At 40.6% G+C, this 288358-nt stretch overlaps 8 protein-coding genes and 6 pseudogenes across 26 annotated transcripts; 11 read left to right on the top strand and 3 right to left on the bottom strand.

The window, feature by feature from the left end:
- The first annotated feature begins 25158 nt into the window (after window positions 1–25158).
- Window positions 25159–34556, top strand: CD3E (CD3 epsilon subunit of T-cell receptor complex). 2 transcript variants are annotated; one of them, XM_037057480.1, is made up of 8 exons: window positions 25159–25264; window positions 25376–25484; window positions 27679–27699; window positions 28136–28150; window positions 31177–31395; window positions 32243–32410; window positions 32954–33000; window positions 33880–34556. In XM_037057480.1, the coding sequence occupies exons 2-8, from the start codon at window positions 25436–25438 to the stop codon at window positions 33934–33936; spliced, it is 576 nt and encodes a 191-aa protein (XP_036913375.1). In that variant the 5' UTR covers window positions 25159–25264; window positions 25376–25435; the 3' UTR covers window positions 33937–34556. The 2 variants fall into 2 exon arrangements, with proteins under 2 accessions (XP_036913375.1, XP_036913376.1); XM_037057481.1 differs by having other exon boundaries at window positions 25183–25264; window positions 25379–25484.
- Window positions 34557–38682: 4126 nt separating this feature from the next.
- Window positions 38683–41681, bottom strand: CD3D (CD3 delta subunit of T-cell receptor complex). 2 transcript variants are annotated; one of them, XM_037057478.1, is made up of 5 exons: window positions 41460–41681; window positions 39952–40170; window positions 39407–39538; window positions 39029–39072; window positions 38683–38835 (listed from the first exon to the last, which is right to left on the bottom strand). In XM_037057478.1, exons 1-5 carry the CDS (start codon window positions 41527–41529, stop codon window positions 38770–38772), a joined length of 531 nt encoding a protein of 176 aa, XP_036913373.1. In that variant the 5' UTR covers window positions 41530–41681; the 3' UTR covers window positions 38683–38769. The 2 variants fall into 2 exon arrangements, with proteins under 2 accessions (XP_036913373.1, XP_036913374.1); XM_037057479.1 differs by having other exon boundaries at window positions 39952–40172; window positions 41477–41678.
- A 3926-nt stretch (window positions 41682–45607) lies between these two features.
- On the top strand, window positions 45608–45755 carry LOC118994892 (uncharacterized; annotated as a pseudogene).
- A 1799-nt stretch (window positions 45756–47554) lies between these two features.
- Window positions 47555–59335, top strand: CD3G (CD3 gamma subunit of T-cell receptor complex). The gene is made up of 6 exons (XM_037057477.1): window positions 47555–47668; window positions 55709–55732; window positions 56171–56386; window positions 56980–57111; window positions 58025–58068; window positions 58459–59335. Exons 1-6 carry the CDS (start codon window positions 47614–47616, stop codon window positions 58522–58524), a joined length of 537 nt encoding a protein of 178 aa, XP_036913372.1. The 5' UTR covers window positions 47555–47613; the 3' UTR covers window positions 58525–59335.
- On the bottom strand, window positions 49556–50310 carry LOC118994761 (proteasome subunit alpha type-3-like; annotated as a pseudogene).
- An 11449-nt stretch (window positions 59336–70784) lies between the features above and the next one.
- On the top strand, window positions 70785–113898 carry UBE4A (ubiquitination factor E4A). Of its 5 annotated transcripts, XM_037057474.1 has the most exons (21): window positions 77422–77508; window positions 81319–81405; window positions 81493–81552; window positions 85831–86004; window positions 86821–86933; window positions 87893–88045; window positions 88563–88722; window positions 88961–89163; window positions 89896–90087; window positions 90995–91328; window positions 92427–92547; window positions 94550–94854; window positions 98170–98302; window positions 100609–100796; window positions 102604–102704; window positions 102814–102927; window positions 104307–104481; window positions 108867–109047; window positions 109674–109821; window positions 111566–111723; window positions 113121–113898. In XM_037057474.1, exons 4-21 carry the CDS (start codon window positions 85968–85970, stop codon window positions 113248–113250), a joined length of 2946 nt encoding a protein of 981 aa, XP_036913369.1. In that variant the 5' UTR covers window positions 77422–77508; window positions 81319–81405; window positions 81493–81552; window positions 85831–85967; the 3' UTR covers window positions 113251–113898. The 5 variants fall into 5 exon arrangements, with proteins under 5 accessions (XP_036913367.1, XP_036913368.1, XP_036913369.1 ...); XM_037057472.1 differs by lacking the exons at window positions 81319–81405; window positions 81493–81552 and adding an exon at window positions 70785–70908 and having other exon boundaries at window positions 77348–77508; XM_037057475.1 differs by lacking the exon at window positions 81493–81552.
- Window positions 98309–100561, top strand: LOC118994760 (MKI67 FHA domain-interacting nucleolar phosphoprotein-like; annotated as a pseudogene).
- Window positions 113899–117813: 3915 nt separating the features above from the next.
- Window positions 117814–123168, top strand: ATP5MG (ATP synthase membrane subunit g). The gene is made up of 3 exons (XM_037057470.1): window positions 117814–117948; window positions 121248–121408; window positions 122973–123168. Exons 1-3 carry the CDS (start codon window positions 117897–117899, stop codon window positions 123069–123071), a joined length of 312 nt encoding a protein of 103 aa, XP_036913365.1. The 5' UTR covers window positions 117814–117896; the 3' UTR covers window positions 123072–123168.
- Window positions 123169–151416: 28248 nt separating this feature from the next.
- KMT2A (lysine methyltransferase 2A) lies at window positions 151417–258120 on the top strand. Of its 6 annotated transcripts, none has more exons than XM_037057459.1 (38): window positions 151418–151889; window positions 153915–154013; window positions 194147–194216; window positions 196808–199461; window positions 201003–201180; window positions 202465–202699; window positions 204539–204603; window positions 205041–205418; window positions 205983–206056; window positions 206994–207125; window positions 211785–211898; window positions 214333–214479; window positions 215126–215221; window positions 215692–215812; window positions 216844–216957; window positions 217385–217569; window positions 218495–218668; window positions 219414–219524; window positions 219821–219894; window positions 220393–220586; window positions 220887–220993; window positions 221935–222072; window positions 224724–224882; window positions 225154–225271; window positions 225400–225478; window positions 226666–226826; window positions 227025–227210; window positions 227404–229994; window positions 231306–231628; window positions 232292–232372; window positions 233952–234016; window positions 236302–236472; window positions 238661–238735; window positions 251918–252092; window positions 252252–252359; window positions 254632–254715; window positions 255113–255242; window positions 255961–258120. In XM_037057459.1, exons 1-38 carry the CDS (start codon window positions 151458–151460, stop codon window positions 256234–256236), a joined length of 10674 nt encoding a protein of 3557 aa, XP_036913354.1. In that variant the 5' UTR covers window positions 151418–151457; the 3' UTR covers window positions 256237–258120. The 6 variants fall into 6 exon arrangements, with proteins under 6 accessions (XP_036913352.1, XP_036913354.1, XP_036913353.1 ...); XM_037057458.1 differs by having other exon boundaries at window positions 230793–231628; XM_037057455.1 differs by having other exon boundaries at window positions 215129–215221; window positions 227404–231628.
- LOC118994757 (60S ribosomal protein L23a-like) lies at window positions 235099–235632 on the bottom strand (annotated as a pseudogene).
- Window positions 258121–261241: 3121 nt separating the features above from the next.
- Window positions 261242–265163, top strand: TTC36 (tetratricopeptide repeat domain 36). Its single transcript, XM_037057469.1, has 3 exons — window positions 261242–261470; window positions 262316–262504; window positions 264832–265163. The coding sequence occupies exons 1-3, from the start codon at window positions 261359–261361 to the stop codon at window positions 265104–265106; spliced, it is 576 nt and encodes a 191-aa protein (XP_036913364.1). The 5' UTR covers window positions 261242–261358; the 3' UTR covers window positions 265107–265163.
- Window positions 265164–265191: 28 nt separating this feature from the next.
- On the top strand, window positions 265192–269807 carry TMEM25 (transmembrane protein 25). 8 transcript variants are annotated; one of them, XM_037057465.1, is made up of 9 exons: window positions 265192–265250; window positions 265869–265962; window positions 266239–266550; window positions 266987–267277; window positions 267441–267572; window positions 267852–267882; window positions 268031–268131; window positions 268273–268359; window positions 268481–269807. In XM_037057465.1, the coding sequence occupies exons 2-9, from the start codon at window positions 265893–265895 to the stop codon at window positions 268552–268554; spliced, it is 1098 nt and encodes a 365-aa protein (XP_036913360.1). In that variant the 5' UTR covers window positions 265192–265250; window positions 265869–265892; the 3' UTR covers window positions 268555–269807. The 8 variants fall into 8 exon arrangements, with proteins under 8 accessions (XP_036913360.1, XP_036913362.1, XP_036913358.1 ...); XM_037057467.1 differs by lacking the exon at window positions 265192–265250 and adding an exon at window positions 265260–265411 and having other exon boundaries at window positions 265881–265962; XM_037057463.1 differs by lacking the exon at window positions 265192–265250 and adding an exon at window positions 265260–265411.
- On the top strand, window positions 268703–272933 carry LOC118994689 (mast/stem cell growth factor receptor Kit-like; annotated as a pseudogene).
- A 13336-nt stretch (window positions 272934–286269) lies between these two features.
- Window positions 286270–287263, top strand: LOC118994688 (40S ribosomal protein S25-like; annotated as a pseudogene).
- Window positions 287264–288358: the final 1095 nt, after the last annotated feature.

Here is a 288358-nt window from a genome sequence, read left to right as displayed (position 1 = left end):
CGGACAGGTGTGACATGTTTTGCACACCTTTCTCAAAAAAAAGCCACTTTTTCTTACTTGAAGACAGTGTAGAATTGATCCTTACCTTTGTCATTTAGTGGTTATGGTCCTGATTGTGCCTTCTAACTCTCTCAACAAATTTGTCACCTCCAGAGTACAACAAGAATGCGAACTTGTCCAGTAGTGTCTTCCTTTGGATATTGTGCACAATACTTCCCAGGGACAGCCAAATGACCAGGACTTTGCAAGATCCTTCTCCCTAGTGGGAAGGCCTCCTTCCACCACAGACCTCCTTTCTGTTAGGGATCTCTGGACCAGGAGACAGGTAGGACTACACCCATGTCCAGAAAGAAGTATCTACAGAAGAATGAGGCTTTTGCCCATTTGCCTTTATAAGAATACAAAATTCCACAAGTGTTAAAGAATAAAATCAATACACAGAAACTTGATCAGATCACTTGGAATAAGTGGGAAAGGATCATAGTAGGAAGAGTCTGCCAAGGAAATGGTGAACAACCTAGAACAAGATTAGCTGAGAGGCTGAATGCCTCCAGAGCACATGGAAATATAAAGAGGGTTGGCTCCCTGGCTCTCAGGCTCTTGGTTCTCTCTGGTTCTCTTCCTCAAGGATGCCTAGATGATCATGCTGCAGCTTCCTGTGTTTCCCAGTGAACAGTATTTTGGATGGGAAGGAACTCCAGGTGCAGCCTGGGATCTGGCCAGCCTGGCACAGGCTGGCAGTTTATTATTTTTTGAGTGTTCTGGAGGGAAAGATCTCTGAGGCAGGAGACTGCCATTCTTCCAGAATTGTGTTGCTTTTGTCTCTTATGTTGTTTTAGTTTGTAGACTAACCCTATAGAAATAAAATAGTTAAAAACTAACAGGGGGAATTACAGGAGAACTCAGGTGTTAAAGAATTTAGCCCTAATTGATAGGTTTCCTTGACTAATGCATGAGGAGAGCAGTTATTCCAAAATTGTGAAGCTTTTGAATAAAGACTCCTTTCCTTTATCACCAAAACTTTGGCTCTGGAATTTTGCCTAAAGGGTAGGCAAAATTTTCCCTATGGGCAGCAGGATTCCACGTGCTGCACAGTAACAGAGTGAATTTCAGAAATGAACATTCCAACTAATGGAAAGCTAGAGTGTGATTCACTAACTCCTCTATCATTAGTTGAGGGCTGCCTCTGAGAGTATTAACCCTATCTTCTCGTAACCATTCAGAATTGCACCCGCCAGCAAACTGAGGCAGAAAAGGCTGCATATGTCTTAGTACCAGGCTTTTGATGTGGAACAACATCAGTGTGCCTCAGAACTAACTACAGATCTGCCGCTGCAGTTGTAGATGGACTAAAAGGTTGTGGCATAAGACACCAACAGCATATCCACAAGTGTTTGCACAGGACAGTGGGGAAGTAATGGGCAGGAAGAAACACTGAGGAATGAAGAGAATATTCAGATTTTTTCTCTTGATTCTTGTCCTAACAGGATAAGGACATTTGGAGAAAGAGCAAGAAAAGCAGTGTTTTGAAGAGAGAGGGAGAAGAGAAGTCAAACTTCTGGCCGGAAAGAAGGTGTAAGGTACATCACTGTGTGAATATGTTGAGGAGTTCAGGCAATCAATCTCTTTACTGTGGAATTCCAGATGGCACAAAGGAAAGGGCTCAGAGAAGAACAGTGGGGTAGGGCAGAACACAGAGCAGTACGGGGTAAGAGCATGAGACAGGTTAGGTGACCAAAGGAAAACTGTGGGGCTAAGAGTCTCAGACGAAATTAACAGTCAAGGTTCCCAGTTAATGTATAACCTTACCTTGGTGCCAGAATGACATGACAAGCCTAATCTTCCACAAGTGTTATTTTGTCATGAGTGGAATAAACTCTCCACCTTGGGCTGTGTTGGGTATTAAGAAGAAAGCAGCACCCAACCTCCCAATGTCAAAAATACTAACTAAGATTTTTTTTACACATAGGCACCTCGCTATTCCTTCAGCAACAAGTTGGATTGAGGAGCATTTTGCAAGACACATAGTCTAGAAGGGGGAAGACAAAGTAAATGACAATTATAAGAAGTGCTAATGAGCAGGGGAGTTACCTAACCCAACCTTTTGTTAGGGGTTTAGGGCAGGTTTCCTGGAGAATGAAACCTGAAGCACAATTATTAGTTGACCAAAACAAGGATGAATTTTCTAAGCAGAAAAACCAAGTGTATATAGAGGCTTGGAAATAAGAAAAAGAAGGGGTATAGAATGATCAGGCACCTACTAATCATTTCATATAGCTAAAGCATAAAAGAGGAGGAGGGTCAGGGACAAAATTCGATCCCCCACCTTCACCAACCCTGGATTTTATAATGATCCTGAAAATGATGGGGGTGTGTTTCAAGCACCAAGTAGTAGTGTGACAAAATCAGTTTTTGGTGTATTTTTTAATGGAGTAGTTCATTTTTTGGTTGTTGTTCAAACACAATTGTCTCCACTTTCCCTCACCATGCTCCCCTGCCCCATGCACTCCCACCACCCATCCTCAATCTTAGCCCCCTTTGGCTTTGTCCATAGGTCGTTTGGACATGTTCTTTGAAGACCCTTCCCCTTCTTTCACCCATTATCTCACGCCTCCATCCCCTCTAGTTACTGTCATTTTCTTCTTCATTTCAATGTCTCTGTTTATATTTTGCTTGCTTGATTGTTTTGTTGATTAGGTTCCACTAATAGCTGAGGTCATATGGTATTTGTCTTTCACTGCCTGGCTTACTTCACTTAGCATAATGTTCTCCAATTCAATCCATGCTGTCACAAAGGGTAGGAGATCCTTCTTTCTTTCTGCTGTGTATAATTCTATTGTGTAAATGTACCATAGCTTTTTGATACATTCATTTACTGATGGGCACTCAGGTTGTTTCCAGCACCTGGCTATTACAAATAATATTGCTATGATATTGAGGTGCACAGGTTCTTTTGAATCAGTGTTTCAGGGTGCTTAGGGTATAATCCCAGCAGTGGGACTGCTGGATCAAATAGCCGTTCCATTTCTAGTTTTCTAAGGAAATTCCATACTGTTTTCCACAATGACTGCATCAGCCTACCTTCCCACTAACAGTGCACTAGGGTTCCCTTTTCTCCACATACTCTCCAACACTTGTTGTTTGTTGATTTGAATATGATGGCCATTCTGACTGGCATGAAGAGGTATCTCATTGTGATTTAAATTTGCATCTCTGTGGTGGCTACTGATGCTGAACATCCTTTCATACTATCAACAGCTATATGCCAGAAAAATTGAAATCCTGGGTGAAATGTACAAATTTCTTGAAACACAAAATCTTCTAAAACTGAATCAAGAAAAAGCAGAAAGCCTGAACAGACTGATAACAGCTAGTGAAATTAAAGCAGTAATCAAAAAACTCCAGCCACACAAAAGCCCTAAACCAGGTGTTTTCACAGGAGAACTTTACAAAAACTTTTTAGGAAGAGCGAACCCCTATCCTTCACAGAGTATTCCAAAAACTCCAGCAAGAGGGAAGACTCCAAATTTTTGTATGAGCTAGCATTAAACTAATCCAAAAACCAGATAAAGACATAACAAAAAGAGAAAACTACAGGCCAATAGCACTGATGAACATATATGCTAAATCCTCAATAAAATATTGGCAAACCGCATCCAGCAATGTATTAAAAAGATCATACACCATGATCAAGTGGGATTTATTCCAGGGAAGCAAGGGTAGTACATGTTCTTAAATCAATAAACATAATGTATTACATAAACAAAAGGAAAGGTAAAAATTTCGTGATCATATTAATAGATACTGAAAAAGCATTTGATTAGGTACAGTACCCATTTATGATAAAAACACTCATAAAAATGGGAGTACAGGGAGCATATCTCAACATAATAAAGGGTGTATATGAGAAACCTACAGCCAACATCAAATTAACAAGCAAAAACTAAAAGCTTTCCCACTAAGATCAGGAACAAGACAAGGGTGTCCATTTTTTACAACTTCTATTCAATATAGTATTAGAAGTCCTAGCACAGCAATCTAACAAGAAAAAGAAACAAAATGCAACCAAACTGGAAAGAAGTAAAATTGTTATTGTTTGCAGATGACATGATAGTGTACATAGAAAACCCTATAGACTCCATCAAAAAATTACTTGACCTAATAAGTGAACTTGGAAAAACAGGATACAAAGCCAACATTCAGAAATTGAAGGCATTTTTGTACACCAACAATGAAATATCAGAAACATATAAGGTAAGAAATCTCATATGTTATAGCAACAAGAAAAATAAAGTACCTAGGAATAAACCTAACCAAGGAGGTAAGAAACGTGTACTCAGAAAGCTACACAACACTGAAAAAAAAATTGAGGAAAACACAAACAAATGGAATCATGTACCGTGTTCATGGATTAGGAGAATTAACATCATCAAAATGCCCATACTACCCAAAGCAATTTAAAGATTCAATGTAATGCCTAATAAAGGACCAATGACATATTTCACAGATATAGAACAAATACTTCAAAAATTTATATCAAACCATAAATGACCCTAAATAGCCACAGTAATTTTGAGAAAGAACAACAAAGTAGGAGGAATCACAATACCTGATATCAAACTGTATTACAAGGCCACTGTAATTAAAACAGTCTGATACTGGCATGAGAACAGACACATGGACCAATGGAACAGAATAGAGAGCCCAGGACTAAACCCATGTCTCTATGGTCAATTAATATTTGCCAAAGGGGAAAGAGGCATAAAATTGAGTGAAAATAGCCTCTTCAACAAATGGTGTAAGGAGATCTGGACAGCTACATGCAAAAAGATGAAACTTGACCACCAAATTACACCATACACAAAAATAAACTCAAGATGAAAAAACATTTAGATAGAAGTCACAACACCACAAAAGTCCTACAGGAGAAGATAGGCAGAAAAAAATCAGATATGCCAGCAGTAATATTTTCACTGATATGTGCTCTAGAGCAAGGGACATAAAGGAAAGAATAAACAAATGGGGCTTCATCAAATTAAAAAGCTTTGCATGGCTAAAGAAAACATATTTGGAAAATACATTTATCAATGATACCTTGGACAAGGGTTTCATTTCCAAAATATATAAAGAACTGACACTACTCCACACCAGGAAGACAAATGACTCAATTAAAAAATGGGCAAAGCCAACCACAAGGGACTGAAACTGGAAATCAACCCCAAAGGAAAAAAACCCAAACACTCAAAATCATGGATATTGAATGGCATGCTATTAAACAATGAATGGGTCAAAAATGAAATTAGGGAAGAAATCAAAAAGTTTCTGGAAACAAATGAAAATGAACTCACAACAACCCAAAACTTATGGGACACGGCCAAGGCAGTCCTGAGAGGGAAGTTCATAGCAATACAGGCTTACCCAAAGAAGATAGAAACATTTCAAACAAACAACCTAACCCTATGCCTGCGAGAACTCGAAGAACAACAACAAAGATAGTCCAGAGCAGGTAGAGGAAGGAAATAACCAAGATCAGAGCAGAATCAAATGACATAGAGACTAAAAGCACAATTCTAAGGATCAATGAATCCAGGAGCTGGTTTTTTGAAAAGATAAACAAGATAGACAAACCTTTAAGTAGGCTCATCAAGAAAAGAAGAGAGAGGACCCAAATAAACACCATCAGAAGTGAAAGAGGAGAGATTACAACTGATACCACAGAAATAGAAGGGATTGTAAGAAATTACTATGAAGAACTGTATGCCAAGAAATTTGAAAACCTAGGTGAAATGGACAAATTTCTAGAAAAATATAATCTTCCAAAACTCAGTGAAGAAGTAGAAAGCCTGAACAGACCAATAACAGCAGACAAAGTTAAAGCACTAATAAAAAAACTCTTGTCACACAAAAGCCCTGGACCAGATGGTTTCACAGGAGAATTCTACAAAGCATTTAAGGAAGAGCTAACCCCTATTCTTCACAGACTATTCCAAAAAATCCAAAATGATGGAAAACTCCCCAACTCTTTTTATGAAGCCAGCATCATCCTAATTCCAAAACCAGATAGAGACACAACAAAGAAAGAAAACTTCAGGCCAATATCGCTGATGAACATAGACGCTAAAAATCCTCAACAAAATATTGGCAAATAGCATCCAATAATACATTAAAAAGATCATTCACCATGACCAACTGGGATTCATCCCAGGGATTCAAGGGTGGTTCAATATTCTCAAATCAGTAAATGTAATACATCACATAAACAAAAGCAAAGACAGAAACCACACAATCATACCAATAGACACGGAAAAAGCTTTTGATAAGGTACAACACCCATTTATGATAAAGGTACTCAGCAAAGTGGGAATAGAGGGAGCATTCCTCAATATAATAAAGGCCATATATGAAAGACCTACAGCCAACATCATACTCAATGGGCAAAAACTAAAATCTTTTCCACTAAGATCAGGAACAAGACAAGGTCGTCCACTTTCAGCACTTCTATTCAATATAGTATTGGAAGTTTTAGCCACAGCGATCAGACAAGAAAAGGAAATAAAAGGCATCCAAATAGGAAAGGAGGAAACAAAACTGTCACTGTTTGCAGATGACATGATAGTGTATATGGAAAACCCAATAGACTCTACAAAAAAACTGCTCAACCTAATAAAAGAATTTGGCAAAACAGCGGGTTACAAAGTCAATATTCATAAATCAAAGGCATTTTTATATACTAACAATGAATCAGCAGAAGCAGAAATCAAGAAAATAATCCCATTCGATATAGCAAAAACAAAAATAAAATATCTGGAAATAAACCTAACCAAGGAGGTAAAAGACCTGTATGCTGAAAACTACACAACACTGAAGAAAGAAATCAAGGAAAACACAAACAAATACAAACAAATACCATGTTTATGGATTGGCAGAATTAATATAATCAAAATGTCCATACTACCCAAAGCAATTTACAGATTCAATGCAATACCTATTAAAGTACCAATAGCATACTTCACAGACATAGAACAAACACTTCAAAAATTTATATGGAACCATAAAAGACCCCAAACAGCAGCTGCAATTTTGAGAAAGAAGGACAAAGTAGGAGGGATCACAATACCTGATATCAAACTGTATTACAAGGCCACTGTAATCAAAACAGCCTGGTACTGGCATAAAAACAGGCACATAGACCAATAGAACAGAACAGAGAGCCCAGATATAAACCAAACTCTCTACAGTCAATTACATTTGACAAAGAGGGCAATGACATAAAATGGAGTAAAAATAGCCTCTTCAACAAATGGTGCTGGGTGAACTGGACACCTACATGCAAAAAAAATGAAATTGAGCACCAACTTACACCATACGCCAAAATAAATTCAAGGTGGATAAAAGACTTAAATATAAGCCATGAAACCATTAAAGTCCTAGAGGAGACATTGGCAGGAAAATCTCAGATATTTCACGCAGCAACATTTTTACTGATATGTCCCCTACAGCAAGGAATATAAAGGAAAGAATAAACAAATTCTGCACAGTTAAAGAAAATAGCATTAAGATAAAAAGAGAACCAACTGTTTGGGAAAACATATTTGCCAATGATACCTCAGACAAAGGTTTAATCTCCAAAATATACAAAGAACTTACACAACTTCAATATAAGAACACAAGCAACTCAATTTGAAAATGGGCAAAGGACTTGAACAGACACTTCTCCAAGGAGGACATACAGAGGATCCAGAGACACATGAAAAGACGCTCAATATTGCTAGCTATCAGAGAGATGCAAATTAAAACTACAATGAGATACCACTTTACACCAGCCAGAATGGCCATCATAAACAAAGCAACAAATAACAAATGTGGGAAAAAGAGGACCCTAGTTCATTGTTGGTGGGATTGCAAACTGGTACAACCATTATGGAAAACAGTATGGAATTTTCTAAGAAAACTAAAATTGGACCTGCCTTTTGACCCAGCAGTTCCACCGCTGGGATTATATCCTAAGAACCCTAAAACACCAATCCCAAAGAACCTATGCACCCCAATGTTCATAGCAGCACAATTTACAACAGCCAAGAGCTGGAAGTAACCTATATGCCCATCAGTAAATGAATGGATCAAAAAACTATGGTACATATACACAATGGAATTCTATGCTGCAGAAAGAAAGAAGGAGCTACTACCCTTTGCAACAGTATGGATGGAACTGGAAAGCACTATGCTGAGTGAAATAAGCCAGGTGGTGAAAGACAAATACCATATGATCTCACCTTTAACAGGAATCTAAACAACAAAACAAACAAACAAGCAAAATACGACCAAAGACACTGAAATGGAGAACAGGGTAACAGCGACCAGAGGGGAGAGGGGAGAGAATTTCAGGGGAAAAGGGGAAGGATTCACAGAAACTAGTATAAAGGACACATGGAGAACAACTAAGGGGGATGGAAATGGGAGGGAGGTGGGGAGGGCTGGGGGGGGTGGTCTGGGATGGGAGTGAGGGACGGAAAACTGTACTTGAACAAGAATTAAATTTAAAAAATGCAGTAAAAAAAGAATAATCCAATATTATAAAAAATAAACTGTACTAAATTTTTTTTAAAATGGGCAAAGGACCTGAACAGACTCTTCTCCAAGGAGGACAATACAGAGGGCTCAGAGACATGTGATTGCATTTATATAGGTACCTCAAATATTCAAATTTATAGAGACAGAAAGTAGAATGGTAGTTGCCAGAGGCAGGAAAGAAGGGAGAACAGGGAGTTGATGTCTAATGGGTATAGAGTCTTTATTTTCCAGAATGAAAGCATTCTGGTGATCAGCTGTACAACAGTATGAATATACTCAATACTGCTGAACTGTACACTTAAAATAGTTTGGAGCAAATTTTATATAATGTTTATTTTACTACAATTTTTTAAAATAACAATCCTCGGGGTTGGGGTGGGGGGTGAGGAGCCACTGCTTAGAACTGAAAGTTTGCTAGAATCTGAGAAAAGGTGGGAAGCATCTGGGAAGCCAGAGGGGAGAATATGAATAAGCAGACTCCCAAGGAAGAGTTAGCTTTTAAACTGGTCTAAAGGCTGTGATACAGGTTTAAGGTAAAGTTCAGAAGAGTAGCTTCATTGCACAGCAAGTATTTTGTGCCCATAATACTGATTTCCTAGTCAATTGCTACCTCCTTCTGTTAGTTTTGGGAAGAAACTGGAGATTAGTATCTATGAACTCAGGATGGAGGAAGGCTCCAGAATAGTGATTCTTGACTGAGATGGCACTGTTCCATAAAGAGTATTTTGGAAATGTGTGGTTTGTTTGTGTAGATGCTAGAGGCATATAGTCAACCAAATACTGGCATCTTGAAATGCAAAGAGCAGGTCAGCAAAACAAAGTATTGTTCTACCTCTCATATGACTTTCTGTCCCAAGGGAAATTCATGGACACAGCAATTGGCAGAACCCTCACTTCAGTTTTTGACCAGCTAGTAAGAGCTATTGTATTAGCAAAAGTGAGTGGAAGCCCTGAAACTTTCTATGACTCCTAGTTAAGGTTGTAAATTTTAAAATATTGTATCCACTTAAATCACTAAATTGGCCTTTGTAAAAAATGAGGAATTGTTGTACATGAGTGAACTACTGAAAAGTTAACCTAGTTGTAGTCCCAATTGCAGCAGCTAAGCCAAAAATAATATCTTTACTAAAGCATTCACAAACGAGGACTTCCAGCCAAGATGGAGGCATAGGTGGAAACACTGTGCCTCCTTGCACAACCAAGTTTAAAGACAACAAAGTTTTAGTAACAAAAACACAACCAAAACACAGAAAATTGAACCATACAGAAGTCCAACTGCAAAGAACCATTCAGCCAGACCAGTAATTGGGGAAGAGCCAGCGACTGGCGGAGTGGGGTGTTGCAGGAAAACTCGGCCAGACTGACCCAGGCTTGCTGGTGTCAGTTGGAAGATCCCAGGCATGGGGTTGCAATGGGTAGACCCAGTGAGGGCACAAGGCAGCAGGCGGACTGCGGTCACACATTTGTGCACAGATAAACCAGGTGAAGGAGCGAGCAGTGAGACAAACTGAACAGGCACCAGCAGCAGGAAGCAGCAGAGGGGACCACCATTGCCCCTCTTTGACCCCACCCCCACAAATAGCATCACAACCAAGCAACTGAAATGCACCACCCTGGTGAACACCTAGGGCCCTGCCCCTCATATATAACAGGTGAAAACAGACCAAAACATTATGTCTCAAGAAGAACTCAAAGCCCCAGAGCCAATAACTCTAAGCGACCAAGAAATAGCCAACTTATCAGATGCACAGTTCAAAACACTGGTGATCAGGATGCTCACAGAACTGGTTGATTTTAGTCACAAATCAGAGGAACAAATGAAGGCTAAACTAATTGAAATGAAGGGAAATGCACAGGAAACCAATAGTGATGGTAAGGAAACTGGGACTCAAATCAATGGAGTGGATGAGAAGAAAGAAAAAATAACCAAACAGAAAAGTACGAAGAAACAAGAATTCAAAAAAAGGAGGAGAGGATTAGGAATCTTCAGGACATCTTTAAACATTCCAACATCTGAATTATAGGGGTACCAGAACTGGAAGAGGAAGAGAAACAAGTGGAAAACTTATTTGACCAAATAATAAAGGAGAACTTCCCTAATCTGTCAAAGACTTCCAGAAAATAGAAAGGCAATAGACTTCCAGGAAATCCAGGAAACTCGGAGAGTCCCAAAGAAGTTGGACCCAAGAAGGAACACACCAAGGCACATCATAATTACATTAGTCAAGATTAAGATGAAGGAGAGAATTCTAGAAGCAGCAAGAGAGAAGGGGATAGTCACCTACAAAGGAGTTCCCATCAGACTGTCAGCAGATTTCTCAAAAGAGACCTTACAGGCAAGAAAGGGCTGGAAAGAAATATTCCAAGTCATGAAATCCAAAGACCTACATCCAAGCTTTGCTCTATCCAGCAAAGTTTTCATTTAGAATGGAAGGGCAGATCAAGTGCTTCTCAGATAAAGTCAAGTTCAAGGAGTTCATCATCACCAAGCCCTTATTATATGAAATGCTAAAGGGACTTATCTAAGAAAAAGAAGATGAAAAATATGCACAGTGAAAGGACAGCAAACTCACAGTTATTAACAACCACACCTAAAACAAAAGCAAACCAAGAGGACAGCTAGATCAGGAGTGGAACCATAGAAATGAAGAACACATGGAGGGTTAGCAACAGGGGAGTGGGAGGAGGAGAAGGGGAGAGAAGGCACAGAAAATAGCATAGACAGTAGGTAGGAAATAGATAGGGGGGAGGGCAAGAATAGTAGGGGAAATATAGAATCTAAAGAACTTGAGACACATGGTTATAAACTAAGGGGGGGAGATTGGTGGGGGAGGGAGTGTGCGGGTGGAGGTGAATGAAGGGGGGGAATAGAACAACTAATGGTATAATCAATAAAATATATTAAATATATATATATTTTTTTTTAAAAAGAACACTTGTACAAAACCAAGGGGGAGGGTGGAAGCAAGGGAGGGAGGTGGGTTTGTAGGGGGTGGGGGGTGGGAAGAAAATATGGACAACTGTAATTGAACAACAATAAAATATTTTAAATTAAAAAGAAGTACAAAAAGGTAGTTACAGAATCACCATGGGGTTGGAAAGTATAGTATAGAAAGTGGAGTAGCCAAAGAACTTATATGCATGCCCCATGGACATGAACAAAGGTGTGGGGATTGCCTGAGGAAGTGGGGGGTGCTTGGTGGAGGGTAGCAAATGGGAAAAAATCAGGACAACTGTAATAGCATAATCAAGAAAATAAAAATAATTTTAATGTAAAAAAATTTTAACCACATAAAAATACAAGATTCATGGACCTGCCACATAAGTGACAGGAGTCCATGGTCTTCAAGAAGCCATGCTATCTTTTCAAAAGTAGAGGACATGTTATTGGACCTTTCACTGCCCTCACCATTCAGGAAGAAACAAAATACCTTCTGTGCCTCTTATGTTTTGAAGATGCATATTCTGTTCTAGGTTACAGCCAAGAATAAAGCCTGAGCTTCGTTGACAGATATTAGCTCAGTATGCAGATGCAAGCCAAATTGGATGCTACCACCCTGCAGGCTCCTGCAAAAGTGGCCTTAAAAGACTGCAGTGAGGAAAAATCCTCCCACAGGGCAGAATTTCTGGCATTGTACCTGGTTACCCACTTCATGTGGAAAGGGAAGTGACCTAGTGCAAAAATATAAAGATTCCTGGGCATTGATGAATGGTTTAATTTATTAGTCAGGGGCCTAAAAGGAGTAAGATTTAGAAGAATGGGGGCACCCTGGCTGGTGTGACTCAGTGAATTGAGTACCAGCCTGCAAACCAAAGGGTCATCAGTTTGATTTCCAGTCAGGGCACATGCCTAGGTTGTGGGCCAGGTTCCCAATAGGAGGTGTGTGAGAGGCAACCACACATTGATGTTTCTCTCCCTCTCTTTCTCTTTCCTTTCCCCCCTCTCTAAAAATAAATAAATGAAATCTTAAAAAAAGAAGAAGAAGAAGATTGGTAGTGACCAGAGGGAAGGGGGGGGAAATTTCTGGGGGAAAGGGGAGGGGTTTACAGGAACAAGTATAAAGGACACATGGATAAAAGCTAAGAGGAATGCAAATGGGAGGGAGGTGGGGAGGGATGGGGGGTGGGCTGGGATGGGAGTAAAAGACAGAAAACTGTACTTGAACAACAGTTAAAATAAAATAAAAAGAAGATTGGGGGCAAGGAACTATGGAATAGAAGCATGTATATGGACCTGTGGGAATTATTATAAAGTGTGAAGATCTTTGTGTCACATGTTAACACCCACCAGAGAACATCCATCATGGAAGAGGAACTACAACACAAAATAGAAGAAAATGACTTGGCCAGCTAATGTCAATTAGGCTCTGTCCTCAGTCATCCCAATACGAAGACAGTGGGGTTGTGAATGTAGTAGCTATGGTGGCATTAGTGAGTACAACAGTATGGACTCCTACTTACCAAGGATGATCTAACTACTGCTGCTGCTAAAACAGAGTCCCTGCTAACCATTCGATTTAGGATCCAATTTTCTCCCTGGAGAAAACCAACCAGCCACTTCTTGGCAAGTTGATTAAATTGGAACCCTTCCAAAACAAACTTGGAAAGGGCTTGATTCATTTAATAGAAATTGGTACATATTTTGGATACAGATTTGATTTCCTTGCCTGCCATGTCTTAGTTAGCCCTACTGCTTAAGAGTTCGAATATTGTCTGATCCATCAGCATTGGATCAACAGACCAACGGACCCACTTTATAACAAAAGTGTATGTAGGCATATAATCAGGGGATCCACTGGTCCTATCATATATTACCCCATCCTGAAACTGCCCCCTGATAAGTCAATGTAAGAGCCGGCCTTTTGAAGATGCAGCTAAGTATCAGCTTAGAGATGACACCCTGCAGGCTGGGGCACTATCCTTCAGAATGTGGCATACATCTTAAATTAATGACTGTAATATGGTACTGTGTCCCCAAGAGGTAGAATACATGCATCCAGGAACTAAGAATTGGAAGTAAAAATATCCATGCTTACCATTACTCCCAGTGAACCATTTAGGAAATTTGTGCTTTCTGTCCCATTGACTCTACCTAGACTTTGAGTTTCTAGAGGCCATGGCTTCCAGGGGTAAAAATGCTTCCACCACTGTATACAGCAAGAGTCCTATTAAACTAAGCTACACCTGCTGCATACTGCTGCCAACAGACCAGTAGACAAAAATTCACTCTCCCAACAGAGTCAATCTCTCCTTATTATCAGAAGGAGATAGGGCTTCAGGAAGAAGGGAGAATACATTAGAACTCAAGAGTTTACAGACTGAAAAGACCATGCCAACCAGGGGCTCAGTCTTCTCAAGCTATGTATTCCCCTATGTCAATGGAAGTGCTAGCAGAGGCTGAAAGCAATCCAGAATAGATAACAAAGGAAGGTGATGACTATTAGATGGCACCAGAACAGCTGCCATAATCTGTCACACTAACCTTCTTCAGGAAAAGAGATCAACCAGAGTCCAAAAGGGGCTATTTAAGGATGGGATGAAATTATTATACAGCAAGTAGATCTAAGCAGTGCAAGGGATGAACCGTGTGTGCTGTGTGGGGCCACTCAAGTTGCCCGCCCTTTTTTAAAAAAACTTTATTTATTTTAAAGAGGGAAAGGGAGGGAAAAAGAGAGGGAGAAACATCAGTGTGTGGTTGCCTCTCATGCGTCCCTTACTGGGGACCTGGCTCGCAACCCACGTGTGTGCCCTAGTCTGGGAATCCAACCAGTGACCCTTTGATTTTCAGGCCAGTACTCAATCCACTGAGTCACACAGGCCAGGGCCATGGTCACTGTTTGAGGACGGTTCACTCACTCAGCTGATGGGATTGTCCCCAGAGGATCACAGCTGAGCCCTCTCACAGGAATTGACCTCAGCCTGAGAACTCTTCAAGGGGTTGGCTGAGGTCTCTCTTGCTACCTTATTGTAGTTCACTTTCTCTTTCTGCCCAGTTCTGCTTTCTTTTCTTCCAGGTGCAGTTCCTACACTCCCTCAGTAAGCCACCCGCACACAAATCTCAAACCTAGAAAACCTGAATGATAAAGAATGCATATTTAGAGATAAGAAAGTAACCAGAAAAACAAACAGTTTACAAAGTTAAAAGTGATTTTCTTTAGGGAGAGGAATAGGGCTGAGGTGAGGTTGTGCAGGAGATTGTTGTTCCCTACCCTTCTGTGTTCTTTGTTGTTTTTAATATATTCATGTATATTACTTCCATAATTGTTTTCATTTGAAATTTTAGAGAATTTGATACTATTACTTCCCTATTTTGAACTCTTCAATTGCTTCCCCTCTGCCTTTGGATTAATCCTTAATTAAGAATCTCTTGAAAATGGTGGCAGAGTAGGATGGAGTGACTGCAGTTCTCCTACACTTGGGGGAAAATCCTGGCAGATTTACAGAAGAACAGCATAATCAATTCCCCAACCAACAATTCCCCAGCATTTATGAAAATAAGAGACCAGAGATAGTGACGAACCAGACCGCTGGAGGTCGTTGGGGTCTCAGGGACGCGAGTAAGGACGGAGGCGGCCAGACCGGCGGCAGCCATTAGCCGGCGCGTAAAGACCTCGGAGCCGCGGCTGCCGCAGCGGTTGGAGCCCAGAGGCTTCCTTCCGTCTGTGCCCAGCGACAAGGGCGTCTGCCACGGAGAACTCATCGGGAGCCCGGCAACCCTGAGAAAAGTCAAGGGCAGCGGCAGCGGTGGCGGCGGCGGCAGGACGGCAGCCATTGGCCGGCGCATAAAGACCTTGGAGCCTTGGCTGCCTCAGCGGTCGGGGCCCAGAGGCTTCCCCCTGCGCCCAGCGACAGGGGCGTCTGACACAGAGGACTCATCGGGACCCCAGCACCTGTGAGTAAAGACAAAAGCGGCAGCGGCAGGGCCGGCTGCCCTCGGGAGCCAGGCACCCCAGAGTAAAGTCAAAAGCAGCAGCGGCGGGACCAGCAGCCATTGGCCGGCGCGTAAAGACCTCGGAGCTGCTGCTGCCGCAGCTTCCAGGGCCCAGAGGCTTCTGTCTACGGCCAGCGTCGGGGCGTCTGCCACAGAGGACTCAGCGGGAGCCCAGCAACTGTGAGTAAAGACAAAAGCGGCAGTGGCAGGACCGGCTGCCCTGGGCCAGCCCAAAACGCCTCAGAGCCGCTGCTGCCGCTGTGTTAGGGGTGTAGAGGCTTCCGTCTGTGGCCAGTGCCACGGAGGACTCATAGGGAGCCCAGCACCCAGTGGAGGATTGGGCCGGCTGCGGGGTCCCTGGAAGAGCTGGCTCCCTCCCTCACCATCTAGGAGGGGCTGGGTGGCAGAGACCTGTCTGCCTAGGTGTGCAGGGAGGGTGGCAAGGACAGGGGGCCGTGTTCAGTTGCGATCTCTGTGGTCGCCAGCCCACCAGCCTGCCAGCCCAGGAAATTTGAGAGGAGCATTGTCCTAACCAGTCAGGTTGGGGATTGGGCTGGGCTGAGAGGCACGCTTTCTGGAGAAGTTTTTACTGGAAAGTGGACTGAGGTGTTCTGTGAAGGCAGCTTGACTTGCTTCTCACCCAGCCACAGGACAGTACCAGATCCCGTGGGACCAAGGCAGCCTGTCAGGTGGGCGGGCGCCTGCACCCCAGTCTGGTAGCCTGGCTGGTGGGCGGGTGTGCGCCTGGGCCTACAACCCAGTCCACAGAGGGGTCCCACCGAAACCAGAAAAACCGGATTGGACAGTTTGAAACCAACAAGGAAGGAGTTTTTGTTGTTGGGTTTTTTTTGTTTTTTTGTTTTTGTTTTTTACTTTTATTTTTAAACTTTTTTCAGTAATCGTATATATTTTTTAATTTTATTGTTGCTGTATCTTTCAGTACTCTGTTCCTCTCCTTTCTTTTTTCCTGTTTTAGTCCCTCTTCATTTCACCCCAAACTTATTGCTTTTTCCTCACTTCTCTTGCCCTTTTTTTGTGTGTTTGTTTGTTTGTTTGTTGCTTTCTATAGCACTGTAAATACTTCACAACACATCTCTCCAGTCTTAGCCCACTTTACAGGTTCCTGAATTCTATTACTGTAGTGATTAACTCTACTTGCTCACACGCTACGTCTATTTACTATTCTTTACTCTCACCTTACCTCAAAATCTGACCACCCGCAACCTCACTGCTTTCTAGATACAACTCACAAGCCTTCCCTCCCCAACAAGAGGCTTATCTTTGGTCTATCCTTTCCTAGAGGTGGCAAATTGGGTTGAAGATTACAGTTAACACTATATAGAGCCTAAAGATCTTCTATCTCTTCTCTGCCAGCTGTGACTGTAAATATCATAAAGTACTCTCCTGCTGTCATAAACCATTTTGCCTCCCCCTCCAGCTGATCACACACACACAAAGAAAGGAGTAGGTGGAAGCAGAGAACATCAAGATACCTGCAGGAGACTGTACCACTGAATTTCACAGGAATTCTACCACAGAAGTTCACACCATAAACCTAGGGAGTCAGAACAGATCAATTTAAGAAGCTGAAGCTAACAAGAAGAGTCTCATAAGCAATGGGAAGACAAAGAAACAATGCCCAAATGAAAGAAAAGGTGGAAGTCTCAGAAATAATGTTAGATGAAAGAGAGGCAAGTCAGCTATCAGATATTGAATTCAAAGCACTAGTTATCAGGAAATTCAAAGAGCTCACAATGAGCTACCAGAAACTAGAGGGGAGCTACCATGAGCTCTCCGCAAACTATATCAACATGAAAAAGGAAATAGAAACTATCACCAAAGGACAAGAGGAAATGAAGAATACAATTTCGGAACTGAAGAACACAGTAGAAGGAATGAAAAGCAGGATCGATGAGGCAGAAGATCGGATCAGTGAGTTGGAGGACACAGTAGAAAGAATCTCCCAGAAAGAGCAAGAAAGGGAAAAGAGGCTCAAAAAGAATGAAGATGGACTAAGAGAAATGCAAGATAATATGAAACGTAATAATATCCGAATAATAGGAATACCAGAAGGAGAAGAAGAAGAACAAGGGATAGAAAACCTATTTGAAAGAGTAATGATGGAAAATTTTCCTAATTTGATGAGAGAAAAAGTTACACGAATCCAGGAATCACAGAGAGTCCCATTCAAGAGGAACCCAAAGAGGCCCACTTCAAGACACATCATCATTAAAATGGCAAAATTTCAAGACAAAGAGAGAATCCTAAAGGCAGCAAGGGAGAAAAAGGAAGTAACATACAAGGGAGCCCCAATAAGGTTAGCTACTGACTTCTCAATGGAAACACTCCAAGCAAGAAGAGAATGGCAAGAAATATTTCAAGTAATGAGAACCAGAGGCCTACAACCAAGGCTACTTTACCCAGCAAGGCTCTCAATCAAGATAGAAGGCCAAATAAAGAGCTTCCAAGACAAAAGAAGTCTAAAAGAATATGCCTCCACCAAACCAGCTCTACAAGAAATACTAAAAGGGCTGCTTTAAGGAAAGGAAGGAAAAGAGAGAGACAGAGAGGAACTGTGGTACAAAAATGGCAATGAATAAGTCCCTATCAATAATAACCTTGAATGTAAATGGATTAAATGCTCCAATCAAAAGACATAGAATAGCTGAATGGATAAGAAAGCATGACCCACACATATGCTGCCTACAGGAGACCCACCTCAGGACAAAAGACCATCACAGACTAAAAGTGAAAGGCTGGAAACAAATTTTCCAAGCAAATGGACAAGAAAAAAAAGCCGGGGTAGCAATTCTAATATCAGACAAAATAGACTTCAAAAAAAGGGCCATAAAGAGAGACCCAGAAGGTCACTTCATATTGCTCAAGGGAAGAATCCAGCACGAAGACATTAACATCATAAATATATATGCACCCAACATAGGAGCACCCAAATATATAAGAAAAATCCTAGAAGACTTCAAGAAAGATATTGACAGCAACACAATTATAGTAGGGGATTTTAACACCCCACTGTCAAAAATGGACAGATCTTCCAAACAAAATATCAACAAAGATATAGCAGCATTAAATGAAACTCTAGAAGAAATGGACTTGACTGATATATATAGAGCGCTTCATCCCAAAGAAGCTAAATACACATTCTTTTCAAATGCACATGGAACATTTTCAAAGATAGACCACATGATAGGACACAAAATGAGCCTCAACAAATTCAAGAAAATTGAAATCATACCAAGCATTTTCTCTGACCACAAGGGACTGAAATTAGAAACCAACCCCAAAGGAAAAAACCCAAAACACCCAAAATCATGGAGACTGAATGGTATGCTATTAAACAACGAATGGGTCAAGATTGAAATTAGGGAAGAAATCAAAAAGTTTCTGGAAACAAATGAAAATGAACTCACAACAACCCAAAACTTATGGGACACGGCCAAGGCAGTCCTGAGAGGGAAGTTCATAGCAATACAGGCTTACCTAAAGAAAATAGAAACATTTCAAACAAACAACCTAACCCGACGCCTGCAAGAACTCGAAGAACAACAACAAAGACAGCCCAGAGCAAGTACAAGGAAGGAAATAACCAAGATCAGAGCAGAATTAAATGACATAGAGACCAAAAGCACAATTATAAGGATCAATGAATCCAAGAGTTGGTTTTTTGAAAAGATAAACAAAATAGACAAGCCTTTAAGTAGGCTCATTAAGAAAAGAAGAGAGAGGACACAAATAAACACAATCAGAAATGAAAGAGGAGAGATTACAACTGATACCACAGAAATAGAAGGGATTGTAAGGAATTACTATGAAGAACTGTATGCCAAGAAATTTGAAAACCTAGGTGAAATGGACAAATTTCTAGAAAAATATAATCTTCCAAAACTCAATGAAGAAGAAGTAGAAAGCCTGAACAGACCAATAACAGCAAATGAAATTGAAGCAGTAATCAAAAAACTCCCATCACACAAAAGCCCCGGACCAGATGGTTTCACAGGAGAATTCTACAAAGCGTTTAAGGAAGAGCTAACCCCTATTCTTCACAGACTATTCCAAAAAATCCAAAATGATGGGAAACTCCCAAACTCTTTTTATGAAGCGAGCATTATCCTAATTCCAAAACCAGAGAGAGACACAACAAAGAAAGAAAATTACAGGCCAATATCACTGATGAACATAGATGCTAAAATCCTCAACAAAATATTGGCAAATCGCATCCAACAATACATCAAAAAGATCATACACCATGACCAAGTGGGATTCATCCCAGGGATGCAAGGATGGTTCAATATCCGCAAATCAGTAAATGTAATACACCACATAAACAAAAGCAAGGACAAAAACCACATGGTCATATCAATAGACGCGGAAAAAGCTTTTGATAAGGTACAACACCCATTTATGATAAAGGTACTCAGCAAAGTGGGAATAGAGGGAGCATTCCTCAATATAATAAAGGCCATATATGAAAGACCTACAGCCAACATCATACTGAATGGGCAAAAACTGAAAGCTTTTCCACTAAGATCAGGAACAAGACAAGGTTGTCCACTTTCACCACTTCTATTTAATATAGTATTGGAAGTTCTAGCCACAGCAATCAGACAAGAAAAGGAAATAAAAGGCATCCAAATCGGAAAGGAGGAAACAAAACTGTCACTGTTTGCAGATGACATGATAGTGTACATGGAAAATCCTATAGACTCTACCAAAAAACTGCTGGAACTAATAAATGAATTTGGCAAAACAGCGGGATACAAAGTCAATATCCAGAAATCAAAGGCATTTCTGTATACTAACAATGAATCAGCAGAAGCAGAAATCAAGAAAAAAATCCCATTCGATATAGCAAAAAGAAAAATAAAATATCTGGGAATAAATCTAACCAAGGAGGTTAAAGACCTGTATGCAGAAAATTACACAACACTGAAGACAGAAATCAAGGAAGACACAAACAAATGGAGACGTATACCGTGTTCATGGATTGGAAGAATTAACATCATCAAAATGTCCATACTACCCAAAGCAATTTACAGATTCAATGCAATACCTATTAAAGTACCAATGGCATATTTCACAGACATAGAACAAACACTTCAAAAATTTATATGGAACCATAAAAGACCCCGAATAGCAGCTGCAATGTTAAGAAAGAAGAACAAAGTAGGAGGGATCACAATACCTGATATCAAACTGTATTACAAGGCCACTGTAATCAAAACAGCCTGGTACTGGCATAAAAACAGGCACATAGACCAATGGAACAGAATAGAGAGCCCAGAAATAAACCCAAATCTCTACAGTCAATTAATATTCGACAAAGGGGGCAGTATCATAAAATGGGGTAAAGATAGCCTCTTCAACAAATGGTGTTGGGAGAACTGGACAGCTACATGCAAAAAAATGAAACTCGAGCACCAACTTACATCATACACCAAAATAAATTCAAGGTGGATAAAAGACTTAAATATAAGCCATGACACCATTAAAGTCCTAGAGGAGAACATTGGCAGGAAAATCTCAGATATTTCACGCAGCAACATTTTTACTGATATGTCCCCTAGAGCAAGGACTATAAAGGAAAGAATAAACAAATGGGATCTCATCAAAATAAAAAGCTTCTGCGCAGCTAAAGAAAACAGCATTAAAATAAAAAGACAACCAACTGTATGGGAAAACATATTTGCCAATGATACCTCAGACAAAGGTTTAATCTCCAAAATATACAAAGAACTCACACGACTTCACTCTAAGAAGACAACTAACCCAATTAAAAAATGGGGAAAGGACTTGAACAGACACTTCTGCAAGGAGGACATACAGAGGATCCAGAGACACATGAAAAGATGCTCAATATCACTAGCTATCAGAGAGATGCAAATTAAAACTACAATGAGATACCACTTTACACCGGTGAGAATGGCTATCATAAACAAAGCAATAAACAACAAATGTTGGAGAGGGTGTGGGGAAAAGGGGACTCTGGTCCACTGTTGGTGGGATTGCAGACTGGTACAACCATTATGGAAAACAGTATGGAATTTTCTCAGAAAACTAAAATTGGACTTGCCTTTTGACCCAGCAATTCCACTGCTGGGATTGTATCCTAAGAACCCTAAAACACCAATCCCAAAGAACCTATGCACCCCAATGTTCATAGCAGCACAATTTACAATAGCCAAGAGTTGGAAGCAACCTAGGTGCCCGTCAGTAAATGAATGGATCAAAAAACTATGGTACATATACACAATGGAATTTTATGCTGCAGAAAGAAAGAAGGAGCTCCTACCTTTTGCAACAACATGGATGGAACTGGAAAGCATTATGCTGAGTGAAATAAGCCAGGTGTTGAAGGACAAATACCATATGATCTCACCTCTAACAGGAAGCTAAACAACAAAGCAAACAAGCAAGCAAAATATAACCAAAGACACTGAAATAGAGAACAGGCTGACAGTGACCAGAGGGGAGAGGGGAGGGAATTTCAGGGGAAATAAGGGAGGGATTTAGAGGAACCTATATAAAGGATACATGAACAACAACTGAGAAGGGTGGAAATGGGAAGGAGGGGGGAGGATGGGGGTGGGATGGGATGGGAGTAATAGACAGAAAACTGTACTTGAAAAATAATTAAATTTAAAAATTGGAAAAAAAAAAAGAACACTCTGTTAGAATTTGCCATCACCAAAATTCAAGAAACTAGCTTTAACACAATTGAAAAAAATATCAATTGATATTAAATAGCTTTATTCTTTCATTCAACCAATATTTGCTTTGTGTTTGCTTTATGCCAGATATTACGCTTGCCACAGAAATACAGAGTTGTTAGGTTTAGTTGCAAGTGAATTTGGCATAATGAGGACCATATTCAAGCCATGAGGAATAATAAGGGCTGTCATAAGGATCTCTTTGGAAGCACAGAGAAATATAGCAAAGGCAACTTTATAGGAGCAAGGAGAATCCCAAAAGGCCATGCTGGGTTGAATTTTCCTTTTATAAATATTTCATGATGATAAAAATAATATATACAGAATATTTGCAAAATGCAACAAGTCTAAAGAACAAAGGACAAATCAATTATAATTTTACTATGCAGAAATAATTACTACAAATACTTGCCAAATTCCCATCCAATTAATATCTATGGTTATACATACACAGTGTTTAAATAAAATTGATATCATAGTATTTATACTGTATTGTCAACTTTCTTTGTAGTGTATGTCATAAATATTTTCCAAAGCTGTTAAAATTGTTTTAAAAACCTGATTTTTAATGGCTATATAATTTTGATGGCTATATGATGTTTCACCATATGTGATGTATGGTCAGGGTTGTTGGTTACAAGCCATAGAAACTGACTCCGGCTGATCTAAGGAGAGAAAAATTTATTGAGAGGATATTGGACATCTCATAAAATTCCTGAGAAGACTGGAGATGCAGACTCATAAAATGGCCCACACAATGGAAGAGGAAGAACGTGTCTGGTGAGGACACAACTGCTCCACCTTTTCATGCTGGACACTGCGGCTTTTCACCCAGCACTGCAACTGCTGCTGTCCCAGAAACTAGACGCTGCTTCCAACATCACCTTGCATCTCTGCCAGAGAGAATTTTCTACTGTCCATCCTTCTTTGTAAAACTGATTCCTGAGTCACATTTGAGAGGGAAAGAATCTGATTGGCTGAACCCAGTCAAAAACTGAAGCCCTATTAGGAAGAGAAGGTGGGTAATTGTTAGGAGCTCAACATTTGTATGCCTCCAACATATATATGTTGAAATCCTAACCCCCAGTTAACTGATAATGTGACTTTGTTTGGAGACAGGGTCTTTAAAAAGGCAAATATGTTCAAATGAAGTGAATAGGGTGGGCCCTAATCCAATTTGAACATGGACGGGTACAGAAGGGAGACAGTGTGAAGACACAGAGGGAAGAGCATCCAAGCTGAGGAGCGAGACATCAGACAAAACCAACTGTGCTTAGGCTGTGATCTCAAACTTCAAGCCTCCAGAATGACAAAACATTAAATTCAGGTTGTTTAAGCCACACAAGCTGTGGTTCTTTGTTACAGCAGCCCCAGCAAATACAGTGCAGTGTGTTACCTTTTCATTTTCTGTAACTTTCATTAAAAAAAAAAAAAAACGACTGCAGGGATGTGCTATAATAGATTTAAATGATGTCCTGTTAACATATGGTTAGATTACTCTTTTTCCATTTTTAATAAGTTTCAAGTAGGGGAATATTTTAGTATGTAGTGTCTGAAGAAGGCCATTTTGACTTATATTTTCATCTTGTGCTTAAAAGTTGTCTAATCGCATCACTCTTACCAGCACAGAATGTTTTCATAGATGAAACCTGCTTTATGTAATATGTTTTTCTTTGCTATGGAGACACTGATCATCTGGACATCCACCCCTGGTCATTTGTAGCTCTTTTGCCTACTCACATATTTCACCCATTTTTGGATTGTTTGTTAATTTCATACTGATATGAAAAAGCTATCTGTACATTAAACTGTTATTTTTTCTGTTTTCCAAAAAAAAAAAAAAAAGAATCTCTTACACCATCTGGCCCCAGCTGAGTTTCCTGTCCCATTTCTTGCCATTCCTCCTCACTCTCAGTTACCCGCTATACTGGACATCCAGTTTCTTGAATGGACCTCTCTTCCTCATCTCCAAGCTTCAGATATGCTGCTCCCACTGCCTGAAATATTTTTCTTGTTTTTCCCCTTTCCCTGGTTCATTCCTAGTCATCCATCACATTTCAGCTTAGATGTCACCGGCTCAGGAAGATCTTCCCTACCCCCTGCACCATATGAGTTCCCTTTTATAACTCTGGCAGCACCTGTATGTCCTCCTTCTCAGTATCAATCTCCTGAAATAGTCTGTTTAATGTCCACATTTCTTTTCATCCTCCACAAGGACTATCATGTTATTGCTATATTACTACCACCCAACATATATTACAGCACAGTAGATATTAAATATTTACTAAATAAATGAATTTTGCCAAAATGTTTTCCAGGATTCCAGCTCTGCAATAAGTTAGATAACTTTTCTGAGCCTCAGTTTGTTCAATTATAAATGAAGGTAAAAATAATACCTACCTTAAAAGGTTAGTTTGAGGATTAAATTATACATATTGGTAAAGCCCTCAGCATAGTGCCTGGCACAGAATAAGTATTTGATTAAAGCCTTCTTAAAAAACCAAGAGAGGCTGTATCAGTTTACATTAAAGTCAGAGGATTTTGAGACTATCACTTTTACCCTTTCCAACATTGAATATTGCATTTTAAAATATTTTAATAAACATTATAGGCAAAAAAATGGTATCTCATGGTTTTACGCCAACATGTATTTCTAAGCCAACAGATTTTGTAATAAGATAGCTGCACCCTGCTGCTCCATGTCCACACCGTAAAGTACTCCTCTCTTTTCCTTTCACAGCTTGTGTTAGAGGGGGGGGTATCGGAGAAAGGGGCCCACAATGTGGAGGTGCATTGTGCAAGGCCCCAGCAGCTAAACTGCATGTATTTCTCACTGCACCTTCAGGCTCTGCCAGTCCTCTGTCCTATGGAAGTATATGGGGCCCAACTTTCCCCACCCAACACAGGTGGCTGCCTCTGCCTCAAACGTTTCCAAGTGACGTTGAACCCTGTGGGCCCACAGGCCCCTCCACACTTCCTGTGTGGGGTTCAGAAATCCGCCTCCCCTCCCAGCCCTAGGTGCCTGCTTCGGAAAATGGTGAGTCTCCCTTTTACAAAGCCCCTTTTTCATCCAAATGTTGGAAGCAATGGCCACAGGGTCCTCATCTTCAGTAGGGGTTTTGAAAAAGACCTTCGGTTTCTTTTTCAGAAGTAATCAGCCAACTGCCCTCCGCCATCTTAGGTTAAGTTAGAGTCCAGTGAGAAAAAGATGCAGCTGGGGAATCTCTGGAGAGTTCTGGGACTCTGCCTCTTATCAGGTGAGTAAGATGAAATGAGAATGAGTGGTGTTTATCCAGACCATGGCAAGGCTCACAGCCTAAGCTGTTGTTGCCCAGTGGAACCAAGGGCATCGTGGACTAGAAGATGTAAGGAGCTGTTTCTGCAAGGCTAGCATAGGGAACTAGGGCTGAAGGCTAATGAAAAAGCATGCCCCAGGGGCCTCAGAGACTTTTCAGGGGACAGCCAAAGAAAATCAGTTGGGATGATTATATCTACAGAAAACAAAGTGATCTTTCTGCCTTCAAGAATGAGCTCTTTCTGTCAGTGAACTACCCAGCCCTTAAGAACTAATACAGAAGAGCCTTGGCCACGGTGTCCAGTTGGTTGGAGTGTCATCCTCTACACTAAAAGGTTTGGGTTCAATCTCTAGTCAGGGCAGCAGGGCACATACCTAGGATACGGGTTCAGTCCCGGGTTGGGGTGCATGCAAGAGGCAACCGATCAAGTTATTCTCTCTCTCTCTCTCTCTCTCTCTTTCTCTCTTTCTCTCTCTCCCCCTCTCCCCACCCCACCCTCCCAAATCAATGGGCATATCCTTGAGTGAGCATTTAAAAAAGGAATACCAAAGAAATTAGAAGAGTCAACCATTGCTCCTTGTTGTGAGGAGACTATGTAGTTGAACCCAAACTGCACAGGATGCAACAAGCTTTGTGTGTAGGATAATAAAACACTTCATAATTTCCGTTCTTTTCAGTTAATCAAGACGTTCAATTAGTTTAGTTTTTTTAAGGAAGGTGGAGCACTTGATAAATAACCAAGAGCGTTTCCAGTGTCTGGTATAGGATAAATAAAATTTCTTTAAAAGATTTTCATTCATTTTATTGAGTTCCAGATAACTATGTAAAAAAAAATCTTTACATGTGGTAACGAATTTAATCCTTACCTCCATCTTGTGAGATAAACATTGCCTCTCCTATTTTTTAGATAAAGAAACTGATACTCAAAGAAGTTAAATAATTTGTTTACAATCACACAGTAAGTGCTAAAGCTGACTTTGGAAATTAGGACTACCTGTCTACAAGTCCTGTGCTCTTAATAACTACACTACAGGAGGCAGCATGGCTTGCAATGGTTTTGTTTCAGAGCCCTAGGAAATGCTTCCCAGCTGGGGCTCCTATTAAAGCCACAGCCATGATATCTCCTTTTCCTGCTCTATCTTGAGTTTCTTGAGCTTGCACATACACACAAATCACCTGGGGATCTTGTTAAACTGCAGCTTCTGCTACAGTGGGTCTGAATTAGGGATTGTGATTCTGCATTTCTATAAGCTGTCAGGCTTATTAGTCCGCTACTTTCCAAAGAACATGTTTGGATTGCCAAGGGGCAGGGTTCGGGTTCTGCAGGGAGTAGTCAGGCATTTTTTTAGAGGCCTATAGTATCAATTATGCTTTGCATAGAGAGAGAGAAAAAATGAATGAATGAATGAGTGACTGAGTGAGTGACTGAACGAATATCAAAGACCCAAGTTCTAAAGATTTGGCACCATGATTATGAGAATGTGCCCTGTATGCTCTGGGTATTGGAGAGGGGCAAAGGGGTGCAGTCTCTAAGACAGTGTAGAGGCTATTGGTTTAAAAAAGAGATCCAGGTACACAGAAAACTTTCAGGCCAATCCAGGGAAACTTGTTCTGAATCGCAGTTATTGCTGAGTAAGGGAATCTGACGGGCCCAGTGGAAATGTGACCAGGCTCTTCAGTGCATAGGCTGCAGCTGATGAGTAATCAGAGTTTCATATATTTTCATCTTTCTTAAGTGCAAAAGAAATGGAAAAACTGAAACATCAGACAAGCAGGAGCCAGAGATGGAACAAGAATTCCAATGCTTGTACCCAACCAAGAGCTTGTGTTTCTTTCACAGAGACCAACTTTCAAAATGAAGATGTGGCTGCAAAATTTTGTTGATATTTTTCCAGTCACCCAAAAAGCAGCCCCAGCTTTTTCTAACTTCTGTTTGTCAAATATTGTGTTTTCGTGTTTAATACTAGATGCTTTCTTGCTGTTTTGTCCCAAATTAACCAGGAATTTGTGCTACTGGAATGATTGATCTAGCAGTGCTTGGGCGGGACTTTAGGTGTTCAGAAGTGATCAGACAAGACCATAGCACTTTTTCTGCTTGGAATTTCAGGCACTCACAGATTTACTAACTCTTTTTTTCTTATTATTTATTTTCTAGTTGGTGCTTGGGGGCAAGAAGGTGAGATATACTTTGTTTCCTTTTTATGAAATCAGCTGCAAATTATTTGTATTTATGAGGGGAGCTTTCTCCAGACCTCCCACAGAGCTTCCAAAGAGACCAATAAAAGGAGTTTCTACCTTTTGGCATATATGGTGTATATATATATATATATATTTGGGGGGTGTGTATATATGATTATTATGTAAAATAATCATATAAAATTATATGTGAAATATGTAATAGTGAAATGATTATTTAGAATTCATTTTTTAGAAATAGCAATCAGCTGTTTAATGTAGGATGTAGGGCCCGAAACAGCTTTTCAGCCATTAAGGAACTCAAGGAGCCATTGTTATTTGAAGGTTGAGGAAAGAATCTTAACCCATGGGAGCAGGATCTGATCTTAGTCACTGATAGAAGTATTGCTAATGGTTTCTTATTATTTTCTTTTCAGAGAATGAAGATAATGGTAAGAGGATTTTTGCCCTATACAACTTCTTTTCAAGTGGTCGTAGAGGACAATCATTGTAATAAACACTGAGAACCAGAATGATTAGAGGAAAAGCACAATTATCTTTCATTAGAACATGTCTGTGAAGTGTCTATGTTTGTTTGTTTCTGTCATGCTTAATCATAGCTGAGTATGATAGGTATCCCTCAGTATATGTTCCAGGAAGAAGAATCATGTGGGTAAGGGGAGAGGCCACCACGAGTTTTTGTGTAAATCATGAGTTCATTTAACGCAGAAATGGTATCTTATTTGCCTGGTCCAGTGCCTGTCACAGAATAGGTGCTCAATGAATATTTTTTAGTGACTAAGTGATTATAAACATGAATATATCATTAATTCCCTCTGATCAAGAATCCAATGGTCTTGTGTAAGAGATAAAAAATTGGTAGTATAGTGTATCACATGCTATGGTGTGGGTAGAGACAGAGTAAAATAAAATATAAAAAGAGGAGTGGTCAACTCTACAGAGAGTAATTAAGGAAAGCTCCCCAAAGGAGATGATTTTGAGCAAAGTTTTTTAAAATGAGCTTGTATTTTAGGGAAGAGGAGTATTTTAGGCAGAGGAATTAGGGCTATGTATTATGAGGTTAAGAGTCTAACTCTGAAGTTATACTGCCATATCAGAATTCAAGCTGAATTCATATCTGATACTTGCTGAGTTTCTTTCAATAATTTATTTGACTTCTCTGTTCCACAGAATCATCATGTGTAAAATGAAAACAATAATGCTACATAACTTGGATTGTTATAAGGATTGAATGAAAAATTCACCTAGAATATTATTTGACATATTGAAGGCAGCTAGTGAATTTTAGTTATTATTACATGGGAAGCAGGCAGACTAAATAAGCATTAAAGTTTATTGAGCAGGTATGTTCTAGGTATTGCTATAAATATTTTACCTGAATGTCCTCTGCTAACATCCTTATTCTACAGATAAGAAAAGCAAGTTTAGAAAATAAATAGTTCGATCACAGAGATAAATGTAAATGTAGACTTAGCTGATACTGAAGCTCACATTCTCAAGCATTATAAAACACTGTCTCTGGGTAGGTGTAAAATTTTTCTGAGCATACATCCTATTTCTAAGCATAAAATTCTAGGCCCTTGTATGAACATGTAAAAGTCTAAGCTCTGCTATTAAATTTGTGCCAATAAAAGTTGTGAACAATTTTTTTACATTTCCTTTTTCATCAAACATACCAAAAAGATACCTATTTATTTTTAAATTCTTTTATTTATGATTTCTACTTAATAAGCATTTCTAAAAATATCAGTGCTGAAAAATTATTTCAAAGTCAAAATAATATTGACTATAAATTGTTATTATACTCAACTCCCAATTATTAGCAGATGGACAAACCCGGAGAATGACTTGTTTACATTCTATATGATCTCAGCCAAAGAGCTACTTGAGCATCTGGGTGAGAACTCAGTTCTATTCTCCATTGTAGCAGAACCTTATGAAGGAAAGGAAGGAAATAACTAAAGTTTTTCTTAAGCATTGCTATGCCCCATCCATTTTTACTTTCATAATCCATTTAATTCCCACAGATGCCTTGTGAGGCAGGTGTTTTATCTCCATTTTCCAGATAAGAAACTGAGGCTTAGAAAAGTTAAATGACTTGCCCTTGGTCATACAATCTAAGGCAGATCTGAAATTCAAATACAGGACTTCTGACTCAGTCTAGCAATCTGTCCCCAATAGCATACTACAGAAAAATACCCAAAAAAGAGAGAAGGCTATCTCTGAACACCACCACCTCTCCTCCTTTCCAGCTGTCATATTCAGGCTCAAACACAGCCTGGTGCTGCTCAGTGTCCCAACTACAAGTCTTCCAGGAAAGGAGGATGCACCCCAGCCCCACATCCCTGGGGCAAAATTGCCTGCTATGGGGAATGCGGCTGGATCCCCAAATTCTATCATGGATTTCAGTTGTCCACACCAATAGTTCCTCTCTCTATCAAAAATAATTGAGAGATGATTATACTCAGCAATATTTAAATTAAAGATACTTTTCGTTGGAAGAGCCATTCCCTTAAGAAGTATATAGTGCTTCACGTAATTTAAGGGCAATAACATAAATGTGGTACAGAATAAGAAGAAAGATGTTTGGTCTCTATTATGAGAGATGCTGTTAGTTTTAAGAAATAACTTCTAAATAATGAAAAATAGGTAAGCCTAAGAATCAGTGATACAAAAATATGAAAGACTTTATCCCTGAGAAAGCCTTTCTGTATCTATCTGGAATATGGTTCTTACTAATGCAAGAGGATAAGCTTGAAGACTTTTAGAACTTTTTAGCTTTAGGATTTGGAGACTTGTTGAGCTTTAGTGTATCTAGAGTAAAAAACACATGCTGGTATATTCTCAATTTGATGTATCTGAGTTGTCATCTTGTAAGCTTACCTTTTCTGGAATCCTTGGGGATAGTGGCCAGTCCTACTTGAAAAATTTCATCTACAATTTGAACTTAAACCAAGGTTATTTCCTTATACTCCTTCCTTTTTACATTTTCAAGTCAATTTCCACATACTCTAAAAAGTAACCATATCATTCTTCTAGGTATTCCCTATCTGAGGATTCTCTGTTCTTGAGATTACCTCTCTCAATCACTTCCTAAAAAAGAAGGAATTGATTGAGAGAGATAATCTCAAGAACAGAGGTCCTCCCCACATTATAGTTTAGAAACACTGCAAATAGGGATTTTTAATAGGTCTTTCTTTACTTCCATTCTCCCTTTCCCCAGTCCCCATGTCCCTGCCTACACTTTAACGTCACTCTCAAAAGGTTCTCTAGTCCTGCTTCAGGCAACTTCTCTCCTACCCATTAGCCAGCAGAGTTCTCATTGACAAGAAAATTTGAGACCTAAAAGACAGGTGATTTTTTGCATTTGGTTGTTTCTTTTGTTACTAATTTTCTTCTCCTGAACTCTTAGTGGTTTCTTCTTCCAATTTCCCTTCTCTTCTATCCCATTCCTCAGAATATCAAGTCTCCATCTCCGGAACTAAGGTAGAGCTGACATGCCCTAAGAATGTTGGATCTGAAGTAAAATGGAAACACAATGATAAACTAAAGGCTCAACAAGAGGTCAACCTAGTACTAGAAGATTTTTCAGAAATGAAAGACAGTGGTTATTATTTCTGCTACAGTGAAAGCACCTCGGAGAAGTATAACAATTATCTCTACCTAAAAGCAAAAGGTAAGATAAGTCTCCAATGCAAGCACTATAAGACTCTTTAGGAAAAACCATTTCAAAAGGGCTTCTCAGTTATTTCCCCTAACCTGGCTCACAGTCCCCTGGCATCTTTATGCCTCTCCTACATTCAATACTGGGACTCTCTGGGGCCACACAGCATCAGTGTTTTCTGAAATATTGACTAAATACCAATATGGGACTATCTAGGTAAGCTCAGTCAGCACTTCATCTAAAACAACTTCCCAAGAGATAAGATTGGGTCATTTGGGTTACAGCACTCCAGAATTATGACATACTGATATGAGTTCATAAGATGCTTTACCCAGAGATAAATTCTTCAAAAGGATTTTCAAAAGAGACTCAAAACTACTATAATAAAATGCCATAAGCTAAAGCATAATAATAAAATCTAATGATAGCTAACATTTATTGCATGCTTATTAAGTTTCAAGCACTATACCAAAGACTTGCCAGAGATTTTTTTTTCATGTAATCCTCTCAACAACTATGAGTTAAGTACTATTTTATTCCTATTTTATAGATGCAGGAACAGAGTCTTTGAGGGCTGAAAACACATTTCACAATTCTCACAGCTAGTGAATAATAGAGCTAGAACTTAAACCCAGACTCTCTGACACCAGAGCTTCTATCCATAACAGTCAAACTTTGCTTATAGTTATAAACATATTGAAAGGGAGGGCTCTACTCTGGCTATTGTCAGCATGTGAGTATTGAAGGGAGAATCACCTTCATTTTTTCCTTTCTCATCTCCAACGTCCTTTTGTCTTTCTTTCTTGGTGATTTTTCCTCTTCTCCCACACTCCCCACCCCCTCTCCCACTGCCCTCCAGTGTGTGAGAACTGCATAGAAGTGGATCTGGCAGCAGTAGCTGCAATCATCATAGTCGACATCTGCATTACCCTGGGCTTGCTACTGCTGGTGTATTACTGGAGCAAGAATAGAAAGGCCAAGGCCAAGCCTGTGACCAGAGGAGTAGGTGCTGGCAGCAGGCCTGGTGGTAAGAAACATGGAGTTGGGTGGGAGGTGATTTTCAGCCTGGGTCTGGATGGACAGCAAGTCCACAACTGGGTCAAGACAGCTTCTATGGAACATTCACTATGTTGCCACAATCTCAACAGTAGGTTTCACATCTCAGATTATTCTTTTCCTTCCCACCTTAGGAAAGTGCAAAAATATTCAGTAACAGAATGGGCTTCCTCAAATACCTGTTAGTGTTCTAGAATAATCAGATTCTACCCCATTCTGTGGTGAGAGAGACTTTGGGACATTAGTTTCTGCCTTTTCCTTTCCCTTACTCCATGAGAAAGGAAGAAGTGGAACAACTTTGAGCTAAAAAAAAAAAAAGCCACAGAATGATAAGAACAGTAGATGGGGTCATTAGCAGTGGGATAATAGAAAAATGAGAAAAGGTGGCTGAAAGGAAAAGGGAGATTTAGAGGAGAGAACGAATAGGTTTGCCATCCTCGATCTGGGTCTCATTGCCACAAGATTGGCTTTCCCACATGTAAACAACAAATCTTTCCCTTCTTCTTCTCTGCAGGACAAAACAAGGAGAGGCCACCACCTGTTCCCAATCCAGACTACGAGGTAATAAGGAATAGAGTGGAGAGACAGGGTCTTTCTATGGGAGAAGGGGACAGGCAGGACTGCTCATCTAGCCCACCAGACACCTTAAGCCCCCCTTCAGGGCTCTAGGACAGTTCACCATGTGCCCACCTCTGCCTCCTTCATGGTAAAGTAGGGCTATCTCAAGGCTGCCCAGCCTCTACCACCACAAAGCAGCTGGGTGGTGGGGATGAGGCAACACTCCACTTTCTCCAGCTTACTTATTCATTAGCTGAGATATAGCCATGGGAAATAACACATATGTACATTCTAACATGATCAACTCAGGACTTATGTGCCACCAGCACACACTGGTACAGTCATACCAGTTGTTGAATTAGTAAAATACCTCACTGATAAGAAGCCCCAAGCTTCCCTGTCCCCAACACATACTGCTAAATGTCACATCCGCTCCCCACTGAACTGCCTCCTGATGTGACAACTAAAGAGATAATGTCTGGCAAAGCAGAAAACCACCAGAATTCTTCTGATTGATTGCGGTGTGCATACTACAATTGTTAAATATTTTGAATATCATACTTGAACAAAGTCAACACATATTTATTCATTACCAGCCAAGCATATAGTATTCACTTTCCCATCAGTGACTTGATTTAATTCTGACAAAAGTCCTGAAAAGTGCGTCTTTAGATTCCCATTTTTAATGTAGAAAGCTGAGACTTACAGGAGGTGACCAAATCAAGTCTTTTACCAGTCAATGCCAAGTTAGAGCTCCAGCCTGCCTCCTGAGTCCTAGTCCCTGGTTCTTTCCACTGCACTAAACCTAGATGGCTGGAGTCCCATCTGTCTTAGGAATTACTTCCTCCCATCCTGCTGACCACCCCCTCTATTCACCTCTAGCCCATCCGGAAAGGCCAACGGGATCTGTATTCTGGACTGAATCAGAGAGGCACCTGACAGCTCCTGAGGACACCGCATCACCCATTTGGCCCAGGCGTGGCTCCTTCATCCCCAGGCACCCTGCTACTCCATTTCCTGGGCAAGTCTTGGACTCCACAGGAAAACTGTCCCTTTGCCTAGTATAGAACTAACACGCCTGCAGCCTTGTCCCCTCCCTCTTCTCAGTCTTCCTTGCTGGAGCCTAGTCCTAGGATGTTGCTGCTCCATTATTCTTTGAAATATCATTGCTACACACCCCCTCACACCTGGCCTGCACTCTTGTCAGGATATTTATTTCTGCTACTCACCACCACTGCCAATTCCTTTCTCCCCTGGCGGATGTTACTTCTCCCTTCAGTGCCTTCCTTTTCCTGCCTAAAAGTTGCCCCCAACCCTAACTGTTCTATTTACCTTTCTACTGTTCCAGCTCTCTATCGACCCTCTGTGGGAATGCACTGCTGGGTGAATATTGGCAGAGGTCTTGACCCGGTCACAAACATTGGCCCAGAGCCAGCCCCTTGTTTTCTCTCCCCTGTCCGCACTGTAGGCCCCTGGGTGATTGTTTCCATCTCCATAAATGTGCTAGGCTCCTTGTCAGCTGGGAGAGAAAAGAAATAAAGTGTGTTTGGCTAAAAGAATTGCTGCCCCTCTTTTCTGGGAGGCCCTTAGAGGCTGCCTTGTTTTCTGGAACAACGCCAATCCTCTCTACCTTTGACTAAATTCTCAGCTGTGATCCCAAAGGCAAGGACTACCTGTTTTCACAGTGGGGAAGGCATTATCAGAAGCTCTCTTTAGAGAGGAGGGCATTAAGGAATAATTGAAAGAGAGAATAATTAGTCATTTGACTAACTTCTCTTGGAGAAAAACATCAAGGGTGGTTGAGATTGATGTGTCCCTGACAACCTGGTCAGTTCAGGGACCAGTTTGGACTCAATGGATGAGACTGAAACAGAGGTCTTAAAAGGCAGATGAGGGCAGCCGCTGAGAAGAGTGGAAGTACAAGAGGGCTGAAGGCCAGGACATAGATTTCCACAAGCTGTACCACCAGCCAGGTGACCTTGGGCACATCACTTAACCTCTTAGTGCCTGTCTTCCCTCATCTGAAAATTAGATATGCTAAAAAGATTAAATCAATTAATCCAGGTAAACTGGTTACCAGGGCCTAGTTCCTAGTAAGATCTGAAAAAAAATCACTGAGGTCAGATATTGTGTCTGTCTTATTTTCATAACTGCATTCCTACTGCCTAGAACAGAGCCTGGCAATCAGAGGGGCTCAATGTTGAATGAATGTGAAGAAACAGCTATATACAGTTTAATACCAAGTAGACAGCAGCATGAGTAATCATGATTTGGGGTGATTTACACTGCTATAAACACCTTCCCTGATAGGACTAATCAAGATGTGATTCACACCTTCTGTCTCAGCAATGGGTTTCATAGTTGATGGAGAGAACTAGGCACACTTCTATTCCAACTTCAAAATGTAAAAGAAAAAAGTCTTTAATATTTTGCTTGCTTTTTTCTTTTGTTGATTATGTTCCAGTTAAAAGTGAGATCATATAGCCAGAGACACTGAAAGTAAGACAGTAACAATCTGACAGTAACTAGAGGGGACGTAGGAGGAGATAATGGGGGGAAGGTTTTTCAGGAACTACACTAAAGGACACATGGACAAAACCAAGGGAGACTGTGGAAGCAAGGGAGGGAGGTGGGTTTGGCTGGAGTTAGGGGGATGTACAAAACTGTAATTGAACAACAATAAAATAATTAAATAAATAAATATGCCGAATTTTACCAATAAAAATATTTAATACAGTTTGATGTCAAAAAAGTAATTTTAATTATAAAAAGCAATCCAGCCCTGGCTGGTGTAGCTCAGTGGATTGAGCACAAGCCTGAAAACCAGAGGATCTAGGTTCAGTTCCCAGTCAGGGCACATGCCTGGGTTGCAGGCCAGTTCCCTGCAGGCCAACTCCCAGCAGGGGACGCAGGAAAGGCAACCATACATTGATGTTTCTCTCCCTCTCTCCTTCCCCTCTAAAGATAAATAAATAAAAATTTTTAAAAAGCAATCCAGAAAACAATTATAAAAACTTTAAAAAAAATATTTTACTTATTTATTTTTTAGAGAGAGGGTAAGGGAAGGAGAAAGAGTGGGAGAGAAACATCAATGTGTGGTTGCCTCTCATGTGTCCCCTACTGGGGACCTGGCCTGCAACCCAGGCATGTGCCCTAACTGGGAATTGAACTGGCGACCCTTTGCTTCACAGGCTTGTGCTCAATCCACTGAGCTACACCAGCCAGGGCTAAAACTTTTTTTATATATAAGTGTATTTTATTGATTATGCACTAAAAAACTGGTTTTTATAAGATTAACTTAATTGTAAATGAACAGTTAAATTTCTATTAGAATTTTGGTAGAAGTTTTCATAAATGAAGAATATCTTTGTCATATGAAGAAAAGGAGAAAAGGGAAGAAAGAGCTGCAGAGCTGGGGCTAGGGGAAATAGGGGAAGGAGGTGACATCAAACAGGCACCACTCCCTCCGCTACAAGAGGCAGCAGCCTGCAGCCAGAAGCAGCTGCGGTTTAGTAGCCAGGATGTGGGCTGTGGGTGGAGCAAGGCAAGAGAGATACAGCAGCAGCTGCCAAAGGCCAATGTGGGACGGCTTCTTCCTCAGTCTTCTAGGGCACACACTCAGTTTACAGAGAGGCGTCCAGAGCACTGAGGATCTGTCCTAGTCCAGCTCAAGCCAGCAGACTCTCTTCTCTCCCATCTGCACTCAGAAACCTCCCTGCTGACCACAGAGCTATTTATGTGTGTGACCAGGACTGAAAAGGCAGCCCTCCACATACACTCAGCCTTGGGCTTGTGGCTACAGTTTCTATTTGATGATCCCTGTTGAAACATTGCTGCTTTTCCTGTAAGCACTCAATGCTTATGCTCACAAGGAGTCTCCATGATGTTGATCTTTCCTAGCTACTAATCAGGCTGGCCCAGTGGTGGCAGTTTTGGCCCAGGTATATTTGATGATGCCTGGTCAAGGGGAGGTGTGACTCAGGGTGATAAAAGCAATAATAGCTAATATTTAGTGAGAACTTGCTATACTCCAGAAATTATGCTTAGCACTTTATATGCATTATCTCATTTAACCCTTATGACAACTTGACAGGGTACATGTTGTTGTCCTTGTTTTACAGATGAAGATACAGGGGCTCAGAGAGGTAATGGCATTTGCCTGTAAAGATGTACAGTTAGTGAAGAACAGAGCTGGAATTAGAAGCCAGGATTATCCAACTCCAATGAACAATTTCCCAGGGCCAACTGTGATAATAAATAATGCTCTCCATTTTCCTGACTTAAGAGCTCTGTATGTAATTGTTTAGGTATTCTTTCAATGAGTGCTTTTCTAATCACTTGTGTGGCAGACCAGTGCTGTGCTAAGTGCTCAGGTGATAAAAATAAACAGTTTCAGTCTTCCAGGAACTGGCAGTCATATAACAGTGCCAGAGCATGCAGAAAGTTAAACAACAGGAGAACACATGTGATTATGCACCCATGAGTGCTACAGACAGTGCTATAGGTGTTCTGAGAAGGAACTGAGAGAGCTGAAGGGGTCGGGAAAGCAACATGGGTGAGGAGATACTTGATCTGGGCCTTAAAGGGAAGGATGGGTAGAATTTGAAGACAAAACAGAAAGTGCTCTACTCACTAAATATGAAATAGATAACCCAGATAGTTCTATAACTATTAAATAAATTGAATTTATAGTTAAAAGCTTTCCACACAAAAAAGGAGAGGGGAACTTGGTCTAGAAAATGCCCAACCTCATTAAATGTTCCTGAAGTTCATTAAATTACTCTTACTCAGAGAATAAAAGGAGGGGTTCCCACCTATTGTAGACAGAATAGGCATAAAGGATACAAGACAGTAAGTGGTCTCAGTTCTCCCTCTAAACCAGAGATTCTCTGAATTGGGATTGTTTCAGAATCACCTAGGGACTACATGCCTAGAATGGGGTCCAAGTGTCTGTATTCTTAATAAGTCCCTCAGGCTCCCAAAGTTTCAGAACCAAAACTAGCCCACCAGCTGAAGAGGAGGACATCTACTGAAAATACCCTAAGCCCCAACCCAGTCTCAAACTCCAGCTTTCCAAGTGAGTAGAGAGGAATGATGTGTTTTAATTGATGAAAGGTTTCTGATACTAGTTTATCACCCATGCAGAAGGCAGGGGTGGGGCAGGTTCTGCGGAAAGGTAGACAAATGGTACTTAAGGGGCCTAGGCTGAGACGTCCTCACAGCTAGTGGCCTCACAGAGGTCAAAAAGCCAAGGCCAGCCCCTTAGCAAGAAGGGGACTGTCTCATACAAACATCTCTTGATAAGAAGTGAGTTCCAGGGCCCTTACTGCCACCTGCACTCATGATGTCATGGAAAGTTCTGTGTGGCTGGGTCTCTGAACACCACAGCTGCCCTCCGCTGTGGTAAGGAAGCCAACACTCAGAAAGGGTTGTGATAGGGTCTGACTGGAGGCAACAAGTAGCCAGGGGAGTATGGTGGGACATATTCTGCACACAGGAAATCCACCAGGTTAGAAACATCAGTGAGCCGGGATGTAGTGAGAGACTGCCCATCCCACTGTCCTTGTGGGGCAAAGGAAGAGAAGCGATGAATGAAGAGCACAAGTGGGCAGAAAGGCAAGAGCCCTGCCAAATCAGGATACATCCCATGTCTTGCCCCAGAGCCTTGAAAAGTCTAGGCGCCTGCTGAGTGGGAGAAGACATCTTTATTGGCTGAGAAGGAGAGATGGTACAGTTGGTAACTGATGTGCCTATAAGCCATCAGTCTCGGGTTCACTTGTTCCGAGGCCAGTTTTCACCAAGACGACTGTACTGAGCATCGTTCCGATCTCTGAGAGGCTAAGAGATAAGAAGGGGGCAGAGTCAGCACTCTCCTAGGGAAGACCTCCAGCAGGTCCCTGGCCTTTCCAGACCCTACCCCCAGTGAATTCCCCACTAAGACCCTTCATACATAGATATTACACCTAGTGCCAACTTCTCCTTCCCCACTCATTCCTTCCTTCCATTCTCATCTTTTCTCCTCAGTACTCACCTGATAGAGTTGGTCATTCCTCCATGAAACTTGAGTGTCAGCAGCTAGAAGAACCAGGGAAACAGAGTTATAAAGCTCATAGGAGGATGAGACAATGAGATCCCATGACTACTACAGGGAAACAGCAGCTATTCACACCCTCAGAAGTCTGCACGAGCAATATGGGTGCATGAGTTCTTTCAATAATCAGTTGTAAAAATCCTTATGAGATGTCAAGAGTGAGTCCCACATGAGATACAACCCAAGGCAAGAGAGATACAGCAGCTGCTGCCAAAGGGCTAGCCCTGTTCTTTAGTAGGTGCACACTCACATCCACCCCACAACACACACACACACACACACACACACACACACATATGCTCTGTCCCTTCCACTTACTCCTAGAGAGCCTTCCAGTCTCATGTCCAGCAAAGCAGTAGACTCCCAAAGCAAGGAGCAGAGTGGCAATGACATCAGTGACAATAATGCCTGCCAAGGTAGCTGAGTCCAGCTCCACACAGTTCTGGCACACTGAGGGAGGAAGACAAGAGAGGAGGTGGGGTATCTTTGAGATTGGTAAACCATCCCTGCCTCCCAGGGCAGCCCCAAGACTTCTCAAGCCAAGACCTGAACTTAAGATCCTTGTAGAAAGGCTTACTCTTCATCCCAACAAATCCCTCGTGAGAGCCAAGAAGTAGTCTCAGCTTTGCAAAAAATTCAACAAGGCAAGGCCAAATCTCTCTTCCAACAAGGTCCCTACTGATCTTTCTAAATCAGTTAAGCTCTCTCCAACTCTGACGGCCCCCAAATCTGCTCATATCATTATAAGAGTGACCCCAGTTGGTTTAGAAAATAGATTGGTCCACTACAGCTCCCACCAGCAAGAAAGTTCTCAAATCCAGAGAACCCACCCATTCCCACCCAAAGGTTTAGGAGGCACATACTTCGATAATATACTTGCACGGTATATGTTTCGAAACCGTTTTCAGATGTCACATTGCACTCATACAATCCCCGTGGGTCCAGGATGCGTTTTCCCAAGTCCAGAATTTTATTGTCTGAGAACGATTTCCCCCTCGTTCCCCTTAGCCATGTGGTGCCTTTATCACAATTCAAAATCACTTTGTCCTCAAGTTCCTCCACGACTTTCTGCCCAGGGATCACTGTGGGGAGATAGAAAACCCACTATTGTAGCCACCTCTTTGTTCTGCCCCAAAGAGGGTCTTCTGAGGCTCATGCTTAAGAAGGTCCACTTTCCAACAACTACCAAAGGCCAATGATGGTTGGGAGTATGAGAGAAGTATGAATTACCAGCCTAATGAGTGGTCCAGAAGGAGACCCAAGGAAAATAGCATGTAAACATTTTTAGTTGTACTACCCTAGCTTAAGGGGATGGGGATAGAAAAAATTTTAATATATTTTGTTGATTATGCTATTACATAATCATGTTGTCCCATTCCCACCCCCCTTTATTCCCCTCTGCCCTGCACATCCCTCCCACCCACATTCCCCCCCCCTTTAGTCCATGTCCATGGGTTGTACATATAAGTTATTTGGCTTTACATTTCCTATACTATGAAAAAATATATATCAAATCTATTCTTGAGGCTCCACAAAATCAAATCGTGTGGGGAGTTTAAGGGCACCATTCTAGATCCACTGAATTGCTTTGTTGGAGAGCATCTCCACATTCCAGAGGCACTGTGGAATCTATATTCTCCCTGAGCTTTATACTCAGTCACCAGTTTGGATACAACAGCGTCTTTTAGAAAACTGCAATGCCTATGAAGCAGGTCAGAAATATGGGTGTGTATACTCAGAGAGACACAAGTACATCAGATATTCATGTCTTCCTTGTGAATCTGTTTCCAATGCAAATGCTGAACGTCCCAAAGCAGCTGACTCCTAGAGTAACCATTCGTCCCCTTTTGCCTGGGATTGAAGGGGTTCCTGAGACACAGGACTATCAGTTTTAAAACCAGGCAAACATAAATGAGCTAGTCATGCTTCTACCTCAAATCTTCCCTCCCTCGTGCTCAACCTAAAGTTAGCTTTTCTCTTAAAGCATTCCCCTGAGTGTTGGGGTATGGCTCCATGAAGTGACATAACGATGACCTAATGACCAAGAGTCCTGAATCCCAGAGGCTGTCTACCCTAAAAGAACAGGGGTCCCAATGTCAGCCCTAATCTCAGGCACACAGATATCAGTAACGTCTCCTATGGATCTCTGGCTTAAGGCATTTAGAGAGATACTGAAGCCAAGATGTACTCCTAACTGGAATCTGTCAAAGCCAAGAGACTGTTTTCTATATCTGTCACTACATCTCAACCCTTCCCACCCTAACCACCCTGCCTGGTGAACTGAAGCTAGCACTGAGAAGAACTTTCAAGTGGGCCTCACTCCCAGAGGTGAAGCCCTCTCAGATCCCCTCTCCAAGATGCTTCCACCCACCTGGAGAAGCCTTGACTTGGGAGAGGAGGGCAGCCAGTATCAAACCAGCCAGAAACCTGGCATGTTCCATCTTCCAGAAGTCATGTAGTAGATACACCCAGGTCACAGAACTATCAGCCAGCGTGAGAGCTGCTCTCCCCCAACTGACTCACATACCGGAAAAAGGAGAGGGTGGGGGAGGAACCAGAAGACTCCTATTTCTCTGCTCTCTGCCATTGATGATGGAAGACTGTCAGGGTACAGTAGGCTGTGGGTGGGGTAGGAAGGAAGCAGGTGCAAAATGCTCTTCCTGAGCAGGGAGCTTAGGGTTGGAGTGAAAGGAAGAGCAGAGAATATGGAAAAGGTTGCCTAGAGTTCTGGGAAGTAAAAGGAGATTTAAAATGGTCCCTTTCTGAGTCACTGATGAAAAACAAAAATTTCAGAGTTTCTGTGAACAACAAAACTACACTTACTCACCACATAAACTTCCACCTCTCAAAACTTGAGAGAAGCTGTGAGCCCCATCCCATACCAGCTAAGTCCCTTCCACTACTGGTCATTTTTGGGACCCTGGCCTCCTTGAGCAGCTTGGGATAACAAACTAAGTAGTATTTACCAGAGGGAGGTTAGACTTTAGAGCCCCACCAGCCAGAGATTTGAATTCTAGCCCCAACACTACTGTCTACCCAATGGGCTGGGGCCAGTCATGGAATTTTTAAGAATCTAATTCCCTCACTATCATGATAAGGTCTGGGTTCTTTTGCCTAATTTTATTTTTTAATTACAATTAGTGAGGGAATTTAATTATATTAGTTTCAGGTGTACAGAATAGTAGTCAGACATTTGTATAACTTACAAAATGAACCCCCCTCCTTAGTAAGTCTTGCACCCACCTAACACCATATGTAGTTATTAGAATATTATTGACTATATTCCCCATGCTGTACTTTACATCCCCTTGACTATTCTGTAACTACCAATTTGTACTTCTTAATCCCTTCACCTTTTTTCACCCAGCCCCCCAACCCCCCTCCTATCTGGCAACCATCAGTTTGTTTCTATTTTGTTTGTTGATTTAATCTGCTTTCAAGATTCTACATAAGTGAAATCATCCAGCATTTGTCCTTCTCTGTATGACTCATTTCACCCAGCACAATGCCCTCTTGGACCATCCATGTTGTAAATGACAATATTTTATTCTTTTTTATTATCTGTAGTTACTGCCTTCTTATCAATTGATTTCTGATTGTTTTTATAATTCTTCTCTGTTCTTATTCTCTTGCTCTCTCAGATTTTGATTACTCTCTATAGCATCGTGTTTGGATTCCTCTATTTTTTGTATTTCTGTTTGGTTTGTGGTTTCCACGTGTTTCATATATACCAAAATGTGTTTATAGAAGTCCATTTTAGGTTGATTGCTGAAGTTCAAATACATTCTAAAATCACTACCATTTTTATTCACTTCCTCTACATTTATGTTTTTACCATTATTGTTTCTTTTGTGTGTTCTTAATTTACCATTGTAATTACACATGATCTTCCTAATTTTGCCTTTTAGCCTTTGTATTTGCTTTAGTGTAGGTGGATTCGATGCTTTTGTTATATGTCTGCCTTTTCAGTGAGCTTTTTTCTTTGCAATATTTACTTATTCATATTTTTTATTTTCTTCTTCTTCTTAAAGGGGTCCCTTTAACATTTCTTGTAATACTAGTTTGGTGGTGATGAACTTCAGTTTTTTTCTAAGTTCTTTTATCTATCCTTCAATTCTAAATGATAGCATTGTTGGATAGACCCTTGCTTTCATCACTTTGAAAATATTTTAGCATATTTTATGCTAATCCCTGTGGCCTGAAAAGTTTCTGTTGAGAAATTAGCTACCAGTCATATAGCTCCTTTTCTCTTGCTGCTTTTAAGATTCTCTTTTGTCTTTAACCTTTGGTGTTTTAATTATGAAGTGTCTTTGTGCAGGCCTCTTTGGGTTAATCTTGTTTGGGACTCTCTGCACTTCCTGGATTTGCACATCACAAATCAGGGAAGTTTTTCATTATTATTTTTCTCCAAGTGTATGTTTATTATACTTTTAACTATATTTTATTAATTTTGCTATTACAGTTGTCCTGATTTTTCCCCTTTGCTTCCCTCCACCCAGCACCTCCCACTCCCTCAGGCAATCCCCCCACCATTGTTCATGTTCGTGTGTCATGCATATAAGTTCTTTGGCTACTCCATTTCCTATACTGTACTTTACATTCCCATGGTTATTCTGTGACTACCTTTTCGTACTTCTTAATTGCCTCACCTCTTTGCCCATTCCCCCACACTCCCCTCCCATCTGGCAACCATCAAAATGCTCTCCATATCCATGATTCTGTCTCTTGTCTTCTTGTTTGCTTAGTTTCTTTTTAGACGCAATTGTTGGTACATATGTATTTATTGCCATTGTATTGTTCATAGTTTGGATCTCCTTTTTTTAAATAAGTCTAGTTAACATTTCCTGTAATAATGGTTTGGTGATGATGAACTCCTTCAGTTTTTTCTTGTCTGAGGAACTTTTTATCTCCCCTTAGATTCTAAATGATAGCCATGCTGGGTAGATCAATCTTGTGTATAGGTCCCTGCTTTTCATGACTTTGAACATTTCTTGTCAATCTGTTATAACCTTCAAAGTTTCTTTTGAGAAATCAGCTGACAGTCTTACAGTTGTTCCCTTGTAGGTAACTAACTTCTAGTTTCTTGTTGCTTTTAAGATTCTCTCTTTATCTTTACCCTTTGGCATTTTAATTATTATGTGTCTTGGAGTGGGCCTCTTGGCATCCACTTTGTTTGGTACTCTCTGTGCTTTGTGGGCTTGCATATTTATTTCCTTCACCAGGTTAGAGAAGTTTATCAGCATTATTCTTTGAAATCGGTTTTCAGTCCCTTGCTGTTTCTCTTCTCCTTCTGGTACCCCTATGATGCAAATGGTGTTATGCTTTATGTGTCTTAAACTATCTTATCTTTAAAAATTATTATTTTCTTTTTGCTGTTCTGATTAGGTATTCTCTGCTACCTTCTCTTCCAAATCTTGATTCAATCTTCTGTTTCATCTAATTTGCTGTTGATGTGCTCTAATGTACACTTCAATCATGATAATAATTTGAACAAAATGCTTGATGCCTGATGCATTATGTGTACTCAATAAGAGATAGTTATCAGTAACAATATGATTAACTTGTAGGCAGACTTGAGCCTTCCCAGGAGACAAATGGGCATTTTCCCTCTGTAGCCAATGGGGATCTGAAACTCTCTACACTGCTATAGTTGCACTGTAATTTACCCAATGGCAGAGATCACATATGTCTCACTCATTTCTATATTTTCAACACCTGGCTTGGGCCTGGCACATAACAAGAGCTCCATACACTTTTATTGATTCAATGACTGACTGGCTGAGAGATACAAGGCCTGAAATCCTGGACATGTATGGCCTGTCCTTTTTTTTAAGGTATATTTTATTGATTATACTATTACAGTTGACCCATTTTTCTCCCTTTTAGCCTCCTCTGCCCTGCACCCTCCTTCCCACCAGCATTCCCCTCCCCTTGGCTCATGTCCTGGGTCATACATATAAGTTCTTTGGCTTCTCTATTTCTTATACTATTCTTCACTTCCCCATTTATTTTGTCCCTACCAATTATGCTTCTTATTCCCTGTACCTTTCCCCCATTCTCCTCTGATAACCCTCCATGAGATCTCCATTTCTGTGACTTTGGTTCCTTTTCTAGTTGTTTGCTTAGTTCATTTTTGGTTTTGTTTTTTAGGTTCAGTTGTAAATAGTTGTGTTTCTTGTCATTTTACTGTTCATATTTTTTATCATCTTTTTTCCCCTAGATAAGTCCCTTTAACATTTCACAGAATAAAGGCTTACTGGTGATGAACTCCTTTAATTTGACCTTATCTGGGAAGCACTTTACCTGCCCTTCCATTCTAAATGAAAGCTTAGCTGGAGAGAGTAATGTTAGATATAGGCCCTTGACTTTTACAGGCCCTTGACTTTTATGACTTTTAATACTACTTTCCAGCCCCTCTTGCCTGCAAGGTTTCTTTGGAGAAATCAGCTGATAGCCTATGGGAATTCTTTTGTAGGTACCTCTATACTTTCATCTTGCTGCTTTTAAGATTCTCTCCTGCCCCTTTGGAAAGCACTCATTGGGCCTTTCACTAGTGACCCACTGAGCCGTCAAGAAAGGGCAAAATAAAAACACCACTTTCGGGTGAAGTGGCAGCATGGCAGCATGAAGTGGCAGTTGTTTCGCTTCAATCGGTGGTGTGACAAGGGAAAATAGAAAATTTTTAAAAAATGAAAAAAATTCTCTCCTTATCTTTCATCTTGGATAATGGAATTATGATGTGCCTTGGTGTATTCCTCCTTGGGTCCAACTTCTTTAGGACTCTGAGCTACCTGGACTTCCTTTTGCCAGATTGGGGAAGTTCTCCTTCATTATTTTTTCAAATAAGTTTTCAATGTCTTGCTCTGCCTCTTCTCCTTCTGGTGTCTCTGATTCAGAAGTCAGAACATTGAAAGTTGTCCCAGAGGTTCCAAAGTCTCTAATCATTTTTTTGAATTCTTATCTCTTCATTCTGTTCCAATTGGATGTTTATTTCTTCCTGTTGTTCCAAATTGTTGATTTGAGTCTTGGTTTTCTTCCCTCCACTGTTGGTTCCCTGTACATTTTGCTTTATTTCTCTTTGAATAGCCTTCATTTCTTCCTTTATTTTGTGACTGTACTCAATCATTTCCATGAGTATCCTGATTACTAGTGTTTTGAGCTGTCTGATAGGTTGGCTCTCTCCTTGTCACTTTGTTCTTTTTCTGGAGCTTTGATCTGTTCTTTCATTTGGGCTATATTTCTTTGACTCAGAGCAGCTGTTACACAGTGAGGGGAGGGGCCTTAGGTACTCACCAGGGCAGGGCCACCCACTTCACTGCATTGTGAGTTGTATGTGGGGGAGAGGTCAGAAAGGGAACAATGCAGCTTCTTTGGCTCTTGCCCTCCTTTCAATCATTTCCCTGACTTCCTTCGAGCAGATTGTGCCCTTTCAGGTGCTGGTTCCTGGGTGGGTGGGCTTGTGTATGGTCTAGGCTCTCTGATGGGCCCCTCCAACAGACTCTCCTATGAGACTGGGAGTTTGTCCTGCCACCGCAATCTCCACAGATTTTTACAGCCAGAGATTTTGAGGCTTTATTTTCCCATGCTGGAATCCTGGGTTTTGCAGTCTGTCTCACTCCCCAGTTGTTCCTCTGGCTTATCTGCACTTAAACATGGGATATCCCAGTCTGCCGGCCACTGCCTCATACTCCCAGTCTGCTAGCTGCCACCTTGTCACATGGGCTCTCCACCCAGCTTCCCATCTCCACACCTCCTACCCATCTAGATAAATGTTTCTTCTTTAACTCCTTGATGTTAGGCTTCCATACAGTTTGATTTTCTGGCAGTTCTGGTTCTTTTTTTTTTTTAATTTAATTTGTTGTTATCCTTTTTTTGGTTGTGCAAAGAAACAAAGCATATCTACTTATACCTCCATCTTGTTTCTGTTTCCATATCTCTGGTCTGTCTTGATGGAAATGTCTACCTATTTCCTCCCAGGCAGTCACTTCTTTGATAGAACAGTAAAAAAAAAAAATTCCTGAATAAGCACCTGGACTGAGGTGGCTTTCTTCTCAGAGCTCCATCCCTGAGCACCTGAGCAATCTTACCTAAATTTATTAGTTCTAGCAACAACTAGCAACAAGCACCAACTGGCTGAGATATTGGCAACAAGTGGTGGCAGAGACATTTATCTCCTTCATGAAGAAAGGAGCCCACGTCATTTACTACCCAGCACCCAAGGCTGTTCTCTATGCAAGCCGAAGTCTCTGAGATGGGAATCCAGCATTCTCTCCCTCTCCCTCCTCACCACCTCCCACCCTTCAGTCCTTAAAGAAAAATCAAGAGGCATCTGCACCTGCAGCCCTGCTGCGGCTCCAGCTGCCCACACTTGAAGCCGAGGGTGGAGACTCTGAGTTCTTGCCTTCCTGCAGGGGCCCCAGCCTTAAGAATGCTGGGCGGAGACAGGCTAGCTATTTCACAGGCTGGCTGGCTGGTGATAGAGGCTGCTCAGTACTTCTATCAGTGAGAGAAGAACAGAGACTAACATGGAGCAGGGGAAGCATTTGGCTTGCCTCATCCTGGCTATCTCTCTTCTTCAAGGTAAGGGCTCACTTAGGAGTTCTGCCAGCCTGGAGAAAGACTCAGAGTAAGAGGCCACTAGGGGACAAGAATATTGGGATTGCTGACTTTGAGCCTACCTCAGCTGTTACCTTAGAGTTCAAAGAAGACAGGGCAAAAATGAAGCCTCTTACTATTCTCTATTAGAGAGAAGCAGTGTCCCATGAGAGAGATGAGGTCCTTATTTCCTGAGAAATCAAGTCAGAGAACTTAGCTGGCTAGAGAGAGAACCTGGACGTCGCCATCTTAGGTTTGAATGTAGCCCAAAAGGACGCAGGCCAGGAACCTGAACGAAAAAGGTGTATGCTTTTTGGGTTTTTTTACCTGAGAGTTGGGGTTAGATTTGTGAAACATTCATTCAGTTGGTCAGTTCCATCACTAGTCAACAAATACAGTGAGGTCCTATTATGTAATAAACTAGGAAGATATAAATGAAAAAGAAATCTGCCCTATGAGAATTCATATATTTCTGCCCTAAAGAAATCATAAACTGCTTAGAGAAATAAGTTTCAGTGGTTCAAGATTGAGTGTAAGGTGCAATATAAGATTCCTGCATGAATATTCAGTTGTAAATATCCATCTAGAAGTGGATGAACTGAGCCAGTATTTACATTTGGGACTAGAGGTGGTTCTCCACTCAATGGGGGAAGCTAACACCATGAAAGTTGTTGAAATAACAGAAGTATTATGTTAGATATGAAGAAGAGGTACTTAGGGTGGAACTGTAAAGATACCAACCTTTAAGGGGTAGCTAGAGAAAGAATATCCCTGGAAAGAGATAAGGGAGTGATCAAAGAGCTGAAATAATCAAATGAGTCTGATACTATGGAAACAAAGGATACTACAGAAATAGAAAGCTTCCAAAGGAGAAATTCACTGAGAGTATGAAATATTAAGGAGTTATCCACTAATATAAGAATATATTTGAAAGTTTAAGTTTGTGGGACTCAGCAAAATAGAGTTCATTGATGATTTAGAGCAGTTTCCTTGGGGTAGTGTGATTAGAAGCCAAATGGAAATGAATAGAAAGGAAAGAGAAGGTGATAAAGAGAAGCAAGTGTGGATTATTCTTTAAAGAAGTTTGGGTGAGAATGGAGGAGGGTTACAGCGGTAAATGGGGGGAGGGGAGTACAGTCTAAGAAGAAATTTTTTGAGTGTGAAAGAAATTTGAGCACATTTCTAAAGAAGTAGATATTGACTAGAGTGAGGTCCTGGGGTTGATATTGAAAGGACAGAGTCAAGAGTAGGGTCCAGAGCACAGAAGAAAAGACAACCTTACCCTCTGAGATTAAAAGAAAAGAAGAAAAGACAAAAAGAGGGAGAGGGGGAAGGGGAGGGGAGGGAGAAGGAGAGGGAGAGGGGATTAAATTTAATCCAATTAAATTGAACTCCAGAGCTAGATCTCTATAGTACTTCTACCATACAACTCTACTATTCTGGGTTTGGACACAAATTTGGGATCTATTGAATAGCTAACTCCTATACCTACCTGGCAGGGGAGATACCATGATCACAAATAGCTAACTCCTCTGGGACATTCAGGGTTTCTAAAAGAAATGGATTATCAAAACTGAAGATTTTAGAACTCACCTCTAAAGGCTTTAGCTAGTACATGCACACTACTTTAGCTGCTGAAGGAGAAGAGATTCCAGACTTTACAATCAGTACCCTTAAATAGACTGCAATATAATTCCAATGCTAAAAGTTAGCATCAGACCCCATAGATCAAGGGCAGAGTCACTAACAAAACTACATTCACTTTATTTTTTTTACAAGACAAAATGTAATGAAAACTGGTCAGTGGGTATGTAATAGTCCAAGAGGCAAAACAGTTTGGGAACTGTATTACAAATTTAAAAATAATGCTGAAATGTTACATATTATCATCATCTGACTCATCTTCTTCCTTCAAAGATCCCTTAGCATATTTCTCTGTCTCTTCCCATATATCTTTTGAAACAATTTCATGTGTTCCTTTAGTTATTTCACCAACCCAGTTAAGCTTCAGTTCAAAAGCTTTATCCTTAACTTTATCTCGTACTATATAAATTATTTTTACTTGTTAACAACATCACAGCAGGTCATTTCTTTCATCTGAATCTTTTCTATTCCTGTCTTTGCAGCTTGCCTGGCTTTGCCAATAGCACAGCCCCAATAACCATATGAAACACCCAATGGGCCAATCATATAGAGATGTGCACCAGCATTCACACTGTAAGACCCAAACATGAAACTGCAGGAAAAAGCACTGTAGAGTATATATGCATGTACATACATGGCCACTCTTGTCTGCAAGATGTTTTAGTGGAATGTCAGAGCCAAAGTTAGATCTAATGTTGGAAGCTTCTTTTCTTGCAATATCTGCTATGAATGAGCATCTGCCAACAAACCTGCTACTGCCATTCCAACATTAAAAAGTAATTTGTTGGAATCTTCCTCATAAAATTTAGAAAGGACTAATTTTTCTACCCAAAAGACTACATCATCTCTACATCTGATTCCATTATCTATACTACTATTTCCACAGCCTTCATAGCACATTCAACTTGAAAAACTCTTCCATCAGGATAGAATGTACAGGCTAACAGGTCATATTCAATGCTGATTGAGCTCATCCTGCTATAACCAGCAGAGTGTGTCTACCCTCAATTTCTTTTTTTTTTGCCTTCTTAGTGAATTTATTGGGGTGACACTGATTAACAAAATTATATAGGTTTCAGATGCACAATTCTACATGATCTGTACCCTGTATTGTGTGCTCACCACCCCAAATCAAGTCTCTGACCATCACCACTTACCCATCTATACCCTCCTCCACCTCCCCTTTTCCTGACAAACATTACAAAATTCTCTGTGTCTGTGAGTTTTTTATTTTTTAAATTATTTTAATATATTTTAATTTATTATGCCATTACAATTGTCCCATTTTTTTCTCCTCTTTATTCCCCTCCACTCTACATCCCCTCTCACACCAGCATTCCCCTGCCACCCACTTAGTTCATGTCCATGAGTTGTAAATATAAGTCCTTTGGCTTCCGCATTTCTTACACTGTTCTTAATCTTGCCCTGTCTATTATGTACCTATCATTTATGCTTCTTCCCTGCACCTCTTCCCCCATTCTCCCCCTCCCCTTCCACACTGGTAACCCTCCATGTGATCTCCATTTCTGTGAAACTGTTCCTGTTCTCACTGTTTGCTTAGTTCATTTTTGTTTTTGATTTTTTTAGGTTCAGTTGTTGATAGTTGTGACTTTCTTATTTTTGATCATCATCTTTTTCTTAGATAAAAAGATCCCTTTAACATTTCCTATAATAAAGGCTTGGTGATGATGAATTCCTTTAACTTGACCTTCTCTGGAAAGTACTTTATGTACTCCCCCATTCTAAATGATAGCTTTGCTGGATAGAGCAATCTTGGATGTAGGTCCTTGCCTTTCACCTTTCATGACTTTGAATACTTCTTTCCAGCCCCTTCTTGCCTGCAAGATTTCTTTGGAGAAATCAGCTGATATAGCCTATGGGAATTCCTTTATAGGTTCCTCTATACTTTCCTCTTGCTGCTTATAAGATTCTCTCCTTATCTTTCATCTTGGGTAATGTAATCATGATGTGCCCTGGTGTGTTCCTCCTTGGGTCCAACTTCTTTAGGACTCTCTGAGCTTCCTGGACTTCCTGGAAGTCTATTCCCTTTGCCAGATTGGGGATGTTTTCCTTCATTAGTTGTTCAAATAAGTTTTTAATTCCCTGCTCTTCCTCTTCTCCTTCTGGAAGCCCTAAAATTTGGATGGTGGAACATTTAAAGTTGTCCCAGAGATTCCTAAGCCTCTCCTCATTTTTTTGAATTCTTGTTTTTTCATTCTGTTTCAGTTGAATGCTTATTTCTCCCTTTTGTTCCAAATCATTGATTTGAGTCCCATTTCTTCCCCTCACTGTTAGTTTCCTGTACATTTTCCTTTATTTCACTTTGTATAGCCTTCTCTTTTTCCTCTATTTTGTGACCATACTCAACCATTTCTATGAGCACCCTGATTACCAGTATTTTGAACTGTGCATCTGATAGGTTGGCTATCTCCTCACCGCTTAGTTGTATTTTTTCTGGAGCTTTGATTTGTTCTTTCACTTGGGCCATATATATTTTTTCTCTGCAGGCTTGTTACATAGTAAGGGGCAGAGCCTTAGGTATTAGCCAGGGCTGAGCAACCCGCATCACTGTGTTGTGGCACTGTGGGTGGGGGAGGGGTCTGAGAGGGAACAATACTGCTTGCACAGCTCTCAACAGGCTTTCAGTCACTTTTTCCACTACCCACAAGCAAATTAGGCCTTTCTGGTGCTGATTTCTGGGTGGGTGGGTAGTTTTGTGTACATCCTAGGACCCTGTGGGTCTCTCCAACCAACTGTCCTGTGAAGCTGGGAGTTTCTCCTGCCACCTCAACCCCCACTGATTTTTGAGGCTTTCTTTTCCCACGCTGGGACTCTGGGTTGTAAGGTCTGTCTTGCTCACCAGTTATTCCTCCCTGTCTATCCACACACAAATGTGGAACCACTGGGTCCTTCAGCTGCACCCTTGCCACACCCCTTCTCTGCCCTGGCTGCCCATCTCTTCCCCTCCTAACAGTCTACATGAATGTTTCTTCTTTAACTCCTTGGTCATTGGACTTCCATACTGTTCAATTTTCTGGCAGTTCCAGTTATTATTTGTTTTTATTATTTTTTTAGACTGTATTTATTTATTCTTTAGAAAAAGGAGAAGGGAAGGAGAAAGAGAGTGAGAGAAATGTCAGTGTGTGGTTGCCTCTCATGTGCCCACTACTAGGGACCTGGCCAACAACCCAGGCATGTACCCTGATTGGGAACTGAATCAGAAACCCTTTGGTTCACAGACCCATGCTCAATCCACTGAGCTACAGCAGCCAGGGCTTATTTGTTTTTAAATTTGTCTTGTTTTTCTTTTGGTTGTGTAAGGAGGCAAAGTGTGTCTACCTATGCCTCTATCTTGGCCGGATATACCCCACCTCACTTTAAATGCCAGGCAAAATTTCAGGGGTCTCCAGAACACCCATATTTCTGATGAACTAGATACAAATCTGGATGGTCCCACGACCCCCTTAAGTCTGTTAATTTGATAGAACTCGGGAAAGCACTATACACACTATCACAATTTTATTACAAAAAAATAAAATCAGACTTCCGGCCAAGATGGAGGTGTAGGTAGATACACTTTGCCTTCTCATACAAACAAAAGAAGGACAACAACAAATTTAAAATAAAAAAATAACCAGAACTGCCACAAAGTTGAACTTTATGGAAGTCCAACAACCAAGAAGTTAAAGAAGAAACATTCATCAGACCAGTAGGAGGGGTGGAGATGGGCAATGGGGGAGGCAGCAAGAGGACCGGGGTAGGCAAGGTGGCAGCTGGCAGAGCAGGCTGTCCCACATTGCATGTGGATAAACCAGAGGAACAACTAGGAACAACTAGTCTATTTCCCTTAGAGGGAAATAGACTCTGTAACCCAGGCCTCCAGTGCAGGGATATAAGGCCTCAAAACCTCTGACTGAAAAAAAAAACTGTGGGAGTTCAGGCAGCAGGAGAAATTCCCAGCTTCACAGGACAGTTTGTTGGAGAGAACCACAGGGTCCTAGGATGTACACAAAACTACCCACCCACCCAGAAATCAGCACCAGAAAGGCCTAATTTGCTTGTGGGTAGTGGAAAAAGTGACTGAAAGCCTGTTGAGAGCTGTGCAAGCAGTATTGTTCCCTCTCAGACCCCTCCCCCACCCACAGTGCCACAACACAGTGATGCGGGTTGCTCAGCCCTGGCTAATACCTAAGGCTCTGCCCCTTACTATGTAACAAGCCTGCAGAGAAAAAATATATATGGCCCAAGTGAAAGAACAAATCAAAGCTCCAGAAAAAATACAACTAAGCGGTGAGGAGATAGCCAACCTATCAGATGCACAGTTCAAAATACTGGTAATCAGGGTGCTCATAGAAATGGTTGAGTATGGTCACAAAATAGAGGAAAAAGAGAAGGCTATACAAAGTGAAATAAAGGAAAATGTACAGGAAACTAACAGTGAGGGGAAGAAATGGGACTCAAATCAATGATTTGGAACAAAAGGGAGAAATAAGCATTCAACTGAAACAGAATGAAAAAACAAGAATTCAAAAAAATGAGGAGAGGCTTAGGAATCTCTGGGACAACTTTAAATGTTCCACCATCCAAATTTTAGGGCTTCCAGAAGGAGAAGAGGAAGAGCAGGGAATTAAAAACTTATTTGAACAACTAATGAAGGAAAACATCCCCAATCTGGCAAAGGGAATAGACTTCCAGGAAGTCCAGGAAGCTCAGAGAGTCCTAAAGAAGTTGGACCCAAGGAGGAACACACCAGGGCACATCATGATTACATTACCCAAGATGAAAGATAAGGAGAGAATCTTATAAGCAGCAAGAGGAAAGTATAGAGGAACCTATAAAGGAATTCCCATAGGCTATATCAGCTGATTTCTCCAAAGAAATCTTGCAGGCAAGAAGGGGCTGGAAAGAAGTATTCAAAGTCATGAAAGGTGAAAGGCAAGGACCTACATCCAAGATTGCTCTATCCAGCAAAGCTATCATTTAGAATGGGGGAGTACATAAAGTACTTTCCAGAGAAGGTCAAGTTAAAGGAATTCATCATCACCAAGCCTTTATTATAGGAAATGTTAAAGGGATCTTTTTATCTAAGAAAAAGATGATGATCAAAAATAAGAAAGTCACAACTATCAACAACTGAACCTAAAAAAATCAAAAACAAAAATGAACTAAGCAAACAGTGAGAACAGGAACAGTTTCACAGAAATGGAGATCACATGGAGGGTTACCAGTGTGGAAGGGGAGGGGGAGAATGGGGGAAGAGGTGCAGGGAATAAGAAGCATAAATGATAGGTACATAATAGACAGGGCAAGATTAAGAATAGTGTAAAAAATGAAGAAGCCAAAGAACTTATATGTACAACCCATAAATGTGAACTAAGGTGGGGGAATGATCGTGGTGGGGGGGGTGAAGGGTAGAGGGGAATAAAGGGGGAAATGGCATTGATTATGCTATTACAACTGTTACAGTTGGTACAATTATGCTCTTACAACTGTTACAGTTGTAATAGTAGAATTAAAATATATTTTAAAAATGAAAAAATAAAAACTATGAGTTAAAAATAAAAAATAAAATAATACCAGCCCTGACTGGTATGGCTCAGTGGATTGAGTACCATCCTACAAACCAAAGAGTTGTAGGTTCTATTCCCAGTCAGAGCACATGCCTGGGTTGTAGGCCATGGCCTAAGTAGGGGGTGCATGAGAGGCAACCACACGTCAATGTTTCTCTCCCTCTCTTTCTCCTTCCCTTCCCCTCTCTCTTAGAATAAATCAATAATCTTAAAAAAAAGTCACAGAATGAGAGAACATATTTTAAAAATAAAAATAAAATCAGCAGTAGGATGGGATTTGTGCCTCTCTGTCTAGAATTAGAATATATCCCCTTCCTAGCACATTCATGTGTTCACCAACCAAGAATCTCCACTGAGTTTCATTACATAGCCACGATTAATTGAATCATTGGCCATGTGACTAAATCAGTCTCCAGAGGCCCTCCCCTCCCAGAGCACAAAGTCCCAATTCTCTAATCGTGAGGCTGGTCTTGATCGGCCCCCATCCTTAAACATCTCATTAGTATACACACATATGTATGGTTCTAGGGCCCAGTAAGAATAATAAAGACACTCCTGAAATTCCAAGGGTTGAAAAACTCCTTCCCAGGAATTCATGACAGATCAGACAAATTCTTTATCATACAACACCCTGAATTTAATTTGGTGATTTATGTTGACAATTCAGGGACATAGGTCTAGATATCATTATTCCTGTGGATTAGAACCTCTCTCCATCTTGCCCTCAAATGGCCATGTAAATGATACCTCAGGGCATCTGAATAACTCCATGCCCAGTTGATGATCCTCTGTCTCTCTTCTCTTCCTACAGGTACTATTGCCCAGTGGAAACAAGGTAGGGAAATGGCTTCTTTCTATGCTCATAATCTGAGATAATTATGGAAATATGGCTTCCTACAACTGTGGTTCTAGGATAATGTGTGATAAATAGAAAAACCTCTCCACTGTCAACCAAATCAGTGGCCAGTCATGACTAGCAATGAACTGTACAATTCTTGGAGGAGAAACAACAGCACGCTAGCAGCTAGGAACTACTCAAAATGTTACCCATGAACTAAAATCATTGATATAACCTGGAAGCACGTTAGAAATACAGAATCTCAGCCCCTGCCCAGAATTACTAAATTAGGACCTGAAATTCTAACTACATCCCCATGTGATTCATGGACACACTAAAGTTGGAGAAGCACTGCTGTAATGATCTTCTTCTGATACCTTGGGGCAGAGAGAAGAAGGCAAGATCCTTAACAGACCATGGCTTTTCCCCTTTTAGGAGAACCAATGGTAGCAGTGGATGAAAATCAAGATGGTTCAGTACTTCTGACTTGTAACTTGAGAGATCAAAATATAACATGGTTTAAAGATGGGAAGGAAATAATGACAAATGGAAATACATGGAAACTGGGAAGTAGTTTGAAGGACCCTCGAGGGACATACTCGTGTCAAGGATCAAAGAACAATTCTGCAATACTCCAAGTGTATTATAGAAGTATGTGATCCTCTCTGGTTTGTTTGTTGTGAAATTAAGCTGTATTTGCTGTTGGTGACTTCCTGTCCAGAATGAATGATAAAATAGATGCTAAACAGCCTATTCTCTTTATCTCAGCTTGCCTCTTTTTGATTATATAACAAGACAGGTCCCCCAGCTTCTTGGTAAAACATAGCCAGTCCTGAAAACCTGGTTTACCTTTGGGTAGGCCTCCTGTATTGGAGCAGTCAGCAATTTAAATAAACTGAATTAGAGTGTGTAGAGGAAACAGGAGATTACAAGGTGAACAGCAGTGAGATGTTGAAGGCAGTTGAACATGGAGAAGAGGATCTAGTCTTTCTTCTGTTTCACATAGTTCCTGGTAATAAGACTACATGGGCTTCCACAGACTCCTGGAGGAGAGAGGAACATCAAGAAGCATTGCATTCTTAGCCCAAGGATCTTCCCAGACAATTCCCTTGTTGTACAACCCACAGAGGGAGAAGCTTGTTTTCCTAACCAGACAAAGGCATTATTGCTGGTGGCAGGAGAAAAATATTCAGAAAAGCAACTTTCACACCCTAAAGTAAGCTTGTCCCTCCCTTTCCTCACAGTGTGTCAGAACTGCATTGAGTTGAATGCTTCCACCATGTCTGGTTTTGTCTTTGCCGAAATCATCAGCATTTTTTTCCTGGCTGTTGGGGTGTACTTCATTGCTGGACAGGATGGAGTTCGCCAATCAAGAGGTAAAAGATGATCTTAGATGAGATATGAGGCCCCTCAGCTTTCTTCTTACCAAAAGAGGCCCAAGAAAAGAGATTGAGTTGGCATGTATTGTTAATGTCCATGGTTGGGTGAGGCTCTCTGTAGTGAGAGAAAAGGACACTGGTGTTTCACAGCATAGCTACCTGTTCCAAGATCCAACTTCCTCTGTGTTTAAAAAAACAACTCTGAAGTAAAGCATACATACAGAAAAGTGCATGAATCACAAGCATACAGCTCAAAAAAAACTTAGCACTCAGTGGTGGGGTTTAGTGGATTGAGCGCTAGCCTACAAACCAAAGGGTGCCCAGTTTGATTCCCAGTCAGGGCACATGCCTGGGTTGTGGGCCAGGTCCCTAGTGAGGGGTGTGCCAGAGGCAACCACATATTGATGTTTCTCTCCTCCTCTTTCTCCCTCCCTTTCCCTCTCTCTAAAAATAAAACAAATAAAATCTTTTTTAAAAAAAAGTTAAACAAGCAAGCTCACCCCTTAAGCCAGCACCCAGTTTAAGAAGAGTATTACCAAAAAAAAAAAAGGAGAAGAAGAATATTACCAATACCTTAGACGTCCCCCTTGTGGTCATTTCCAGACTCTACCTATCCCCAAAAGTGAGCACTGTCCTGACTTCTAACATTGATTAATCAAAAATTAACCAAAAATTCTTCTAACAAAAACTTGCCTGTTTTTGTTCCTTCTGTAACATAGACTCATACAGTAAGTACTCTTGTGTGTGGCTTCTTTTACTCAATAATATACTTGTGACAACCACCAGTATTCTTGTATGTAGGTGTATTTCACTAATTCTTATTGCTATTTAGTACTCCATTGCATGAGTATAATCAAATTTATTATCCATTCTACCTTGTGTATATGTGTTTTGTTTATCTTTTGTGCAGCTTCAGACAAGCAGACTCTGTTATCCAATGACCAGCTCTACCAGGTAATGGATTGGGGAATGACAGAGACATTGCTACAATTAGTGATGATTTAAAACTTTTGGGGGGCAGGGGGCAAGTTACCTGGAAGACACTATATAGATAAGAAACTGCTTAGAACATACCAGATGATGGCATGTTTATCACTTTGGGTAGAATGAATGAAATAGGAAGGGGTGAGCAAGATTGAAGTCAGGATCTAGTGAAAAAAATTAAAGAATACACTGAGAGGGAAAGTATATACAGAGCCTCCATCTTCTTGTCTCCTGTCTGCCCTCAGGGCCACTAAGCACCCACTTCAAAGCCTTGCACATAAAAAACACTCAATATACATGCATCAAATTAATTCCTAAAGGATGGGGGAAATGAGCTCATGACTGTGCTGTCCTTTTTAGCCCCTCAAGGATCGGGAAGATGACCAATACAGCCACCTTCAAGGAAACCAGCTGAGAAAAAATTGAGCTCCGCACTCAGAGCAGGCGTGTCCTTCCACACCATTTCTAAGACAGTGCCTTTGCATCACCTGCCCTGCCAACTGCTGCCAATTTTATTTTCTTTCCCTAAGCAGCTATGAAGTCTGAGTAGGGGTGGGAGGTGATTGCAGAGGCCCATTTTCAAAAACACAAGGGCCATTGCTAATTTTCTTGGCATAAGAAAATATGAAAGCTGTGTGTATCTCTAAATTCTTTCAGAACAAGAATGCTGAATGTTAATCTTAATTCTATGTAAGTGTTTCTCAACACCCACACCATTAACATTTTGGTCTAGATAATTATTTGTGGTGGGGATACTGTCCTGTGCCCCGTGCATTGTGGGTTTTTTAGCAGCCTCCCTGTCCTCTATTCACCAAATGTCACCAATACCCCTGTTTTGAAAACTACAAATACTGTATCTCCAGATATTTCAAGTGACCCTCAAGGGCAAAATTGCCCTTAGTTAAAAACTACTGATAAATATTAACTTTTCAACCAACCAATCAAACAGTCTAAAGTTCTGATTCAATCAGTCAAAAGTTTCAACCAGGAAAACAGGGCCCAGGCATTATTTGGTTTTCTGAACCTATTGTATTTTGCTTCAATCCAGTTATTCTAGTTTGTATCTAGTTCTCAGAAACAAAGTAATACATTGTGGAGCACTTCTAGCAGAGATACCCTCAGCTCTAAAACTAGACTCAGCCCTGGCTGGTGTGGCTCAGTAGATTAAGCACTGGCCTGCGAACCAGAGGGGTGCTGGTTCATATTCCTGGTCGGGGGACATGCCTGGGTTTTGGGTCAGGGTTTCATTACATGATAACCCTCCATATAATCTCCATTTCTGTGATTCTGTGCCTCCAGGTGGGGGGCACATGAGAGGGAACCACACATTGATGTTTTTCTCCCTCTCTTTCTTCCTCCTCTGCTGTCTAAAATAAATAAATAATTTTAAAAAATAAAATAAAACTAGACTCAGAGTTTCAGAAGCAACGAATGGAGAAGAAAGGCCATCAAAACAAATTTTGGGTTTTCTCAAAAATAAAAGTAAAGTAAAAACATGATCTGATTTATTTCACCTAACATAATACCCTCAAGGTCCATCCATGTTGTCACAAATGGTAAGATTTTCTTTTTTATGGCTGAATAGTATTCCATCATATGTATAGATCACATCTTCTTTATCCGTACTTCTGTTGAAGGACACTTATGTTGTTTCCACCTCTTGGTGTTTGAAAATAACACTGCAATGAACATGAGGGTGAGTGTATCTTTTTGAATTAGTGGTTTTGTTTTCTTTGGATAAGTACCCAGAAGAGACATTGTTAGGTCATATGATAGTTCTATTTCTAATTTTTTGAGGTATCTTCATACTGTTTCTGTAGTGGCTGCATCAATCTGCATCCCCACCAACAGTGCAAGAGTTCCCTTTTCTTCACTCTTCACCAACATTTGTTATTTCTTGTCTTTTTGATAACAGCCATTCTAGCAGATGTAAGGTGATATCACACTGTGGTTTTAATTTGCAGTTTAAATGATAGTGATATCAACTGTCTTTTTCATGTACCTGTTGGTCATCTGCACTTATTCAGATCCTCTGCCTACTTTGTAATTTGATTATTTTTTGGTTGTTTTTTAAAAAATCCATTTTATTGATTATGCTATTACAGTTGTTCCATTGCCCCCCTTTAGTTCATGTCCATGTGTCATAAGTTCTTTAGCTTCTATATTTCCCATACTATTCTTGCCCTCCCCCTATTTTCTACCTACCATCTATGCTGCTTATTCTCTATACCTTCCCCCTCTTTCCCCTTCCCACTCCTCTGTTGATAACCCTCCATGTAATCTCCATTTCTGTGAGTCTGTTCCTGTTCTAGTTGTTTGCTTAGTTTGCTTTTGTATTTGTTTTGATGTGGTTGTTAGTAACTGTGAGTTTGCCGTCATTTTACTGTTCATATTTTTTATCTTCTTTTTCTTAGATAAGTCCCTTTAACATTTCACACAATAGGAGCTTGCTGATGATGAACTCCTTTAACTTGACCTTATCTGAGAAGCACTTTATCTGCCCTTCCATTCTAAATGAAAGCTTTGCTGGATAGAGCAATCTTTGATGTAGGTCCTTGCTTTTCATGACTTGGAATACTTCTTTGCAGCCCCTTCTTGCCTGAAGGTCTCTTTTGAAAAATCAGTTGACAGTCTGATGGGAACTCCTTTGTAAATAACCATCTCCTTTTCTCTTGCTGCTTCTAAGATTCTCTCCTTCATTTTAATCTTGGCTAATGTAATTATGACGTGCCTTGGTGTGTTCCTTCTTGGGTCCAACTTCTTTGGGACTCTCTGAGCTTCCTGGACTTCCTGGAAGTTATTTCCTTTGCCAGATTCGGGGGGTTACCCTTCATTATTTGTTCAAATAACTTTTCCACTTGTTGCTCTTCCTCTTTCCCTTCTGGTACCCCTATAATTCGAATGTTGGAACATTTAAAGATGTCCTGGAAGTTCCCAAGCCTCTCCTCACTTTTTTGAATTCTTGTTTCTTCATACTTTTCTGTTTGGTCATTTTTTTCTTTCTTCTGGTCCACTCCATTGATTTGAGTCCCAGTTTTTTTTTCCCTCACTATTGGTTTCCTGTGCATTTCCCTTCATTTCAATTAGTTTAGCCCTCATTTGTTCCTCTAATTTGTGACTAAAATCAAGCAGTTCTGTGAGCATCCTGATCACCAGTGTTTTGAACTATGCATCTGATAGATTGGCTATTTCTTGGTCTTCGCTTAGAAGAATTGGCTCTGGGGCTTTGAGCTGTTCTTCCTGAGCTGTAAAGTTTTGGTCTGTTTGTGCCTGTTAAGCAGTGAGGGGCAGAGCCTTAGGTGTTCACCAGGGCGGGGTGACCCTGTCACTGGGTTGTGATGCTATATGTGGAGGCGGGGTCAGAGAGGGGCAATGGCGCTTGTTCCACACTCTCTCTGGGATTTCGGTCCCCTCTGCTGCTTCCCGCAAGCAAACCGGGCCCCTCTGGTGCCTGCTCCCTGATGTGTGGGTTTGTGCACCCTCCAAGACCCTGTGGGTCTCTCCAACAAACTCTCTGTGAGCCTGGGAGCTTCTCCCAGCACCTTAGCCTTGAAAGTTTTTCCAACTGGTGCTTTTAGGCTTTAATTCCTGTCACTGGGGCCCTAGCCTGCACGATCTGTCTCACTGCTTGCTCCTTTGCCTGGTTTATCTGCATGTGGATGTGTGACTGTGGCCAGCCAGCTGGGTCTGCCAAACCCCACTGGGTCTGCCTGTTGCCACCCAACACCTGGGATCTGCCAACCACTGCCTGTGGCCACTTTTTCCAGAACGACCCCACTCCGCCAGCCACTGACTCCACCCCTCTTACTGGTCTGGCTGAATGGTTCGTTGTTGTTGGACTTCCATACAGTTCAATTTTCTGTGTTTTTGTTGCGTTTTTGTCACTAAAACTTTGTTGTCTTTAAACTTGGTTGTGTGAGGAGGCACAGTGTTTCCACCTAGGCCTCCATCTTGACCAAAAGTGTATCCTGGTTTTTTTTTACATTTTTAAAGTTTTATAGTTTTATTTCTAGTAATCACTGTCATTGTGAACATGCTTAAGACTATATGTAACAAATACAAATAAATGTGATTATGGATCCAAATAAATTTGCACTATAATTCTATGAAAATCGGCAAATTGTACTTAATAGAGATTGGACTGATACATACTCGCAAAAACAAATATGAGAGTACCTCTTACTACATACACATTATAACACTGTATTATTAAACTTTTTGATCTTTGCCAATCTGTTAAAAGTGGCATCTCAACATAGTTTTATCCTCACATGAAGACTTTTACTTTCATTGCTTTAAAGAGAGAGGGAGGGTCTTCCACCAAGATGGAGGCATAGGTGGAAGCACTGTGCCTTCTCCCACAACCAAGTTTCAATACAACAAAAGTTTTGGAGAACTAAGACACACCCAGAGACCAGAAAATAGAATTATACGGAAGTCCAACAGCTACGAACCGTTCAACGAAGACAGTAAGAGAGGTGGAGCCAGCAGTGGAGCTGGGTCGGGCAGGACAGACCTAGGAGCGCAGGCAGCCCAGAACTAGTCGGGGTGTGGGGCAGACTGACCAAAGTCGCACATTCACGCGCAGTGAGACGGACCACGCAGGCCCCAGGGGGCAAACCCAGTGGTGGAGGGCTGACAGCGGTGGCACACTTGCATGCAGTGGAGTGAGGTGCGTGGGCCTGGTGACGGTGGTGGCTGCGGTGCTGGTGGGGGTCGCGGCAGCAGGTGGCGGAGGGAAGCCATTGTCCCTCTTTGACCCCGCCCCCACATACAACATCACAACCCAGCGACTTAGTTGCCCTGTTCTAGTGAACACTTTAGGGCTCTGATCCTGCTACGGAACAGGCACGAACAGCCCAAAAGATGGTGCAAGAAGAACTCAAAGTCCCAGAGCCAATAACTCTAAGCGACTGAGAAATTGCCAGCCTCTCAGAAGCCCAATTCAAGACACTATTTATCAGGATGCTCACAGAACTGGTAGATTATAGTCACAAATTAGAGGAACAAAGTCACAAATTAGAGGAACATATGAAGGCTAAACTAATTGAAATGAAGGGAGATGCCCAGGAAACCAATAGCGATGGAAAGGAAACTGGGACTCAAATCAATGGAATGGACCAGAAGGAAGAACAAAACATCCCACCAGAAAGGAATGAAGAAATGAGAATTCAAAAAAATGAGGAGAGGCTTAGGAACCTCCAGGACATCTTTAAACGTTCCAACATCCGGATTATAGGGGTACCAGAAGGGGGAAAGAAACAGCCACGAGTGGAAAACTTATTTGAACAAATAATAAAGGAGAACTTCCCCAGTCTGGCAAAGGAAATAGACTTCCAGGAAATCCAGGAAGCTCAGAGAGTGCCAAAGAAGTTGGACCCAAGAAGGAACACACCAAGGCACATCATAATTACATTAGCCAAGACCAAAATGAAGGAGAGAATCCTAGAAGCAGCAAGGGATAAGGGGACAGTCACCTACAAAGGAGTACCCATCAGACTGTCAGCGGATTTCTCAAAAGAGACCTTACAGGCAAGAAGGGGCTGGAAAGAAGTATTCCAAGTCATGAAATCCAAAGACCTACAGCCAAGATTGCTTTATCCAGCAAAACTTTCATTTAGAATGGAAGGACAGATAAAGTGCTTCTCAGATAAGGTCAAGTTCAAGGAGTTCATCATCACCAAGCCCTTATTATATGAAATGCTAAAGGGACTTATATAAGAAAAAGAAGATGAAAAATATGAACAGTGAAAGGACAGCAAACACACAGTTATTAACAACCACACCTAAAACAAAAGCAAACCAAGAGGACAGCTAGATCAGGAGTGGAACCATAGAAATGAAGAACACATGGAGGGTTAGAAACAGGGGGGTGGGAGGAGGAGAAGGGGGGAGAAGGCACAGAAGATAGCATAGATGGTAGGTAGAAAATAGATAGGGGGGAGGGCAAGAATAGTGGGGGAAATATAGAATCTAAAGAACTTGAGACAAGTGGTTATAAACTAAGGGGGGGAGAATGGTGGGGGAGGGAGTGTGGTGGTGGAGGGGAATGAAGGGGGGAATAGAACAACTGTAATGGTATAATCAATAAAATATATTAAAAAATTTTAAAAAATAAAAAAAGAAAGGCATTTTATTAAAAATACAAGGAAATAAAGCTATAAATCCACAAAAAAAAATAAAAATAGAGAGGAAGAGAGAGAAACATTGATGTGAGAGAGAAACATCTATGGCTGCTCCCCATACACATCCTGACCAGGGATTGAACCTGCAATCTAGGCATGTGCCCTGATGGAGAATTAAACCTGCAAACTTTCAGTTATGAGATGAGACTCCAACCAACTGAGCCACACTAGCCAGGGGTCTCAGTATAGTTTCAATTTGCATCTTATTAAAAATAAGAGTGAACCATTTATTTTTCCTTCTTGGAAATACAGGCTTATATTCTTTTATTTTTTCCTTATTGACTTGCAAAAGCTCTTTTCATATTTGGGAAACTAGATTAATGAATTTAGTTTGTGCCCTGGCCAGGTGGCTCAGTTGATGGGAGCATCATCCCCTACAACAAAAGCTTGAGGGTTCCATCCCCAGTCAGAGCACATGCCTGGGTTGCAGGTTCAGTCTCTGGTCAGGGCATATATGGGGGGTAACTGATCCACTGATGTTTCTCTCTCTCTCTCTCTCTCTCTCTCTCTCTCTCTCTCTCTCGCTCTCTCGCTCTCTCTCCCTCCCTCCCTCCCTCCCTTCCTCCCTCCCTCCCTCCTCTCTCTTTTCTTCTCTAAGATCAATAAATGTATACTCAGGTAAGGATTTAAAAAAGAATAAAAGAAAATGAAAACTGATCCATGAACATGGACAACAAGGTGGGGATTGACTGTGGGAGTCAGGGGTGGGCACGGCAAGGGAGAGCAACAGGGGACAACTGGGACAATGTAATAGAACAACAACAAAAAAAGATAGTAGATTATATGTAAAAAAGCTGGAGCTTTTTTTTTTTTTAATTCTTATTTCTTCTTTCTTTTCTGGTTGGATGTTTCTCTCTATCTTTTGGTCCACACCATTGATTTGAGTGCAAGTTTTATTCCCATCACTATTGGTTCCCTGTACAATTTCCTTTATTTCACTTAGCATAGCCTTTATTTTTCCATCTAATTTGCAACCAAATTCAACCAATCCTGTGAGCACCCTGACCACCAGTATTTTGAACTGTGCATCTGATAGGTTGGCTATCTCTTTACTGCTTAGTTGTATTTTTTTCTGGAGCTTTGATCTGTTCTTTCATTTGGGCCTTTTTTGTTTGTTTGTTTCTGCATGCCTACGTATAAGGGGCGGAGCCTTAGGTATTCACCAGGGTGGGGCAACCCACATTGCTGCTTTGTGACACTGTATGTGGGGAAGGGGTGGAGAGGGAACAATGTTGCTTGCTCTGCTCTCTGTCAGATTTCAGTCACTTCCCCTGCTACCAACAAGCAAAGTGGGCCCTTCAGGTGCTGATTCCCAGGTGGGTTGGCTTGTGTATGTTCTAGGTCCCTGTGGGTTTCTCCAGTGAACTCTCCTGTGAGGCTGGGAGTTTCTCCTGCTGTCGCCTCAACCCTTACAGGTGTTTTTAATCAGAGGTTTGAGGCTTTATTTCCCTGCACTGGGACCCCAGGTTACAAGGTTGGTCTTGCTCCCCAGGTGTTCCTCACGGTTTATATGCACATGAATGTGGGACCACCCGCTCCACCAGCCGCCACCTCTCAGGTCAACTAGCTGCTGCCTCGCTGGCCAGCCACAGCCTTGCCTGCCCCAGTCCTCCACCACCACTCTGCTGCAAATCCTCTCCTCCCAACTACCCATTTCTGCCCCTCCTACTGGTCTGGGTGGATGTTTCTTCTTTAACTGCTTGGTTGTCAGACTTCCATACAGTTCGATTTTCTGTCAGTTCTGGTTGTATTTTGTCTTTAAATTGTTGTTGTCCTTCTTTTGGTTATGCAAGGAGACACAGTGTGCCTACGTATGCCTCCATCTAGGCCAAAGCCCCTAAAGATAAAGAGAGAATCTTAAAAGCAGCAAGAGGAAAGGAGACAGTTACCTACAAAGGAGTTCCCATAAGACTGTCAGCTGATTTTTCAAAAGAAAGCTTACAGGCAAGAAGGGGCTGGAAAGAAGTATTCCAAGTCATGAAAAGCAAGGACCTACATCCAGGATTGCTCTATGCAGCAAAGCTCCCATTTAGAATGGAAGGGCAGATAAAGTGTTTCTCAGATAAGGTCAAGTTAAATGAGTTCATCACCACCAAAACCTTATTACAGGAAATGTTAAAGGGACTTATCTAAGAGATAGAAGACCAAAACTATGAACAGTAAAATGATAAGAAACTCACAACTATCAACACTGAATGTATAAAAACAAAAACAAAAACTAAGCAAATGACTAGAACAGGAACAAAATCACTGAAATGAAGATTACATGGAGGGTTGTCAGTGCGAAGAGGGAGGGGAAGAATAGTGGGGGAAAGGTACAGGGAATAAGACGCAAAATTTGTAGGCGTCAAATAGATGGAGAAGGGTTAAGAATGATATAGGAAACAGAGAAGTCAAAGAACTCATAGACATGAACTGAGGGAGGGAATGCTGGAGGGGTGAGGGTGCAGGGCAAAGGGAGTTAAAGGGGAGGAAAAAATGAGGAAGACTGTAATAGCATAACCAATAAACTATATTCTAAAATACATTCAAAAAATAAAAAACAGTGAAGAGATTAAGAAATACAAATTGGTAGTTACAAATTAATCACAGAATTGTAAAGTACATCATAAGGAATATAGTGATATTGTAATAACTATATATGATATCAGCTGGGCACTAGATTTATCAGGGTGATCACTTTGTAAGTTATATAAACATCTAATCACACTTGTACACCTGAAACTAATATAATATTGTACATCAACTGTAATTGAAACACAAATTATTTTTAAAATGTAGAACACACCAAAAGACCAATACTGAAAAATGAGAATGGAATATTAAACACCTACCACTTAAAAAGGCAAAAAGCAATTCTCCTATGAATTCCTCTAGCATTTTAATGGTTTTGTATTATACATTTAAAGCTTTGATCCATCTTTAATTAATTTTAGGGTAAAGGTCTAATACATTGGCTAACTTTTGAAACACAGTTTCCCACTTATTCCATAACTATTTTTTGAATAATCTATCTGTGCTCATTGATTTTAGTGTGAAATTGACTTTAGTGTAAATTGACTTTATTTTTCAATTTCTGTTAACAGTCAATATTCTCTCATATTACTTTCAGGTGTATAACATTCTAGTTAGACATTTGCATAACATAGAAAGTTATCCCCTCAGTAATTCTAGTATCCACCTAGCAACATACATAGTTATTACAATATTATTGACTGTGTTTTCTGTCCTGTGTTTTACATCCCTGAGACTGTTTTAAATGCTATGTTACCACTCCACTCTTATCGGATTGTAAACTCCACAAAGAAAAAAATTGTGTTTTTTCACTACTGTGTCTTTAGGAACTAGAACAATGCTGGAACAAGATGGGTCCAGCAAGATTACACAGCACCGTGTGTGTTAAAATATACACAATATGCCCTGGCTGGTGTGGCTCAGTGGATTGAGCACCAGACTGCAAAGCAAAGGTCAGCTAGCTGCTGACCTTTGAAAAATTGAAAGCAAGGACCCAAATAGATACTTGTACACCAGTATTCATACTAACACTATGAATTCCCAGTCAGGGCACGTGCCTGGGTATTGGGCCAGGTCCTCAGTAAGGGGTGTGTGAGAGGCAACCACACATTGATGTTTCTCTCCCTCTCTTTCTCCCTCCCCTCCCCTCTCTCTAGAGAAATAAATTAATTAAAAATCTTTAAAATATATATACAACATATAATTTAGCATTTTAACCACTTTAAGTATACTATTCAGTGGCATTAAGTACACTCACAACATTGGGCAACTACCACCACTATCCACTTCCAGAACTTTTTCATTATCCTAAATTCCTTACCCATTAAACAACAACTCCCTTCCCCCAGACCCTGGTAACCTCTGTTCTACTTTTCTGACTTGTGATTTGTTTTTTCTAGGTACCACATGTAAGTGGAATCATACAATATTTGTTCTTTTTTGCCTGGCATCTTTCACTTAGTATAATGTTTTTAAGGTTCATCCATGTTGTAGCACATATCAGAATCTCAGGCTTTTAAAGGCCAAATAATAGTCAAATGTATGTATATACCACATTTTGTTTATCCACTCACCTGTTGAGGGACATTTTAGGTTGTTCCCACTTTGTGGCTATTATGAATAATGTTAGTATGAATACTAGTGTACAAGTATCTATTTGAGTCCCTGCTTTCAATTCTTTGGGTATATACCCAGAAGCGGAATTACTGTATCACATGGTAATTCTATATTTGACTTTTTAGGGAACCACCAAAGTTTTTCCAAAGTGCTATACTATTTTACACACCCATCATCAATGCACAAAGGTTCCTACCTCACCACATCCTTACAAACACATGTGTTCCATTTTTTATACTGTTTGGCTTTTCATTGAGTTGTAGGTGTATGTATTTCAGATATTAATCCTTTATCAGATATCATAGTCTCCCTTATCCGAAGTTTTGCTTTTTGCAGTTTCAGTTATCCATGATCAGCTGTGGTCCAAAAATATTAAATGGAAACTTCAAAAAATAAACAATTCATAAGTTTTAAACTGAATGCTGTTCTGAATAGCATAATAAAATCTCATACCATCCTGTTCCATCCAGCTTCTTCTTGCTCCACCCTGCCCAGATATGAATTATCCCTTTATCCAGTGTATCCATGTTGTAAAAGTTCCCCACCAGTAGCCACTTAGTAGCCATCTCAAGTGTAAAATGGACTCTTGGTATTGCAGTGCTTGTGTTTAAGTAATACTCATTTTACTTAATAATGTCCCCAAAGCACAAGAATAGTGATGCTTGCAATTCAGATATGCCAAAGAGAAGCAATACAGTGCTTCCTTTAAGTGAAAAAGTGAGTACAGTGCAAGATATGCTGAAAGACAACACATTCACATCATTTTAATTACAGCATATTATAATTGTTCTATTTTATTGTTAGTTATTCTTGTTCATCTCTTTCTGTGCCTAATTTATCAATTAAATGCTATCATAGTTACATATGTAGAGGAAAAAACAGTATATATAGGGTTCGGTACTATCCACTGGGAGTCTTGCAATGAGTCCTGCTGTTGGTAAGGGGGACCACTGTACATGATTTACAAATATTTTCTCTCATTCTAAAAATTATTTTTATTTGCACAGTACTTTTAACTCTTGAAAAATATTCATCTTCCATTCCCTTTTGTGTACCTCAAAATAACCTTGTAGGTTGTGTTATTATCTCCACTTTACAGATAAAACAACTTGAACATAGCCTATTTTATAAGTGGACAAAAGCTCTGGCAGGGCAGTTCAGTTGGTTAGAGCATCATCTCCTAACCCAACCTTGTGGTTTCAGGTTCCATACCCAGACAGGGCACATACAAAAAGACCTAATGAATGTGTGAGTGGGTAGAACAACAAGTCCATGTTTCTCTTTCTCTCTCTCTCTTCCCCCTTTCAAAATTAATAAAAACAAATAAATGAACAAACAGAGCAGAAAGAAACTCATACATACAGAGAATAAATTGATAGTTACCGAATGGGAGAAGGGTTGGGAGAGTCAATGAAAAAGGGAACAGGATTAAGAAGCACAAATTTGCAGATATAAAAAGTCACAGGAGCCCTGGCTGGTGTAGCTCAGTGGATTGGGCCCAGGCCTGCGAACCAGATGATCACGGTTCAATTCCCAGTCAGGACACATGCCTGGGTTGCAGGCCAGTTCCCTGCAGGCCAACTCCCAGCAGGGGATGCACAAAAAGCAACCATACATTGATGTTTCTCTCCCTCCCTCCTTCCCCAGATTTTATAAATAAAATAAAAAAGATTTTATAAATAAAATAAAAAAGATTTATAAATCTTTTATAAAAGATTTTATAAATAAATAAATAAAATCTTTTTAAAAAAAAGTCACAGGAATGTAAAGTACAGCATAGGAAATATGGTCAATACTAGTGTAACAACTATGTATAGTGTCATAGGGGTGATCATTTCATAAGGTACATAAATGTCTAATCACTATGTTGTACACCTAAAACTAATAAGGTGTATGTCATAGGGTGTATGTCAACTGAAATTGAAAAATAATAATAAAAAAACATTTTAAATGGCACATTTTACCATACTGCCTGGCAACCAATAAGAGCTCAAAATTTTCAGTTATTGTTATTCCTGTTATTGCTATTGTTGCTACTTCACAGCTAATAATAATTAGTGAAGAGTAACAGAAACTGCTTCAAAAGGCATTCGACGGTGGGAAAAGTAGAAAGCAGAAGCCCAGAAAAATTGTGGCAGTGCCAGGGACCACTAAGTCATATATGTTGACCGTACACTGATTGCCAGGAACGCACCTCACACTTCACTAAGTTCCGCACAACCGGGACTGTGGACCAACAGGACCCCAAAGCCACCTCGAGCCACATCTGCCCCGCCCCGCCCCGCCCCGCCAGGTGGCGCCTGCGCCGTGGGTGTGTTGGAGAGCCAGTTCCGCGAGTTGGGTGGCACACCCTGTTTCCGGCGCTCTGCTGTGATTCTACACGTCTAGGCGCTTAGTCATGATGTAAGCTCCGGTTGCCTGGCCGACTCGGAAGTGGCAACACTTTGGCCAGTGAGACTGTCGTGTATCGTCGCTGCTGGCCCTTCAGGCTCTGGTAAGAAAGGAAATAGCTTGAGGGGAGGGGATCGTCCAGTCCGCCGTGAGATTTTTCTCTCTTAGTCGAACGCCAGTTCAGGCCTCTGCATTCTTATCTTCTCCAAATTCCTCGTCCTCTGCTTGCCTGACCACTGACCCTCTCTTTCATGAACTTCGACCCTGTCTGATTTGGGAAATCCTGACGAATCCCAGCTCTGGCGTCTCTCCCACTCTGCCATTCCTCTCCTGGAAGAGGCCGGAGTACTATCGTGCACCGGGTGGGTGGGTGGGTCTCCCTTCTTGCCGCCAAGCCCTTAAGGAACCTGGAGGACTAAAAATATTAAGAGTGGACAACAGATAGCCAGATGCCAGAGAAGATAACATTAAACAGAAGTCATAGTACACAAATGAGCTGAAAACATATGGCAAGGTATTGACGTTTCATAAGTTATCACTTCACCACTCAAAACTTAGCTAGCACTCTGCTTTATGCTACCTCAGCAATTAGGTTCAGAAGACGCTTATATTTGATGAATCTTCTCTTTGGGATCAGTTTTTCACTCCCCGAGCAAGGATGTGTTTAGTCTCTCTGTCATGGACTGTTCTGGCCTCGCATGGGAGCCTTCCTGAGATAAAATGGGACCCAGGAAAGAATACTCTCTGCTTTTTGACTGATTATATCCTAGCTTACTGATGTGTTGGAAGGATCTATTGACACATAGAGGGACCTAAAAGGATTGTTAGGTGGAACATACAACAATTCCTTTTAATTGTTGTATGTTCCACCTAATTTTAATTGTGGTATGTTCCACCATCTTTTAATTCCTTTTTTGTTTGATGTATGTATCACTCATCAGGATGGGACTCTTATGAATGATGATTTAATACAGCCCGATTTTGACAATCCCAGTTTTACAAAGTACTCCAAGTATTTGTTTAAAAGCAATACCAAGTCTGATGTTGAAACATTTGTATACTCTCCTCTTTAAGAATAATAATGTCCCTTAGGAGATTAACAGTACTGTTTTTAAACAAAGGTTGAATTAGGGGATTGTGAGAGTATTTTGTAGGGTGGAGGTCGACAGCTATTAAGAGGTGCAGACTTGCATTGAGTTAATCAAACTGAAACATGTTTAAGGACAACATTAAAAAAATCAAATCCAAAAGCTCTAAAGATTAATGACAGTACTATTCCAAAGACTAATAATAGGATAGTTCTATATCTTTGTAGGGCAATTGAAAATAGCAGACTATAAATTACCAGTGATGTTGAATTTAAAACAAAATATCAAGGTCCCATTTTATCCAGCTTTTCAGACTGGGTGTCTGTGTACTCATTTTACAATTGTGAGGCCATTGAACAAATCTAGACTGGCATCTCCACAAAGGTTCTCATCAAATAATTAATCTTCCCTTTTCCTGTAAAACTTCTCTATAAGTAATTATATGATGTTAGCCCTTTCTCCATGAAAATAGATTTTGCGCAGTTTTGAAGTCCATATGAAAAAGATGAGGTTAGTGAGTTAGGCAAAAACCTTTTTGTTTTTCAAAAAGACACACAGCAGAGATAACAACAGATTTGTTTCCATTCTCTATTCTATATATGCTGAGATACCATAGACATGTGTCTGGCTTGACCTTCCAACTACAATCCAAGACAAATAGTAAAACCTTTACCTTGAAGTAGGTTCATGGTGCTGCTATTATGAGGTCAGGAGTAATTACACATAAGACTGAATAATTCAATAAATATTTATTTATGATTTTGTGATTATGATATACAATGCCAGACAGGAGAAAAATAGTCAGATATGAACCTGTATTCCAGTTGCTTACATTCTAGCACAGTAGATCTGCATTAGGAATACAATGTATAAAGTTATAAATCTCATTCAAAATATAGATAAGTGTGATGGGAAGCTAGCTCCATGTGAGCCAGTATAGTATTCAAAAAAGGAGAAGTAATGCCATTTATCCTTCCTCTCTCTTCATATTCTTATGAGCCTGATTGTCATATGTTCTATATTACTTTCATAGTTGACCCTTAAACAACATGGGTTTGAACTGTGCTGATCCACTTAAATGCAGAGTTTTTTCAATAAATATGTATAGTACTGGCATTTCAATAAATGTATTTTCTTTCTTACTCTTTTTTAATATTCTCTAGCTTTCTTTATTATAAGAATACAGTATATAGTACAAAAACACATACAAAATACATGTTAATTGACTATTATGTCCTTTGTATGGCTTCTGGTCAACAGTAAACTATTAGTTAAGTTTTGGTGGAGTCAGAAGTTATAAGTGAGTTTTCCACTACATGGAGGATTGGTTCCCCGACCCCATGTTCTTCCAGGGTCAACTATACTTTTTTCTGTGTGAATGGTACTAGTGATGTATCTCCTTTGTACTAAACTGAACTCTTTTCAGTTGTGTTTTTAAAAACTAATTCAAACTTGCTTACACAATATAGGGGAATCTATTGGCTTTTATAACTGAAAGAACTCTTTCCATATGTCATATCTGTTTTCCTATATGTTGGCTTAGTTTTAGACTAGGCCATTTCTAGATAGTGGAAAGATGGCAACTCCATGTTTATGTCTTAACCAGCCTAACAACTTAAGCAGGAAAAAAAGAGAACCCTGTTCAGACAGAAGCCTGAAGCAAATGTTTATTGAATCTCGTAGGCCTTGCTAGGGTCTTGTGCCCACTCCTGAGTCAGTCACTTTGGTCAAAGAATGCTGTATTCTTGTTGATCAGGCCAGATTCATATGCCCATTCCTGAAGCTAGTGGATGAGGTCATCTCCTTTTATTATTTTTTATTTTTTTATTGTTGTTCAATTACAGTTGTCCTAATTTTTCCCTGCTCTTCCCTGCCCTCCACCCCACCCACCCTGCTCTCTCACTCCCCATTCTGTTGTCCATTACCATGGTACTTTTTATACATATTCCTTGATTAGACCCCTTCTTTCCCTCTGTTCCCCTTCTTTCTCTCTCCCCCATGCCCTCTGATCACTGTCAGTTTGTTCCTTATTTCCATGTCTCTGGTTCTGTTTTGCTCATTTGTTTCATTCATTAGGTTCCACTTAAGTGAGATCATGGTATTTGTCTTTCACCACCTGGCTTATTTCACTTAGCATAATGCTCTCCAGATCCATCCATGCTGTCACAAAGGGTAGGAGTTCCTTCTTTCTGCTGCATAGTATTCCATCATGTAAATATACCATAGTTTTTTGATCCACTCGTTTACTGATGGGCACTTAGGTTGTTTCTAGCACTTGGCTATTATAAATAATGATGCTGTGAACATTGGGCTGCATAAGTTCTTTTGAATTTCAGGATTCTTAGGCTATAATCACAGCTGTAGGATCACTGGATCAAAAGGGAGATTACCTCCTTTTAAGTATGTAGACTGAGAATGGGATGGATCCCCAAGAGAATAATGTGGGTATTATGTTGAAAAGTGAGGATGGTGCTTTAGAGACAGAAAGTAACAAGAGCTCACTATACTTTTTGCATTCCTCTAGACATCAGAGTACTTTCAGATAGAAGTAGGGTAGTAGTCAGGTAACAATGAGACAATTCTTGTCCTCTACATAAACTAGGATTAATAATTAAGTTTATGCAGTGCTTAAGTGGGGAAAAGGCCTCTACAAGATTGTTGTTAATTTTAACTCTAAATATGCTAATTTTTTGCATTATTAAACTCAACTAAATTATACATAACAAATGTATAATTTGTTATACATTTAACAGATATAACAGATATCTGTTAAAGATATCAGATAGCACATCTGATATCTAACAGATAGCACCAGGCTGAAAGGAGACTAGACTGTCTGTCTAAGTCATTACAGCTAATTAGCCTTTAGCTCTTATTCAGAAAACATGACAGAGGAACATGAAACAACTGATGGAGATGCCTCAGAATTGTCAAGAATTTTTTAAAGATTCTATTTATTTATTTTTAGAGAGGCTGGATGGAAGGAGAAAGAGAGGAAGCGAAATGTCAGTGTGTGGTTGCCTCTTTCACACGCCCTGCTAGGTACCTGGCCTGTAACCCAGACATATGCCCTGACAGGAAATCAAACCTGGGACCCATTGGTTCACAGGCCAGCACTCAGTCCACTGAGCCACACCAGCCAGGGCAGAATTGTCAAAAAGTTTTAGTCTCTCTTTCTCCAAAAATAATAGTAACTTTTCTGATTTGCATTAGTTTATGTTAATATGATTCAGTAAGGAGTTTTACCTTAAGAAATTAAAGGTAGACCAAATGTTCTTTTTTCTCCTTTCCTTATAACCCCATCCTCATCTCTGCTAATGCCTCTGTTCTTATAGCAGTTCAATATCCTTGTAAGCAGAATGTTCATACCCTTTGTCTCTTCACATGCTTTTCAGGGTTGTATTTCTGTGCTGTGGCCTTAAAATCTCAGAAATGGGAGAAAGACTTCCAGGAGCTCTGCTCGTCCCATTGTGCTTCTATGTCCCCTTTGCACTTGAATGAGGACATGTAATCAGAAGAGTACAAATACAGGTTCAGTCAGCTCCACTAAAAACCCTTGAGGTATATATCTATTTCATATTACACATTAGGAATTTGTGTTTTTTCAGTATTGTAATAAGTCAGATAAACAATGAAAGTTAAATATTCAAGTAATCAAAGGTCATTTAGGTGTTTTTTTAAAGATTTTATTTATTTATTTTTAGAGAAAGAGGAAGGAAGGGAGAAAGGGAGAGAAACATTAGTATACAAGAGAAACAGATTGGTTGCCTCTCACACACCCCCAACTGTGAACCTGGCCCACAGCCCAGGTATACACCCTTGCTGGGAATTGAACCAGCAACCTTTCAGTTGTATGTCTGTACTCAGTCTACTGAGCCACACCAGCCAGGGCAGATCATTTAGTTTTTAGTGGAAGAAATATCAGTAGTTGTAAGCCTAGGAGTAGAGATAGATTTTATTTTTATGTATATATCCCTCCAGAAAGTATCCAGCCATGTTATATGAAAAATAGAAACATTTATTGAAGAAAATACAAAATATAAGAAACATTGGCCCTGGCTGGTGTAGCTCAGTGGATTGAGCGCAGGCCTGCGAACCACACGATCGCGGTTCGATTCCCTGCCAGGGCACATGCCTGGGTTGCAGGCCAGTTCCCAGCAGGGGACTCACAAGAAGCAACCATACATTGATATTTCTCTCCTTCTCTCCTTCCCTTCCTCTCTAAAGATAAATAAATTAAAAATCTTAAAAAAAAAGAGAGAGAAAGAAACATTGTACATAGGATAATGATGCCTCAGTCCCCTTCATAGTAGGCACCTTGGGACCTCACACGGTTCTCCCAGTTTCCATCAGCTGCCCCATCATATTTTCCTGAATCTCATCAACAGTCTGAAATCTCTTCCCTTGCAAGGGTGATTTTAGTTTTGGAAAAAGCCAGAAGTTGCAAGGCGCCAAATGTGGGCTGTTGGAGGGGCCGAGTCACCTGGGTGGTTTGATGTTTCACCAAAAAACTCTGCATGAGACGCAATGCATGAGCGGGCAAGTTGTCCTAAAGAAACTGCCATTCACCAGTTGCCCATAGCTACAGCCTCCTGAATCATCTGAATAGTTTCTGCAGAGGAATGTTCAAGCTTAATGCAAAATTTGATGCAGATTCATTGCTGTACTATCTCAGTCATTTTGATAGCCACACAGTACACATGCTCACTTCAGGGAATCTACTGCCCCTACTGACTAGTACAGTGACGTTGTCAATTGTTCATGCATGTGCATTCCAGTCGACTCTCCTTGGTTACCAGGTTACATCGATGTATACAAACCATTCTTGTTATATTAACAATGGCTGGACTTTTTCCAGACAGACTGTGTATATTGTCTGTGAGGGCGGGTCTCCCACAACATGCTGCTAATCTGGTTTCTGTCTGATTTGTCAATCCATGTCTCAGATACAGGCTTACATTTACTTCATATGTAGCTGAGGAATTCCTAGCTCCAGTAGTCATGGAAGCCTGAGTAAGTGCCACCTTGTGCTCATGGTAAATGAGAACTAGTTGGCCAGCCTACAAATTTATGGGAAATCTATAGCTTGCTATATTAGTTTTAAGTGTCACGTTGTTACAATTAGTAGGTGAGTTCCCTCTTTTTTCTTTCTACTTAACCTATTTTTAAAGGTATAACAAATAGAAACATGTCAACAGAGAAATTAATTCCAGCTGAACACTTTGTAAGCGTTTTTGTCTTAGCCAGCCCCAAAGCAGGACAACTCATCCAGTTGGTAAGTTTGTAACCGTTTTGCCAGAATCTCTTAAATCTTGGAATAGGAATGTTAAATAAAGTCTTACCAAAACCTTTAAAAACATGATATATTTGAGAAATGGAAAAAGAAACAACTATGGGTATGTTACAACTGTTGGTTATCTGACCTTCTGTGTCTAATACCTGTCCTTTCTATAGCCGTTCCCCCAGGTCTGGATGGAGGACACTTTAAAGTGAAATGACAGACCAGGAGAATAACAACAACATCTCAAGTAACCCCTTTGCTGCTCTTTTTGGCTCCCTCGCTGATGCCAAGCATTTTGCAGCAATCCAAAAGGAGCAGCTGAAGCAGCAATCTGGTATGTAGAAGAGCAAATAGCAGCAGATGAGATGACCTAGAATGAGTCTTCCCAAATTAAATATTCTTTGGGTCCTTAATTATAATTGGAACTTAAGTTTGAAGCAGAACTTCTGTTTGTTTTGGGCAGAAGTGGGAATGGATGGTTGTTCACTTTTGTCATTTATTTTATTTCATTTTGGAGCCTTTTCCTCCCTGTCCTCCCCCTGCATAAAAAGAGACTGGATAACAGATGGTTCTGTAGTAACAGGGTTGTTACCTTAGTCTGTCAAGCTGGTTTATTTTTTAAATTACCTAGTAAAATACATTTAAATAAATCTTTTTTAACATAGGAAACTGAAGTTGTAGGCAGAGTATGGAAAGCAAGTCACATGCAACTATAGAAAACAGAGGTGTATAAGGAAAAATTATAAAAGTTTCTTGTCCTATAGACAAATAAATGAGATCTGTTCTCAAGCCCAGTACTACAGAGTCTATCTCAAGTGAAATGTTTCTTCTACTCCATGGAGTGGCCAGTATCATAGCTTACTGCTATTATATCAGACTTGCAAGAAAATAGGATCCCCAGCCTTAATGTGAAAAAAATCACAATAATATCTCACTGATCAGAAAAATGATTTCTCTCATCTGGGACCAAAATTAAGATCAAGCCTAGTTTCCTATTGTGAGAAGACATGTAGACTAGAAGAATTAGGATGATGTTTCTCAAATTTACTGGAGGGTATTCAGAGGGTATTTATAGTTCTTCAAGCCAGACATTGTTCCCCTTTTATTACCTGCAAAAAGAATAATAGTATTTTTCTTTTTAGGAAAGAAGAAATGTTTATATTTTCCCTTTATTTAGTTTCTTTTGAAGGTGTTCAGATATGTGGCTGAGTTTTGACCTTGCTCTTTGTTTAGGATTGAATACAAAGGAGGTAAGGGCAAGACAGATGAGTTGTAGACAGGGTGATGGTTGAAGCAAGGGAGAAGTAAATATAATGCTGACTTTCTGGGGGTGTATTTAAAACCACATGCTTCCAGAGAGACTAGGAGAGAAACAACAGGCAGTGTGTCTTTTTTTTTAAAGATTTTATTTATTTATTTTTAGAGAGAGGAGAGAGGAGGAAGAAAGAGATGAGAGGAACATTGATTGGTTGCCTCTTGCACACCCCCAACCAGGGACCTGGCCTATAATCCAGGCCTGTGCTGGCAACCCTTCAGTTTGCTGGACAATGCCCAACCCACTGAGCCATACCAGTCATGGCAGCAGTGTGTCTTAACGCTGACTTTTAATGTGACAGAAAGAGTCAGGTGTGGGTCTCAGTCTCTGATACCTCTCCCAGATTTCTAGGATACTGTCTCAGAAAGAGAAACCTTGGATTGGGAGCTCGTAGGTGAGAAAGGAGATCAAGGGATAGAAAAAATAAGGAAATGAAAAAAATGAAATTTATGAGTATGTGGTTGAGGGAAATTTTGCTAAGTAGGTTCTTAGCTCCTATCACTCTTGGAGTTCACAGAACTTAACAGTATATGAGTAGAGTGACAGAACACTTGTCCTTCTGACTGCAAATGGACATAAGGTTGGCTAGAGTTGGGAGCATTGTAAGCACTAGGCAGTGGGGACACTGTTACTATTCTGTTACTATTTTAGCATCTCATCATCTTAGTTTGTTTACACTGAGTTTATCATGCTACCATGTGTAACCTGTCTTCTTTTCCACCAGCAGTTAGTATGCTGCCAAAACATGGGCCTCATATATTGAGCTTCCCTTTTACTAAATTCACCAAACTGAAGCAACTCTTCTGAGAATTTTGCCTAGACTTTCCTAATAACCATTTTGCCCATAACAAAAAGCATATACAGACCTATGTGTGGCTTTTAGTGACAATACTACTTTTATACTCATTCACCACAAGTGCAATACTGAGAGGCAGTCTTTTAAGTAGCTTTATTAAAAAGTAAAAGGATTTAACCAATAAGAAAAAAGTAACAAATCACAAAGAGAAAAGTATGCACAAGCAATTTATATATAATCAGATTATTTTAAAAAGTCAGTATCACTAAGTAGAAATGCTCACTAAAAACAATTAGATAGTATTTCTTTTTACCTATGATATTTGTGAAGATTTAAACAGGCGTTTTCTCATATATTATTGGTAAGCATGTAAATTAGAGCACTACCATATTTTTCAGACTATAAGACGCACTCCCCACCCCCAAATTTGGGAGGAATAATGGTTGTTAATGCTGCTATTGAGTTCTCTTTACATTTACATAGATGAATATTATGTTAGTTATGTTATTAAATATTTTACCACATTTTTTGCTTCAAAATTTTTTCCCTATTTTCCTCTAGGTGCGTATTATGGTCTGAAAAATACAGTATATCTGAGATAATTTGATAGTATATGTTAACTTTTAAATGTTCCAGTTCTTAAACCTAGCAATTCTACTTCTACAAATTTAGTCTATAGAAATACTCATACAAGCACACAAAAAAAGTAAGTTACAGTCTCTGCGGTGCTGCTTGAAATCATGAAAAATCAGTAACAACCAAAATGTTTATCAGTTGAGAAGTAGCTACATAAATCACAGTGCTTACATACAATGCAATACACTGCAGCTGTTGAAAAGAATGAGGCAGGCCTATAAATGACTTAACAGAGAAAGGGTTGGTGCCTATTATGTTTAAAAAGCAAGCTGAGTAGCAGTATATGCAGTATGATCCCACTTTTTATAAAAACTAGAAATCATAGAAATAAACATTAGCACCAGAATAGGAAAAAGATAGGAAAACTTTGCTAAGTTAAGGGGTTGTCCATAGGGAACTAGTTTATTATAGGAGAATATTTACATGATATTTTTCCATACAGTTTGGAATCATTAAAACGAATGTTTTCTGGCTATTCTACTTCCTCCCCATTTCTCCAGGAGCTTCATCTCACTTCCCCAGTAACCTGTCTGGGAAGGGTTCTCGGACATCCAGACCCCACCATAAAGGTGTTTCCTGGTTCACAGGAGCAGGTGTTGGCACCAGGAGCATCTCTCCAGGCCAACTATGCAGTGGGCAATGCCCCCCATAAACCAACAGATCCCAGATAAGAGTGACCACAGCTTGGTGGCCAGTTTCAACAACATTAGGAATCTCTCCAATGTCCTGAAGGATATTTATTTCTGAGAACATGCCATGTGTTTTGCTACTAAAAATGGAAGCAAGGTTACAATGGAAAATGCAAAGTGTGTGCAAGCAAATGCTTTTATTAAGGCTGGAATATTTTAAGAGTTTAAAGTTCAAGAACAGCCTGTCACTTTTTAATTAATTTGACAGTCCTTTTAGACTGCTTATGTATTCTTGGATCAAGTCCTAAACCAGGGAGTTTTAACTGTACTTTGAATATGTTACTCAGGTTATGGTTACCCCCTGATGCAATTTCTGGTAGAGGGAGTGGTGATAGTCTATGAAATCAATACTCAATAGCCTGAGGAAACTCTGGATTTTTATTTCTGTACTACCAATATTATTAATAAAATTATTCTGCAATCAGAAGTGTCCGGTGAAGCATTTTCCGAATAGGATGTGACTAGTGCTGTCCTACAGATCACCATCTCCTGACAAGCCTTGTTTCAGGTGATCTTCTTTCTTTTGGGAATGCAGGATGCTCCCATGTTGACTATCCAAAAAACTATGATTTGATTAAATCATTTCATTGTAATCAGAATCAGGTCAACAGATACAAGATTTCTTTACTGAAACCCTCTACAAAGGTATTAGTCCTATCTTACAAGGTATCTATTTGGATAGATAACTGAGGGTTCCTCTCATTACAGTATATGATTAGAAATGAAGATGGACAAATATGTTTTGTGGAATATTACTGCTGCCCAGATGAAGAGGTTCCTGAATCTGAATCTGAAGTATGATAATACACTGTGACATTTATGTATCCATTCATGATAGGTCATGTTCACATTCTTTATGATTTTGTATTGGATTTTCTAAAGGGAAGAAGCATGGATGAGATAGGAGCAAGATCCCTGTACCCTAAAGTTACTGTTTATTTTGTAAGTAAATGTTTTCATATAGTCACAGATTATCCAATACTGGACTATCCTGTGGTTCTGTCTTTTGAATTCATGGGAATTATTATGAGCCAAGATGAGTAAATTACATGTTTTATTCCATTTAAGTAGGATATTTCAAAAGCCTGAGAATTTAAAGTTTGATGGGGCCATATATGAAATGTTCTTTTATTATTTATTTACTATTACAAAAAACAAAGGTGTATGGGCATTGCTTAGTAGTATGAATTCTGGAAAATAGGTCTTACAACAGTGATTCGTAAAGTATTATGCCCATACCAACACTATCACCAACACCTAGAAACTTGTCGGAAACCCTGCAAGTGGGCCAGCAACCTACAGTTTAAAAAGTACCCCCCATCCCCTGAAATTCTAATATATGCTAAAGTTTGGAACCACTGTGTTCAAGGATACTTTTTAAAAACTAGCATTTAATTACATTGAAGTGATTGCTTTTCTGTGTGATTTCTTCAAAAACCTTCTGAAGCTTAGACATCACCAAACAAATCTGAATAATTATATGATTTATTTATAAAGTATTCATTTTGAAGAAATTCATGAACAAGTTATAAAACAGTCTTCAGAGTTATATATTTTCTTCTTGTTCTCCAAACTTTTCAGTGTAGTGAGTACTGAAGTAAGTGCTTATTAGATACCTTCTATTTCCCTGTAAGAGTCTCTCAACCAAACTAAGGTGTAGAAAGCCAGTTATTAAGTGATTTTCCATTTCTTAGGTAATTTGAAATAGGATAATTTTGTGGCATGTAGATATTTAATAACATATAATACTAAAAAATGAAATAAACGTAAATAAAACAAATTTGTTCTCTTAAAATCAGGAAGAGGCCATATAGTTAAAATAATTAAAGGCATATTGATCTACCAGGTAATTTTTTTATTGCTAAGATTCTGTACGGAAAATCATGTTGCTAATTTTGGCAATGTGCAGTATACTTAATTATGAGTAGAAAGAATAAAACTGTTTTTTTATTCTTTGGTTTGTAAAAAGTGGTAGGACATTTAGCCAAGGACTTCAGAGTCCTTTACACAAGATATTGCCTAATACAACTCAATAGCAAAACAAAAAACAGATTTCCAACCAAGATGGAGGCACAGGTAGACACACTGTGCCTTCTTGCACAACCAAAAGAAGGACAACAACAATTTAAAAACAAAAAAAAACAACCAGAACTGACAGAAAAATTGAACCCTATGGAAATCTGACAACCAAAGAATTAAAGAAGACACATTCATCAAGACTGGTGCGGTGGGCAGAGGTGGACAGCTGGGTGGAGAGGACTTGCAGCAAGGCGGCTGGTGGACCCAGCAGTCCCACATTCACACACAGATAAACCAGAGGATCAGCTGGGGAACAAGGCAAACTGCGCAGCCCAGAGCTCCATTGCAGGGAAATAAAGCCTCAAACCTCTGGTTGAAAACACCTGTTAGGGTTAGGGGGTTAGGGCAACAGCAGGAGAAACTCCCAACCTCACAGGAGAGATTGTTGGAGAGACCCAGAGGGTCCTAGAATGTACACAAGCCAGCCTACCTGAGAATCAGCACCTGAAGGGCCCATTTTCCTTGTGGGTAGAGGGAGAAGTGACTGAAATGTGCAGAGAGCAGAGCAAGCAACATTGTTCCTTCTCCATCCCTTCCCCACAAACAGCATCACAAAGCAGTGATGTGAGTTGCCCCACCCTTGTGAATACCTAAGGCTCCTCCCCTTACTATGTAACAGGCACCTGGAGACAAAAAAAAAAAATGGCCCAAATGAAAGAACAGATTAAAGCTCCAGAAAAAAATACAACTAAGCAGTAAAGAGATAGCCAACCTATCAGATGCACAGTTCAAAACAATGGTAATCAGGATGCTCACAAAATTGGTTAACTTTGGTCACAAATTAGATGAAAAAATAAAGGCTACGCTAAGTGAAATAAAAGAAAATGTACAGGGAACCTATAGTGATGGGAAGGAAACTGGGACTGAAATCAATGGAGTGGACCAGAAGAAAGAAAAAAAACAACCAAACAGAAAAGAATGAAGAAACAATTCAAAAAAGTGAGGTGAGGCTTGGGAACTTCCAGGACATCTTTAAATGTTCCAACATTCAAATTATAGGGGTACCAGAAGGGAAAGAGGAAGAGCAACAAGTGGAAAAGTTATTTGAACAAATAATGAAGGGTAACCTCCCCAATCTGGCAAAGGAAATAACTTCCAGGAAGTCCAGGAAGCTCAGAGAGTCCCAAAGAAGTTGGACCCAAGAAGGAACACACCAAGGCACATCATAATTACATTAGCCAAGATTAAAATGAAGGAGAGAATCTTAGAAGCAGCAAGAGAAAAGGAGATGGTTATTTACAAAGGAGTTCCCATCAGACTGTCAACTGATTTTTCAAAAGAGACCTTCAGGCAAGAAGGGGCTGCAAAGAAGTATTCCAAGTCATGAAAAGCAAGGACCTACATCAAAGATTGCTCTATCCAGCAAAGCTTTCATTTAGAATGGAAGGGCAGATAAAGTGCTTCTCAGATAAGGTCAAGTTAAAGGAGTTCATCATCAGCAAGCTCCTATTGTGTGAAATGTTAAAGGGACTTATCTAAGAAAAAGAAGATAAAAAATATGAACAGTAAAATGACGGCAAACTCACAGTTACTAACAACCACATCAAAACAAATACAAAAGCAAACTAAGCAAACAACTAGAACAGGAACAGACTCACAGAAATGGAGATTACATGGAGGGTTATCAACAGAGGAGTGGGAAGGGGAAAGAGGGGGAAGGTATAGAGAATAAGCAGCATAGATGGTAGGTAGAAAATAGGGGGAGGGCAAGAATAGTATGGGAAATATAGAAGCTAAAGAACTTATGACACATGGACATGAACTAAAGGGGGGCAATGGAACAACTGTAATAGCATAATCAATAAAATGGATTTTTTAAAAAACAACCAAAAAATAATCAAATTACAAAGTAGGCAGAGGATCTGAATAAGTGCAGATGACCAACAGGTACATGAAAAAGACAGTTGATATCACTATCATTTAAACTGCAAATTAAAACCACAGTGTGATATCACCTTACATCTGCTAGAATGGCTGTTATCAAAAAGACAAGAAATAACAAATGTTGGTGAAGAGTGAAGAAAAGGGAACTCTTGCACTGTTGGTGGGGATGCAGATTGATGCAGCCACTACAGAAACAGTATGAAGATACCTCAAAAAATTAGAAATAGAACTATCATATGACCTAACAATGTCTCTTCTGGGTACTTATCCAAAGAAAACAAAACCACTAATTCAAAAAGATACACTCACCCTCATGTTCATTGCAGTATTATTTTCAAACACCAAGAGGTGGAAACAACATAAGTGTCCTTCAACAGAAGTATGGATAAAGAAGATGTGATCTATACATATGATGGAATACTATTCAGCCATAAAAAAGAAAATCTTACCATTTGTGACAACATGGATGGACCTTGAGGGTATTATGTTAGGTGAAATAAATCAGATAGACAAATATTGTATGATCTCACTTATATGTGAAATGTTTAAAAGTCCTGGCTGGGTAGCTTAGTTGGTTAGAGCATTGTCCCAATATGCCAATGTTGTGTGTTCAATCCCTGGTTGGGACACATACGAGAAGTAACCAATGAATGCATAAATAATTGGAACAACAAATCAATGTATCTTTTTCTCTCTCTCTCCCGATTCCTTTGCTCCCCTCCCCTTCCTCTCTCTGAAATCAGTAAATAAAAATATTTTAGAAGGGGAAAAAAGAGCTCATAGGTACAGAGAACAGGTCGGGGTTGGGGTGAGTGTAATGGCTGAAAGGGGATCAAAAGGTAAGGACTTTTCAAATATAAAATAAGTCCATGGGGATGTAATTGTATAGCACATTGACTGTAGTTAATAATATGGTATTCCATATTTGAAAGTTGCTAATAGAGTAGATCTTAAAAGCTCTTATCATAGGAAAAAATTTTGCAGCTATGTATGGTGATGAATGTTAACTAGATTTAGTTTGGTGATGGTTTCGAAATATATACAGATATTGAATCTTTTGTTACACACCTGAAAGTAAATAATGTTATATCTCAATTTTTAAATGTTGCCTGATTTGAGATGTTCATTAATTAGCTGATTAACTTGTTTCACGTGCAAAATTATTCTCCTCTTGGTTACGTTTATTATTTTTGGTAGTATGCATGGTTCTCTTAAAAAATAGGAGTGTAACTGTTAATGGCTTACATTTTTTGACAGATGAACTCCCAGCTAGCCCAGATGACTCAGATAATAGTGTGTCAGAGAGCCTGGATGAATTTGATTACTCTGTGGCCGAGATTAGCCACTCATTCCGATCACAGCAGGAAATATGTGAGCAACTCAACATCAATCACATGATCCAAAGGATCTTCCTCATTACTCTGGACAATAGTGAGTTACAGATTTGCAGCCAGTCTATTCATTACTCTGCCCTTCCTTCCTGGGCTAGGGACCTGCTCTTAGAAATCTTTTGTAGCTAATAGTTAAACAAACCCACTGTACTCCCTGGAACACAAGGCTTGTGTTTCAGTGAAGCTTTGATATAACCTAAAATCAGTACTTAGACACAGATGGAACTTTCATTCCCATTTGATACTGACTGGGCTATATAGCTACTTGTCTTTACTACCTTAAAGAAGAAATGGGAATGAGTCCATTTTATTCTCAGGGGTGACCTAAACATTTAGATGGAAACCCCAGGTGTTTTCCCTCTGTGCCTTATCTGTTGTTAAACCCACAGTTAGTACTAATGTCTGGGATTTACTCTTTTTGTTCAAAAATTTTTAAGTTGTTTATTTATTTATTTATTTTTAGAGAGGGGAGGAAGAAACATCAGTGTGCAGTTGCCTCTGATGTGCCCCCTATTAGGGACCTGGCCCACAACCCAGGCATATGCCCTAGACTGGGAATTGAATCGGCGACCCTTTGGCTTGCAGGCTGGGATGGCACTCAGTCCACTGAGTCATACCAGCCAGGGCTGGGATTTACTCTTTAAATATTATGATGTTAGGTTTTATAATAAGCCCATGCTTTTTAACTAGAGGGCGGGGGGGGGGATTGAAATCTTTAGATACTGCTTTATAAGTCAAGATCATTCTGATATTATCTGAGTCAAACTTGGAGTTCAAGAGAAGTGCTGTCAAGATCAGTTGTCTGTATAAAACAGAAGCATTATCCTTAACCTACCAGATTAAAACCATTTCCCAGGTGACCCAAGCTTGAAAAGTGGGAATGGTATCCCCAGCCGCTGTGTATATTTGGAAGAAATGGCAGTAGACCTTGAAGATCAAGACTGGCTTGATATGAACAATGTTGAGCAGGTAGCATTCATATATTCCTTATGTGTGCCTTCAACAAAAATTAGCCGTGCAGTTGAACTCTGCTGACCTTTCTCCAGCCATTACTTTGCTTACCTCCATCTCTTCCATTGTTTGTTGTGTTCATCTTTTGGAATCTTATCAACCATGGCCACAAGTCCAAATCTACCCATTAAGGCCAATTAAAATGTCATCTTATTTCTTTCTTCTTTATATCTTTTCCAAAATCAAAATAGGCATTTTTACCTTGTAGGTACCTAAGTAACATTAAAAGAATAAAAGTTTGGTAGGGAAGACACTTGACAATTTGTAGTTTAACTTTGTGTGTTTAAATTGCCTTTATAATACCAGAGGCATGGAAATAAGGAACAGACTGACAGCAACCAGAGGGGATGGGGGAGGGAGACAAGGGTGGAAAGAAGAGATAAGGACTAGTCAAGGAACATGTATGAATGACCCATGGACATGGACAACAGGGTGGGGATTGACAGGGGTGGGGGTTGCTGAGTGGAAGAGAACAAAGGGGGAAACATTGGGACAACTGTAATAGGACAACAGTAAAATATTTAATTTTAAAATGTCCAAAGACAAAAGAAATAACCACAAAAACAAAAATGGCCTTTATAATAAAGTCTGAGTGAGATCAGCAATCACACAGAATAGTAGATTTTATATAAGTTTAATTGGTGATTCTCTACACCCTTCAGCAAATACTGTTTTCATGCTTATTCTATGCTAGGGGCTATACACTTGAGCTTTATTTAGGATAACTTTAAATAGATACAGTTATATTGTATATATATTTTCTAAAGTAATTAGACACTGGGTCCTATTTTTCCTATTTAACTCTATATCCTGTGACTCTTGCAATAACCTGTGTCAGAATTACCCTTTGCATCTTGATGGTCTAGGGTTAACTTTGCAATGGTTTAGTGTTTTTGTTTATTTGTTTTTCTTAATAGGCTGTCTTTGCTCGCTTATTACTTCAAGATCCAGGCAACCACTTGATTAACATGACTTCCTCTACAACGTTAAATCTGTCTGCTGATAGAGATGCAGGGGAAAGGCACATTTTTTATTATCTTTATTCCTGCTTCCAAAGAGCCAAGGAAGAGGTACTGATAATAATTCCCACTGCGTACTGTATTGTCTTTTGGGGTATGATTTTAACATGTAAGCCAGAGAGTTAGATCAATGTCTTTTATGTCAGTTTATATACATCATAGTACATCTGTAACTAGATATTAGCCCCTATTAAAGTTGACCCTTTAAAATTTTAGTCTTTTTTTTCTGTGGCTTGGGATCCACTCCTTTCCCTAGAGAACCAGAGCTGCTTATTTTCCTCTACAAACCTCTTTTAAAAAAATCACACAATTAAAAAAGGTCCAATAAATTCATTTCCCCTGAAGTGTAAATAACAGAGTAGACCAAGCTTGGTCATTTCCAGGATTGGAATTCTAATAAGAAGGTGATTCCTTAAACCAAAGAATGAATTCTCATGAATTTTCAAGCATCTAAGGGAGAGCAGTATTGTGTTGGAACACGATATCTTTTCCATTCTCTTTACTATGTACACCCTTATTCCAGGTCATAGAACTAGACTCTTCCCCCTCTCCTTTATGCTGTTTCCAGATTACCAAAGTTCCAGAGAACCTGCTACCCTTTGCGGTGCAGTGCAGGAACCTCACTGTGTCCAATACACGAACAGTTCTTCTCACCCCAGAGATGTATGTTGATCAAAACATCCATGAGCAACTGGTAGATTTGATGTTGGAAGCCATCCCAGGAGCCTGTGAGTACATAAGCAAGATCTATGACCTTTTACATTTTGATTTCCGAATTTAAAATTCCTCTAAGGGCATTGGAAAAAGCAGAGCCACACTCAGAGCCACAATGTTTCCAGTAAAAATTAAGGAAGAGAGTTCATACTTCCACCTTTGAGGTTGAATATTAGTAGAATTATCCAAAGTATCAAAAGCATATATAAAAATTTCTGTGACCTCCTTTCTCTCTCATTTGCCTTTTGTTAGATTTTGAAGATGTAACTGAGTTTCTGGAAGAGATCATTGAAGCCTTGATATTGGATGAGGAGGTTCGAACATTTCCAGAAGTCATGATTCCAGTGTTTGATATTTTATTGGGCCGAATAAAAGATCTAGAACTCTGCCAGATCCTGTTGTATGCATATCTGGATATTCTTCTCTATTTCACTAGGCAAAAGGATATGGCAAAGGTAAATCTGAAAGATGGTATATGAATAGTTGAGCTGGATATTTAATAATTTATACTTCCCTATCCTGATGGCATTATAATATTACTTATTGAATAAGAGAAAAATGTATTAGTTGTGTGGACTTAACTCTTCGAGGCCCACTCACCCCATCATATTTACTGTGTTTTGCCATGTATAATGCTCACTTTTTGCCCAAATTTTTTAGGGAAAATAAAGATGTGCCTTATACATGGGTAGTACTAATTCCATATGTATATAAATTTTTTAATTCCTTTATTTATGCTTAATGTGTTAAAAGTATAACTCTAGAAAGCAATATTGATTTCTGTATGCAAAATAATACTCTGGAATATGATAATCAATTTTGTTTCTGAATATAGAAAAACAATTTGATTAAAACATTAAAATGTCCCTGGCTGATGCGATGCAGTGGATTGAGTGCTAGCCTAAAAACCAAGGGGTCACAGGTTCGATACCCAATCAGGACACATGCCTGGGTTGCAGGCCAGGTCCCCAGTAGGGGACATGTGAAAGGCAAACACACATTGATATTTCTCTCCCTCTTTCTCCCTCCCCTCCCCTCTCTCTAAAAATAAATAAGTAAAATCTACAAAAAAGTTAAAACAATTTTTTCCTGAAAGTTTGAGCCAAAAACATGGGTGTGCATTATACATGACAAAATACAGTATGTCATCATACAAACAAATAAATAGGACTTACCTTCTCCTACAGGTATTTGTAGAATACATTCAGCCCAAGGATCTTAGCAGTGGGCAGATGTACCAGAAGACCTTGCTGGGAGTAATCCTGAATATCTCCTGCTTATTAAAGACTCCGGGTGTAGTAGAAAATCATGGCTATTTCTTGAATCCATCTCGTTCCAGTCCCCAGGAGATCAAAGTACAAGAGGCCAACATCCATCAGGTGGAACTGTTTACAGTCTATACCAGCCTCCTATCTTAGATTAAGTAGAGTTCCTCAGTAGCAGATGCAGATAAGGCTGCTTGAGCCTCTTTGGGAAAGCAGGTTGATCTGGTTGGCTTTCTACTATAATCATGTAAAGAAATTGCCCTCTTAATAGCATGTGCTAAGGGCCAAGGATAAACCTTAATATGGTTTAAAGAATAAGCTGCTTCTCTTTGTCCTGTGTTGTAGCACAGCCTCTTCCTTTCAACCCTTGCTTTTTTCACCAATGTATTTCTTATCACTTTAGCTCCTAAATCTTCTGACTGAACTCCAGCCTATAAACCAGTTTTTTCCCTTTCCCTCCTTCCTATATCTTCTCTATCTGGGCTTCTTAGCATAAGTTATAGTAAAAGTCTGGTCAACATGGGGGAGTAAACTGTTGAATTGGGGGTAGTTTAAATCTCCCATCATCATGACTGTCTAAAGCACAGGTTTACAAATTACAGCAGTAGCCAAATCCTGCCTGCCATCTATTTTTGTAAATAGTTTTATTGAACACAGCCTTGCCCATTTGCATGTGTGTTGTTTATGGCTTGATTTCATGCCATAATGGTAGAGTTGAATAGTTGCTACAAAGACCATATGGCATGCACAGCCAAAAATATTTAGCATTTAACCCTGTACAGAAGAAGATTACTGACCCTACTCTAAATGCTATCTGCAGTTTGGCAGTTCATCAGAAAATCTCTCATAAGTGCCCAGAAAAATTTTTTTAATCAGAACTTTGGGTAAGGCACAAGGATAGTAAAGACAAAGATTAGGATTGACATATTTTTAGAAATTGCTGGTGGCTAAGGTTTGGGAGTAACAGATATTAGGATTGTGAAACTGGAATGTTCTGTGGTTATGTTTTCTGGTTAAACAGTTCATGGCTCAGTTCCATGAAAAGATCTACCAGATGCTGAAGAACTTACTCCAGCTCTCTCCAGAAACCAAACACTGTATCTTGTCGTGGCTTGGAAACTGTTTGCATGCAAATGCAGGCCGCACCAAGATTTGGGCCAATCAGATGCCAGAAATCTTCTTCCAAATGTATGCCTCGGATGCCTTCTTTCTGAATCTGGGTGCTGCTCTCCTGAAGCTGTGCCAGCCATTTTGCAAACCCAGATCCTCTCGTCTCCTCACCTTTAATCCCACTTACTGTGCCCTGAAGGAGTTGAATGATGAAGAACGAAAAATTAAAAATGTACACATGAGAGGTAGGGGAGTACTGGGCTTCCCAAAAGAGAGAGAGAGAGTGTGAGTGTGTGTGTGTGTGACATCTGAGGCGCTCTTTTGCACAGAGGTGCTTCTTTCTGATAGAAGATGAGGCAGACAGAAGAGCCATTATAAATTTTACAAGGACAGACTTTTAAAAATAAAACTGGTAGCTTTTAGGTATTGTGCTTTAGTGAGACCTTTTCTCTGAATTTGGCAGCCTTAGGTATTCATTCTTTCTTTTAAAAAGAATAAATGAATAAAGCATAGTCCCTGTCATTCATAAATTCAGAACCTCTAGAAGAAGGCAGGTATATTAACAGATAATCATAATATGATATAGGACTAAGCTATGGGAACGCAGAGGAAGGAATGAGAAATACATTCTACAGAAGTTAGAGGTTTTCGCAGCTGAGCCATGAGAGATGAGATGGGTTTATCAGGCAAGAAAGCAAACTTCATTGATACAGAAGGAATAACAAGTATAAAGGCACAAAGCTATGGAGAGGGTTGACTAAGTAATAGTGAAAAGGTCATTGGGGCTGAAGCATGGAGTAGGTGAGGGAAGGAAAATGTATGGGAATGGCAGGAAATGAGTCTTGGGAGGCAGAAGATTGTGGCCAAATTAGAGAAAACTCGAACGACATAGAGAAGTGAAAAGAAAATAGATTATTTATAATTCTGTCACTCAGAATGAATCCTTTTTAATTTTATGTACATTTTCTCCCAGTTTTATAACTCTTAGCTATAGAAGTAATTCATATTCAAAAGCAAATAATCTTAAATACAGAAAAGCACAAAATAGATACAAATGACTCATTGTCTAATGCCTGAAAAGTCCACAGTTATCTAGTATTTATTTTAATTTTCGATGATTTCATGATCAAGCTAAGGAAATTTAACTGCATTTTTACATATAGTGAGGAGCCAAAAGATATTTTTAGACAAAGGAGTGGTAATGTGATAAGAAGATATTACCCCCCAAAAAGAAGAAGAAGTCACAGGTAGCAGTATGGAAGTTGAACTAGAGTTAGGGGGCTGTAGAGACCAGGGGAGATGTCGTTGGCTAGCCATTTACAGTTCCTTTTAACTTCTTTAAGGTTTGGACAAAGAAACCTGTTTGATCCCAGCTGTACAGGAGCCGAAGTTTCCCCAGAATTACAACCTCGTGACAGAGAACCTTGTCCTCACAGAGTATACCTTATACCTGGGATTCCACAGGTAACTCTTCTGATGTCATTAGGAAAGAACTGTTTAGTTATACTGGTAACCAGAAAGTTCAGTGTGGGTCTTAATATAGTCTCACTTTCTTCTGAAGGCTTACATTGGAGTCTAGTAGGAAAAGGGTATTATATGCATGTATTTGTGTTTACCTGAATTGACAGTCCAGATAATTTGAATTAATTTTTTATTATTGACCTGTTAAGCTTTTTAAAATTAAAAATACACTCCTCATATTTTTCTCTAAACTTGCAAATTTTTAAATCACTATCTTCCTATTGTCATCTATGAAAGTGGAATTATTTTCATTTAATATTTTACTTTCCGCTCTTGAATTTTCATTACTTATTACTCCAGATGAAAAAAGACAAAGCTCCACTCTAGTGGAGCTTTTGAAAAGCTCTACATCTGTGATGTAGAGACAAAATTGATAAAATTAAAGAAATGTTTCTAAGGGATTCCAATAAGATCAGTAGGACCACAAAAGATCCTTGTTTCAAAGATAAAGAGAAGTCTAGAAGTATGAAGATTTGAGAACTAGAGTGTATGACTTTAAAAAATGGTCCTGGTTCTAGCTGGCTATAATCATTCTAGGATTCCCCCCCCCCCCCCCCGCTCTGATTCAGCTGATTGCTGACTACAAGTATAAATAAGAGAAAATAGCTACTGACTCACAGTTAATAGTCTATAGGTAGGAATATTGAGGATAGCATTTTTTTAATGTTTTATTTATATATTTTTAGAGAAAAGAGAAGGGAAGGAGAAAGAGGAGAGAAAGAACATCAATGTGTGGTTCTCTTGCGCCACTCAAGTGCCCCTTAATGGGGACCCAGCCTGCAACCCAGGCTTGTGCCCCAACCAGGAATCAAACTGGTTACCCCTTGGTTCACAGGCCAGCACTCAATCCACTGAACCACAGATTAACAGATAATCATAATATGATATAGGACTAAGCTATGGGAACGCAGAGGAAGGAATGAGAAATACATTCTACAGAAGTTAGAGGTTTTCGCAGCTGAGCCATGAGAGATGAGATGGGTTTATCAGGCAAGAAAGCAAAAGAATTCATTTATACAGAAGGAATAACAAGTATAAAGGCAGGGCAGAATAGTAGTTTTTAATACGGTGGCAGGATACTTAAATGGACACAGGGTACTTTTCAAATTTCTTGAAAAATGAAATTAAATTTTTATTAGAGAGTTTTTTTTATCCCTGTCATTGACATTTAAATGAAACAAGAGATAACAATTCAGCATGTGTTTTGACCTGTTCAAGCACCTAGATTCAAACACAAAAATGAATGTCAGCTAGTTTCCCAATGTAGACTACCTAACCCCAGACATTATCTACAGGGCCAGCAAAGATGATTTTGGACTGCACACACAGAGAAAACTGTCTATAGCATTGAATTATGGGTCTTCCTTTCATTAGAGAACACTTAGCTGTCCTTTTGTGGAAAATAATTTAATACTGAACAGCAGAAGGCTGGGAGCCACTGCTTTTAGATTGCATCCCAGGTGACTACTTGTTTATATGTGGTGATTACCAGTGTAGAGTCCTCTTTCACTAAAGAAAACTTTTTAGTTTTCTTCTGACCATGGATAGACTGTCCATTAACCACATCTAAGTACAATCACTGTATTGTGTGTTGTCAGACTTTCCTGCTGGACTTCTTGTACTTTGCTTAATAGTTATTTGACTTAATAACAGCCCAATCTACACTCTGCTCAACCAAGCTAATGTTCTTTAGAGGCTGCTAATTACTTGTAATTACCTTTAATTATGTTGAATACTTGGTAACATTTTTCCAGCATTATGCCCCCTGCCTCTGTCTTATCAATAATTTTTATGACTACCTTCTATATCAACACAATTGCAGCTCCCTACCTACTAAAAGAGATACTAGAATAAAAAATGAGGATTTGTATTTCTAGAATGGTCTGTACTCTACTATTCATATATGAACTTCCTGACTCAGTCTCTTCTGCTTTCTTGGGGGCAGGTTGCATGATCAGATGGTAAAAATCAACCAAAATCTGCATCGGCTACAGGTTGCCTGGCGGGATGCTCAGCAAAGTTCTAGCCCTGCTAGTGACAACCTCCGTGAGCAGTTTGAACGACTGATGACCATCTATCTTTCTACCAAGACTGCCATGACTGAGCCACAGATGCTGCAAAACTGCCTAAATTTGCAGGTGTCCATGGCTGTTCTACTAGTTCAGTTGGCCCTAGGCAATGAGGGCTTACAGCTGATGGAGCTGACTTTTCCTCTGCCAGAGGGCTACAGTTCTTTGGCTTATGTGCCAGGTAAGTAGGGTCTCCCTCAATAACTTCCTGTTTGTAGCTGTCTAAGTTTAACTGGGTCACTTTGGAAGTTCAGACCTCAAGATACTTTTCATAGTTATTATTTAACTACTTTTGGACAAGCTACTCATACTTGCAAATAAATATCTACTGGTGAAAGCATAGGGGAACTAACAGCTTTGTGCTCAGCCTTGTGTCCTCACTGCTCTGCATATCAGAAAACAGTCTTCAAAGGACTAAGGGCAGCCAAGGTTTTCAGAGCTATTAGTTTCTATCATTAATATTGTTTTTTGTTTAACTTGGAAATTTATCTAACTCACCCTGTGCTGTTCTCTAGGGGGCACAAAATCATCTATTGGTTAACCCAGAAGAGAAATTATGTGTGTATATATGTCAGTGAGTGGTTGACAGGTATTGTCCATCAAAATCAAATACATTCTTGCCATGGTGGGTATGGCTCAGTGGATTGAGCACCACTAAAGGGTCACCAGTTTGATTTTCAGTCAGGACACATGCCTGGGTTTTAGGCCAGGTCCCCAGTAGGGGGCATGTGAGAGCAGCCACACTCTTGATGTTTCTCTCCCACTCTTTCTCCTTCCCTTCCCCTCTCTCTAAAAATAAACACATAAAATCTTTTTTTTTTAATCAAAAACTTTCCTGATCACTGTATTGCTCATCAATTTCTGAGTAACAAATTACCCCAAAATACAGAAACTTGAAAACAATCAATATTATCTCACAGTATCTATGGCATCAGGAATCCAGGAGCGGCTTGGCTGCATGGTTCTGACTCTTGAGTCTCTCATAAGGTTACAGTCAAGGCCATAGGAATCTGAAGGCTCGAGCAGGACTGAAGGAGTTGCTTACAAACCTAGTCATGTGGCCACTAGCAGACCTCAGTTGCTTGCTGGCTTGTTTTCTAGACCACACAAGTCTCTCCTTAGTACTACTACTCAGGATATGGAAGCTGGCTTCCTCCAGAGCAAATGACCAAAATGGAAGCTGTTGACTTTTATAAACTAATCATGAAAATGACATACCATCACTTCTGTAGGCCCTCAAGGTATGTTTTGCACCTTGGAAGAGTGTAGGAGGGGACATACAAAGGCATGAATACCAGGAGGTAAGGGCCATCCTGGAGACTGGTGGGCATAGTCACCCAATGAATCTTATACTCAAGATTCTTCATACATCTAAAGGGTTATTTAGTACACAGCTATCCTTGAGTGTGGAAAAATATTGTATCAGTATACTTTCTTAAGCTGCAATGCTATATTAACAATATTTTTGTGTCTACTGTTCTTATATTTACTTGGATAAAAATGACAAGTGACACATTTTAAGGAGATTCTACATTTGTTAAGTTATCACCATTCCTAGTGCCTTCAAGACATTTGGGTTTTGTTAACCTTCATTTAGTACAGTGTAGAATTTGTAAATATAAAGAGTCAGATATTTGGGTGGTTAGTGGGACTTCTGCCAAGATGGAGGCATAGGTGGAAACACTGTGCCTTCTCCCACAACCAAGTTTGACTACAACAAAAGTTTTGGAGAACTAGAACACACCCAAAGACCAGAACACGGAATTATACGGAAGTCCGACAGCTACGAACCGTTCAACGGGGACGGTAAGAGAGGCAGAACCAGCATCGGAGCTGGGTGGGGCAGGACAGAGATCCCCCGACCTAGGCGCTAGGCACACGGGCAGCCCAAAGCCAGTCGGGGTCCGGGCAGACTGACCAAGGTTGCACATTTGCGCACGGTGAGACGGACCATGCAGGCCCCAGGGGACGAACCCAGTGGTGGAGGGCTGACAGCGGTGGCACACTCTCGTGCAGTGGAACGAAACACGTGGGCCTGGTGACGGTGGTGGCTGCGGTGCCAGTGGGGGTCGCGGCCTCGGCCTCGGGCGGCAGAGGTACAGAAGCCATTGTACCTCTTTGACCCCGCCCCCACATACAACGTCACAACCCAGCGACTTAGTTGCCCTGCTCTGGTGAAAACCTAGGGCTCCGATCCTGCTACTTAACAGGCACGAACAGCCCAAAAGATGGCGCAAGAGGAACTCAAAGTCCCAGAGCCAATAACTCTGAGCGACCAAGAAATTGCCAGCCTCTCAGAAGCCCAATTTAAGACACTATTTATCAGGATGCTCACAGAATTGGTAGAGTACAGTCACAAATTAGAGGAACATATGAAGGCTAAACTAATTGAAATGAAGGGAGATGTCCAGGAAACCAATAGCGATGGAAAGGAAACTGGGACTCAAATCAATGGAATGGACCAGAAGGAAGAACGAAACATCCGACCAGAAAGGAATGAAGAAATGAGAATTCAAAAAAATGAGGAGAGGCTTAGGAACCTCCAGGACATCTTTAAACGTTCCAACATCCGGATTATAGGGGTACCAGAAGGGGGAAAGAAACAGCCACGAGTGGAAAACTTATTTGAACAAATAATAAAGGAGAACTTCCCCAGTCTGGCAAAGGAAATAGACTTCCAGGAAATCCAGGAAGCTCAGAGAGTGCCAAAGAAGTTGGACCCAAGAAGGAACACACCAAGGCACATCATAATTACATTAGCCAAGACTAAAATGAAGGAGAGAATCCTAGAAGCAGCAAGGGATAAGGGGACAGTCACCTACAAAGGAGTACCCATCAGACTGTCAGCGGATTTCTCAAAAGGGACCTTACAGGCAAGAAGGGGCTGGAAAGAAGTATTCCAAGTCATGAAATCCAAAGACCTACAGCCAAGATTGCTTTATCCAGCAAAACTTTCATTTAGAATGGAAGGACAGATAAAGTGCTTCTCAGATAAGGTCAAGTTCAAGGAGTTCATCATCACCAAGCCCTTATTATATGAAATGCTAAAGGGACTTATATAAGGAAAAGATGATGAATAATATTAACAGTGAAAGGACAGCAAACACACAGGTATTAACAACCACACCTAAAACAAAAGCAAACCAAGAGGACAGCTAGATCAGGAGTGGAACCATAGAAATGAAGAACACATGGAGGGTTAGAAACGGGGATGGGAGGAGGAGAAGGGGGGAGAAGGTACAGAAAATAGCATAGACGGTAGGTAGAAAATAGATAGGGGGGAGGGCGAGAATAGTGGGGGAAATATAGAATCTAAAGAACTTGAGACACGTGGTTATAAACTAAGGGGGGGAGAATGGTGGGGGAGGGAGTGTGCGGGTGGAGGGGAATGAAGGGGGGAATAGAACAACTGTAATGGTATAATCAATAAAATATATTATAAATAAATAAATAAAGAGTCAGATATTTGGCTAATTCCAATGCAATTTTTTTTCAGAATTTTTTGCAGATAACCTGGGTGATTTCCTCATTTTTCTCCGCCGATTTGCTGATGACATCTTAGAGACATCAGCAGATTCCCTGGAACATGTCCTTCACTTTATCACCATTTTCACTGGAAGCGTAGAAAGGTAAAGTGCTGAAAGCTTGACTGTCACTGTTTAGAGCTGCAAAACATTCAGAAGACTTATAAACCCAGAAATAAACAAGTCTGACTCATAAGGGGTTCCCTTCACAAGTTATGTTAACATTAATAAATCACCTGGCCATCCTTGTGGGCAACCAAAAAATCTTATTCTTGAGAGGCAAAGGACTCTGCCCATAGAGAATTTGAATTTGCCTATAAGGTACCTGAGAGGAATTGCATTGCTAGTCCTTGGTTAAAATGGTTACCTTGGTGCAGAGGCACCTTGCCAGAGGCAGCCAGGTGCTAATGATCTTTTAATAATCATATGATACAGTTTGCTCTTGAAATCCTGAGTTGGATGAGCGGTAGACTTAGGTAAATGACTTCTAAACTCAAGTCTTTCTCATTCATAGCTTCTAGTCTTCTTTCCCAAAGGAAGATATTCATTGACCTGTAGAGATGCTTCTCTTGACTTTTATGGTGTCTAGGCCAAAGGAAACAAACAATGTGTATATAAATGAAGATTTGCTACACAAAGAAAAGAATGATCCATAGTACCAGAACCATGTCAGTGAAAAGTAGGTAAAAAACAGCCCTTCACTGAGCTAAGCAGATCTAATGAGAAAATATAAATCAGCACATATTTTAGGCACACACAGTAGGCATTGTCAGTAATGTAAAATAATTATATCCTGGCCCTGATTTCAGGAAGCTTGGAAAGGCAAGTTTATCACAGGTGAAAATGAGAATAGTAAGCAATAAACATTGTCTTATCATAGAGAGGTACACAGAATGGCTAAAAATTAAACACAAACTTAAGTACTCACCCTCATTCTTGATAAGCTGTGACCTCAAAAGTGGAGTGGTATCCCCTGCATTATGCCCCAGAAATTGACACTTAAAACTGCAGAATCCTGTTTTTCCCCCACGTAAGTGGTATAGAATGTTTTGATTCCTGTGGAGAGAATACTCATAAAAATTTGACTCCTTGGCTTGGACGCTTTTCACATGGTGGTCTTTGTAGGCCTGGCCAAGCCAGTTCTGTCCCTAAACCTGCAGGAGGATGCCAGATTTCATAAGGAGATGGTGGCTTAGGTAGACCAGTACACATCCAAGCAACAGAAGCAATAAAAAGAGAAACTTACTTCTGGAGTAATCTACATGGGCCACTTACCTCCAGTGCCTTACAAAACCCAGATCTGAGCATTTCTCCCAATTTGGCACTATAATGAGATTCTGACTGTCTAGAAGTGAAAACACTGCAAATAATAAAAGGTTATGCCTTCATGGAATTTGAATACAAAGATGTTACCAAGGTAGTTGCTAAAACAATGAACAGCTACCTTTTTGGTGAAGTCTAGAAATGTTATTTTATGCTTGAGGAAGTTTGTAGAGAGTGGCATACCCATCTAAGAGGCCATCACATCCAGCAGTAAAACAGTATAACCAGAACCAGATACGTCTTCAAAGGCTGTGAATGAAGAAGCCATTCGAAAAGAAAGAATTACTCAGGAAGAGATTAGCTAAGAAAGCCAATTATAATTTTCCTTCTAAGTAAAAATTAATTACAATTTTCCTTTATTGATTTTACATAAAAATTTAAAAAGCAATGCTTCAAACACTGATCTTCAGAAATCTGCAAACAGCCAGGCTTTACCTGAGAAGAAGAAAAAAGAGGTTTCAGTCATGCTTAATACTCCTGAGAATACTGCATGACCAGGGTTCCGCACCAGTGTATACACCAATGATTTGGGAGAAATGAAAATCTAAAGTGGCTGAAATAAGTGATGATGAAAGTAATGAAAGTTTTCAAACAGCCCTTATCTGGCATAAAAGAAGAAACACAATAGACTGAAACATGGTCAAGGAAAAAAAGATGGAAAAAAAAAGTAGTCAGTGATTCTGAATATAATACTTCTGAAAAATGTGATTTTATGATGAGGGCTGATTTGTTTTTTCGTAGTTAAGTAGATAAAATGTAATGCAACTGTTGACAAGATTAATGGGGGTTGTGGAGGAACACTGTTGGTTCCAGTCAGTAAGGAAAGCAATCAGTAATTTTGGCTTGCCTGCTCTGGCTGAAGTAAACCAGCTTGTAGTAGGAAGGCTCAAGATGCCTTTTTGTCCCAGTCTCTTAGTTTTCTTTGTAGGTTCTCTCTGTTTAGTTACTCTACCTAAATAGAAGGGGTCATCATTAATTTCAGGTTTAAACACTAAACTGCAGTCTTTGTTGTTACCATCAAATAAAGAAAATAAAATCTTTTTTAAAAAAAATCTACCAGCCCATCTTGCTTTCTGCCCTATTTGCAGGATGAAGAATCCCCACCTAAGGGCCAAACTGGCTGAGGTGTTGGAAGCAGTGATGCCCCACCTGGATCAGACCCCAAATCCCTTGGTATCCAGTGTGTTCCACCGAAAACGTGTGTTTTGCAACTTTCCCTATGCACCCCACCTTGCAGAAGCTCTAATCAAGGTCTTTGTGGACATTGAGTTTACAGGTAAAGCAGTCTAGAACTGGAAAGCTGATACTTATGGAGTTTCATAGCTTGAACAGTATTTGAATGTCAGAAAACTATCACCATTTATTGTGCCAGCCTTGATGCTGTGTGCTGCTTTTTTTACATAGTCTCATGAATTTGTCACTGTCTGGAAAGTTTTACTGTATTACCTTCACTTTACATGTTGAGACATGGATTCTGAAAAAGATTAAGTTATTTGTCATACAACTCAGTGATAGACTCAGGTCTGTCTCACCTTAAAAAAAAACCTACACTTATCAGCTGTGTTATATTGCTTGATTAGATCATAATCAAACAAATTAGGCTGTCCAATGAAAACTTGAGCCTTTATTCTCTCTGCTTCAAAATTGCAGAATATTGAATAGACAGTGTGCTGGTTGAGGTATTCTTTTATCCAAACTGTCTACTCTCTAACAGTCTAATTGTTAGATTAAGAATAACAGCAGGTGCCCTGGCTGTTATTGGACGGTCAGTGGATTGGGTGCTGGCTTGGGAACTGTGGGGTCGCTGGTTCAGTTCCTGGTTGGGGTGCATGCCTGGGTTGTGGGCCAGGTCCCTGGTGGGGGCTTGCAGAAGGCAGCTACACATTGATGTTTCTCTCCCTTTCTTTCTCTCCCCCTTCCCCTCTCTGAAGATAAGTAAATAAAATCTTAAAAAAAAAAAACAATAACAGCAGGCAACGTTCCCTTTCTCCTGTGACCTTTGCAGATCTAATCCTGAGATGCTGTGTTTAAGTAAATAGTACCCCATCTCAATTAGTAAACAAAATGTTAAGCAGTATTTAAGACCCCTTTTAAAGGGGATACCCTACTATCCAATGATAAATACAACATATTTTTAATTTTATTTTTCAATGACAGTTTACATTCAGTATTATTTTCCTCTTAGTTTCAGGTATACAGCATAGTGGTTAGACAATCATATACTTTATAAAGAGACATTTAACATTTTGTTGGTTGCCTTTACATATTTGGATTTTTACTTTGTCACTTGCTAACCTGAGCCTTGGTTTCTTCTTCATGTATAAAATGGGTTGAAATGATGAGTGAGGTAATGCATGTAAATCTTCATAATATATAAGAAGTTTCATAATAAATTGCTGCAATTATCTTATTATATGGTCATTACAACAACCCTTTGGTTGTAATAGTAGAGGGTGTATTATAATATGTCTTATTTCTGAGGAAGTGGAAGTTGCAACATGTTAAGAGACTTGCACTATGTGGAGCAGAAGGAACACTTAGGTCTTCGAACTCCATATCCCAATCTCTGCCTCATATATGACCCAACCTATAGTGCTCTCTAGTGGTGCCTTTGGTATGTCAAAAGCAATATAAGCCTCAGATTTTTATCTCCTGGCCTGATTTTTTCAGAGTAATCAAGAACCATTTGACTACACGGTTGGTATGTAATCTATAAAGAATGTGGGGATTACTTAATATCCCATTCTGCAAATGGCTGTCACTGCCATAGTGGTCAGCTCAGAGGCTTCATGCAGAGTCCGATAAATACTCTACATTTGAAGTTGAAGTATTTGTTTCCCTTGGCTTTTATTGTACAGCTTGGTCCTTGTTCTCGCCTGAATAAGGTAGACTTTTGTTCTTTCAGTAAGGAAATAAGCAAACACTTGGCTACACTCTAGGCCTTTATAAACTTACAAGGCAGATTTTTGTCAGTAGTCTTGACACATTCAGAATAAAGGAAAATGGCCACACATAGACAAAAGCTCGTACTCTTTATCTAATAGCACCACCTTTGCTGGTGTTTTGCTCTTACCTTACTCCAGGAGACCCCCATCAATTTGAACAGAAGTTTAATTACCGCCGTCCCATGTATCCCATTCTAAGGTACATGTGGGAAACAGATACCTATCGAGAAAGCATTAAGGTGAGAGTTTTCAATGAAACCAAAACTGTTATCTGAGTTTTGCTTCAGATAAGCCTAGTAAGTTGTGGTTCAGTACTAAAATGATTTCCTCTTGGGCTGGAACTTACAGGATTTGGCTGATTATGCCTCTAAGAATTTAGAAGCCATGAATCCCCCACTTTTTCTCCGCTTTCTTAATCTGCTGATGAATGATGCCATCTTCCTTTTGGATGAAGCCATACAGGTAAAAAAAAAAAACAACAGATTAACTGATCAAATCATAACTAGTACATACTTTTCACCATTTAATTATAATGGAATAATCTTCTTGCTTCTAGTATTAGTCTTAGATACCAAAAATTTGCCAGTAGTAATATGCCACCAACCTTTGCCATTGCAGAGCTTGAGAAATATTGTTCCATTAGAGATCAAGGCTCACTGAAGCCTCAAGCTAGGATAATACTTTGGCAGAGAGTGGAAAAGAACATGTGATGAGGCCAAACTAAGGTACACTGGCAGAGCTGATTGGTCCAGCACTAACAAAGAAATCAGCCCCTTATATCTGGTCACTGAATTTCAACCTCATCCATCCCAACACATTGTAACAGTAGCTCACTAGGGCAATGATTCTTATCCCTCTCCTAAAGATTCTGATATTTACACCACTGCTTGAAAAAAACCTGTTTTAGGTCAGTATTCATCTCTCTACTGCTTCCCAACTCTTCAGCTGTATTTGAAATATGAGTTTCATGAAGTGCACAGTGGGTGCCTCTCAACTCCTTCAATGTATCTTATCATTTACCCTCCTTGTGAAGCTGCCTATTTCTCCTATAAAAACTTCCCCTATCTGCAACAGCTATAATACAGGGCAGTGACCCAAAGGGAGGTGCACCAGGCAAGCCGTGAGGGCAGCCTACTAGACAGCTATGAGTTCCTCATAGTGATTAGCAAATCTCCCAGCAACTTGCATTTAATTTCTGAGAAAAGTTTCCTACTTTTTTCATAATCCTATAAGATTTTTAGATAGATTTTCTTAGAAAACAAGAATAAGCCATGTAATAAACAGACCCTTTTAAGCAAGAGCTGTGTGACACAAAAAATGACACAGATGGCATTTTCATGGGGCTGTAAGTTTAATAGATTTGCTACAACAGCAAGGAAGAGGATTTTAAATATGGGTCACCTTCCAAACATATTGGATGTTTGATAAAGCCTTGTTTTTTGATAAACAATTTTTGGGAGTTTTTTGTTGTTTTTCATCTTTCAGGAAGGATTCCTTTTTTTTTTTCATTGTAGCTTGTTTGTTTTTGCTGGGGTTTCATATGTTACATTATTTATCCTCCTTTCTGTTTCACAGACTAATATTTCTAGGGGATTTACCAATAAGTCTACCAAGGCTGAAACAAAGCTATATGAAGCCATAGTTTCTTCTTTTTTTTCTTTCTTATTCTAGAGCTTCTTTTTTTAGCAGTAGTCCTATGTTGAGAAGTAAAGCCTTGTGCCTCTAATGTAGTCCCTGGTTTTCCCAGTATAGTGGACTCAATTTTAAGTAAGACTTCTTAAATATCATCTTCCCTTCAACTGCATTTTTTCTCTGATTTTTTCCACCTCTGGTTTCTATAGTACTTGAGCAAGATAAAGATTCAACAAATTGAGAAGGACCAAGGTGAATGGGATAGTCTGACTCCAGAAGCCCGTCGAGAGAAGGAAGCTGGCCTGCAGATGTTTGGACAGCTGGCACGTTTCCATAATATCATGTCCAATGAAACGATTGGCACCCTTGCTTTTCTGACATCAGGTGAGGAAGTAAAGCATTGCTTTCCCAAAAATACAGTGGTCAAGATCTGTTTCATTTGAGTGATCAGCCCAGCTGAAACTCAGACTCTTATGACTGTCCTCTACAGTAGGAGAGAGAAGTGAATCACTAGAAAAGCTTCAAAAATGATGGTGCCACCCTGGCCTGTGCAGGTCCGATCCCTGGTCTGGGTGCATGCAATCCCCAGTCCAGGTGCATAAGGGAGGCAAGCAATAAAAGCTTCTCTCTCACATCGATGTTTCTTTCTCTCCCTTCCTCTCTTTCTAAAAGTAATGAAGAAATGTCCTCAGGTGAGGATTTTTTTAAAAACATGATGATGCCCATCATTGACATGGGAATGAGAAATTGGCCACCTCACACAACTTCCAGAAAGCATAAGTGGGTATAATTTTTCTTGAGGACAAATTAGCCACGTAAATATGTTAGGGGCAAAGGGGAAGATTATTAACCTGAAAAATATTCCTGAACTCTGGTAGATCAAAGACATTTATCTTCTCCCCCCCCACCCCACCCCCTGTCTAGAGCTACACAGTCCAATTCGGTAGCCACTTACCACATATGGCTAGCAAATATTTGAAATTGTGGCTTGTCTGAATTGAGATGTGCTGCAAGTAACTATACACTGAAGACTTAGTTTAAAAAAAAAAACATTTGGCCCTGGCTGGTGCAGCTTAGTGGATTGAGTGCCAGCCTATGAACCAAAGGGTTCCAGGAACTCAGCCACAGCACATTCTTGGGTTGCAGGCCAGATCCCCATAGGGGGCGCTCAAGAAGCAACCACACATTGGTGTTTCTCTCCCTCTCATTCTCCCTCCCTTCCCCCCTCACTAGAAATTTTTTTTAAAAAACTTTTTTAAATAAAGAAAATTTGATGAGTAACTTTTATGTTGCTTACACACAAAATGACAACGAAGGATCAGCAGATATTTGAGGAAATCTTCTAACATGAAACAGATAATAAATGAAAATCTTTGTAATCTCAAAGGGATAAGAGAAGTACAGCATGTCAGCAGAAGGGTCAAAGATAAACTTAAGGAACTTTTTAAAAAGATTTTATTTATTTACTTTTAGAGACAGGAAGGGAGAGAGAAAGAGGGAGAGAAATATTGATGTGTGAGAGAAACATCGATAGGTTGCCTCTTGCATACCCACAACCAGAGACCTGGCCCACAACTTGGGCATGTGCCCTGACTGGGACCTTTCAGTTTGTGGAATGATGCCCAACCCACTGAACTATACCAGGCTGGGCATTCAAGGAACTTTTCCATGAAAGCAGAACAGAAAGAATTTAAATCTTTCTACAGCTACATCAAAAATATAACTAAACTACAGAATAGCCATCATTCAGAACTGCCTAAAGCCTAGCAGAACAGAAGTTCCATGACTAAAGATATAAAGAAGAGGCTGCGGGCTAAGATGGTGGTGTAGGTAGACATAGTGCCTCCTTGTACAACCGATTTTAAGGACAACAAAAATTTAGAAAACAAACAAACAAACAAACGGAACTGACAGAAAATTGAACTGTATGGAATTCCGACAACCATTCATCCAGACCAGTAAGAGGGGTGGAATTGGTGGCCAGTGGAGAGGGGTCACAGCAGGAAAAAGCGGTAGCTGGTGGACCTGGGAGTGCAGGCAGCGGTTGACACACTCTTGGTGCATGGAGACAATGAGCAGACCCAGTGAGGTACACAAGGCAGCTGGCTGACTGCGGTCACACATTCCCACACAGATAAAGCAGGAGAAAATGGGAAGCGAGACAAACCCTGCAACCCAGGGCCCCAGTGCCAGGAAATAAAAGCCTAAAATCACGAATTGAAAATACTCGTGGGGATTGAGGTGCTGGGAGAGACTCCCAGCCTCACAGGAGAGTTTGTTGGAGAGACCCACAGTCCTAGAACATACACAAGCCCACCTACCCAGGAACCAGCACCAGAAGGGCCCGATTTACTTGTGGGAAGCGGCAGAAGGGATTGAAATCAGAGTACAAGGCAAGCGCCATTGTGACGCTGTACGTGACCCCACCCCCACATACAGCGTCACAACCCAGTGACTGGGTCACCCCACCCTGGTGAACACCCAAGGCTCCGTCCCCTCACTGCTTAACAGGTGCAAACAGAGCAAAACGTTATGGCTCAAGAACAGCTCAAAGCCCCAGAGCCAATACTTATAAGTGATCAAGAGATAGCCAACTTGGGCCTGGCTGGTATAGCTCAGTGGATTGAGCGTGGGCCTGTGAACTACACGATCACGGTTCGATTCCCAGTCAGGGCACATGCCTGGGTTGCAGGCCAGTTCCCGGCAGGGGATTCATGAGAGGCAACCATACATTGATATTTCTCTCCCTCTCTCCTTCCCTTCCCCTCGAAAGATAAATAAAATCTTAAAAAAAAAAAGAGAGAGAGATAGCCAATTTATCAGATGCACAGTTCAAAGCACTGGTGATCAGGATGCTCACAGAATTGGTTGAATTTGATCGCAAATTAGATGAGAAAATGAAGTCTGAAGGAAAATGAACAGGGAACCAACAGTGATGGAAAGAAAACTGGGACTCAAATCAATGGAGTAGACCAGAAGGAAGGAAGGAACAACTAAACAGAAAAGAAGGAAGAAACAAGAATTCAAAAAATAAGGAGAGGCTTAGGAACCTCCAGGACATCTTTATATGCTCCAACATCCAAATTATAGGGGTACCAGAAGGGGAAGGGGAACAGCCACGAGTGGAACACTTATTTGAACAAATGATAAAGGAGAACTTCATCAATCTGGCAAAGGAAATAGACTTCCAGGAAGTCTAGGAAGCTCAGAGAGTCCCAAAGAAGTTGGACCCAAGAAGGAACACACCAAGGCACATCATAATTACATTAGCCAAGACTAAAATGAAGGAGAGAATCCTAGAAGCAGCAAGAGATAAGGGGACAGTCACCTACAAAGGCGTTCCCATCAGACTGTCAGTGGATTTCTCAAAAGAGACCTTGCAGGCAAGAAGGGGCTGCAAAGAAGTATTCCAAGTCATGAAATCCAAAGACCTACATCCAAGATTGCTCTATCCAGCAAAGCTTTTATTAAGAATGGAAGGGCAGATAAAGTGCTTCACAGATAAGGTCAAATTCAAGGAGTTCATCATCAGTGAGCCCTTATTATATGAAATGTTAAAGGGACATATCTAAGAAAAAGAAGATTAAAAAAATGAACAGTGAAAGGACAGCAAACTCACAGTTATTAACAACCACACCTAGTCTATGGCCATACCACCCTGAACGCACCCGATCTTATCTGATCTCAGACGCTAAGCAGAGTTGGGCCTGGTTAGTACTTGGATGGGAGAACAACCACACCTAAAACAAAAGCAAACTAAGAGGACAGCTAGATCAGGAGAGGAACCATAGAAATGAAGATCACATGGAGGGTTAACAACGGGAGTGGGAGGAGAAGAAGGGGGGAGAAGGTACAGAAAATAAGTAGCATAGACGGTAGGTAGAAAATACGGGGGAGGGCAAGAATAGTATGAGAAATATAGAATCTAAAGAACTTGAGACATGTTGACATAAACTAAAGGGGAGAGGAATGGTGTGGGAGAGGATGTGCAGGGTGGAGGGGAATGAAGGGGGAGAATTAGAAAAACTGTAATGGCATAATCAATAAAATATATTTTTTTTTAAAAGAAGGAAAACCTACATGTAACTTTTTTTAAAAGACTTTATTTTTGGAGGGGGGAAGGGAGGGACAAAGATGAAGAGAAACAACAATGTGTGGTTGCCTCTTCAGCACCCCCTAATGGGGACCTGGCCCACAACCCAGGCATGTGCCCTGACTAGGAATCAAACTGGAAACCCTTTGGTTCACAGGCAGGTGCTCAATCCACTGAGCCACACCAGCCAGGACAACCTACATATAACTTTTGACTTCCCAAAACTTAACTAATAATGACCTACTGAAAGCATTACCAATAGTATACAGTCAGTTAACACATATTTTGTGTTATATGAATTGTATACTGTATTCTTTCAGTAAAGGAAGCTAGAAAAAAGAAAATGTTACTAAGAAAATCATAAGAAAGAAAAAACACATTTATGGTATTTATTTTAAAAATCTGCATATAAGTGGACCCATGTAATTCATACCTGTGTTGTTCAAGAGTCCACTGTGTTAACAAAATGTTAAGTGTTTATTTCTTGTTGGTAATTTTTGTATTTTATTTGCTTGCTTTTGCTTGTCTATATTTTCTAATATTATTGTAATGAAAATGTATTGCTTATGTAATTTTTAAAAGTAGTAGTCCCCAGAAGTCTCCAAGCAAAACCCCTTAACACATAGGTAAAAAATTGCTAATGGATTAAGTTTTCACAGACTGGCTTCTTTTCCAGAGATCAAATCACTTTTTGTGCATCCTTTCCTGGCTGAGCGCATCATCTCCATGCTGAACTACTTTCTGCAGCATCTGGTTGGCCCCAAGATGGGGGCCTTAAAAGTCAAGGACTTCAGTGAATTTGACTTCAAACCCCAGCAGCTCGTATCAGATATCTGCACTATCTACTTAAATCTTGGGTACCTGAGATTTAAATTGGGCAAGTCAGAGGGGATGCTAAGGTTTTAATTTGGGTTTTTGATAATGGAATGACTGGTTGGTAATTAGGTAGAAATAGAAAAGAAATCATTCATTTCTAGTTGGTTGATGAAAGAATCATCTGTAGTTTTAAGTCATCAGATTTTATATGACCTGTGGTACATCATTTAGAATTTTTTTAAAGATTTTATTTATTTATCCTTAGAGGAAAAAGGAAGGAGAGAAGGAGAGAAGTCAATGAGTTGACTCTCATGAGTCCCCCACTAGGAACTGGCCCGCAACCCAGACACGTGCCCTGACTGGGAATCGAACCGAAATCGTGTGGTTCGCAGGCTCACGCTCAATCCACTGAGCTACACCAGCCAGGGCTAGAATTTTTAACATTCTGCCTAGATCTTTGCAAAATAAACTTTGCTGGTTGTACTGTTGTTTGGAAAAGCAGAATTCTTTAAAGGCCACAGAATACTTGATAGACTTCCTAAAAATTAGAAGAAATCTTTCTGTAGCAAAAGAATATTCATGGCATTTAAGTAGAGGGCACCCTTGTTCCTCAACCCATTTGTCATCTCCTCTGACACTCCATTTCTTCCCAATGCTGACCTTCCAGGGATGAGGAGAATTTCTGTGCCACTGTGCCTAAGGATGGACGTTCCTATTCCCCAACTCTCTTTGCACAGACAGTCCGAGTCCTGAAGAAAATAAATAAACCTGGGAATATGATTATGGCTTTCAGCAACTTAGCAGAGAGAATCAAGGTAAGGAGGATAGTTTGTTTATTAACATGTTCTATAAAAATCACATTGTTGCCCTGCCTGGTGTTGCTCAGTGGATTGAGTGCTGGCCTATGCACAGAAAGTTCTCTGGTCAATTCCCAGTCAGGGCACGTGCCTGGGTTGTGGGCCAGGCCCCTGATGAGGGCATGCGAGAGGCAACCAGTTGATATTCCTTTCCCTCTCTTTCTCTCTCCCTTCTCCTCTCTCTAAAAATAAACTTAAAAAAAATCACATTGTTAACTCAGCTCTTCTGCTTTTTACCCTGTTTCAGGGGGATAAAATCATTGTCTTGAGAAAACATAAACATGATTCTTTCTGGTTAGTCAATAACTAGAACTACTGTATTCTTAATACTACTTTTTTCAATGTGAAAATTAATTTAGGAAGCTTCTGCTGGAAGAGAAGAATGTACAGATTTTTATAAGCTGTTTTCATGACAACTTTTGTGTGGTGTTACAAATAGATTTGAAAATCTATATTGCTAATGCAAAAGAACTTTTTAGAATAGAATTCAAGATGAGTACTTTTTAGTCATTGTTTTTATTGACTTTCTCTGTTCTCTCTATTTGTGGTTGGTAGTTGGCTTATATGGGAATAGCCATACATTTAATGTATTTTTTTAAGATTTTATTTATTTACTTTTAGAGAGAGGGAAGGGAGGGAGAAGAGTGGGAAAAACATTGACCAGTTACCTCTCACATACCCCCAACCAGGGACCCGGCCCGAAACCCAGGCATGTGCCCTGACCAGGAATCAAATTGGTGATCTTTCAGTTTGTGGGACGATGCCCAAGCCACCCCAGTCAGGGTGGAATAGTCATACATTGTAAAGATTAAACTGCTATATTGTATTTAGGTAATCCCTTTTGCTAGAGTATGACAGAGCTCCATTAGCAGTTATGAAAAAGGAAAAATCACGGCATAGCATCTGATAGAACACTTCTCTCATTGATACCAGTCTTCCCTTCATGGAGTTACTTATTTCTTTTTTTTTTAAGGTTTTATTTATTTATCTTTAGAGGTGAAGGGAAGGAGAGAGAGGGAAAGAAATATCAATGTATGGTTGCCTCTTGTGAGTCCCCTGCTGGGAACTGGCCTGCAACCCAGGCATGTGCCCTGACTGGGAATCAAACTGTGGTGGTTTGGTTCACAGGCCCATGCTCAATCCACTGAGCTACACCAGCCAGGGCGAGTTACTTATTTCTTGAGTTAGGCTTCATCTTGGCCTAGAGTTTAGCTAGACAGGACACTGAGGAACTGGAGTTATGAAAGAACCAAATATTGAAGCCACTTCTAAATTCTTATACCTTTTTGTACCTAAAACCAAAAACTGCTTTTCATACACAGGCTGTATGAGTGACTTTGTAATTATGCAAATAATAACCCTTCACCTCATCCCCTTTTGAATTACGACATTTACAACAGGACTGTTGCCAGAAAGATGTATGTGATGTCTTTCTTTTCCCTTTAACACTTCAGCCCATTTTGAGTCATGACTGCTGACAGCTGAGCCAAAATAGTTTCAGAATTGGGACTGAATGCTAAATTTGCTCTTATCCATCTTGGCTTATTTAAAAAATAAAGTTGAGAATTGTCATTGTCACTATAAAGTGTTATTACCTTTATATATATCTTTTAAGGTTATAATCCCTTTAAGGTTTAGTCATTGAGCATTTTGAATTTAGCTGCTCTTGAATTCACCTCAACTACTAGGTGTTTATGCTCAGTCTCTAGCAGACCTTCAACAACAGGAAGAGGAGACCTATGCAGATGCCTGTGATGAGTTCCTGGACCCCATCATGAGCACACTGATGTCTGACCCTGTGGTACTGCCATCTTCCCGAGTCACTGTGGATAGATCCACCATTGCCAGACATTTGCTCAGGTATGCCAGCCCAAACGAGCAGCCTCAAGAGTACAGATGTATGATTGTTTGCTGTCATCTTTTTCTCCCATATTCCTAAGGACAATGTAGTACACCCAATAGGTGCCGATATTGTTGATTTACTGATGTGTTGGGGAAGAGTTGGTAGAGATATATTATTTGATTGGTAAGTATTTAAACACCCAAAACAAGACACCCTGTTGAGAAATGCTGGTTCTAACCTTACCTGTTCCTTCCTTAAGGAAATAATTTCTATTAACATATGTTATAAAATATAGTAACCCAGAGTATAACTGGACTTGGAATTGTTTTACTTTTATAAAAATGGGGTATTTTTTTCATTCAGATTCTAAACTATATGCATCATATGGGTTAACCCACATTCCGCTTCTGCTGTTGAATTCAACCATGGTGTCCAGGAGTTTTCCCTGTTTTATGTGCAATGTTACATAGAAATGGTTACTGAGAGACTCTGCCTATTTAAAATTAAGTTATATAAGCTGAACCAAATTTAAGGAAATACGGTTTTTTAAGTATCAGTAAAGAAGGATTTTCAACTTTATGGTATTTGGTATTAAGCATTGACTATACACATGATGCATGACTTTTCCAAAGTGTGAATGAAAATGTATGTCTTATTGTGGCGTCAGAATAAAAAAGAGAAGATACATCAGCCCTTAAATGATGTTATAAACCTTCTTACCTGTAAGGAAACCATAATCAGCATCTACTTGTATAGCAATCAGCTAACTAAATCAAGTGTCAATTCACAAGGCTTTTTCCCTTAACATCTTATTTCACAGGGTCTGGCAAAAATAACTCCTGCTTGAGTATGGTTGATAGGGTAGGGTAATAATATAGGTGTAATAATTTATGGTTTTAATTTGAACATTTCACCTAAAATGTCATATGGTCTGCTTGAGTGTCATAGTGTGATATTGTTGTGTTACAGAATTCCATGCTCATGATTTTGCAGTTAAAGATTTTATAATAAAAAAGGGGGCATTATTTGTGCCAAACCCTGTATTTTGAGAGCCTGTCACTAAAACTACAGACAGCTCTTCATGTTGACACGAGTGTACAGGGTCTCTACCTTAGGGAAATATAGTCAAATATCATCTGAACAACAATGTTGAGATGAATTTTGTTAAAAAGCAGAAAGACAAAGTAGCTAAATAATCTGCAAAAGAAAAAAAAAAACAGAAACAAAAGGAGCAACTGGAATAAATACTGTGACCTAAACAAACCATTCTTTCCAACCTCCATCCAACATTTAATCCAAACTTATAGTGTACCCTAGCTTCAGTCTCACAGTGAGACCTCAGGTGTTCTAGTTTTGGCTTTGGATGTTAGAATTCATAGAAATAACCCAATTTTCCTTTCTCTCTTTGTCCCAGTGACCAAACAGATCCCTTCAACCGTAGTCCCCTCACCATGGACCAGATCCGGCCAAACACAGAACTAAAAGAAAAAATTCAACGGTGGCTCGCAGAGAGGAAACAACAACAAAAGGAACAACTAGAATAAATACTGTGACCTAAACGAACCAAAAACCAACCCCAAAGTATAGATAAACAATTGTTTGTGATTTCTCTTTGGTTCTGCTTTTTTTTTCTTTTACTAAATTAGAGAACTAACTGTTCTTGCTCAGATAATGATAATTAAGATTTCTAAGACTTACTTATAATGTTCTCCTGGCTTGCAGGAAATTATAGTTATAGCATTACCAAGTTCAAAAATCATCATTAAGTTTTACCCTTTGTTCTCTCTTCCTATTCTTTCTTCTTTTTCTACCTTAAATTATATTAACTTCAACTACTAAAACTTCCTGCCACCTTACTCATTCTCTTCTGAGAACTGCTCAAACATCTTTGGCGAGCATGGCTTTAAGTATATATCATATATTTCAGTGACATCATCTGAAAGTCCTGTGTTACAAAGGTGTTTACTAGTTTTCATGACCCAGACTTCAGCTTTTTTCCTTGTTAACAACCCTGCAGTATTACAGGATAACATTTTACATATCTTGATGTCTGAGTATACTTTTGAATAAGATGGTAGATGAGATGAAAAAAGGAATCTTATGCAATTCTGTCGATAGCTCATAATTTTGTATTATCTCATAACTCAGAGATACAGTAGAGAACAAGAACTCTCTCATGGGGCTGTCATCACCACAGAAAACTTAGACCTACAATATTTTTAGGAGGATTAACAAGACAAACCTACAGTTTTTGACACTTCAGAAAATTCTGAAGTGAAAGAATATGGGAAGCTATTGAGACCAGTTTAGCTTATGGAAATCAGCTGCTACAAGGACTCAGCTTGAGCAGAGAAGTTGAACAACAAATATTGTAAGCAGGAAAAATGTAATTTTAAGATACTAATATCAACAGTATAACTCAGTATATATACACCATGTGCTTTTTTAGATTGGTCTAGCGTAAACTGAGTACCACTTTAAATTGTCTCTTCCATGGTAAGATGTATGCAATGTGTGGCCAGTAACACTTACTCTAGACAAAATTCTGAAACTATGAAATATATATAGTTAATGTTCGGGCTTACGAATTCCAAGAACTGCTTGTAACTCAGCCTTGATGTCAGCAATTGACAAAGAAGGAATTTGAGCACAACCTTGTCCACAAACCATTTTAAATATCAACTTAGCCCTGTGTAATTAGTAGGCAGGTAGGCTGCACTTTTACAAGTTGAGCTTGAGTTCTCTACTCAGATGTGCAGCTTAACCTGTTAAGTGTGAGGCACATTCCCTATAGACTGTCTGTATCACTGTCCCTCTAAGCACAAAGATACCATAGGTGACAAGAAAAATGGTATGATCTGAAAAGGGGTCATTGCTTCATTTAGAGGACATTATTATCCATGTTGTCTTTCAAACAAGATGTCAATTTTATAATGTACCAAGTTTCTATCAACAGCCCTTGATATGTTTTTGATGGTATCAGCTGGGAAACTGCAAATCAGAGGGCATCCCACGCTAGATATAAAGATAGTGCTTATTGCTGTGATTATAAGTGAAAAGGGAAGTCTAAGACTTACAAATGCCAGAATGTAATATATAAATTCAGTGTGCTCCCTGGGCCTTTAAGGCCTGGTTGACAGGATTTGTTTAATTCCTTAAAATAAGGTTCATGTCATATTTATTGTCCTCCTTTACTAAGAATGATCTGTGTATAAAACAAGCTTCTACCTACTTGCATTTATCTTTGAAACCAAATCTAATAGGATGTTTTCATTTTTAAAAGAAGGAAAAGACCAGAGTTTTAGGGGAGAAAATTGAAGGAAAAATAGGCACAAAACCTCAGAAGGCAGCTGTTCCCAGGACCTTTGTAGTCAACAACCTCCATGTTTGTATCTGTGTCAGTATTCAGATTGTAAGCCTTTTCTGCCAAGCTTTTTTTTTTAGGCCCTTGTCCTGAAACTTCTAAGTGGCTATGGTACCATTAATGCTGCTGAGTGTCTTTAAATTCATTACAAAGGAAAAGTGTGTAACTTAAGGCCACTATTGGTAAGGAAACCAAGTAATTTAAGAACATCCCAAAATTGAGGCTAAAAATTATTTTGGTATAACACAGTGCATATGTGCTCCAGAAACTTAAAGAACTGTTTTGTTATGTGGAACTCAGAAGCAGCTCTAAATCGATTAGAGCAGGCTTTCTGACATACCTAATTTTATGTGTTGGTTTTGCTGGAGTGTGATAGGAAAATGAAGACTCTTTAATCAGCTTTAGTATTGCTTACTAAGAGGGTAATACTAAACATGGGGAATAAGTAGGTTTTATCAAGCAATCTGGATTTCTTTAATGAATATGTAAAACCCGAAAGAAACTTGAAAGGTTTTTAATGGCGTAGGTGCCACTTGCTATTTGGTATCACACTGTACAAAAGCTTCATTACTTTATTTGATGCTGGTTGTTAAGCAGCTCTTACACAGCATAAGTTTACTGAGGTGCCTTTACCAGCCAGAGACTGCGATGTTGATGACGTGAGGAAATAATGCACATGCTCTAACTGCTAAACAGGAAAAGAACCTAAGAAAGAAAATGAACCTAAGAAAGAAAATGAAACAACAAAAAGACTGACTGAAATAAAATAATCAGCATAACTGTATTTTGAAACATTCCAGGAAGGTTATTTCTTGTCAAACTGCCTGGGGGTGTTTGTTCAAAGCTTGTATTTAATAAATGAACACCTAACTTATAATCTTTGCTATCCCTTCTTTTATTACAGTATTAAAAGCTAGTGGCAGTTTCAGAAATCCCTCTGGAAACTTAAAGGACTCTGACCTTCACTTTTGTTAGGGAGTATCAGTTGTGACCTGGCTAACCTAACCTGCCTTACCAGATAACCTCTGGATCCTGTAGTTATCTTTGGAAGATGAGTCTCCTAATCAGTTCACTTTTGGCTTCACTTTTCTTTCTCTGGCCTAAAACCCAAGTCTTTCATTTTAATCGTTTACAATCTTGTTCCCCTTGCCCTTTGTTCCTGTACCTCTGCCATGCAAGGCCTTAGCCTAGATTAACCCAACCATTCCTTTCTGCTCCAATATCCAAAATACAGACACAGTTGGAAAAAATTGACACAATCTTTAGGATACAACCACAAACTTGTGTTTTCTAATACTGCTCAGCAACCCTTCTGAATCATTTTTAATTTTTTTATTTATTTTTAGAGAGAGGGGAAGGAAAGGAGATAGAGAGGGACAGGAATATTAATGTGCAGTTGCCTCTCAAGCACCCCCTACTGGGGACCTGGCCTGCAACCTAGGCATGTGCCCTGACTGGGAATCAAACCCGTGACCCTTTGGTTCACAGGCTGGCACTCAGTCCACTGAGCAACACCAGCCAGGGCTCATTTTTAACCTTTTTTTAATCCTATTGATTTGAAAGAGAGAGAAAGGGAGAGAAAAACCTCAATTTATACATTCACTGGTTTGATTCTTGTGTGTGCCCTGATGGGGGATTGAACCCGCAACCTTGGCGTATTGGGAGGATGCTCTAACCAGGGCCTACCCTTCTGTGTCTTTAATTTCAACAGCTTTCCAAACTTTAATGTCTTTCCTCAAGTTCTTTCCCACCCTCCCATTTATCCTTCACACTCAGATGACCTTGCCTCTACTTCGCTAGAAAGATACAGACTTCTAATTTCCACTTGCAGATTTTTCTCCTGTTATACCATCTGTGGAAAAGGCCCCACCATTCAAAGGCTAATCCCTCCACTTTTGTGAAAGGTGTTTTCACGTCTGAGACTGGGAAGGTGGGCTTGGGAAGCAGTACCTTAAAACGGTAATAGGCCGTGACCGTTTTACGAAGACCCAAGAGGGTCCTAAGCCAAACACGTTAAGTTAGGGCAGAGCCGGCGCCACACAACCTATCCAGCTCAGCCCATTGCCTTTCTTTTGGCTTTCCCGGTTTTCCCCTCATACTGTATCAGGATGGAAACCCAATTCCTGTAATTCCCTCACCAGCCACAGGAAACTATGCAAATGTGAGGAACAAAGTCACATTTACTAAAGCTCCCCGTATGCCAGCAGTTTTGGAATTTAAAACGTGTCCCGACTGGTGTGGCTCTGTGTTTTGGACGTACTTTGCAAACCGAAAGGTCGCCAATTCCGCGTCTGGGCACAAGTCTGGGTTGGGGGCCAGGTCCTCGATTGGGGGCGGGGAGAGGCAACCGACTGATACTTCTCTACCTCTTTCTCCCTTCCCTCTCTCTAAACTGCTTCCCACAGTCCACCTTCCCACAGTCTCAGACGTGAAAACACCTTACGCAAAAGTGGAGGCTGACAGTCACACACACACAAAAAAAAGGTGGGGGAGGGGAAGGTTCAGAGAGCATGCGCCTTTCCTCCAACGCCGGCCTTCCAGGCTTCCATGAGCGGCTGCCCCAAGAAATGCCCGTTTCTCTGCGGAATCCCATTTTTTCTCCATGTGTAGTCTAACCTCATCTTTCGTACTCACTTTCCCTTCTGTGGCTGGAGAAACTAAACTAACCAGCAAAATTCCGGAAAGACGGAAGGACGCCTAAATATCTTGGACCGGCTCAAACACAGAAGGCCTGACCTTGGGAGCGGGACGGGGTCCTTCGGTAGGTCCTTTCGAGGGGTGACATTCAGCTAGCCGGCAGGACCACAGAATTTCCATCCGGCAACCATGGCTCAATTTGTCCGTAACCTCGCAGAGAAGGCTCCAGTGCTGGTAAATGGTGAGCGTGGCGTCAGCCTGCCGGAACGGGTGAACAGCATGAGTGGACGCTCCCGACGGCCTGAAGAAGACGCGGGTTGTGGAAATCCGGGGGGTCTGCGGAAACTGGGAGGGGGTCTGCGGGAACTGCGTGGTGGGAGGGCCTGAAGGTGGGAGGACCTGGAGGCAGATCTACGGCTCCTCTATCTGGCTTTCTATTCTCCTGGCTTGTAGCTTGGGTTCTCAGTGCACCCTAGCAATTGTGGATTGTGAAGGTCGCGGTGCAGGGCTATGTGTGCTGGAAGCCCGGCGCGGCCTCCATTACGCTCCTTAGGGAGATACGGCTCTGCTAGGAAAACAAGGGCAGAGATGTGTGACAGGACATAAATTCGGCCTCATCAGGTCGGCTGGTTGTTAATAGAGTATTTTCAAATTTACAGTTCTTATGATTGAGTGACTTTCTGAACGTTGACTTTGCTTTCTATCCTGCCAGATTCTGAGGGGATTTTTAGGTAGTATTGGTTTTCAGGGACGAATATCCCTTCCCCAGTAAGCATAAAAAGGGATGTGTGTAAACAGTAGTTAGTCCTTCTTATTATAGATTAGAATTCATACGGTTTTCCGTTTGAAAAATCTGAAGTTCTATTGGTAGAGTGCTGTATTTCAGAACCTCCCTGAGTAGTCACAGCCCTGAGTTGCAGTATGCTCTGTCTGTAAATACGTGGGCTCTCTGCTGGGTAGCAAGGTATGCAGTAAGTTAAACTGACACAAGCTTTCTCACATTGTATTGAGTTGTTCTATCTCCCTAGCTCAGGGGTGTCTAAACTCATTTTCACCGGGGGCCACATCAACCTTGTGGTTGCCTTCAAAGGGCGAATGTAATTTTAGGACTGTATAAATGTAACTACTCCTTAACAATTAAGCATGACCTCTGCTCTGCTGCCCAGTAGAAACAAGGTGCCAGGCTGGATAAAACAAGGTAGAGGGCTGGATTCTGCCGTGGTCCTTGTGTTTGCCACCTGTGGCCTAGCTCCTCTAGAGTTTGATAGTTCTCCAATCTTTCCTTACCTTTCATGACCTTGACAGTTTTAAGGTATCTGTGTAAGTATTTGTTTAGGTATCCTAAACAGATGTTCCCCAATCTCGATTTGTCTGGTGTTTTTCTCATGATTAGTCTGGAGCTATGGGTTTTAAGAATACCACAGAAGTGATGTGCTCTAGTCACATATCAAGACGTATGTGACGTCCATATAGTGTCACAGGTGAAATTAGCTTTCATCATTTTGTTAAGGTAATGTTCCCTAGGTTTGTTCACTGTAAAATTACTACATTTCCCTTTCCATATTCTGTTCTTTAGAAGCAAGTAATTAAATCTAGCCCATGATGTAGGGGGTGGGGACACAAGTAGCAGCAGTCATCTGCAGGGTTTCCATCTTCTAGAAAGAGTGAGTATCTGTGTACCTTTAAATGGAATTTTTCTATGAGAGATATGTCTCTTCCCCATTTATTTGTTCAGTCATTTATTATATAGACTCATGTGCACTTATTTCATACTTCAAACCTCCAGTAGTATGTTATTTATTTTCTTGCTCAAATTGTTGCAGCCTTGGCCATTGAGAACTCCTTCAGTTTGGCACCTCTGTTCTTTCATATGCCCCCTTTACTTGCTGGTAGTATAAGATGCTTCAGACTCATCTTTTATTTTCCTTGCCTTAGACTCAGCCATTTCTCCAAGGAGCCATAGTTCCTTTTATTGGACAATGGTATTTTGTAACTAAAATCTAGGCACTGGATATATTCTTTGCTGCTAGACTATTGTATCATTGCTGCTAGGCCCTCTTAGTGAACAAGATTGTGTGTGTACACACTAAGCCATGTGTATACCTGCATACATATAAATTATTTCTGTATCCATCTGTATACATGTATTAAACTAAACATAAGTTAGTATGAATGTCTCCAGCTCTAATCCAGTACCACAGTATCTATTCTTGCTCCTTTTCTTTCCTACCAGTAACTTATCACCTAAAGTATAGTGTTTGTGTACAGTATACTGATTTCTTTTTTAAATTAAATATCTGTGTATTAGAGTTTAAATTTTAAAGAGAGTTACACAGATTTTGTACTTTTTGATAGTCTCATCTTTAGGCATTCATAATTCTATTTAGAGAAATATCTCAACGTTTTGTGTCTGCCTAAAGATTTACCTATAGTCCTAAGCACAAAGGATGAGGGAAATAATCATTCTAAGAGTAAACAACAGGCAGTTAGTAAAGGGAAATGTATGAAAAGCCTTTGATCTACCTTTGAACAATAGACACTTTATGGATGCTCATGCATTTGTGCTTTTATTACATTTGTCTTGTAATTTTTTTTAAATAAAATGACTTTTCTCTTGCTGAAATCACTACCATACTCTCACATCTATACTGGTTGTTTAAAATCTTTTTTCCTTGAGGAATTTCAGCTTAGTAATAGATTCTAGTTTCGGCTGCTCTTAACAATACATATAGGTTTTATTTTTATTGTTTTAGGTATTTTGAAGGAGGGTCAGCCGTGCTTTCGTTAAAGAAAGATTTAATCCAACACATATTGATGAAGATACAAAAATGGGTACTAATTATAATTTCATCTGGATTTGTGACCAATATTATGACAAGTTTTAATCTTTTCTATAGGATGCCATTCTTCATAGCTCCATCCCTCCCCTACTGTACCTCTTCCTTCACATTTTCTATAACACCACCAAAGAAGTATTACATTGCTGCTATTTTCTTGTTTTTGAATCAAGCTTCTAGTAACTACAGTTAACTAGATTTCTCATTCATAAATAAAGAAACAGTACTAGCTGCCCACTAGTGAAGTCCTGGCATAATTGAATATGCTTATAGTATCTTGCCTAATTGGACTTCCCTGGGACACAGGTGTTCTGCATCTTCAAAAGCCTTTTAGTCCCTGGCTGGTGTGCCTCAGTGGCTTGAATGCCAGTCCGCAATCAAAGGGTCATTAGTTCCATTCCCAGTCAGGGTACATGCATGAGTTGGAGGTCAGGTCCCCCAGTAGTGGGTGCACAAGAAGCAACCACACATTGATGTTTCCCTTCCTTTCTCCCTCCCTTCCCCTCTCTCTAAAAATAAATAAATAAAATCTTTTTTTCCTTAAGTCTTTTATTACCAGGAGCTGCTTAGGCTTTTCACATTGGCTGCACATTTCATACAAGCAGTGAATGAATGTGATGCATAAATAAATATTTGTGTCCAGCCCACACATCTGCTTCTTTCAGTCTCTGGTGAGTTCATCCTGTTTTGTTTTGTTTTCCAGCTGCTGTGACTTACTCGAAACCTCGACTGGCCACATTTTGGCACTATGCCAAGGTTGAGCTGATTCCTCCAACCCCTGCTGAGATCCCAACAGCTATACAGAGCTTGAAAAAAATAGTCAATAGTGCTCAAACTGGTAGCTTCAAACAGCTCACAGTTAAGGTAACTATGTGCTAAATGAAAACATATATATAAAAGAAAATGTCTTCCCTTAGGATTTTTCTGATTGTTTTGATTACTATATGCATTTTCCAGTGAGGTTGAAACTTACTTTTCTATATTTTTTATAACAAAAAAGTGAGCATTTACTGGGCAACATTTTTCCCCCTTCCTATTTTATTTAGTATACTAAAATAGGATGTCTTTGACTGGTATGGCTCAGTGGGTTGGACATCCTCTCTCAAACCAAGGATCAATTATCAGTCAGGGTTGTGGGCCAGGTCCCTGGTTGGCATGCAAGAGGCAACTGATGGATGTTTCTCTCACACATAGATGTTTCTCTCCCTCTCTTTCTCCCTCCCTCCCCCTATCTCTAAAAATAAATAAATGAAATAGGATGTCTGTCTTTTGCTGATTCTATACCTTTTTTCATCTCTAGTCCTGGAACTATTCCAAATTTGGTCAAAAGATCTCTTGGAATATACCACAGTTAGGCAGCTAACATTCATATGAAGGATAAAAATATCAAAACCTAGCAAACATATATTATGAAATGAAGGGTTATTGAATTGTGTGAAGATAAAATCTAAAGACTTGGAGGTTGTATTTTATGTTTGCTTGCATGATCAAAGCATAGGATTAAAAACCCCTAAATAACTAAATTACTGCTGGTTTAATATCCTGGCCGGGTAACTTGGTTGGAGTATCTTCCCAATATGCCAAGGTTACAGGTTCAATCCCCAGTTAGGGCACATAGAGGAATCAGCCATTGAATGCATAGATAAGTAGAACAACAAATCATTCTCTCTCTCTCTCTCTCTCTCTCTCTCTCTCTTTCCCACCCTCCTTCTCTGCCCCCTCCTTCCTCTCTCTCTAAAAATCAGTAAATAATAATAAATTATTGCTGGCTTAAGGATCCACATGCTGGAAAAGATGGTTAATTTTTTCAGAAAACTTCCAATATGTCTGGTTTAATTTGAAGGAGGGAATTCATTTCCAGGTGCTAAAAGGTAAAGGCTCAATTTTATTGTGGAAAGTTTGTTTTTTTTCAATTGGAGTTTCGAGATCCATATTTGCACTTGCATATGACACTATTTTCTGGAACCATAGATGTACCTTTCTCTTCAGGGCAGTAAAACATTGATCTTTGGAACTGAATAATTACTGGATACAAATTAAGGCAAATAATAAATAAAAATGATGTCTAAAGGAGAATACAGAGACTTGCTTTTTCATAGCCATCCTTTCAGATGCCTGGGTTGTGAGCCAGGTCCCCAGTAGGGGAGCACCCAAGAGGCAACCACACATGGATGTTTCTCTCCCTCTTTCTCCCTCCCCCTCTCTCTAAAAATAAATAAAGTCTTTAAAAAAGAATTTATAAGCTCTAGATTACTTACTTTACATAATTGAAATTTCGGGGGTTCTCAATTGAAGAAAGTTAACATCAGTATGTCTCAACTTTGACTAGAACTACCCTCTAACTTTAATAATATCCCTATATTCTCTGTCAGTTAATCCTGAAAAAGATTAGTAAAGTACCTTAAATTTTATGCTGCTTCTTTTTCAGGAAGCTGTGCTGAATGGTTTGGTGGCCACTGAGGTGTGGATGTGGTTTTACGTCGGCGAAATCATAGGCAAGCGTGGCATCATTGGCTATAATGTTTGAAGATCAATCTTAACATCTATTTCTTTTTATTATTTGAACGTTCTTGGACCATGAATGATCAGAATGGTATTTGAATAAAAAAGATATTTCAAAATCAGTGTTTTCTATATCAAACACTGCATGAAAGGATTCACTTCTTCTGATATTAGGTTGGATTGTCTTTTGCTGTAATCACGTTAATACAACCTTTAACAGGAAGCTAAACAACAAAACAAACAAGCAAGCAAAATATAACCAAAGACACTGAAATAGAGAACAGGCTGACAGTGACCAGAAGGGAGGGAATTTCAGGGGGAAAGGGGAAGGGTTTACAGGAACAAATATAAAGGCCACATGGACAAAAACTAGCAGTGGGGTGGAAATGGGAGGGAGATGAGGAGGGCTAGGAGGGTGGGCTGGGTTGGGATGGGAGTAAAAGAAAACTACTGAACAATTAAAATTATACAAAATTAAAAAACCGTTAATACAGATGCATACCTGTATTAATGCATGCCTTTAATAAATGCATGCCTTTGGTTAGCCTGAAAATGAAAAGCATATATGTGAATATACCAATCTGGTATATATATTTATGAAGAAAACTTTTTAAATATATTCTGTTGACTATGCCATTACAGTTGTCCCATTTCCCCCCTTCATTCCCCTCCCCCCGCCCCACACACATCCTCCCCCCCACATTCCACCCCTTTAGTTCATGACCATGTGTCATAAGTTCTTTAGCTTCTACATTTCCCACACTACTCTCGCCCTCCCACTGTCTATTTCTCCCCACCGTCTGCTACTTATTCTCTGTACCTTTTCCCCCCTCTCTCCTCCTCCCACTCCCCTGTTGCTAACCCTCCATGTGATCTCCATTTCTGTGGTTCCGCTCCTGATCTAGCTGTCCTCTTGGTTTGCTTTTGTTTTAGGTGTGGTTGTTAGTAATTGTGAGTTTGCTGTCATTTTAGTATACATGTTTTTTACCTTCTTTTTCTTAGATAAGTCCCTTTAACATTTCTCACAATAAGGACTTGGTGAAGATGAACTCCTTGAACTTGACCTTATCTGAGAAGCACTTTATCTGTCCTTCCATTCTAAATAAAAGCTTTGCTGAATAGAGCGATCTTGGATGTGGGTCCTTGCATTTCATGACTTCGAATACTTCTTTCCAGCCCCTTGCCTGTAAGGACTCGAAAAATCAGCTGACAGTCTGATGGGAACTCCTTTGTAGGTGACTGACCCCTTATCTCTTGCTGCTTCCAGGATTCTCTACTTCATTTTCATCTTGGCTAATATAATTATGATGTGCCTTGGTGTATTCCTCTTTGGGTCCACCTTCTTTGAGACTCTCTGAGCTTCCTGGACTTCCTGGAAGTCTATTTCCTTTGCCAGATTGGGGAAGTTCTCCTTCGTGATTTGTTCAAATAACTTTTCCACTTGTTGCTCTTCCTCTTCCCCTTCTGGTACCCCTATAATTCCGGTGTTGGGACGTGTAAAGATGTCTTGGAGGTTCCTAAGCCACCTCATTTTTTTTGAATTCTTGTTTCTTCCTTTTCTGTTGGGTTGTTTCTTCCTTCTGGTCCACTCCCTTGATTTGAGTCCCAGTTTTCTTTCCATCACTGTTGGTTCCCTGTGCATTTTCTTTCATTTCACGTAGTGTAACCGTTTTTCATCTAATTTGTGGCCAAAATCAACCAGCTCTGTGAACATCCTGAGATCACAAGTGTTTTGAACTGTGCATCTGATAGGTTGGCTATCTCTTGGTTGCTTAAAAGTATTGGCTCTGGGGCATTCAAACCATAATTTTTTTGTCTGGTCGCACCTGTTACGTATGAGGGGTGGAGCCTTAGGTGTTCTCCAGGGCGGGACAACCCACTTGCTGGATCGTGACGCTGTATGTGGGGGTGGGGTCAGAGGGAATAATGGCACTTGCTCTACTCGCTCGGATTTCAGTTCCCTCTGCTGCTTCCCACAAGCAAATTGGGCCCTTCTGGTGCTGGTTCTTGGGTGGGTGGGCTTATTATACACGTTCTAGGACCCTGTGGGTCTCTCCAGTGAACTGTCCTGTGAGGCTGGGAGAGTCTCCCGGCACCTCAACCCTCACAAGTGTTTTCAATCAGTGCTTTTAGGCTTTATTTCCTGGCACTGGAGCCCCGGGATGCACGGTCTGTTTTGCTTCCCATTTTCGCCTGGTTTATCTGCACAGGATTTTGTTACCGTGGTCAGCCAGTGGCCTTGTGCGCCTCACTGGGTCTTCCCATTGCCACCCCGCAACCAGGGTCTGCCAACCACCACTTCTTCCTGCTGCCACCCCTCTCCAGAGGCTGCCGACTCTGCCCCTCTTACCGGTCCAGATGAATGGTTCGTTTTCAGACTTCCATACAGTTCAATTTTCTGTCTGTTCTGGTTGTATTTTTGTTTCTAAATCTTCGTTGTCCTTAAATTTGGTTGTGCAAGGAGGCACAGTATTTCCACCTGCACCTCCATCTTGGCTGGAAGTCCTGTGAGGAAAACATTTTAATTTAAAGTTTGGAAATACGGTACTTCAAAAAAAGTCAGAGAAAGGACCTTGAGAAAACTAGAATTTGCTGCAGTAGAAATAGTAATACCATGTATTAGAGTTATGTCAGTAGTTACAGAACAAAATTTGGATGGTTTCTCTTTGCTACTATCAGAGAAAGATCTTTCTGACAACACCTATATATCTGATGTAAATGTTGGGATATTTGGTGGTATTCCAAGTATGTGTCTTTTTAACAACTTTAACACCAGGACAGTGAAAGAGCCATGACCTACATTTTTCTATCTGGTTTTATGATTTTTAGGACCTATCTTTGCCAAAATAAAATACCCTATGGATATTTAAACAGGGTTATTACTTAGTATCATCCATAGATCTAAAAAGTATATTATGTCCTGCCCTGACCAGTGTGGCTCAGTGGGTTGGGTGTCTTCCCTCAAAAATAAAGGTCACTGGTTTGATTCCCAGTCAGGGCATATGCCTGGGTTGTGAGCCAGGTCCTTAATGGGGGCCAGTGAGAGACAACCGATCAATGTTTCTCTTCCTCTCTACCCACTCTTTCTCTCTGTCTCTAGAAATAAAAATTTTTTGAAAGTGTATTATGTCCTAAAACAAATAGAAGTGATTGGTTATCAGTTTATCATCTTAAGCCATTTTATTGAGGATATAGGAGAGACTTAGTCATTCATTGTTTTTTTGCATATCTTAGCATCTTTGAATAGCTCATCGATACTTTCCGAATCCATTTAGACAACAACTGCTTTAGCTTAATAAGGGAAGAACTCTTCTAATGATAGATGGTCTCTCTAGAGACTGCTGCTCTTCTGAAATAGAAAGTAATGCCTAACACTGCTTCTGTAATAAACAGGTGGTCAAAATTGATACTACTTCTTTTCAAAAAGCATTTGATAATTTAAAATATGCATAGCAGAAGACTAAAAAGTTGTTACTACAATAATGGTATTCTTTATGGATTTTTCTTTTTCATGCACTATTAAAATTGACAAAAAAATTTACATTTATATGTAATGTGATTTTTTTAAAACCAGATGGTCACCTCAGAAAGTTTTCAGAATAAACATTTACTACTCATGTCACTGCTTCTTCTCTGTCATACAGCCCATGTCTTATGTATAGAGTCTACTGTTATGTGTACTAATCAAGCAGTGAGCTTCCTTGAAGTGGCCAGTTGTCTTCACCAGGCCTGTTACTTTTTTGCCTTCCTAAAACCTAAATGTCCTGTCATCTAGCAGAGAACTGTTTAGGCTGTCTTTTACTGAATTTGTGCCAAGTGTTTGGCACTAACAAGTCATACCTCAGATATTTATAGTGTACCTCCTAAGCCCTGAACTACAACAAGACTGTATTGAACTGTTTCACAAGAATTTGGTCAGCTGAGACAGGTAATTAAGCATGTAATACAATAACATGATGTGCTATAATGAAGTGGAAGGTAATACTTAATTATGTGTACCTCAGCATTATTCTCCTTGGTGATAAGTTTCTTCTTTTTCTACTCAAGATATCATATACACCTAAGTATTAACTTCTGCCATGATTTCTAAGGATAGCTCAATACTATATACTTTTTAACATTGCATATTTGTATAGCATTTTACCTTTTCAAAGCACTTACACTATTTCATTTAGCCCTCAAGTTTTCTTTGAGACACAAGGCATTTAAGTCGGGAACTAAGCAACAGAAACAAATGATGTGGCTAGGGTCCCGTGAGTTTTGGTTAGCTTGTTTTTAATTTATTGATTTTAGAGAGGAAGTGAAGGTTGAGTTTGTATGTGCCCTGACTGGAAATGGAACCAGCAGCCTTGGCATATCAGGACAACGCTCTAACCAACAGAACTATCCAGCCAGGGCAGAATCCCTTGAGTTTTAAGAGATGGAACCACTATTTGGGCCCAAGTGATTGTCCCGTGTTGTTTGTGCCCTGACCACCTCTCAGGCCTCACTACTTTATATTTTCACCGTTCCATTCTGTATTAGTTTCTATGTATTCTCAGCCCAGTTTTGCCTTCCCATCAAGCTATTTAAGCTTTACTGTCTCATCAGATGTCAGCCTACCTAATCTTATATATTAACATTTCCTAATTAGTGTGGTTTTATTTCTACCAAAACATGAATTGGTACAATTGTGATCACTCCTGAGATGAATGAAGTAGCAGTTCCCCTAGAGAATCCTGTAGCAAGGGAATTTACACTAGACCTGCCTACCAAGTGAAAGACACTGATACTAATAAAATACTGACTTGCAAGGCCTTTGACAATCGGCCTTCAGTGTTGCCTTAATCTCATTTTGCTAGCAACAACCATTGTTTCAACCACACCATTTCTAACCAATCTCCATAAAAACTCCCAGATTTAAATCTCATCAGTTGTAAGGGGTGGGGGCGGGGGTAAGGTAGATTTATAGTTGTGAGTATGCGCAACAGTTTATTCTTATTAATCATTGTGTTTGTATTGTCTTATTACTGTTACTATTTTGTATCCTTATGATTGATCTTTTAAGTAATAATGGCTGATAATTTACCTACTTTTGCCCACCCCTACATACCTACTGCCCCTGATTGTTAGCAGTTTTCTACCAATCACCAAGCCACTCATTTCTTGATAATTTTTTTCTCTTGGCTCGCTACCACTCTACAAAACTACTGCTATCTTAATTCTTGGCAATTTCAACATACACATGGATCAGTGGATTTCAGAGTGGGGACCCTAGACTGCATCAGCAGCAGCATCACTAGGAAACTTAGAACTAAAAATTCTCAGGCTCTACGTGGAAACTCTGAGGGTGGGACCTGGCAATCTTTTAATTAGCTTTTATGTAATTGTGATTAAGGCTAAAGATTGACACAAATGATCCAACAAACTGGCTTCTCAGTTCTCTTAAAAAAAATCCAATGATTATGTCTTTCACCTTCCTTGAGCACCCATCTCGTTCCGATGTCTTTACCAATAATTACTGCTCCATAGTTTGAATTTCATGCATCCCTCTCTGACCACTTACTATCTTTCCAGTTCATTCCCTTTACTTCAATTCAGAGTCGCCATGACCATTAATAAATTAATCTTCCCCACTACCTGGATGTCCTCTTTTCCTTTCTTACCCAACTTACTTGTATACCATCATTGGCCATGATCACTCTCTCAAATACACCATCAACTTCCTTGCCTCTCACTCACTGTTGTACTCATTTGCCAAAATCACATCTTTGGCTAAAGTGTACCTGCCCTGCACAATTAGCTGAATGGAGCTGGAGAAAACAAGGTGGCTAGTCACACTTTATGTTCGTGATCAGAAATTTAAGAAATCACTTAATAGCCCTGACTGGTGTAGCTCAATGGATTGAGCACGGGCCTGTGAAGCAAAGGGTCGCTGGTTTGGTTCCCGGTCAGGGCACATGCCTGGGTTGCAGGCCAGGCCCCCAGTGGGGGGACACATGAGAGGCAACCGCACATTGATGTTTCTCTCCCACTCTTTCGCCTTCCCTTCCCCTCTTTCTAAAAACAAGTAAATAAAACTCACACACACACACACACACATTATATATATATAAAAAGAAATCACTTAATACTACCTGACAGTCATAATGTATTTCTTTGGGCCATGATTATCTCTGTCAACAGATGACTTGCTTTCTGCTTAACTAAGAAAATGGAAGTGATTGGAGAACTTCCATTGACTCCCACATCATCGACTCAGTACTTTGCACTTACTATTTACTAGATTGTTTATGTTCCCCCCCTTTTTTTTCTGACTCTTCACCTGAGGATGTGATTATTGATTTTAGAGAGAGAGGGAGGGAGAGAAACATTGATTGATTGCCTCCTATACACGCCTTGGCTGGAAGTTGCCTCCTCCCATCCCAATGGGGTGTCAAACCTGCAGCCTAGGTATGTGCCCTCACTGGGAATTGAACCCACAACCTTCTTGGTGTAGGATGACAACAACCTGGCCAGGGCTGCTGTTCATGCCCCTTTTTATTTTATTTTATTTTTTTTAAGATTTTATTTATTTATCTTTAGAGGGGAAGGGAAGGAGAGAGGGAGAGAAACATCAATGCATGGTTGCCTTTTGCGCATCCCTGCTGGGAGTTGGCCTGCGGGGAACTGTCCTGCAACCCAGGCATGTGCCCTGACTGAGAATCAAACCTCAGTCGTCTGAGTCGCAGGCCCGCGCTCAATCCACTGAGCTACACCAGTCAGGGCCTGTTTATGCCCCTTTTTAAAGCCAATCCTTCCACTCAATGTCATGCCATCATTTCTCCCCTTTCCTACCTACATCATTAGTTTTTTCATCTAGTGTTTCTATGAGTTTATACACATGCTGTTATTTAGCCCATCTTTTACAAAATGAGCTTGCAGCAGCAAAACACCTCAAAAGTTACCAATACTGCCCCCAATTTCTGTTCTCTCTTGAATGCACTCCAGTTAGGTGTTTATTCCTGCCACTCCACTGAAACTGCTTTTTTTATGCAGTAAATGCAAGTCACTACTCAGCCTTCATTTTATTTGACCTTTCAGCAGTATTTGACTTAGCTGAGCATTTCCTCCTGCTTGATGCACTTTCTTCTTTATTTTATTTTATTTTTATTTATTTATTTTATTTTATTTTTTGGTGAAAAGGAAAGGTACTGTTTATTCCAAACTTATACAGGTTTAGAATAATGCCAGAATGTCACCATTAAATCCCAAAGTCTCTTTAAAACACCCATGAACACACACACAGTCCTGCCTCCCCATGCCAAACCAGACCAGTCAGGAGTAGTGTATCTTAGGAGGAGAAAATAGAAGTCTGTAGCTCACCTAGGCTCCTATTCTTAATCCAAAACCACACCCTTATGGTGAGCCTTCTGTATCCTTTCAAACCACTAAGAGAGCTCCACATCACTGCTACATCTTGCTTTCCTACTTCCTAAGCCACATAGTCAAGGGAACCCCCTCTCCACTCCCCAGACTGCATGGTTAAGCTCCAGTATGGCTGCTGCACCTGGGTTTAAATCTCCGTGAGGATTTTCCTCCGTACTCCATTTCCGACTCCTGCTACAATCAGCTACACCTGCCAGTAGTCTGGTTTCTTCTGCCTTTCTCAGCTGCCATTGTTAGTCCATGACCCCATGATGCAAAGCAACCTCCAAGCCACTCTCCCACACACAAGAAGTCCCTCTGGATACAATGCATCATGGCTTGGAGTCACTCCCATCTCCCTGGCTCCATTCAGGCACTGGTTTTAATATTATTAAAACACTGGCCAAGTTACCCCCATTACAATGCTCCCTTTCAGATATAATCCTTTATATTATCATAAAGGACAATGGCCAAATGTCTAATCTTGTAGCTACTTCCAGCTGGACATGACTGCTCTCCTACCTACCCTTAGGTCCAGGAGTCCCTAAAAAGCGGGGGGGATGGCATAGAGGGTGGCCTTCCCATAAAGGGAAGGACCTTAGGGGATCCAGGTCAGTTTGCTATTACTGGGAGTGGCAGGCTTGATGTCCAAATGCTGGCGTTACTTGACAGTTGACATCCTCATCATATTCTGGAGGTAACAGATTTGGCAAGAGGGTTAGAAGGCACAATTAAACCATAATCACTAAGGGACAAAGGCAGGGACCAATTCTTCAATGTCCCACATTAGGAAAAGAATGGCTTATCAGGAGGCACGTGTGCAAGTCATGCTACACCTGTCCAAAGCCCTTTTGCCTACTATATTGAACTTTCTGATACACTTGGCTTCTAGAGCTTTTCTTTGGCCTTTCTTATTCCTTAATTTTTGTTTACATTTCAGTTTCCTCTTCTAGTTCCCCCTTCTCCTGGCCTTCTATCTTTAGGATATCCCAAAGATAAGGCTCAGTACTTTTTCTGTACTCATTTCATTGGTGATCTCATCCAGTCTTGTGGTTTTAAATGACATCTATATACTGATGACTTTCAAATTTCTCTCTAGTCAGTACCTATCCTCTGAACTCTAAAAATATATGCCACTACCTATTTGATATCTCCACTTGGGTCCTTAATAGACATCTCAAAATTAACATGACCAAAATTGAACTGATTTTCTTCCCCATTACCACCTCAAATTTGTTCAACAGTTTTCTCCCTCTCCGCTGATGACAACTCCATCCTTCTAAATTCTCAGACTAAAATCCTTTGTAGTCATCCTTGACTGCTATCTCTTACATCCCTATATCAATCCATGAAGTCCTATTGGTTCTACATTAAAAATACATCCAGAGCCCTGGCTGATGTTGCTCAGTGGATTGAGCACCAGCCTATAAACCTAAATGTAGTCAGTTTGATTCCTGGTCAGGACACATGCCCAGGTTGCAGGACAGGTCCCTCACTGGGGTTGTGCAAGAGTCAGCCTTCTCTCACAGATCAATGTCTCTCTCCCATACTTATAATATATATACACACACACACATATATAATTTGTCCAGAATCTGACCATTTCTTACCACCTCACTGCTAACACCAAGGCACTACCATCTCTCACTAGGATTGTTAAAATGGCCTCCTATTTCCAAGCTTGCCTGTCTATAGTCTATTCTTCACATCAGTCAGAGTAATCCCATCAAACTCATAAGACTAGTCACTCCACTACTCAGAGCCTTTCAGTGGCTTCCACCTCACTCAGATTCAAAGCTAAATTCTTACGGTGGACTGCAAGGCCCAACAAGATCTGACTGTCTATTATATCTCTGACCTCATTTCTTACCACTCTTACCCTTTCTCACGCTGCTTCACTGACCCCCTTGCTCTTCCTTTAACACGCCAGGCAACTCCTGGGCCCTCAGCTTCAAATGCCCTTCCCCAAGATATTCCCAGGTCTGGCTCCCTCACTTTGTTCAATGTTTTCATTGTGAGGTTTCTCAATCACCCTAACTGCAAGAAACCTCTCTCCAAATATTCTTTTCCCTTACCTTATCTTTTTTCCCCAAAGTATTCTGTATTATTTATTATTTATTGGTTTTTATGTTTATTTTTAATTGTTATACCTTGCTAAAATAAATGCAAGTCCCACAAAGGCAGACATTTTTAGAAATCTGTTTTGTTCATTGATAAATCCCAAGCTCCAAGCACATAGAGTTTACTCAATATGGATGTGATCAATAAATGAATTTATCCACCTGGCTGGTGTAGCTGAGTGGATTGAGCGCAGGCCTGTGAACCACAGTATCTCGGTTCGATTCCCAATCAGGGCACACGCCTGGGTTGCAGGCCAGTTCCCAGGAGGGGACACACGAGAGGCAACCATACATTGATGTTTCTCTCCCTCTCTCCTTCCCTTCCCCTCTAGAGTTAAATAAATCAAATCTTTAAAAAAAATTAATTTATCCATTCATGAACCCCTACCTTCATAAATGCTGTTCCCTCTGCCTTCCTCTCAGCCCTCTCTGCTGCCACATCTCTGTTCGACTTTCAAAACCAGTTAACTTCTTTTCAAAAATCTTTTCTGATTTTCCCGAAATGCTTCCCTTGCCCTCCTGTTGGGCCTCTTATAGCACACATCATTGTACTCTAATGATATCTTTACATTTATTTATTTCCCTTACTAAACTGTAAGCATTTTAAGGAAGGTATGGTATCTAATTCACCTTTGTAATCCTAGCCTATCACTCTTTCTGGCTTGTGTATAGTAGTTTTTGAAACAGTGAAACAGCAAACTCGATTTACTGTGCTTGGTGCTAGATTGATAAATAGCAGTTTAGTAGCAGTTTGCCATAGAGAGAGATGCAGGCCTTGGGGACTCATTTCCTGAAGGCCTGGAGGCTAGAACTGCTGCAAAGCCGATGCCAGATGAGTCACTTCTACATCTCACTCTCTAACTCTGAAATGGAGATTTTGATCCCTGATTAGCAGCCCTTCTCTACCAGACAAGGTTAATACAGGGCTGCCTTGCAGAAGGCCTAGGAGGGAAGAATGAGAAGGTGGGTGGAAGATCTCTTTATGGAAGACCTAGCCTGATATCCCGGAAATTCCTTAGGAAGTTATAATCCCTCTTTCTTTGCCAAGCCTGGATGTCAAGATTTCTATCCTTAGTAGACCTGAAAGAAGCACATCATTATATGTTTACAGCACCACACTTTTCCTTATAGGATTTACCTATTCAACCTTCAGACGGGTTTTTATAAGAATTAACATAAAAAAAAGAATTAACATGTCGGACTCCTTGAACAAACCAAGGTTATCTTTAGAGGCTCCATGTTTTAATGCATTCTGGTGCTGTCAAATATAAAAGCAATTAAAACATTCTTGGGTGGTTTTGAATTACAGCCTACTTGTTAAAATACCTATTTTTTCCCCTGAGGACAGCCTGCATTGTTACCTGTGATGTCATCTCACTCTAGGTCTCAGGAGGGTAGGGAACTGACTAAAGCAAGTGAGTAAATATGTTCTGAAATAACAGTGAATTATAAGGCGATGGTAGGAAAGTGTTTACCAATTTTAATGACCCTCAGATGGAGTATAGAAAGAAAGCCATGTAAACCTGGATTAGTGGAAGGAAGGAAGGAAGGAAGGAAGGAAGGAAGGAAGTCTTAGCCAGATAAATATTGTTTGGAGTGATATTTTGATCATCATTACCTTGAACCCTGTTATGGTTTTATCTGTCCTGATTATGCTAGTAGAAGTATGCTTATAATACCCACATTACTACTATATTGGGGAAACTAATTTTCATTTTACCTGAGACTCCAAATTTTCCCCCCACTGCACTGAGGAGCAACACTAACACCAAATGGCCCTTGGTTTGGGACTCTTGAGCTTGTTTGCTCAACCATTACCATCTGCCCCATCCACTCATTCCAGAAGACAGCTGCCTATAAAGACTGATAACCTAAAGTTACACACAGAAAAGCCTCAAGAACACAAATCAGCAGCAAAACCTATTTTTCTCTTCAATCAGCATCCATAGCTGCATGTTTTCTTATTTGTCCATCTCAACTACAGCAAAGGCCCCTTGAAGGTTAGCATAAGTCACTCATCTTAGAAGATCTGAAACAATACTACACTCCTCCCTTTTCAGTGCAAAATGAAATGAAGTAAAACCATTTCCTGAGGTAAGTGAGCCACTCGGGAAGGGGACTGGAGTGTGGGACTTAATTCCTGGTTTCCTAACTCTAACCATATCCTCTACTCTCAGATATTTCAGTTGGTACTGGCACTGTGAGGAATAGGAGCGGAGAAGGAAGATGGTTTCCTTTTTACGTTTTTATTGAGAAACTTACACTGAACTCTAATCCTCATGCAAGACACTCCATTTCAATTTTAGCAGAACCAACTAATTCCTAACGTATAATTTGTATCAGAACCTTGATATTTCCTGGATTTTAAGCAATATGATTTGTTAGATATTAACAGAGTGGGCTCAGAATAGTGAAGAGAATAAGGCTGAAGAAGAAAGGCTAAAATCTAGTCCTAAACATTTTTAAAGGTTGCCCTGGCTGGTGTGGTTCAGTGAATAGAGTACCGTCCTGCAGACCAAAGGGTTGCCAGTTCAATTCCCAGTCAGGGCACATGCCCAGGTTGCAGGCCAGGTCCCCAGTGGGGGCACAACAAGAGGCAACCACATACTGATGTTTCTTTCCCTCTCTTTCTCTTTCCCTTCCCCTCTCTCTTATTAAAAATAAATAAATAAAATATTTAATTTAAAAAACCTGTTAAATAAAAGGTTAATTAACCAGTGATCATTTAACTACTTGATGTCTACCTGTAATGTTTCAAAACAAGTTATCAGGGTGTTTTTAAATTAAGTTTATTGGGGGTAACATTGGTTAAAAACATCATATAAATTTTAGGTATACAACTCCATAATGCAATATCTATATATTGTGTTACTACATATTGATCTAGTCTGTCAATACAAATTGATCATCCTTTACCCTCTTAATCTTCTCTCTACTCTCCAAGTTCTCAGTTTTTAAACTTGATATCAGACCCTCATGTACCTTCATATATGAGAGACATTAATAAATGTAGCTTTTATTAATTTAGGCTTACATGTTTGTATCAGAGATTATAAACTCTGCCTTGTGCAATAATGGCCAGGTTCTCATGGTTTTGTTTGTCTTTTTTTTTTTTTACTTTAGTTACCTACCAAAACACTGTGCATACAGTGTTTTTAAGTCTAGGAATTAATAACTAAACACTGCACACATTGTGATCTAGAATCAAAAACATGTCAAAACAACCTTACCCAACTGGCCTTGAAAAAGGCAACCTTTAGAAAAACCTTCCAAACCAGTCATGATTGCTGAAAAGAAAATAACCAAGTGCTTATCACTCAAAGGGCTTCTTCAAATGATAAGAAATTCTAGTCTTTTAATACTAACACCTTCACTTGTAGAAATTCATCTCAGAATTAAGGAATTGGTAGCTTCTAGTTCCTCTGAGAATATCCCTCCTAATCAACAAGTTGTCCACCTAGCTCAGAGGACGGCTTTCTAGAATTACACTGCAGAACCTAGGTTATAATTAACTCAGACTTCCTTCTTCTCTTGTACCTTGGCCATGATCTTAAGCCTTACCTAGATCTTCCATCCTATCGACAGTTAAAAATTTGTTCTAAATTAGATCAACTGAACTCTAGTTCTATTAGTGTAAGATAGGTTGGCACTGGCGACTGAAAGGAATCTTAAACCAATTTTAGACCATTTAGTTAGACACTAAGCAGGACAAATATAAACAGCTAGACGTCCCAGTGGTAGGGTAATAGTGCTCAGTTTTATCCTTTTTCTCCCTGTGGTGAAAAAAGATCACTTGCTAATGTTATTAGACCTAGTAAATTTTTTCAAAATAATTTGGAGGCAAACAAAATGTTTCCAATTCTAGGAATTGGGGCACTAACAATACACAAAAAGAATAAAAAAGAGTGATAAAGAGTGATAAGGGAGAGGCTTTAAAACTTAGCAGCTTTCAAATGAATGGATTTAAAGTCATATTTAAGTGACAATCAGTGTAAGTCCATTGCTACTTTATCTAAAGAGCTCAAAGACCACACTGACTGGTGTGGTTCAGTAAGTTGGGCGTCCTCCTGCAAACTGAAGTGTTATTGGTTCAATTCCCAGTGGGGGTACATGGCCAGGTTGTAGACCAGGTCCCAGGTGTGGAGTGTGAAAGAAGCAACAGATTGATGTTGTTTCTCTTCCTTTCTCCCTCCTTCCCCGTCTCTCTAGGAATAGACCAATAAAATATTTTTTAAATAAATAAATAAACAGTTCAAAAACCTATCCTATGTTATTGCCTTGATTCTTAGAATTTTGCAAGAAAGGATTATGCGATAGAGAGTAGGATCAACTGTGATGCAGGTATGAAAGATGAGATTTAAAGAAGTTGTTATGCACTTTCACTCACATGCAAAAGAAGTACCAGCCCTGGCTGGCATAGCTCAGTGGATTGAGTGTGGGCCTGTGAACCAAACAACCACGGTTTGATTCCCACTCAGGGCACATGCCTGGGTTTCAGGCCAGTTCCCAGCAGCGGACACATGAGAAGCAACCATACATTGATATTTCTCTCCCCCTCTCCTTCCCTTCCCCTCTAAAGATAAATAAATAAAATATTTTTTAAAAAAGAAATACCTTACCTACTACATATAAAAGAAAATATAGCCCTGGCTGTGTGGTTTAGTTGGTTGGAGCATCATCCAGTATACCAAAAGGTTGCAAATTTGATTCCCATTCAGGGAACATACCTAGGTTGTGGGTTTGATCTCCAGTTGAAGCACATCTGGGAAGCAACCGATTGATGTTTCTCTCTCTCTAAAATCAATTAAAGAAAACACATCATTAGGTAAGAATTAAAAAATAATAACAACCATTAAAAAAGTAAAATATAAACTGTCCAGCATGAACTCCCTAGTTTCCTCCCCTTCACTTTAAACTGGTCTATTTCTGATATACCCTTCCCTCCTTTCTTTGGTCCAAGGAGAAGACATTTAGGACATTCTTTCTAAAACAATCCTTCTACACTTGCCCTTGATTCCCTTTCTTTTTACTCTTCAGCAATCTCTCTTTATCCATCCCCCCATTGTCATTTGTTCATTTATTTATTTATTCAAAAAATTTTGGGCCCTGGCTGGTGTAGCTCAGTGGATTGAGCGCGGGCCTGTGAAGCAGACGATCGCGGTTCGATTCCCAGTCAGGGCACATGCCTGGGTTGCAGGCCAGTTCCCAGCAGGGGATGCATGAGAGGCAACCATACATTGATATTTCTCTCCTTCTCTCCTTCCCTTCCCCTCTAAAGATAAATAAATAAAATATTTTAAAAAAAATTTTATTATAACTGGTCACACTAAGTGCTTGGGATACTGATATAAAGGACACATTTCTTACCTTCAAAGGGCTCACAGTCTAGTGGAAGATGTAGAAAAATAAACAATTACAAATCACAGAATTACGATATAGCACATAAAGATCAACAAGAGAGTCTGCACCATATGCAATGGTTGTACACAAAGGAGTGGTTGAGGAAGGCTGGGGTGGAAGGGATGACACCTGGGCTGGGTGTAAAAAATTAGCTAAGAGGACAAGACAGGAAAGAAGGGTATTTCATTTTTAATTGTTTTTTAAGATTTTAAAAAATATTTTATTTATTTATTTTTAGAGGGGAAGGGAAGGAGAAAGGAAGAGAAATATCAATGTATGGTTGCCTCTCATGAGTCCCCTGCTGGGAACTGGCCTGCAACCCAGGCATGTGCCCTGACTGGGAATTGAACTGTGATTCTTTGGTTCGCAGGCCTGTGCTCAATTCACTGAATGAAACCAGCCAGGGCATATTTTTTTATTATTTATTTTCAGAGAGAGGGGAAGGGAGGGAGAAAGATAGGGAAATAAACATCAATGTGTGGTTGCCTCTCGCGCACCCCCCACTGGAGACCTGGCTGGCAACCCAGGCATGTGCCCTGACTGTGAATTGAACTGGTGACCCTTTAGTTCATAGGCCAGTGCTCCATCCACTGAGCCACACCAGCCAGGGTGGAAGAAGGCTATTTTAGACAGGGAATAACATGTACCAAAGCATGACCATACAAGAGAATTCAAATTCAGTAACACAAGAACACAAGGAATAGATGTGTGTTAGAGGCAAGGGATAAGGGAAAATTAGACAAAATAATGAAAGACCTTAAAGATGATAAGGACTGAATAAAGTGTTTTATGGATAGAAGTAATATGGTCAGATTCGCATTTTAAAAAATTTAGTCTTGTAGCAGAGAATGATTAGACTGGGAACCATTGCAGTAATCCTGAAAGAAATGGGCAATTGGGAGTGCATGGCAGTACAATTAGAAGAGGGGATACTGAAAGAGGCAAACTTCAGTGTAAAGAGGAATTCAGTTTAAGAACATACAAATAAGGAGACCCAACAGAGCGTCAATTATATGTGTCTAAAATTAAAAAGAATGTTTGTGCTGGAGACGTAAATTTGGAAGTCACAAGCACATAGAGAGTGACTTGGGCCTCAAGTATGAGATGAGATTGCTCAAGAAGAGTAAGCTCCATGAGGAGAATGCAGGCATTTTTGTATAGTTTATTGCTATATTCCTGGCACTTAGAACTGTGCCTGGCATGTAGTGAGCCTTCAGCAAGTATTTAATCAATAAAAGAAATAATGGAAAGAGGGCTAAGAACGTAACTGAGAAATATCAACACTGAGGAGTGGACACAGAGAAAGAAACCAGTGGCCTTTCCCTCCCTTCTCTCTCTTTCTCCCTCTCTCTCTCTCTCCCTCCCTTCCACTCTCTCTAAAAATAAATCAACAAAATCTTTCCAAAGACTAACATTGAGAGAAACATCAATTGGTTGCCTCTCACAGATGCCCCCCCAACTGGGGACCTGGCCTACAACCCAAGCATCTGTCCTGACTGAGAATCAAACCGGTAACCCTTTGGTTCAGCACTCAATCCAATGAGCCACATCAGTCAGGATGTCCCAGTGTGTTTTAAAACACCCTCTCCCTCATTACTTCACTCACTTCTTTCTCTGCCACTATCCTGTCAGTCACTTTATTCCTCTTTGTTGTCCTCTAGACACGGTCTCCTCGGGCCTTCTACATTTGCTGGTTGTGCTTGAAATGCTCTTTCCTGAGGCATCATTTGGTCTATTCTCTCATTTCCCTCAGTGGTGTTTTCAGATATCCCCTTAACCCAAAGGTCTTCCCTGGCCATCCTATAAACTATCACATCTCGGCCTTTCCAAACTCTGTACTCTCTTTATCCTATTAATACAGCACTCGTTACCAAACGACTTATTACAGTAATTTATTGTCTGTCTCCCTTCACTAGACTGTGAGCACCTATAAAGTGTACCTACAAAGAGCACCATCCTTGAAGAAACAGAAATAACCAAGAGACTATTCCTGCCCTTGAGGAGCCCACAGTTCAGTAAGTCAAGTAACCTAACAAATAATTAGTGTGGAAATGCTCAAAGCACTTGGCTGCAGGAGTGTGAGGCCCCAGGGACAGTGCTGTTTGGGTCAGTAATTATGGTACTCTTCAGCCTAGGTGGCAGTGAAAACCATAAGTTTACTCTAAGACAATATGAGAAATGAAAAGCACTGAGGACACACCAGTGTTTAAGGGGTGAAGGACGGAGAAAGGAAGCTGAGAAGAAATAATCAAAGTGAAGAAGAGCTGCAAGAATGGAGTTACTGCTTTTATAGTATACTACTAATACCCAGAAGCAATGAGCATCCATTACAATTTACCACATGTTAGCTAATATTCTAAGCATCTCCATATGTTCACATATTAAACCTCACAACAACCTAGGGAGTTGGGCACTAGTCTGACCCTCTTTTACTGCAAGGAAACTGATTCACTCACCCAAGTGAACATACCTACAGAGAAATAAAGATTAGAACCCAAGCAGTTTGAGCTTGTACTATTAATCACTATGTTGTTGTCCATGATACTAAACTGACTATTCTAGCTCTATGCCTTTTCTTATTTTATTGAGTTCTATTAAGAGTCAGGTACTGTTCTAGGTTCTGAATATAGAGTAATGAAACAAAGTCCCTCCCTTCATGGAGCTCATATCCTTGTAGGGGAAACTGACATTGTACAAGTCAACAAATGCATGATAATAAGTGCTGTGAAGAAAAGTAAAGTAGGGTGATGTGTCATTAACAATAGCGGGTAGGTAGCCTCCCTGAGGAGGTGACATTTAAGTAGAGATCTGAAGAGAGAGAGGAGCCAAGAGGTACCAGGGGTAAGAATATTCCAGGCAGAGGAAATAGCAAGTGTGAAAGCCTTAAGATGTGAGTGTGCCTGGTGTGTTCCAGGAACAGAAAGGAGGTCAAAGCAGAACATAATGAACTGGAGCGGGGCGGGGCGCAAGATATAAGGTCAGAAAGACATGGAAAGGTTTCCAGGACATATTGTTAAGTGAAAAAGATTAAAGGATCAGGTATAGTAGTTTAAGTGGTATAATCACACATTGAGTGAAGAAAATATGTATGTGTATACACCCATATATACATGTATATAAAAGATATATCTATATATGTGCTTGTTTATCTTCTGACATATTAGAATACAAATTTTCCAGTAATTATCTTTTTTAATATTCTTTCATACTTAAAATTTTTTACCTTGCATATACTATTTTTATAATAACCAAAACATAGCTTAACAAATAAACTCAACCATGTGTTCAGCAGCTCCAGCTACAGTCCTTCTCTCCTCTCCAAAGAGTCGCCTCCACTTTCTTCTCCTTGCTTTTTCCATTTCCCCCTCAACCAAGTATATTCTGACTTCGGATTTCACATTTCTCTTGCAACTGCTGTTGATGAGATCATCTATGACTTCTCTCGTACTATGAGGAACACTCTTTATTCTTTTTGCTTCTTAACCTCTATTCCATTTGACACTTTGCAGCTCATCTGTCTGAAACTCTTTTTCTCCTCTGGCTTCCCTCTTGCCTCATTTAACCTCACTGAGCATTCTCAGGCTCCTATCATGGGCTACTTTTTTTTTTTTGATTTATTAACTTTTAGAAAAAGAGAGAAACATCAATTTGTTGTTCCACTTACTTATGCATTCATTGGTTGCTTCTTGTATGTGCCCTGACCAGAGATCCAACCCTTGGTGTATCAGGGTAATGCTTTAATCAACTGAGATACTCAGCCAGGGCTCATTCATTAATTTTTGTTAACCCCAGTAGACTAGGGTTTCTTCTGGTTTTGGTTTTGACCCCCTTTACCTATATGTGCTACACACTCTTTCTGTGTGGACTCATCCATGCCCATTGTTTTTAGACAGTATAAGGACTTAGGCCAGGGAATGAAAAAACACTGGGTGGCCAGAAAGCCAAGTTAAGACCATGTGGCCAGATGTGGAAACCACTGATTTTTTTTTAATTTTAAGGATATTATTTTTATTTGTTTTTAGAGAGGGAGGAATGGAGGGAGAAAGAGAGAGATGAATCAGTTGGTCATCTCTTGCACATCCTCAACTGGGGACCTGGCCAGCAACCCAGGCATGTACCCTGACTGGGAATCAAACTGGCAACCTTTTGATTTGCAAGCCAGTGCTCAGTCCACAGACCCACACCAGCCAGGGTGAAACCATTGTTTTGCATGTGCAATTGATCAAGGTTTGGCCCCTATAGGACTTTTCTAGGGCGGCAGTAATGAGCAACACAACCATCTTGCCCACACAGACACAGGTACAAGATAGTTGCCAAGCAGCCTGACAGAAGGAGGAAGTAACCTTTTTCTGACATAGAAAATTCCACTTCCTGAAACCCTCACAAGCCCACCTTTTCAGACCAGCCTGCTTTTCCCCCAGCTTATAAAAGAAACCAAGCAGACCCAGCCCCGGAGCCAGTTCAGAGGACCTTCCTTTCCTCAAGCATAAGCTTAATAAAATCTGTCTGGAAATTTCTCTGGTGTTTCCTCTTGATTTCTATCTTAGAAAACTAAAGACCCCCAACACTGGTAAGAGTTTCAACTACCATCTCTATGCTTCCAAGTCTCAAATCTATTTTTAGCCTTTTCTTCTGAGCTCCAATCCAATATATCCAACTACTGTTTAGACAGCTCCATCTGCAGTTCTCAGAGGCCTCTCAAACTCAATTGTTTCAAAGCCAAACTCATCATTTCCAAACAAAAACAACAACTTCTTCTTCTTCTTCTTCTTCTCCTTCTCCTTCTCCTTCTTCTTATCTTTCTTCTTCTCCTTCTTCTTCCCCTCCCCCCTCCTTCTTCTTGTCCTTAGCTTAGCCAGTGGTAGCATCCCAGCTGACAACCTGAGAAAAGCCCTTCTTCTTCATTTTTTGACACCAAAAGTCATTCTATCTACTAAATATCTCTGGAAGCTACCCTCATTCCTTTTTCTTCATTGTAACTGCACCCAACATGTGGACTACAGCATGTGGATATGAGTCTGAAGCCCTGTGACAAGGTCAGAAATATCCTAAATGCATTTTCTGCCTCTAGTCTCAACGTCAGCCTGCTTTTTTCTTTTTTAATTTATTCTTTATTTTTAAGTTTTAATTTTGGTGAAATCCAATTTATGTTTTTTTTCTCTTTTTTAAGATTTTTTATTTTTTTATCTTTAGAGGAAAAAGGAAGGAGAGAGGGAGAGAAATATCAATGTATGGTTGCCTCTCGTGCATTCCCTGCTGGAAACTGGCCTATAACCCAGGCATGTGCCCTGACTGGGAATCGAACCACAATCCTTTGGTTCACAGGCCTGTGCTCAATCCAATGAACTACACCAGCCAGGGCTCTTTTTTTAATTTTGATTTATTGATTTAAGAGAGAATGAGAAAGAAACATCAGTTTCTTGTTTCACTTATTTATGCATTCATTAGTTGATTATTCTCTGTGCCCTGATCAGAATTGAAACCCATAACCTTGGTGTATCCACATGATGCTGTGAACAACTCAGGTACCTGTCCAGGGTCCATCAGCCTGCTTTTTTATGCTTAGTTGCCAACATCAGTTTCTGCTTCAAATCTTTCCATTTTTCCTAACCTTTGTAGGACGAACTTCTTTTTTTAAAATATATTTTATTGATTATGCCATTACAGTTGTCCCATTCCCCCCTTCACTCCCCTCCCCCACCATTCTCCCCCTTTCGTTCATGTCCATGTGTCACAAGTTCTTTAGATTCTGCATTTCCCATAGTATATCTGCCGTCCCCCCTGTCTATTTTCTACCTACTTTCTATGCTACTTAATTTACTTTCTCCCCCCTTCTCCTCCTCCCACTCCCCTGTTGCTAACCCTCCATGTGATCTCCATTTCTATGTTTCCGCTCCCGATCTAGCTGTCCTCTTGGTTTGCTTTTGTTTTGGGTGTGGTTGTTAATAACTGTGAGTTTGCTGTCCTTTCACTGTTCATATTTTTTTATCTTCTTTTTCTTAGATAAGTCCCTTGAACATTTCATATAATAAGGGCTCACGGATGATGAACTCCTTTAACTTGACCTTATCTGAGAAGCACTTTATCTGCCCTTCCATTCTAAATGAAAGCTTTGCTGGACAGAGCAATCTTGGATGTAGGTCCTTGTCTTTCATGAGTTGGAATACTTCTTTCCAGCCCCTTCTTTCCTGTAAAGTCTCTTTTGAGAAATCAGCTGACAGTCTGATGGGAACTCCTTTGTAGGTGACTGTCCCATTATCTCTTGCTGCTTCTAGGATTCTCTCCTTTGTTTTCATCTTGGTTAATGTAATTATAATGTGCCTTGGTGTGTTCCTTATTGGGTCCATCTTCTTTGGGAACTCTCTGAGCTTCCTGGATTTCCTGGAAGTTTATTTCCTTTGCCAGATTGATGAAGTTCTCCTGTATTATTTGTTCAAATAAGTTTTCCACTCGTGGCTGTTCCTCTTCCCCTTCTGGTACCCCTATAATTCGGATGTTGGAATGTTTCAAGATGTCCTGGAGATTTCTAAGCCTCTCCTCATTTTTTTGAATTCTTGTTTCTTCCTTCTTTTCTGTTTGGTTGTCTCTTTCTTCCTTCTGGTCCACTCCCTTGATTTGAGTTCCAGTTTTCTTTCCATCACTATTGGTTTCCTGTGCATTTCCCTTCATTTCAATCAGTTTAGCCTCCATATGTTCCTCTAATTTGTGGCTAAAATCAACCAGTTCTGTGAACATCCTGATCACCAGTGTTTTGAACTGTGCATCTGAAAGGCTGGCTATTTCTTGGTCACTTAGAATTATAGGCTCTGGGGCTTTGAACTGTTCTTGAGTCATGATGTTTGCACCTGTTATGTATGAGAGGCGGAGCCTTAGGTGTTCACCAGGGTGCGGCAACCCAGTCTCTGGGTTGTGATGCTATATGTGGGGGCAGGGTCAGAGAGGAAAAAAAGTGGTGCTTTGCTCCACTCTGCTCTCTCTCTCAGATTTCAGTTCCCTCTGTGGCTTCCCACAAGCAAATTGGGCCCCTCTGGTGCTGGTTCCTGGGTGTGTGGGCCCGTGTACTCTCCAGGACCCTGTGGATCTCTCCAACGAACTCTCTGTGGGCCTGGAAGCCTCTCCTGGCCCCTCAACCCCGAGAAAGTCTTTCCAGTTGGTGCTTTCAGGCTCTAATTCCTGTTGTTGGGGCCCTAGCCTGAGCGGTCTGTCTCACTGTTCACTCCTTCGCTTGGTTTATCTGCACGTGAATGTGTGACCACAGTCAGCCAGCTGCCCTGCGCCCTCACTGGGTCCGCCTGTAGCCACCCCACACCTGGGATCCACCAACTGCCTCTGCCTCCACTCCTGGGTCGCTCCTGGGTTGGTGGGACCAAATGGTCTTTCTAGCCCGACCCTACTCCACCACTGACTCGGCCCCTCTTACCAGTCTGGCTGAGTGGTTTGTTGTGGTTGGACTTCCATACAGTTAAATTTTCACTGTTTTGGCTGTGTTTTTGTTTCTAAAACTTAGCTGTCTTTAAATTTAGTTGTGGGAGGGGAGTTGTGCACAGTGTTTTTACCTACGCCTCCATCTTGGTCGGAAGTCTGTAGGACAAACTTCTTAATATGACATGGTCAGTCATCTTTTGACACTTTCCCAATGTAACTTATGTTTGTGTCCCAGATCTAACATAATAACTGGTACAAAGTTAATGTTCAGTAAATGCTTGTTCAGTAAATAAAAAGACAGCCCTGGCTGGTGTGGCTCAGTGGATTGAGCATTAGCCTACAAACTGAAAGGCTACTGGTTTGATTCCCAGTCAGGGCACAGGCCTAGGTTGGGCCAGGTCCCCAACTGGGGGCATGTGAGAGGCAACCAGTTGATGTTTCTCTCACACATTGATGTTTACCTCTCTTTCTCCCTCCCTCTTTTTATTTAAAAGAATAAAAGGACAGAAAATCAGAAAGCACAGATGTTGCTGGTAAAGGCACCAATCAGAAGACTACTATGAGTACAGTCTAGAGATAACTAGAAAGAGAGGGAAAGGAAATGCTTTAGTGCAACATTTCCTTCAAGCTTCTACAAGGTGAAACAGTAATAATCAAACAAAAATTATTCCTATCATTTTTCTCTTCTTTGAGAGATAGGAAGTTTGCTCATTGGTACAACTTTAAATGGAAACAATTTAACTGATTTTAAATAAAATGTACAAAAAAATTAGTCTAGTACACACAATTGCTAAATACTCTGATAAAACAAGATCCCTTGGGTAGGAATCCCAAGGTCCAAGAATGCAGCTGGGAAGGGAGTCATTTTTTTTCTGCAGATACTAATTGTGCTGGTACAGACACTACTTGGCACAAAGGATACAAAGATAAATAATACTCAGTTCCTGTTCACAAGGAACTCATGGCCCAAAAATCACTTAGTCTTTGCCTTTGGCCAGGACTACACCTAATTCTTTACAGAAAACCAGCTGTCTATCATGCTGGGGTCAGTATTTATGGTCCTTTTAGTCATAAGTATAGCTTTACTTAATTTTTTTTCAGTTCAGAAATACAAATTTAAGGATTTAGGGCAGTTGCAAATTGTAACTATTGCTAACTTTTTTTTTAATCCTCACTATAGGACATGCTTATTGATTTTAGAGAGAGGGGAAAGGATGGGGAGAGATGGGGAGAGAAACATCCATAGAGGGAGATACATGAATCAGTTGCCTCTTGCATGTGCCCTGACTGGAATTGCCCAGGACCAAACCTGCAAGCTTGGCATGTGCCCTCACTGGAATCGAACCCTCCACCTTTAGGTGTGCAGGATGATGCTCCAACCAACTGAGCCATACCAGCCAGGGTACCTTCGTAGAAGAGTAATGGAATTGGCCCTTTCTACCCCAGAATGAAGCAGCATCTAAAGATTTGGAATAATACTCTGTTCAATGATGATCAGGCCTTTCTCTGGGTAAATTTAAATGACTGTAGTCACTGTTCTTTTCTTAGCAGGAAGGCTTTAGTGATTATTAATCCAATGTTTTCCATTGTGGGGGGAAGCCTGTTTGTAGAAAGGAAATTGCTGATTTGAGAGGGGGTAACTTCACCAACCTATAAGGAGATCCCCAGGGGGTAAATGTTTCTACCTGAATGACAGAGAAGACACTTTACTTAGATGATCTTATTCAATCTTCATAATAATCCTACAAAATTGCTATTTATATCCTTATTTTGCAAATTAGCAGCATAATGAGCAAGGGTGCCTTGTTCAAGATCACATAACTACAATTATTGAACTTGCAATTCAAGCCCAGATTTGTGACTTTGAGCCCATGTTAGTTCCACCACAATACTAGCGTGCAATGAGATGTTTTTCCAGGGAGAGGAAAGTGGAATGAACATGTCTCTTCAAACCAGAAGTAATTCACGAATTAAAGAAAATGGGGAAATTTAGGGTTTCCTTCTTAAAAGTTTCTTTTTGTCATTTTGAAAAAATTGAAATAGTGTGCATTTCTACTAGGCTGCCAATAATCAAGAAGCAAAAAAATCTTTTTTGGAAAGGTGTGGGGAACAAGGCACTCAAACGTTGCTTGTAGGAGTGTGAAGTAGTATAGTATTTACAGGGGACAACTTGTCAACATCTATCAAAATTACAAATGTACATATTATTTGACTCAGCGAGTCCATTTCCAGAAATTTATATTACAGACCCTGGCTAGGTAGCTCAGTTGGTTAGAGTGTCATCCCGATATGCCAAGGTTGCAGGTTTGATCCCTGGTCAGGGCACATACAAGTATCAACCAATGAATGCATGACTGAGTGAAACAATAAATCGATGTTTCTCTCTCTCTTTCTCTCTCAAATCAATAAGTAAAATTAAAAGAAGATAAATTTATACTACAAATATATTTGCACACGTACTAAATTACATATGTTCAAGGTTATGCACTGCAGCATTGTTTAAAGTAGCAAAAGTTTGGAAATGATTTAAGTGCCCACTAATAGAGAATTGGTTAAATAAACCATGCTGCATCTATTCCATGCAGGAAATGCTGACTACCATAAGAATGAATTCCCAGATATTTCTAAGCAAGATCCAGGAAGTGGGAGTCAATATTCTTACATTTATGGAAACACTTCTATATATATTTGCTTGTATAGGCACAGGCTATCTCTAGAATATACAAGAGACTGATAACATAAGTTGCTCCTGAGAAAGGGTAAGATATGACTGAGGGAGGTGAGGGTAGTTCAGAACATGACTGGAATGAAAACTTTAATTCCTTTAAATTTTTAACCACATAACTATATTATGTATTCAAGAAAAATAAATTGAATGATAATTAAAAAAATTAAGCACATGGAGTTTAAGGTACTTTATGAACAAGGCACAAAATGTCTTTAAAAAAATACATTCACGTTATTGTGTAGCCATCACTATTATCCATCTCCAACTCTTTTCATCTTGTGTATCTGAGACTTACAAGATTTATTGTTTAAACACTCATTAAACAAAAACTCTTAAGCCCTGGCTGGTGTAGCTCAGTGGACTGAGTTTGGGCCTGCGAACCACATGATTTCGGTTCAATTCCTAGTCAGGGCACATGCCTGGGTTGCAGGCCAGTTCCCAGCAGGGGACTCACGAGAAGCAACCATACATTAGCATTTCTCTCCCTCTCTCCTTCCCTTCCCCTCTAAAGATAAATAAATAAAATCTTAAAAAAAAAACCCTCTCCATTCTACCCTCACCCTAGCCTATGGCAACCATCATTACAGTTTCTGTCTTTATAATTTTGAATTACAATTAATTATAATTTTGAGGAACTACCATATTATGTTTTCCATAGCAGCTGTACCATTTTACATCTCCACCAACATTGTACAAATGTTCCAATTTCTCCACATCTTCACCAACACTTGTTTTGCTTTTTTTATGGTAGCAATCCTAATTGGTGTGAGGTGGCATAATATGTCTTTTTGAGATCAGCAGTATAGTTTATGGATATTCGTATCAGACCTAATGATTTTTGGTCCTGCCACTTATTGTGTGACCTGGGACATTACTCTAAGCCCATTTCCCCATTTGTAAAATCAGAATTATCTCAGAGGGTTGAAGAGAACTGAATGCACATAAAGCACTTAGGCTCATAGAAAACACTCAATAAACATAAGTTATCATTTCTGCCTTAAAACCTCCAAGGAACCCATTCTGATTTGCTCTGCCTCCTTTTGGAGTAGTCTGGAGGCAGAGATCAAGATGATTTCTCTAGTTTTTCTAACTGGAGGATTCAGCCTAAAGATTTCACAGTGTGAAAAATTCTTTCTTCCTGCTGCCCCTACCATGCTGCAGACCTCCCACCTGTGTCAAATGAGGTGTGCCTGAAGTAAGGTTACTCAGAAAATCTACCTGGTTTAGGTTTTCTCAGGGGTGGAGGACAGCAAGAAACCCTGTTGGCAGTTATGTAAAGCCTGTCGCTCAGGCCACTGCCTATTACCTCTGCAGACCGTTATGCATACTTAAGAAGGGGAGACAAATACAAAAAAAAAAGCGAGAGAGGGAACAAATCAGGATGCTTGAGGGAATCCATGTGGTCGCCAATCTGAAAGTGATCAGAGCAGTCTCACCGAAACAAAAACCCCCAGTGCCTAACGCTAAATGGTATATTGTAATTTAGTTCTCCTTAGCAGAGTTTTGAGGCTGCAGTTTAAGAGTCTCTGCCATGACTCCCACTCATTTTGTGCCTGGTAAACCACGCAATGTAACAACGAAATCTGGTTCTGTGTGTGCGCTTTGCAAACCATCTGGGCTTCGTCTTGTGAGGTTGGAAAGACAATCGATCCGGGAGGAGTTGGGGGTAGTTGGAGCTCGCCTGTGTGTCTTCCCTCTCTCTGCCCCCCAGCCCCCATCGCTGGCTCTGCACAAACATTTTGCGGTTGGAGGGACGCAGGTTTTCAGCACCAGGAGGTTGTGGACCTTCTCTGGAGGCGTGCGGTGCACCCTCCAGAGGACTAGAGCTGATTGTATCCTTCTCACCGAGATCGTCCCCCTCTTTCCCAAATTCGTTGCCCCAGGCTGTAATATCACAAGCAGTGCGCTGTACTAGTGCGGGAGTCCAAGACGACAGCATGACCTTCCCGCGAACTCCACCTCGGCTGGGGGCGGGGGTGATTGAGGCTGCCCCCCGGCCTGCAGGCTATGTATTGATTCCCCAGCCTCAGCCACTGCAAGTTCTCCCGGTGCAAACTCCACCTTCCGTTCTCTGCTTTCCCAGCCTTGCAGGCTTCTAACGCCTAGCTTGAGGCACCCCCCACCTTTCCCTCAATAAAGTAAACCCGGTGGATATTTATCCTCGCCCTAACCTTCCCCCTCCCCCCTCAGCCTACTAATTCCGCTCTGAGATCGCCGGCGGGCCCAAACCGCGCAGTGTATCATAAAGCCCAGAGCTCTTCTCCTTCCTCTCTGTTAATCAGAAATGTGCTCGTGAGCCTCCTTCCCTCTGCATGCATATATTAGGGTCTGCTTTGCATGCAGCGACAGGCACTGAACTGAGGAAGGGGCGGGGGAGGGGGGGGTTTGGCGCTTTTGCCCGCCTCTTCTTTCTAGGCCCCGTTAGCCATCCCAACTTTAGCTACGTTGTTGTTAACACCTCCTCGTTAGCCGAGCACGCCTTGGCCCCGGTACGTGAGCTGGAGAAATAGCCCAATTCATTGCTGAAGGGTACAAAAAACAGGGGTTCCTCAGTCCCGAGTGCCTAGTAGGGCAAAGAGGTGGCGGGAGACTTGCCACTTGCTTGTGCATTTTGGAGAGAGCTCCAGCAGGAAAATGGGAGGGGCTCTTTTATTATTTTTTTAAAGCGCATTAATTGAAGGCCTTTCTGTTTTTCATACAGTAAACTGGGGAATGCTTCCATTTTGCAGGCAGTACAAAGGGTCTTTCATTCTCCTGGCATTAAACTAAGGCCGTCGCATCTTGTGTCTGTGCCCGGGGACAGAGAAAGCTCACTAGTTCCCAACCCGGGAGCCGAGTTATCCTGGAAGCTGCTCTCCCGAGTGGTTCGATTCCCAGGGCATCCCGGGAACGTGTGTACTCAGCATCTACTTCTCTAGGCTGTAGGCGGCTTGCTTCCCTCCGCCTTTTCCCCTTCTAGTCTGCGCCCCCTCCCCCTCTCCCCGGAACCTGAGCTCGGCTTCTGGCTCCTCGGCTTCCTTCCCCCCTCCTTTTCCCGAGCTCGGCGGCTCCCGGAGGGCGGGGTATGCAGTTATTCAGGTTGCTGGGCAGGCGGCGGGCAGTAGGCAGCCGCCCGGGCCTCGGGATGGTGTAGCGGCAGCTAGACCTGAGAAGCAGAGGCCCGTACAGGGTATCCAGGTTACCGGGCCTGCTGGCGCGGCCCGGCGCTCTGCACTGTGGCCTGCAGGGCGCCGGCCGCCTGGCGGCGTCAAGTGGGTTAGGCAGGTTCCCGGGCCCCCGGCCCCCCCATCCGCCTCCCCGCCCCCCTGTGTTGTCGCCTCTCCCTCTTGCTGCTTCACTTCACGGGGCGAACATGGCGCACAGCTGTCGGTGGCGCTTCCCCGCCCGACCTGGGACCACCGGGGGTGGTGGCGGCGGGGGGCGCCGGGGCCTAGGGGGCGCCCCCCGGCAACGCGTCCCAGCCCTGCTGCTTCCCCCCGGGCCTCCAGCCGGTGGCTGCGGGCCGGGGGCGCCCCCCTCCCCCCAGGCTGTGGCGGCCGCGGCCGCCGCGGCGGGAAGCGGCGGGGCTGGGGCTTCAGGGGTAGCGGCCGCCGCCTCAGCACCCTCTTCGTCGTCCGCCTCGTCTTCGTCTTCGTCATCATCCTCAGCCTCCTCTGGGCCGGCCCTGCTTCGGGTGGGCCCGGGCTTCGACGCGGCGCTGCAGGTCTCAGCCGCCATCGGCACCAACCTGCGCCGGTTCCGGGCAGTGTTTGGGGACAGCGGCGGGGGAGGCGGCAGCGGAGAGGTAAGGGGGCGAGGAACCCCCAGGTCTGGGGTCTCGACCCTCTGCGGAGCCTCCTCCCCTCCCCCATCTGGGATTGTGGAGCATCCTAATTTGGGGACCATTCTGGGGTCCCTGAATCGGGGCAGTGGCCCTCCCATCTTGGGACCCCATACATGGGTTCAGTTTTCCCCAAGCGCTCCCACCCCGGCGTTTGAACCCATCTGGCTGAGTGCGTTTGCCTCCCCACTATCCTCCTGACCCTTGCCCAAATGTCTTGGCATGGACCCCTCGCTGGGGCTTCCCATCCCGGGACTGAACCCCTCCTCCCTTCCACAGATTACCTCATCCAAGCAAGATTCCTCCCACCCTCCCTCCTAGGGACCTGATATCCACACCCCGCCTCCCTCTCTGGGCAGATGTTCCATTCCACTCTTGGGGCAGTTTTTCTCTTGGGTATCTCTCGGGTGATGGCCTCATCCAGGTCCATAGTCTGTCCTTGGGGACATTGATCCTTCCAGTACCTTGCTTCTGAAATCCTGATGAATCCCTAGCTCCATCCCGGGGCTAGGTCCCTACTACCAGCCACTCCCCCTTCCTTCACCTCGCCCTGGTCCCCTACTCCCCACTCCCCACCCCCTACCCCAAGCAGGTAGATGCTCCCTTATCCCGCCCTACCCCCCACCTCCGGAAAAATCTTTCTTCCTTTGCCTTCCTTCACCTTCTTTCCCTCTGAAGATAACGGTGATATTCTATACAGCGTTCTTCTTCCCCATCATACAGAGCTACAGTTTCTAGCCTATTGGTAAATTACCTTCACTCCACCCTTTCCTCCTTCAGAATGATTAGTGACATCTTTGAGGGGAAATTGTTAACTGTCCCCTATGCTCAGAGAAGAGCATCTTCCCTCCATTCCCCCCGAGAGGAGGCAGGCTTTCCCTCCAGCTCCGAGGACGGGCCCCTGTGAGGGAGGTGTTTGTGGGGGACTTGGGCAGCACCCTCCCAGGGAAAGCAGCTGCTCTCCTACCCCACCCACTGCGCGGGAGAGCGGGCAGTCTCCAACCCTACCTCCCTTCTGGCCTCCTCTCCAGCATTGCATTATTGATCCACGTTTTTCCTAGGCCAATCCTGGGGCATGGAAGGGGTGGGGAAAGGGGGTTTGAGTAAGGAGAGTAGATAGGGACAGTTTTTCTTTAGTGCGTGGTGGTGGTTGCTTTTGGTTGGGAAAAAGGGAGTTATGAAGCAAAGTTATTCTTTAGAAAGAGTTAGGATTATGTCTCTGATTTAAGATCTTTGCCCCTTCCACATTAGTACTGGGGTGCGAATAGGGTTGCTTTGATAAGCATTATTCAGTCTCCTTCAGTAAAAACGAGAGTTGCCCTAGGAAGGAAAGTTGACTTGAGGTTCAGCCATGGCATTACGTATTTATTTTCCATTGGATGCAGAAAGGGAAATTTGAATTGCATGGGAGAGGGGAGAAGAGGATGAGGGATGCTAGGAGGAGGAAGAGCGTTCAGAGCCTAAAGGAAGCGCCGGGTATGGGGTTGCTGCTCTGCGCTGTTCTTGATTGAAACAGAAAGGGAAAGATAACCAGGCATTTCCTGCGTGCTCTGCTGTTAGTGCACACAAAATATCCTGGGCAAACCCCTATCTCCTATTGTGCCCCCGCACTCCTTTAGATAGAAGAAACATCCTGGGAAGAAGTGTTGGGGGGGGCGGCGAAGATCCCAGAGATCCCAGCCCTTCCTTTCAAGGAGCTGGCATTTTTTAGTTGTTAGTCTTCCTGCCTCCTTTTTAAAATCGTTTCTAAGGCAGCCTGATGAGACTGACAACAACCCGCCTTCTGATAGAGCAGGGAGGACATGATGGGGGCGTGTTCCTTGCTATGTAGCTAGCTGCAGTGGCCCTTTTCCCTGCCTGTCTCTGCTATATCTCCACCTCCTTTTCCCAGCCTTCAGAAGGCAGCTGCAGTCAGCAGGGTTGCTTGAGACTATTTATTGGTTGCTGTAGATTATTATTTTTTGAAAGGCCAATTCTGTATTTTTTAAGCTAACAACACAGATCCCATGTAGTTGGAGAACCAAAGGCCTCATACATGACAAAAAGACTGAACCGGTCAGGTTACTTGCATGGAGTTGGTGCTTAAATGTGAGTTGATTTTGCTTTTCTAAAAGATACAGCAGCAAAAAAAAAAAAAAGACATTTCATTAACCTGCATATTTTCAAACTTGAGACTTGCCTGGTTATATGTAAATTTTAGTCCCATGTATATTTGAGTATAATAAGAAAGTCTTTATTAGAGAAGCTAGTCTATTTTAAGAGGATCCTTGGACACCTTTTCTTTTTGTTTAGCATGTTCTTACGTATTTTGTATTGAAGGACCAAGTGTTCACATTCCAAATGTTATCATATTAAGAAAACAAAGTTTTATGCTGACAGTTTCCAATTACAGCTTTTTAAGAGACTGGTGAGAAAGAGCCACCTGGATTCAGGGACCTAATGTCTGGGCACCAGAATATTTTATCTGTTGGTCTTTGATAAATCACTTTTAAAGTTTTAATCAGGTGCTAATGTTTTCTTATCCACTGGCATTATTTTGCTTTGCAGTAGTATACAGGTAGTGAAGCCTCTTAAGGAATTGCAGTTATTTTAAATAATGTCATATTAGTAAGGTTTTTCTTTTAAAAGTTTTGCCAAAACAGTAGTTGCTTCTTCATTATGAAAAGAGTGGTTGACTGCTTATTGAACTTTATTTTTTGTGAATTGGGCTTAAGTGGACTGTTGTTTCATTGGTAAGCTTTTCATGTGATAGTTTGAGGCAATCTAGTATGAGTTGGTGGTATATACATTGATTAATGCTAATGCATAGTGATTATGTCCTTTGACCTGCTAGTTTTCTTCAATGTAGAAATCAAGCATTTTGTTACAGGGTCTTAAAAATCAATGATAAAGTTCCAAAAGGGAGGTTTAGCATTCCCCTAGACCAACATACTTACAGAATTCTGAAGATTGTTTCTCAGAATTCACTCAGCACCGTAGCAAGTCTTGCCTGGATTCATGAAGATGTGGTTTGTGACCCAAAATGTTTCTAGCCTTCTAGAATTCTCATTTGTTTTAAATGAATAATGACTATAACTTGTTCATAACAAAACCTAAGTTAATACTTATAGAACTAGTAGTATGTTAAGGTGATTGAAAGGTAATAGAACCAGATCACTTCCCTTTTTAAATTTCTTTAGCCATAGGAGACTTGTCCTTCACTGTCACACATTCCTAACTTCTCTCATTAAATATCTTTCTGGGTTCTACATATAAGAGTTACATACTACATATAAGAGTTCTTCATGACCAAATTCTTGTGGAATGGGTTTATTTTTAAAAATCTACATGTTGCTGGTCTTCTATTTTGGCCTTCTTTATGACAATTAAGAAATAGAATTTGAGTTTGATTTTTATTGAGCACTGTTAAGAAGTCAGAGGTCTGCTTTTGTGTGTTCATTCTTGCCTGCATAGTGTCTGTTACAATTTATTGAGGATTATCTCAGGTAGTGTTAGTGCTGTTCTACTTTGCCATCTAAATAAACATAGTACATGTTCTGTTGACTAGAATTGTTTGAAAGTAAATCCCATAAATGGTTAATTTATCAGCAACTAGTCTTTGTACCTTCTCTACTATGTCACAGAATGTTGGGAGCAAACTTTCCACTCTGATTGTAAAACATAGCAAACTTTAATTATATACAAATTGAAACTGAATTGCATTGGTATGTATTTGACTGGCAATTTAGTTGAGATAGACTGAGATGGGCCCTTTGGTTGGGCTTAGAAAAGATGATGGTTCTGTAGTGAGAGAGTATCTGTGTTGGGTTTTTCTCATTGTTGTATATTGGGCGTATGTACCAAGAGTGGGAGTTGCTCCTTCATTGCCTTTACAGCTAATCCTGAGCTTGGTGGAAGGAAAATGAAGCAGAGAATGCAAGTGGACTAGAAGAAACCTTGGAGTGGAAGCCTTTGGAAGTCAGTGGACTCTCTTCACACTCATCTCTCACTGTTCAGTTATGGGACCATAGGCAATTCACTTTTAACCTTAAATTTCAGATCTGTAAAATGAAATGGTTGGGTTAATATTAGCTCCTGAATTCTTTTCTACTCCTTTCCATTATGGAAAATTTTTGGTCAGGGCAGAACTTCTTATTTTATTTAAAGAGTCAGAGTTAGATGGTCTCTTTGGTTATTTTTAATATCAGGTTGTACATTTGCCCATTTAACTGGCATTATTGGGGAAGTTTTCATTCTATAAACAAAATATAAGGAGTTAACTGTATAGAAAAAGTTCTTTGCTGAAGTTGATGACATTGTAGATGTATGACAGGTCGAAAGGGCAGTTGTTTTCAGTGTAGTTAGTGTATTCTTCCAGATATGTGAGGTGTTTAAAAAAGATTTTATTTATTTATTTTAGAGTGAGGGAAAGGGAGGGAGAAAGAGAGGGAGGAAACATTAATGTGTGGTTGCCTCTTGCGTGCCCCCTACTAGGGACCTGGTGCACAACCCAGACATGTGACCTGACTGGTAATCAAACTGGGAACCCTTTGGTTTTCAGGCTGGCATTCAATCCACTGAGCCACACCAGCCAGGGCTAGATGTGTGAGCTTTTAAATGAAAAGAAAAATCCAGTATACTAATGTATTTATGACTCCAAAGTGATAGTATCTACGTTGCAGGGAGTGGTAGTTAATATGCTTTAAAATGTAGTATATAGTACTTTGGTTTGGTACTGAGTGAGCATCAGAAAAATGCAGTCTGTAGAACTTTTCTTCATCTCTCATTGAAAACCCTATGACACATGCCCATTTAATTTATTAAGGAAAACCTTCCATTTACTTATCCTGTGGGAAATAATTATTCACAAAATAGTAATTCATATTCTGATTGGAAGTTGAGAAAAGAAAATACACCCATCTTGACTCAGTTCCCATTTCTTTGCTCACCCCGGAGCTGTCCTTCCATTGAGCTGTGCAGACTCAGTACCTCTTGCCTTCCTTGCCCTGTGGCTAGAGGGGGGTTGCAACAGTGCTTTTTCTTACTCCGAGGGATCAAATACTTCAGTACCTCTCTCTTTTGGAGACTCACTGTATTTTAGTTGTAGGTCTCTTAATTGAGATGTTTTTGTGCCTGCCCACATTCCACTAGTGTTGGCACAGAATTTCAATTTGCTTCTAGATTTAACTGAAGGCCTTCTTGTCTGTTTCCATTCTTCCTCTGCCAGGGTGGAAAGCCCAGCAGCGTAGACCTTTGAGAAAGGGGGAAGCTTTGTGACTGTCACTACTTTGGGGAGGAATTTATTCTAGGATTGCTGGGATGAAACCTTCTTTTGTATGCATATGTTATTTTCAGGTATTAACAAAGATTAAATTACTAATGACTCTGACATAAGGTAGCTACATTTTAGTTAGTCCTTAACCCTGTAGGCACTAGTGGGAGAGAAAAAGCTAAAGAGTTTAGAGTTAAAAAGTATTTGTTTGGGTTTTACCTACATTGGTTTACAGCTTTATAAATAAAACCTTATATAGAGTAAATCACAGATGATTTTTTTTATTGTTGACTGGTAGGTGGTAAAGACAGTCAATGAAATTATTGACTGCTCCTACAATTGTACAGACTTTAAAATAGACTGAGTGAAAGTTAACTTTGAGATTTGAATTAACTTTTGCTTAGAAAAAACTTCAGGAGATTTTAGAAATTCTTGAATTAATTAAGAATACTTCTGGCCCTGGCTGGCGTAGCTCAGTGGATTGAGCGTGGGCCTGCGAACCAGACAATCGCGGTTCGATTCCCAGTCAGGGCTCATACCTGGGTTGCAGGCTGGTTCCTTGCAGGCTAACTACCAGCAGGGGACGCAAAAAAGGCAACCATACATTGATGTTTCTCTCCCTCTCTCCTTCCCCTCTAAAGATAAATAAATAAATAAATAAATAAATAAATAAATAAATAAATAAAAAAGAATACTTCTGTAGGCTTCAATATTTCTTGAGAAGTTTAGGAATTGGCTAGACTTTTAGAATAGTTTCAGAGAAAGGTAAAATATTTTTTCTGAAAAATGCAGCTTCACTTTAGTTTCTAATAGTGCTCAAAACACAGCATATGTGGTGTGCTACAGGCAGTTATATTTTTTATTAATAGAAAAGAACCTTAAATCCTTCACCCGGACCCAGATGGTTTCATTGATCATATCAATATGAGGCAGGCAGACAAAGGACTACTATTTTGTGTTATAGTCATTTCATTGGTTGTGAAGAAGACCTGAAAGAACAAAGTACAGGATCTTTATGGCATGCATTTAAAAAAGCTGGAGGCTTGCACTCTTATACCTGAGTGGGTGGTTTTATGGCCTAATTCTCTAATTGCTGGCATTTATGACAGTGTGGATGCCACTGGGCCCTGTGGCTGAGGTGGATTATATTGAGAATGGAGAGAGAAAAGGGATCCTTTGTTAGGCTTTTCATTTTCTCCTTCAATAAGATCTCAGAGAAAGCCCCGAGGAAGTAGTGAGACACTGGGACTGAGGGAATAACATCCCATAAAATGGTTATTTATGTTTTTAAGAGGGATGAGCTGCTTTTCTTGGCCTATCCAAAGAAATCCATACTACCACTGTTAAATATTTCAGTGAACTCTGTACCTTGTCAGGTTACAGACCAGAGGAAGCCAACCACTGTAGCCTCTGCCAGACATTTACTTTTAGACTAAGTAAGACATTTGAGAGAATTTTGTTCTGTGATTTGTAGTTGTTTTGGATGACCTACATTCCCTTGTAGGATTAGTACAAAACTTGTTAGAGGCCAAACTTGGTTTAACTTTTTAGATGTTGAATATACTACCCTAATTAGTTTTAACAGTTAAAGATATAAATGTAGGAGTTAGTTGGCAGTTTTCTGTGCTGTGTGTGAAAATTCCCCTTTCTTTGAAATGAGTACTTGTTTTTCTATTTGAAAAATAGACTGAAGGGAATTCCCCAGATATCTTACCTTTAATTATTGCTACAGCAATGCCCCGTGTAGGTAGCAGGTAGGATCTATTCCACTGGCATCTATTTCTGGAGTTGCACTTTTCTTCATATATTTTGTTTTCTTGCATTTCTGTTTTTGTGTTTGGTTGGGATAATTGGGCATAGAATTTTTTTATGTCTTTCAGCAGTAAGAGCTATGAACCTTTCTAACATTTGAACTGTTTTAATCCTTATGATCCATGCTTTGCTGAAGGTTCATTGTTGTTTCTCATTTTATAGCATCAAAGTATTGTAATTGTGGCTTTCTGTCTTGAACTAGAAAAGTAATGTTACTTCTGAGGAGTGTTTTTGGAGAAAAATTTTTTCGGGAAACTCTCCTTTGTATTGTCTTAGTTCTAAAAACTGGGAAGAAGTTCATCACAAGTAATCTACACTGAGAGTAATAAATATTTATACATGCCTATATTCAGCTTCTGTCCATCCATGAGTATCAACTGATTTTATGCATTTATTTATTAATTTATTATTTTAAAAGATTTTATTTGTATTTGGGGGGGGGAGAGAGAGAGAAACATTGAAGTGTGAGACAAACATAGATCAGTTGCCTCTTGTTACCCCCCAACTGTGGGGAACTGGCCTGCATCCCAGGCATGTGCCCCTGACTCAGAATTGAACTGGCCACCTGTTGGTTCTCAGGCCAGCACTCAATCCACTGAGCCACAACAATCAGGGTGAGTATTAACTAATTTTTAGTTTAAATACAAACATACAACATATTTTCTAGATTATTGCCTTTAATTATAAGCAGTAAAACCATATGGATAATATTTCTTTAAGCTTAGTTAATGAGGAAATCCTTTTATAATCTCTCAGATTTTTTATTCATATGTAAACACCTTTACCAAGGAGGAGAGTGCCTCATTATCTCATCTCTAATAGTATGAGATAGTGTAGCACAGAGTAATTAAGATCTGTTTAAACCTTGGGCTCTGGATTTAGAATGCCTGGGTTCAGATCTTGGCTCCACCATTTATTAGTTGAATGACCTTGGAAAAATTTCTTAACCTCTTCATTCTTCAGTTTCTTATAAGTTATTGGCAGTCATCTTCATAAAATTACTGTAAAACTCAATTGAAATTATGCATATAAAGTACTTAGTATTTTGCCTAGTACATAGGAATCCCTAATTATTATTAGGATTTGGGGATTGAAAGGATATGAATGCTATATAATCTTTTATACACTAAGATAACTGGTTTTCATTATTTTTACTTATACATGTATATACCTATTTGAGTGCTATAATCTAGACTTTAGAATGTTCTTTTTCTTCATGTATTTTATTGATTATGTTATTACAGTTTTCCCATTATTTTTTCTCCCCTTTGTTCCCTCCCCTTCACTCTATACTCCCTCTGACCAGCATTCCCCCCACACACACACCTCCACTTAGTGCATGTCCATGTATCGTACATATACGTTCTTTGGCTTCTCCATTTTCCATACTATTTATAACCTCCTCCTATCTGTTTTGTGCCTACCAATTACCAGTATGCTTCTTTAAAAAATTTTTTAAATTAAATAGCGAATGCCTTTTCTAGCTCTTTGCCATTCTTTTTTTTTTTTTAAGATTTTATTTATTTATCTTTAGAGGGGAATGGAGGAGATAGGGAGAGACATATCAATGTATGGTTGCCTCTCGTGTGTCCCCTGCTGGGAACTGGCCTGCAACCCAGGCATGTGCCCTGACTGGGAATCAAACCAGAGACCTTTATGGTTCACAGGCCCATGCTCAATCTATTGAGCTACACCAGCCACAGCTCAATTATACTTCTTTATTCCTTGTACCTTTTCCCCCATTTTCCCACCTCCTGCTACCCGCTTATAACCCTCCATGTGATTTCCATTTCTGTGATTCTGTTCCTGTTCTAGTTGTTTGCTTGGTTCATTTTAGATTTTGTAGGGTCAGTTTTGATAGTTGTGAGTTTGTTGTCATTTTACTGTTTATACTTTTGATCTTCTTTTTCTTAATAAGTCCCTTTAGCGTTTCAGACAATAAAGGCATGGTGATGATGAACTCCTTTAATTTGACCTTATCTGGGAAGCACTTTATCTGCCCTTCCATTCTAAATGATAGCTTTGCTGGATAGAGTAATCTTGGATGTAGGTCTTTGGATTTCATGACTTTGAATACTTCTTTCCAGCCCCTTTTTGCCTGTAAGGTTTCTTTTGAGGAATCAGTTGATAGTCTTATGGGAACTCCTTTGTAGGTAACTCCTTTTCTCTTGCTACTTTTAAGATTCTCTCCTTATCTTCAATCTTGGGTAATGTAATTATGATGTGCCTTGGTGTGTTCTTCTTTGAATCCAACTTCCTTGGGATTCTGTGGGCTTTCTACACTTCCTGGAAGTCTACTTCCTTTGTCAGATTAGGGAAGTTCTCCATTGTTATTTGTTCAAATAAGTTTTCAAATTCTTGCTCTTCTTCTCTCCTTCTGGCACCCCTATGCCTTGTATATTGGAATGTTTAAAGTTGTCCTGGAGGTTCCAAAGCCTCTCTTTTTAAAAAATTTTTAGACAGAGGGGAAGGAGAAAGGGAGAGAAACATCAGTGTGTGGCCACCTCTCGTGTGCCATCCCCCCCACTAGGGACCTGGCCCATAACCCAGGCATGTGCGCCAAGTGGGAATAGAACCAGTGACCCCTTGGGACACAGGTTGGCACTCAGTCTTCTGAGCTATACCAGCCAGGGCTCTCTCATTTTTTTGAATTCTTGTTTATTCCTTCTGTTCTGGTTGAATGTTATTTCTTCCTTCTCTAAATCGTTGATTTGAGTCTCAGTTTCCTTCCCGTCACTGTTGGTTCCCTGTATATTTTCCTTTATTTCACTTTGCATAGCATTCACTTCTTCCTCTATTTTATGACCATACTCAGTCATTTCTGTGAGCAACCTGATTGCCAGTTTGTTTTTTTTTACGATTTTATTTATTTTTAGAGACAAGGGAGAAAGAGGGAGAGGAACAGCAATGTGTGGTTGCCTCTCATGTGGCCCCCTCTGGGGGCCTGGTCCGTTACCTAGGCATGTGCCCCTTCTGGGAATCGAACCAGTGACCCCTTGGTTTGCAGGCCAGTGCTCAGTTCACTGAGCCACACCAACCAGGGCTGATTACCAGTGTTTTAAATTCTGCATCTGATAGGTTGACCACACCTTCATTGCCTGGTCCTATTTTTGGAGCTTTGTTCTGTTCTTTCATTTGAGCCATATTTTTTGGTCTCAGTGTGCCTGTTACATCTAAGGGGCAGAGCCTTAGGTATTTACTAGGGTGGGGCTTCTCACTTTGATGTATAGTGAAGCTGTATGTGGGGGAGGGATCAGAGAGGGAACAGTGCTGCTTGCTTGCCTCTTGGCTAGCTTTTAGTCACTTCCCCTACTACCCGTAAGTAAATTGGGCCTTTCTGGTGCTGATTCCAGGGTGGTTGGATTTGTGTATATCCCAGGGCCCTGTGGGTCTCTCCAATGAACTCTCCTGTGATTGTCCTGCTGCCACAACCCCCACAGGTTTTTTCAGTCAGAGTTTTGAGGCTTTATTTCTTCGTGCTGGAACCTCGGGTTGTATAGTCTGTCTTGCTCCCCAGTTGTTCCTCCTGGTTTATCTGCACACGAATGTGAGACCAGCAGGTCCTCCATCCACCACCTGGCCTCGAGTCTTTTCTACCCTAGCTGCTCTCTCTGCCCCTCCTCCCAGTCTGGATGAATGTTTCTTCTTTAACTCCTTGGTTGTTGGACTTCTATAAATTTTGATTTTCTTGTAGTATTTTTTTTTATTTGTTATTGTTCTTTCGGTTGTGCGAGGAGGCCAAATGTATCTACCTACGCCTCCATCTTAGCCAGAAGTCTAGAGTGTTCTTTTTTTTTTTTTTTTGAAAAAAAAAATTTTATGCATTAATTTTGAGAGAGGAAGGGATGAAGAAAGAGAAGGAGAGAAACAGTGATCAGTTGCTTCTTGTATCTGCTTCGACCAGAGACTGAACACATTGCTAAGGCATGTGCCCTCACTGGATTGAACTGACAACCTTTCACTTTGCAGGACAATGCCGGAATAGCTGAGCCTGGATGTTAAGTTCATCAGTAAGCTAGAACCAAACTGAAATCCAGCCATTCATCTTGGTAACAGTGGGTACCATTGGTGTAAACTGAAACATAATTAGAGATAAGGTAGAAAAGGGAGGAAAAAGGAAAAGACAGTAAATATGAAGGTAGAATACGAAGGAATACAGTGCATCTATAAATTGCATAATTATTAGGCTAAGGCAGCTGTATTGGAATTGCTTCTTTGGACTCTGTAGCTAGTGTTCCTTTTTAAGATCGTGAGTACTTGGTGATCCCCTACAACAACTAACTCTAAGGCTCTTCAGGGTTTTTGGCTCCTGGGTTGAGATCCATTACTCTATACTTGGTAACTATTTGACATTTGTTCTCATGTTTCTGCCTGGGTAGATAAGTCTCCAGAGATCAATGCAATTGACAGTTTAATTCTAGAAGAAACATTAAGTTGTAGGTTACAATTTCTGGGGTTTGGAACTTAACTTGAGAAATAAAAATAACCATAAGAAGAGTAGTCAAAAACAAATTAAACTTTTTAATTTTTAATTTTTCAATTACAGTTGGCATTCAAAATGATATTATTTCCAGGTGTACCGCATAGTGGTTAGATATTTGTATAAGTTATGAAGTGGTCCCCCAATAAATCTAGTATCCCCCCCCCGACACCACAAATAGTTAATATAATATTAATTGGCTGTATGGTCTATGCTGTAGTTTACATCCCCTCAGATTAAAGTTGAAGAATGACTAGTAGAGGGTAGTATGCTTAAGAAGGAAAAGTACAATTCTGATTTATCTCTCTTAAATAAAAAGTTTGCTGATATACACAATACACTATCTTTTGCAGTTAAACAGTTGTGCTTGTCATGTGGCTAATAAGTGGCGAAGCTAGAATTCAAATCCAAATCTATGTTTATTTGAAAGCTCACTTGTCTTCCCTGTACTGTTTTATCTTCAACTCCATTCACTTTCTACACCATCCAACCAATTTTTGAGGCTTGACCATGATATATGTGTAGTGTTAATTGTTCATGCTTTTCTTCTATATCATCCTACTTTAAATTTCCATTACCTTTGCATGGGTTATTACTATAATGTAACTGCCTTTATTTTCACTGTATACAGTGTTACTCATGGTTTTCTTAAAGTCACATCTGATTATATCACTTTACTCTTAAAATCTTTTGATTTCTTACTGAGTATAAAATAAGATTTAAAATTCTCAGCCCCTGCCCTGGCTGGTGTAGCTCAGTGGATTGAGCATGGGCCTGTGAGCCAAAGGATTACTGGTTCGATTCCAGGTCAGGGAACATGACTGGGTTGCAGGCCGAGTCCCCGGTGAGGATTGTGTGAGGGGCAACCACATATTGATGTTTCTCTCCCTCTCTTTCTCCTTCCCTTCCCCTCTCTTTCTCCTTCCCTTCCCCCTCCTTCTTCCTCTCTCCTTCCCTTCCCCTCTCTCTAAAAAAAATAAATAAATAAAATCTTTAAAAAAAATTCTCAGCCCTTCATAATTTAACTGGCTTACATTTCAACATTTTTAACATTACCTTTTAAATACATATTCTCATTTATGTGATTCAACCATATTGAACTACCAGTATTACATGTTCTCCACAGTCTTTATGTACCTGCTTTTATACTTTTGGGAATACCTCTTCTTTCCCTTAAAATCTTTACCATCTTGTCCTCCCTCTGGCTCGTTTATCTTTCAGGGCTCAGCTGGGATCCACAGATCCCAGCTCTTCTGTGAAGTTTTCACAGATACCTCTACTAGTTGAAACTCAACTTCTAATTTCATGTATTTATGTATGTATCTACATATGTATTTATTGTACTTTACACCTATCCTTAAGAATTTACTTAGGGATACTTTAAAGTGCAAACACTTTTTATTGTATCTTACTTTCCCTCATTAGATTGTGATTTCTTTAAGACATGGAACAATTTTAAGTCATCACTTATGTTTTATATTGTTTACAATGGTGAGTTTTCATATAGAAGGTTATCAGTGAGTGTTTATTGGATTGAAAATTTGATATATGTACAACTTTTAGGAATACATTGCAAGGACATATAATATAAGCTATTAATGTTGTACAAATATATTAGCAGGAATATTTTGAATAATTTTTAAAAGATTTTATTTATCTTCAGAGGGGGAGAGAAGGAGAAAGGGAGAGAAACATCAATGTACGGTTGCCTCTTGTGCGTCCCCTGCTGGGAACTGGCCTGCAACCCAGGCATATGTTCAGTTCCCCTCGGGGAATCGAACTGCAATCCTTTGGTTTTCAGGCCCGTGCTCAGTTCACTGAGCTACACCAGCCAGGGCTGAATAATTTTTTAAAAATAGTAAACTAAAGTATCACAGAGGAGGACTTCCGCCAAGATGGAGGAGTAGGTGGAAACACTGCCTTCTCTCACAACCAAGTTTGAATACAACAAAGGTTTGATGAACAAAGACGCAGCCAAAGAACAGAAAATTGAACTATAAGGAAGTCTGACAAAAACCAACCCTTCAACCGGATGGGTAAAAGGGACGGAGCCAGCAGGGGAGCAGGGTGGGGCAGGAAAGATCTCCCAACCCCAGGCGCCCAGGCAGCCGGGATAGCATCCGGCGGACCCAGTGAGGGCATAGGCTGGCAGGCAGGCCGTGGTCACACATTCACGAGCAGATAAACCAGCAGAGGAGTGAGCAGTGAGATAGAACAGGCAGGCCCCAGTGGTGAATCCAGTGGCGTTGGGCTGAACGCAGTTGCACAATTGCTTGCAGTGGAATGCGCACAGTGGGACGGACCACCCGGCCCCAGCGGCAGCGGGAGGCAGCAGAGGCGGCCTGTCATTGCTTTCCTTTGACCCCGCCCCCACATACAGCGTCACAACCCAGCGACTGAGTGGCCCGACCATGGTGAACACCTAGGGCTCTGTTCCTCATATGTAACAGGCACAAACAGTCCAAAATATGGCTCAAGAAGAACTCAAAGCCCCAGAGCCAATAACTCTAAGCGAAAAAGAAATAGCAAGCCTCTCAGATGCACAGTTCAAAATACTGGTGATGAGGATGCTCACAGAACTAGTTGATTATAGTCACAAATTAGGGGAACATAAGAAGGCTAAACTGATTGAAATGAAGGGAAATGCACAGGAAACCAATAGTGATGGAAAGGAAACTGGGACTCAAATCAAGGGGGTGGACCAGAAGGAAGGAAGAAATGACCAAACAGAAAAAAGTTAAGTTACAAGAATTCAAAAAAATGAGAGGCTTAGGAACCTCCAGGACATCTTTAAACATTCCAACATCCGAATTATAGGGGTACCAGAAGGGGAAAAGAAACAGCCACAAGTGGAAATCATATTTGAACAAATGTTACAGGGGAACTTTCCCAGTCTGGCAAAGGAAATAGACTTCCAGGAAATCCAGGAAGCTCAGAGAGTCCCAAAGAATTTGGACCCAAGGAGGTACACACCAAGGCACATCATAATTACATTAGCCAAGACTAAAATGAAGGAGAGAATTCTAGAAGCAGCAAGAGATAAAGGGACAGTCACCCACAAAGGAGTTCCCATCAGACTGTCAGTGGATTTCTCAAAAGAGACCTTACAGGCAAGAAGGGACTGGAAAGAAGTATTCCAAGTCATGAAATCCAAAGACCTACTTTCAAGATTACTCTATCCAGCAAAGCTTTCATTTAGAATGGAAGGGCAGATAAAGTGCTTCTCAGATGAGGTCAAATTCAAGGAGTTCATCATCACCAAGCCCTTATTACATGAAATGTTAAAGGGACTTATATAAGAAAAAGAAGATAAAAAATATGAACAGTGAAAGGACAGCAAACTCACAGTTACAACTACACCTAAAACAAAAGCAAACCAAGAGGACAGCTAATTCAGGAGCGGAACCACAGAAATGAAGAACATATGGAGAGTTAGCAATTGGGTGGGGGAGAAGGTACAGAAAATAAGTAGCATAGATGGTGGGTAGAAAATGGGGGCAGGACAAGAATAGTATGGGAAATATAGAATCTAAAGAACTTGAGACCCGTGGTCATAAACTAAAGGGGGGGAGTGGTGAAGGAGGGGATGTGAGGGTGGAGGGGAATGAAGGGGGAATAGAACAACTGTAATGGTATAATCAATATATTTAAAAAATAAATGTAAATATATATATACCAAAAAAAGTACCACAGAGGAAAGTCTAAGACCCATCTAAGGACATTTTNCCCGTGGTCATAAACTAAAGGGGGGGGAGTGGTGAAGGAGGGGATGTGAGGGTGGAGGGGAATGAAGGGGGAATAGAACAACTGTAATGGTATAATCAATATATTTAAAAAATAAATGTAAATATATATATACCAAAAAAAGTACCACAGAGGAAAGTCTAAGACCCATCTAAGGACATTTTTTTTGAAGTATAAATTGGGGTTTTAGAAATGATGTGGTGGTGTCCTGATGGGATGGCATCACCTCTTTTGTAGCCAATACTAGCATTGATTCTCCCCTTGCTTGAATGTTGTTTCCATTTCTAAGTTCCTCAACTTAAAAGGAAGGAGGAGACTCAAAAGATGATTATATGATTGGAAGTCAGTCCTATGAGGAAAGGTTGAGAGGTTGAGAGGCCACTTAGTAACTCCAAAAAACATGAATGGATCCATTGTTAAGAATGGTAACCTGCTGTTTTATAGCTCCGCTGATTTGAGACTAAGAGAAAAGTAGGTTTAAACTCAAGCAAAGGGTAGTTGTGTAAAGAATTTGTTGCTAGTGGTGGTTGTCATTATAGTGATGATAACAGGTTACCAAAATAATTTTATGATCTTCTCTGGAGGTGAATTTTTAAAATGTGGTCCTGCCTATGTATAAAACATATATATGTGTGTAAATATGTTTTTGTGTGTTTGTGTATAAATATGTCTTTTATACATGCACACCTTTCAAGCTACCGTCTCACTTTCAATCAATAAGTATGTGTATATATTTTTAAAGATTTTATTTATTTTTAGAGTGTGAGCAAGGGAAGGAGAAAGGGAGAGAAATAATCAGTGTGGTTGCCTCTCATGCACCCCCTACTGGGGACCTGGCCCCCAAACCAGGCATGTGCCCTGACTATGAACTGAACCAGGAACCCTTTGGTTCATGAGCCTCTTCTCAATCCACTAAGCTACACCAGCCAGAGCTCAATAAGTATATATTTATTCGGATCCTAGAGCACATGGATCATGTTTTGTACCTTTTAATATTACCCAAGAGGTCCTTAGAGCCTGGCTGGCACCCTAGGAAGTATTTGATTTGAATTGTCAATTTATGGCAGTAATTAGCTTAAAATAGTAAACTCCAGAGAAATGTCATTATGAAATTATTTTATAGTGGTTTTATAGGAGAATAAAATTTTAGTAGATGGAGCTATGAAAGAAATCCTAAACATCAAGAGAAACCAGGGAAAACAGTAGGTGTGCTTTCAATATAGGAAACAAGTAAGTATTTGTAGCTTTTATTTTTTTAAAGATTTTTATTTATTTATTTATCTTTAGAGGGGAAGGAGAGGGAGAGAAACATCAATGTATGGTTGCCTTTCATGGGTCCCCTGCTGGGAGTTGGCCTGCAGAGAACCGGTCTGCAACGCAAGCATGTGCCCTGACTGGGAATCGAACTGCAATCCTCTGGTTTGCAGGCCCGCGCTCAATCCACTGAGCTACACCAGCCAGGGCAGTATTTGTAGCTTTTATAGTTGTAGTTGAAAGAGATGGACTTCTCTTGCTTGTGGATATGTTAGTAACAAGTGCTGTGTAGATCCTTTCCCATCTAAAGTAAGTTTCCTTCATGTGAATGAGGACTAGAAAAGTCTCTGACCCTTAGATTTTGAGGCTGTATAGAGAGCTTGCATCACTCAGAATGAAACCTTTTAGGTATGTTGGGTTGCACAAAGCATTTCCTGTATAGTCAGAATGAAAACTGAATTGGGATTATTCATACAGATTACCAGGTCTGGGCAGACTGCTATTAATACCAGTTCAGTTTCTTACCAACTCTTAGTTCTAAAACCTTGATTGAGTTACTGAAGCTTTAAGACTTTTGAATATCGTACTGAAATTGTGTATAAATTCCTTCTTTTAGGGGAATCGATACTTGGTTTATTTAAGATTATTCACATATAATGAATATTTTCTAAGTTTCATTATAGGAAATGCTGTCCAATCTTACTAAATGACTGGAGTTTTAAGGTGAAGCTGGACTGTTGCCGGAATTCTGCAAGTGGTGGAAAAGTGAAGGACAGTTTGATTCCCTAATTGTAAAATTGGGTGTCATTTGAGAAACTCTGGGAATTGGAAAATATAAAAGGTTCATACTTTGTATAACTTAATTGCTAGTTATACAAGTATAATTTAGAAAGCAAGAGATTATAAAAGCAAAGAATAATTCTTATGATCCTTCCTTCTACTTGACATACTAGTGTTCGAGTAATAAAAAAATACCAGGACTCTTTTTAAAGAGTAGGTAATGCCCCAGAATGTGGGCTGCTCAGAATGTGATGGCAAACATTCAAATATAATGTAGGTAGAAGAGAATCCATTGGTTTTTCAAGATATTAAGAACATAAAACTTCTCAACTCACATATTAAACATTAATTTAAAAAATATTACCCAAAATATTGCTGATGTGGCTCAATGTATTGAATGCCAGCCTGCGAACCAAAGGGTTGCTGGTTCAGTTCTCAGTCAGGACACATAAGGGGGTGTGGGCCAGGTACCCAGTAGGGGAGCTTGCAAGAGGCAACCACACTTTGGTGTTTCTTTCCCTCCCTTCTTTCTAAACATAAATAAATAAAATCTGTTTAAAAAAAAGAAAGAAAGAAAATCCCTTAAAAAAAAAAAGATACCTGGATCAAGCCCTACCAGTGTGACTTGATTGAGGCACCTTCCCACAAACCGGAGAGTTGGGTTCAATTCCCAGTCAGGGTATGTGCCTCGGCTGCAGGTTTGGTCCCCAAATTAAGGCTGCATGTGGAAGGCAGCTGATCAATGTTTCTTTCCTCTCTTCTTCCTTCCCTCTCCCTCTCTCTAAGATAAAATTTTAAAAATATTGGGTAAAAATTGTGTTAGCTGACTTGGTAGCATTGTTTTGTTGCCAAAAAGGAATGTTCACTTTTGTCATCTAACTTACCATTGCTCCTTCAGAAAACTAAGTATAGAGAGATATCCCCATTTACCTGTAGAGGGAAAGAAGTTGTGAATTCCTCAGTATTATTCTTGTTGGTGGTGGTCATACAATAGCCCATCTTCCCACAACAAAGGATGCAACCTGAGTTTTGCACCAAGATAAGAACAAGTAGGTGTATGGAGGACTAAAACCTCCTATAATAAACAAAAACATCTCTGAAAACAGTGTTGGTGTTTGTTTAATTTTTCTAGCCTATTCAAATGGATCTGGTCATTTTGTGGTATTTTCCTATTAAACAGGAATAAACACTATGATTGTGATGATTAACTAAATGTCTACAGTATATATGTTAAGATGGTGTATTTCTTCTGCTGCAGCAAGCGGGGAAGCCAGTTTAGGCTTGGAACCTAGGAGTCTGAAAATATACCTTTTTTGCTAATTTGTTTTGATCTTTAAGATCCTGCAAAGTAATTTGGGGCATTGCTAAGAGTCTATTGTTTACTATGTAGTGTAGTGAGTTTATTTTGCTGTTTTTAAATTGTTTTCCTAAGACAAATGTGTAATATTATGGCTACCCTTTTTTTAAGTATATTTTATTGATTATACCATTACAGTTGTTCTATTCCCCCCCCTTCATTCCCCTCCACCCTGCATACCCCCTCCCCCATTTCCCCCCTTTAGTTTATGTGCCCGTGTGACAAGTTCTTTAGATTCTATATTTCCCCTACTATTCTTGCCCTCCCCCTGTCTATTTTCTACCTACTGTCTATGCTATTTTCTATACCTTCTCCCCCCTTCTCCTCCTCCCACTCCCCTGTTGCTAACCCTCCATGTGATCTCCATTTCTATGGTTCCACTCCTGATCTAGCCGTCCTCTTAGTTTGCTTTTGTTTTAGGTGTGGTTGTTAATTGTGAGTTTGCTGTCCTTTCACTGTTCCTATTTTTTATCTTCTTTTTCTTAGGTAAGTCCCTTTAACATTTCATATAATAAGGGCTTGGTGATGATGAACTCCTTGAACTTGACCTTATCTGAGAAGCACTTTATCTGTCCTTCCATTCTAAATGAAAGTTTTGCTGGATAAAGCAATCTTGGCTGTAGGTCTTTGGATTTCATTACTTGGAATACTTCTTTGCAGCCCCTTCTTGCCTGCAAGGTCTCTTTTGAGAAATCCACTGACAGTCTGATGGGTACTCCTTTGTAGGTGACTGTCCCCTTATCTCTTGCTGCTTCTAGGATTCTCTCCTTCATTTTCATCTTAGCTAATGTAATTATGATGTGCCTTGGTGTGTTCCTCCTTGGGTCCACCTTTTTTGGGACTCTCTGATCTTCCTGGACTTCCTGGAAGTCTATTTCCTTTGCCGGATTGCGGAAGTTCTCCTTTATTATTTGTTTAACGAAGTTTTCAGTTTGTTGCTCTTCCTCTTCCTCTTCTGGCACCCCTATAATTCGGATGTTGGAACGTTTAAAGATGTCCTAGAGATTCCTAAGCCTCTCCTCATTTTTAAAAATATTTTATTTATTTATCTTTAGAGGGGAAGGGAAGGAGAGAAAGAGAGAAACATCAATGTATGGTTGTCTCCCATGGGTTCCCCGCTGGGAACTGGCCTGCAACCCAGGCATGTGCCCTGATTGGGAATCGAACCGCAACCGTGTGGCTTGAAGGCCCGAGCTCAATCCACTGAGCCACACCAGCCAGGGCTCTCCTCATTTTTTTGAATTCTTGTTTCTTCATTTTTTTCTGTTTGGTCATTTTTTTCTTCCTTCTGGTCCACTCCCTTGATTTGAGCCCCAGTTTTCTTTCCATCACTATTGGTTTCCTGTGCATGTCCCTTCATTTCAATTAGTTTAGCCTTCTTTTGTTCCTCTAATTTGTGACTAAAATCAAGCAGTTCTGTGAGCATCCTGAGCCACCAGTATTTTGAACTGTGCATCTGATAGGTTGGCTATCTCTTGGTCTTTGCTTAGAAGTATTGGCTCTGGGGCTTTGAGCTGTTCTTGAGCCATAATGTTTTGGTCTGTTTGTGCCTGCTAAGCAGTGAGGGGCAGAGCCTTAGGTGTTCACCAGGGCTGGGCCACCCAGTCTCTGGGTTGTGATGCTGTATGTGTGGGCCGGGTCAGAGAGGGGCAATGGCTCTTGTTCCACACTCTCTCTGGGATTTTGGTCCCCTCTGCTGCTTCCCGCAAGTAAACCGGGCCCCTCTGGTGCCAGCTCCCTGGTGTGTGGGCTCGTGTACCTTCCAGGAGCCTGTGGGTCTCTCCAACAAACTCTCTGTGAGCCTGGGAGCTTCTCCTGGCACCTCGACCCCGAAAGTTTTTCCAGTTGGTGCTTTTGGGCTTTAATTCCTGTTGGTGGGGCCCTAGCCTGCACGGTCTGTCTCACTGCTTGCTCCTTCACCTGGGTTATTTGAGTGTGAATGTGTGACCTTGGTCAGCCAGGTGCCTTGTGCCCCCACTGCATCCCGCTGTTGCCACCCCACACCTGGGATCTGCCAACCTCCGCCTGTGCTCCTGGGTGGGTCAGGTCACCCTGTCCTGCGCTACCCGGCTCCACCAGCCGCTGACACCGCCCCTCTTACCGGTCTGACTGAATGGTTCATTGTCTCACTTCCATACAGTTCAATTTTCTGCGTTTTTGTAATAAAACTTTGTTGTCTTTAAACTTGGTTGCGCTAGGAGGCATAGTGTTTCCACCTACACCTCCATCTTGGCTAGAAGCTACAGGAATTCATGGCTACCCCTTTCTGAAGCAGGGTAGATAGAGTTCACCTGTCTCATTTGCTTAGCTGTTTTGAGCATTTTTGCTTCTTGGCTCTTGTTAACATGGAGTTGGGATGACAGGGGCATACTTTCTCTGATTACAAAGTGGGTACATTTGTGACCTGGCCAATGTGGCAGAGTTAGAGCAAAATCTTGCAGCCCAAGGGTTTGGGGGTTTGATTCCCAATCAGGGCCACGTGCCTAGTTTGCGAGTTCATCCCCATGCCAGGCACTTAGGGGAGGGAGCCAATCAGTGTTTCTTTTTTACATTGGTGTTTCTCTCCCTTACTCTCTACCTCTCTTTCTAAAAAGCAATGGGAAAAAAATGTCCTCGAATGAGGATTTTTTCAAAAGTGGGTACATTTGTGTTTTCTAGGTGACAGTTGCTAGGTAAAATCCAATTTAATATTTTAAAACAAATTTCATTCTGATGTGGGTGAAAATTTTACCAACCATTGTTAATGAAGAACAGTGTGTTGTCTTTGCACTGTTTAATCCTAGGTGACGTTTGGATTAACATTTCTCATTATCAGGAGGTGGTTATATTTAAAGCAGTTAATTTTTTAAAAGATTTTTAATTTATTTTAATTTTGAAGAGAGGGTATGGGAGGGAGAAAGAGATGGAGAGAAACATCAGTGTGTGGTTGCCTCTCGAGTGCCCCCTACTGGGGACCTGGCCCACAACCCAGGCATGTGCCCTGACTAGGAATCAAACCAGAAACCCTTTGGTTCACAGGCAGCTATTCAATCCACTGAGCCACACCAGCCAGTTTAAATCACTTCCTGTTATGTATTCAAATAACCGCTGTTTTTTTGATGCACCATTAACAAAGAACTTGACATGGCCCTGACCCTACCAATCCTGACAAGAGACTTGTGATGTTAGTTCATTAACTGCAATTCTCTCATGAGTAGATAGGTTTCAAAACCATATTGATTTAAGAAATTTGTCATTTTCTTTTTAAAGATTTTATTTCTTAATTTTTTTGGAAGCTTTCTTCACTTTTTTTTGTTTGTTTTTGTTTTTATAAAGATTTTATTTATTTATCTTTAGAGGGGAAGGAGAGAGGGAGAGAAATATCAATGTATGGTTGCCTTTCGTGCGTCCCCTGCTGGGAGATGGCCTGCAACCCAGGCATGTACCCTGACTGGGAATCGAACCTCGATCCTCTGGTTCGCAGGCTTGTGCTCAATCCACTGAGCTATGCCAGCCAGGGCTTATTTCTTAATTTTAGAGAGAGGGGGAAGGTGGGAGAAGGAGAGATAGAGAAACATTTATGTGCGAGAGATACATCAATCAGTTGCCTCTTTCATGCCCTCAGGAGATCTAGCCCAAAACCCAGACATGTGCCTTGATTGGGAATCTGAATTGGCCACCTTTTGGTTCCCAGACCATCTCTCAATCCACTGAGCCACACCAGTCAGAGCAGAAATTTGTCTCTTGGTGTTTTTTAAGATTTTATTTATTTACCTTTAGAGAGAGGGGAAGGGAGAGAGAAAGAAAGGGTGAGAAACATCATTGTGTGTTTGCCCCTCACACATCCCCTTCTGGGGACCTGGCCCACAACCCAGGCATGTGCCCTGACTGGGAACCGAACTGGTGACATTTCGATTCTCAGGCCAGCACTCAATCCACTGAGCCACAGCAGCCACGGCCAAAGAACATCTTTTATGTACTAGGTAGATGCCCGACCACTAGGGCATTGGCATTGAAGAAGTCCTTTCTCTCATGAAACTCACTATCAACTTTCTTTCTGCTGAGCTCAACTTCAAGTAATACCATATATATTTTTGCATGGCAACATTGCTTGTAATAGCCAAAACTGATAACAACTTACATGATTATGAGCAGAATAGATAAATTAAGTATGGCACAGTCATGCAGTAGGGTAACATGCAGTCACTATATCCAACAAGAAGCAAATTGCATGACAAAACACACATGACATCATTTACATAAAACAGCATGCAACGCAGCATTACATATTGATTGGAGATACAGGTATAAAAATATATGAGAATAATAAGTCCCAAATTTAGGATATTATTTACCCATAATAGGAAGATAAGAAAATGAGGTCTAGGATGGGTCAATTCTATTTTTTTTAATATCTTATTTTTACTTAGAGAACTGAAGGGAGGGAGAAAGAAAGGGAAGAAACATCAGTGTGTGGCTGCCTCTCACGTGTCCCCCACTAGGGTCTGGGCCTGCAACCCAGGCATGTGCCCTGGCTGGGAATTGTACATGCGACCCTTTGGTTCGCAGGCTGGCACTCAATCCACTGAGCCACACCAGCCAGGGCAGTAATACCATATATTTTAAGTATTAAAATTATACTTGGCAAGATACCTTGGAAATTGATCATTTGAAGGTTGAAGCTCTCAAAACTGTTAACAGTTGTTCTTGGGAGCGTTCCAAATAGTATTGTTCATTTACTTGAGAGACAATTATAACAAGTGTAACATACGAATCAAGATATTTTTAATATTCTTTTTATAATATTTTCATTTACTGATTTTAGAGAGAAAGGGGAAGGTGGGGAGCAAGAGAGAAACATCAATCTGTTGTTCCACATATTTATGCATTCATTGGTTGCTTCCTATATGTGCCCCAGCTGGATATTAAACCTGCAACCTTGGAATATTGGGATGGTGCTCTTACCAACCAACCTACCCAGCCAGGGCCAATAGTCTTAAGTTGTTTAATAGCTCTTCCCTTCCTATTATTCAGGAGCTTAAGTAGCATGTCCTCTGCTGCCTTAAGTACCTCTCTCCAATTGCACTCTAGAGTCCATCCTCCCCTCATCTACTCAGGGTTCTTCTTGCATTTACCTCCTTTCTCTTGCATCTACAGTTTCTCTCTCTCAACTGGATTGGTATCTTCAACATAAAACTGTCTTAATATAATCCTTTTAAAACGCCCTTGACTCCATGTCTTCTCTAGCCACTCCCCAATTCTCTGCTCCTTTTCACAGCTAAACTTATTGAAAGTGCCATCTCCTTATTCCATTCTCAGCCACTGCAATTGGCCTTCTATCCCTATGACTACTGAAATATCTTTTATCAAAGTCCCCAAGGACCTCTCCAGCCAGATTGAATACATAATTCTCAGTCGTTACCCTATTAGACTTTTGGGCAGCATTCCTTCTTGAAACACTGTTTTCTTGGTCTGTAACACTACACTCAACCAGCTTATTTATTAACTGGTTATTAATTTTCAGTATTCTGTATGGCTTTCCTCTCATTAACTCTCCTGAATGTTAGAATCACTTAGAGTCTACTTTGGCTGTCTTCTCTATCTATTCTACACTCTCCCTAGGTGATCTTATCTATATGCCAAGGATTGCTAAATCCACCTTTAACCCTGTTTAACCCTATTTCTTGTAGTCCAAGACTTGTATAAACAACAGCCTACTTGACATTTCCATTTGACCAATAATAATAGTGGTTAGTGTTTATTGAGTATTTACTGTTGGCCAGGTACTGTTCTGAGTACTTCATATGTGCTGTTTCACCTAATCTTTTTTTTAAAGACTTTATGTATTTACCTTTTAGAGAGAGGGGAAGGGAGGGAGAAAAAGAAGGAGAAAAACATCAGTGTGTGGTTGCCTCTCACATTCCCCAACTGGGGATCTGGCCCACAACCCAGGCATGTGCCCTGACTGGCAGTTGAACCAGCAACCCTCTGATTTGCAGGCCGGCACTCAATCCACTGAGCCACACTAGCCAGGACTGTTTCACTTAATCTTGACCACCCTTTGAGGCAGCCACTACTATTCCCAGGCAAGGAAACAAGATTCACTGAAGGACTTGGGTATTTAATACGTATCTTAGACTTGCCATGTCCAAAAGTCTTGATTTTCCCTTTCCTTATTTTGCAATGACTGCTACTTACCCAGTTTTTCAGGCTTGATGTTTAAGAGTTTTCCTTTTTTTTTTTTTAAAGATTTTATTTATTTATTTTAGAGGGAGGGGAAGGGAGGGAGAAAGAGAGGGAGAGAAACATTAATGTGTGGTTGCTTTTCACACACCCGCCTTCTGAGGACTGGCCTGCAATTCAGGCATGTGCCCTGACTGGGAGTTGAACTGGCAACCCTTTGGTTCACAAGCCAGTGCTCAATCCACTGAGTCAAACAAGCCAGGGCTTAAGAATTATTCTTAAAAGCTAAAGTCTCTCCGCACTAACTCCAAAATACCTTCAATCCAACTTCTTATGAATCCTACCACCAAAGCCCCAGATTTATCCATTCTAATCTTTTGGCTGGACAGCTTTGTCATCTTGCGTCTTATCTCACTAAAGTTCATTCCTCACATAGCAACCATGTTCTCTAAGATTAAGTCATTCAAATCTTATTATTACCTCTCTTTAAACCTATCCCTTCCCCACCCTACTAAATCTAAATTCCTTTTTATGGCCAACAAAGCCATACATGAGCAGGCCTCTGTCCAAGTCCGCTTCTTCAACACCATGTCTTTATTTTGACTTGTACTGCAGGGTCATGCAGGCTGTTTTGTTTGTCACACATGCCATGCTCGTTGCTCTCCCTGGGCCTTTGTGCTTAGTGTCAGTCTAGAATACTACTAAACCTGGATCTTTATATATCTGTCTTTTTCTCATCATTTAGATCTAAAGCAAGGTTCAGCAAACTTCTCTGAAAAGAGCTAGGTAGTCACTGTTTAAACAACTCACCTGTGCTGTTGCAGTATAAAAGCAGTCACAGACAGTACATGAACAAATGAGTTTTACTGTGTTTCTAATAAAGCTTTATGGACACTGAAATTTGAACTTCATGTAATTCTCATGTGCACAATATTCTTTTGATTTTTGTTTAACCATTTAAAATGTTAAAAACCATTCTTATTTCGCAGACTGAACAAAAACAGGTGGCCAAATCATCCTATTTGTCCTGTGGCCCATAGTTGGGTAATCCTTGGTAAACCATCACCCTAGAGAAGCCCTTTCTGGCCACCTTAAGTGTAAATAACCCTAACAGCTAACCCTCATTCTTTATTGCTCTCGTTTCTTTACTTGTTATATGTTTATTTTCCATCTCCACCAGATTGTAGTCTCATGGAGCAGGGATTTTTGTCATGCCTTCTCTTGTGTGTCTTTGTAATCTACAACACTGCCTGGCTATGCTCAGCAGATAGCAGCTGAGTGATTGAATGTCAGTTACACTTGAATTATGGCTGTAGACTGCCATCTGGTAACCCTTTATTAAAGAAGGGACACTCTCTTTCCTACTCTAATTCTGTGTATGTATGTGTACCATTTCCAGAATAAACTTAAAACATGGCTATGCTCCCTGCTGTTTATTATCAGCTTTGGCTTTGCCATTCTAAAACAGGCAAGGTTCTGATAACCCATTCGTCATTTATCTTGGCCCTGCTGTGGCTACACCTTTCCAATCAAATCAGTTTTTACTAATCCTTGTGTCTGACTTTTTTAAAGTATATTTTACTGATTGTGTAATTACAATTGGCCCATTTTTCTCTCCTCTTTATCCCCCTTCACCTGATACCTTCCCTTCCCTCCAACATCCCCCCCTTTAGTCACGTCCATTGGGTTGTACATGTAAGTTCTTTGGCTTCTCCACTTCCCATACTATTCTTAGCCTCTCCGTCTATTTTCTACCATTTATTTATGCTTATTATTCCCTGTACCTTTCCCCATTCTCTTCCTTCCTGCTTCCCACTAATAAACCTCCATATGATCTTTATTTCTGTGATTCTGTCCCTGTTCTAGTTGTTTGCTTAGTCTGTTTGTGTTTTGGTTTTTTTAGGTTCAGTTTTGATTGTTGTGAGTTTGTTGTCATTTTATGTTCATAATTTTGATCATCTTCTTCTTCTTAGCTAAGTTCCCTTTAACATCTCCTATAATAAGGGCTTGGTGATGATGAACTCCTTTAAACTTGACCTTATCTGGGAAACACATGATCTGCCCTTCCATTCTAAATGAAAGCTTTGCTGTATAGACTAATCTTGGATGTAGGTCCTTGCCTTCCATGACTTTGAATACTTCTTTCCAATCCCTTCTTGCTTGTAAGGACTCTTTTTTAAAAAATGTATTTTATTGATTATGCTATTATAGTTGTCCCATTCCCTCCTTTCATTCCCCTCCACCCTGCACACCCTCTCCCACCCACATTCCCACCCTTTAGTTCATGTCCACGTGTCTTAAGTTCTTTAGCTTCTACATTTCCCATGCTATTCTTGCCCTGCCCTGTCAATTTTCTACCTACCATCTATGCTACTTATTCTCTGTACCTTCTCCCCCTCTCTCCTCTTCCCACTCCCCTGTTGCTATCCCTCCATGTGATCTCCATTTCTGTGGTTCTGTTCCTGTTCTAGCTGTTTGCTTAGTTTGCTTTTGTTTGAGGTGTGGTTGTTAATAAGTGTGAGTTTGCTGTCATTTTACTATACATGTTTTTTATCTTCTTTTTCCTAGATAAGTTCCTTTAACATTTCATATAATAAGGGCTTGGTGATGATGAACTCCTTTAACTTGACCTTATCTGAGAAGCACTTTTATCTGTCCCTCCATTCTAAATGAAAGCTTTGCTGGATAGAGCAATCTTGGGTGTAGGGCCTTGCATTTCATGAGTTGGAATACTTCTTTCCAGCCCCTTCTTGCCTGTAAGGTCTCTTTTGAGAAATCCGCTGACAGTCTGATGGGAACTCCTTTGTAGGTGACTGTCCCCTTATCTCTTGCTGCTTTGAGGATTCTCTCCTTCATTTTCATCTTAGCTAATGTAATTATGATGTGCCTTGGTGTGTTCTTCCTTGGGTCCACCTTTCTTGGGACTCCCTGAGCTTCCTGGACTTCCTGGAAGTCTATTTCCTTTGCCAGACTGGGGAAGTTCTCCTTTATTATTTGTTCAAATAACTTTTCCACTTGTTGCTCTTCCTTTTCTCCTTCTGGTAGCCCTATAATTTGGATTTTGGAATGTTTAAAGATGTCTTGGAGGTTCCTAAGTCTCCCCTCAACTTTTTAAAAATTCTTGCTTGTTCATTTTTTCCCCTGTCTGGTTGTCTCTTTCTTCCTTCTGGTCCACTCCCTTGATTTGAGTCCCAGTTTTCTTCCTGTCACTGTTGGTTTCCTGTGCATTTTTCTTCATTTCACTTAGCATAGCCTTTACTTTTTTACCTAATTTGCAACCAAATTCAACCAGTTCTCTGAGCATCCTGATCACCAGTACTTTGAATTGTGCACCTGCTAGGTTGGCTATCTCTTGGTCGCTTAGTTGTATTATTTCTGGAGCTTTGATCTCTTCTTCTGTTTCAACTATTTTTTTTGTCTTGTCACACCTGTTAGGTACTGAATGGTGTTCACCTTAGGTGTTCACCAGGATGGGGCAACCCAGTCACTGGGTTGTGATGCTGGGGGTGGGGTCAGAGAGGAAATGGTGGCACTTGCTCTGTTCTCTATTGGACTTCAGTCCCTTCTGCCACTCCCCCCAAGCAAACTGGGCCTTTCTGGTGCTGATTTCCATGTGGATGGGGTTGTGTGCGTTCTAGGACCCCGTGGGCCTCTCCAACGAACTCTCTTGAGAGGCTGGGAGTCTCTCCCTGCAGCTCAGCCCCCTCAGGTGTTTTCAATAGTTGTTTTGAGGCTTTATTTCCCAGTGCTGGGACCCTGGGTTGCATTGTCTGTCCTGCTCAGTTATCTGCGTGGGAATGTGGGACTGTAGCCCAGTCAGCCAGCCGTCTTGCGCATGGTGCCTTGCTTCACAATCGCTGCCTCACTGGGTCTGCCCGTTGCCACCCTGAGCCCAGGGTCCGCCCTCTGCTGTCTGGTGCACTGGGTGTCACCGCTTCTTGTACTGCGACCCCACTCCACTTGGCTGCCCAACTCTGCCCCAATTACTGGTCTGGGTGAATGTGTCTATTTCAGCTCTTTGGCTGTCCGAGTTCCATACAGTTCAGTTTTTTGTCATTTCTAGTTGTTATTTTATTTCTAAATTATATTTGTCCTTATTTTGGTAGTCCGAGGAGGCACAGTGTATCTACCTACGCCTCCATCTTGGCCGGAAGTCCTTTTAAGGTCTCTTGAGAAATCAGCTGATAGTCTTCTGGGAACTCCTTCGTAGGTGACTGTCCCCTTTTCTCTGGCAGCTTTTAAGATTCTCTCCTTTTAATCTTTGGTAATGTAATTATGATGTGTCTCGGTATGTGCTTCTTTGTGTCCAACTTCTTTGGGACTCTGAGCTTCCTTGACTTCCTGAAAGTCTCTTTCCTTGGTGAGGCTAGGGAAGTTTTCCTTTTGTTATTTTTTCAAATAACTTTTCAATTTCTTGCTCTTTCTCTTCTCCTTCTGGCACCCATGTGATTGAGATGTTGAAACGTTTAACATTGTCCCAAGGTTCCAAAGCCTTTCCTCGTTTTTTTGAATTCTTATTTCTTCATTCTGTTCCAGTTTGATGTTTATTTCTTTTGTTCCAGTTCATTGATTTGGGTCCTGATTTCCTTCCTTACACTCTTGGTTCTCTGTATATTTTTTTTAATTTCACTTTTCCTAGCCTTCACTTCTTCCTTTATTTTTTGACTATACTCAATGATTTCTGTGACCATCCTGATTACCAGTGTTTTACACTCTGTATCTGATTGATTGGCTGTCTTCTTGTTGCTTAGTTCTTTTTCTGGAGTTTTGCTCTGTTCATTCATTTGGGCCGTAGTTCTTTGTCTTGGCACACCTGTTAGGTTGTAAGGGATGGAGCCTTAGGTATTTGCTAGGGTGGGGAAACTGATTTTTTACTTCTCATTATTCCCCTTTCTCATTTATTCTCAATCAGCCATTGTCTGTGATTTATTTCCTTCAGAGGTCCATTAAAAACAATTTTTTTAGGCCTCTTTGAGAATCTGAAGAAATTTGTTGTTTCTCATCTGACCAGTGCCCATATAATCAGTTTTGCTTGTGATTTTAGAGGAATTGCTAATCTTGCTCCTGCCTATGATCTCTTCTGCAACTAAAGTCATGCTTAACCCATTTCCTAAAGGAAGTGAATTCCTTTTTCTTGTGCTTTGTACATATTCCCTCTCAGTGCTGACCTCACATCCCTTTTCCATTTATTACTACTTTGTTCAAAAAGATTTTATTTATTTATTTTTAGAGAGGGGAAGGGAGAGAGAAATAGAGGGAGAGAAACATCAGTGTATGGTTGCCTTTTATGAGCCCTTCACTGGGGACCTGGCCCTCAACCCAGGCATGTGCCCTGACTGGGAATTAAACTGGCGATGCCTTGGTTCGCAGGCCGGCACTCAATCCACTGAGCCACACCAGCCAGGGTTTATCTACTTCGAAGATTTTTAATTTCTTTTTCCCTGCTGCTATGTACTCCTTCAGCATATAAGCATACTCAACTAAAAAGAAGAATCCTCCCAAACTGGTCTTGCCTTACCTTGTGCCCTTTCTCTCCTTTCCCATATAACTGAGTTGTTGGTTTTTTTATTTGTTTTTTTAAAGATTTTATTTATTTGCTTTTAGAGAGAGAAGAAGGGAGGGAGATTAGCATCAGTGTGTGAGAGATACATTGATCTGTTGTCTCTGGCATGCCCCAAACTGTGGGCCTGGCCGCAACCCTGGCTTGTGCCCTGACTGGGAATCCAATTGATGACCCTTTGACTCACACACCAGCACCCAATCCACTGAGCCACACCAGCCCGGGCTGGTTTTTTTTTAGAGTTATCTATAGTTATCTCTGTTTTTTTTCCAAAAGAGTTATCTATAGTTTCTTTCAAAGGAGTTATTTATCTATAGTTATCTCTGTTTTGTCACTTTCTAGTTACACCTCAACCACTGCACTTCTGCCTCTAACAACATGGCTTTGAAACTGGTTTTGGATGGTCAGTCACAGGTGACCTCTCAGTTTTGATCCCCAACTTGGCACTCCTCATATGTATTCTTGACTGTTTTGTACTTACTGTGTGTGACCTTCCTTGGCCATTCCATCTCTGTCTCCTTCCTTGGCTTCCGTTTTTCCTAGACGTTGTTAAGTGTAGGTATTTTGGGGGATCTGCCACTGGCCCTCCTTTTCTCTCAGTATTCTCTCCCTGAGTGATTGTATTCATACTTAGTTTCAGCATTCATATATTCATTGGATCAATTATGTTTTCTCTAGATAGACAATTTGGATAGGCATTTCAAATTCAAATGTGTAAAGTAGTCTCCCTTCCCATTCCTCTAAACTTCTGTTGTATTCCTATTCTTTCTTGTAAATGTCACCATAAACCTAATCAACATCAGCCCAACACCTGCAAGTCTCTATTAATTCTTTCCATTCCCTTAACCCTTTATATTAGTACTTTGTCCATTTTGTCGCCTAGCTGTCTACGGATTCTGCCTTTTTCCCTAGGTCCCCAGTGCCACTGCAATCATTTTATAACTGGTCTTTGTGCATCTTGTTTAAAAGACAGTCTCTACTTTCCCACTGCTGTCATAATGGTCTCTGAAAATACGAATCTAACCATGCTTCTCTCCTGCCTAAAAATGTCACTGCTGAACTATACAGCCTTCAGGATAAGGCCCATACTTCCTTAAAGGTAAACTTTAATCTCACAAAAGCATTTAAGATCCTACATGATCTACCCCTGCTTCTCCCCCTCCTCCAGTATCTTATGCTCCTTTCCCACATTAGCTTAGGGCCTTAGCCACACTGAAGTGTTTGTAATTTCACTCCATGCCATCCATGATCTTGTACCTCTGTGTTTTGGTAGATGTCATTGTCTCTGCATGTAATATCTTCCTCACATCCCACTGACCATCCTTGAAAAGATAATAGATTTTCATTTTTTTCTGCAATGGCTTTCCTAACTCTTTCTCCTTGAGTAAGTTAGTTCCCTTTCTGCTGTGTTTCTATATCTATTCCTCTAGTATAGCAGGCAACACACTATAAACATTAATTTATGCATCCCTGGTTGATAGATTACCACATCGTAAAAGGCAGAAGTTGTCTTTTATCTCTGTCTTTATCCCTTAACCCTGAAATGGGCTCATATACATGTATTTTAAGTGAATGAGTGGATTTTTGTCTATCCTACCAGCCTGAAAACATTCCCACAATGCATTCTTTTTTTTAAGATTTCTTTTATTTTTTAGAGAGGTGGGAAGGGAGGGAGAAAGTGAGGGGGAGAGAAACATTAACGTGTGAGAAACATCAATGTGTGGTTGCCTCTGACATGCTTCAACATGAGGCCTAGCCTGCAAGAGAAGCATGTGCCCTGACCAGGAATTGAACTGGCAACCTTTCAATATGCAGGCTGGTGCTCAATCCAATTAGCCACACTAGCTAGGGCCCACTATGCATTTTTAAAAGTGAGAATCATGTTGTCTAATTGTTTGGAGTCCACTCATATATTCTACTATAGTGCTGCTACCACAGTAGATACTTAATGTTTTTTATTTTTTAAAAACCTCTTATTCATTTATTTTTAGAGAGAGGGGAAAGGAAGGGGAAAGAGAGGGAGAGCAACATCATTGTGTGGTTGCCTCATGTGTGCCCCCTACTGGGAACCTGGCCTGCAGCCCAGGCATGTGTCCTGACTGGGAATTGAACCAGTGACCCTTTGGTTCATAGGCTGGCACTCAGTTCCCTGAGCCATACTAGCCAGGGTGATATGTAATGTTTTTTAAACTGGTAATGTATTGTATGTCCTTTACTTTCATTTTACAAACATTTATTAAGTGTCAAATTTGTGCCAGATAGTAAGGAATACAAAAATGAGTAAATAAACTGCTCTTGCCTCAAAGAATGAACATTTTACGGGAGTCAGGTATGTGAACATATTTTTTAATCTCCTGTACGCCACTCATTCAGCTCCCAATCATTGATTGAGGACCCTGGTTCCTCAGGATGATGCTCCAACCAATTAGCCACCTGGAAAGGGCTAGAATTTTTTATTTGTAAATTATAGTTGACAAAGTATTATGTTAGTTTCAGGTGTATACCTGCATGATTAGACATTTATAGTACTTACAAACTGATCACCTTGATAAATCTAATATCCATCTGACACTATATATAGTTATTACAGCCCTATTGACTGTGTTCCTTACACTGTGTTTTATATCCCCCTGACTATAAAACTACCAATTTATACTTAATATCTCTACCTTTTTAACCCATCCCCCCAACTATCTCCCATCAGGCAACCATCAAAATGTTCTCTGTATCTATGAATCTGTTTCTCTTCTGCTTGTTCATTGCTTTTGTTTTTTAGTTTGAACATATAAATGAAATCATCCGGCATTTGTCTTTTCTGTTTGATTCATTTCAATGAGTACTATACCCTATTTGTCTAGTCATGTTGTTGCAGATGGCAAGATTTCATCCTTTTTTGTGTCTGAACATATTCCATTGTGTATATGCACCACTTCTTTATCCATTCAAGTCTTGGTGAACACTTAAGTATGTTACTTCCATATCTTGGCAGTTGTAAATATTGCTTCAATAAACGTACAGATGTATATGTTTTTTCAATTTAGTGTTTTGGGTTTCTTGGATAAATGGCAAGAAGTGGAATTTGTCTTTTGTTATAGTCTTTCTTTGAGTGTCTATTTAGTCGGGTATAAATACTGCTACCCTATTTTTCTTGTTTGTTTCAATTTTCACGAAATAACTTTTTCTATCCCTTTGTATTCTGTGTCTTTCAATCCAAAATGAGTCTCTTGTACACAGCATTGTTAGTCTTGTTTTGTCACCCATTCATTCACTGTGTGTCTTTTGATTGGAGCATTTAACACATCTGCAATTAAAGTAATTGTTAATAGGTATGTAGTTACTGCCATTTTATTCATATTTTTTATCTTCTTAAAGAAGACCCTTTAACATTTCTTGTAATACTGGTTTGGTGGTGATGAACTTCTTTAGCGTCCTCTTGTCTGGGAGGCTCTTTATCTCTTCTTCAATTCTAAATGATAGCTTTGCTGAGTAGAGTAATCTTGGTTGTAGGTTCTTGCTTTTGATCACTTTGAATATTACCAATCCCTGCAAAATTTCTGTTGAAAAATCAGCCTTAAGAGCGTTTCCATGTAGGCAAGTATCTGTTTTTTTCTTGCTGCTTTTAAGATTGTCTCTTTATCTTTAACCTTTGACATTTTTTTAATTATGATGTGTCTTGGAGTGGGCCTCTTTGTATCCATCTTGCTTGGGACTCTCTGTGCTTCCTGGACTTGCATGTCTATTTCCTTCACCAGGTTAGGGAAGTTTCCTGTCATTATTCTTTTAAATAGGTTTTCCATTTCTTCTCCTTCTGGCACCCCCGTGATGTAAATGTTGGTGCACTTGAAGTTGTCCCAGAGGCTCCCTATATACTAACCTAATTTGTTTTTTTTAAATATATTTTATTGATTATACCATTACAGTTGTTCTATTCCCCCCCCTTTCATTCCCCTCCCCCTGCACACTCCCTCCCCCATCATTCTCCCCCCTTAGTTTATAACCACGTGTCTCAAGTTCTTTAGATTCTATATTTCCCCCACTATTCTTGCCCTCCCCCTATCTATTTTCTACCTACTGTCTATGCTATTTTCTGTACCTTCTCCCCCCTTCTCCTCCTCCCACTCCCCTGTTGCTAACCCTCCATGTGTTCTTCATTTCTATGCTTCCACTCCTGATCTAGCTGTCCTCTTGGTTTGTTTTTGTTTTAGGTGTGGTTGTTAATAAGTGTGAGTTTGCTGTCATTTCACTGTTCCTATTTTTTATCTTCTTTTTCTTAGATAAGTCCCTTTAACATTTCATATAATAAGGGCTTGGTGATGATGAACTCCTTGAACTTGGCCGTATCTGAGAAGCACTTTTATCTGTCCCTCCATTCTAAATGAAAGTTTTGCTGGATAAATCAATCTTGGCTGTAGGTGTTTGGATTTCATGACTTGGAATACTTCTTTGCAGCCCCTTCTTGCCTGTAAGGTCTCTTTTGAGAAATCCACTGACAGTCTGATGGGAACTCCTTTGTAGGTGACTGTCCCCTTATCTCTTGCTGCTTTGAGGATTCTCTCCTTCATTTTCATCTTAGCTAATGTAATTATGATGTGCCTTGGTGTGTTCTTCCTTGGGTCCACCTTTCTTGGGACTCCCTGAGCTTCCTGGACTTCCTGGAAGTCTATTTCCTTTGCCAGACTGGGGAAGTTCTCCTTTATTATTTGTTCAAATAAGTTTTCCACTTGTGGCTGTTTCTTTCCCCCTTCTGGTATCCCTATAATCCGGATGTTGGAATGTTTAAAGATGTCTTGGAGGTTCCTAAGCCTCTCCTCATTTTTTTGAATTCTCATTTCTTCATTCCTTTCTGGTCGGATGTTTCGTTCTTCCTTCTGGTCCATTCCATTGATTTGAGTCCCAGTTTCCTTTCCATCGCTATTGGTTTCCTGGACATCTCCCTTCATTTCAGTTAGTTTAGCCTTCATATGTTCCTCTAATTTGTGGCTATAATCAACCAGTTCTGTGAGCATCCTGATAAACAGTGTCTTGAATTGTGCTTCTGAGAGGCTGGCAATTTCTCGGTTGCTGAGAGTTATTGGCTCTGGGACTTTGAGTTCTTCTTGTGCCATCTTTTGGGCTGTTCGTGCCTGTTAAGTAGCAGGATCGGAGCCCTAAGGTGTTCACTAGCGCAGGGCAAGTAAGTCGCTGGGTTGTGATGCTGTATGTGGGGGCGGGGTCAAAGAGGGACCATGGTGTCCTGTCTGCTGCCACGGCCCTCACCGGTGCTGCAGCTGCTGCTGTCACCAGGCCCACGCGTTTCGTCCCACTGCATGTGAGTGTGCCACCGCCGTCAGCCCTCGCCCCCTGGGGCCTGCGTGGTTCGTCTCACTGTGCGAGAATGTGTGACCGCGGTCAGTCTGCCCCACACCCCGACTGGGTCTGGGCCACTTACATGCCTAGGTCGGGGGATCTGTCCTGCCGGACCCTGCTTGCTGCTGGCTCCGCCCCTCTTACCGTCCCTGTTGAACGGTTAGATGTAGTTGGACTTCCATATAATTCAATTTTCTGTCCTTTGGCTGTGTCTTTGTTTCTCCAAACCTTTGTTGTATTCAAACTTGGTTGTGGGAGAAGGCGCAGTGTTTCCACCTATGCCTCCATCTTGGTGGAAGTCCCCATACTAACCTAATTTGGATGGGCATTCTTTTTTTTTTCTTCCTGTCTTGATTGTGTGTTTCTTGCTTCTTTATATTCCAAATCCTTCAGGGTTTTTAAAATATATTTTATTTATTTATTTATTTTTAGAGAGAAGGGAAGGGAGGGAGAAAGAGAAGGAGAAGAAACATAAGTGTGTTGTTACCTCTCTTGCATGCCCCATCCCATGGACCAGGCCAGCAACCCACATTCCCATATGCCCTGACTGGGAATCAAACTGGCAATCCTTTGGTCTGCAGGCCTGTGCTGGGTCCACTGAGCTACACCAGCCAGGGCCCTGCAGGGTTTTTCTTTTGTTTTGTTTTGTTTTTTAATCCTCACCCAAGGACATGCTTATTGATTTTAGAGAGAGGAAGGGTGGGAGAAGGAGAGAGAGAAACAGAAATGTGAGAAAAAAAACACCAATCAGTTGCCTGTTGTACATGTTCCGATCAGGGTTTGAACCCACAGCCTAGGTATCTAGGTATTTACCATGATCAGGGATTGAACCTGTAACCTCTGTTGTATGGGACTGTGCTCCAACTCACTGAGCCACTGGTCTGGGCCCAAAATCACTGTTTTGATTCTTGGCTTTATCTGTTCTGCTGCTGATTTCCTGTAAATTATTCTTCATTTTAGTAAGTGTATCCTTCATTTCTTATTGCTTCTTTTCTATGGTTCGCATGGCCGTTTTTATGCTGTTGAAGTTCTGCCTTCACCTTCTTTTCCTTAAAGTTCACTGAGCATCCTTATGACCAGTATTAAGTTGGACTGCTACATCTCCTGGTCTTGGTAGAGTGGCCTAATATAGTAGGTATTCTGTAGGTCCTACCTACAGAACAGTAGGTGTTCCAATGGTACAACCTCATGTGTCACCCAAGCTGGGCATTCCAGGTGCACACTTCATGTAGGATGTATTCACCCACCTGTTGTAGTTGAGCCTTGATTGCTATTGGCACATCAATGGGAGGGACTGATCACAACGCTGATCCGCTGCAAGGACTGGCTACCGCCACTGTGGAGGATCAGCTGTGTAGGGTTCTATCTCATGCAGCAGGACTCGCTTTAGTGGGGTCCAGCTATCTGTTGAGTTCACCCTTTGAGTGTGTTACTTGTGAAGGTGGTTGGGTGGTTCTTCTGCATAGTCTAAAGCTGTCCACTGGGTACACCGGCTCTGGGGCCTCCTTGGAGGTACAGGCCAAGTTCAGGGGCTGCCTGTGCCCTGCCTGGTGTCACCCAGCATGAGCTACAGAGCAATCGTCAGATGGTTGCTACTTGTGCTGGTTGGAGGTGCCTGGGGAAAGGCCAAGCTGAGAAATGAGACCGGCTGCCACTCGTGCTGGGCCTGAAACTGCTTAGCAAGAGATACGGGACAGGGTATGCAGAGGCCAGATCCTGCTTGCTTGAGAGATTTTTTTTTTTTTGAAAAATCAGCAGTGTAAGCCAAGACAGACCATTTATTTATTTGTAAAAGCCAATGAACAGGGCTTCAGTGGGGCAGTAATTTGAGTGGCGCTGGGTCTCAGGGAATCACTGGTGCAGGGTACACTGTGTTAGCCATGTTGATGGAGTCTCAAATATGGCCCTGCCTGCTGTCACTGTGGGGAGCAGTTGGGGAGCTCAGCAAAGGAATGATTGCCTCTGCCAGCACCTCTGTCTGGGAGAAAGCTGCCCCTCCAGCCTTCACCCTTATGTCAGTCAATTAAGTTCCTACCTGTATATCCATGGTGCCTTTGCAGCTGCTGTCCTAGCACTGGGGCTCAGAGGGAGTGAGTCTGAGTAAGTCCATGCGTGTGTCCCGAGTCTCAGGAGCCCTCTGTCTCACTCTGCTGGTTTTTTACAACCAGAACTTACTAGAACATCTTTACCCAGCACTGGAACCCTGGGTTGACTAGAACCCTGGATTGGGGGAGCCTGGTGTGGAGATGAGACCCCATATTCCTCAGTGGGTACCTCCACAGCAGAAATATCCTTTCCAGTTTTTAGCTGCCACTTGTGGGTGTGTGACCAGCCCTTTCCATATCTCTGCCCCACCTACCAGTCTTTATGTGGCAGCTTCTTTTTATCCTTAGTTACAGGACTTCTGTTCAACTAGATTTCAGGTGAATCTGAATGATGATTATTGTGTTATTTAGTTGTGACTTTGATGTGGTCATGGCAGGTTCTGAGTACCATGTGTACTTATGTTGCCATCTTGACTGGGTGCTCTTTCATTGCATTCTTCATCATTGGAACCAAAATATGATTTAATAGTATTTTACAGTGCTCAAGCTGACAAGGAGATACGAAAGTGTGAAAATATTGGAGATATAGTCTCCAAGGACATCATCGGTGGAAGGAATAGGTGTGTTGATGGCTTTCACCTATGCTTTGTCTTGGAATGCTGTGTTAATTAGAAAGAAAGCCATACTGGGAGAAGCGTGTATGAAGAATGGCTGTCTGGGCTCAGTGCCCAGGAAGTCTGAGTTCTGTGTATAGCATGGTTTCTTCTGTATGCTGTTTCTTCAGGGTGTCCAGGGTTATAATGTTTGCCACAGTACCAAACATAGATTTAATTGAGGTTCCTTTTGTTCTCTTTCTTGTATATATGTGGCATTAGTCTTTGATTTCTAGGCAAGTCTAAATCCTTCAGAAGCCAGAACTGTTACCTTCTTTACTAAATCTTCCAGGACCCTAGTGTTTAAAGTGGGTGATGGAGGCAAGATGAGAGTTAGGAACGACTTCAGTTGCAGCATCCTCTTGCAGCAGTTCCTTCCCATTGTTTTTTGGAGTTGGCTTTCTTGAATTTTTTAGGGCTCTTATATATGGGATTGGAACTTCAGAGTTATAAGACTAGAGAGAGTTCTTTAGAATAGCAGCTATGGCTTTTATTTTTGGCTAAATCATCTGGATCATATAAACAGTGGGTACTTTTAAAAAAGATTTTATTTATTTATTTATTTTAAAGAGAGGGGAAGGGAGGGAGAAAAAGAGGGAGAGAAACATCAATGTGGGAGACAAATATCAATGGGCTGCCTCTTGCACATGCCCTAACCGGAGATCGGGCCACAATGCTCAACCAACTGAGCCATATCGGTCAGGGCAGTACTCTTTTTTTTGAAGTATGCTTCAAGTGGTCAACTGAAGTGAAAAGTAGGTTCTTTCATGGGAATATAGTCTTTTTTGACTACTCATTCTTTTCTTACTTCAATTATAAGACCATAAGGAAAGAGTTACTTCTTTCTACCATTTTGAAAAGTACAGTATTTGCAAACTTCGAACATTGGCAGAGTTAGTTAAGTTACTACTTGACAGCTCAATAGTGCTGTGTTTTGGAGTACACTGCAATTAAGATCATAGAGTTACATTTAGTGAAAGTTTGAAATACAGAATGGTGACTAAGGTTGCTGATAATAAACATAGCAATGTGGATCTCCTTTCTTTCACAGATTAATAATCTTTCATTACCTCAACTGTTTGTTACTTCCTCTGTTGGTTATTGTATATATATTTATAGAACTATCTTTCATTGCAGCATAAAATTCATAATTAATTAATTTTGAAGCATAAAATTCATACATTTAGCAGTGTAGTCCTCTAGTGAATGTTGGGAAATCCTCAGATGTCTTTGAAATGCATACATTAGGTTGTTCAATGAGGACAAGATAATTAATTAAATCAGAAATTTGAAGGATTTGGAAATGGTCATCATGTTGCTTTAATAGTAGTTGAAAGAATAGCAGATTGTGTATTGAAGATGGCTTATTTGATTCCTTTAAATATTTATTTATAGTATTAAATTGTAACTATTATGGTAGGAAGTTCATTGTAACTAACTGATCTTAGGCAAATCATTTGGCCCCTCAGAGCTTCAGTTTCTAAAACCACATCATTAATGGATGTTGTCTTACAGTTTTCTGAGTTATTTTATATAATTTACATATTTTATTTACTCATTACAGTCATCCAATAAAGAAATTAAGATATAAAACTAGTCATTGACTTGCCTAGTAGCAAACAGCCTGCATGTGCTAGAACTGAAGCCCCAGCGAGTCCCTTACCCTCAGCGGTGGTGTGTGCCAACAGAGGGGAGGATTGGACTGCTCCCTCTAAAATTCTAAGATGCTGTCATATTTTTCAAAAAGATGTTTTATTTATATGTATTATTTTTAGAGAGAGGGAAAGGGAGGGAGAAAGACAAGGGAGAAATATGGATCAGTTGCCTCTTCAAGGTGCCCCTTACCCAGGACCAAACTTGAAACCCAAGGTATGTGCCCAGATCGGGAATCAAACCAGTGACCTTTTGGTTTGTGGAATGATGCCCAACCAACTGAGCCACATCCACAATATTTTTTTAAACAGTATCTGAGGCATTTATTATGGACCGTTTTCTTTGTCTGCTTTTTCTCAAAGTACATTTTTGGATTACTATTTTAAATGCCCTTTTTTCTTCCCCAAAGTACAATTTAAAAATTAACAATATGAAGCTTCCTTTATCGTGATAAGATTTTTGGACTGTGTCTTGTGAGTTTGGTCTTGTTTTGTTTTTTGTTTGTTTGTTTGTTTTGGTAATGTTTTAGTTTACGAGCATAACCCCTGAAAAATCATTCCAAAAGTTTATTTGAAATTAAGCCCTACATGTCTCAGGTTATCCTAACTTGTTTTAAAATGAAGAGAGACATTTTTTTTTCATATTCACAAATGATGTTCACAATAGAATTTATTTTAAATTTTATTCAATGATTAAAGAAGAGACTGTAAAAAGTAATATATATTCCTTAAATTTAGGTTTAATTCTTATAATAATACTTTACAAAGAAATCTCTTTGAAAAGGATAATTGCAGATTTTCTAAATAGTTAAATGTTTCAGTAATTTTAACAATCTGAAGAGCAAGAACATTTTTAGATTCTAGTGAATAGTGTCTCTCAGTTGCATTATATCCAAAGTCTTGGCCTCAAACATTTTGCCTCTCAAAAGCATTTAAATTTGAGAGCTCAACCTGCTAATTTCTCTAAAAGGTTGCATGTGTCTTTTAATATTTTACTGGTCAATGAGTGGTAAACAGATTAGCACCTGAATTGAGCTTTAAACTAACTGGGGAAACAATTCCTCAGAAAATCGACAGATATGGCCCACATACATGTGGTCTTTGAGAGGTCTTTTCCTGAGAGGAAATTTGGGAGCTTTAATTGTGGGAACTTTGTGTGTATCAGTATACATTAGAGGTTCAAGAACATCTGCCTTTTATTCCTTATTCTTGCTTGGTATGGTTTTTGATACTGGAATCTGAAGTTCTCTCTCTCTCATCTCCGGAAGGAACTCCCAGTTTCTGAATCAGTGAATTTCTATTAATCAGTTTGTTTAAATAGACCATCTTTTGTGAGAACATGTTCAAAATAGGTTTAGTCCTTGGTATTTTTTTTTATAAAGGGCAGGTTAAAAGTGAGAAGTAGGAAGTTTCTGCCTTTTCTATCTGAAAATAAGATGATTCCCTATATTATTTTTGAATGAATTTCACCCTATATGTCATCAATTCGTGATTGCTTTCACAGATGCTGTTGCCCACCATTAAGTCTCTTATCACAGGGCATTTTAAAATGCTGCCATAAAATGCCATGCTGAGAATCTTTGAATCTCAAATGTATAGAAATCACATCTCAATGTCAATTCCTGAATTAAAGAATTGATGATTATGGAAACTTCAGTCTCTATTAATATTTAGTAAATCAGAGATTATGATATTGTTTATGTTACTCCTTATGTGTTTGTAGACTTAACTACATGTTGAAAATGAAAAGATTTGTTTTATTGGGGCTGTATATTTCTGCCATATATTTTTGTACTGATTTGAATATTTGAATTAAAGTTCTTTAATTGTTTTGGGCTGCATCTATAGTTTGAACTTTTGGACTGTCCCCTGGGTCCTATGCACCAAAGATGACATTTGAGTGCTTTGTTCAATTACACATAGCTCCTGTTTATAATAAAGCAGTATTCCTGGGTCCATTTATTTCAATACCAGTTATTTTAAATATCCATATGAGTGATGATGATGATTAATATATAGAAGATATTTTTTCAAATTCATTTTTGTCTCCTCTGGGCATTTCTTGAGGATTTGTTTGCATTTATGTTTTGGTTTCTGATTTAAAAATAATTTTCCTTTGTTGTAGGATGAGCAGTTCTTAGGTTTTGGCTCAGATGAAGAAGTCAGAGTACGAAGTCCTGCAAGGTCTCCTTCAGGTATGGCCAGTTAAGCCCATGGTGCCTTTAAGTTTTGTTAAGAGACTGTGACTTCCTCCTCTTGTCGTCTTTGGATATAAAGGATGGTCTTAAATAGCAGTGTTTTTGTTTTTGTTTTTGTTTTTTGTACATCCTTCCTTTTCCCGCACACTAAGTAAGAAATGGCTTGTGATTAGCAGCTGTTCATGGGACTGACTCTGTCAGGTTTCTTTGTGGGAACCACCCGTGGCATGATAGGTAGACTTCCATGGGATGATTAAAAAATCTGGTAGGCAAAAAGAAGGTACCTACTAAGAGCAACCTCTGATTTACATATTTTGAATTATATAGTAGTATATATGACTTTGGTAGTAATTTGGCCATGTGAAATTTGGTCTGTTACTGTGAAAGAACTAAAAACAAAATATTAGCAGTGTGTGAACTATTTTACCCAATTCTCGAAAGGTTGTATTAAAATAAAACAAAAATGATATGGGGCATTTCCATTTATAAACAATATTTGTGTCATTGTTCTCACCAAGAAAATATTTAGAGTGTCTTGAAATTCTAGACTTACAGGTAGTTTTCTGACAGTCCTTAGTGGAGATAACGTGTAATGGTTTGCAGCATTCTCTTCTATTCCGTTCTATATAGGAGATGCCTGTAGATCTTTTGATGAAGAAAACATTCCCTATCCATGCTGCTCTTCTGCATTTTTGGATGGTTTTTTAAAAATTTCATGTGGATAGACAATCTACTTAAAAATGTTGTTAGCTGTGTTTTTGCTCTTTGACATTGACAATTTGTGATGTTTGTTAGCATTTGGGTTTTATTTGATTTGTCATGTTGTATAGTATTCTCATTCAAACACATAATGACAATTTTTCTTTTCCAAATGGTGATGGTATTGTCATCTACTTGGGAGAAATTGGTTGGTAGGATCCCAGTATTTGTGCCATTTAGACGGTAGCAATGTTCTCTTGAACATGTGGGTTAAATCCTAAAATTTCATATCAGAAAGTGATTTTAAGATCATCTGGTCCAACCCTTATTTAAACATGACAAAATGAGGCCCAGAAAATACATGGTGAGCGATTACTTATAACTGACTTGTGAGTTCTTTGAATGTGTTGTGAATTATGGAAGTCCACAGCAGAGCTGGACTCTTCTTTGTTCTGCTTTTTCTATTTGTCCACCAAAAGCTTCTAAAAGTTGGATAGGTCTTCAGAATTAACAAAGCCCTGTTAGTGGCCAGGTTCAAGTATACCATGACAATAAGGAATTTTGTGATGTACCTGGAGAGGAGTTTATTTTGGTAATTCACAACCGTTTCTTGATTGTTTCTTCTTAAGTTTTTTTGTTGGCTGTCAGTCTCTCTTAAATGTTTTGTCTTGGATTTTAAAAAACCATCTGGATATGTTTCATTATTTTAAAAATGAAACGTAGTTTCTCTGCTGTCTCAGTCTGTTACTTTTGTTGTAATTAGTATATATTGAGAATGGATTTCTGAATTTTTAATCTATTAAGAGAAGTCTCAAGTTAATTGGTGAGGAAAGCAATTACATTTAGAGAGGTAAAAAACAAACTGGTTGTTGACTTCTGCTCTGTTAGAAAGTTCCATAGTCTAAAATGTTCATAAAGGCACACATTTCTTTTGGTTCCTGTTAGGGAAGGTTTTAAGTCTCCGAAGAATGTTGAATTAAATAAAACATTAAAAAGTCACAAGGGAAGAGAAGATACGATAGACTAGGCAATGCTTAATGCATTTAGAAAATACAAGTGTATACAAAAAGTTTTAGGAAAATTTTGTTTTCTTGAGTCTCATGATAAGTAGCACATTGAGCTGATTTATAAATTGTCAAATTATTTTATTTAGAAGGAATATGATTTAATAAATTATTGATTTGCTCTTATATCAATTCAAGTTAAATCTTTTTTTATAACTTGAGACTAACTAGTTCAAGAACCTGTAGGTACCAGGACAGATTAATGGGTATACCATCATGCTATGTCACTGATTAGATTACATGCTACTGAGTTAGTTCAGTGATGATTTTTCTGATGTCTTAGGAATGAATACTTTACTATTCAATAAAACTTTTTTAGTTTACTCTATGGCAAAACAGACTGAAAATATAGGAGGCTGAGCTGCTCAGGAGCCTTTTTCCATAGAAATTGGTTGTTTAATTTTGGAATTGAAAAGATGAGATGAGTTACTATAAACATATTCTCAGTGTTAATCTTGGTGGCTAGAATGTGGAAAAGGTAGTACATTTGTTTTTTAAATATTTTTTTAATCGAAAAACCTTGCTTACCTAAAGTTGTAGGAAAATCATTTTTGTTATAATATAAATTGCTCAGTTGAAAAACTTTTGTTAGTTTTTCTATCAAAAAAAGTAGTTAAATGTTCTTTTAGGTGGAATGTTATTTAGTTGATTTTTTTAAGAAGGTTTTTGGGGAAAAGAAACTAAGCACAATTAAGATTTTATTGACTCATTAGACTCAAGTAGAATTCAGTACCAAGTGGCTTGTGATAAATTATATTCAGCTTAGTTAAGACCTGAACTGAAAAGCTAAATATATGCTCTTCATTGTTTAATTTTTGTACACAGTTAAAACTAGTCCTCGAAAACCTCGTGGGAGACCTAGAAGTGGCTCTGACCGAAATTCAGCTATCCTCTCAGATCCGTCTGTGTTTTCCCCTCTAAATAAATCAGAGACCAAATCTGGAGATAAGATCAAGAAGAAAGATTCTAAAAGTATAGAAAAAAAGAGAGGAAGACCTCCCACCTTCCCTGGAGTAAAAATCAAAATAACACATGGAAAGGATATTTCAGAGTTACCGAAGGGAAACAAAGAAGATAGCCTGAAAAAAATCAAACGGACACCTTCTGCTACATTTCAGCAAGCCACAAAGATTAAAAAATTAAGAGCAGGCAAGCTGTCTCCTCTCAAGTCTAAATTTAAGACAGCGAAACTTCAAATAGGAAGGAAAGGGGTACAGATTGTACGACGGCGAGGAAGGCCTCCATCGACAGAAAGGATAAAGACCCCTTCAGGTCTCCTCATTAACTCTCAACTGGAAAAGCCCCAGAAAGTCCGGAAAGACAAGGAAGGAACACCTCCACACACAAAAGAAGATAAGACAGTAATCAGACAAAGCCCTCGAAGGATTAAGCCAGTTAGGATTATTCCTTCCTCTAAAAGGACAGATGCAACAATTGCTAAGCAGCTCTTGCAGAGGGCAAAAAAAGGGGCTCAGAAGAAAATCGAAAAAGAAGCAGCCCAGCTGCAGGGAAGAAAGGTGAAAACACAGGTCAAAAATATTCGACAGTTCATTATGCCTGTCGTCAGTGCCATTTCCTCACGGATCATTAAAACCCCTCGGCGGTTTATAGAGGATGAAGATTATGACCCTCCAATTAAAATTGCCCGTCTAGAGTCTACACCGAATAGTAGATTCAGTGCCACATCCTGTGGATCATCTGAAAAATCAAGTGCAGCTTCTCAGCACTCCTCTCAAATGTCTTCAGACTCCTCCCGATCTAGCAGCCCCAGTGTTGATACCTCCACAGATTCTCAGGCCTCAGAGGAGATTCAGGTACTTCCTGAAGAACAGAGCGATACCCCTGAAGCTCATACTCCACTACCTATTTCCCAGTCCCCAGAAAAGGATAGTAATGACAGGAGGAGCAGAAGGTATTCTGTGTCAGAAAGAAGTTTTGGATCAAGAATGACAAAAAAATTATCAGCTCTACAAAGTGCCCCCCAGCAGCAGACCTCCTCCTCACCACCTCCACCTCTTCTTACTCCACCCCCACCATTACAGCCACCCTCCAGCATCTCTGACCACACACCTTGGCTTATGCCTCCAACGATCCCTTTAGCATCACCATTTTTGCCTGCTTCTGCTGCTCCCATGCAAGGAAAGCGAAAATCTATTTTGCGAGAACCAACATTTAGGTGGACTTCTTTAAAGCATTCTAGGTCAGAGCCACAATACTTTTCCTCAGCGAAGTATGCCAAAGAAGGTCTTATTAGAAAACCAATATTTGATAACTTCCGACCTCCTCCACTAACTCCTGAAGATGTTGGCTTTGCATCCAGTTTCTCTACATCTGGTACTGCTGCGTCAGCCCGATTGTTTTCACCACTCCATTCTGGAACAAGGTTTGATGTGCACAAAAGGAGCCCTCTTCTGAGAGCACCAAGATTTACTCCAAGTGAGGCTCACTCTAGAATATTTGAGTCTGTAACTTTACCTAGTAATAGAACTTCTTCTGGAACACCTTCTTCAGCAGTATCTAACAGAAAAAGGAAAAGAAAAGTGTTCAGCCCTATTCGATCTGAACCAAGATCTCCTTCTCACTCCATGAGGACAAGAAGTGGAAGGCTTACTACTTCTGAGCTATCACCTCTCACCACACCATCTTCTGTTTCTTCCTCATTAAGCATTTCTGTTAGTCCTCTTGCCACTAGTGCCTTAAACCCAACTTTTACTTTTCCTTCTCATTCCCTGACTCAGTCTGGGGAATCTACAGAGAAAAACCAGAGACCAAGAAAGCAGAGTAGTGCTCCAGCAGAGCCGTTTTCATCCAGTAGTAGTACCCCTCTCTTCCCTTGGTTTTCCCCAGGCTCTCAGACTGAAAGAGGGAGAAATAAAGACAAGGCCCCCGAGGAGTTGTCCAGAGATCGAGATGCTGACAAGAACGTGGAGAAGGATAAGAGTAGAGAGAGAGACCGGGAGAGAGAAAAAGAGAATAAGAGGGAGTCAAGGAAAGAGAAAAGGAAAAAGGGATCAGAAATTCAGAGTAGTTCTGCTTTGTATCCTGTGGGTAGGGTTTCCAAAGAGAAGGTAGTTGGTGAAGATGTTGCCACTTCATCTTCTGCCAAAAATGCAACAGGACGGAAGAAGTCTTCATCACTTGATTCTGGAACTGATGCTGTTTCTGTGACTCTTGGGGATACAACAGCTGTCAAAACCAAAATACTTATAAAGAAAGGGAGAGGAAATCTGGAAAAAAACAACTTGGACATTGGCCCAACTGCCCCGTCTCTGGAGAAGGAGAAAACCCTCTGCCTCTCTACCCCTTCATCTAGCACTGTTAAACATTCCACTTCCTCCATAGGCTCCATGTTGGCTCAGGCAGACAAGCTTCCAATGACTGACAAGAGGGTTGCCAGCCTCCTAAAAAAGGCCAAGGCCCAGCTCTGCAAGATTGAGAAGAGTAAGAGTCTTAAACAAACTGACCAACCCAAAGCACAGGTACTCTTTTCCATGTTGCCTGTTAAAATCAACAGACTATCAAGCCCCTTCTAGGAGCAAGTTTTAGGCTAAGTGTTTCAGTTACATCCTGTTATGGGAATCAGGAAAAGGTTAGAGGAAGTGGTGGCATTTTGCAATGGTTCTTTAAGGACTGGTAGGATTTTGATAAGTATAAAATGATAGGGTAGAATATTCTATGTGGAGGGAACAGTGTGGGTAGAGAAGCATTTCAGGTATGGTGACTAGCTGGACTGGTATGCGCAGGAAAGTGATGGACTGAGACTGAAAGGTAGGTTGGGGCCATGTGACAGAGAATGCCGAATTGTTTGTACTTAATGGGTTTGGTGTATTGCAATCTGTGACTTAATTTTGAAGGTGCATTTCAGTAGTCAGATTGTTTTGCTATTGTTTACTATAGAAAATGGGAGTGGGTGCAGGTTTTTATCCTCTGAGTAATAAGTGATTAGAGCAATAAATAATAGGTGTTTGCAGAATACATATGAGAAGTATTTGTCCTTAAGTTGTGGGACAGAAAAGCTATAGAATTGAGTTAGTTAAGAGGAAGAAAAACAGATTTTTACAAAGAACAGCAATTTTTTTTCTTTTTACGCAGTGAGCTAGGCACTGGTCTTTCTGAGAAAACACACTAATCTTTGGGTTCTTTTTAAAAAATTGTCCTTTAGATGCATATTTGTGCAAACATATCAAGTTTTAGGTTACAGTAACCACAAACTTGGTGTTCTTTAATGTTATTCAACCTAGGGCTTTATTATAGTAATTCTGCCAGTTGAGAGTTCAAGCAGGGACTTAATCTCTGGCATTATTTTGGGTGGTTTTTTTTGGTTAGCCTCCTAGCGTTAAGAGCAGTGGCTCTTTATTTATTTGCTTTTTTAAAGATTTTATTTATTTTTAGAGGGGAAGGGAAGGGGGGAGAGAGAAAGAGAGAGAGAGAGAGAGAGAGAGAGAGAGAGAGAGAGAGGGAGAGAGGGAGAGAGGTGTCAGAGTATGGTTGCCTCTGGTGCATACCCTGCCGGGAACTGGCCTGCAACCCAGGCATGTGCCCTGACTGGGAATCGAACCATGATCCTTTGGTTCACAGGCCCGCGCTCAGTCCACCGAGCTACACCAGCCAGGGCTCTTTAAAATGTGAGACATTTCTGTTTGGAGCCATGGCCTTTTTATACTTCCATTTATAGGTTATTTCCTCTTCTCTGTTGATCATGGAAATAATAAGAAATAATCTATGGTATACTGAGCTCTTTGATAATATAGACTGGCAACTTAATTTTTGAGGGAAATTTTTAAGTAGTATAATTGGGAATAAAAATTTAGTTGATTTCTGTTTTTTTTTCCTGCCAATTTTAGGATACAGAAGTAGTTGATTCCTGCATATTGATATGGCTTATCAGCTAGAAATAACTAGAAATAATTAGCATGATTCTAGATTTTAATAAGCCAATGTAAAATACCTTGGTTTCATTTAATTATATTTTCAACATATATGGTTGTTATTGTCTGTTTTTGGCTTGCCTCATGTTTAGGGTCAAGAAAGTGATTCATCAGAGACCTCCGTGCGAGGACCCAGGATTAAACATGTCTGCAGAAGAGCTGCTGTTGCCCTTGGCCGAAAACGAGCTGTGTTTCCTGATGACATGCCTACCCTGAGTGCCTTACCATGGGAAGAACGAGAGAAGATTTTGTCTTCCATGGGGAATGATGGTAGGTCAGGATGTCAACCTTGAAGTCATAACACACATTTGATTTGTTCGCTGATCATTCTTAGGATGCCTAGGAGGCCCTTCAGAACATTATTTGTTAGCTCAGATCCTCTAAACAACAGAGGCAAAGGGAGGATTAAATGCACAGGGGTTTTATTAGAGGAAATGCCTATGAGGGAAAATGGGGAGGGAGCCAGGGAAGGCTGGGAGAATTTCAGACTGTTCTGCAAATCAGACTAATGAAGGAGGAAGGGAATATTGGGCAGAATCTTCTTAGATTGCCATGCAGTATAAAAAAGTTTGACAAGACTGTCTTTGAGCAAAAGTTAATTTCCAAAAGAATCTTGTGCCCTGCCATGCTCAGTCACTGCCTGGGAGCAGCTCCCATGGCAAGTGTGGACTCTGTACCACTGGATCTCTGCATTCAGCTGCTGGGGCCTTTGGTCACCTACGCTGCCTGGAGGTTAGTGAGGCACATTCTCATGGTTGCCATATAGTTCTTAAATGATAGGTGACTGCTCGTATAAAATTTAGAGGTTTAGTGAATCTTCAGAAGCATTCAATTCATATTCTTTTTTTTAAGATTTTAAAAAATTTAGTTTCAGAGAGAAGGGAAAGGAGAAAGAAAGGGAGAGAAAACATCAATGTGCAGGAGGCACACTAATCAGTTGCCTCTGGCAACTGGCCCACAACCCAGGCATGTACCTGGACTGGGAATCAAACTTATGACCTTTCAGTTGCAGTTCGGCACTCAATCCATTGAGCCACGCCAGCCAGGGTTCAGTTTACATTCTTGAACTTTATATTCTTGAACTGTGTTTTGTTTTCAGTGTTTGGATTTCTGCTTTCATTATGTTGTAAGTTATAGGCATTCAACAATATTTAAATAATTACTTGAATAGCTCCAAGTTCTGTAATTGGATATTTTTATTGTATTTCATTTTTGGAGTTGCAATTAAAACAACCTTAGACCCTGGTTGGTGTAGCTCAGTGGATTGAGCACAGCCTGCGAACCACACAATCATGGTTCAATTCCCAGTCAGGGCACATGCCTGGGTTGCAGGCCAGTTCCCATCAGGGGACTCACGAGAGGCAACCATACATTGATATTTCTCTCCTTCTCTCTGTCCCTTCCCCTCTAAAGATAAATAAATAAAAAATATTTAAAAAAACAACCTTAGAATGTATATAGTAGTATAAGTTGATAACAAGGATTTCTGCCTCTACTCCCAAGAAGGAATTAGATACTCCCTCAGAACTAATGACCGACCCATTTCTTTAACAGACAAGTCATCAATTGCTGGCTCTGAAGATGCTGAACCTCTTGCTCCACCCATCAAACCAATTAAACCTGTTACCAGAAACAAGGCGCCTCAGGAACCTCCAGTAAAGAAAGGACGGCGATCAAGGCGGTGTGGGCAGTGTCCTGGCTGCCAGGTGCCTGAGGACTGTGGTGTTTGCACTAATTGCTTAGACAAGCCCAAGTTTGGTGGCCGCAACATAAAGAAACAGTGCTGCAAGTGAGTGTGGTGTTTTACTCTGAAGTGTTGATTTCTCTGCCTTGAAGGTTGTTTTGTTGCGAAGGTGAAACAGAAAACTAAATGTGGTTGTATTGAATTTTTGAGTTGCAAGATTAGTTGCATAGTTGGATTTTGCAGTGTGGCTAGGTTTGGGATGTGCTTAAATAAGAAATACTCTGAAATAATGCTGTCTGATAGAACATTCTGCAGTGGTAGAAATGTTAAATTTTATCTACTCAGTTCAGTTTGGTAGCCATTAGCCAAATGTGGCTGTTTTACACTTGAAATGTGGTTAGTGACTGAGGAACTACATTTTTTATTTCACTTAATTACATACTTTTTAAGATTTTATTTATTTTAGATAGAGGGGGAGGGAGAAAGGGAGAGAAATGTGTGTGGTTGCCTCTCATGCTCCCTCTACTGGGGGCCTGACCTGGCTCACAACCCAGGTGTGTGCCTTGACTGGGAATTGAACCTGCGACCTTTTGGTTTGCTGGCTGGTATACAATCCACTGAGCCACATCAGTGAGGGCTATTTCACTTAATTTTCATTAATTTGAATTTAAATGGCTACATGTGCCTAGTGGCTACTGTATCAGTGCACGTCTGAGAGGTTTCTGCTTGAAAACTGACACATTTAGTCATAATATATATTAGATCATCTGAAACTACCTTTATGGCTTTCAGGAAATATTGGTAATATCTTGTATATGTCTCTTTGCTCTTAGAATATTTTCATGCATATGGAATTTTTGATATGGAAGTTTTGGTTATCTTTTCTCTATTTCTTTAGTCTATCTGTGGATGCAGTTTCTGCCCTCTGGGATTAACTTGTTTAAAGTTGATCAAAAGAGTTGCACATAGCCCTGGCTGGTGTAGCTCAGTGGATTGAGCATGGGCCTGCGAACCACACATGATCGCGGTTCGATTCCCTGTCAGGGCACATGCCTGGGTTGCAGGCCAGTTCCCAGCAGGGGACCCACAAGAACCAACCATACATTGACATTTCTCTCTCCCTCTCTCCTTCCCTTCCCCTCTAAAAATAAATAAACAAAATCTTAAAAAAAAAAAAAAGAGTTGCACAAACAAATTTTGATGACTGAGCATCTCATAAAGTACCTGGCATAAGGAATAGATGTTATCAGTAGATACTTTCTGAATGAATGAGTACCTTGAAATGATTTGTATGAAACATAGTTGGGAGAGATGTTGCATTGCTTACTTTCTGGGAGGCAGTTTCTAGGAGACAATAAGTAGTTCTGTGCTTTGGTTCAGTCTGGCCTTAAGCAAGAATTTTGTCTCAGTCTCATTTGTATGAAGGAGTGAGAATTCATAGACCAGCACAAAGGTATGCACCAGCAGGGTAAAATTATACTAAGTTTAGGGGTTGAAATGATTTGGTTCAATTTTATACTTCAAGTTAAGTCGGAGTTTCACTAAGTTGAGGAGTGGAGTCCTGATGTAGACCCGCATTGCGGTACAGGCAGAGGACTTGTTGGGTAATTTTAGTCCATTTTGCATGGAGATTACTAAATGAAAATTAACCTTATAAGGGAATAGAACTAATTTGATAATAAGAAATGTCAATCACTCATTTTGTGTGGTGCAAATCAGTACTAGGTTATAAGAAATTTGAGTCTCGTTTAAAAAATAATTTGGTAATTGCTCTCTTTAGATCATAAAAGTAGGTAAAATTGCCGACTGAAGGATTCAAAATTTCCCTTTTCAACTCTCAAAGCAAACCTGAATATTTACTGATTCTTGCAGAGAAATTAACACTTGTTCAAATTACTTCTCTTCTAAAAGTTGTTTACTTTATGGTAACCTTTGTTATGCCAGGATGAGAAAATGTCAGAATCTACAGTGGATGCCTTCCAAAGCCTATCTTCAGAAGCAAGCAAAAGGTGATGTAAAAAGCTCTTTCCCAAAATCCTTCTTGCTTTAATGCCATTTAGTTTTGTATATCTAGTGTAAAAAGAATACTAGTTTTTTTTATTTATTCATTTGTTTTTAAGTACTACTCTTCCCAGGGAGTTGATGGTTGTTGAAGCTTGGTTGATGGACATAGGGGTTCATTTTACTATACGCTTTACCTTGGTGTATGTTGGAAAATTTCCATAATAAGACATTTTAAAATTCATATAAAAATTACAGTTTATTCCATTCCCTAGATCAATAAAAGTATACCTATTTTACCTGACCAAGTTGGCATTAACTTTCTTGAGCCTCTTCAGTGTCAACATTAGCTGCAGGAAACAGAATAAGATTGTTATGTTCCTGTACTTCTATTTTAAATAAAATTTTTCTTGCTTATAGATAAATAATCATGTTTTTCCCCTAGCTGTGAAAAAGAAAGAGAAGAAGTCTAAGACCAATGAAAAGAAAGAGAGCAAAGAGAGCAGTGTTGTGAAGAACTTGGTGGACTCTAGTCAGAAACCTACCCCATCAGTAAGAGAGGATCCTGCCTCCAAGAAAAGCAGTGGTGAACCTTCTCTGCGAAAGCATGTTGAGGAAAAGAATGAAGAAGGGAATGCCTCTGCTCCAGGACCTGAATCCAAACAAGTTACCACTCCAGCTTCCAGGAAGTCCAGCAAACAGGTCCCCCAGCCAGCACCAGTCATGCCCCCACAGCCACCTAGCACAGCACCACCAAGAAAGGAAGTTCCCAAGACTGCTCCTAATGAGCCCAAGAAAAAGCAGCCTCCACCACCAGAGTCGGGTGAGTGAGGAAGTCAAGAAGGAGGAACTGCTGAATGAGAAGTCCTAGCAAAAAACATTGATATCTTAAACAGCATTTGGAAATCTGAAATGTATATTTTTACCTTTTCAGTGCAAGAAAATTAGCTATTTTAACCATTATATAGTAATAAAGAAACAGAAGCAAAAAAGAAACTAGTTAAGTTGGTCTTACTTTTTATTTAATGCCTAGAGTTTAAATAGTTTTCTCTTTACTTTTTTTTTAGGATTTTATTTATTTATTTTTAGAGAGGGGAAAGGGGAGAGAGAAAGAGAGGGAGAGAAACATCAATGGGTGGTCGTCTTTCACGTGGCCCCCCTGGAGTCCTGGCCTGCAACCCAGGCATGCGCCTTGACTGGGAATCGAACCAGTGACCCTCTAGTTCACAGCCCACGCTCAATCCTCTGAGCTACATGAGTCAGGGTTGTTTTCTCTTTTCTAATACCCTTTTCTTCATAGGCCAATATGTCCTAAAGCAGTAATTGCTATTTAGCATTAATTGTGAGTTTAATAGCATCTGACTGCAATTTATTTTGAATTCTTTAGGTCCAGAGCAAAGCAAGCAGAAAAAAGTGATTCCTCGCCCAACTATTCCTGTAAAACAAAAACCAAAAGAAAAGGTGAGAGATTTGTTTCTCTGCTGTTTCTTGGGGCTGTGTTCTATTCTGTAGGAAAATAGCCTTATTCTTGACATTTACATGATTAATGAATGAAACTGCATTTTTCTTTCTGTGTAGATGTCAGTGGAGTTTAGGCTTTAGCTCACATCTGTTTTTTCTCTCTCCCCTTGTTTTTCCCTTCCTTATGGCCCTACATGCTTAAGCTACATGCCATTTAGCATAATTGTTTTTTGCTGTCAACATCCTTTAGCAATGTTTGTAATAATCTCTTCTTCTGTGCTCTGTTTTTATTATGTGGAGAGAGAGTTGTATCTTTAAGAATCTTCTGGCTCTTTTCACCATCTTTCTGTGCCACCATAATGGTGCACATGTATATTCTGGCTGATGCTCTCAAGAGCATCAACAATGCCCAAAAGAGAGGCAAACATTAGGTCTTTATTAGGTCATGCTCCAGAGTCATTTTCCAGTTTCTAACAGTGATGATGAAGCATTGGCCGATTTGAAATCATTGATCACAGAGCTGGGAAAACTGTCAACCTCATAGGCAGGTTAAACAAGTGTGGAGTGATCAGCCCAAATCTGATGTGTGGCTGAAAAATATAGAAAAATGGCAGAATAACCTGCCCCTGTCCTATGAGTTTGGTTTCACTGGACTGACAACCTCAGCAGGCATCATGGACCACAAAGAAGCAGGACGAAAACACACAGGAGTGAAAGTCCTGTGATTCTTTTTCTAGGAATGTAATACATACATGCAAATAAAATGCCTCAATGGAAAAAATCTGAAGAGTACTTCACTATTTCTATAGGATACTTAAGGTTGAAAACTTGTTTCTCAGATCTATTAGTAAGATTTCTCATTTGTATTATTTTCTGTTGTAAAAGTGAATGCAAGTAGAGTGTGGTTTTGTGCTTTATTTATCTTCTATCCCTGTAGGAAAAGCCACCTCCAGTAAATAAGCAGGAGAACACAGGCACTTTGAACATCCTTAACACTCTCTCCAATAGCAATGGTTCTAAGCAAAAAATCCCAGCAGATGGAGTCCACAGGATCAGAGTGGACTTTAAGGTAAAAGTATATTAAGTGTCATGGACTTTTTAAAAATAATTTTTTTAATTATTTTATTTTATTTTATTTATCTTTAGAGGGGAAGGGAAGGAGAGAGGAAGAGAAACATCAATGTACGGTTGCCTCTCGTGCATCCCCTGCTGGGAACTGGCCCCTGCCGGGAACTGGCCTGCAACCCAGGCATGTGCCCTGACTGGGAATCGAACCGCGACCGTCTGGTTCGCAGGCCCGAGCTCAATCCACTGAGCTACACCAGCCAGGGCTTAAAAATAATTTTTAAATTTTCAATTACAGCTTACATACAATACTATATTAGTTTTAGGTGTACAACTGCCTGATTAGACATGTAACTTACAAACTGATCATCACGATAAACCTAGTATCTGTCTGGCACTATACGTAGTTATTAACTATATTATTGACTATGTTCCCTATCCTGTGCTTTACAACCTGTGACTATTTTGTAACAGCCAATTTGTGCCTCTTAACCCCTTCGCCTTTTTCACCCATCCTCTAAAACCCTTCTCCCAGCTGGCAACCATCCAGATGTTCTCTGTATCTAGAGTTTAAATAGTTTTCCCTTTACCTTTATTTTTAGGATTTTATTTATTTATTTTTAGAGAGGGGAGAAGGGGGGGAGAGAGAGGGAGAGAAACATCAGTGGGTGGTTGTCTTTCACGTGGCCCCCCTGGAGTCCTGGCCTGCAACCCAGGACTCTGTTTCTGTTTTGTTTATGTTGTTCTTTAGAGTCTACATATAAGTGAAATCATCTGGCATTTGCCTTTCTTTGCCTGACTTACTTCACTCAGCACAGTACCCTTTAGGTCCATCTATGTTGTTGCAGATGGCAAGATTTTACTCTTTTTTATGACTAATATTTCATTGTGTATATGTACCACATTTTCTTTATCCGTTCACTTACTGAGGGGCACTTCGATTTCTTTCATTTCATGGCTTTTGTAAATAATGTTAGAATGAACGTATGGATATATATGTCTTTTTGACTTAGTGTTTTGGGTTTTTTTGGATAAATACCCAAAAGTGGGATTGCTGGATCCTTTGTCTCTGGTTATAGCCTTTGTTTGAAAGTCTATTTACTCTGGTATAAGTACTGCTACCCTACATTTTTTGTTTGGTTTGTTTGTTTACATTTTCATGAAATACCTTTTTCTATCCCTTTACCTTCAGTCTGTATCTTTCTATCTGAAGTGAGTCTCTTGTAGACTGCATAGGTAAGGGTTTTTTAAAAATTTTTTATTTATTTATCTTTAGAGGGGAAGGAAGGAGAGAGGGACAGAAACATCAATGCATGGTTGCCTCTTGTGCGTCCCCTGCTGGGAACTGGTCTGCAACCCAGGCATGTGCCCTGACTGGGAATCGAACCGCAATCCTCTAGTTTGCAGGCCCACAGTCAATCCACTGAGCCACACCAGCCAGGCCAGTAGGGGTTTCGCTATCCATTAAACCACCATATGTCTTTTGATTAGAGCATTTAATCCATCTGCATTTAAAGTAACTGTTCATCAATATATAGTATTGCCATTTTATTATTCATATTTTGACCTTCTTCTTCTTAAAGAAGAACCTTTAACATTTCTAATAATGCTGGCCTGGTGGTAATAAACTCCTTTAGCTTATTCTTGTCTGGGAAGCTGTTTATCTGTCCTTCAGCTCTATATAATAGCTCTGCTGAGTATAGTAATCTTAGTTGTAGGTTCTAGCCTGCAAAGTTTCTGCTGAGAAATCAGCTGACAGTATTGTGGGAACTCCCTTGTAGGCACCTAACTGCTTTTCTCTTGTTGCTTTTTTTTCTCATTGTTCAGTTTTTTATTTTACTGGAATTTTTTAATTTGTTAAAAGATTTGTACTTACTTATTTTTAGAGAGAGGGGAAATGAGGGAGTAAAACATTGATTAGTTGCCTCTCGCACACCCCCAACTAGGGACCTGGCCTGCAACCCAGGCATGTGCCCTGACTAGGAATCAGACTAACAACCTTTTGGTTTGCAGGTTGGCACTCAATTCACTGAGCCATATCAGCCAGGGCTCAGTTTTTTTAACTGAATATCATTTCAGGGAGATACACACCCTTAAGAGGCAATGTACCCATCCTCCATCTTGCTGCTTTTAAGATTCTCTTTGTTTCATAAACCTTTGGCATTTGGATCATGTGTCTTGGTGTGGGCCTCTTTGGGTTCACCTTGTTTGGGACTCTCTGTGCTTCCTTGACTTGTGTGTGTATTCCCTTGACCAAGTCAGGGAATTTTTCTGACATTTTTTCTATACGTTTTCAATTTCTTGCTCTTTCTCTTCTCTTTTTGGCAACCCATGATGTGAATGTTGGTGTGCTTGATATTGTCCCAGAGCCCTCTTAAACTACCATCATTTGGGGGGGGGTTGTTTTTCTGTTTGCTTTCTGAATTCATGTTTCTGCTACCTTCTCCTTTTTCTTTCTTTTGCTCCCTTATCTTTTAAATTTGTAATTTGACCCACTGCGTCATCGACTGTACTATTGATTCCCTTTATTATAGTCTTTATTTTAGTGAATTCTACATTTCTGACTGGTTCTTTTCATGTTTTCAAATTCCGTTTTTTAAATTTTATTATTAATTAATTAATTAGTTTAATTTAGAGAGAAAGAAGGGGGAGAGAGAAACATTGATTTGTTGTTCTACTTAGTCATGCATTTATTGTTTTATTCTTATATGTGCCCTGACTGGGGATCAAACCTACAATCTTGGTGTATCAGGTTGATTCTCTAACCAACTGAGCTACCTGATGAGGGTATCTAGTTCCAATTTTATGTTTTTTCTTTATTGAAGTTCTAAGTTTTTCTACTCTTTCCCTAAGTTAATTGAGCATCTTTATAACCAGTATTTTGAACTCTGCATCTGCTGGATTGCGTATCTCCATTTTGTTCAGTACTTTTTCTGGAGTTTTGTTCTATTCTTTCATTTGGGACACATTTCTTTCTCTTCTCAGTTTGACTGCCTCCCTGTGTTTGTTTCTATGTAGAGCTGCTACATCTTCTGGTCTTGGTAGAGTGGCCTTATGTGGTAGGTGTCTTGTGGGGTCCAGTGGTGCAACCTTCCCAGCCACCTGAACTGGATACTCTAGTTGCACTCCCTTTGTGGGCTGTGTGTGCCCTCCTATTGTAGTTGAACCTTGATTGCTGTTGGCACATCAGTGGGAGAAATTTATCCCCAGGCTGATTGGTTGGGAGGACTAGCCAAGACTACAGCAGAGGATCAGCTGTGCCGGAGCCCACCCCATGGAACAGGACTCCCTTTTGTGGGGCTCTGGTGCCTGTCCAGTCCCCACCTCGAGTGTGTGGGTAGTGAAGATGGTTGGGTGGTTCTTTGATTCAGTCTAATGCTGTCCATCGGGTCTGTGGACTTTGGGGCCTCCTGGGAGGAGCAGGCCAAGGTCCACCGCTGCTTGGGGCCACCTGGCATTAGCTACAGAGGGATATGCAGGTGGCTGCTACTTGCTGGGTTTGGAGATGCCTAGGAAAAAGGCTAAGCTGCAAACTGAGTTCAGCTGCTGCTAGTGCCAGCCTTGGAGCTAATTAGCAGCAGGTATGGGGTATGCTGAGGCCAGATGCAGCTTGTTTGGGGTTTGTGGACCTTTGAGATGTTGTAAAAAAAAAAAAAGTCTGCAGCAGGAGCCAGGCATGCCATTTGTATGGAAATGGCTCTGGCAACAGCCTCGCTGGGCATGCAAGGTGGGTGAGGTGAAGTCTCAAGGAATCAGCAAGGTAGGCAAACTTGTTAGGTTGATGGTGACTGAAATACGGTACCTACCTGCACTTGCAGGGGGTGCGTTCAGCTAAAGGGAACTCAGAGCTCATAAGTCTGAGTACTAAGTCTGTGCATGAGCCCTTTAAGAGGAACACCTGGGATTCTTGTAGCTCTCTGTCACTTAGCCACTATCCTTTATCCATTTTCATAGCTGCCAGGAGTTGAGGACTTTTCTTCCTGGCACTGAAACCCTGGCATGGGGTTGGGACTCCTCATTTTGGGGGGATATCCCTCCCAGTTTTTAACTACCACATATGGATGTGGGATCTGTGTCTCTGGCCCTGCCACCAGTCTTGAAGTGGCTTCTTCTGTATATCCTTAGTTACAGGATTTCTGTTCAGCTAGATTTCAGGTGGTTTTCAATGATGACTGTTCTGTAGTTTAGCTGTAAATCTGATATGATTGTGGGAGGAAGTGAATACCACAGTTACCTTCTGTGCTTAAAAGTGAGGAAAGTCAGCACTAACTGGGGAAATTAATAAGAACCATCATTAGCAGATGGGTTCCAGTGTGTGAAAGCTTTGGTCACTCTTTGTGAACTGACTGAAGGACGTTGGTGCTGGAACACTCCTACTCATCCTAATAAAGTATATTTAGATGAGAATGATATCTGAGGAAATAATTCTTTCACATAGGAATTATCAAATGATGATTGCTTGAATCAGCAAAACTAATAGAAACTCAATTCTAGTATCTCTTTGCATATAGTTAATGTGAATTGAACCAATAAATAGGTGAGCCTTTTAACAATTTGTATTTGAGATTAAAGATTTTCAAAGCAGCAGTTGTTTTTATCCTTATTTTTAACCCAAAGTTGTGTCATTCTAAATCTTTTATAAATGATTTTTTTCTCTCCACAGGAGGATTGTGAAGCAGAAAATGTGTGGGAGATGGGAGGCTTAGGAATCTTGACCTCTCTTCCTATAACACCCAGGGTGGTTTGCTTTCTTTGTGCCAGTAGTGGGCACGTAGAGGTAAGCTATTTTGCTTCTTGGTACACTAGAAGGTATAATGGTAGGTGTTTTTGTTTTTTGTTTTGTGATTTTAAAAAATGCCTTGACTGGTGTGCCTCAGTTGGTTGGGCAGCATCCTGCAAAGTGAAATGTCACCTGTTCCAGGGCACGTGCCTTGATTGTAGGTTCAGTCCCCGGTCGGGATGCATATGAGAGGCAACTGATTTATATTTCTCTCTCACATCGATGTTTCTCTCCATTCCCCTTTCTCCAAAAATAAATATTTGAAAAATATAACTATACTCTGATTTATTGGTATGCAACAAGTACTATCCCCTTTTTAAACCAGTTTTTATATCGTTGTTTTTTAGAGATTTTAGGAATGCATCTGCTTCTTATTAGAGTAGCAAAGTTATTGAATGTGAAAAGTTTAACAGTCTAATCTTATAATTTTACTCTGGGTCTGTTTTTTTCTGCTAGATATCCAAACATGGAAAAATAATAATAGTGTTCATCTAGATAAAGAGATGCTTTTGATGGTAGTTTTATATGGATACCAAAACCCTCTTGTCTCTAAAGAGCTCTTAGCAATTACTAAGAAAAAAGAATAATACTGAGTTAAAAAAATATAGGCTTAAAGACAGAAATATATAATTCATAAAATGAGACATAAAAACATGATGGGAATGAGCATTGAGCTTTCTGGTGTCCAAAAACTGGAAATTAAAGCCTGATATAAGAAAGGTGGTCTCTCTGTTGGTAGAAATCTAAATTAGCTACATTCTTTCTGAGGGTTATTTGAAAATGTGTATTTTTAAAATAGGTATACCTTCTCTTTTTTTTTTGCCTTTTTTATGAGTTTATTTAAGAGGTATACCTTCTAACCCAGTAATTGCACTCCTGGGCATTTATCTCATGTATATAATTAGATAAATTATGTGTATACACATACATATTTTTATGTGTATATGTATGTGTATATAATATATATATATATACAAGTATAGAAAATAAACGTATTTCTGTATATATGTATAATAAAGAGAAGGGCTTCTTTCAGTATTGTTTATGTTGGGGTTGCTGTAGATGTCACTACTTCAGAGGTCACTGAAACTAACAATATTCACTCTGTAAGTGCCAGGGGCTACTGTATTTCTTTTTCTACTTAATCTCATGCTTTGCATTCACACATATGCTATCCACAGGAATACCATAACTTAAGAACCAATACTTTTGACTTCTAGGATTAAACAGGGTTTGGATTTTGTTTGTTTGTTTATAGCGTGGAGGTGCTCTAATTTAAGTTGTATAGCCATGGGGGGATGGAGGGTGGGGAAGTTGGAGAAGGGTAAAGGGAGATTAAACGGTGATGGAAGGAGACTTACCTTGGGGAGTGTTCACACAATACAATATACAGATGACATATTATAAAACTGTATACCTTAAATCTATATAATTTTATTAACCACTGTCATCCCAATAAATTCAATAAAAAGAAAAAATGTATACTGCACTGCAATCCTACAGAATTCCTAAAAACTGAGCTAGAGGATGAATAGCTCGCTGCCCTCATTGCTCTCCTACAGCATAGCCAGTGCCTGATGAAGGGCTCCCTGCATCCAGATCTAAAAGTTTTTATGTTGACATGATACCAGAGTTACAGGAAAGCTACCAGTGCAGTACAAAGAGTTCCCATATCCCCTTTACCCTGAGTCCCCAGAGTCCCCAGATGTTAATATTTTTCATTTTCTTTATCCTCTGCTCTTTGTGTATTTATATTTTATAAATACATACATTTTTATAAGTAGACACATTTTCTTCCTAAAAATTTGAGAGCAAGTTACAGCTCTTTTACCTCTAAATATTTTACTATGTATTTCCTAAAATCAAGGACATTCTCATAACTACAGTATAATTATCAAAGTCAGGAAATAATATTGATACATTATTACTATCAAATATATGGAACTTATTTATGTTTGACCAGTTGTCTCAATAATTATTTTATGGCAAAAGAAAATTCTGGGTCACCCTCATGTGAATTTTTAAAAATATTGATATGAAAATAATTTCTAAAATTAGACATGGAAAGGGTAAACTAGAGCTTTAAATTGTTTAGAATATTGTAGAAAACCTTTAAAACCCTCCCTATTTCCTTTACCCCACTCCTTTACTTTCTCATAGCTGTTTCTTTATACTTGTCTTATGTTACTTAGCACATCCTGTGAAATCTTGGGTTATTTTTATTTTGTTACTTTATAATTCTGTTATTACCCACTTCAGTTTCCTTCACCTCCTGCAGTGCCCAATCTTGTGCTGTTTAAAAAATATAATCACTGCTTAATGAATATATATATAATAAAATACAGTATTCCTGAAGACCTAAACATATTGGAAGGATTTGGTCAATATCTCTGCATGTCGTTTTACAACTTTTGTTTCCATCTTTCCCTAGTTTGTGTATTGCCAAGTCTGCTGTGAGCCCTTCCACAAGTTTTGTTTAGAGGAGAATGAGCGCCCTCTGGAGGATCAGCTGGAAAATTGGTGTTGTCGCCGTTGCAAGTTCTGTCATGTTTGTGGAAGGCAGCATCAAGCCACAAAAGTACAAAAACTAAGCAATAGAACTAATAAACAGACTATTGCTCTCTATCTCCATTTCTGCCTTTTTACTTTAGGATTGAGTATCTGTATTTATTCTTTTAGCTTAATCTATTTTGACTATTTAATTGGGTATAATCAGTTGCATATTTTATGTTTTGATTTTGGGAATATAGTAGAAAACATGGTATTGGAAAAAATCCCAAAATAGCCCTGGTTGGTGTGGTTCAGTGGATTGAGTACCAGCCTGTGAACCAAAAGGTTACTGGTTCAATTCCCAGTCAGGGCACATGCTTGGGCCGCAGGCCTAGTCCACAGTTGGGGACATGTGAGAGGCAACTGAATGTTTCTCTCACACATATGTTTTCTCTCCCTCTCTTCCTCCTTTTCTCTGTCTCTAAAAAGTAAATAATATCTATAAAACCTTTTTAAGTAGCCCCAAAATAAGTCAGACCTACCTGATAAGAATATTCATCACTGAGTGCCTTTGGCATGAAATAAATCTGATGCTTTGAGAGTAAATTAATTGAGGAAATTTAAACTGTTATTATGCTATACCTACTTGAAGACAAATGAAATGGGGTATGAAGTAATAGGTACTTCATAAAGGTGCTATGATGCCCACCTTTTGCCTTTGTACTTTCTTATAGCAGCTGCTAGAATGTAACAAGTGCCGAAACAGCTATCACCCTGAGTGCCTAGGACCTAACTACCCCACCAAACCCACCAAGAAAAAGAAAGTTTGGGTGAGTACACACACCTATGCTGTTTCAAAGAGAATTGTCATAGGACTGTGGGCTTGGACAACTTACAATAGGAATATCCTTGCTTCAGGATGTCAGTGCAACCATTTTTTTGCCTGTTATTAGAAAAAAGCCATCCTAGCAGAGAAGTCAACTCTAGAAATTTATAATCTTTTTAAATAATAAAAAATACTAAAAATAGCCCTGGCTGGTGTAGCTTAGTGGATTAAGCGTGGGCCTGTGAACAAGAGTATCGAGGTTCAATTCCCAGTCAGGGCACATGCCTGGGTTGCAGGCCAGTTCCCAGCAGGGGACTCATGAGAGGCAACCATACATTGATATTTCTCTCCCTCCCTCCTTCCCTCTAAAGATAAGTAAATAAAAAAAAATCCCCTCTAAAGATAAGTAAATAAAAAAATCTTAAAAAAAATACTTAAAGTAAATTTTATCAAATTTCTTTTCTTTCTTTACAGATCTGTACCAAGTGTGTTCGCTGTAAGAGCTGTGGATCTACGACTCCAGGCAAAGGGTGGGATGCACAGTGGTCTCACGATTTCTCACTGTGCCATGATTGTGCCAAACTCTTTGCTAAAGGTACCTCAAAAAAGCCAGTTTTATCAACTTTTAACTGCTACTTGTTTTGGAGATGAACTGAACATTATAGTGGAATAAAATAAAAGTCTTCACATATCTTATCAAGGATACCATTTAGATATTTACTAAATTTCTGGTCTTGCTTTTTTCCTTTACACAGAGAATTATAGCAACTCGACATGTTTTATAGGTTATAGGAAGGATTAAAGGTATTTTTTGGAATAGTTAAATAACCGGGGGGGGGTGCGGGGGGGCGGGCGGGATTGGGATGAGAGTAGAAGACAGAAAACTGAACTTGAACAACAATTAAAAAAATAAAAAGAATAGTTAAATAACCACACTAACTGAGCTAGTGTGTTCCCAAAATGAGGTACAGAGATATTTGATTTTTTTCAGAAATGATTTTAGGTGGTACTGAGACAAACATTTTATTTTGTTATACTAGGGAAAAATATATAAGTAATACATTTTAACTCATTTTATTGACTTAGGATAATGATGTCAAGTTCACTATTGAAGCCGTTTAAGCAAATCAGTGTTAAGTTTATTAAGTAAAAAATAATGGAGAGGTTACATGAATAAAACGAATGATGGTAGTAGTACATTATGCTGAATTTTAGGAAGTGCTCTACTTTAAAAGCCCTAGTAATAGAGTATAAATTAACTAACTGTTTTTCCTCCCATGTCCTTACCTCTTTTTAAAAATTTAAACCTTTCTTTGGAATATTTAAGAGATGAAGTTCTCTCCATCTTTTTTCTATTATGTTATCTGTAAAATCTACTTCATGACCTTTAAAAGATGGGTCAACAGAGGAGAATTAGTGGCACATCTAAGAGCTCAGAATAATCTTGACAATTTACAGATGTGTGAACATTCCATAGGAGACCCATGCTGGCATGTGTAAATAGTTCCAGAAGAAGAACATAATGGCTTGCAGTCTAGATCGGGTTGACATATGTAAGTCCAGAGCCTTGGAGTCATCACTGGTGTGTGAGCCAAAGCATTGCTGACAACTTTGGTTTGCTTTCAGGAAACTTCTGCCCTCTCTGTGATAAGTGTTACGATGATGATGACTATGAGAGTAAGATGATGCAATGTGGGAAATGTGATCGCTGGGTCCATTCCAAATGTGAGAATCTTTCAGGTACAGAAGGTTGGAGTCTTTTTATTACAGTTTCCTTTTTTCTTCTTATAGCTGCATTTATAGCCCCCAAAGTTCTATAAATGCAAAATTATGGTAATGTTATTTGAAGTCTTTAAAAAATTCTTTTTTGTCTCTGGAATCAACAACATTGTGTTAAGTGTATCATTTATTTTGAATGTATCCCTCTGAAATATTTATTTGCTGTCCTTTGTTAGTACTATAACTTATTGATTCCCCAATAACCAAATCCTGGATTAGTGTTAATAATGTCCCTTTGGAAATCCATAACTGTGAGTTTTTAGGGGATATTAGTCTTAATGCTGTTCCTAACATACAGCTTTATATTAAGTTCTATGGAATAGTTCCCTCTTTCTCCTCTCTCCCACTCTTCAAAGCACCTCATCATTGTAGGGTTTTTCTTTCCTAGATGAGATGTATGAGATTCTATCTAATCTGCCAGAAAGTGTGGCCTACACTTGCGTGAACTGTACTGAGCGGCATCCTGCAGAGTGGCGGCTGGCCCTTGAAAAGGAGCTACAGATATCTCTGAAGCAAGTTCTGACAGCCTTGTTGAACTCTCGGACCACCAGCCATTTGTTACGCTACCGACAGGTAGGTCCACGTCTCATTTTGTATTCTGAGAGTTTGTTCTTAGGTGGTTTTTGCCTACTAACAGAATGTTTTTTAGTTGATTGGGTTTCTTTTTTTAATTAAAAAAAAAAGTTGCTTCATTTAGTTTTGTATAGTTGCTTATTCTAACCTAAAACCATTAAAAACATTTTTAGAACCAAGAAGGGACCATATCTTCAAAGGCCTTGCTATTAATAAATTTGGACTTCAAAGGCTATGGGGAGTCAAGGAAGCACTTCACCCAAAAGAGTAACCTGATCAGAGTTACTTGTTAGGAAAAGAAACAGATTCCAGCTGGAGAGAGGGAAATGATGGGAGAGGCCTGAGTTTAGAGGCAGGAACAGTGGTCAAAGGGCAGTCATATACAATAAATCTGGGTCGGAGAGCTTGGTGGACTGAAAGTGATAGTGGGGCTGGAGACCCTTGGCTTTGGGGACCCCAAGGCCCCTCAGGGCGCAGTTCGAAAACCACTCCTCTGGTCCCAGTTGGGGATTTACATCAGGGAATGATCATTGGGAGTGTAAGGTATAGTGTGGGAAGGACCACATGGATAACTTAACTCACAGTCAGGCTACTGCTTTATCTTTTAATAGGGCTTAATTTTTTAATAAGAAAATTAGCTGCCATTTATGTCTTAATCAAAAGGAACAAGACAGTTTCTATTTATTCATTCATACTAGGTTTGGAAATTACCAAGTGAAGGTCTTAAATTAGCCTAGTGGAGCTATTAGATGCTGGCTCATTGTAACTTTTCCTTTTCTGTAATTGGAGAAATATCTTATTTTCATGTTCTTTAAGTTTTATAATACGAGTCATTCAGTACCATCTTTGTTAATTTTAATATAATTTGCATAGATGCCTTATTTTTTAGTGTTAGATAAGTAAAATATATCTTCCCTGGCAATAGGCTGCCAAGCCTCCAGACTTAAATCCGGAGACAGAGGAGAGCATACCTTCCCGAAGCTCCCCAGAAGGACCTGACCCACCCGTGCTTACTGAAGTCAGCAAGCAGGAAGATCAGCAGCCTTTGGATCTGGAAGGAGTCAAGAGGAAAATGGACCAAGGAAATTACACATCTGTGGTATGTCTCTGTAGCAAGCTACCAAAATTACCAGTGCCAATTTAGCTTTTTTATGTCTTATGGAAGATGAAACTGGGTATAAGCATTAAAAGATGGTTTGTATTATATTTAGAAATATGTGGCTTTAAATACCTAAAAATATATTAGTTGTTTTAGTTCCATCTTTCAGAAGATAAATTATTATAAGGAAGACAGTGTCTTAAAATGGTTGCTTTTATTTGTCTTTCATCTTAGTTTTCTGGAAATTATTTTTATACTTAAGTCATTTTATATTAAAGCTATTTATGGAAAAATGATAATGTGAAGTTAATTGATTTGACCTTTCTGAGATAACATCTGGATATTATCTTTCTATACAGGATATTAATTTATAGATAGGTGCTTTTTAATTATGGTTGTAAAACTATATTGGAAATTATCATTTTTTAACTCAAGGTTCATGTCATGTTTTCCACTCAGTTGTTTATTCATTTTAGACTAAATAAATAAAAAATTGTGGCTTTGGGTAACTTACTATGATATAGCTAATTTATTTGCATTCTTACTTTATTCCTTGAATCTCTTGACTTCCACAAGTTAATTGTGAACTGAACCTCAAATGCCTCCTCTAAAGAGAACCTATGCTGTATGAAAATCAGGTCTTAGTTTCCTGTTGGATCTCTGGTGGATGATTTAGGGGAGAAAAGGAAGTGGTTTTGAGAGCTACTGTTTTATGAATAATTAGTGCTTTGTTTTTTGTATACAGTTGGAGTTCAGTGATGATATTGTGAAGATCATTCAAGCAGCCATTAATTCAGATGGAGGACAACCAGAGATTAAAAAAGCCAATGGCATGGTCAAATCCTTCTTTATTCGGGTGAATGATGTTAATAGTTCATCATTTTAATGCTTTTATGTGTGGATAATTACCCATGAATAGAATGGATTTTTTCTCTTGTACATTTTGCTTTGCTATATGTATAAAACAGTTTGGTTTAATTCATTCTGCTGATTCTTTGGGAGGAAGTTGGTGAGGTCACCAGAGTGGATGGGTCTATTCTTTCATGGACCGATGTCATCCTCATATTGATAAAAGCTTGTGTAAAGTTGTTGGTTTTTATGTGGTTTCCAAATGAATGTTCACATGTTTACATTTTGTTTGCTCTTTCTTAGCAAATGGAACGTGTTTTTCCATGGTTCAGTGTCAGAAAGTCCAGATTTTGGGAGCCAAATAAAGTCTCAAGCAAGTAAGTAAATTCTGCATGACTTTTTTTTTCCATCAGCTAGAAATCTGAGAGTTCTTATATTTCTAGATTGAGGTATTTTTAGAGTAGGTTTTAATATTAAAACATTATTCAGTTGAAGTGGTTTTTCAGTGCCGGCCTAGCAACAGCAGTGTTTATAGTCTATTGATATATTTTATTCAGTTCAAATGGTGTTCTCTACCTCTTTTGAGTCTCCATATTTAACTTTAAATTTTTATTCCAATAAATTCTTTTTGATTCTTTGATAAGGTTATCATTTGTTTCTGAAAGTTTAACCAAGAGTCATACAGTGAGATTATACTTAAAAAAAAAATAAAGTCCTGTGTGTTTAGGTAGTTTCCAAATTGTCACTTGTTTTTACACTTTGAATGGCCCATGCATGGGTCCAAGACCTGATGGTACCAAGAATTTAATTATTTTGCACAGTTTTGGGCATATTATGGGGGTTCAATAAATACTTGTTAAATCAATTATTTTCAGCAGTGGGATGTTACCAAACGCAGTGCTTCCACCTTCACTTGACCATAATTATGCTCAGTGGCAGGAGCGAGAGGAAAACAGCCACACTGAGCAGCCTCCTTTAATGAAGAAAATCATTCCAGCTCCCAAACCTAAAGGGCCTGGAGAACCAGACTCACCAGCTCCTCTACATCCTCCTACACCACCAATTTTGAGTAAGGCACCAAATGAAGAGTCATTTTCCATTTCTCTCTCCATGTAAATGATTAACTGTGTTAATCTAAATTTAATGTCCTGGCATGTTACAAATTTTCAAGTGACTCTTAAAGTGTAATAAAATCATTACTTTTGCTTCACTTGGAATGCTAACAGGTATTTATATAAATATTCTAACAGGTGGTAAATACTTTTTGAAAGTGTTCATTTTATAGGCTATTTAAGCTGAATTGTTTTCTTTTTTCCTGGAAATCAAATTAGTATTGCCAGTTGTAACTGGATGTCATTTGGATTCTAAGGTACTGATAGGAGTCGAGAAGATAGTCCAGAACTGAACCCACCCCCAGGCATAGAAGATAACAGACAGTGTGCATTATGTTTGACATATGGAGATGACAGTGCTAATGTAAGTACCTTGGCATATGGACTCCTACTTACTAGATATCCAGAATGAAACTCTTTGTTCTTTGTGTCTAAACTTGATGACTGGGTGTCATCTATTGAATGAATGTTTGTCACTTAGTTTGTGAAACTCAGGGTTTCTTTCTATAACTGATTTAGCTGATTTTAAAAAAATTATTTGCCTTAATCTGTTGCTGTCTAGTACTTTCTATAGGAAATTTCTCAAGAAGATTTTATGAAAATCAAAATAAAGTTGCATATTAAATAACTTGTATTTGATGTAATAGAGCAGAATGGTTAATATCCCCAGTTCACACACACTGCCTGGATCCATTTCTGTGCTTGTTAACCTTAGCAAGGAGCTTAACCTCTCTGACCCTCAGTTTCATCTTTAAAATGAAGGTAGTAATACTTACCTCAGAATAAGTGTGAGGATTAAAGGAAATAATGTATGTAAAGCCTTGTTTGGTACCTGGCACATAATAAGCTTACAGTAAAGAAAAAGTTGGGTTTTTTTTTAATGCAAGTTAAGAGAACCGGATTTGAAATATGGTTTTAAAGAAGTCAGTGAATTTTTTTATTATGGTAGGGAAGGTGGGTGGAGGTTGAAGAAGGTATAGAGGGAATAAATAGTAATGGGAAAAATCACAATAATTTCTAAAAAGTATGCATTTTTAAACTTATTGTGGTGTATAAGCAATATACCACATATTGCTTATTTTTTAACTTTCTGTTTATAAAATACCTCCAGTCTGTGGAAAAGGTAATCAGAAAGGAGAGAAGTGGAAAAAAACATTGAAAAAAGAAATGTGATTTCTTTTTGTGTATGTTCAAAAAAGAATTTTAATTGATACATTGTCTTGACTGAGGTAAAGCAAATACCAAGGAAAACTTTCTTTGACATAATATTCTTTAAAGAAAAAAAGACATCTCTTTACTTCATAGGATGCTGGTCGTTTGCTGTACATTGGCCAAAATGAGTGGACCCATGTCAATTGTGCTTTGTGGTCAGCGGAAGTATTTGAAGATGATGATGGATCACTAAAGAATGTGCATATGGCTGTGATCAGGGGCAAGCAACTGGTAAGAACTTGTGGGTAAATGTTATGAAAGAGATTCCCTCTTGGTTTCCAGATGTTCTTTCTATGACTAAATGCTGACTTGCTGATGTTTTTCCTCGTCAATAACAAATATTAGTATCCACTGTAGGCTGATCATTATTCTGACCCTTAGAGTATGGGTACAAAAGGGAAAAAAAATAGTCTTCCCCAGAGAGGAGCCCAGATTGTGATTGTAATGGACAGTCTAGTTAAAGGAAACTTTTTAATCATTTGTCTGTTTGTTTATTTATTTATTTATTTTATTGATTATGCCATTAGAGTTGTCTCATTTCCCCCCCCTTCATTCCCCTCCACCCTGCACACCCCTCCCCCACCATTCTCCTCTTTAGTTTAGGTCCACGTGTCTTAAGTTCTTTAGATTCTATATTTCCCATACTATTCTTGCCCTCCCAGCTGTTTATTTTCTACGTACCATCTATGCTACTTATTCTCTCTACCTTCTCGCCCCTTCTCCTCCTCCCACTCCCCTGTTGCTAACCCTCCATGTGTTCTTCATTTCTATGGCTCCACTCCTGATCTAGCTGTCCTCTTGGTTTGTTTTTGTTTTAGGTGTGGTTGTTAATAACTGAGAGTTTGCTGTCCTTTCACTGTTCCTATTTTTTATCTTCTTTTTCTTAGATAAGTCCCTTTAACATTTCATATAATAAGGGCTTGGTGATAATGAACTCCTTGAATTTGACCTTATCTGAGAAACACTTTATCTGCCCTTCCATTCTAAATGAAAGCTTTGCTGGATAGAGTAATCTTGGATGTAGGTCTTTGGATTTCATGACTTGGAATACTTCTTTCCAGCCCCTTCTTGCCTGTAAGGTCTCTTTTGAGAAATCCACTGACAGTCTGATGGGTACTCCTTTGTAGGTGACTGTCCCCTTATCCCTTGCTGCTTCTAGGATTCTCTCCTTCATTTTAGTCTTGGCTAATGTAATTATGATGTGCTTTGGTGCGTTCCTCCTTGGGTCCAACTTCTTTGGGACTCTCTGAGCTTCCTGGATTTCCTGGAAGTCTATTTCCTTTGCCAGACTGGGGAAGTTCTCCTTTATTATTTGTTCAAATAAGTTTTCCACTTGTTGCTGTTCCTCTTTCCCATCGGGTACCCCTATAATCCGGATGTTGGAACATTTAAAGATGTCCTGGAGGTTCCTAAGCCTCTCCTCATTTTTTTTGAATTCTTGTTTCTTCATACTTTTATGTTTGGTCATTTTTTTCTTCCTTCTGGTCCACTCGATTGACTTTAGTCCCAGTTTCCTTCCCATCACTATTGGTTCCCTGTGCATTTTGCTTTATTTGACTTAGTTTAGCCTTCATTTGTTCCTCTAAGTTGTGACTAAAATCAACCAGTTCTGTGAGCATCCTGATCACCAGTGCTTTGAACTGTGCATCTGATAGATTGGCTATCTCTTGGTTGCTTGGAAGTATTGGCTCTGGGACTTTGAGCTGTTCTTCTTCTTGAGCCATAATGTTTTGGTCTGTTTTCACCTGTTATGTATGAGGTGCAGAGCCTTAGGTGTTTACCAGGGCAGGGCAACCCAGGTCACTGGGTTGTGATGCTGTATGTAGGGGTGGGGTCAGAGAGGGGCAATGGCGTTTTTTTCCGCTCTCTCTTGGATTTTGGTCCCCTCTGCCACTTCCCAGAAGCAAATTGGGGCCTTCTGGTGCTGGTTCCTGAGTGTGTGGGCTTGTGCACCCTCCAGGTCCCTGTGGGTCTCTCCAATGAACTCTCTGTGAGCCTGGGAGCCTCGCCCAGCACCTCGACCCCTGAAAGTTTTTCCAGTTGGTGCTTTTAGGCTTTAATACCCATCTCTGGGGCCCTGGTTTACATGGTCTGTCTCACTGCTTGCTCCTTTGCCTGGTTTATCTGAGTGAGAATGTGTGACCTCGGTCAGCCAGGTGCCTTGCACCCTCACTGGGTCTGCCCGTTGTCACCCCACGCCTGAGATCTGCCACCCACAGCCTGCACGCCTGGGTCAGTCTGGCCGCTTTTTCCTGCCTCAGCCCCTCTCTGGCAGCCACCGACTCTGCCCCTCTTACTGGTCTGGATGAATGTTTCATTGTTGTCGGACTTCAGTACAGTTCAATTTTCTGTCTGTTTTTGGTTACATTTTTGTTACTAAATCTTTGTTGTCTTTAAACTTGGTTGTGCAAGGAGGTACAGTGTTTCCACCTACACCTCCATCTTGGCTGAAAGTGTAAATCACTAATCTGTTAAGCCTAGTAACTAGAGAACCACTATGTTTCTGATTAGTGTAATCTTTCTAAAAGTGAGTTCTTTTGGACATAATAGCTTTCTAAAAGATGGTGTTTGAGCATTGATCTTCAAAATTTTGTCTTCTCTAAATGAATCATTCATCATAAACGAAAAACTTATGTTTTAGCCCGAAGTGTAAATCAAATTATAATGTTTAAATTTAGTACTTACAGGGCCCCATGGATAGTGGGGGAGAGAAGATTTGTGGAAGAGACTTTATGGGTCATCACTTCCCTACAATTCAGTAATTACCAATAAACAAAATGAATTATAGGAAACCCAGAATGGGTTGATTCTATAGAGGAGATTGAAAATGGCTCAAAACATCTGAGCGTCTGATTCAGGCTCTCTCCTTTCTGGATTGTTAGAGATGTGAATTCTGCCAAAGGCCAGGAGCCACTGTGGGTTGCTGCCTCACATCCTGCACCAGCAACTATCACTTCATGTGTTCCCGAGCCAAGAATTGTGTTTTTCTGGATGATAAAAAAGTATATTGCCAACGACATCGGGATTTGATCAAAGGCGAGGTAAGAGAACTTTATTAGTTGCTTTTTGAATTCTCTAGGAATTCAGGGAAAATAGACTGAAAATAGCAAGCAAGGTCATAAACTTTGTTTCACCTTCCTTTTAGGTGTTCCTAGAATCTTCTCCTTTTAGAGACATACAGAAGTCCTCCTAGTGAAATAAAAGGGTGATTTTGAGCTATGCTCTGTTCTTTCCCTCTGAGAGAGTTAGTGTCATGAGGATGATTTATAAAGGGACAGCCTATTAACAAGCTACTCTGGGTTTTCATTTAAGGTGGTTCCTGAGAATGGATTTGAAGTTTTTAGAAGGGTGTTTGTGGACTTCGAAGGAATCAGCTTAAGAAGGAAGTTTCTTAATGGCTTGGAGCCAGAAAATATTCACATGATGATTGGTATGCTCTATGGACCTTGGCTGTTGAGGGAGGCTGGGTGTATCACTGGGGTACTTTCTAGTCTTCGGTTATAAAATTATTTTATGTATATCATTATCTCTTCTAATAACTTTTTCTTCCTTGGTCAGGCTCTATGACAATTGACTGCTTAGGAATTCTTAATGATCTCTCTGACTGTGAAGATAAGCTTTTTCCTATTGGATATCAGTAAGTAACACTGTAAAGAGAAAACAGCAGCTCCCACGACTTGAATACCCTGAAGCAATGATCAAGTGCTAAATATAAAGCCATACTTGTTAGCTAATTTTAATTACTATTAAAAATTAACTACTTTTTTGCTACTTCTCATAGATTAGGACTAAAGTATCATTTTATGTCAGCTAAATCCAGTTATGGAAGCAAAGCATTGAATAATATTGTAATAAGTTTGCATAGTAAAAGTTGATTATTAGAATTAGTGGGGTAATCACATTGTAAGGTATAGAAATGTTGAATCACTATATTGTATACCTCAAATTAATATAACTAATATAATATTGTATACCAACTATACTTAAATTTTTTTCAGAATTATTTCTAAATAAAATCTAAATAGAAAACACAATGCCAGTCTCTTAAACTAAATTCTATTCTCCTGGATTCACCAGTTCAGATTCTTGTCATGGTCACATCACACACACTTCAGGCTGTTGTCCTCAGTAGTATGTTTCATAGATCCTTCTAAAAATAGAACCTCCCACAATAATAATCAGATTCTCCAGTAAGAATTTATAATTATTCCTATATGAAGAAAATTGTTTACATTTCTAACAGGCTGACAATGTAAATTTAAAATTCCCTTTTTATCTCCCCTTTTAGAGTCTCATTTTGCTATATATACTTCAATTTACTCTGCATTTCAATTGTGACAGCAGTCTATACTGTACATTTAGCTGGCAGCTCTTTATACAAACCAGGCTCCATCAGCATCCAACAAATTTGAAGTAGTTATATTCCCCTTACCTCATGGGGCTTTTCTCCCAAAGGAAACACATCAGGCTTGCTTTTTCTTCACTTTGTATACATTGTCGGACAGTAGTCCCTTTCCAAAAGCCAGTAACTGTTTTGTGTGGTAGTTAGTATTTTTTTCTCTGTATTTTTGGATATTTTACTATTTTTGTCTCCTTATAATACAATAAAAAAAATTTTCATGCTGTTTTCTAAGAAGCTAGTAAAAATAAAGGACTTCAAAAAGCATGGAACATCCTAACTTGTAAAATCTAAGTCTGTGAAAAAAAGCTAAATTCTATAAATGAAAGGGACCCTGGAACCTAGGATGAGAAGAGGTTTTGACAAATGTTCGTCTTTGCTTCTGTACTCTCACTTCTAGTGATCTTTCCAAATCTGTTTGCTAGGTGTTCCAGAGTGTACTGGAGCACCACTGATGCTCGCAAGCGCTGTGTGTATACATGCAAGATAGTAGAATGCCGTCCTCCCGTTGTAGAGCCAGATGTCAACAGCACTGTTGAACATGATGAAAATAGGACTATTGCTCATAGTCCAACGTCTTTTGCAGGTTAGTCTTTAATCAAGATGTTACTTAAATTAGATTTTTGGGAATACTGTGATTGAAGCATGGGGAAAATGTCATTTCTTTGGGAGGTCTCATTTGATTCTATTTTGATATTTTCCTAATAGCTGGCTTTTTATTCGGTCATTTGTTTGATATTTTAATTGGACTTTTTTTAGTAAGGGTTTTCATATCCTACCACAGAAATGTCATCTAAAGAAAGTCAAAACACAGCTGAAATTGTAAGTCCTCCATCACCAGACCGACCTCCTCATACGCAAACCTCTGGTTCCTGCTTTTATCATGTCATCTCAAAGGTTCCTAGGATTCGAACACCCAGTTATTCTCCAACACAGAGAACCCCTGGCTGTCGGCCATTGCCTTCTGCAGGTAAAAGACTTCATTTATCCCAAGAAGGTCAGCTCAAAGATGAGTTTGTAATTCTTTTAGGCAACTTTATTTTAGTGACTTTTGCTTATTTTTAGTTACCTAGAAATATTTATCAGCAAGTCATTGAAATGAATGACTACCACACATTTGTTCTATCTATAATAGACTTTATTATTTTTTCTCTCCTGTTTAGGGAGTCCTACTCCAACAACTCATGAAATAGTCACAGTGGGTGACCCTTTACTCTCCTCTGGACTTCGAAGCATTGGCTCCAGGCGTCACAGTACTTCTTCCGTATCACCCCAGCAGTCTAAACTCTGGATAACGTCTCCAATGAGAACTGGGGGTACTTACTCCAAGAATCGTGTTTCCTCAGTCTCTCCTGTAGGGACTACTACAGATCTTGAGTCAAGTGCCAAAGCAGTTGATCATGCCTTAGATCCACTGACTTCAAATACTGATTTAAGGCAAAACACTTCCACCTCTTCAAATTTGCAAAGGACGGTGGTTACTATGGTCACTAAAACCAGTCACTTGGATGGATCTTCATCTTCAGAAATGAAGCATTGCAGTGTTTCAGACTTGGTATCCAATAGCTCCTCTGTGAAAGGCGAGAAAACCAAAATACTGAGTTCCAAGAGTTCAGAGGGATCCGCACATAGTGTGGCTTACTCTGGCATTCCTAAACTCTCCCCACAGGCTCATGATACATCTGGTGAATTAAATAGTAAAAGCACTTTCGCTGAATTCTCTTCAGTGCCATTTTCTTCTAAAGAACCTCTCTCCTTTCCACCACTACATTTGAGAGGGCAAAGGAATGATCGAGACCAACTTACAGATTCTAACCAATCAGAAAGCCCATCTCCTGGTGAAGGTAGTGAAGTTAAAACCTTGAAACTATCTGGAGTGAGCAACAGATCATCTATTACCAATGAACATGTGGGATCTAGTTCCAGAGATAGAAGACAGAAAGGGAAAAAATCTTATAAAGAAACTTTCAAAGAAAAACATTCCAGCAAATCCTTTTTGGAACCTGGTCAGGTGATAGCTGGTGAGGAAGGAAACCTTAAGTCAGAGTTTGTTGATGAAAGTTTGACTCCTGAATTTATGGGGCAAGGACCATGTAATAATAATGTTTCTTCTGATAAGATTGGGGACAAAGTCCTTTCTATTCCAGGAGTCCCCAAAGCTCCATCCATGCAAATAGAAGGCTTTGCCAAGGAATTACAGACACCCCGGAAACGCACAGTCAAAGTAACACTGACACCACTAAAAATGGAAAATGAGAGTCAGTCCAAGAATACCTTAAAGGAAAGTACTCCTATTTCCCCTTTGCAGATAGAATCAGTGTCTCCAACAGAACCAATTTCAGCTTCTGAAAGTTCAGCAGATGGTCCAGTGCCCCAACCAAGCCCCAATAATACCTCATCTCAGGAGTCTCAGAGTAACAATTACCAGAACCTTTCTGTACAGGACAGAAATCTAATGCTTCCAGATGGCCCCAAACCTCAGGAGGATGGCTCTTTCAAAAGAAGATATCCTCGACGAAGTGCCCGGGCACGTTCCAACATGTTCTTTGGTCTCACCCCCCTCTATGGAGTAAGATCCTATGGGGAAGAAGACATTCCATTCTACAGCAGCTCCACTGGAAAGAAACGAGGAAAGCGATCAGCTGAAGGACAGGTGGATGGAGCTGATGACTTAAGCACTTCAGATGAAGATGACTTATACTATTACAATTTCACTAGAACAGTGATTTCTTCAGGCACAGAGGAACGACTGGCATCCCATAATTTGTTTCGAGAGGAGGAACAGTGTGATCTTCCAAAAATTTCACAGTTGGATGGTGTTGATGATGGGACAGAGAGTGACACCAGTGTCACAGCCACAACAAGGAAAACCAGCCATATTCCAAAAAGAAATGGTAAAGAAAACGGAACAGAGAACTTAAAGATTGATCGACCTGAAGACACTGGTGAAAAAGAACATGTCATTAAGAGTTCTGTTGGCCACAAAAATGAGCCCAAGTTGGACAACTGCCACTCTGTAAGTAGAATTAAAACACAGGGACAGGATTCCTTGGAAGCACAACTGAGCTCATTGGAGTCAAGTCGCAGAGTCCACTCAAGCACCCCCTCAGACAAAAATTTACTGGATACCTATAATACTGAACTCCTGAAATCTGATTCAGATAATAATAATAGTGATGACTGTGGGAATATCCTACCCTCAGACATTATGGACTTTGTACTAAAGAATACTCCATCCATGCAGGCTTTGGGTGAGAGTCCAGAGTCGTCTTCGTCAGAACTCTTAAATCTTGGTGAAGGTTTGGGTCTTGATAGTAATCGTGAAAAAGACATGGGTCTTTTTGAAGTGTTTTCTCAGCAGCTGCCGACAACAGAAACTGTGGATAGTAGCGTCTCTTCCTCTATTTCAGCAGAGGAGCAGTTTGAGTTGCCTCTAGAGCTGCCATCTGATCTCTCTGTCCTGACCACCCGAAGTCCTACTGTCCCTAGCCAGAATCCCAGCAGACTATCTGTAATCCCAGACTCAGCAGAGAAGAGAGTAACCATCACAGAAAAGTCTGTGGCATCCTCTGAAGATGACTCAGCACTGCTGAGTCCAGGAGTAGATCCAGCACCTGAAGGCCACATGACTCCTGATCATTTTATCCAAGGACACATGGATGCAGACATCTCCAGCCCACCTTGTGCTTCAGTGGAGCAAGGTCATGGCAACAGTCAGGATTTAACTAGAAACAGTAGCACCCCTGGCCTTCAGGTACCTGTTTCCCCTACTGTTCCTATCCAGAACCAGAAATATGTGCCCAATTCTACTGATAGTCCTGGCCCATCTCAGATTTCTAATGCAGCAGTCCAGACCACTCCACCCCACCTGAAACCAGCCACTGAGAAACTCATTGTTGTTAACCAGAATATGCAGCCACTTTATGTTCTCCAAACTCTTCCAAATGGAGTGACCCAAAAAATTCAGTTGACCTCTTCTGTTAGTTCAACACCCAATGTGATGGAAACAAATACTTCAGTATTGGGGCCCATGGGCAGTGGTCTCACACTAACCACAGGACTAAATCCAAGCTTGCCAAGTTCTCAATCTTTGTTCCCTCCTGCTAGCAAAGGATTGCTCCCTGTGCCTCATCACCAGCACTTACATTCCTTCCCTGCAGCTACTCAAAGTAGTTTCCCACCTAACATGAGCAGTCCTTCTTCAGGGCTACTTATTGGGGTTCAGCCTTCTCCAGATCCCCAACTTTTGGTTTCAGAAGGCAGCCAGAGGACAGACCTCAATACCACAGTAGCCACTCCATCCTCTGGACTCAAGAAAAGACCCATATCTCGTCTTCAGACCCGAAAGAATAAAAAACTTGCTCCCTCTAGTACCCCTTCAAACATTGCCCCTTCTGATGTAGTTTCTAATATGACACTGATTAACTTCACACCCTCCCAGCTTCCAAATCATCCCAATCTATTAGATTTGGGGTCACTTAATACCTCATCTCACCGAACTGTCCCCAACATCATAAAAAGGTCTAAGTCTGGCATCATGTATTTTGAACAGGCATCCCTGTTGCCACAGAGTGTGGGAGGAACTGCTGCCACAGCGACGGGCACACCAACAGTAAACCAGGACACTGGCCACCTCACTTCTGGGCCTGTGGCTGGCCTGCCGTCCAGTTCCTCTGTCTTGAATGTCGTATCAATGCAAACTACAACAGCCCCTACAAGTAGTGCGTCAGTTCCAGGACACGTCACATTAACCAACCCGAGGTTGCTGGGTACCCCAGATATTGGCTCAATAAGCAATCTGTTAATTAAAGCTAGCCAGCAGGGTCTGGGAATTCAGGACCAGCCTGTTGCTTTACCACCAAGTTCAGGAATATTCCCACAACTGGGGACATCGCAGACTCCCCCTACTGCTGCAATGACAGCAGCATCTAGCATCTGTGTCCTCCCCTCTGCTCAGACTATGGGCATAGCAGCTGCTTCACCTTCCAGGGAAGCAGAAGAACACTATCAGCTTCAGCATGTGACCCAGCTTCTTGCCAACAAAACTGGAATTCTCTCTTCCCAGCTTGATCTTGATTCTGCTCCAGGGACCCAGGGATCCAGCTTTACGCAGACAGTAGATGCTCCTCATAGCATGGGGTTGGAGCAGAATAAGGCTTTATCTTCAGCTCTACAAGCCAGCTCAGGCTCTCCACCCTCTGGACAGCAGTCAGCAAGTCCTTCAGTGCCAGGTCCCACTAAATACAAACCAAAAATCAAACGGATTCAGCAGCCTTTGGACAAAGGGAATGGCAAGAAGCACAAAGTTTCCCATTTGCGGACAAGTTCTTCGGAAGCACACATTCCAGACCAAGAAGCCAACACATCATCCCTGACCTCAGTCACAGGGTGAGAGATATAAATATTGGCTCTGGGTCTATGGGATTTGTGCCCTGGATCAGAGGCTGTTTAAGGTGGTAATCTGGGAGGGACAGTCTTCTCTTCAGGTTGCAGTACTCAGGTGTTTTCTGGGTTTTAACTTTGATTTTGTTTTCCCCTCACAGTGGTAATTTATAGAGAAAAAGTCAGTTTCATTTGTGAGCAGTTTGTCTCTTGAATAGAACCACATATCTAATTACTCTTGGCTCTGCTTTAAAACTGCTGCTGCTGTTTGCTTCTGTTTCTTCTGTGCTGAGGCTTAAGATACTGAAGGATGATTATTCCTGTTTACGGGGCAAAGCCACCCATTGTAAATATTCATGAAGTCCTATTAAAAAATATTAGTAAAGTATAACATGTACACGTGAATTTTTACATACATATGCACTCATGTAGCCACCATTCAAATCACAATATAAAACATCTCTAGTGCTCCAGAAGGCTCCTTGTGCCCTTTCTTAGTCAGTGCCCCTGCAAGGTAGTCATCATCTAACCTATATCGCCACAGGTTGGTTTTCCTGGCTTATAAGTTTTATTAGATCCTGACAGTCTCATTTCTTTTCACTGACCTCCACATTTGGTACATATTCACTGGTGGTTTTTCTTGAAAAGATATAAACAATTCTGTTTTAGGACTCCAGGAGCAGAGGCCGAGCAGCAAGATACAGCTAATGTGGAACAGTCGTCACAAAAGGAGTGTGGGAAGCATGTAGGGTAAGCAAGCATAAAAACTAGTTCTCTTAAGATTTAAGTCCTCGATTCTGTCTGCCTCATTTAGAAAGTACTTTGTTTCTGCCCTGGGTAGTGTAGCTCAGTGGATGGAGTGTGGGCCTGTGAAACAAAGGGTCATTGGTTCAATTCCCAGTCAGGGCACATGCCTGGGTTGCAGGCCAGGTCCTCTGTAGGGGGAGTGCTCCAGGGCCAACCACATATTGATGTTTCTCTCCCTCTCCTTCCCCTTCCCTTCCCTAAAAATAAATAAAATCTTTAAAAAATAGGTGTTTCTCATTTGTATTAATTTTCATTTGTCAAAGGTTTATTTTAATAGAAGTAAATACATACATGTTAAAAAGAAAGCAGTGCAAAATTCTTTAAATAATGGGTAATGGTGCCCTGTTCATCCTGCCTAACCCCCTCCCAGTCTGTTCTTTAGAGGTAATAATTTGTTTTGCTAATAATTTGTTTTCATCCATACAGACACTTGTATTCATATACAGATAAACACGGTGTATATATATGAATACATAGGTACTTTTACGTGAAATGAATAGTGCTATACATACAGTTCTATTCTTGGTTTTATCCCTTATTGTATATACATTTCTGTGCCAGTAAATACAGATGCACATCACTTTTTAAATAAATTGTATTTATTTTTAGAGAAAGGGGAAGCAGGGGGAAAGAAACATCCATGTACAAGAGAAACATCAGTTGGTTGCCCCTCCTATTTCCTAACTGTGGACCTGGCCCACAATACAGGCATTGCCCTGACTGGGAATTGAACTGGTGACCTTTCCAGGAACCTTTCAGTTTGCAGTATGATGCCCAGCCACTGAGTCACACTAGTCAGGGCATAGATACACTTCATTTTTTAATGGCTGCCTCCAGCTCTAGTGTGTGCATCTACAATAATTTATTTAACTAGCCATTGTTGATATACATTTGGATTGTTTCCAAGACTTACTTACTTTTTTAAAGTGAAGATTGATGGTGGATACTGCTCATGCAGTTTACTTTTGTTTTTAATTAAAGCAACCAACTTAGCAGTCCATAAGTATTCCAGAACTGCTTCTAACAAGTGTGCTTTTTACCAATATCAATACTAAGAGTATAAGAAAAAATAGAAGGATACAATCTACAGCTTTAAAAGTAGAAATTTAATGTCAATACTTGGGGTGGGGGTTATCTCATAAAAGATGGTTTTAGCCGTGGCCCCTGTGGCTCAGTGGGAGCATTGTTCTGTGACAGAAAGGTTGTGGGTTCATTTCTAGTCAGGGTGTATGTGGGAGGCAGCCCAGTCAGTGTTCTATTTCCTCCTTTCTTTCTAAGAAGCAATGGGAATGGGAAAGATGGTTGTATGTTGCATACCATACAGTACTGTGGTGATGGTATTCATTCAGCAGGTTCTATACAAAGCACTCTGGTTTTCCATTTGTTGTTTTGAATAACGGACACAGCTGTATGTCAGATTATAGACAGTTTTTATCTTTGAATTAAAGAACTACTGATGTTACATCTCGCATTTGTTTTTTGGGGTTTTGTGTGTGTGTGTGTGTGTGTTATGTTTTTTTAGGCAAGTGGCTGTTCTTCCTGAGGTTCAGACAACACAAAATCCAGCACATGAACAAGAAAGTACAGGTATGTGGGTAGGTTAAGAGGTTAGAATCAGAATTTCAAAGCCAAATGTACTACAAAACACTTACATTGCCTACTGATTTTCTAGATTAAAAAAAAAATTTCTTAGTGCCAAAGAAGTTAAGTGATTAACCAGAGTTGTAGACTAATACTCAGAGCATTTATCTCCTGGTTCTGCACTCTTACACTCTATCTCTATGTTAAGTGGTCATCTGTCAACTAAAGCAAGCAGACCAAAATCTCTATTCTTGGGCCCTGCTTGATTTAATAGCAGGGTGATTTAAATAGCCAGTGATGACCTGACTTTATTCATTCCTTAGTTGTCATTAAGGAAAACAAAAGTACCATTTTCATTATATGAGAGCCAGATTTTGGTTGTGACACCAGATACATCTCCATGCCACTTTCTGTCTGTCCTAATGACCTTGATCAGTACACATTGGTCACTTCAGGATTAGAGAGCTCTGTGTGTCAGACTTTGCCCATTTCCCTCGAGGGGTCTTTGCAAAAGAGAAACAGGTAGAGAAAATGCTTAGTCCTAAGGTTTGAAATGAAATCACATCCTGCTGACTTGCTGATTCCTCCAGAGTATTGATATACCTCTTTTATGTAAGAAGGCAGTGAGGGCTGCTAGTGCAGACTCTGGAGTCAGGTGGGTTAAAACACCAGCATTACCATTCATTCACTATATGAACTTGGGCTGCTAGGCTACTTACCTAACCTCACTCTTCCTCAGTTTCTCTCCTTTGAAATATAGAAAATAATAACACCTACCTCACTGGGCTGTTATGAGGTTCACATAAGTTTAATATATAGGCAATTCCAAGAAGGGTGCCCAATACATACTGCTTCATACACATTAACCATTATTCGTTTTTGACTTAAACTCTGTTGAGAGCAATTACTTATTGAAAACTAACAAAGTGTCATACTAGAAACTACCAGAAAGACAGCATGACTTTATGTTTTAAAAAATTCTCATTTTAGTTGTTTCTAGCTATGACCTAGGTACTGGGTTGGCCAAAAAGTCCGTTATGTTTTTTGTTGTTTTTTTGTTTGCGTATTTGTTTGTTTTGTAGTGTAAAATTTTTATATTTAGAATTAGCTATCTGGACTCAGTTTAGATGATCCCAATTTTGTTGGCAATGTCCAAAGCATCATAGTCTGAAGCCAATTGAACATATGCCTTCTTCTCCCTATCAGGCCTGATCAGGATGTTGACCTGGGCCACATCAATATCATACAGCTTCTTCACAGCCTATTTGACCTGGTGCTTGTTGGCCTTGACATCCACAATGAACATAAGTGTATTGTCTTCTATCTTCTTCATGGCCTACTCAGTAGTCAGGGGGAACTTGATGATGGCATAGTGGTCAAGCCTGTTTCTCCTGGGGTCACTCTTCCAAGGATATTTAGGCTGCCTTTGGAGCTGCAGTGTCTTAGGCCTCCTGAAGGTGGGCAGATCTTCTTTTTGTGGCTGTGGACGCCTTTTAGTACTGCTTTCTTTGCTTTCAAAGCTTTTGCCTTGGCTTTGGCTTTGGGAGAGGCAGGGGCTTCCTTCTTCTCTCTGGGTGCCATCTTCATAAAAAGGGTTTCCTAGACCCGTTTTTGGCACTAGTAGTACCTGGTTGTCTTTAACTTCATTTCAGACAGTTTTGTTCGATTGTGTTGTGACAGCTGTCATATTAGCATGCATTTAAAAAAAATCGAAAATTGGTGAGTTTTTGTGTAGGCATTTTAATATTGAAGATGGAAGAAAATACGCAACGTTTTTGGTGTATTATGCTTTATTATTTCAAGAAAGGTAAAAACACAACTGAAATGCAAAAAAAGGTTTGTGCAGTGTATAGAGAAGGTACTGTAACTGATCAAACATGTCAAAAATTTTTTGTGAAGTTTCTTGGTACTACTGACATTTTGGCCAAATAATTCTTTGCTCTGGGGCTGTTTTTATGCATTGGAAGATGTTTAGCAGCACCCCTGGTCTTTACCCACTAGAAACCAATAAGCAGGAGATAGCTGACAAACTCAAAATATCCAGAGCAATAAAGTTATTGGTGAAAATGGAAAGTGTGTCTTTTATTTTATGGAAACAACATAACAGACTTTTGGGCCAACTCAGTGGTAAGCTGTTGCACCTCTTTGAGACTCAGTTTTATTGTCTGAAAATGGAAATAATACCAACTATGTAATGTTGTTAAGCTTAGAGATAATATATGTAAAGTCAGTGTTTCAGAAGTGTTTGCTGTTGTAACCACTTTGTCTATTCTCCATATTCTTCCTCATAGAACCTAAAACAGTGGAAGAAGAAGAAACTAATTTCAGCTCTCCACTGATGCTTTGGCTCCAGCAAGAACAGAAGCGGAAGGAAAGCATTACTGAGAAAAAGCCCAAGAAAGGACTTATTTTTGAAATTTCAAGTGATGATGGCTTTCAGATCTGTGCAGAAAGTATTGAAGGCAAGTGAATTAAATTAGATTGGCCCACCAGCATAGTTGTTATTTAAGCTAGTTCTGCACTTTGTGTATATTTTTACCACTTGTATAGGCAGCTTTGTGCTATCTATAATGCAGGATATTTGGAGACCCTATATATTTAATTTGTCCTTAAGAAATTAGTGTTCTTAAGAAATAGTCCATAGTTTATGTGAAAAATTAGTGATACAGTTTATGTGCTTAAGATTATGCACACCCATAATCCTAAGTGCTAGCAGAGCATGTGACACCTCTGTTATCTCTCTAGCTTTGTCTTCTACTACTTCCTTATACACCCAACACACAATTCTCACCTCTGTTCATACATTCTTCCCTCTATTGGCAATGCTTTTCCAATCCTCATTCACCTGGTGGATTTCAACTCATCCTTTAAGATTCAGCTTGGAAAGTCTTCTGTCACCTTCTGAGGCACATAAGCAATCCCACTCTCTCCTCTGTGTCCCTTTTAGATTCTTAAATGTTTCTCTCTCATAGCTTAAAATGTGTTCTATAAGTGTTCGTTTATGTTACGTCTTGTTCAGTCAACAGGGAACTTCCCATGAGGGCTTGAATTTTATTTTCTTATTCATCTTTGTACCCCAAGCACATAGGTGTTCAGTAACTGTTGAAGAACCAGTGAATGTTCTATAGACAGTAAATACTAGAGGAGTTTGAAGGAAAGAAAGATCATTGTAGTTCAACTAGGGTTATAAAAAACCTATGAAGATAATAGAATAGAAGATTCTTTATGCCCTGACCAGATGGCTCAGTTGGTTGGAGCATCATCACATACACCAAAAGGTGGCGGGTTCAGTTCCCACTCGGCACATACGTAGGCTGCTGGATCGATCTTTGGGTGGGGTGCATATAAGAGGCAACTGATCAATGTTTCTCTCTCTCTCTTTCCCCTTCAGAAAACTGAAGATTCTTTAAAGGAGATGATAGAATTTGGGTTAGGCAAAGGGAAGGGGAAGTGCTTTCTTAGAAGTGTTGTAAGTTAGGAAGATAGCATTAAATCTGGTGGAGGTAGAGTAGGGTCAGGTGGGACAATGATGTTTAAATCCCTGCCACATAGTAGTGAAAGAGAAAATTGGGAAGGTGGATTGGACATAGGTTTTGTAGGGCTCTCAGTGCCAAACCATGAGGGCTTTGAAAATTTGGGAGAGTGAAATAAACGCTTAATGTGGTAGTTTCATATGAGATGGATTTGGACACACTAGAAGACAAGAGGTCACTAATGAGAGGTGCTTCAGTAGAAATGTCAGGTAATAAAACCCCTTTCCAGTGTGAAAAGAAAGGAAAGAAGAACAGACACACTTAATGACTGCTTGGATATGGAGAACAGAGGAATCAAAGATGGCTCTGAAGATTCAGGCCAGGATCACTAAGAAAAAAACATGTTAGGAAAACTATTTTGAGAGTATGAAATCCACATCTGGGTTACTTACCACCACTTCATGCTTCTCTGACAGTGAGAGATCACAGAATCTTAGGTTAAAACTGGAAGGGATTATAAAGTTTTTCTAGTTACACCCCTTAATTTTAAGGAACTAAGAAGTTAGGATCTTACCACAGTCTTGGTTAAATTATTAATGCTACTATTATATTTGTTAGGGGTACAGGGAGTAGAATTAATACCAAATGTTTAGGTTTGGGATCCAGATTACCAACAGGGGATGTCAAACGCTTTGGGGATTTGGGGTTATTTTCCAAAGTTATGACTCTTCTTACTGCTCTGTGTCCCTTCTAAAAGAAAGAAACACTTCTAGGTAGTGTACCTTTCCAGCTTCTTTCTTATGCACTGAAATGATTTAAACTAGACCAAAAAAACTAAAACCCTGGGACCCTGGCTGGGGGTTGAGCGCAGGCCTGTGAACCAGGCCCTCAGGGGATTGAGCTCGGGCCTGTGAACCAGACAATCACGGTTCGATTCCCAGTCAGGGCACATTCCTGGGTTGCAGGCCAGTTCCCAGCAGGGGATGCACAAGAAGCAACCATACATTGATGTGTCTCTTCCTCTCTCCTTCCCTTCCCCTCTAAAGATAACTGAATAAAATATTTTTTCAAAAAACCCTGTTCTAGCAGGTTTTCATGCTTATTGATTCTAAGCAGAAAGCTTATACATATCACTGGTGTTGAGAGGTATTTGCTTTAATATTTTATTTTCTCACAGATGCATGGAAGTCATTGACAGATAAAGTCCAAGAAGCTCGATCAAATGCCCGTCTAAAGCAGCTGTCATTTGCAGGTAATTTCTATAGAGTGATAAACTTAACTGCTGTCTCAGAATGGTAACTTCTTGGTGTAAGAGTTGATTCTACCACCCCAAAATCATTCTTTTTTTAAAATAATTTTTACAGCTTTATTGTGATATAATTCTTATACCATTTAAAGAATGGTATAAATTTACCCATTTAAAGAATATAATTTAGTGGCTTTTAGTGTATTCACAAAGTTGTGCAACCATTACTTCTTTATAATTCCAGGACCTTTTCATTATCACTAAAAGAAACCTGTACTCATTAGCAGTTATTTCTCAGCCCAGCCCCTGGTAACCACTGATCTGCTTCCTGTGTCTGTGGATTTGCTTGGACATTTCATAGAAATGGAATCAGGCAACATCTGACCCTCGTGACTGCCTTCTTTCATTTAATATAATGCTTTTAAGATTTCTCTCTTCTGTAACATTGCATCAGTATTCCATTCCTTTTTTTTTAATAAAAAATTTTGTTTTGGTAAAATACACATAAAACTTACCACCTTAATCATTTTTAGGTGTGCAATTCATTGGTGTTAAATACATTCATATTGTTGTGCACGTATACCACACGCACTTATACCCATTAAACAATAACTCTCCATTCTATTGCTCATCCTGGCCCCTGGCAACCGCCATTCTGCTTTCTCTCTGTGCCGGTTTGACTACTGTAAGTACCTCATATAATCATACAGTATGTGAATGGCTTATTTCGCTCAGTACCATGTCCTCAAGGTCCATTATGTTGCAGCATTTCTTTCCTTTTTAAGACTGAATAATATTTAACTGTATGTATATTTCACATTTTGCATATCCACCAATTGTTGATGGATACTTTGATTGCTTCTGTATTTTAGCTACTGCAAATAATTCTGCCATGAATATGGGTATACAAATATCTCTGAGAACCTGCTTTCAATTCTTTTGGGGGGTATAATACCTAACTGGGATTGCTGGTTCATATAATAGTTCAATCCTTTTTTAATATATTTTATTCATTATGCTATTACAGTTGTCCCATTTCCCCACTCACCTCTCACCCCCACGCTTTTTTCCAGTCTGCCTTGCATCCCCCTCCCACCTGCATTCCTCCCTGCCCCACTTAGTTCATGTCCATAAGTCATACATATAAGTTCTTTGGCTTCTCCGTTTCCCATACTATTCTTAATCTCTCCTTATTTTGGACCTACTATTTATGCTTCTCATTCCATGTACCTCTTCCCCCATTCTCCTCCCACCCCCTCCCCGCTGATAACACTCCTTGTGATCTCTATTCCTATGAATCTCTTCCTGTTTTAGTTGTTTGCTTTGTTCATTTTTGTTTTTGTTTTATATAGGTTCAGTTGTCAATGACTGTGAGTTTGTTATCATTTTACTGATCATATTTTCTATCTTCTTCACCTTAGATAAATCCCTTTAACATTTTAATCAGAAGCACTGTATCTACCCTTCCGTTCTAAATGAAAGCTTTGCTGGATAGAGCAATCTTGGATATAGGTCCTTGCCTTTCAGGACTTGGAATACTTCTTTCCAGCCTGTTCTTGCCTGTAAGGTTTCTATTGAGAAATCAGCTGACAGTCTTATGGGAATTCCTTTGTAGGCAACTGTCTCGTTTTCTTTTGTTGCTTTTAAGATTCTCTCCTTATCTTTAATCTTGGCTAAGGTAATTATATGATGTGCCTTAGTGTGTTCTTCTTTGGGTTCAACTTCTTTTGAGACTCTGAGCTTCCTACACTTCCTGGAAGTCTATTTCTTTTGTCAGATTAGGCAAGTTCTCCCTCATTATTTTTTCAAATAAGTTTTCCACTTATTGCTCTCCATCTTCTCCACCTGGAACCCCTGTGATTTGGATGTTGGAACATTTAAAGTTGTCCTGGAAGTTCCTAGTCTTTCCTCATATTTTTGAATTCTTGTTTCTTCATTCTATTCTGGTTGGATATTTCTTTCTTCCTTCTGGTCCAAACTGTTGATTTGAGTCCCAGTTTCCTTCCCTTCACTGTTGGTTCCCCGTGCATTTTCCTTTATTTCACTTTGCATAGCCTTCACTTTTTCCTCTATTTTGCGACCGTACTCAACCAATTCTGTGAGTATTGTGATGACCAGTGTTTTCAACTGTGTGTCTGATAGGTTGGCTATGTCTTCATCACTTAGTTGTATTTTTTCTGGAGCTTTGATCTGTTCTTTCATTTGGGCCTCTTTTTTTTTGTCTCATGGTACCTGGTACAATGTAGTAAGGAATGGAGCCTTAGGTATTCATCAAGGTGGGGCAACCCAGGTTGCTGCTTTGTGGCACTGAGGGGGGGGGGGCAGTCAGAGAGAAAACAGTGCAGCTTGTTGGGCTCTGGCCAGTTTTCTGTCACTTCCCCTGCTACCCACTAGCAAATTGGGCCCTTCTGGTGCTGATTCCTGGATGGATGGGTTTGTGTATGTTTTAGGACCCCGTGGGTCTCTCTAACAAACTCTACTATGAAGCTAGGAGTTTCTCCCACCACCTCAACTGCCACAGATTTTTTTGAGTCAGAGATTTTTTTCAGAGGTTTTGAGGCTCTTTATTTCTCCATGCTGGAACCCTGGATTGTGAGGTCTGTTTTGCCCCTCAGTTATTCCTCCCAGTGTATCCACACTCAAATGTGGGGCTGCCCGTTTGGCCAGCCATCGCCTCACCCAGTCGGGTCCTCTCACCCTGGCTGCCTGTCTTCACCCCTCCTATTGGTCTGGATGAATGTTTCTTCTTTACCTACTTGGTTGTCGGACTTCTATACAGTTCAATTTTCTAGCGGTTCTTACTGTTTTTTTTTGTTTTTAAATGTGTTATCCTTCCTTCTTTCAGTTGTGCAAGGAGGCACAGTATATCTGTGTATCTGCCTATGGCTCCATCTTGGCCAGAAGTTGATAGTTCTATTTTTAACTTTTTGAGGAACCGTCATACTGTTTGCCACAGCAGCTGTACCATTTTACATTCCCATGACAGTGCACAAGGATTTCAGGTTCTTGTCGTTCTCGTCAACACTTGTTTTCTATTTGATAGCAGTTATCCTTATTAGGTATAAGGTAGAATCCCATAGTCTTTGATTTACATCCCTAATGGTTCGTAATGTTGAGCATTTTCTAGTGTGTTTATTGGTCATTTGTGTATGTTCTTTGAAGAAATGTCTATTCAAGTGCTTTACCTATTTTTTAATTGGGTTGTGTGTTATTTCCATTGTTGAATTTTAGAAATTCTCTCTAAAGGGTGGGGAAAAAGTAGGTTTACAGTTGTGAGTATGCAAGACAGTTTATTCTTGTATTGCTATTTCTTACTTACTGTATGATTTTTCATACAAATAACTGTAAACCTACTTTTGTCCCATCCTGAATATTCTGAGGATAGTGTCCCCTATTTTTTTTTGCAGGTTTGTGAGGGAGATATTTTGGGAGGAAGAAAATATGATTTATAGGTCCTGCTCTGACCAACTGTGATTGTCATTAGATGAACTATAATTAAATTTGTATGTGTTACTCTGAACTGTTATTAATAATGTATAAAATTCTACTCCTGGAGGAAACTAGCTTTTATTTTTATTTTTTTAATATACTTTATTGATTATGCCATTACAGTTGTCCCATTTCCCCCCTTCATTCCCCTCCACCCTGCACACCCCTCCCCCACCATTCCCACCCTTTAGTTTATGTCCACGTGTCACAAGTTCTTTAGATTCTATATTTCCCATACTATTCTTCCTCTCCCCCTGTCTTATATTCTACCTACTATCTATGCAACTTATTCTCTGTACCTTCTCCCCCCTTCTCTTCCTCCCACTCCCCTGTTGCTAACCTTCCACATGATCTCCATTTCTTTTTTTTTTTAAGATTTTAATTTTCAGAGAGAGGAAAAGGAAGGGAGAATGAGAGGGAGTGAAATATCAGTGTGTGGTTGCCTCTCACATGGCCTCCACTGGAGACCTGGCCCGCAACCCAGGCATGTGCACTGACTGGGAATCGAACTGGTGGCACTTTGGTTCACAACCTGCGCTCAATCCACTGAGCTACACCAGCCAGGGTGATCTCCATTTCTGTGGTTCCAATCATGATATAGCTGTCCTCTTAGTTTGCTTTTGTTTTAGGTGTGGTTGTTAATAACTGTGAGTTTGCTGTTCTTATACTATTCGTATTTTTTATCTTCTTTTTCTTAGATAAGTCCCTTTAACATTTCATATAATAAGGGCTTGGTGATTATGAACTCCTTGAATTTGACCTTATCTGAGAAGCACTTTATCTGCCCTTCCATTCTAAATGAAAGCTTTCCTGGGTAGGGAAATCTTGTATGTAGGTCTTTGGATTTCATGACTTGGAATATTTCTTTGCAGCCCCTTCTTGCCTGTAAGGTCTCTTTTGAGAAATCAGCTGACAGTCTGATGGGAACTCCTTTGTAGGTGACTATCCCCTTATCTCTTGCTGCTTCTAGGATTCTCTCCTTCATTTTCATCTTGGCTAATGTAATTATGATGTGCCTTGGTGTGTTCCTTCTTGGGTCCAACTTCTTTGGGACTCTCTGAGCTTCCTGGATTTCCTGGAAGTTTATTTCCTTTGCCGGATTGGGGAAGTTCTCCTTTATTATTTGTTCAAATAAGTTTTCAGTTTGTTGCTGTTCATCTTCCCCTTCTGGTACCCCTATAATTCGGATGTTGGAACTTTTAAAGATGTCCTGGAGGTTCCTAAGCCTCTCCTCATTTTTTTTTGAATTCTTGTTTCTTCATTCTTTTCTGGTTGGATGTTTCATTCTTCCTTCTGGTCCACTCCATTGATTTGAGTCTCAGTTTTTTTTCCCTCACTATTGGTTTCCTGTGCATTTCCTTTCATTTCAGTTAGTTTAGCCTTCATTTGTTCCTCTAATTTGTGACTAAAATCAACCAGTTCTTGTGAGCATCCTGATCACCAGTGTTTTGAATTGTGCATCTGAGAGGTTCGCTGTTTCTTGGTCACTTAGAATTATAGGGTCTGGGGCTTTGAGGTCTTCTTGAGCCATATTTTGGATTGTTCATGCCTGTTACATCTGAGGAGCAGAGCCCTAGGTGTTCACCAGGGCCAGGTGACCCAGTTGTTGGGTTGTGATGCTGTATGTGGGGGCGGGGCCAAAGGAAAGCAATAGCAGGCACCCTTTGCTGCCTCCCGCTGCCACCGCAGGCTGCTGGATTTGTCGCACTGCTTGGGAATGGGCTGCTCAATTCGTCCCACTGCTCGGGAATGTGCGACTGAGGTCGGCCACTGCTGGGTTTGTTACTGGGGGCTGCGGGGTCCGTCTCACTGCTCACTCCCGCCGTCTGGAGCACTCACTGGGTCCGCCTGATGCTACCCCAGATGCCTGGGCGCCTGGGGTCAGGGGATCTTTCCTGCCCAACCCTGCTCCGCTGCTGGCCACGCCCCTGCTACCTATCTGGTAGACCAGTTTGTTGTTGTTGGACTTCTGTATAGTTCAATTTTCTGTTCTTTGGCTGTGTCTTTGTTCTCCAAACCTTTGTTGTATTCAAACTTAGTTGTGGGAGAAGGCACAGTGTTGCCACTTACGCCTCCATCTTGGTGAAAAGTCCAGTTGTTACATAGGCCTTTAATGTCATATGTAAGAAATCACTGCCAAATCCAGTGTTATGAAGATTGTTTTCCTGTGTTTTAAGAGTTTTATAGTTTTAGGTCTTACATTTAGGTTCTTGGAATGTTTTCAGTTAATTTCTATATGTGGTATTAGGTAAGGTTCCAGCCTCACTCTTTTGCATATGGATATCCAGTTAACCTGCCACCCTTTCTTAAGAAGACTGTCCTTCCCAATTGAATGGTCTTGGCACCTTGGCAAAAATCATTTGGCCAAATATGTGAGGGTTTATTACTCAGCCCTCTATCCTATTCTGTATATCTACATACCTGTCTTTATGACAGTACTACACTGTTTTGATTATTGTAGCTTTGTTTCCATTTTTTTTCTTTTTATTTAATTTATTGAGGTGATGCTAGTTAACAAAATTATACAGGTTTTAGGTGCACAATTCTACAACACAGCATGTTGTCACTTTTGAAATCAAGAAATATGCATCCTCCAGTTTCATTCTTTTTTCAAGATTGTTTTGGCTATTCAGAGTCCCTTGAAATTTTTCTAAAATTTGTTATGTATTTATTTTTAGAGATAGTGGACGGAAGGGAAAGAGAGAGGGAGAGAAACATTGATGTGTGGTTGCCTCTTGCACACCCCCATGCTGGGGACCTGGCCTGCAACCCAGGCATGTGCTCTAGACTGGGGATTGATCCAGTGACCTTCCACTGAGACACAGCAGCCACAGCAGTGTCCCATGAGATTTAATGTGAATTTCAGGATGGGTTTTTCTATTTCTGCAGAAAACTGCATTGGGACTTTCATAGGGATTGCCCTGAATCTGTCGATCATTTTGGACACCCTTGACGTCCTAACAATATTAAGCCTTTTGATCCATGAACGTAGAATGTTTCCATTTACTTGTGTCCTTTAAAAATTTATTTCAGCAATGTTTTCTAGTTTTTTAAAAAATATTTTATTTACCCATTTCTAGAAAGAGGGGAAGGGAAGGGAGAAAGAGAGGGAGAGAAACATCAGTTGTCTCTCACATGCCCCCAACTGGGGACCTGACCTACAACCCAGGCATGTGCCTCGACTGGGAATTGAACTGGCAACCCTTCTGTTTTTACAGGCCAGCATTCACACCCACTGAGCCACACCAGCCAGGGCTGTTTCGCAGCTTTTATTGTACAAGTCTCTCACCTCCTTAAGTTAAATCTTAAGTTTTTTCACTTTGTGGTGCTATTATAAATGGAATTGTTTTTGAAATTTTCATTTCACATTGTTCATTATTCATATGGAGAAATGCAACTAATTTTTGTGTGTCAACTTTATATCATGCTACTTTACTGAATTTATTTACTTGTCCTTAATAGCTATTTTGTGGGATCTTTAGGACTTTCTACATATAAGAGAACATCTGCAAACAGATAGTCTTGCTTCTTCCTTTCTAATTTGGGTACTATTTATTTATTTATCCATTCATTCATTTGTTTATTTATTTTTACCTAATTGCTCTCACTAGAACTCCCAGTACTATATTGAATAGAAATGGTGAGAGTAGATATTCTTGCTTTTTTCATGATCTTAGAGGAAAAGCTTTCAGTCTTTCACCATTGAGTCTGATGTTTGCTCTGGGTTTTCATATATGGCTTATTAGTATTTCATTGCTTTATATTGCCAAATAATATTCCATTGTATGATATCTTGTGTATATTGTATTCATCAAACTGGGTTTTTTCACCTTCTGACTATGATGAATAATGTTACCATGAACATTCATATACAAGTTTTTGTGTAGGCATGTTTTTACTTCTCTTGGGTGTGTACCTAGAATTGGAATTGCTGGGTTATGTGGTAACCGTGTGTTATGGAACCGTGTGTTATGTGGTAACCGTGTGTTATGTGTTATGGAATTTTTTATGGAACTAGCAAATTGTTTTTTCAAACTAGCTACATTGTTTTATGTCTCCACCAACAATGTAGAGTGGTTCCAGTGTCCTCATCCTTGCCAGTACTTATAATTGTCTGTCTTTTTAGTATAACATCTTACTGTGTGAGATGGTATCTCATTGTGGTTTTGTTACACCTTGTTTTTATTTTTACTTTAGAAAAATGTCTTTAATAACTATAATTTTGTAAATTGTGAGTACATTATCTTCATGAAAAATTTCCTACCTCTAAAAAAGGAACATTAGCCTTTTATGCAAATTTTGTCTGTTTCTGCACACACCACTTAACGATAAAGAATAGAGTCAACCTTCTCTGTAATCTCAAATTTCTAAATGCCTGAATGAAATTTTTTACTTTCCCAAGTGCATGGATTAGATTAATGTACATATAGCCACAGAGACTCATTAAATACCTTCTTTTCAAAGTTGAAAGTTTCTCAAAACTATTATACTACAAATTAAATTTAGGCAGTGTAAAAATATTAATACAACTCTTTCCAGTGAACATTAAAGATTTTAATCTATTAACTCTGTATTTTCCATATCTACCTAACTCTCTAACCTCTTTTCATATTGATAATAGGAAAGGAAGTGAATGCATACTTAGAGGAATATAACCTTTATAATGTTTTTGTTTTTAAAAAGGGAGGGAAAATATTTGAAGTGTACGTTAGAAAATATTAATATTTCTTTAAGTGGCAGGTACACATATAGCTGTTATAACAGCCTGTGTACTTTTCTGTATTTCAAAATATTACCCCCAATAAAATATAAATGGCCAGTAACAATGAAAGTATACTCAGTCTCACTCATAATTTTAAATGTGCATATTAAGACATGATTAACTGTTTCCCCCTTTATTTTATTTTAAAAGATTCAGATTTTGGAGGTAATATAGGAAAAGATGGAGGAGATGGGCTCTCCCTTATATTACTAATACAACTTTTTAGAGCAGCAGTTTAGTGGTAGCAATTATAATTTTTAAGTCACATGCCCTTTCATTCAACAATTCCACTTATAGGAAATAATCCTTTCATCTCAACTGATTCATAAAAATGTATAAGGATACTCATTCCAACATGTGGTAGCAAAAAAACTGGAAGCAACTCAAATACTTCTCATTGGGGGAATTTAGAAAAAAGTCAAAGTAAATTAATTTGAAAAGGCAGGTAAACTCTGGTGTGGCTCGGTGGATCGGGTGTCATCCTGCAAGATCACTAGTTTGATTCTTGTCTGGGTTGCAAGCCAGGTCCCTGGTTGGGGGTGTGCAAGAAGCAGCTATTCGACATTTCTCTCCCTCTCTTCCTCCCCCCATGCTTCTCTTTAAAAATAAATAAATAAAATCTTTTTTAAAAAGGAAAGAAAAGGCAAGATATAACCGTATGTATTTAGAGTGTTCATGTTTTCCTTTAGACACTTCTGTGTTCATGTGGTGTGTGTGTGTGTGAAGCCTTCAAGGAGTAAGACCTGGGAACTTAGAACTTTACTCCTCTGTACTATTTCACTTTATTTCTCTCAGTAGGTATTATTTTTATGAATTTCTTTAAAACTTAGTTAATTTAAATATATTCCATTTTTAAAAGAACGGGTGACATACTTTTCCCCCCAGTTAGTTGCCTTTATTTTGTGACAAATTTCTGTGGCCTTACTTCTAGTATAATTTAAGTAGAAGTAGTGAAAGCAGACCTGTTTAGATGATTTTATGTTATATTCTCTATGAATTGATTTTGGGGTTTTTTGGATAAATCCCATTTAGTCATAGTGCTTTATTGTGTTGCTGGATTTGGTTTACTAAAATTTTGTTAAGGACTTTTGTGTATATGTGCACATGGGACGTTAGTCTATAGTTTTCTTTTTCTTTTTTTAAGATTTTAATTTATTTTTAGAGATAAGGGAAGGGAGAGAGAAAGAGAAGGAGAGAAACATCAATGTGCGGTTGCCTCTCATGCATCCCCCTCATGCAAGCCCACCCTCCATCCACTGAGCTGTACCAGACAGGTCCTATAGCCCTGTGGATTTTTTTTTTCTTGTGATGTCTTTGTCTTCATAATTCATTTCCTATGTCTGCTGTAAAAAGTCATCACAAACTTGGTGGCTTATTCTTTCACATTTCTGGAGGCCAGGCATCCAAAATCAGTTTCACTGGGCAGAAGCTGTGTTGGCAGAGGCACTAGGGGAGAATCCGTTTTGTTGCCTTTTCCAGCTTCTAGAGATGCATTTTTGGCTTATAGTCCCTTTCTCCATCTTCAAAATCAACACTGTACCATCTTCAAATTACATTATCTTCTGCCTTCTACTCTTTTGAAAGTCAAGATTCTCCTGGGTTTTCAGCCTCTTTCCCTCTCATTCTCCTGCTCAGGAGGCTTGTTTAGTCATTCTCAAGTTTTCACATTACAGACCAGTGATTCAATCCATTCCTCCTACCGTCCCCCATACCTCAGGGTCAGAAAAATCCAGTAAATCTTGATGGTCCTTCCTTTCCCTCATCATTCACAACCAGTTGGTCACTGCTATTGGTTCTACCCCAAAAAGATAAGTCATATTTCTTTTTTTCCTCAGGCATAACCTTTGTTATCTCTAACCTGTAATATCAGAAAGCCTTATAACTGGTCTCTGAATCTCCTTGTAGTGAATCATCAGTGTCATTAGAGGTACCTCAGAAGCTTCTTTTCATTGCCAATAATTGTTGAATGAATTTTCAGTCCTTATATAATTATTAGTAAATATTCACTTGAACACTTGTAATATGCCTGATATCTTGTTAAACACTAAGGGGAATAATGGCCGAGTAGAAGCAGACTAAGCCCTGCTTTCCTGAGGTTTCCAGTCTATGAATACTTTCACAAGAAGGTCTCCTATTCACCCTGCCTCCTCTGTTCAGTCTTAGATCTCACCATTTTTTTTCATCCCACAAGATTCCTTGTTCTGTAGTCATACTACATTATTTACTGTTACAGATTCATCAGTGTGTCTTAAAGTGTGGTCTATAGACGTGCATCACAACCTCTGGCCTTGGAGGTGAGAAACTGAATTTTTAATATGTACCCCAAGTAGTTCTTGTTGCTTACATTCCATGTGCTTTCACAGTAGCACACCGTGCTTCGTGCAGTTCTCTCTACCAGGAATGTCCTGTTTACCTCCGTCTTCTCCCTGCACCCCAAATTTCCTATTTTGCTTTCCTGTTAATTTTTCAGGACCCTGCACAAAAGTCACCTGTTTTCTTTAGCTTTTCTTGACCATTCTTCTCTATACCTACTGCCTTATCACTAAGGATACTTTTGGCCTCAAATTACAGAAACCCAACTCTTAGGCTGATTTAAATAGGAAAATAATATATTATCCTACATAACAGAACACCCAGAGGTAGGACATGTATCAGGATTGATATGGGAGTTTGCAGTGTCCTAAAGACTTAGATTCTTTCCTTCTTTTCACTGTGTTCTCCATAGTGAAGGTTCATTCTCAGGCTGATAGCACGCAGTTGCACAATCCCCAGGATCATAGTCAGTCATGGCAATGTTAGCAAGCAGTGGACTTCTCATATCTCACAGGTCAGAATTTGATACCATGTTCATTCCAAAGTTAGTCCCTGCCAAGGGTTGGCTTAGACTAATCATCTGAAGTAGAACAGATGCTGTGAGAGTTAACCACAATGACCATTATATTCCCCAATCCAAAACGTGTCTATTATTCTCCATCTCTAGAGCTATCACCTTGTCCTCATGACTTTATATTGTAGTGGAAGATATAATAACACTAAAGAAGATAAAATGGGGTGTTAAAATAGAGTAACACAAAAGTGGGTAACTGGTGGCAGGGAACCTCTTCTGGAGTGGTCAGGAAATGAGTCTCAAGAAGAGGTGACATTAAAGCTTGAGACCTGAGTGATGAGGGTAAGCCAGTCATGAACAGAAAGAGTGAAAGTCCTCAATGCAGAAGAAAGAGCAGATGAAAAACCCTGAAGTGGGAATACCTTTGCGTTTATTGTGCTTCCATGAAATGAAAGCTCTAGGAATACAGGTACCCTGCCTACCTGTTCACTTCTGTATTCCTAAGGTTCTGTGTGTCACAGCAGAGAGATGGAAAGAATGTGTAGGGTATAGTAAGTGCCCAGTAAATATTTGTGGAATAAGTGAATCTACCCACAACGAAATAGATTGTTCCCTCTCATGAGGGCCTCTAGTACTATATTCTCAAGTTATATTTGGGTACTTCCACATTGTGTGGTTTCTGCACACATCCCTCCTCCTGCAACTCGTTGAGAACAAGAGCCATGCAGGATCCATCTTTGTTTTCTCATCATTGACATGGTACCTAATCTCATAGTGAGCCCTCCTGTGAATATATAGCTGAACCCTCAGCCTAAGTGTTGAAATGAACTTCTTGTGATAATGTATTTAAGTATGTTTTTCAGTGTCTTTATCTACCTGGGAATCCACAGCAACCTAAAACTCCTAGAAAAAAGTTCTTGGGGAATATCAGTGCTGTATTAAAAAAAAAGTTTGCCATTGTCTTATATGGTTTAAGCTCTTATATTGTATACTTGTGTTATATACTTAGGTTGAGTGCTAATCGGAACAGTTGTATTTATAACCATGTTTTTTATGTGGAGCTTAACTTTTTACTTGCCATTGAAACCAAATTATTTTCCTTTGAAATTCTGTAATAGATACTATACATATAATAATAACCATCAGCTCTTCTAAAAAATAACCTAAGACGTGGAAGCATTTTAAAATATGAAAAAACAAACAACCACAATAGCAAATTAAAAGCTAGATAGGGTCCTGTCACCTAGAAGTAACTGTTGTTAACATTTAAACATGGATGTCCTTCTGGACACAGCATGTGGTTCCCAAATTATACTGAATATGGTTCATAACACAAACTGTCTGTTGAAATTGCATAGGTGATCCCAACACAGTTATGCTTATGAACTACATACCTTGTCTACAACAGACACCATTATTGTTTTGGCATCTATTAATAAAACTAAAAATATTTGTAAATGAAATAATAAGGTTTATTTAATAAAAATATAAAGACCATTAGCTACTTGTTCCTTTCAAAATGAGTATGGCTGTTGTTACTGTGTCCCATCCCTTTAACGAGAGAAGCACATCCTTTTATATTCAGTTTCTATTGATTATAGAAAGGTTTTTGTAAATAGAAAAAAAAGAAGTGCTCATTGATGGCATGGGACTGGTAAGTAAAACAAAGCAGCTATTGAGGGGAGTTATGCAGTTCAAGGTTAAGATTTTGTCACACTAGCTATGTGACCTTGGGTATATTTAAATTCTCTGAGCCTAGGTTTACTTACCTTAAGTTGAAGTTAGTAACTCCTGCCTTGTGTGGTCATCATTAGGCCATAAAATGAAATAAGTCACATGACATTTTTGTGCACATACACAATGTGGAAAATAGTCTATAATTCGGTAGCTTGCTTTTTTTCACTTTTATCTGTCACAAGGTTTCCATATTGATTAGTCTGTACCCACATTATGTTAATGGTTATCTAATGCAAATTTCTGGCTAGTTTTTAATAGAGATCACCCTTGAGCAATGTCTGACAGAGTTATTTTCTAATATGGGTATTTCTTAGTACAATACAGTTTCCTATTTGTTGTACTCACAATGCTGGTGCCTTTGATCCAACTACAGGTGTTAATGGTTTGAGGATGCTGGGGATTCTCCATGATGCAGTTCTCTTCCTGATTGAGCAGCTCTCAGGTGCCAAGCACTGTAGGAATTACAAATTTCGTTTTCACAAGCCAGAGGAGGCCAATGAACCACCCTTGAACCCTCATGGTACAGCCAGGGCTGAAGTCCACCTGAGGCAAGTTCTGTTCTTTTCTATGAACAGTTTTGGGTCCTGATTTATTATCAAATGATATAATTATTTTTCCATAAAACCTTTGAGATTTCCAGTGTTAGTGCTGTCCTTATTGCTTCTATTAAAGCATTTCCCTAAATATATTTAATCCTTTGGCTCCAGGAAGTCAGCATTTGACATGTTTAATTTCCTGGCTTCTAAACATCGGCAGCCTCCTGAATACAACCCCAATGATGAGGAAGAGGAGGAGGTACAACTGAAGTCAGCTCGGTAAGTCTTCAGTGGAGAGGGGTCATTTGAAATTCTCTTCATTCCCTCTACTCAGCTCTTCAGGGCACTGTGTAGATTTCTTTCCTTGGATCAGAATGTCCTGGGCAACATTTAAGAAGAACTGACAGAAAATCAAATTGCATGGGAGTCTGACAACCGAGGAGTTAAAGACACATTCATCCAGACCAGTAGGAGGGGCGGAGTTGGGCAGCTGGGGCAGAGAGGGCTTGCCCCAAAGCAGGGGCTGGTGGACCCAGCAAGGTAGCAGATTATGGAGCAGGCCGTGGCACACAAGGCCGTTGGCAGACCAGGTGTATTCACTCTCAGATAAACCAGGAGAAACTGGGTAGCAGGACAGACCACACAACCCAGGGCCCCAACACAGGGAAACAAAGCCTCAAACCACTGATTGAAAATACCTGGTGGGGGGGGAGGTTTAGGTGCTGGGAGAAACTCCCAGCCTCACAGGAGAGTTCATTGGAGAGACCCACAGGGTCCTAGAACATACACAAACCCACCCACACAGGCATCAGCACCAGAAGATCCCAAGTTGCTTGTGGGAACTGGGGGAAGTGACTGAAATCCGGCAGAGAGTGGAGCAAGCGCCATGGTTCCCTCTCAAACCCCTTTCCCACATACAGGGTCACAGCACGGCAATGTGGGTTACCCTGCCCTGGTGAACACCTAAGGCTCCGTCCCTCACTATGTAATAGGCATATCGAGACCAAAAAAAATGGCCCAAACGAAAGAACAGATCAAAGCTCCAGAAAAAATACAACTAAGCAACAAAGAGGTAGCCAACCTATCAGATGCACAGTTCAAAACACTGGTAATCAGGATGCTCACAGAATTGGTTGAATTTGGTCACAAATTAGATGAAAAAATAAAGGCTATTCTAAATGAAATAAAGGAAAATACACAGGGAACCAATAGTGATGGAAAGGAAACTAAGACTCAAATCAATGGAGTGGACCAGAAGGAAGAAAAAAATGACCAAACAGAAAAGAATGAAGAAACAAGAATTCAAAACAATGAGCAGAGGCTTAGGAACCTCCAGAACATCTTTAAACGTTCCAACATCTGAATTATAGGGATACCAGAAGGAGAAGAGGAAGAGCAACAAGTGGAAAAGTCATTTGAACAAATAATAAAGGAGAAGTTCCCCAATCTGGCAAAGGAAATAGATGTCCAGGAAGCTCAAAGTCCCAAAGAAGTTGGACCCAAGAGGAATACACCCAGGAACATCATAATTACATTAGTCAAGATAAAAATGAAGGAGAGAATCCTAGAAGCAGCAACAGATAAGGGGACAATTACAAAGCAGTTCCTATAAGACCAACAGCTGATTTCTCAAAACAGACCTTACAGGCAAGAAGGGGCTGCAAAGAAGTATTCCAAGTCATGAAAGACAAGGACCTACAGCCAAGATTGCTCTATCCAGCAAAGCTTTCATTTAGAATGGAAGGGCAGATAAAGTTCTTCTCAGATAAGGTCAAGTTAAAGGAGTTCATCATCCCCAAGCCCTTATTATGTGAAATGTTAAAGAGATTTATCGAAAAAGAAATTAAATATGTACAGTAAAATGACAGCAAACTCACAATTATTAACAACCACACCTAAAACAAAAACAACAAACTAAGCAAACAAGTAGAACAGGAACAGAACCACAGAAATGGAGATCAAATGGAGGGTTATCAACAGGGGAGTGGGAGGAAGAGAAGGGGGGAGAAGGTACAGAGAATAAGTAGCATAGATGGTAGGTAGAAAATAGACAGGGGGAGGGTAAGAAGGTAAGTATGGGAAAAGTAGAAGCCAAAGAACTTACCTGTATGACACTTGGACTTGAACTAAAGTGGGGGAATGTGGGTGGTAGGAGATGTGCAGGGTGGAGGGGAGTGAAGGGGGAAATGGGACAACTGCAATAGCATAATCAATAAAATATATTACAAAAACTTTTTAAAAATGAGAATAAACAAACATCGTAGACTAAAAATATAGAAGAAGAAAACGAGTAAGTTATAGAGGAGAAATGAAACTAACTGTAAGATGTATATGTTCTTTGACCATAGTATACTCTGTCGGCTCTGTCTGTACCTCTAGTCATCATGGTCAGAATGCACTATGTGTATTAAAATGGGCCCGATTTTATAAAGTACTTGTTATGCTTGGCATTGAACACGAATATTGTAGCCATATTCTCTAGGAACCTTTGATCTAAGACTCACAATTGATTATTTCCTGAATAGAATTAATAATGTGCTTGTCTCTTTAGGAGGGCAACTAGTATGGATCTGCCTATGCCCATGCGTTTCCGGCACTTAAAAAAGACTTCTAAGGAGGCAGTTGGTGTCTACAGGTATGGCTAAAATTCTAGAGAGAATTACAGAAAACTACTAAAGTTTTCCCAAACCTGGAGTGACCTCCCTAATTCAATAAGTTAGATTTTATAGGTATTATTAATTGAAGTTCTGGGATCCTCAGTTCTTGCATTGAACAACAAATTTAAAACAAGTCAGCATTACAATGTTGCTACTTCTAGTAGGACAGAATGGAGAAATTTTTAATCCTTGTCCATTCATTAGAACAATTAATGTGTTCAGATCAGGTGGGTCCAGATTCTTGTTGCTGTTTTTCAAGTGTCTATCCTTGCGGGACTGACAGACCAGGGAATTTCATTCATTTATTCATGTAGTCACACAGTTAACCTTATTGCAAAACTTGTGTCTGATCTCTTGTCCATCTTTATGTCTTAGGTCTCCCATCCATGGCCGGGGTCTTTTTTGTAAGAGAAACATTGATGCAGGCGAGATGGTGATTGAGTATGCTGGCAATGTCATCCGTTCCATCCAGACTGACAAGAGAGAGAAGTATTATGACAGCAAAGTGAGTCTCACCCTTTCACTCTCCCAGTTCTTTTGTTTTGTTATAAAAAGTGGCCATCAATTCTAAATATCCCTAGATCAAAAAAGAGTGTATTTTATTGATTCAAAGACATGTTTGTTTGTTTTTTCAACTTTTTAACACCTGAAATTTGTGGTGGGCCCCGTAAAAGTTCATAATCCGCTCTATGGATTAGTACATAAAATGCACTTTAAAGATTTGTCCGAGTAGATCCCAGAATTAAAAGCACATAGCAACACATTTTTTAGGTTTCTCTTTCCCGAAGGCATTAAGAAACCAGTAGTCTATTCTTGTAATCTAGAAATTCATCATGGAAGCATCTTGAGAGATGGGAGAAATCTGGAATTTTTTTTTAAAGATTTTATTTGGTTTTTTGTTTGTTTTAGAGAGGAGAAGGGAAGGAGAAAGAAAGGGAGAGAAACATCAATGTGTGGTTTGCCTCCCATGTGCCCCCTACTGGGGACCTGGCCTGCAACCCAGGCATATGCCCTAGACCGGGAATCGAACCATCAGCCCCTTGGTTCCCAGGCTGGTGCTAAATCCACTGAGCCACACCAGCCAGGGTAGAAATCTGGACATTTTACTAGAGGAAATTTTGTTCATCAGCAGCTATAAGTCACATCAGGAAAAGGTTGGAAAATGTTCTCAAATCTGAGCTGAAATAAATAACAGGTTCTTCTCCATTCTCCTACACATATAGGGCATAGGTTGCTACATGTTTCGAATTGATGACTCAGAGGTAGTGGATGCCACCATGCATGGAAATGCTGCACGTTTCATCAATCACTCATGTGAGCCTAACTGCTACTCTCGTGTCATCAATATTGATGGACAGAAGCACATTGTCATCTTTGCCATGCGCAAGATCTACCGAGGGGAAGAACTCACTTACGACTATAAGTTCCCCATCGAGGATGCCAGCAACAAGCTACCCTGTAACTGTGGCGCCAAGAAATGCCGGAAGTTCCTAAACTAAAGCTGCTCTTCTCCCCCAGTGTTGGAGTACTAAGACTCAGGGCCATCCAGAGCCATGCTGAAGGTCTTTGCCAGCAGCTAGGAGTTCAGGATTGAGTGGTCAGTTGAGGGGCCTCCATGATGGCTGAGCTCCCTTATGTCTCATATTTACATTATATGTGTGATTATAGTCCTGGAGAGAGAGAGGTCTCAAAGAAAAGATCTGTGATCCACTTTTCACTGGGGCCTTCTGATTATATGCTGTTAAAAAGTAGGAAACGGGGCCCCTAGTAGACTTGCCTGGAAGGAGCTATGGGTTATTTATGTTGGGAGATTTGGCCTGAGCATCTCCTCAGAGGAAAGTTGCCATCCTCTCCTTAGTCTTTTCCCAAGCACTGTAAGCAAGGAGTCAGGCAAAGCCCCAAATACAGGGTTGGTTGGATACCCGATGGTTTGCCAGCCAGGCCCAGCCTGTGGCCATCTGTTGAACAGACAGAGGTCTGGTTGTTTTCCCATACTATCTTCCTAACTTGAGAGTTTACTTCTACTTGGAAAACAGGATTCTTAGCATCTTTGATATCAAAAAGCTGTCTTGGGGTTGTGCCAATTAATTACCAAACATTGAGCCTGTGGGCTTTAAGTGGGAGTATTATCCCATGAGCCTTATTTCAGCCAATTACCTTTCTTGCTAATAGGAGCAGCTTCCCTCTCATTCCTTCTCTTCACTCTACTTCTTTGTTTTCCCTGTTATTCATCCCACTGCTTTCCCATCCTGGGTGGTAGGAGACAGTGACTCCCGGCTCAAGGACACTGCCTATTGGGCATATCATGTACCTATGGAAACGTTCCCTGAGCCTGTGAGCACCCCTAGTGGGGAAATGGACAGGAGCCATTGGCCAGAACCAGACGGAATCAGGAGTTTTCGTAAAGCTCCACTGAGAGTTTTAATGAAATATATGTAGCATGATATTTTAGAAGAAGAAAAGATCATTTAAATAATTGAATCATGCCACAACCAGAGTATCACAACCAGGATGATTTCTGGGCACCATTCTGAGGACAAGGTGACTTTATTTTCCTGTTGTTAAGACATAAGAAGACTTAATTTTTAAATGGTCAATTTCCAGTTGAAGGCACAACACTAATCAGATTTCCACGCCCAAAACTTGGGGAGTAGATCACCTAGTATTGAGGGAACTCTGCCACCTATGCAAAATCCATGGATAAAGTAAATTAAATGACACTACTGCCCTGATTACTCCTTAGGGTGTGGTCAAAACATTGTCAAATATTTCTTCTCTCCCTACCCCCAAGACAGTGTCCTGAACCTGTTAAATTAAGTCATTGGATTTTACTCTGTTCTGTTTACAGTTTACTATTTAAGGTTTTATAAATGTAAATATATTTTGTATATTTTTCTATAAGAAGCACTTCATAGGGAGAAGCACTTATGACAAGGCTATTTTTAAACCATGGTATTATCCTAATTTAAAAGAAGATTGGTTTTAAATAATTTTTTATTTTCATAGGATGAAGTCAAAGAAAATACTCAGCTGTATACACAAAGTCTGGTTTTTCCTGCTCAACTTCCCCACGGAAGGTGTACTTTTTGTTGTTTAATGTCTAGTTTCTTTGTGCCCTGTTGACATAAAAGTTTCCTAGGTTTGCTCTTTGACAATAAATAGAAAAGGAAGGTCACCCAACTCCATTGGGTTGCTCCTCTTCTTTCCCACACTCTCTCCTTTCTGTCATTAGCTCAGAGTGGTGAGAGGTGGTAATCTATTTTTGCCTCATCTGTCCTACTTCAGAGTTAGCAACCAAGTTGAATGACAGCCTGACATTTCCATTACCATCTGCCTCATAGATCACCTTGTTCCCTTTCCTCTACCCACCAAGTCCTCATTAGCTGCAAAGAATCCACAGATCCTCCGGTGCCCCGTTTTGGGGCAGCCTGTCGAGACCGAAGCACAGTTTGACCACTCACAATAAAAAGAGGTTTCTCTCTGCCTTTGTCAGCCACAAGGTTTCAGAGCAGTGTAGTCCAGTGGAGGCAAGATAGCCTTTTCTCCACACAAGAAGTCCGTTTCTATGGAAGTCTGCCAAAGCAGTATGACCCAGCCCAGCACTCTGCTCCAGGGCTCATGGTTCTGCTGTGCTTTCCATCCTGGGTTCCCTGTTCTTCCATGACCTTAAGAACTTCGGTGGCTTTACTGGAACATTGTCACTGTTTTACTGGCATGCAGGGAGCACAGCACTGTGGCCAGGATGGCAGAGACTTACTTGTTCATGGAGAAGTGCCAGCAGGGGACTGGGGAAAAGCACTCTGCCCAGACCTCACCTCCCTTCCTCCTTTTGCCCATGGACGAGACATGGTGGCTCTAGGGGTTCCACTATTGTCTGGTTTCCTTTATTGCACTGTGTGAGATTTTTTTTTTTTTGTAAATCCTTTTATTCATTTTTCCACCCAAGAAAAAACCTTAAGCTGCATTTGTTACTGAAATGATTAATGCACTGATGGATCATGAATTCACCTTGAGAAAGACCCAAAGGCCAGTCTAGGGGTAGGGGAAACTCAGCTAAACTGACCTAGTTACTGCCCTGCTAGGCCATGCTGTACTGTGAGCCCCCTCCTCATCCTCTTTTCTACCAGTCCCAAACCCTGAGGCCAGGGGAGGAGCCTATGTCTTTCCTTCTGCCAGCTGCAGATGTTTGCCTTGCCTTTCCACTCCCTAATTGTAACCACAGAAATGAGAAATTCCTCATTACAGCTCAGCCTTGAGTTTATTGCCAAAATTCAGCATACCTGCCAACAACTTGGGAAATGAGCTAAGGTTTCCCTATAAGAAGGAAACAAGGTAGAACAGACTGAGGAACTGTGGTGGGTCATTCCTAAGAATACCCCAAAGGGGCACTCCAAATCCCTAAGGAGTAGTAACAGGCTGCAAACCTGGTCAGTTCTCAGTAAGAGAGCCAGCTCCCTTACAGCTTTGCTGCTAGACCTGTTACGGCTGCATTTCCTGGTGGCCAGTGACAACCGTGTAACCAGAATAGCTGCATGGCGCTGACCCTTTGGCCAGAACTTGGTCCCTTGGTTCCTGCTATGTTACTGTGCACCACCCCCAGCCCAACCCCTCCTGGTTTTAGACCAATAACAAGAATTAAAGGGGAAACCCTGGCAGCTATATATGTTTTTAGCCAGACTCCTTTGCCAGGATCCAGTCCACCACCCTGCTTGCCTCTGTCAAATCCCCGGCCAATGCAGTGAGCACCATGCAGCTCCCTTGATTTAAAAAAAAAAAAAAAAAAAAAAAAAGACAAAAAAATAAGCTTTCAATGAATGTATCTTTCTAAAGGACTGATGTTCAATCAAATATCTGAAAATACTAAAGGTCAAAAACCTTGTCAGATAACTTTTTGATTTGGGACTTTTAAATAGGTTTTTGTTGTTGTTGTTGTTTTGTTTGTTTTTTAAGAAAAAGCGGGTCATTGCAAAGGGCTGGGTGTAATTTTATTTCATTTCCTTCATTTAAAGCAATACAAGGTTATTGAGCAGATGGTTTTGTGCCGAATCATGAATACCAGTCAAGTCTCACGCTCTGAAAACTTGCAACTTTTTGTTTTGGTTTTCAAATAAATATAAATATATATATAGGAACTAATATAGTAATGCACCATGTAACGAAGCCTAGTTCAGTCCATGGCTTTTAATTCTTTAACACTATAGATAAGGATTGTGTTACAGTTGCTAGTAGTGGCAGGAAAATGTCAGTCTGACACTTCTCTGATCTTCTGAAATGGAGAAACCCAAACCATAAAGGGATGGTGGACATAGCCCATTCCTAGGGTCAGAAAGAAGTGCAGAAGTGGTGTCACCTGGATCTTTTTTCTGCCAGTGAATGTTGCCAGGCGGTATCTGTACTCCTTGTTCTTTATTTTTGGTTATGAATGTTGGGGTTACCACCTGCATTTAGGGGAAGATTGTGTTATGTGCTTTCCTGGTATCTTGTTCCAAGGTACTCTAGTTCTGTCTTTCAAACAAGAAAATAGATTTGTGGTGTTTCTTTCATTGAACTTTTAACAGTCTCTTTAGTAAATACAGGTAGTTGAATAATTGTTTCAAAAGCTCAACAGATAACAAGCTTCTTTTTTAGAGATAGGACATTTCTTGACAACTTTATCATGTATAACAGATCTTTTGTTGTTTTTTCCCCCTGTGTTCTTCCAAGTTTCTGGTTAGAGAAAAAAGAGGAAAAAAAAGGAAAAAAATGTGTCTAAAATCCATCAGTGTTAATAACTCCCTGTGGCAGGGATGAAGGAAAATAACTTTAATAGTTCAAAAATAATAATGCTGAAAGCTCTCTACGAAAGACTGAATGTAAAAGTAAAAAGTGTACATAGTTGTAAAAAAAAGGAGTTTTTAAACATGTTTATTTTCTATGCACTTTTTTTTATTTAAGTGATAGTTTAATTAATAAACATGTCAAGTTTATTGCTGCATGTGGTGGAGGTTTCTTTTGGTATTGCTGGGGTGGAGACACGGAGGAGGGGTGTGACCTGTAACCTGATTATAGAGGACCTTCCACAGTCCTTTATTTTAAGTTGAAATAATTAACTCATTCTTCATTGCCTTCCACACTGGCTCTCCTAACCGAATTTTCTTTCCTTATCAATGATGTATATTCAGGACCTGATTAATTCTGGATATGAAGATGGGCTCAAGAAGACAAAGGAATAGTTCCTTTACTGCCTACATACTTCCCTCCTAGAAGCAGTTGTTTCTAGGGCTTTTCTCCCAATCTGTGAATGTAATAAAAGCATTTAAGGGAGAACCTGGACAGCACCCTCTCTTTACTCCACCTTAAGGCTGAAATTGGATTTATTTACTGTTTCTCCTAGGACTGGGGTACTGGTGGGGAGGCCGTTGAGAAAAACCTGTAAATGTTCTGCCAGGCCAGGGTCATTAACCTCTGGCCAAAGGAGGCTGAGTTTACACTACAGCCAACAGAGTGGAAGACACTCCTCTTCATGGGGGGTGGTCCTCAACCTCTCTAGATCAATTGGTTGTGAAGCTCGATCACCACCCACCACTTCTTCCTCCCTCTCTTATCCTGAGTCACCTTTTTGGATCTTTGTAGTTGAGCATCATGGGGACTGTAAATGATCAGGCAGTATTACAGGCCATCTTCAACCCTGACACCCCATTTGGAGACATTGTTGGGTTGGACATGGGAGGGGAAGCTGAGAAAGAAGTAGAAGGTGAGTGTTTGACCTTGGAGTATAGCTCTCCACATTGGCTGGTGTGCAGACCTCCCTGGGGTGGGGGTGGGGGGGCAGAAGGAATGGTCTTTATCTTTTGCGCTGGTGGGGGGGGGGGTCTTTCAAAGTCCCTGGTATGTTCCATGCCCCTTGGGCAATGATTGAGATTGGAATAAAAGATTGGCTGTACCTCAGTGTACTGATGAGGGTTTGGCAAGAGTCACTTTGCTGAGAGGGTTTGTTTCAATCCTTTGTCCCCACACCTCTGAATTTACCTTACCACTTAATTCTCTCTGTGATCTAAGTTTAACTATTGACATGTAGGAGGGCGACATTGCACTCCCATGTTTGTTAAAACAGAATATGTCATCCCATGATGGAAGAGGGCAGGGCATGGCTCCAGTGAACCTAAGCAAGCTTTCATTGTTACTTACTATTACAAGCCAAGCACTGAGTCAGTCCTTCCACAATGAGTGCACTTTGTGTTGAAGGTAATATAGTAAAACAAAATGGAGACAGGCTAAGGATCCAGAAAGACCTGGGTTCAAATCCAAGCTATGCAGCTTACAGACTGTGTGACCTTGAGCAAGCATTTTAGCTACAGTGTACTTTATTCTCTTGATAATGGGGAGCCAACCAAGGCCCCCTTCCCAGATCTCTTTGTGACTTAGGCAGTACCAGCTCTCAGCCTTAGTGACCTCAGGTCCCCTGCCCCCAAATACTGTATCTGACTCCTGTGGCCCATACCTCAGCCCAGTAAGTTCTGACTCAGGTTTCTAAAGCCTGAGGTGGCTTTTGCTTCTTGCTCCCAACTGCACATTCTCCTGGCTCCCTCCTTGGCACAGATGGAGTTTTCCCTCAAGCTCAGTTGGAGCAGTCCAAGGCCCTGGAGCTGCAGGGAGTGGTAGCAGCTGAGTCTGGTGATCTCAACACAGCACTGGAGAGGTTTGGCCAAGCCATCAACCTGCTGCCTGAGAGGGCATCAGCCTACAACAATCGAGCCCAGGCCCGGCGACTCCAGGGAGATGTGACAGGTGAGGCTAGATGCTCTGGACCCTCCAGGGCAGAAGAGGCCCTGGAGTACACAGACCAGAGATGAAGTGGTGGACCTGGGGAATGGGGTGGGGAGTCATTAAACCCTTCTTGAATCTGCATTCTTACCTATAAGATATGGGCCCTGCTAATTTCTTGGGGCTATTAAGAAAGTCAGAATAGACTGCATTCCATTTATTTATTTAACATTTAATGGGAATCTACTATTGTGGCAATGGGCCAGGTGCTGAGGACACAAAAGATACAGCAATTAAGGGACTTTACATGTCATCTGTCATAACTAATTTAATCCTCACAACAACCCTGAAAAGTACATACTACCGTTGATCTCCATTTTATAGATGAAGAAACAAGCATGGAGGTTAGGTAGCTTGCTGCTCCTACAGCTGAGAAGTGGCAGAGCTGGGATTCAAACCAGGTTGCAATGCTCCAGAGTTAATATTGCCTCTCACATCCTAGGGGGTAGGACAGACGCATAATTATGATACCACCACAACAGGTTAGAAGGGATCTGCTCCTGAAGGATGAGTAGGAGTTAGCTGGATGGAGGAGAAATTGGGAAAGGAGTCTATAGAGGTCCAGAAGGCATGAAAGAAAGGTACAGGGGATATCCGGTCTCCAGGCTGACTGGAACAGGGAGAGGAGGAAGTATGTGCTAGGGCCTAGAGGTAAACAGGAATCACAAAAGGGTCATTTGTTTTTTAAAGATTTTATTTATTTTTAGAGGGAAAGGGAGGGAGAAAGAGAGGGAAAGGTACATCAATGTGTGATTGCCTCCTGTGTGCCCTCCACTGGGGACCTGGCCTGCAACCCAGGCATGTACTCTGACTGGGAATTGAACCAAAGGCCCCTTGGTTCACAGGCTGGCGCTCAATCCAAGCCACACCAGCCAGGGCTCACTAAAGGGTTTTAGCTGGGCAGTGACTGGATCAAACCTGCATTGTGGTAACTAGCCGAAGTTGGGACCATGGGACAAAGGGAGCCAGCCATGCTGGGAACCAGAGAGCAGATCTATCAGTGGCGTAAACCACAGAAGACTAGTAGGGAACTTCTAGACTATTAAGACTTGGTGATGGAGGTACCCTTGGGACCAGTAATGCCAAGCTGGAGAGTCTGGACTCCATTGTAGGAACAGTGGAGAACCTCAAGGGCTCCTTTTCCAGGCTTGTATGCCACCTGGCTCTGCCTCTGTCAAGGCAGGGCTGTAAAGGTTGCTGGAGACAGCCTTCAGACCAAAACCCCAGACAGGATCAGAGGCAGTTCTCCAGGAGGAGACTTTCAATTCCTCTAGACCAGTTGCTCTGAGAGAAACCAAGAAATGTCATCAGAGAGCTTCTCAAAAGGTCCAGGTGCAGTGGGGGACATAGCCCTTGTGGAGTTCCAGGGATCAAAACAAATAGAAATGGAAGGTCAGCCTTGCTTGAGAGCTCCCCAAGCACCCAGATGAAATGCGGCTCAATGGACCCTACAGTAGACACCAGAAGGCTCCTGGAGATTGAGTTCAGATGCCTAATCCCAAGGGCTTCATGAGAACAATAGTAAAAATGGAGCAGGTCAGCTCTGGCTCTAAGACCAAAGAAAGTTGAATACAAAATAATGAAGATTATAGAAATAAAGAATGAGGAGAAGCAGTAAGTGGAGAAAACAGGTGAGGGAAACTTAAAAATCACACAGTGGGCCCTGGCTGGTGTGCCTGAGTTGAGTGCCAGCCTCCCTGGGAACCAAAAGGTTACCAGTTTGATTCCCAGTCAGGGCACACTCTTGGGAGGGGGGACTGGGTTGCAGGCTCGGTCCCCAGTTTGGGGCGTGCAAGTGGCAACCGATTCCATGTATCTCTCACACATTGATGTTTCTCTACCTCTCAAAAAAAATCACAATGGAAGAGGAGAGAAAAGCCTTCAAAAGGAAAAGAAATGGACTGTACTGTATTTGTAAGAAACAGTTGTTGGTAAGTATGATTATTTTGGACTCTTGCATTCAGAGTTAGTCACCTGGCACATGGAAGATGGTTAATTACATATCAATATATGTGGAATAAATTGCCAGCTACATGACAGCAACGGGCCCCATTCATGAACATAGGGATCATTTAAAATACTTCCAGCAACTTTCAAGTTTTGGTGTGAAACTTAAGTCCCAGCTCTGCCCCTAAGTGGCTGTACAGGCAGGCATGTCTTCTCCAACTCTTCCAGTCTTCATCTGTGCAAGGGGAATAGCAATAACGAACTACCTCTAGGTTAACAGGCAGGCGGACTGTAAAGGGCCGAGCCCCAGGCTCCAATTCTGAGATTCTACGCTCGTCCAGCAGGAGCCCTGGAGGACCTGGAGCGCGCTGTGACGCTGAGCGGCGGGCAGGGCCTCGCAGCCCGCCAGAGCTTTGTGCAGCTCGGGATACTGGCTCGGCTGCAGAACCGGAACGATGATGCCCGCAGGGACTTCCAGAGAGCAGCGCAGCTAGGCAGCCCCTTCGCGCTGCGCCAGCTGGTATTGCTCAACCCATATGCAGCGCTGTGCAATCGCATGCTGGCCGACGTGATGGGGCAGCTGCGCAACCCCCACGGACACCCCCACGACGGACAATGAGCCAGCCAACCGGCAAGGGAGGGGAGGGCCCTGCACCAATAAAACTGCTGACTTGCATGAATTCCGCCTGTGTCTACTCCCACTCGCGGTCCCAGCCGGGGGAGGGGATAGGGAGGGCGGACAGCTCAGGGAGTGCGGCGAGGGGTAAGTAGCTGAAGTTCAAGTAGCGCCTAGCCGGGAGGGGCCCAACGGTGTGATCAGGCATTGATTGGCCAAGCCAAGCCTAGTGCTCGCTGCCCACAGCGCACTGCAGTGCTTGCCAGGCCTGAGCAGTTGCTCCAGGCTGAGCTGCGGCGGACAGCTAGGTGAGCAGCCTCAGAAAGTGGGATGGGTGTTCTTTGCACTCCCCGAACGCAGGATCACCTCTTCTTCAGCAGCAACCTGAAGGATGGGAAAGGGGGATTAGAGTGAGAGATGCGGGGAGGGGGCAAGAGAGAAGGCGTCTAGAGTAAGACGGTTTCTTTGGGGGGAGACGCATGTTGGCGGAGTGTTAGCGTGTGTGTGCCTGGGCCTGGGGTGGCTGCAAATTTCCTGGTTGTTTCTTTGTATCCGTGGGGGTGTGCCTGTTTGTCCCCTGCATCCAGGGTTTGGGCTTTTGAGCTTGGCTGTTTGCTTCCTTGTCTTCACCCCTGTGGATTGGTCTACATTTGTGTTTATGTTCATGGTTTATTTTTGTTTCTGTAAAGTTAATTCCTGGAGGAATTACTAAGTAGGCCTGATCTCACCTGGCTAATGTCGAGGCCCAACCCCTTCTCTTGGCAGCTTGGGTCCTAGGCCCGCACTACCATGTCACTGCCTCCTGGCCCAGCTACCATCCGGCACACACTGCTGCTCCTGCCAGCCCTTCTCAGCTCAGGTACTTGGCCCTGACCTGGGCAACACCCCTCTTCATCCCTTGGTCAAGCACTTTTGGGATCATGTCTCCTCCTCTCTCCTCCCTTGGGTTTGGGTACTCACGTCAGACCTTATGCAGCAGAGTTGGATTTCCCCTCACACACCTACCCAAGATCCAGCCAGTTCCTGGTGAGAGAACCCAGGTGCTCTGTCTTGGCCTTTTGTCCATCTATAACTAGACCTCATCTTGGTTACAGAACAGTACCAACCCTAGCCAGAACTTCCTATTATTTTCCAGGTTGGGGAGAGTTGGCACCACGGATCAATGGTCAGACCTGGGCCAAGCTGGCACTTCGGGAGAATGAACGCTACCCCTTCACCTGCCAAGTGACAGGAGGGTCTGGCATCCCCCAGTTGGCCTGGTACCTGGATGGACAGCTGCAGGAGGCCAGCACCTCAAGGCTGCTGAGTGTGGATGGGGAGGCCTTCTCTGGAGGCACCAGCACCTTCACTGTCACTGCCCAGCGGGCCCAACATGAGCTCAACTGCTCCCTGCAGGATCCAAGCAGTGGTCGGTCAGCCAACGCCTCCATCATCCTCAACGTGCAATGTGAGTGCCCCTGTGGTGGGCAGGGAGAGAGGTTCACTGCCCGGGGACCCCCCAGCAGCTACCTGGCAGGTGGTCTGGTAAGACTTTTAACAAACATTTAAGTGCTTTGGAAGCATTAACTAACTTTAATCCTTAAAACAATCCTACGAAGTAATTAGTATGTTATCCCCACCTTATATATGAGAATATAGGCACAGAGAAGTGAAGCAATCTGGCAGAGGTCATACAGCTGGTAAGAAGAGCCAGTATTCAGATCTGTACATTTTGACCCTAGTTTTCATACTCTTGATCACGACAAAATACTGCCTCTCGGGTACACATAATCACCCTATTTCCCAGTGTTCCCCTGCGGAGAGATCCTTTCTGGGTTTGGGAAGAAAGGGCAACGAGTATGAGGGGCTGTGGTGAGAGCATATTGGCCTCTGCTTTGCACCAGTTAAGCCGGAGATTGCCCATGTCGGGGCCAAGTACCAGGAAGCTCAGGGCCAGAGCCTCCTTGTGGTTCTTTTTGCCTTGGTACGTGCCAACCCACCTGCCAATGTGACCTGGATCGACCAGGATGGGCTGGTGACTGTCAACACCTCAGACTTCCTGGTGCTGGAAGCCCAGAATTACCGCTGGCTCACCAACCACACTGTGCAGCTGCAGCTTCGCAGCCTGGCATACAACCTCTCTGTGGTAGCCACCAATGATGTGGGTGTCACCAGTACTTCACTTCCAGCCCAAGGTGAGTATGGAATCAGTACAGAAATGGGGGGACTTGTTGCCCTTTGGATGAGGCCTGTGAATGAGTCGTCCCCAGCCACCTTGGGCAAGGAGGACAATGCCTGTGGCATCTCAGAGTTGGGGGGCCCTGCTCACTTGGAACCTAACCAAAGGACCATCTGCAGGACTCCTGGCCACTCAGGTGGAAGTACCACTGCTGGGCATCATTGTGGCTGGAGGGCTATCCCTGGGCACCCTGGTGGCATTCAGCACCTTGGTGGCCTGCCTGGTCTGCAGGAAAGAAAAGAAGACCAAAGGTAGGGCCAAAGTGGTGGGGGGAAGAGGGTGGCCGGGGAGTGGAGATGAGGTCAGGGTGAGCAGCAGGGCAGAAAGTATTGAGCAGAACAAGTCATCTCTGATAGGCAGCAGTGCCAGTGTTCCTGGATGTGGCCATGGGTAATCATGTGCATCCCAGGGCACAGGACTGGGCATTGGAGAGTCCCTTGCCTAAGAGTCCTGGGTCTAAAAGGGCAGGTGGGCAGAGCCTAGAGTGGGTGAGCACATTGAAAATAGTGATGTGGTTTCTTTCTCCTTAGACCCTTCCCGGCGCCCATCTCTGATCTCTAGGTAACTGTTCCTGGGGCTGGGTGGAGGGGCTGAACGGAGATGCAGCATGGGGACAGATGGGAATCTGCAGTTGCTGGTCATTCGGGAACTGGTCCAAAAGAAACCAGCTGGAGCCAGGGCATATCTCCAGGCTTTGTCCACCTTGTAGTGACTCCAACAACCTGAAACTCAACAATGTGTGCCTGCTGCGGGAGAACATGTCCCTTCCATGTAACCTTCAGCTCAATGACCTCACTCCAGATTCCAGAGGTACATCCAGGACCCTCTGTTTTCCCCTGCTTTATCTTCAGAAGTGCTCTTAAGAAAAAGAGAGACCTTAGTACTTAGGAGAGGCAAGGTCCATCAGGCGCACTCCTTGTCCTGGGCACCACTCACTTTGTCACCCAACAGGGAAACCAGCAGACCAGCAGATGGCTTGGAAAAACAGCCGACCAGAGCTTCCGGATTCAGAGCCTGGTGGCCTCCTCACCAGCCAAGGTACCCTCTTCCTACACTCCTCAGCCATTGTGCTTTTGCCTGTAGATCCCCAGGGGCAGAGAAAGATCTCCTAACTCCCCAGAATGAGGGTTACCAAGACTGGGCATCTCTGACCCTGCAGGTTTCATCCGTCTACCAATGCTGGGCTACATCTATCGAGTGTCCAGTGTGAGCAGCGATGAGATCTGGCTCTGAGCTAAGGGCAAAATGGAGGGTGCCATGGCCCCTGGGCACTCTCCCGCTCCTCCGAGGCATCCTCTGTCCTGCCATGTTGCCAGTGAGAAGAGGCCAGTTCCACTTGTGTTGCACCCCTAACTGGGGTGCCCTCTCTGTCATCCAGGTGATGGTTCTGCTGGGATCTGACCCTCAGGGGCACAGGTATCCTTGGCAAGAAGCCGGCTGGACCTAAACCCTTATTCTAACTCGGGTTGTGGGTCTGCATGTGATGCTCATGCCCAAGCAGATACAGCTTTTTGCTCATGTGTTCAGATCTCATCTGGCATCTTAAGTGTGGCATGGCCCTGTTGGCTTGGGCCTGCCCTGCCTCATACTAGTACTTGGCACCTAGTACAGCTGGCATGGGGTCGTGCCAGGTTGTGGGACAAGGAAGGCCTTGCACGTCTTGGATTTCTTTTCCCATGCTATGAAGCTTTGTTCCCTCAGGGAAAATTCAGGACCCCACTAGCCATATAGAACCAAAATTTTCTTTGCACAGGTGACAACCCCTGGCCCAGGGGGATTGGCCAAGCGCAGACTAGTCTTTTTTGCTGTATACCTCTGCTTTTTCTCTGTCCTTACCTTCTCCTGGGCATCATTGGTTATATGGTAGACCTTTTCCACTTCTTCACTGGGCACCAGACTTCCCTATTGGCCTGGTCTCTGGTGGTACTAGTACCTGGTGTTATCATAAATCAAGAGAAAAGAGGGAGGTAAGAAGTCTAGTCGCGTCCAGGACAGCATGTAGCTATGCATCTTCTTCTTAGTGTTTTTCTTAGTTAGCACTTTAAACACATCCCCTGGGGAGGGGTGAGTGAGGGCCTTCTCTGTGGGTTCCCCAAGTCTTGCCTTCCTGCGATTCAATGAGTACCCTGAGCCCTCGAGGTTGATGGTTTCCCTTTCCACATATCTCCCCTTCATGAGAGCTCACCCTGACTAAGCCTACTGCCCCTCAGCAGGAAGCCACTCTTCCCGTCCCACTCTCTGCTCTTCAGGGAATGTTTATAGTGGCACATAATTCAACAGTGCCAGAAGCTGTTGGGGGACATGGAGCAAGAGGGATACCACATATCCCAATACAGCCCAAGGACATGTTACAAAGCAACATGGAAATGACTGCAAATTAAGTATATTTCTCCCTTGTTATCTTCTTTTGTCATTTTTCTCACGTTACAGCCAAGCACAGTGCTGAGCACACAGTAAATTCAATAAACTTGACTGAGTGAATGTTACATGTCTTTCCTTCCTTCAAATAGGTTTCTTAATGAAATCTTAAGTCACACAGTAGAGAAAATATAGCAAATACCTGTGTGCCCATCACTCAACTCTTGAATCTTTTTTTTTGTTTTTGTTTGTTTGTTTGTTTGTTTTAATATAATTTTTATTTAATTCTTGTAACTCTTGAATCTTAACACTCTATTTGCTTCAGATCTTTGGGGTTTTTTAAAAATAGTATTTCTCTAATTAACAGTGGCAGGGCTGGCATTTTCTGTTTCCAGAGTACCAGTTGGGGACCATAGCTATACCCAGTGACTGAGTCTCCTTTGGCCGCTTTCACTTGGCAGACTCTTCCCCACTCAGGACTGTAGCTAAGCAACACTGAACCCCTTTGCCCAGACCAGAGGTTCAGAAGGTTCAGACTAGGTTGTGGTTTTCCCAAAAAAAAGGTGGGGGGGTGGGGGCTCATGAAGGGAAGAAAGACTAGAAATGGGCCTAGTTACGGGAGGCAGATTTGTAGTCTGCCTTTTTTAGTGATGGCCTTGGCTTGCTGAACCATGGCCTTTGCTCACCTCTCTCACTCATTCTTTTCCTCCGAGGGACCAGTGAAGGCTGCCCACCCTCCTCAGAGGAATTTAGTTCCCACCTCTTTTGGTATTGTTTGTAAGCTCCTTCATGGTTCCAGAATGTTAGGAGCCTGGATGCCCTGCAATCAGTTCTGCTCTCTTCCACTGTCACCTTCCCCGATGGTTTTTTTGGCAAGGCTACAAGCCCAGGTCTTACTTTAGCAGAAAGTTTTGCTCTTCCTGGCAAGTCTGCCATCCTTGCAAGTGTTTGCTAAGGTGTAGACTTTCAAATTAGTGTCCCAATTTTCTATGCACATCCCTTAGCATAGAAACTTCTTGTACCATTGTTGAGTAATTCCTTGGAGGATTTGAAGAAAGTTCACTCTTACGAGAAAATGCAAATTTAAAAAAAAACCCTCATTATGCAGGTCAAAGCCCATCAAATTATAATATGGGTGAAACTGAAAACACTATGCTAAAAAAGCTGAACCCAAAAGATCACATATTCTATGAGTCCATTTATATGAAATGTCCGAAACAGGCAAATCTATAGAGACAATGGGTCAGTGGTTCCCAGGGACCGGGGAAGAGAACAAGGGGGAGTGACTGCTAATGAATACGGGGTTTCTTTTAGGATGATGAAAATGTTGTGGAATTAGTAGTGATAAATTGTCAACTTTGCAAATAAACCAAAAACCAGTGAATTGTACATTTTAAAAGGGTAAGCTCTATGATACGTGAATTGTATCTCAAAGTCTAGGTGGAGGGGCTGCTGCTCTGTGCTCCCAGCTCTGTAATCTCAGGCTTTGCCCAACTTTGTGCGCTTTGTGGAAATTTCCAAATCCAGTGTAGCCATCATGAGGAGAGGCAGTGGCAGCATCTGGGATTTTCTCTGAGTCCTGTTTAGCCTCCAGACAGGCTCTTCTCAACCATCTGTGAGTCCAAAGTAACTGTCTCTACCATCCATCCATCCATCCAGCAAAATCAGAGTTCATACTGTTGGCAACAACAGGAAGCTGTCAGGCACCAATCCAGATTTGTCAAACGGACTTTTAAAACCCTGGATCAGCTGAGTGAGAAAACACAATGGATGGATCACAGAGAAGGCAGAAGCCATCAATACAGGCAATTACGTAGGCACCAATGAGAGCAGCTTAAGCAGTTTATTTATGCTACTTAGAGGTCCCTAAAAGCTCCTCATGGACCTTCCCTTATATGGGAAAGAAGGTAATGATACACTGGTTCACTGCTCTCTGACTGCCCCAGAAGAAACCAATTACTACCCCCTTATGGGGTGAGAGGGAAACTTCCCACTTCATATTTGTCCCCAATCCCAACGCACCATCCCCATCAGAAACAATGCACAAGTATTGCCCTGGCTGGTGTAGCTCAGTGGATTGAGCACAGGCCTGCGAACCAGACGATCATGGTTCGATTCCCAGTCAGGGCACATGCCTGGGTTGCAGGCCAGTTCCCGGCAGAGGACACACCAGAGGCAACCATACATTGATGTTTCTCTCCCTCTCTCCTTCCCTTCCCCTCTAAAAAAAAAAGAAAAAGAAAAAAAAAAACAATGCACAAGCATCATGCCTTTGCTTGCAGTGCTCCACAGACAAAAAGTACAAGTCAGTGCTGTCAAAGAAGTTCACCCTGAATGAGAGCAGCCATCAGAGCTGTACCAGTTATATTTGTCCAAAGCAAGCTATCTTCTTAAGGAAGGGGGAGAATTTACAGTGACATGCTTGATAAAGGATGTATCTGATTCCCTGGAATCAGTGTGGTTAAAGGAAAAGAGCTAGAGTAAATAAAGCACAGAGTAATAGCTGACATAAGGGTGACTTCAATTTTGCACATAGGAAAGGTTGACTGTCAACTTGGCAAGAGTTAATGATTCTGGAGTGTTCATGTGTTATGCCAATAATACTTTTGGATCAGCAAATGTCACAACAGCCTGGGAAGTAGTAGGTAAAGGATTCATTAATATCTTTCTAATGGCAAATAATTAACAATATTTGTAAACGATGGAAAAAATGTAGATTTGATTATTGAATACAAGCTATGTACCCAAAGCTTGAACACCAGCAGTGGATATATGTGAACAAAACCTTCACTGATAAATGCGAAAAGTATTCCAAGTCTGAGAATGAAAGTACCATCAGATATGTAAGTGAACTTGATCTAACCAGATTAAAAGGGACCAAAGGAGACACATGTTTCTGATGTCCAGTTGTGATGTCTCTTCTTCCATGATATTTAATGTGTCTGTGAACATAAAACCAGAAATCGTAACTCCTGAGAGGCCCAAGAATGGCATGCCCCAATGTGTGGCAGAAGGGTTCCCAGAGGCCATAATACATTGGTATCTTTGTCTAATAACTAAGCAGAGATGTTCATGTACATCGGGCCAGTGGATATGCAGATACAAAACTCCTCTTTGTCACCATTTGGAAAATTAGTGTTTCAAAATTCCATCAATGGAGTGTAGGACTACAACCAAGTGTGCAAGAATTCTGCCTTTTTGCATTTCACATTTATTTTATTTTTTAATATTTTAATTATGTAATTATCATTATCCCAGTTTTCCACCATTACTCACCATACCCAACACCCTCCAATCCCTCAGGCTATCCTCACACCATTGTCCATGTCCACAGGACATGCATATATGTTCTTTGACTACTCAATTTCCTATGCTGTACTTTAGATTCCCACAACTATTCTGTAACTACCTATTTGTATTTCTTGATCCCTTCACCATTTTCACCCATTACCCCTGGTCCCTACCCATTTGGCAATTATCAAAATGTTGTCTATATCTTTGATTCTGTTTATGTTTGTCTTGTTTATTTCCCCTTTTAGATTCAATTGCTGATAGATATGTATTTATTACCATTTTTTATTCATATTTTTATCTTCTTTTTCACATTTCATATAACATTGGTTTGGTGGTGATGAACTCCTTTAGTTTTCTCTTGCCTGGGAAGCTCTTTCTCTCTTTTGATTCTAAATCAGGGACATCCAACTTGCAGCCCATGGACCACATGCAGCCCAGAAAAGCTATGTATGTGGCCCAACACAAAATCATAAATTTACTTAAAACATTATGAGATTCTTTTGTGATCACATGTCACAATGTCACATAAAATAAACATACATACACTCTTGCTATTTGTGGCTTCAGTTTTACTGTGGTGTGCAGCGGCTTCCAGTGTGTTCTCTTCCAAGTGCAGACAGTGGAATTGACACCATCGGATGTTACGTGTGCTAGTGGTGACTTAGTGAGGCAGGCAGCAATTATCAATAATATTTCAACCTACCATTGCAACATTAGGTGTTTAATGTTATTTAGAAGTCAGGTAAGCATTCTTATTTGATTATTAAAGGTAATTCCACACCTCAGCAGTGCCTTACGTATCACCTGCCATGCTTTACAACCGGCCCTCTGCCTTGCCCTCCATCAGCCGCTGAGAAGGCTGTAGAAGGGCCAAACCTTGCTTTCTATTTTCCTGTCAGTTAATTCTCTTAATAAAAGTAAATAAAATCCCTTATCTATTAATATTTTTAATTCCAATATGGCTTCTACAACATCTCAAAAGAAAAAAGTACCCCCCAAAAAGAAAAATTATGGATGAAGGAAGATTGTTCAGTGAAAAGTGGACAGTTAACTACATTTTTGTGGAGGCAAATAGTAAGGCACTCTGCTTTATTTATACAGAATTTGTGCAAGTTTTCAAAGACTATAATTTGAAAAGACATTATATGCAAAAACATGCTGCCAAATTCAATGCATATGAAGGATCATGTGGTCAGGACAAAATGGTAGAACTGAAAAAAGTCTGTCTTCTCAACAAAAATTTTTTCAAAATGTGGCCCTCACTGGTGTAGCTCAGTGGATTGAGCATGAGCCTGCAAACCAGAGGATCACAGTTCGATTCCCAGTCAGGGCACATGCCTGGGTTGCAGGCCAGTTCCCAGCAGGGGACTCACGAGAGGCAACCATACATTGATGTTTCTCTCCCTCTCTCCTTCCCTTCCCCTCTAAAGAATAAATAAAATATTTAAAAAATTTTTCAAAATGTTACAACTTGGGTAGATTCCACTGTAAAAGCTAGTTATGTGATAGCATATTTAATAGCAAAAAATCAAAACCATTTACTGATGGTGAGTTTATTAAGCACTGTATAGAATGTGTGGCAGATATAATTTGCCCTTAAAAAAAGGGGGATGTTTCTAAAATCAGTTTGTCTCACCAGACTGTTATAGCCAGGTGAATTGAAGGAACTGGAAAAACCTATTGAAAAGTTTGGAGAGTAAAGATGCTAATTTAAAATTTTGTGCTTTGGAGATGGATGATGGCACTCATGCTACAGATATGGCTCAACTTGCCATTTTTATTAGAGGTATTAATGATGAATGTAGTGTCATTGAAGAAATGGCTTCTTAGTGCCATTAAAAGACACGACTAGCCCTGGTTAGTATGGCTCAGTGGATTGAGTGCTGGCCTGCAAAACAAAAGGTCACCAGTTTGATTCCCAGTCAGGGCACCTGCCTAGGTTGTGAGCCAGGTCCCCCACTGGGGCCATGGTCGATGTATCTCTCACATATCCACATTTCTCTTTTTCTGTTTCTCCATCCCTTGCCCTCCCTCTAAAACTAAATAAATAAAATCTTTAAAAAAGACACAACTAAATGAAGAGACTTATATGAAGTGGTAAAAAATATATTAAAGCAACTTTGTCTATTGTCAACATATCTGGTATAGTTACTGATGCTGTCCCAGCAATGGTGGGTAAGAGAGGGACTTGGAAAATCAAAAGAAGACACCCTGGCTGGTGTAGCTCAGTCGATTGAGCACAGGCTGCGAACCCAAAGGGTTGCCAGTTCGATTCCCAGTAAAGGCATATGTCTCCTGGGTTTGGGGCCTGGTCCCCAGTAGGGGGTGCATGAGAGGCAACCATACGTTGGTATTCCCCTCTCTTTCCCTTCTCTCTAAAAATAGATAAATAAATGAAAATCTAAAAAAATATTAATAGAAGATGATGCAATTGCCACCCAAATCTCACGTTTGATAAAGTATCATTGCATAGTACACCAAGAAAACTTATGCACAAAAACTTTTAAAAAATGGATAACATCATGCAAATCATCATCAAGATTGTGAATTTCATAAGAGCCAAAGGGTCAAATCATTGATAATTTCAGGAATTCCTTAAAAGTATTGATGCTGACTGTGGCAACATTAACTTTTTGAGAGTAAGATGACTAAGTCAAGGACAAATGTTTAAAAGATCTTATGATTTGTGACATGTTAGCAAGTCATTTATGGTACCAAAAAACAAATTTGTGCCAGAACTTGATGAAAACTGGCTTACAGATTTAGCCTTTTTAGTGGATTTAACCACTCATTTAAATGAGTTAAACATGCATCTTTAAGGTGAAAACCAACTTATCAATAACATGTTTCAAACCATAACAGCATTCCAAATGAAACTGAAATTATGGCAAACTCATAATTAAGGCAAACAATTTTATGTATTTTGACATGTTGGCTAAAGACAGTGCTGTGAACAGCGAAAAATATGTAGCCTTGCTTTTCGATTTCATATAAGAATTTGAAAACATTTCAAGATTTCTGGTAAAATAATAAATATTTTGCTATATTTGTGACTCCATTTTTAGTCAACGTAAATATGTTACCTGCTAATTTCAAATGGAATGCATGGAGCTATAATCTGACATTCAACTAAAGAAAATTTTGATTGTGCCTCTTTACTGGACTTTTATATGTCCTATCTTCCCAGAGACAAATATACCTTGCTTCACTATCACACCTTATTCATGCCATTGCTATTTGGAAGCACCTACATTTGCAAGTGACTATTTTCAAGAATGAAACACATTAATAGTAAAATTAGAACCAAAATATCTGATAAGCACGTTGAGAACTTACTGAGAATTGCAACTACTTCTATCAAACCAGATGCACTAGTTTCTCAAATACAATGTCAAACATCACACTAGTTGTATGTTGCCCTCTTTTCTTTTACTTACATAATTAAAAAACATAAAAAATAACATTTTATCACTTAGATATACACATTTTCTACTTTAGTGATTAAAATTTCGGACCAGCTCAACAATTTGAAAAGGTTATTGAAAGAGCCACTGCATAATTAGGGTTATTACATGAGGACTTTTGCTTATCTTTGGTGGCAGATATCATGAAAATTATGTATGAACCTTTTTTATTTTTGCTCATCAGTTTTTGTTAGTGTTTGTGTAATGTGTGGCCCAAGCCCAGAGATGCCAAAAGCTTGGACACCTCTGTTCAAAATGAGAGCTTTGCTGCTTAGAGTAATCTTGGTTTAGGTCCTTGCTTTTTATCACTTTGAATACTTCTTGCCAATCCCTTCTAGCCTGCAAAGTTTCTTTTGAGAAATTAGCTGACAGTCTTAATGGAGGCTCCTTTGTAGGTAACTAATTGCTTTTACCTTGCTGCTTTTAAGATTTTCTCTTTGTCACTAACATTTGGCATTTTAATTATGATGTGTGTTGGTGTGGGCCTCTTTGGGTTCACCTTGTTTGGGAGTCTGCACTTCCTGGATTTATTGTCTATTTCCCTCAACAAGTTAGGAAAGTTTTCTGTCATTATTTTTTTCAAATAGGTTTTCAATTTCTTGCTCTTTTCTTCTCTTTCTAGCACCTCCATGAAGCAAATGTTGGTAGTAGTCCCAGAAGTTCTTTACATGACCCTTATTTTTAAAATTCTTTTTCCTTCTTGTTCTGGTAGGTTGTTTTCTGACTCCTTATATTCCAAATTGCTGATCTGATTTTTGGCTTCATGCACTGTACTGTTGATTCTGTGTAAATTGTTCTTTATTTTAATTAATGTATCCTTTATTTTTAACTGGATCTTTTTTTATATGCTGTTGAGATTCTCACTAAGTTCCTTGAGCATCCTTATAACCAGTGTTTTGAACTCTGCATCTAGTAGCTTGCTTGTCTCCGTTTTATTTAGTTCTTTTTCTGGAGTTTTGTTCTGTTCTTTCATTTGGACCATGTTCTTTGTCTCCTCATTTTACAGCCTCCCTGTGTTTGTTTCTATGTGTTAGGTAGAGCTGCTATGTCTGCCAGGCTAGGTAGAGTGGCCTAGTGTAGTAGGTGGCCTGAATGGTACAGTGGTAAAGCTTCTCCTGTTACCCAGGCTAAGTACTTGAGGTGTGCCCACTGTGTGGACTGTATATGCCCTCCTGTTGTAGTTGAGGCTTGATTGCTGTTAGCACATTCAAGGTTAGCCCCCACCTGTGTTCTGTCCAGGATCAAAACAGCATATGCTACAAAGCAATCTGTAGACGGCTCTCCTTGTGCTGGGCTTGGAGAGGCCCAGATGAGGTAAAGCTGTGAACCAAGGCCAGCTGCTGCTAGTGCTAGGCCTGGGGTAACGTATCAAGAGGTACAGGGCTCGCTGAAGCCAGAAGTTGCTTGTCTAAAAAAATTTAGGAAAATCTGAAGCATGGACAAAGACAAGCCATTTGTATGGAAAAGCCATGGGAAATAGCTTGGATGGGCCTGAAAGTTGGGTGGGGCAGGGCATCAGGGAATCACCACAGTAGGGCAAACAATGTGAGCCAGGTTGATGGAGTCAGAGATGGTACCTGCCTTGTGGCTCTGTGGCTCTGTTTGGGGAGGGGAGGGCTCAGCAAAGGAACAGTGGCCTCTTTCACCACTTCTGTGTAGGAGAAAGCTGACCCCCAGATCTCACCCTGATGCTGGAAAATTTAGTTCCTCCCTGCACATCCCTGGCACCTTTCAATCTGATGCCCCCATGCTGGAGCTCAGAGCAAATAAGTCTGAGTAAGTCTTTGTGTGGGCCCTTTAAGAGGAACTGCCTAGGACTCCAGAAGTTTCTTTCTCCCACAGCCTCAATTCCTGCTGCTTTTTAGAGACAGAATTTATGAGACTTAACTTCCTGACACTGGAAACATGGGCTTGGAGGCCTGATGTGGGGTTGGGACCCCTTGTTCCTGAGATATCCCAATTTTTATCCACAACATGTGGGCATGAGACCAGCCCATTCTGTGTCTTTAACCCCTCCTACCAGTCTTGATGTGGTTTCTTTTTTAATTTCATAGTTATGGGACTTCTATTCAGCTGTATTTCTGATGGTTCTGAATAATGGTTGTTTTATATTTTAGTTGTAATTTTGATGTGGTTGTTTGAGGAGGCAAGATGTGTTTACCTATACCATCATCTTGACTGGAAGTCAAGTAGTATTATCTTAATTCTATCATCAATAAAAGAGCAGCGATGTTCTGAAGGTCACAAAGTGGAAGAGGCAGGATTTAAATTTAGGTTTGTTAGAAGTCAAAGCCCCATTCTTTCCATTGCAGCTCTCTATAGTTTTACAGTATTAGAGTCCAGGTGACCTAGAGCATGGTAAGGGTATGGAGAGCCTGCCCTGACACCCAGGAAAACATCTGGCCAAGTGAGTGCCACAGGGTATATTAGGGTGGCTGTTGACAGGGGCTGTGAAAGAATTCACAAAGACAGGAATATGCAGAGAGCAAAGTTTTATTCATTTTCCGAGATAAGAAAGGGGCTAGATGTGGAAAAATGCTCCAGCACTGAAAGGCTGGTACAGTGAGCTTTTATTGGATGATAAAGGGTGGGGGTTGCTGTTAGGAGCTTTACAACACGAGGTTTCAGTTGGTTTTGTGTAGCTGTGGTTTTCTCCAATGTTATCTTTTGCCTATGCCTGTGGGAAGCAATTAGTCACATATTCTTGCTTTTCCAGTAATTTTTCCAGTCCTGGGAACATAAGCTCAGAAGAGTAAAATGGCAATTATGTTTAACAAGGTCACAGTCCTACTTGGCAAATGGCATCATGACAGCAAATGGTGATGATAGGGAAATCAAAAGTTGGAAAATTTTAGTTTAAGGTAAATAGTTAATAAGCCTAGTAGGTAATGCATATATTAAACCTATTGTTTCAGGAACTTCAGGTAAGGCTCACCACTCCCTGGAGAGACAGCTGACCTCCTGGGACACAGCTGGAGACATCCGAGCCATTGTGTTCCAAGGAAAGACAGACTGCCTGCCCACCCTGGGACAGCTAACCACCCTGGGCTAGAATGCTGCAGTTTATTAAATCTAATTTCCCTGAATTTCAAGACCCTTCAATGCACCTTGTTCTTTGTTATAAAAAGGCTGGCTTGGAAGGAAATAAAATGGTCCATTAGGGTATAAACCCACTGTCTTCTCACATTGCCGGTCATCTGAATAAAGTGCCCATAAAGATTCAATCTCTGTCTCTGCTTATTGGGTTTGGTGCATGACAGGCAGTACAAATGCTGGTTTTTGTTTTTGTTTTCATTTTTCCAGCTTCAGTGGCAGCTTTGTTCTTTCATTCACCCCTCTAGTTTTAAAATTATTTTATTCTTTTTAAAAAGATTTTATTTGTTTATTTTTAGAGAGAGAGGGAAGGAAGGAGAAAGAGAGTTAGAGAAACATCAATGTGTGGTTGCCTCTCACATTGTGGCCCCCATTGGGAACCTGGCCTACAACCTAGGCAAGTGCCCTGACTGGGAATCAAACCAGCGACCCTTTGGTTCACAGCCCGTGCTCAATCCACTGAGCTACACCAGCCAGGGCAAAATTATTTTATCCTTAAATGATTAGACCTGAATCTGGGGAGCATAGGTGAGGGTTTTATCTTCTTATGGCTACTTCCTGCTGGTTAGGGATGAAGAGTTGTCCCTGCCTATGGGTCCAGGTTAGGGTCATTAAGAAGGAGAGGGTGGAATTGTACAGTTTAAAAGGTAGAGTCATTGCCAGGGGTGGTTTGTGAAGGGAGTACCCTAAAGGCCTAAGCAATATTTCTTTTAGTAAGTATTTGGCTACCTCAGTAGTCTTTTTCTATTCTGGTAGGAAAGGCTTCAATCTATCCAGTGAAAGTGTCTATAAGTATTAGTATATATTTAAATCCAGCTTTTGGGGCATTTGAGTTAAGGCAATTTGCCCATCCTTCTCAGTGTATGTGTTCTTGTGCTGTGTTGGCATTATGAGGGAAGGAGAAGGAAGGTGACTCTGGGTGTTACTTTAGTTTTTAGACTAGACAGGATGTTCCTCCCTAATAAGGGGGTGGGACACCCTTGAACTTTGAGAAAGGCATGATTAAAAATGAAATTATTGAGGCAGCAGCTGAGGGGTTGAGTCAAATGGTAACACTGAGGATGCCCATTTATCCCAGTGATCAAATAGCCTTTGGAAGAAAGAGGCCATGGTGAGTGAATCAGAGCAGAGCAAGCAGCGCCGTGACTAGTAAAATGTAATGGGCTTACCTGCCATGTCAGGGGCCACCTGAGGCTCCTCTGGTGTGATGATGAGATGTCCATGGGGGTGGCAGGAGGCCTCAGGCACCATTAATTCTCAGAGGCACAAGGTTCCCTTCAGAGCCTAGGACACTCACCTTTCTCATGGCCTTCCCCCTTGCACAGGGGCACAGTCCTAGAGGTATTTGATCCCAACTTTGCTGTGGGTGTCCCCTCTTTCAGTGTGCTCCTGAAATAGCCTTGCCCCTTGGTTGTTCATTGTATTCTGGGGGCTGGGTGACCCTGTGGTGATATAGGACTTAAAGCTAACAAATGACTCTTGTTTCTAGTGGGTGGCTTTCTGCTCTTTCTCTGCCCTGTCTCAATTGTTAAAAACACTGAAACTGCCCTGGCTGGTGTGGCTCAGTGGATTGAGCACCAGCTTGTGGATGTGTAAGAGGGTGCAGCCAGGGGGAGCCCAAAAGAAAGATTTATAGTGGGGTCCAGAACTCAGGATGTCCAGAAAATATTAAAAATATGGGATGTCCTCAGCCCCACAAGTCTGAGCTGGGGGGATGGGTTACATAGAGCAGGGCCATTGAGTTGTTTTGCATAGCCATAGTTTTACAGATAACCTCTAGAATGGTCATTTAACATATCTATAACCTTTAGCTAATTTCATAGATATGTTAAATAGCTGTGGCCATGGTTTGAGCCAGGGAGAATGGAGTGACTTCCACCCAAGATGTAACTGGGAGGCAACTCCCCCTGGTTACAGAGCCTGGCGTGAGAGCTTGAAGATGATTGGCTCCATACCATGGGGCCACACCTGCCCAGACTTATTATGGCAGCCCAGAAAAGCTGGAAAATACAGGAGTGCTGGCAAGTATAGCCGATTGTGGGAGGAGTAGGGAATGTGGCTGCAAAGGAAGATTAGCACTGGAATTTAAAATCAGGCATGGCAACCATAACAAGAATAACCACAGAGCTTTGGTTCTCCCTTTGCCACGCAGCTTAGGAAGCTGGAAAGCAAGATGTAGCAGCGATGCAGAGTTCTCTCTTAGCAGTTCAGAAGATCACAAGAGAGACGCTGCAGGAAGGAAAGGGGTGAAAAGACTCTTGGTGCTGCGCCATGAGAAGGTGCCATGTGGTTTTAGAATAAGAACTGGAGGTCCTGGCGACGTAGGTGATGATGCCGGGAACCGAGGGAGGCCTACCAGCTAAGCACACATTACTGGGAACAACTGGGGACTGCCTGAGTCTATTTCTTTTCCTGAGACATGGTGCTGGGAAAAGTGGGGAAGAAAGGACTGTGTGTGTTTGTGGGTGTTTTAAGGGACTTTGGGATTTTGATGAAGACATTTTGCTATAAACTCTGGGTGTTGGGTTCAATTCTTTGTCCTGATCACCAAGAACCTGGTTACCTGTGCTCACCTGTAACAGATGATTGCTGATTCAATTCCCAGTCAGGGTACATGCCTGAGTTTGTGGACCAGGTTTTAGGTTGGGGGCATGTGAGAGGCAACTGATCACTGTTTCTCTCACACATCAATGTTTCCCTCTCTTTCTCCCTCCTTTCCCCTTTCTCTAAAAATAAATAAATAAATTTTAAAAATATATTTTATTAATTATACCATTACAGTTGTTCTATTCCCCCCTTCATTCTCCTCCACCCTGCACACCCCTCCCCCACCATCCTCCCTTTAGTTTATGACCACGTGTCTCAAGTTCTTTAGATTCTATATTTCCCCTACTATTCTTGCCCTCCCCCCTATCTATTTTCCACCAACCATCTATGCTATTTATTTTCTGTACATTCTCCCCCTTCTCCTCCTCCCACTCCCCTGTTGCTAACCCTCCGTGTGTTCTTCATTTCTATGGTTCCGCTCCTGATCTAGCTGTCCTCTTGGTTTGCTTTTGTTTTAGGTGTGGTNAACCACACCTAAAACAAAAGCAAACCAAGAGGACAGCTAGATCAGGAGCGGAACCATAGAAATGAAGAACACACGGAGGGTTAGCAACAGGGGAGTGGGAGGAGGAGAAGGGGGAGAATGTACAGAAAATAAATAGCATAGATGGTAGGTAAAAAATAGATAGGGGGGAGGGCAAGAATAGTAGGGGAAATATAGAATCTAAAGAACTTGAGACACGTGGTCATAAACTAAAGGGAGGATGGTGGGGGAGGGGTGTGCAGGGTGGAGGAGAATGAAGGGGGGAATAGAACAACTGTAATGGTATAATTAATAAAATAGATTTTTAAAATTTATTTATTTATTTTTATTTCCTGTTCCTCTTCCCCTTCTGGTACCCCTATAATTTGGATGTTGGAATGTTTAAAGATGTCCTGGAGGTTCCTAAGCCTCTCCTCAGTTTTTTGAATTCTTGTTTCTTCATTCTTTTCTGTTTGGTTGTTTCTTTCTTCCTTCTTGTCCACTCCCTTGATTGAGTCCCAGTTTCCTTTCCATCACTATTGGTTTCCTGTGCATTTCCCTTCATTTCAATTAGTTTAGCCTTCATATGTTCCTCTAATTTGTGACTATAATCAACCAGTTCTGTGAGCATCCTGATCACTAGTATTTGAACTGTGCATCTGAAAGGCTGGCTATTTCTTGGTCACTTAGAATTATAGGGTCTGGGGCTTTGAGTTCTTCTTGAGCCATATTTTGGACTATTTGTGCCTGTTACGTATGAGGGGTGGAGCCCTAGGTATTCACCAGGGCAGGGCAACTCAGTCATGGGGGTTGTGATGCTGTATGTGGGGGCGGGGTCAAAGGATATCAGTGGTGGTCCCTTCTGCCTCCTCCTGCTGCTGGGGCCACGTGGTCTGTCTCACTGCTCACTCCTTTGCTGGATTTATCTGCGCGCGCGAATGTGCAACCGTGCTCAGCCTGCCCCGCACCCTCACTGGGTCCACGATGCTACTCTGGCTGCCTGCGCACCTGGGTCGCCTGGGTCAGGGGATCCTTCCTGCCTGACCCTGCTCTGCTGCTGGCTCTGCCCCTCTTACCGGTCCCAGTTGAATGGTTCATTGTTGTTGGACTTCGGGATTGTTCAGTTTTCTGTTCTTTGGCTGTGTCTTTGGCTGCGTCTTTGTTTACTAAACCTTTGTTGTATTCAAACTTGGTTGTGGGAGAAGGCACAGTGTTTCCACCTACACCTCCATCTTGGCAGAAGTACTCTAAATAAATAATAATTTTTTAAAAAACGCTGAAACCTCTCTTTACCAGTTGCTCAGTGTGGAGCCTGGGGTCCCAAGGCTAGCTTTTATAACTTTTTCCTGATATCTGGGATTGCCTGCTGGATAAAATGCATCCCTAGAAGTTCTCAGCCCTTGGCAGACTCAGGGGTATATAATGTTGAGCCTGAGAGCTCTAGTAGCCCCTACTGTGTACTGCTTTTTATTTATAGTGCAATCTGTAAATCACTCCTAGTTAGGTTATAAGTCTGTGTTAATGATTAAATCTCCTCTGTGAACTTGCTAGGATTTTCTGAAAATCAACCGAGTTTTTCTTTGCAAAGGGTCAGATCAGACACAGAGAAGGGAACATATATCCAGATAATTCTTCTACTAGGTCTCAGGGGTCTGTTCTTTGGGAGGTAGTGGGGTAGTGAGTTGGGAAGTAGGCTATTCCACCCTTAGGGTGGGCCCACCTGCTCTGCTAAAGACAAAGGAAGTTCTCAGGTTTGGGAGGACAAGTAGCCTGAGTTTAAAAGTGTCACCTTTTTTTTCTACATTAGAGAGGCAGACACCCTGCTGCTTCTTAATTGCCCTATTATTCCTAGGGCTTCAGTAGCTCCCAGATCTTCAGGAGGAGAATTTTGAGTGTTTAAAGACTTAACTCCTGATTTTTTCCTTTTTGAGTTTTAGAGTCTGGGTGGGGGTGTCAAAGGAAGCTGAGGGAGTGCCAAGAGAGGAATACCATCTGAATTCTGCAAAGAAAGGGGAGGAAAGGAAGTAGAAGTTAGGAGATGCATTCAACAAGAGGAATGAAGATCAGGATGGTGAGAGAGTTCACAAAAGGCCTGAATTGTAAGGGACTTTGAGCCATTTTTGAGACAGTGATAGTAAAGGTTGAGCTGGAGAATAGTATTATAGTTAAGAGATCCATTTGTGGGCCAGACCTCCTGATCACCTAATTTGTATTGGAGCCAGGTAAGTTGGTAAGTCCCAAAGCCTTCTGGTTAAAAGGGAAGGATATCTCAGGGACAAGAACATGCTGAGGTAGAGGAAGGTCTGAGAACGGTGTTTCCAACTCAAACAACCTAGAGATCTGCCACCAGAGTTGAGTGTCCCTGAGTCCAAGGGCAGACTGAGACTACAAAGATCTGTCCTGGAGTCAGGCACACCTTAGTCTGAGAGAAGACTGAACCCACCAAAGAGACAATCATTAGGTATCACAGGTGGGCACAGGTAACCAGGTTCTTGGTGATCGCAGACAAAGAATTGAACTGAACACAGAGAGTTTATAGCAGAAAGAGAGAAGATTTATTAAGTGATAGTACACTCTACAGAACATGGGAACAGGCCAACTCTGAACAGAGATTGACCTCAGGGGCTGGAGGGATTCTGTTCTTATAAGGCGGATATTTCCTGGCTAGTTTTGGTGAGCTTTTATTGTGCATGTACAAGTAGTTATATTACTTTAAAACTATTGCACATGTGGTCTCCCATGGTTTTCCTTGACTGGTCACTGGTGAAGGGGGGGGCGTGTCACGCAATGTTCATTTATTATAATGCTATTCTAATGAAGCAAGGGTCATGTAGCATCTTCTGTGTAGGTACATTCATGATTCACCAGGATTCAACACTTTTCCAGAAAGTGGGAACAAGGGCCTCAGTCCTGTGTTGATGTCCTTTACCTTACCCCTGGGGCACCTCTGAGTTTCCTCCTTCCTGACTATATCCTGCCTCAGAGGCTTCCCTTTAGGGCAAACCCCTTAGAAAGTGATAGATCTGACACCAGGGATTAGACAGGGGACTAAGCTACCACTTTTGACAAAGTGAATGTTTTCCTTCCAAAATTCAGAGGGACTTTACTGATCACAGGCCATGTAGGGGGTAAGGAGGAGGGGGTCCACAGAATCCAGAGAGATGGAAAAAGAATGAGAATCCTCCCTCTAAACCTCATAGAGACAGGGTTAGGGGGTAAGCATGGGATGAGGTTCTGCTGCCCACTGTTCCCCTAGTCACAAATCTCAGGAGATGGACAGAGGAGAGGGAGAAATAGAGGATGTCCCCACATGGGCCACCACAATGTTAGAGTGGCCACTGACATAGGATGTGGAAGAATTCACAAAGAAAGGAACAGGCAGAGAGCAAAGTTTTATTAATTTTCCAAGAGAGGAAAGAAGGTAGGCACGAGGAAATACACAGCACTAAAAGGTTGGTACAGCAAGCTTTTATTGGATTATGAAGGGTGGGGTTTGCTGTTATGTAGCCAATGGGCTATTAGGAGCTTTGCAACACATGAGGTTTCAGTTGATTTTGCATGGCTTCAGTTTTCTCCAATGTTATCTTTTGCCTATGCCTGTGGGAAGCAGTTAGTCACATTATGTTCTTGCTTTTCCAGTCCTGGGGACATAAGCTCAGAAGAGTAAAAATGGCAATCATGTTTAACAAGGTCATAGGCCTGTTTGGCAAGTGGCACCATGATAGCAAATGGTGCCAGGTTTGTCCTTTCAGGGTGGAGTTTGAATCCTTTTAAACTTCTAATTTAAAGAAAAAAATCATTCCACTTTTTATCTGACATTTTCTCAAGGCAGCAGTGGTAGCAGCTGCTCTTCAAGTTTCTCTATGTTGAGTAGTGGTGTGAAGCCAGTTCTGAGAACTAAATGGTGTCAGAGCATAGTTGAGGTTCCTTTGGAAGGAGGGCCCCCAGAACTACCACCTTCAGCTCAGAGGGCAGTCAGGTGTATTGTTTCACCCACATGCTCACTAGTGGAGCTTGACTAGGGTAGGAGGTGCAGTAGGAGGGGAGCATGGGGCTGTGTTATGAGCTGGCTGATTTCCTGCTTTTCTTCAACAGGCACCCAAGGATAAGAAGAAGAAGAAAGATGCTGGAAAGTTGGCCAAGAAAAACAAAGACCCACTGAATTAATCTGGGGGCAAGGCCAAAAAGAAGTGGTCCAAAGGCAAAGTTAAGGACAAGCTCAATAACCTATCTTGTTTGACAAAGCAACATATGACAAACTCTGTAAGGCAGTTCCCATCTACAAGCTCATAACCCTAGCTGTTTTCTCTGAGAGACTGAAGGCAGCCCCTCAGGAGCTCCTTAGTAAGACTTATTAAAGTAGTTTCAGCCCTGGCTAGTGTGTCTCAGTGGATTGAGTACTCACCTGTGAACCAAAGGGTTGCCTGTTCAATTCCTAGTCTAGGGCACATGTCTGGGTTGCAGGTCAGACCCCAAGTTGGGGGGCATGAGAGAAGCAACCACACATTGATGTTTCTCTCTCTCTCTTTCTCCCTCCCTTCCCCTCTCTAAAAATAAATAAATAAAATCTTTTTTTAAAGTACTTTCAAAGCACAGAGCTCAAGTAATGTATCCCAGAAACACTAAAGGTGGGGATGCCCCAGCTGTTGGTGAAAATGCATGAGAAATAGTTCCCACCAGCTGTACATTTTGAAAAATAAAAATTTATTAAATTTAAAAAAAAGAACAGGATTTGAGAGAAGATGGCAGCAGAGTAGGACAAAGGATTTCGCTTCCTCCCACATGCCAGAGAAAAACCAGGCTGATCTGTGGAGGAGCGCACCAGATAGCCAGCAGGGACCCAGCATATAGGAAGGTAGGACTCCAGAAATTTTAGCAGACACTGAATGACCAGATGGTGATGAGAAGAGATGACTACAGGTCAACAAGGTCCGAGGGAAAAGTGCAGAGGCTGCAGGTCCTCCATCGGGCCGCGCCAAGGCCCGAGCGGTCTGCCTTGTTCTCTGGGAGCTGAGGGCTGACAGCAAGGACCCTGGAAGAGAGCCAGTCATCAGCTACCTCCCTACCCAGCCAGGCGCAGATTGAAAAATGCCAGGAGAGATCTGTTTGCTTTGAGAGTCAGAGAGGAGTGGGCATTAGGATGCACACCAGAGAGCTCTGATCCCCGGAGTAATCAGTCTGTGCTGACCGGCTTGGTAGAATTGAGAGATGCCCGTACGTTCCACCTTAGCACTGGGAAAGGTTTGCCCCGAGACCAGGGAAGCCTGGCAGGGAGCACGCACTTGTACCCACACCCTAGGCCAGGACTGTAAATACTGGGGAAAATCTGCTCTCAATGGGGCGCTGGGGAGAGGCACCAGTCTAGATCTTGGTAGGGCACTGGTGAGACTGGCTGAGTTCACTGAGAAAGGACAAAGGCCACACTAATCACCTCTCAGACTGCTGCAGCTAGTATGACCAGAAGAAAAGGTTTAACCAGCTGGAAACCAACAAGATGTTTTTTGTGTGTGTTTTTTAAAAAATAATCTTTTATTTCTTTAACTTTATTATTGTCTTATCTTTCAATACTTTTACCCTCTCTCTTCTTCTTTCTTGTTTTATTCCTTCTTCCTTTCCAAACCTACTGCATTTTCCTCCCATCTGCTGCCTTTTATTTCTTTATCTCTTTTTTTTGCCCCCCTCCCCTGCAAGTGAGACAAAAGATGTGGAACGGCGAAAAGACCAGAGTTAGACTCAAAGAGGAGTCATCCCAACAGTA

This window comes from Sturnira hondurensis, unplaced genomic scaffold, assembly GCF_014824575.4.
Source record: "Sturnira hondurensis isolate 20B ecotype Veracruz unplaced genomic scaffold, ASM1482457v3 Scaffold0009719, whole genome shotgun sequence".
NCBI lineage: Eukaryota > Metazoa > Chordata > Mammalia > Chiroptera > Phyllostomidae > Sturnira > Sturnira hondurensis.
The sequence above is the reverse complement of the archived record's forward strand: the minus strand, read 5'-3'. Positions and strand labels throughout refer to the sequence as shown.

Coding starts and splice junctions, on each gene's coding strand:
- CD3E (XM_037057480.1), top strand. CDS start 25,436: ATGCAGCTGGGGAATCTCTGGAGAGTTCTGGGACTCTGCCTCTTATCA. Junction 32,411..32,953: donor TGCTGGCAGCAGGCCTGGTG/GTAAGAAACATG, acceptor TCTTCTCTGCAG/GACAAAACAAGGAGAGGCCA. Junction 33,001..33,879: donor TTCCCAATCCAGACTACGAG/GTAATAAGGAAT, acceptor ATTCACCTCTAG/CCCATCCGGAAAGGCCAACG.
- CD3D (XM_037057478.1), bottom strand. CDS start 41,529: ATGGAACATGCCAGGTTTCTGGCTGGTTTGATACTGGCTGCCCTCCTC. Junction 40,171..41,459: donor CCAAGTCAAGGCTTCTCCAG/GTGGGTGGAAGC, acceptor ATCTCCCCACAG/TGATCCCTGGGCAGAAAGTC. Junction 39,073..39,406: donor GACTGGAAGGCTCTCTAGGA/GTAAGTGGAAGG, acceptor TGGTTCTTCTAG/CTGCTGACACTCAAGTTTCA.
- CD3G (XM_037057477.1), top strand. CDS start 47,614: ATGGAGCAGGGGAAGCATTTGGCTTGCCTCATCCTGGCTATCTCTCTT. Junction 55,733..56,170: donor TATTGCCCAGTGGAAACAAG/GTAGGGAAATGG, acceptor TTCCCCTTTTAG/GAGAACCAATGGTAGCAGTG. Junction 57,112..58,024: donor TGGAGTTCGCCAATCAAGAG/GTAAAAGATGAT, acceptor TCTTTTGTGCAG/CTTCAGACAAGCAGACTCTG.
- UBE4A (XM_037057472.1), top strand. CDS start 77,388: ATGACAGACCAGGAGAATAACAACAACATCTCAAGTAACCCCTTTGCT. Junction 100,797..102,603: donor TGTGGACATTGAGTTTACAG/GTAAAGCAGTCT, acceptor ACCTTACTCCAG/GAGACCCCCATCAATTTGAA. Junction 109,048..109,673: donor ACTATCTACTTAAATCTTGG/GTACCTGAGATT, acceptor CTGACCTTCCAG/GGATGAGGAGAATTTCTGTG.
- ATP5MG (XM_037057470.1), top strand. CDS start 117,897: ATGGCTCAATTTGTCCGTAACCTCGCAGAGAAGGCTCCAGTGCTGGTA. Junction 117,949..121,247: donor GGCTCCAGTGCTGGTAAATG/GTGAGCGTGGCG, acceptor TTTGTTTTCCAG/CTGCTGTGACTTACTCGAAA. Junction 121,409..122,972: donor TCAAACAGCTCACAGTTAAG/GTAACTATGTGC, acceptor CTTCTTTTTCAG/GAAGCTGTGCTGAATGGTTT.
- KMT2A (XM_037057454.1), top strand. CDS start 151,458: ATGGCGCACAGCTGTCGGTGGCGCTTCCCCGCCCGACCTGGGACCACC. Junction 204,604..205,040: donor TCTTCAGAAGCAAGCAAAAG/GTGATGTAAAAA, acceptor TTTTTCCCCTAG/CTGTGAAAAAGAAAGAGAAG. Junction 238,736..251,917: donor AAAGCAGCTGTCATTTGCAG/GTAATTTCTATA, acceptor ATCCAACTACAG/GTGTTAATGGTTTGAGGATG.
- TTC36 (XM_037057469.1), top strand. CDS start 261,359: ATGGGGACTGTAAATGATCAGGCAGTATTACAGGCCATCTTCAACCCT. Junction 261,471..262,315: donor AGCTGAGAAAGAAGTAGAAG/GTGAGTGTTTGA, acceptor TCCTTGGCACAG/ATGGAGTTTTCCCTCAAGCT. Junction 262,505..264,831: donor ACTCCAGGGAGATGTGACAG/GTGAGGCTAGAT, acceptor CTCGTCCAGCAG/GAGCCCTGGAGGACCTGGAG.
- TMEM25 (XM_037057460.1), top strand. CDS start 266,024: ATGTCTCCTCCTCTCTCCTCCCTTGGGTTTGGGTACTCACGTCAGACC. Junction 266,551..266,986: donor CATCATCCTCAACGTGCAAT/GTGAGTGCCCCT, acceptor GCTTTGCACCAG/TTAAGCCGGAGATTGCCCAT. Junction 268,360..268,480: donor TGGCCTCCTCACCAGCCAAG/GTACCCTCTTCC, acceptor CTGACCCTGCAG/GTTTCATCCGTCTACCAATG.